This window comes from Apteryx mantelli, chromosome 20 (assembly GCF_036417845.1).
Source record: "Apteryx mantelli isolate bAptMan1 chromosome 20, bAptMan1.hap1, whole genome shotgun sequence".
Lineage (NCBI taxonomy): Eukaryota > Metazoa > Chordata > Aves > Apterygiformes > Apterygidae > Apteryx > Apteryx mantelli.
Genome location: NC_089997.1, coordinates 6,589,746 through 6,874,438, shown reverse-complemented (window position 1 = coordinate 6,874,438; position 284,693 = coordinate 6,589,746). Strand labels below are relative to the sequence as shown.

Below are 284,693 nucleotides of genomic sequence, written 5' to 3'. Positions count from 1 at the left end.
AGGTGGTCCAACACATGTGCAATTGTCTTCTTGCTCTAATGGAACAACTAGGAGACCCACATCCTTCTAGAGCATCAGATGGGAACCAGGTGGAGAATCTCCTTCGCCATCTGAAAGGACACTTGATGCCTGCTACCCCCAGAGCTCCACTCACTAAGGAGCTCAGACCTATGCAAATCCAGACATTGCAAATAGCTTATGTAATTCAGGGAAGACACTTGATTTCATGCAATGAAAACAGGCCTGCAGGGCTGACCCTGCAGTGAGCACAAGGTTGGGCTAGTGGCCACATGAAGTCCCATCCAGCCTCCAACATTATTGCATTCCTTCCACCAAGGGTCTTCTCTCTTTGATGGTAGGGAAAGCACTCAGTTCTCCTGACCATGGAAGTAAGTCAAACACACGTATGATCAGATCAAGTAGCTTTCCTGTCCTGCTCCAGTCAGAGATGTTCAGAAGCAGAGCTGCTTGGCTGGTACCTTTGAACAGCCCTGATCACTCCTTTGCTTCACCTTTTATTCTCTTTTTCTCTCCCTTACCCCTTCCAAGTTCTACTCTCTTACTATCCTCATACCCTTCCAGACAAACAGCGCACCTCTCTTTACCCCTTCCCCATAGGCTTTGGTTGTGATTGCTTTGTATGCTCACTTGGCATTTCTGAGATGGTTGCCATAGTAATTCCTACCTAGGTGAGCAATTCCATTCAACCAGTACCTCCTAGTTCCATTAAACTAGTCCTTGAAGTGACCTGCAATACCTCATTCTGTTGTCTTGTTAGAGGCACCACAAGTCGGGGTGAACCATCTACACACACACATTAACAGCTGACACAAGGAGCTTCAGTCTGGGGACCTTGAGAAACTAAGGGATTCAGCCAACAGAAACCTCATGAAGTTTTACAAAGAGAAGTGGCAAGTCCTGCCCATGGGGAAGAATAACCCTGTGCATCAGGACAGGTTGGGATCCGAACACCTAAAGAGTGGCCTCAGGAGAAGTGCCTGGGTGTTACAAGGGATGCCATACAAGCCAGTGGTGAACGCTCACTGCAAATAAGGCCAGATGCCTACAGGGTTCCATTAGGAGGAAGGTGGCCACCCAGAGAAGGGGGAGTTATTATCCCCCTCAACTCAGCACTACTGTCCCATCTGGAAGCTGCCAGGAGCTTTTCTTGGTACTGGGAAGCAGTACGAAAAAAAGAAGCAGCCCCAGCCTGCAGCTTGAGAACTTCAGACTGGACATTAGGATGAAGAAATATCACTTGAAGGGTAGTGCTGTGGTGGAGCAGGCCACCCAGAGGGAGTCTGTGATCAGCCCTTGGCTTTGTGTTTCAAGGAATAGCCAGTGAGGATGGAGAGACATCAGTGAAGGGAGGGAGATCTCGGGGTGAGAGCAAGGTGGGGAAGCAGGTTGGGTGTCTACAGTCTGCAGGGACACAGGCGCAGGTGTGGGACAGCATAGGATGGCCTGTGGTGGAGATGACCAAGGGTGCTGCCAAGGCTGAAGGGCCCCAACAGAACTGAGGGCTTTGTCCTCTTGGCTATGGCTGTTGTCTCTGCCACCGAGGCCTACCAGGAGACACCGGGGCCTTGCTCCCCCTCACCCTTCAGGGGACCCTGAGAGGTGTTGTGTGTTTGTCCTGCACTCGCCATTGCACACCCTCACCCGCACACTGACCCCAGGAAGAGCCCTGGGCAATGCATGGGGGAAAGAATCTCCCTTTCCAGGGGTTCGCTGTCCGTGCTTGGCCATTTTCCTTGATCAAACACATGAAGGGTTTATGTGGCATCAGAGCCACCTGCACATTGCCTTTGCCTACCTGTAACCAGGGATTACAATTTTCTGCTCTAATCAGCCCCTGGGGAGCCTTTGTTGCTAATGGGCCTCAGTGGGACCCAGTCATGCTCTACAGAACTTTGGGGGTTAGTTCTGACTTTGATATCTTCGATGTTTTGTTCAGTCTCCTGGCAGTAGCTGAGGTTCATGGACTCAGCACCAAATATACCATGGGACCTATTAAAAAGCAAAAAGCCCTGACAAACCAGGTCTCTCCCTATAACTTTCTTCAAGTCTTGTGTGGCTAATTGGAGAGGTTTCTGGTGTGTAGCTGAAAGGTGGACACGTCAATAATATACACATATTTCTGCTTTTAAAGGGTCTTATTATTATTATTATTATTATCATTATCATTCAGCTTTCAGAATAAGTGAAGGCAACATTCTCCAATTGATATCAATCCAGAGTGTCTCCCTTGAAGTCTGGACATGTAGGAAAAGCAGTGTCCCAGAGGTCAGGCACTGTATGGACAATCTTCCTGCCCATCTCCCCAACCCTGCCATTTCTCTCATCAGCCACCTGGGCCTTACATCACTCTGGTTAAAAGCTACCCTTATTCCAGTGAAGTCTGCAACTGAATGTTACAGCTCATCTGCCCCAATTCCCACCTGCTTTCCTTAGACAACTAGCTGCAGATACAGCAGGATTTCTCTTAACTGCAAACAAAGAAAAATAAAATATGATACAGTTTATAAAAAATAAAATGCACTTCTCAACTGCATGCTGAGTCCCAGCTGCCTCCAGTGAGGTCCACTTTCCACAAGGGACAGCCTTAATAAAAATCTTTTTAATAGATAGGAAATGTTAGCTATAAACAGAATTTAGGACTTGGCTAAAGGGAGAGACTACTGAAAAGCAGAGCAAGTTTTAAACTCCCTGAAGTGCAAATCAGCAGCTAGGTTCAGCTTTGTCAATTTGAATGAACAAAGAGTTAGGGGAGGTGTCACAATGTTGTAATGTTGCAATGTCCAGATAATGTGCTATAAAGGTGATGTTAGACATTGTCAATTTAATCAGGATGTGTGGAAATGGGAGAGAGATGTACAGCTCCTTGGGGTCCTGTGCCATGCCGGGGGCCATGCTGCTCTTGGGGATCCCGGACCAGGCTGTGTTTCTGTACAAAAGTCTGGAAAAGCCTTGATTCCAGTCCCTAGACAAGAGGGATTTCCCTGGGTGCTCAGAGCAACCCAGGCAGAAATTTGGGCTGCCGCAAGAAACCCATCCCACCCACACTAAACCCACTGCTCTCCCTGGAGACCTTCCTGGACCCTCAGGCAAGGGGGCAGGAGGGGGTGTGGGGGCACAGCCGTATCCCAGACTAGCTTCAATCAAGCCTTCAGCTCCACAACATGTCACAGCTTCAAGTGAGCTCTCTAAAGCAACACTTCCCATGCCCCTGGCGTGCAGAGAAGAGTGAGCAGACACAGAGGAGACAGGGGAGAGAAAGGGCAGAGACACCAGGGTGCAGAGCAGGGCTCACAGTGCCATAGATGGAATGCCAGACACTGAATAAGCAACCAAAAGAAATGAGTAAACGCACCCTTCCCTTTGCAGTGACTTGGAAAGCCACATCTCTGACAGTATTCAAGGGGATGGAGTCTCCCTTCTGCAAGATTTGCCCCAGGACTGTGCAGAGACTAGCAAGAGCACGAAGGCTGGTTGCAGGGATGCTCTCAAGCTTCAGCAGCTGCAGAGCTGGGAGCTGGTCATCTCACCAACTTCTGAATGAGTCAAAATGCAGGTCCTGAGGCATTTCGCTGCCTCATAGACTCTGCACCGGAGCCTGGACAGCAGCACAGCAGTACATGGGCATGTCCTGAGAAGCCCAGGGTCAAAACTGTGGGAGATCCAGGGTACCAGGGCGGCACAACTCCCAGGGGTGTCCAAGGTGCCAGGGAGTGTACCCAGGGAGAAGCACTGCCCCAAGGTGACACTGAAAAGCACAAGGACCAATTGAAGCCCAGAGATGAGAATTGTCTTTCCGCAAACTCAGCCAGAAGGAAAGCTGGGAAAAATTCATGGGAAATGAGAAAACTTGCCCAGACTTGCTCCCTGGCCTCACCATGGCTTTGGAGCCTGGCAGAGATCAGGGTCCTGGATAAAGCCCTCTGGATGATGTGTCTTAAGGGCATGTTTGCTTTTTTCTGGCAGATCATCTCTATCTTAAGCACTGCAGACTGAGAAACCTTGTTGAGGACTTTTAAAAGCAGAGTGTGGCTTTAGTGTCTGAAAGAGGAAGGCTACATCCTGTCCCATATTGTCCTACATCCTACTTCTACAAAAACAGTGACCCACAGGAGAAACCAGTTTTGAGGCTCACCAAAGCATCTCAGCCCGTGGCCACACTTTGTGATGTTTCATCCCATGTGACTTTGATCTCAGCTTTGAAAAATGCCAAACCCCAGACTAATCCCAAAGCCCAGGCTTCCCACACAGGTCTGCCCAGCGCAGAGACCCGTCAGTGCAGGGGTGCAGAAGTGACTTCTCCAGTGCCCCATTTGAGATATTTCACAGTCTTTGACACCATCTGGAGACATTCCTGAAGGATTTATCAGAAAATTATGGAAAATAACTGGGGTGAAGGGAGGTGACTGCTTCCAGGATGTGAGGGGAAATCTCTCTGCTCTCTCCCTGCCTGTGCCATCTCCATGGCAGTGACCTACTGAGCCCCCAGATGACATGAGCTGAGGTCACAGTGGGATGTGTCACATCACAGGGAGGTCTCCCCGGTGTCGTGGAGGGGAGGCCTCACTTCCCTGTGAGGCCCAGGCACTCCTGGGCACTGCTCACACCTTCCCCACGGCTGCCCTTCACAGTGGCTCCATGGCAAGCAGAGGGGACAGGAGGCAGTGGGGCCGTGTTGGGGTCCCTCACCAACAGGCAGAGGAGCAGGGGCATGTTGGAAAGGAGTTGTGGGTGATGAGAAGGGAAGAGCATCTCTCCTTCCTGGCTGGAGAGGTGATTTGAGGGCAAGGGGGCAAGCAAGATGGAAGGTTGCTGGATGGACACCATCAGCCTGGACCACAGTTCCTCGTTCCCAACGCTCGTGTGGCTCTCCACTGAGGGTAAGGGCTTTGGGAGCTCCTTCCTGAGGTGTCGCACTGAGACTGTTAACTGCAAAAACTGCTGTGGTGGATCCCAGGCTGTGGGGGTGGCTGAACAGGGCTTGGGGCTGCTGCAGGAGCCCTGCCTGAGGGTCCCCTGTGGCTTGGGGGACAATGTGGCAGCCAAGACTCCTGGGTCCTACAGCTGGGGTTGCCCTGAGCCCCAAGGCTTCTATGGGCCAACTCCATTGCCTCTTGGGTGGGGGGGAGGAATCTATGGCCAGGTTTCCCTGGGAGTGGGTGCCCCTTTGGGATTTGGCTCTGGGAGGAAAGGGGTCCTGCATCCCACAGGCTGCGGTGTCCTGCAGCTCCCGGAGGGCTCTCAGGAGCCTGCTGGAAATGCCTTTGCTGGAAATGGATCCTTCACCTCGTAATAAATCCAAGTCGTCTGCTTGTTTGGGAGAACCTCTGATCCTTCTCCCTGGATCCTCTTGTGCCTCCAACTTGGCACAGCATGTTTTGAGCTGAGATGCCATTACAGATGGCCACAGCCCCTGTCCTCCTGCAAACTGGGCTCAAAACTCTGCAACCAAAAAAAAGCATATTTGGGTGAGCATCTTGAAATCAGAGCAGGTGCCATCCGCACTGCACAAGTCCTGGCTGACCCCAAGGATTTTTCTCTGAGCTGTGCTGGGCAGTGCTGGGGTGAGCCCAACACAGCCATCTCCCCCAGACCCCTCATGACCCCACACCACCGCTCCCTAGCCGAGCCCGGGGGCTGCCTTGGGCAGGGGGCTGGGGCAGGAGGGGCGAGAGGACACTGCCCTGCCCTGCCCTGCCCTGGGGGCAGCAGGACGCTGCCTGCGGGCTCTGGTGCCCTGGCCAGCCCCAGGACCCCCCACACTGGCGCCACGGAGGCCACCAGCACACGCCCCAGCGCTGCCCCCCCGTGTCCCACACAGGCCCCAGGGCACAGGGCAGCCAGCAGCCCCGCGGGGACCCTGCTGCACAGCCCAGCCACGCCGCGGCAGCCAGCAGCCCCGGGGCCCCGCACTGCCCACCCACATGGCGCCGCGCTGCCCCCAGGCCCCGCCGCGCCCCGCGCTGCCGCCCACAACATGGCGGCCAACCGCGGGGGAGGGTGCGGAGCTGGCTGCCAGGGCAGGAGGGCCCAACGTTGCCATGGCATTGCCCCAGTGCAGCCCTCCTATTGGCTGGCAGGAGGAGGAGGGCGGGGACCGATTTCATTGATGGATCTGTCAGCCAATTGCAGTCCAACATGGGGGGGGGGAAAAAAGACATGAAAGTGGAGCGGGAGCAAAGCGGGGGGAAGTGATCGGGTGAGAGAGCGGGTGCGAGTGGGTTTGGGGGGGGCTGTGGGTGCGTTCAAATGTCAGCGGGTGCCCTCCTGCCGGGGTGGGGGTAGCGGTGCTGGCGCCGGGGCTGCTTTGCTGCAGGAGCTGCAGCAGGGGCTGGTGGGGCCGTGAGCAGGGGCCAGAGCGACCTGGGCCAGAGGGGGGAACTGCCCTGCAGGCAGACGTGGCGGCCTGCCGCGAGCAGCTGGGCCGGGGCGTCTCGGTGGGGTTTGGGGGCAGGAACCTTGGGCCTGTGGTGGGTCTGGAATCCCTGTTAAAGCGTTTCCCTGAGCTGCTGCTGCCAGCGCAGCCCCAGGTGCTGTTCAGAGCTGCGTTTGGGAGGTGCTGGGCAAAGTGTGAGCAAGCTGCTGGTGTCCTTGTGAGGTGCCCTTCCCAGTGGTCTCTGTCCCTGCGTGTCACACTGTGCCCCAGCCATTGTTTTTGCTCCCTGCCTCTTGCTTTGCCCTGAGTCCTGTGACCCCAGCACCAGCCTGAAGGGTGTTTCCAGAAGACCTCTGTAAGTGTGAGCTGGTTTGCTTGTCAAGGGCCTTGAAAGCTGATAAACGGCCAGTGCTTGCACTTGCCGTTATTTCCATCCTCCTAGGTCAGGGGGAAAGAGTTGCTGATTTGTGGCTCTGCTGGTTTCACTGAGATGCCCTGGCCTGAGTCCTTCCACACGCCTCCAATTGTTCAGGGCATAAAACAGGAGAATGCTTGTTGTCCTGGATGTGCAGAGGATTTTCTGGTTTTGTTCAGCATTGGGGAAGGAGCCAGACTTCTGAGTTGTGGGAAGGCTTCTCTCTCTGCCTGGGACATGAGGCCCTGCTGTCTTCAGTTTCGTAATTTCTCATCCCATGAAATCATCTTTTTTGAAAATGTTGCCAAGAATTACTTGCAGGCCTTTTTCCAATTCCTAAGTTTTATGGGCTATATGTAGAGACTACCTAGGCAAAAGCTAATCCTTTTTTGGGGTAGTAACTAGTACATAATGCGTGTTTTGCTCACTATGAGCATTGTGAATCCACGAGGTGAATCAGGGAGGCCGTTGAGGAGCTGGCTCAGCCTTGGGGGAAGGCAGGGGGAGCTGCAGGTGGCACCAGCCCCATGGTCAGGGTGTGGGTAGTGAGGTCACCACTGTCTGTGAGAGCTATGCCAGAAAATCACCAGTGTCAGGTTAATTCTTTGTAAGTAGCTGATAGGCCAGCAGGAGGCACATGGCTCAGCTGTTGATGATGAGGTCATTTCTGCCTGAGTTCCTGATAGGCCATCTGGAGGAAGAAGGCTTGGGTGTTGCTTGTGAGGTCACTTCTGACTGCTGACCTGATTGGATAGCAGCAGAGATGTGTCTGGAAAGGTGACTGTGAGGTCACTTCTGCCTGAGGAGCTGATAAGGCAGGATTTGGTTCATGGCTGGGGAAGTTATAGTGAGGTAATTTCTGTCTCAGAGTCTTCTAGGCCAGTGACAGAGACGTGGCTGTGAAGGTGAGTGTGAGGTGATGTCTTTCTGAGTCCCTGCTAGGCCAGCAGCAGGCAGTTAGGCATGGGCGTTGCTTGTGAGGTCTCTTTTGTCAGAGTAGCTGCTAGGCCAGCAGTAGTTGATGGCTGGGGAAGATATTTGGAGGAAAGTTCTGTCTCTGAAGCCCATAGGCCAGCAGCAAGCATTTTGTGGGGGTATGAACTTGTGAGGTCACCTCTATGTGAGCAGCTGAGAGGTGAGGAGAAGACAGATGTCTTGGATGCTGGTGGTGAGGTCACTTCTGGGTTTGTTGTGTGTGCTCAGAGGAGGGATTGACCCCTGCAGAGCTCTCCAGCAATACAGAAATGCAACTAATTAATCAAGCAGAAGTGGATGTTCCACACCATCTGACACACATTTTCTTCCACTCCATCATCCTGAGTTAGTACTGCTACATTTCAAATGCGGATAATGTTCTGTGGTGGACATGGAGATGGAGTTTGACTTTCCACTTGTTGCTAAGTAGAAGGTTGCAGCCTCCTCCCAGTCATCTAGGGAGTCCAGCTAGACTTTTTCGGCTGCTAAATTAATGTAGTGCTGGTGTGAGCAGTTGTGTTAGTAATGTCTGATTGCCAGGGTGTGTGTGCTGTAGAAATTGACCCTGCCACAGACATGGTCTCCCCTGTTCCAAAAAGAGGGGTAGAATGTCTTGGTGGCCCTGCTGGCTTTGCTCTTCACCAATACAGCTCAGCACAGAGGGGAGACGTTGCCCCTGACTGTTGTTACTATGTAAGGCCAGCAGAACTGACAGTAACACTCCGATTCTTTCTTTCTTTCTAGGTTGCTCCACTCATGAGGTTTCCAGTGCAGTCCTAGAGCCCCTGAGGGTGGAGGCAGGATGCCAGGGTGTGTCCCTGTGCCTATCAACATCTTTGCCAACATCGTGAGCCCTCTGTGAAAGCAGCTGCAAGTGAATGAGCTGAGGCTACGTACGGATGCGAAGGCTTCCATAAATGTGCCTGTCTTGCCTGGGTGACTTGGGGTGTGGGTTCACCTCCTGGTACCTCTGCTGTGCTGCAAATTCCACGTCTCACAGCTGCTGTTACTGCCAGCCTGCTCAGCAAATGCTACTGTGTCCCCTCCTTTTCCTAGGCGGTTGTGGTGCCATATAGGATGAGTCCAAGACCCTTATACTAAATGCCAGCATGTCTTGAGTGCCTTTGTGTGAGTGCCCCAAAGCCTCTGTGGCTTGACCTGAGGAAGTCTCAGAGTTCTTGTGCTGCTGGCTCTGCGAGGGGTGAAGATGTGCCCAGGGCCAGGTTGGCCGTGGCACCCAGCCCTCAGTGCTCTGTGGACCCAGCTGTGGAGCCCGGACTGCTGGTGCAGAGGCTGCGCAGCCAGGACAGCTGTCATTTCAGCAGATGACCAGTGTGGGGCTGTGTCATTGCTTGGGCCTCATGTCAAAGCCTCTGCACCCTTTTTCCCTTCCCCGGGGCTCCTTGTGCAAGTAAGTAAAGGAAAGGAAGCGAGGTTACTTTGAGCTCAAGAGGCCTTCAGGACTCTCAAATGTTTCTCCGTTGCATCTGTATCTTTTGTATTACTACAGAAAATCCCGATCCCCCCATGTCTAGGGGGAGGTTTGTGAGTGGATGGACATGGAAAGCAGCATCCTGCTGTGCCCAAAGAAAGCAGGATCCTTCCCTCTGAAAAGAGCAGCATCACCCAAGGAGGCAGCTCTGTGCCTGATCTTGTGCTGCTCATTTGCAGAGGGCTTGTGAGCCTAGAGTACCTTGGCCACCTTGTGGTGTTACCGCAGCTTCGCTGTGTGTCTGGGTTATGGAGCCAAGGGAAGGCAGTGAGCAGAGCAGTGGCTGGGGAGTGTGCAAGTGGCGAGTGTCCTGCATGCATCTCTTCTTGCTGGCACCTGGTTGTATCTAGCAGAAGAGCCAGCTCTGTGGGGCCAAGACAGATTGTTTGTAGAGTAGGTGGCAGAGCAGAGGTCTGGCATCAGGTTGATGGCTGGTGCAGTGCTGAGTTGATGTGACAGTATGGGAAACCCTTTGCAGTGCAGCTGCTCCCCCAGCTGATCTCTGTACCTAGAAATGCACTAGAAATGGAAGTGGCATCCTGCTCTCATTGTGTAGGTGCTGCAGTGCAAAGGCTCCCAGCTGGGACTTGATGGTACTAAAGGAAAAGCAAGACCAATCGTTCCCTTTTGTGATTTGTCGCCAGGGTGCCAGAGTGGCGCTGTCCGATGATCTGGAGAGCGTCTTGCCAGGAGATGAAAGCCATTTGCAGAAGACTGTTCTGTACGGAGTGGTAACAGCATAATCAAGGGACATGCGAGTGTCCCAGGTGAGCTTCTCCTCTGTGAAGGTATGCAGTTTTCAGATCCCTTGTGACTCGGTCCCGTATAGGGCAGCAGCAGGCACGTCAAACCCATTTGCACTTGTGAGGTGAGTTGTGCCTCTGCAACTGGTAGGCCAACAGCATGTCCATAGCTTTCGTGATGCTGGTGAGGTCCCTTGTGTCTCAAAGCCTCATAAAAGGGGAGCAGGCCCATTGCTGCTGTTGGTGCTTTTGTGGTCAGTTGTGCATCAGTCTGTGACTGGCGACCAGCATGCACATTGCTGCTGTTTGTGCTGGTTTAGAGCAATTGTGCCTCATTCCCGAAGAGGCCAGGAGCAGCTATATGGCTTCATGGCTGATGGTGAGGTCACTTCAGCCTCAGCACCTGACAGTGCAGCTTGCTGCATATTCCTGCTGTTTATGTTTGTGGAGTCATTCGGCCTAAGTATCTGCTAGGCGACCGGCAGCCACATTGGTCCTTTTTGTACTTGTGAGGTGTCTTTTGCTTCAGTATCTGATTAGACAGCATCAAGCACATGGCTGCTGTTTGTGGTTGTGAGGTCACTAGTGTGTCAGTGCCTGATAGGCCAGTGCTGGTCATGTGGATGCTGTTTGTGGTTGTGAGGTCACTTGTGGCTCAGAGCCTGATAGGCCAGTGCTAGTTGCATGGCTGCTGTTTGTGTTTGTGAGGTCACTTGTGGCTCAGAGCCTGATAGGCCAGTGCTAGTTGCATGGCTGCTGTTTGTGGTTGTGATGTCACTTGTGGCTCAGTGCCTGATAGGCCAGTGCTGGTCATGTGGCTGCTGTTTGTGTTTGTGAGGTCTCTTGTGGCTCAGTGCCTGATAGGCCAGTGCTGGTTGTTAAAGAATATCGGAGTGAAGCTGTCTAGAATTAATCTCTTAGCATAACTTGCTTAGCATTAGTAGCTAAATATGCTGAAGCCTTAGGCCTCAGACTGTGGACTTTTACTTAGAGAAGTAAATGGGGGCCCCAGAGCCGGCTCAGGCTGGAGGGATAAAGAAGTTGCACGGACAGCAGGAGTAGCTAACATTGAAGATAAGAAGCAGCCTGCCTAGAGACGATGAAGGGGCCCAGTGAAGAAGGGGAAGAACCCAGACCTAACTATTACTATTGGTCCAAACTATCGCTTAAGGGGTGGGGAATTTAGATTGTAAGGGTATAATTGCCCAGGGATTTCTTTGTTCGGGGTCCCTCTTCGGAGGCACCCAGCTCGAGCTGTAATTACCACATGTGTATCATTAAATTTTATTTTTCTTCAGTCTGACTTCGAACTTCTGCCTCAGCAGGAACCTAGGGTCGGACCCTGTTATGGAGGCCGGCAAGCCTGATTTTCCATAACAGTTTGGCAACCCAGATGGGACCCTAGGCGACCACCGTCGGGGCCTCTCATCTCCAAACGATCATCTGGCGCCATCGGGTGAGTTCACCTGGGATCTTTGGCAACGGGAGGCACCGAGAGGGTGAGTCTTAAATTCCTGCCTAAATTCTAAATTCTGGTTTGGTAACAAAGTGCACTGTAAGGGGTACGCAGGCTGATCACCATAAGGCGTGCCAGGTAAGGGAGAGTGGGTTCGAGTCCCACTCCCAGGGTTGGAGGGGGTTCGCGTCCCACATCAAGGATTTGAGAGAGTTCGAGTCCCGTCTCACTCTGGAGTTTGAGAGGGTTCGAGTCCCGTCTCACTCCGGCCGGAAGGGGGGAGTGCGCAGCCTGATCAATGTAAGGCACACCACAAGACTAACTTAGAGTTACTGTGACTGATCGAGTGTTGATACCGGTACTGTGACTGGTGTGTGTGTGTGTGACCTGGGAACCGAAAGGGGCACCTGTCACGGCTGACAGAGCCACCCACTGCAAAGTGATGGCAGTCCTAGCAGTCAAAGACTCGGGTGGTGTGAGTGCGGTTCCCAGAGAGAGAGAGAGAAAGAGAGAGAGTGTAAACATGCCGGCTGCAGGGGGTAATGAAAATTTAAATTCTGGTGTTGCTGAGGAAAAAAAAAAAAGGTGTGTTATAAGGAAGTGCGCTGCCTGATCAGCATAAGACGCACTTTTCAGGAACTCAATATGGGAAATAAGTTCAGCATAGAAAAGGGGACGCCCTTAGCTGAAATTCTGCAAAACTAGAGTAAAACTGATGGTACCAAGAACCTAAGAGGAAAAAAAAAAAAGTGTGTGGGGTTGATCCAACTATGTCAGGAGGATTGGCTGTTCCTGACAAAGGCTGGTAACCCGGCGGAACGATGGCCGCCACAGGGATCCTTTGATCATCAGGAGTTAACTTTCCTGCGTCACCTTCTGCAGGATAGGTTCCCCGGACAAATGGATTATTGGTATGTATGGGACAGTTGGGCAAAGAAAAATTTTCTCAGAGTATTGAAAGTAGTGCAGCTGCTAAAACACTTGTGGGAACTGCTCCACCCTCTGCGCTATCCTCTGCTTCAACTTCTCTATACCCCCCTTGCCTTCCCCCTCTGCCTTTCAAGCCCCTTTGCACGTCGTTCCTGTGCCAGGAGTGCCCCCAGCAGGTTCGGACGGGGCACCTCAGGTAGCTACAACGTGAATTTACCGACCCTGGGGGCCCCAAGATTGGATTGCATGGAGTCAACACACTCCCAGGCTAAGGGAAGATTCATAGAAAGTGTTATAAATCATAAGAGGAATACTGCAGGCTTATGATCCTGCCTGGGGGGGGGATGTGCAAATGCTCCTTGAAGCCTTGTTCACTCCAGATGAAAAACACTCAATTCTGGATGCAAACCGTTGTTGGGCAGGAGAGGGGGGTGTTGTGGCTGCTCGAACGGCCTGGCCGATTGTGGACCCCAGGTGGAATCATAATGTTTTATTATTATTAAATTCCTGCAGATTACAGGCAGTTGCAATTAGCTAGACAAGGCTTAGAAGAAGCTAAACAGTTGGCAGGACAAAAGACTGCGAATTGGTCTAAAATAAGGGAGTGTCAGCAACAACCTGAGGAACAGCCCTCAGCTTTCCTTTCCAGACTATTTGAACAAATCAGAATGTTTGGAGGGGGGATAGACCCAGAAGCCAAGGCTAACAGGCCTCTAATAGTTTCTACATTTGTAGATCAAACGGCCTCTGACATTAAGAAGTATTTTTCTAAACATGTTCCTGACTGGCCAGGGAAGCCTATGGACGAAATAGTATGCTTAGCCACATTTGTATATAACGGTCGAGATGAAGAGAAGGTGAAAGAAAAGAGGCAACAAAAGAAAGAGGAAGTGAGTGTGTTAGTGGCTGTGTTAAGATATGGGTTTAAAGAAACCAGAGGAAGGGAGCGAGCAAGGGCCAGAGGAGATAGACGGAACCAAAGCAAATGTATTGTACACTTAGGAGTTAATGATTATTACTATTATTGCAGGGAACAAGCGCACTGGAAGCAGGAATGCCCAGTGAGACCCCGCATACCCAGGAATAGAGGGGACAGCATGAGACAGTCGAGTACTGGGAATGACACCAGGCAATTCCCAGCCAGTCCACAATGACAGGAGATGGGAGACCCAGAAAATACTGTGGGAATTGGGGTAAATTAATGGGATATAGATTTGGATTTCAGGGGGTAGGTAATGGGAAATATAGCAGGTCAAGAAATTCCCTTCTTAGTGGATACTGGAGCTACCCTTTCTCTTCTGAATTTTGAGCCTAAAGGATGTAAGTCATCAGGTAAAATAACAATACAGGGAGTAATGGGAAAAGGCGAACAAACGTTGACTAAGCCCTTGTTGCTCACTATTGGAGGAAAAGGAGTGTGGGGACGTTTCATAATTTCCATGGATTCACCCTTTTGCCTTTTAGGGCGGGATCTCTTACAAGCCCTGGACACTCAGATCTGCTTACAGCCGGAAGGGATGAAATTAATACTAATGGGCTCATGTGTTCTGGCTGAGACACCAGAACCAGAGTCAACTAATCTGCAACTTCCGACAGGTTTAGAATCAGTTCCTGGAAAGCTGTGGAGCTCTTCAGGAATGGATGTTGGACTATTGAAATCAGCTAGTGCAGTCTCAATCAAAACAAGGGGAGGATTACCTTCCGCGGCTAAACAATACCCTATCCCAAAGGAAGCAGAGAAGAATATCCAAAAGAAAATTGATCACTATCTAAAATTGGGTATCCTTAGTGTTTGTGAATCCCCATACAACACCCCGATTCTGCCAGTTAAAAAGAATAGGCAGGATTCTGATGGTGATCCAGAGTATCGGTTTGTACAAGACCTAAGAGTTATAAACCAACATGTAATTGCTCCACATCCAGTAGTTCCTGATCCGTCAACTATATTACCACAGATACCCCACTGGGCAACTTATTTTACCATGACTGATTTAACGGCAGCCTTTTTTAGTATACCGGTAGCTGAGGAGAGCCAAGATCTTTTTGCCTTCACTTGGAAGGGACAACAATTGACCTGGACTAGGCTACCACAGGGATTTACGGGGTCTCCGACTATTTTTTTTGGCATATACTTAAAAATGATCTTGCAGATATTGAACTTCCAGGACATTCAGTGTTAATACAATATGTGGATGATTTGTTATTAGCAAGTAAAGATTACGAGACATGTTTGAAAGACACTATTTCTCTATGTAATGCTCTTGCAGAGAAAGGGCATCGAGCATCTCTGTCCTGTCAACAAGAGGTAAAATATTAGGGGTTTATCTTGAAGGAAGGGCACAGATTAATTGATCCAGAATGAGTAAAGACAATTCTCAATATACCCCATCGTATAACAAAAAAGCAACTTAGGGGATTTTTAGGAGCTGTAGGATTTTGCCAACCATGGATTCCTGGGTTGGGAGAACTTAGCAAACCTTTAGCCCAGGCAACAAATAAGGAGGAGACAGAGCCTTTGGCCTGGAGTCCAGAAAAAGAGAAAGCTTTTACATCTGTAAAAAGGGTGTTGGTCTCAGCCCCGGCTCTAGGACTACCAGATTATAGTAAGCAATTTGAATTCTTTGTTCATGAACGACAGGGAGTAGCAAGTGGAATACTCACTCAAAAACTAGGTCCTTGAAAACGCTATTCAGGCTATGCTGTCACCAGTCTCTTTGAGGTACTTGAGGCTAATTCCTTATCTCTGTCTCAGTTCCTCACAGGGGCAGAATTAATAGCATTAACCCAAGCAGCAAAGATAGGTAAGAACCTGCGAGTAAATGTATATACCGACTCAAAATACGCATTTGGAGTATGTCAAGCAATGGGAATGCGGTGGGAAGAAAGGGTATTCCTCACATCTGCAGGGAAAGCACTCGCTGATGGACAAGAAGGACAGGAATTATTAAAGGTGATGAAACTCCCCAAAGAAATTGCTGTTATTTACTGTCCTGCTCATACAGAAGAAGCCTGTGATGTAGCTAAAAGAAAGGACTTGGTGGACAAGGCAGCTAAAGCCGTTGCTAGACAGCCTCTCCTTGTAGCCGCTGCAGGTCCAGTATGAGAATGGCCAGATGTATTGAATTCAGCAGAAGTATATGAAGATACGCCACAGAAGGAGAAAGAGAAATGGAAAAAGTGGGAAGTGATTCAAGATGAGAAAAGGAATTTGGACTATCAGGGGTAAGCCCATCCTTCCCTTAGGGTATTTACTTTCTAAGGTTAGGAGGTACCATGATCATGGACATGGAGGAGCATTGACTGTTGCCTCATGTATTCTGCAAACCTGGGCAGCTCCCGGAGTGCATGTGGTTGCAAAACGCATAACAACAACCTGCCCAACTTGCCAAAAATTTAATGATACTTATCCAAAGATGAACAGAGGAGGCCACCCATGGGCTTATTTTCCATTCCAGCGTCTACAAATTGACTATGCTGACATGCCAGCAGCAGAAGGATTTAAACAGCTCCTTGTGACAGTTGATCAACTAAGCGGATGGGTGGAAGCCTTTCCTACCCACAAAGCAGATACAGCTGCAGTGATTAAAGCCTTGTTAAAAGAAATTGTCCCTAGGTATGGAGTCCCAGAAAACTATAGATTCAGATAGGGGTTCTCACTTTTCAGCAGGAGTTTTAGGGAGATTATATCAAATGCTAGGAACTCATAGAGAACAGAACTATTAAAAACAAGTTAGCATGGGTATGTACACAGGCAGGCCTCAAATGGCCTAATGCCTTAAACTTAGTGCTGTGGGAAATTAGAACAACCCCTAGACAACCGGTAGGATTATGCCCAGCAGAAGTCTTATTTGGGCATCAATTGGCTATACCAGGAACTTATATCCCGGCTAAGAGCAGCCTGTTGGACAGAGATGAACGGCTAACCCAGTATGTTCTAGGTATGCAAAAAAGGTTTGAAAATCCTAAAAAATATATATTTATTTGTGAGAGTAACACTATCAAAGCTGAAGACATTTGTCTTGACACTGAACAAAATGTCATTTTGAAATACATCCGGATGAAACCCCTGAAACTGTACTTGTATATAGTGGAAAAGGATGTGTTTGTATGAGAACCTCTGTGATCTTATATTTGTAGATAACAGTACTGTAGATACAAGTAATCACTCAGATATGTGTGTTTTGTGATTTGAGTGTTTGTAATTCTACTAAAATTATGGAGAATGTTAGTATGCCTCGAAAGACTTGGGGAACCCTGCTTAGCATATTAGCAGGGATGCTTAATAAAAACAAAGGGAGGACTGTTAGAGAATATTGGACTGAAGCTGTCTAGAATTAATCTGCTAGCATAACTTGCTTAGCATTAATAGCTAAATTTGCTGAAGCTTTAGGCCGCAAGCTGTGAACATTCACCTAGCTATTAAGTAAAAGAAGGCCCCAGAGCCAGTTCAAGTTGGAGAGATAAGGGGGGTGGGGGGGGCTGTAGAGAGAAATAAGCAGTTTAGCATTGATGAGCACAGAAGAAAGAAACAAAGGAACCACAAGACTGATTCCAGAGGGACAAGAAAGGGTGTAAAAGGGCCATCGACACCTATGCAGAAGTGTGATAAGACATAAAGAACACACCTGGAAACTACAGAAAGGACCAATCGAGAGCCGGAGGACCCCGAACTCTAATATTATGATTGGTTCAGAACTGTGGGGTGGATACTAGACTGGAAGGGTATAATTACCCAGGGATTTGTTCAAACAGGGTCCCTCTTCGGAGGCACCCAGCTCGAACTGTAATTACCGCATGTGTGTCATTAAATTTTATTTCTCTATGATCTGACTTCAAACTTCTGCCTCAGTGGGAACCTAGGGTCAGACCCTGTTATGGTGGCTGGTGAGCCTAACATTGTCCATAACAGTAAGGCAGCAGTTGCCATTGTAATGTGCCATATGTTTTTGCCCAAATCACGAAGCAGACCTACTAGTTAACTTCTCATATGACTGAAGAAATGATGTCTTATTTTTGCACTGTTTAATGCATCAGGAACACTTGGAGTAACCTTCCATCAACTAGACAGTTTTCTCAAACAGAACACCAAGCATCTGTCTGAAACTGGAAAATGCTTAGAAGAAAGAGAAGGAATGATGATCTATTATAACAGTTAATGGATTTGGTTAGCAAAAGTGGAAACCAGCCTTGCTGAACATCATGGGTATGATATCTCTAACGGTTGGTCACCAAAAGCTACCACTGTATTGTGATTGATGTTATATCCTGTGCTCATCCTGTTAATGATCCATGTATCGATCCCCACCTCTGCCCAAGCTGGGGCTCCATTCCCAGCCAGAGAGTGGGATGCTGACCTCCCCTCAACTCCCTGGACTGCTCCCCCCATGCCCCTTCCCCCTCCTGGGGGGCTGGAACTGCCCCAGGCCAGGGCAGTTGGCCAGCACCAGAGCTGGGATAGGGCACGGGGGGACAGGGAGTGTGGGTGTTTCAGGGCAGGGTGAGCAGCCCTGCTCAGGGTTCCCTGCTTCCCAGAGAGCCTTTCCCCAGGTGAATGTGCCTGTGATGGCCTGGTCGGCTGTTCCTTCACTGCTCTCTGGCTCCCCGCAGGGCCCTGGGCTGTCAGTGCTACTCTGCAGCACGAGCAGGCTGTGGGGCCATGGGGTGACTCTGCACTGGCCATGGCAGAGCCAGCTGGCCCAGCAGCATTGCACCTGACACCCCCCTCCCCAGGGTCTGTGGCTGTGGAAGATGCTCAAAGCAAACACAGTATTTCAAATGGCTCAGGAGGGGTTCAGATGTGTCCTTGCACCCAGCCCATGGTTTGCAGGTGGATGACAAGAACCGCTCTGGAGTGTCCCTTCCCTGGGCCTGCTGAGTCCCTGCTGGCTCTGCTGAGCTTGCAGAGCCCTCACTCAGTGCCTTCTTTGGTTTAGCCCTTTGCTTTGGGTGACTGCACTTGCTTCTGTGAGTCTCCACTCACTGCTCATCCCAGGCACGCGCTGACCCTGGGGATGCCCTGTGCTCCACCGGTGACTCCCTATTCCCTTCCAGAAGAACCGGCATCTGTCACCAGCCCTGTAATATGTGAGACAGTCCCCGGCAGATACCACTCACCCTCTCCAGGGGTACTTGGCACCCACAAGTGAGGGCAGAATCCTGCCCTCATTTCCTAACACATCACCCTATGAGCGCGTCCCCCTTAGCCCATGGAGAACTCATGTGCAGCAAAAGGCCTTTTCTGGGTGCAACTCCCTGAGCACATTCTTGGCTCCTGCTTTGGAAGAAGAGCCCAACCTTCAGGCACTGTCCTGAGGAGATCCCCTTTTATTACAGAGATGCTACTTGGGAGGCCAGCTCTGATGCAGTGGCAGACAGATGGACAGAAGGCCTCTGGGTCAGACAGGTGGACTTTGTGCCTCCGGAGATGAACTCAAGCAGTCGTGTACAAGCATGAGTGTCACAGATAGAACGCCCAAAGTGCAGGAGTTGCCTGAGAGAGACTGGATATTGCTTGTGACTAGAGATGGGCAGCTTCTTGCTGCTAAAATACTAGCAACTGAATCAGTTTCTTCAGTGCTTCCTTGAGCTCCTTGTTCCTCATGCTGTAGATGAGGGGGTTCACTGCTGGAGGCACCACCACATACAGGACAGCCACCCCCAGATCGAGAGCTGGGGAGGAGAGGGAGGGGGGCTTCAGGTAGGCAAATAAGCCAGTACTGATGAACAGGGAGACCACGGCCAGGTGAGGGAGGCACATGGAAAAGGCTTTGTGCCTGCCCTGCTCAGAGGGCATCCTCAGCACAGCTGTGAAGATCTGCATGTAGGACAGCACAATGAAAATGAAACACCCCAAAGCTAAACAAGTACCGACCACAAGAACCCCAGCTTCCCTGAGGTAGGAGTCTGAGCAGGAGAGCTTGAGGATCTGGGGAATTTCACAGAAGAACTGGCCCAGGACATTGCCTTCGCAGAGTGGTATTGAAAATGTGTTTCCAGTGTGCAGGGCAGCACTGAGAAAACCACTGGCCCAGGCAGCTGCTGCCATTTTGACACAAGCTCTGGTGTCCATGAGGGTCCCATAGTGCAAGGGTCTGCAGATGGCAGCAAAGCGGTCATATGCCATGACAGTGAGAAGAGAATACTCTGCTGAGAACAAGAAGAGAAACAGAAAGACCTGGGCAGCACATCCTGAGTAGGAAATGGCCCTGGTGTCCCACAGAGAATTGGCCATGGATTTGGGGACAGTGGTGGAGATGGAGCCAAGGTCGAGGAGGGAGAGGTTGAGGAGGAAGAAGTACATGGGTGTGTGCAGGCGGTGGTCACAGGCTATGGCTGTGATGATGAGGCCGTTGGCCAGGAGAGCAGCCAGGTAGATGTTCAGAAACAGTGAGAAGTGCAAGAGCTGCAGCTCCCGCGTGTCTGCAAATGCCAGGAGGAGGAACTCATTTGGGGAGCTGCTGTTGGACATTTGCTCCCCCTGGGCATGTGGGTCTGTCTGAGGAGGAAAAGACAGTGCCAAGTTAGAGCAGGCTTATCTGAGCCAAACCCATTCCATTTCTCATAGTACCCCCACATTTCCTCTGTCCTTCACCTTCTTTCAGAATCCTTGCTTGAGCTCTGTTCGTGCTGGCTGTGTGCGCCACGCTGAGCAGGGGACCCTGCCGTGGTCTCCAGAAGAGCCCGTTCTGCTCTGCCGGAGGTGTAAATGGAGGTGTCAAACAGTGCCAGTTATTCCATGGGATACCTGGGGATTTGTGCCATGAGCTCAGCGGAGGGAACTTGGTCCAGTGACCCAGTGGGACTATTCTCTATTTGCCATAGTGAGAGCTGGATACAGCACTCATGCCAGCTGTCTCGGAAAGAGAAGACCCTTGTGAGGGCTTCATCTCCCCCAGCCTTGCCCTCTTGAACAGAGGTGTCTGTATCTGAACAAGTCACACCGTCGCCCACTCTAGCAAGGGAGAGAAGCAGTCAAGTGAAGGCAGGGGGTGACCTCACACTTTCTAGACATCTCTGTTCCAATGAGATAGTCAATTTACCATCCGCACCCTTCCTCCAGGCACCACAGTGGGAATGGGAAGTGACTAGCTCTGATGTGCACATCCTGCAGCAGATTACGTCCACTCCTTATGTGAAAGGGCTGCTCAACATTTTGAAACCCATTTTCTACAGAAAATGATCTTTAGTGGAGGAGTCTGTTTATAAATTTATTTAGTTTTTAGGTGCCTCCATCTTACTGTGGGAGCATTGTCTGACGGGGTAGAAATCTTGGGCATTTCAGTTGCTCTCAGCATGAGCACTTGTGCATGCCAAGAGGAAATAAAGAGCTCGCTGTGACTTTGTACAGAGTCACAGGATCTGGTCTGTCATTAAGTTTTTCCCCTCGCTATGCTGCACTTGCACCTCCCTCAGCTAAAGGACAATCACACTCACAAGTTCCTCTGAGAAAGAAAGTGGACTGAGCTGAGAGCAGATCTGCTCAGTTTCACAGTGAAAATTTCTAAAATCTTCTCTGTCAACCCAGAGATGGACAGAGTGAAGAATGTATCTGACTCACCTATCACAGAAATGCTAGAGGGAAGCTGTGCTCTGCTGGAGGGCAGTTTCCAAGTTGGCAGGACACCCCAGAGAAACAGTCAAGGGTCCAAAGATGGACTCTCCTTAAAGGAGAGTCAGCTGATTACCCAGCCTGATGAAATGCATTGACAGGAGCCTAATGGGTTGGAAAGGGACTGGTGCTTCTCACTGCCATGAAGACCACACCATCCAGGACACACAGGGTCAGTGTCTTAACTGCAGCTGAGCGCTCCCATCATTCTGAGAGATCAAAAGGACTGCGAGAAACCACAGCAAGTCCCTTCATCCCCACTTAAGCCTACAGACAGCACCAGCAGCAACTTCTCTGGCGTCATGAAGGTTTGTCTGACCTGCTCCTTAGGACCTGCAAGCACAGAGATGCCCCTGGACAGTGCCCTGCCTGTGGGAGCTTTCTGTAGGGCAGAACCAAGTGCACAGAGCATGGGATGGGGTTTGTAAGCAACAACCAGGAAAAGACATTGGGATAGAGAAACAGCTCCCAGCAGGGACAGCTCCAGGCATCAGAGCTGGGCAGGGAAGGAGAGGGAACTGCTTCTAGAAACATCATGGGAGGATGGATTTGGGCAGGTCATGGTCAGTCCCTGCAATGCCCACACCTTCCTCAGTGTGCTCACTTCTGCCCTGCAGAAACCTCTCAACAGCAGGGCACTGTCCAGGAGCATTCCCATTTTTGGAGGTGCTAAGGAGCAGGGCAGATAAACGCTGCTGAGGCCAGCAAAGGGGAAGCTGGTGCTGTCTATAGACTAAGGAATGGGTGCAGAGACTTTCAGAAGTTCCTAGCAGACCCATTGACTGCTCATTGAAACTGTTAAGGAGTTTCACTCCTTGTTCAAAGCTGACAGCTCCATTTCCATTTTCCCCTTGCCAGGTGGTAGGAAAGTTAAAGCACCATCTCAGGAAATTGGCTTCTCTTTCAGGAAATCCCTGTCTTTGCCTTCCTCCTGAAAAGTTCCCTCTGAAACGTCCTGTGCATGAGCTAGAGTTGTGAGCAGCCCTGACCCATGCAGAACCCTCTCAACAGGAGAATGAACCTGCTCTGCCAGGGGTCACTCCTTCCACCCAGAGATTCTCCCCACTGCACCATGGGGAGTTCCCGGGGCAGGCTGAGTGCTGACCATCACAGGCGGAAGAGTCAATGTCCCAGGCACACAGCACCCTGGGGTGCAGGGACACTGCTCTCAATTACAGCCCATGCAGACCTGGGTGCACTCCCTGCCTTCACACCCCTGCAGCATCCTGGCAAGAAGGTAGCAGGATGCCCTGTCCCTGTGATGGTGTGACTGGGATTCCCTGCTTTAGAAGCACCTCCTCCTCCTCTGCACTCAAGAAGACAGCAGAGACATCCTAAAGAACTGAGCAGTCATGGGATGGGATGGGTTTGGAAGACCCCTCCAGGAACTCCAGCAGTATTGCTCTACAGCCAGAGACTTACTGTGTCAGGGGCTGTGAAGATTTGTCCCTCCGTGAGCTCTCCTCTCTCCTCCCACTCCACACTGCCTTTTGCTTCTCTCTGTCTTGTCTCATCTCATGTCAGCAAGAACAGGCAGTGCCTGGAGCCCTGCTGCTCTTTGCAGAGGAGATGCTCTTGCACAGAGCTGTCTCTCGGCAGGGCTGACCTGTTGCCATGAGCTCCGTCTGTCCCAGCAGACTGGCCCCACTCGGGAACAGTGGCCTAGCTGAAGGTGTGACTTCATTTCTCCTTTGTACTCCCTCCTCTTGGGAAACGTTCACTGAGGTAGACCAAAATAATCACTGATGGTCTCTAAACAGTGAAGAGAGACTGGTCCCAGCATTGCAATTTGTTTCATCAGAGGATGGTTATCTACAAGAGGTAGAAGCATCCCACTTTGGAAGATGCTATTTCCATCTCTTAACAAGGCAGGACACCTAGACAGGGACAAGAAGAGAGTTCATTTACCTATGGTTCAGGTGTTAATTCAGATGAGTCAATCTGGACATCTCATGCCAGGTTAGAAACCCCTGGGTGTAGCAAATGATGGCACGGACTCGAGAAGTGGTGCATCTTGAGACACTTATTGTTTGCTTCTAAGCATATTTATACTAAGAAGTTAGCTGCTTCAGTGGTTTCACAGATACACTTTGCTAAGCCAATCATCATGCAGATTACGTCACAGGTAGCCAATCATTACACCGATCACGCACGCAGCAATCATGTCTTGTACCTTGCTACTTGTTTAGAAAAGCTGTCTTGCTTTCAACCTTGGTTCCCACTGGCTTCTGCTAGTTTTTCTGTACTTTCTCAGGATGTATCATTCGCAGCTGCACCGGTGTCCTTGGGCATGTCTGTGTGACGCTCCTGTTGAAACTCCTTGTCCAAGCTAGTAACAGTTCCTTCCAGCTTAACCCTGTCATAACCCTGCACACCTGGGCTGGAGAGGGATTCAGATCCCTCCCGTGAATTCCACAAACACACAGGAGGTGGGATTCCCCTTGCCAAAGCTGAAGTGAGCACAACAGAGATGTCTGCATGCGAGTGCCTTGTCTAAGCTCCCATTAGAATCAGTGGAGATGGAGGATGGGAGTCAGTTGCTCACACACAAACCCTTAGTGACATTTGAAGAGACAGAGGTGGTGCAAGGCATGTGCCAGGGTCTGCTTGCTCTGATGGAGCAACCAGGAGACCTGCGTCCTTCTAGAGCATGAGGTTGGGGCCAGGTGGGGAATTTTCTTGGCCATCTGAAATGACACTGGATGCCTACCACTGCTCCTAGACCTCCACTCACTGGGAAGCTGACACTCATGCACATCTCTACATTGCAAACAGTTCATGTAATTCAGTGCAGACCCTTGATTTAATGCCATAAAAACAGGCCATAGGCAGGACCATGTCAGATGCCTGGGGTGTCCAGCACAACTGCATATTTCTAGCAGATCCAGCATGGGACCTACAGGAAAACCATGCCCTTTTGGAGTGGTTGCTGGGCAAACGGCTCAGGACCTCTCAAGTTTCCTACCTGATCCCAAACAACTGCATCCCACCACTGCCTTTAGGCAAAGGAAGTCTGTGGCTCACAGGCCCTGGTCCTTATGGGGAGACCTTAATGGCCCTAACATTCACTGGAAGGGAAAACAACAGAGTGCAAGGAGACCAGTGGTTTCTGCAGGGTGTCAGGAACAACTTCTTAGCACAGCTAAGACTGCTCAATAATGGGGATGCTTTCCAGGATGTGGAAATTGCAAACAAGGAGGAACTGATCAGGGATGGGAAAGTCAGTGTCAGCCTTGCCTACAGTGACCATGAAAAAGTGAGGTCCCAGATCCTGAGGGGCATGAGGAAGGACAGCAGCAGAGTACAGACTCTGGACTTCAGAGGAGCAGACTTTGGCCTCTTCAGGGGCCTGGTGGGGAATCCCATGGGAGGCAGCTCTGAAGGGCACAGGAAAGCCAGCAGGCCTTTAAGGACAGCACCCACCAAGCACAAGAATGGTCCATCCCAATACTCAGTAAAGCTAGCAGACATGTCGGGGACCAGCTTGGCTAAACAGGGAACTCGCGCCTGAACTCCAGCCTTTGGAGGGATCTCATGGCAGCCTTCAAATGGCTACAAGGAGGTCATCAAGAAGATGGAGCCAGGCTCTACACTTGCATGATGGGAGGATGTTTATGCAGGAGACAAGGAAAAGCTTTTCTGCTAAGAAGATGGTCAAGCATTGGAACTGGCTGTCCAGATAGGCTATGCAGTCTCCTCCCTCGGAGGTTTCCAGGACCAGACTGGATCAAGCACAGAGCAACCTGGTCTGACCCCAGAGCTGACCCTGCTGTGAGCAAGCAGATTGGGCTAGAGAGCTCCTGAGGTCTCTTTCATGCTGAAGGAGTCTGTGACTCTTTTCCCTCTGGGCCTTCACTTGTCAAAGTCATGGAAAACACATGGGTTCCCCGTGACAGTGGAAGGAGATCAGCTTTCTTGTCTTCCTCCAGTCAGAATGGTTGACATGCAGGGCTTCCTGGCAGAAATCTCCAAAAGAGCCCTGAGCAATCCTTTGCTTCACTTTTCATTTCCACTTTTATTTCTCTTCCCTCTTTTAAGTTTCTCTCTTTTACCATGCTGATCCCCTCCCATACAATCAGCCCACTTCTGCTTACCCTTTCCCCATTGGTACTGTTCTGTGTTGTTTTTTGGTTTTTTTTTACACAGAGGAACTTCAGTCCCGAAGGACTTTGAGAAACGTGGGTGATTTGGACAACAGGCACCTCATGAAGATTTACAAGAGAAGTGTCAAGTCCTGCACCTAGGGGGGAATAACCACACCCAGGAGGAGAGGTTGAGGGATCTGGGCTTCTTTAGCCTGGTGAAATGGAGGTGAAGGGCAGTAGAGTAGGAGCCTGTGAGTGCTTGAAAGGCGGTTTCAGAGATGATGGAAAGTGGGAAACAGCGTGAGAAGGGGAAACAGCCACAAACTGCAGCTTGTGGGGTTCAGATGTGACTTCAGGAAAAGGGAATGTCACTTGAAGGGTAGAGCTGTGGTGCTACAGGTCACCCAGAGGGAGTCTGTGATCAGCTACTGGCTTTGTGTCTCAAGGAAAAGCAAGTGAGGGCAGAGAGACATCAGTAAAGGTAGGGAGATCCTGGGGTGGGAGTGCACACCCCCACATTCACACTGCCCCAGGAAGAGCCCTGAGCACAGTGTGAGGGAAAGGATCATCCTACCCAGGGCCTGGGTGTCAGTGCCTGGCCATTCTGCTTGACAAAACTCATCCAGGTTTACTTGGCATCAGAGCCACCTGCACGTTCCCTTTGCCTGCTTGCAATCAGTGCCTCCAACTTTGTGCTGTGATCAGCCTCTGGGGAGGCTTTGTGAGTAACGACCCTCAGTGGGACCCATTAACACTCCAAGAAACTTTGGCATTTGCTTCTGACTTTAACTTCTTGGGAGGCTTGTTCAATCTCCTCCCAGTATCTGAGGTTCATGGACTCAGCACGAAATACACCAGAGGCACCATTAAAATGCAGAAAGCCCTAACAACCAATCTCACTCCCCCTAATTTTCTTCAGTTCCTCAAATCTTGTGTGGCTAATTGGAGAGGATTCAGGGATGTATTTACAAGAGCAAGATTTCAATGAGCACCTGAAAAAGAAAGGATTTCTCCCTTTTAAGATCTCTTTATTTTTTAGCTTACAGAATAAGTGATATCCACATTCTTCAATTCATACTGACCCAGAGGGTCTCTACCGTAATGAAGTCTGAACATGCAGGAAAAGCAGTATTTTCAATATGAGACCTTTATGGCCAACTTTCCTCCTCACCTCCCCAACCCTGCCATTTCTCTCATCAGCCACTGGGGACTTACCTCACTCCTGTTAAAACCTAGCCTTTTTCCACTCAAGCCTGTAGCTGAATGTTACAGCTCCTACACACCAATTCCCACCTGCTTTCCTTAGAGAACAAGCTGCAGACACAGGAGGATTTTTCTTAATTGCAAACAAGCAAAAATAAAACATGATACAGTTTAATAAAAAGTCAAATACATTCCTCAACTGTATGTTAAGTCCAAGCTATCTCCAGTGAGGTCCACTTTCCACAAGGAATAACCCTCCTTGAAGTGTTTTTTGACAGATAGCTAGGAATGGATAGACAGAAACACAATTAAGGAGTTGTCTAAGGAGACCATCAGACTCCTGAAAGACGAGGCAAGCTTCAGACTCCCTGAAGCTCAGAGCAGCAGCTGGAGAGTTGAGAGGTATCGGATGGATAAAGAGTAAGATATGTCCAGTTCTTCTGATGCAAAGATGCCTTTAGAAAGGATCAATTTAATCATGACATGTGAAAATATGTGAGAAATTATGGAGATTACATCCACAGCATAATAGGCAGAACGGTGGTAACACAAGTTCAGGGGCAGATCAATATTTCTTCTCCTGAGATTCACACCCTGCCTGAACATTTCCATGATTTTATCATGGGAAAAGTGGACTTTAAAAGTAGTCAGTCCTTTTAGCTGGTGAAAGTGTGTTCATATTTTTTAAATGTTGAAAACTCTTCTTCACCTTTTCAGTCAGAGCTCTGTTCTAACCACAAGCATCCAGTGGCACTTGGAGAGGTCCTGGTGTATCGGAGGTACCTGCCTGGGCCTGGCAGCTCTCACAGGGGACCTGCGGGAGACCAGAGCCCCTTGGAGCTGCAGATGGAGGCTGGGCAGAGGGGACCAGGGAACCTACCAGCCATCGGTGACCCTGTGATTGCATCCCACCCCAATCCTGGAAATCACTTTCCTTTTCAAAAAAAAAGAAAAGACCAGGATATTAAGAAAAAAGACAACAAAGCAAAGAAAGACAATAAGAACACAAATATTTAAAAGCTGGAAAGTGTAACAAAACATTTCTTCCCTTTAGATCATTTTCTTAATTTCTCTCTTCTTTCATTCTTTATTCACATTTTCTAAATATCTCTGGTATTATCAGGCCTGCACCATTAAAAAAGATATTTCTGTGTCTCGCACAGAGTCCAGTGGCCCAAAACCACTCACGGCCCAGGGCTGTTCATGCCACTCCTCACTCTACAGAGCGAGTGGCACTCACCAGAGACAGGAGTGACCACAAAACCCACATCCGAGCCCTGTGCCTGTTGGTGGCCTATCAGGTTCTCAGGCAGACCGGACCTCACAACCCCTTACCACAAACAAGAGTCAAGTGCAGGCCTATCAGCTTCACCCATAGAAGTCACCTCAAAGCCACTTTCCCACCCATGTGCCTGCTCCTGGTCCATCACCTGCAGAGACAGAATGGACCTCACTTTCACCTTTATGGTCATGGGCCTCCTACTATCCAAGCAGCTTCTGAGAAAGAACTAATCTCATAAAAATGTCCCAGCCATCAGCTTCCTGGTGGCCTATCAGCTGATCAGACACAACTGACCTCATAATCACCCACCAAGCCAATGGAACTGCTGCTGGTCTTTCACCTGCCCTAAGGGAAATGACCTCAGCATGGTCTTGGCTTCCATGCAGTCAGGTATTCATGCAGCAGTGACCTCACAATCATCACCTGAGCCATGAGCCTGCTGCTGGCCTATCAGAGGCTGAGACAGAGGTGACCTCACAGTCACCATCCAAGCCATGTAACTGTTTCTGGCCTATCAGCTACTCAGTTCTGAATGACCTCACAATCAGCATCCTAGCTCTGTGCTGCTTGGAGGCCTATCAGGTCCTCAGGCAGAAGTGACCTCACAAACAATTACTTTAGGCATTAGCCAAGTGCTGGCTTATCAGCTGCTCAGATAGAGGTGACCTTACAATCATCTACCAAGCCCACATGGCTGCTGATGGCCTTTCCTCTTCTCTGATGGACAAGGCTTGTGTTTTCTCTTGGGAGGTCACTTCTGACTCAACCTCTGATAGGCTAGCAGCAGCCTCATGGCTGGGGCATGGGCATGTGAGGTCACTCCTGCCTTAGCAGCTCATAGACCAGCAGCAGGCACGTGGCTTGGATGATGATGGTGAGGTCAGTTGTATGTGCTCAGCTGAACGTGGGGGTTGAGTTAGCATCCTGGCTGGAGATCCTGGCAAGAATTTCAGAAACTGCAGGCCTCCAACAACCTAGTGACACATTGCAAAATGTGCTCAGATGAGAGGGACACCTGAACCGTCAGGCTAGAAATGACTCCCTTAGGGAAGAGAGGAGCATGTGGGAAGGTGAGGACCATAATACTGAAGGGTCTTGCAGAGTTATTTGCATAAAACCACTTCAACTTTGCAAGCTGATTCTCAGCTATGACCCTTCAAGCATTTCCTGCCGACTTGCAGGAAAGTGCTTGAGCATCAGGCAATGATTTTCAGGGTCCAAAAGCAATGTTGTGATCTGCTTCATTTTCAGCACAAAAAATAAGCTCTGAGCCCTTGAAACATCACTCACTGTAGTATGCACATCTGGTAGCAGTGGTTGCAAGAGGCCAATTATTTTCTGAAGAAATACTTTGTCTTTGGAAGTTTTCCCTATTTACCCATTTCGAAAGGTAATGCCTGTGGCACTGCTGCTCAAAAGAGGACCTCTGAGCGCTCCGTCATGGCAAGATCATTTCCTTGTTAACTATGCCAGAGAAAAAAGTCCTGCCATGTCAAAACTGCTCTCTGAGGCCTCTTCCTGGAAGTCAGCCCTGGATGTCCTGTTTCAGGGCCTGGGGCGGTGTGCGGTGTGCAGGTTGCAGCAGAGATCCCCAAGGCAGCGAGCCCTTTGGCAGGGAGAGATTAAGAGCCTGCCCTCCCCTCCCCCATCTGCCCCATTATTTCACTGTATTGGGGGGTTAATTGGATGGTTAATTAAGAGCAAAGAGTTTCTAGGATACTGCCATGTTAGAAGAAAAGAGAGTCCGCACCAATTATGCTTATTGGTAGTACAACCCCCAATAAGACTTTATTAGCAGGAGATTGAGGCAGCTACTATGCCTCTAGTCTAACAAATCTTGGGATTTGACAGATCTCAGAAGTGTTATCTTCAAGAAACTCTTCCAAGGAAGCCTTTCTGAAAGATGACCTCTTATAGTCCTAATACTCTAAGCTGCACATTTATATGTATTTCACAAGAGATCTGGGATATCTTTGGTTAGGCATGGGACAGGAAAGCCCAAATCAAATAAGGGACTGAAATCATGGTGAATATAAAGAAAAAAAAAAAAAAAAGACTGCATTCTGTAAACATTAAAATTTATTTCACTCTGCTTTGTATTTCCCAGCACCTGTGAATTACCTTTGATATTAGCTTCCATGGGTTTTCTTTCTCAGATAGATAGCCTGTATTTCAACTGCAGAAGATGGTGCTTCTGAGCCCTTGTTTTTATGCTTTCCAATTTTAGTTGTATAAAGAAGTTACCATTAAACAGAAATGCATGTTTTTTTGTGTCATACACTGTCATTCTAAAAGTAGTACAGACTCACATGACTCTGGTTCAGTATACCATAATAATCACAGATGTTGCTTTTCCATTTTTCATTTCTTTTCATCCAAAAGGGTGTATTTGATATTATAAAGTGCATTTATGAATACTTGGGAAAAGACACATCTGTTTCCTTTCTGAAGTATATCTGAAAAATTAGAAGTGGTGAATGAATATTTGGGATGGCAATATCCGGGACCCCGATGAACTCCCCAGTTCGGAGTCAGACACTGAGCCTGAGGGGGAGGCAGCTGCCCGGCCGGTGGCAGAGCAGCAGCTCACCGCACCAAATGCAGCCAGTTTGAAGAGACCACAACTCCTGGCGATTTTAAAGCATCGGAGCTGCAGGATACGCAGGGACGCTACAGGCAGCAGCCCTGTGACGGGTTGTCAGAGTGGCTGTTGAGGCTGTGGGACGAAGGGGCAGATGCAGTTCATTTACTAGAGAGGAGCTCGGTCGGATGGAGTCTCTGCCCCAGGGTCCCAGGCTGCACAACATTCTCTGCACCCTGCACCAGCAAAACCAAAACGTTTCCCCTCCCTAATGGAGTGGGTGCTGGGTGCGGTGCGTTTAACCTGGCCAACTGCTGTGGACATTGATGGTGGGCTCAGCACGTGGACTACTGTCGCAGCAGGGATAAACCAGCTGTGGCAATTAGGAATGTTGTCCGGAATTTATTCCCCCGAGTTTACAGGACCAGATCAGCTCCCCATGAGCAAAACCATCCAGACTAAGATGCTGCGCGCTGCCCCTCCCCGTCTTCAAGCGACAGTGCTACCTGTGATTGGTGGGGCAGGTATGGTGCGGGGAGTCACAGCGCTGCTATCTCAGTTAGCCAAGGCGTCCTCTGTTAGCAGGGATGGCAAGTCGGGAAACAGGCAGATAAACGTGGAAAAGAAAGGGTGAGCTGCGGCAGTGCATTCCAAGACCTGCTGCCAGCGGGCATGCCATGGCGGGGGGTGGACGGTAAACCCAGTGCAGAGCTGCTCGAGCGGTGGCTGCAGCTTCACCCGGAGCAGCGCACAAAGCCCCCGGGGGTGGGGAGCGCGGCGAGCAGCCTGGAGAGCGCAGGGGGGACCCGCGACACCCACTGCCCCACCGGCAGCGTGCACGGAGGGGGAGCTGCCAGCCCGATTTTGAAAGGGAGGCAGGTCCACCCCATCCCCCGTCCAAATTAGACGATATGTAATGGGGGGCCATCACCCTTTTGTCCCAATTAAAATTTACTGGCCTAATGGGGGATGACAGCGAGTAGTAGAGCTGGTGGACACGGGGGCGGAGGTTGTCGTTTTGCACAGGACTCCATCCCACCAAGGAGGCTCAGTAACCGTGAGTGGCCTTGGCAGGGCTGACGTGCAAGACTCTCCTATGCAATTAAAATTGGCAATGAGCAAAGCAGCCCCCATCAGGGTTCTTGTGTGTAATCCAAGTGTGTATTTTAGGCATCAACATATTCCAAGGAAGAAATAATCGATACTGAATGGGGTCCCTTCTTTTCTGGGCAGCCATATACATTACAACAGCTGTTACTATTTTGAGAGGACACCCACTTGGTACTAAGCAAAGGGGAAAGTGTCCCAGTCCATGTTCCCTCTAGGAGACTTGCTCCCAGAGAACCGTGACCTGATGAACGTGCCGAGCAGAGCTGCAACACTGTTCGACATTGCTGCTCTCCATCCTAACCCCATACACTGATGGTAGCTGGGAAGCCGACAACACTGCAGTAAGCCCATGGAAACTGTAGTCCACAAGATGATGAGTCTACTCCAACTACTACACAATGTCAGATCCAAAGAACCAGCATGGTACAACCCCTGGTAGTGACTGTCATTATGCCTGTCGGATTTAGGACTATGGGGAAAACACATTATACTCCTGGTCTTTTGAGCTGATTATTCTTGCATGCATATATGTTATAATTTACCACATATTTACTAGAATTTCGTTGCTTGTACAACTCAGCTGTTAGTTAAGCTAATGCCTGAAAAGCATTTTCCAAACCTTGTCTGCACACTGGTGGCATCAACACCAAGTCTCTGTCAGTCAGGGGGTGGAGTGGACTGAGAACACCTGCAGAAGATCTGGTGAGGAGTCAGTGATGGGCAGCGCACGTGGTAGCAGCCCCAGCATGTGAAACTACACACTGACCAAATTCCCATCAGGGCCAGGCAGGCATATTCCCTTTCGTCAACAATGTCCAGCTGATTCCTGGACAGTAGCTACTCAAGCTTAGCACAGCTGAGACAAGGAAATAGTTCAAGTAGATGTAAGGGGACCTTAGGATACAACAAGCTGAGTCCTGCTTGGGGGTCTGACTGGAGCGTCCAGCAGCCTCCCATCATCAACCCTTCCGCACGGTTCCTGGGGCTCCCTGTGCAGTTTGGAGTGCAAGTCCTTCATTAAATCTACTCTGTTTAACCCCCCACGAACCTGCAGTGTCTCTCTACACCAGTAGCCAATCCTCCCTTTCCCACCTTGCAGTCACACATAGCCAGTTGCTCCACTCAACGGATATAGCTGTTGCTCTAAAACAAGGGCCACCCTCCAGTCCCCTTTGCGTTGAGATAAATTACACTTTCTTTGCAACCCTGGGGTCAATCATGGTAATGTGAGGGGCCTGATATTTGCAGCTCTGTACCCCTTCACTGAAGACACTGAAGCAGTGTTTTCCAGAGACTGCATGGCAGGATTTTTTTCTTCTCATGTGTTTTTTTGTTGTTCTCATGGTCTTGCACCCACAAACCCTAACATACAAGGAACATGTCAAGCCTTGGCCAACCCGCAAACCGGTGCCAAGGCCTTCACAGCTCCTGGGCAGGGTTTTTCCTAACACCATTTTAAAACAAAAGGGCAATGGAATAATCAGCATGGTGTTCCCTGCATCCCAAGATTTCTGTGCCTGACATGCTGAATCACGGCCTTCTGAAATGACTGCACATTCAGCTGTTGCAGTGTGAAGTGAGTTCTCAGCACCCCAAAATCAAGACCTACAGCCTCTCAAAGAACAAGTGAACCTCTCCTGAGGAGATTGTGTTGGCCACCAGAATTATTCACTCCAGCTTCTCTGGCATCCTGCAAGAGTACAGCTTTGAAACCTCAGCATATACAGATGCCAAAAGGGTGATCATCAGCAGAGAGTCTGAGTGCCACGGTCAGGAGAGAATATATCAACCACCAGGATGAAGGGTCGTTGGGAGAAACATTGTCTTCCATCACATATACACCCCTGCAGATGGAGACAACTGCCAAAGGGTTTTACAGGAGACCAAAATAACAAGCACTGAGATGAGCCACAAATCCCCCTCTGCTGAGGTACCACATGGCTTTGCAGAAGACATAGGTGCTGAACTTTCATCTCCGTTTCCCCCACCACCCTCCAACACATCTTCCTCTGCAGAAGTTATCTTCATCCACACGAAGACTGTGAGCACTGCCCTGAGAGAGCTCCCTCAAGCGTGTGCACCAGGTCCCCATGACAAGGCGTGTTTGGGTGCAGACAGCGATGCTGTTACCGAGAATGCCGCGCACTTGGGCTGGGCAAAGCTTTTGGCACAGCTTCGGTCACAGCCAGCAGTGCAGCAATCTATAAAGAATTAGGTGCATGGTTCTTCCTGAGGCCATAAGCAGAGTTGTGGTTTGAAGGAGCTCACCAGAGACTGGCTACACACCTGTGTATGTGGAGAATTATTGCCTCAGCACCGGACAACATGGCAGAGGAAATGCTGTGAGACCTCACCAAGGCCTCCAGACTCACAAGCCTTCACAACAAGATAGCAGGAGCCTCTTTCCTCCTCACATAAACACTTGCAGTCAAACTTGTAGCTACATTTTAGTCCCTAATTGACAGTCTCCCTTCCCTCAAACTTTTCACGTCTTGTTGGCTATAGTAGCACAGTCCTTTCTGCACGTCAGAGATCTTCCCCTCATTCACTTGCTGTCATGCCAGCAATTGCTTTCTTCTCCTCGGGCAGCATGCTGTCTAATCCACGATACACAGGTTATGGAGGAGGGCCTACATAACTTCTGATTTTCAGCAGTGTTTAAAAAATGGAGAAAATAGCCTTTGCAACCCTCAAATCCCAGTGCTTAGGGAAGGCTTCTTGTTTTCATGGGCGAAAAGTTTAAGGAGCCTATGAAGCATATACTCAGGCTGGGGACTTCGATGCATTTAACATCCTCAGTGATTAGGGCCAGGTCCATTTTTTTCCAGAAGTTGACTAACAACAAAGGGGCCATCACAGCCTTTGGCATTATCTGCTATGAGGGGGTGACCGTGAAATTTTGTGTTCATAAGCAGCCCAAGAAAGTCCATGAGACTCATGACCTTTTTAAACTCCCATTCTCATGGAGCTTTCCTTTCCATCCCTTCTTCATCCCATGCTACTTCCAGTGCTACCTCCAGGAGAGAAATGTGATTTGGGGCATTTGTCCCAGTTTCCTGCATATGTTACATATTTCTGGGGGTTTGACCACAGGTGTGAAACACTGGTGCTGGCTGACTGATGTTCAAGGTCTTTTCACAATACAAAAAGCATCAACATTTATTTCATGGCATTGGATATAAACAAAGAGAAAATGAGAATCCCTCGTGCAGTTCTGGTCTCCCACCTCAAGAAGGAAAAGTAGGACTAGGAAAAGGGAAGGGAAAGTTGATGAAGGCAGCAAGACGAATTTCACCACGCATGACATTAGTTAGTCTTGTCACACCTTCAGCTGACTACGTTCTGAAATGGATCCTCCCAACCGTACCATATCGAGCAAGTTCTTCCTGAAGGCCTTTTCAGTCACTCCTCAAATGCAAATCCTCTTCTTCATGCTGTCATGGGTGATTTATCTGCTCACTGCCATGGGGAATATGGTCATGATAGCCATCATTTGGCTCAACCAGTTCCACCCCTAGCATCTCTCTTCCCCAGCAGCTTCACCTTCCCAGATATTTGGTTCCCTTTGCCCCTAAAAGGTTTGTCGGCCTCATCTTGGAGATTAAGACCATCCCACGGCTGCTTGCCGGTTCCAGACCTTCCTTTCCATCTTCCTGGGCACAGCTGAGTTCAACCTGCTTGTTGTGATGTCTTTTGATTGCTGTGGGGCCAATTGCAACCCATTGCACTGTATCATCTTTATGAAGCCCTGGCTGTGCTCCACACTCATCTTTATCCATTGGGTGATGGCATCTCTATCCTTGCTCAGCTCCACCATTTTATATACCAAGGTACCCTGTGTCCCCAGTAAAGAGACTCTTTCTTCTGTGGCCTCATCCCTTTGATGAGAGCAACCTGCATGGGCACCAGCTACCTTCAAACATGAGCTTTGTTCCCTTCTCTGCTATGTTGCTGAGCTCCTTCACACTGACCCCTGTGTCTTATGCCTGCACTAGATGCACTGTCCTGAGAATACCCTCTGGGAAAGCCGTAAGACGCCTTCTTCACCTGCATATCTCACACCGCCATAGTCACTATTGCATATGGTAGCTCCATTTTTGGCTACGTGGGGCCTGAATACAGCAAATCCTTTGCGCCAACCAAAGCCTGATAAAAGGGTTCAAGAGGGATACTCCCATGGTGAGCAGAGAAGCTGCTTTGCTGTAAGCTCTCAGCAGCTTTGCAGGTTCCTCTAAGAAAGCACATTCAGGAGAAGCATGATTTTAGGTGACAGCCAGCAGACTAAGAACACAGTCTGTGGAGAACCTCTGTTTCACTGCTTGAAACCCATCATCTCCTCCTCCTGCCCTTGCACTCTTGAAGCATCCTATCTGTGGAGTCATCTGCTCCTTTCCTTTATATGTCTAAAACCTAATGCAAAGGTGGAGGGAAAAACGTCAGTATTTATTGCTTATGTTTTCTTTGGACTTCCTTCTGTTAGACATGTTCTTTGGTTTGAAAAAGAAATTAGCTACTAAATTAATTAAGAGGGTGGAGACAGAAATAGTGAGTTTCATCAACTTCATTAGAGGTGTCTGTGAGCAGCTGGTGCCTGTACTCGTTTTCCCTTGGTCCCTATATAGTCAACAAAGAGAGAGCTCTAGAGGCTGGGTCCTCCCAGACTGTAATTGACAGGTGAAAGAAATGTTACCAGTCTCTTCCAGACACTCTTCTCTCTCTCTCTGCACTGACAAGATGGGAGGAAGCTAACTTGCTCAAACTGAAGTGCCCAACTTCTAAAATATAACCCTGCTTAGTATTTTGTTGTTGTTGTTGTTCCAGACCCTTCCTATTTCAAATAATCAACAGGACAGCCTTTAAGTTCTTTAAGAGGAGAAGATTTCCCCCTTCCCCTAAAGGGAAAGCGAGGCATTTAGGTCAGGACATTTAATAACAATGTTTCCTCAATGCTTCTGAAGAAACAGAGAGGAAGAAGATGTGGAAGAAAGCAGGGGATTGCAGAAGAGATGCTCAGTACTGGCTTGTTTTGAAAGCAACAGCCTCACAGAAGTGCCAAGTCAAAAAAGGCAAGGACTGAAAAGTAGAAGGAATAACTTTCAACATACTTATCTACATGGATGGACTGGCATCTGCAGATACTAGTAAGCACTTTTGCTGGGAGATTAGGTTGGCTTTTGAAACACAGATGTGATGGATGTTTGCAATAGGTCAAAGTGAACAGAGAATTTCCCAGGCATGGCATGAAATAGTTCACAACCTCTTTACAATACTGTGCTTGTGAGAAAGAATCCTTTGTGAGTGTTTGGAAAAGTTAGAAAGAAGACAGTAAAATCTCTGAGGACTTGTTGAGACTGTGAAATTCTCACACTTGCTTCTTCATGCTCCTGTCTCAGCAGGATGTACTGAAATTGGGCATGGGAGCAGGAAATGAAACTGTGGTTGCTGAGTTCACCCTGGAGGGTTTCAGGGCTTGATCAAAGACTGCAGCTGTTTCTCTCCCTGATCCTTCTACTCATATTCCTGACAACAGTGACAGGGAACACAACGATCATTTTCCTCGTGTGTGTGGATCACCGCCTGCAAACCCCCATGTACTTCTTCATCAGCAATCTGGCATTCCTGGAAATCTGGTTCACATCCTCCACAACCATCAAACTGTTGGTGATTCTGAGCTCTGGTAGGAGAACTATCCCATTTAGCAGCTGCTTTGCCCAATGCTATTTCTATTTTGCCCTGGGTTTTGCAGAGTTCTCTCTCCTTGTTGTCATGTCCTTTGACCGCTACGTTGCCATCTGCCAACCTTTGCATTATGCTGCCATCATGAAGCAGCAGCTCTGCACCCGTCTGGTTGGTGCTGGGTGGGTCATAGGCTTCACACTCTCGAGTTACCACCTGGTCCTCCTCTCAAAGCTGACTTTCTGTGGCCCCAACAAGATCCAGCATTTTTTCTGTGACAACTCCCCCTTATTCAAACTCTCCTGCTCTGACACCACCCTGCTTTGGAAAGCAGACTCCATTCTGATATCATTTGTAGTGCTGGGTTCCTTATGTTTAATCCTGGTGTCCTACATGTGCATCTTCCACTGTATTCTGCACATGTCATCAGCATCTGGGAGGAAGAAAGCTTTTGCTACATGTTCTTCCCATCTCACTGCCTTAGCCATTGTCTATGGAAGCTGCATTGTTCTCTATGCACAGCCCACAGAAGAGGTTTCCTTGGAGACCAACAGAATTGTAGCTTTGCTGAACACTGTCCTGTACCCATTCTTAAACCCCTTCATCTACAGTCTCAGAAACAAGACTGTGAAGCTGGCCCTGAAGGAAGCCCTTGGCCGTGCAAAGGTTTGGCTTTTCCCCCGGTCATGATGCTTTTCATGACAGCAATTCTAATTACGTATCATGTATTATATCACACACCTTGGTTGCAGGGGGTTATTATAAAGAAAATCCAAAAAATATTGATAAAATGTTGCACACACACACACATACACACACTTTGCTCGGGCTGGGACATTGACTGCCAGTGCATGCTGACACAAGGAAGTTTTCATAAGTCATCTCAGGAAACTTAGCTGAAAACTCTGGGGACAATGTCCAAGGGCTGTTGAGAAAAGCTCAAAACACCTTCTCTTCCTGATAACAGAAGATGCTAAGCACGAAAATTAAGCTCAGACACTACAATGGGCTCAAATTCATTGGATTCAAATCCACAATACACTTCTCAGTTTCATTAGTGTGATGAAGACAGCATCATTGATTTGTCAATGATAGCCTGCAGACGATAGTTTTATTACTCACTTTGGAGGGAGATTTTTTAAAAATTCATAGTTTTGTAACATATTGTCAGTTTGTCCACTATTAAAAGCCCTGCTTTATCTCCACTGATGACTCTAGGATTCATTCTCCTGAGGGAAAAAAAAGAACATCATATTTCTTCTTGGAGAATTAGGCATTTTCTACCTTCCTTTTCTTTCCTGAAGGATTATTTCATCATCAAGATTTTTTTCAAATAAACTATGTATGCTGCTATCACACTTTTTTCTTCTTGTCCATCAATGAAATTATATATTCCCCCCTTATTTTACACTTCTGTCTCCATCCATATATTTACATGGCAAAGGGATGGGCAGAAGCACGTACAATTGATAAAAGGAAACATCTTTTAGAGAAATAATCAGCACACAGAGATCCCTTTTCTCCTTTTATTTTGCAGTCCACAGGGAAAAACAAAGCACAGGGGAAGAGAAAGCATTGCCATTGCTTTACTCCTTGGCAGTTGTTTCTAATCAGCATTTCATTTTGTTAGGGCTTCTGAGGGGCAGAATTACTGTTAACAGCTCTTTTAAACTTTGTGTGTGAGCGTCCCATTTCCAAAGGGAATTCTACAAGGGTAAACTCTTTTTAGGAAAACTGGGTCCAGTTCATCTCTGCAGCCCGTCTCCTCACATGGGACCCCAGGGAAGCTATGGCATTTTGGGTGACCAAAGCTCAGCCCAGCAGAGCATTTGGGCACTCTTGGGCAGCTCAGTCATCTTGCTCTGGGTGGGTCCTTGTGCATCACAGTGAAGGATGTGGTGGCCCTGGGTCTTCCCATTCAGGCCCACAGCTCCACCAGCAACACAGGGTTAGGGTATGCAGGCAGACGCCTAGGCTCTGCCTCGGGGTTGAGATAACTGAACAGGGCGTGAGAAGCTAGTGGCTATGAGAAATCATTGGACACTGCAGGGAACAGAATGAGACCCTGCCAAGTTCCAGACAGCACGGTGAGCGATGGCTGCATTTCAGCGGTGGTTAAGGGAGAGTTATATGAGAAAAGGACAAGTGTCACACATAACTGGCGTATTGGGGATCCTCCGGGGAGCAGACTCTTGAAGCACCAGCAGTACTGAGGTAATGATATCGGAAGCACCATATGAACCAGGGGTTACCTAGCTAACCATACCAGAAATATTAAACTTGAGTACATAGGCAGTAAAGCTGGCACCAATGAAGAAAAAAATACTTAGAGATGGGCTGTTTATTTCAAAGGGGATAAAGCTGGAGAAAGAGAGGGATCAAGCTGCATCATGGAAGAAGCAGCATGGGAAAATGGAGGCAGAGGGAATAAAAGGGGCCAGTCATGTGTAAGCAAGCTGCTGGCAGGGACACTTGTCTGGCCAGGCTGTGTACCTGCTCTCTGCGGTGTAGCCTATCATTGTATTAAATCCTTTTCCTAGCTCTTTTCTGGGTGAGCGTGCTCGCTGTTCTGCGTGAGTGCATGTGTGGAAGGCTTGCAGACGTCAAGGCAGTCAGCTACCAGAGACACCTGTGCGAGGGTGCGTGTGAAGTCTCCTGCAAGCTTTGAGTCTGATTAGCTGGTGAGCAAGAACAGGACCAGGCCGTTTGTATCGTTCATGTTCATGAGTGCTGCTCGTGTGTCCGTGGTGCCTGTAAAGGTACTGTGCCCCTGCTGGAGGTGATTTTTGGGTGGTCCGCAATGTCCATACAGAGTGTGTGTATGCCTCTTGGAAGTACATGCCCAGCCTCCCTGCTGGCAGGACCAGGGAACAGAGAACTGCAGTAGTCTCCCTTCCAGCAGACCAGGAAGGAGGAATCCCTTTATTCAAAAATCCACTGGATCCAGCATCCTTTAACAGTGCAGGCCCTGGAGGTGCTGCAGCCACTTGGTCTTGATGTCGAGGTCCCGCTTCTCCATCACCTTGTGGTTCCCAAGGGCACAGAGGCTTAGGCTTTGGGGTTGCAGCATGAAGGACCAGCTTTAGCACACATCTTTCTAGTTCCCCACTATTAAGTTAAGCAATACAAATACAGAGATTTTATAAATGTTTGGGTCAGTGATCCACTAGAGTCAAAGGGGGTTTTGTTTTGTCTTCTGATCAGACTTTCCATCTGCCAACCTTTATCATAAAAGTGGCTGGGGTTGGACAGGTAGTGCCATATGATCTACCCTCCATTTCCAAACCATCCACAGAAAGTAGCACTACTTAGTCAAGCTAAATAGCAGGGGCAATGGCCACTGTTTTGTTGGTGGTGCATAAACAGGACAGTCGTGCTGAGCAAAACTCCATTGTCTGAGGATCTGCTACACATTACTAAACACATCTTCGTCGTGTCCAAGGGTAAAAAAAGGCTGGGGGATATTTAAGACAAATAACTATCTCAAATATCTCAAGACCTGTTTTCTCCTTTTACACAACAAACATTACTCTCATGTTAAGGATGGCAGGAAGGTATTTGGGTGGAGAAACTTTTCTGAGCTCTGTCAGGCATTGCACAAACATCTCCATAGCTGCATTATTGCCATTTCTGCCTGCTGGGAGACTGCAGATAACACGGGCACAAGAAGAAGGTGCCCTAGCTGCAAGCTGATGTGCAGATCTGGGCCAGCACAAGGCCCTGGCTGTTAGTCTTTAAATGGTTTGTCCAGGATTTTGTGAGAGAGGTGCCCAGTCTGCATGGAAAAGCACCACAAATGTAAAAGCTGGGAATGCTTTTTGTACCGTGAAAAGATCTTGAACGTCAGCCAGCACCAGTGTTTCACACCTGTGGTCGAACCCCAGAAATAGGGAAGGGCTGTATTTGCTGTGAAACGTAACACGTGCAGGAAACTGAGACAAGTCACGTTTCTCCCCTGGAGGTAGCACTGGAAGTAGCGTGGGATGAAGAAGGGGTGGAAAGGAAAGCGCAGTGAGAACGGGAGTTCAAGAGGGTCACGAGTCTCGGGGACTTTCTGGGGTTGGCTCCGCCCGTGCCGGCTCCATGGTCTTCCTAGCAGAGGGACAATCTGTGACATACCATGCCACATCTCTATGGTCGCCCAGAGGCGGTCATCCCATCTCTATGGTCAGGTGGCTCCTCTGGGCCGGCCTCCAGCACTTCTCTATGCTCTCCCAGCAGAGGGACACTCTGGGATCCCCCCTCCAGCCCCTTTCTTGGGCTCCTGATGGAGACAAAATGTCAGGGCCACCCGCTCATGGCAGATAATGCCAAAGGCTGCGATGGCCCCTGGGTTGTTCGCCCACTTCTGACAAAAAGGCTGCGGCCTCCCGGGGCTCCTGTCATGTGCGCGTGCGTCCCCTGGCGCAGACTCGCCCAGGCCCCGGGGCAGAGCGGGGCCCTGTGGCAGCAGCGCCCCGGCAGCAGCGTTTCCCCACCGACGCTCCCCTGCAGCACAACTCCCGCAGCCCAGGGCCAGCCCGGCGCCACTCCCCCTCGCTCCCCACCCTCCGCCCCGGCCCCGGCCCCGGCCCCGGCCCCAGCCCTGGCCCTGGCCAGCAGCAGCCGCCACAGGCTCCGGCCACACTGTTACCAAAAGGCCCAGACAAGAAAGAGTCTCAAAGGGGGGGGGGGGAATGGGGGAACTGTTACCAGCACGGTCAAGAAGCAGTCTCAACAGGAGCCTCAGACAAACATACCCAAGGACACCGGTGCAGCTGGGACTGATACATCCTGAGAAAGTACAGATAAACCAGCAGAAGCCAGTTGGAGCCAAGATTAGGACTGAAACAGTTTTTCTCAAACAAGGAAGCAGGCCAGTTGAGACCATGTATGGAAAAGTAGAGCAAAGTTCATGGCAAGACGCTGAGTGACACCTCTTCTGACACCACCAGAGACCACCAGAGACCCCCACAGAAGTCCCCCAGAGACTCAGACCGCATGCGTAATGATTATGTAAATGTAGTAATTAGTTCTAGGAAATAGAATGAATATGCATAATCCTTTCTGGAAATTTAATGCATATGTATATGATAGAGCAATATAAACTTTAGATGATGTGACACACGGTGTGCACGTTGGGTGGAGCTATCCCCCGTGCACCCACCACTGTAATAAAGAGAATGCCTGCTTCTTAATGCTACATTGCGGTGCGGTGTTAAGGAGTTTTTCTCCCAATTTCGGTGACAGGACTGGGGCTGCCCTGAGCCCCAAGGCTCCTGTCGGGCCAGCTCCATCCCCTGCGGGGGTGAAGGGGGGGGAGGGACAGGAGGGGGGAATCCATAGTCAGGTTTTCCTGGGATTGGGTCCCCCATTGTGATCAGGCTCTGAGAGGAAAGGGGTCCTGCATCCCAGAGGCTGGGGTGTCCTGCAGCTCCACCGGGGCTCTCAGCAGCCTGATGGAAATGTCCACATAGGAAATGAAACCTTCACCTTGTAATAACCTCAAGTTCTCCACGTGTTTGGGAAAACCTCTGTTCCTCCCCCTAGATCCTTTTATGCTTCCAACTTGGCAGAGCGTGTTTTGGGCTCACAAATACCATCGTCGGATGGCCACAGCCCCTGTCCTCCTGCAAATTGGGCTCATATCTACACCCAAAAGATAGCATGTTTGGGAAAGCATCTTGGAAACAGGTGGGGGACACCATCCCCACTACACAAGTCCTGGCTGACCCCAAGGATTTTTCTCTGAGCTGGGGTGGGCAGTGCTGGGGTGAGCCCAACACAGCCATCTCCCCCAGCCCCCTCATGACCCCACACCACCGCTCCCTAGCCAAGCCCCGGGGCTGCCTTGGGCAGGGGGCCAGGCAGGAGGGGCGAGAGGACACTGCCCTGCCCTGCCCTGCCCTGGGGGCAGCAGGACACTGCCCACGGGCTCCCACGCCCCGGCCAGCCCCAGGGCCCCCACAGTGGCACCACGGCTGCCACCAGCACAGGCCCCAGCGCTGCCCCCCCGCACCCACACGACCCCCAGGGCGCAGGGCAGCCAGCAGCCCCGCGGGGACCCTGCTGCACAGCCCAGCCACGCCGGGGCAGCGGCCGCGCCCTGGGGCCCCGCACTGCTGCCCACAACATGGCGCCCGACCGCGGGGGACGGGGCAGAGCTGGCCGCCAGGGCAGGAGGGCCCAGTGTTGCCATGGCATTGCCCAGTGGAGCCCTTCTATTGGCTGTCAGGAGGAGGAGGAAGGGCATCGATTTCACTGATGACTCTCTCAGCCAATTGCAGTCCAACATGGGGAAAAAAAAAAGACGTCAAAGAAATAGGTGAAAGAGGAGCGGGAGCAAAGCAGGCGAGAAGCGATCGGGCGAGAGAGTGGGGGGAGTGGGTTTGGTGGGGGCTGCGGGCGCGTTGAAATGGCGGCGGGTGCCCTCCTGCCGGGGCGGGGGCAGCAGTGCTGGCGATGAGGCTGCTTTGCTGCAGGAGCTGCAGCAGGGACTGGTGGGGCCGTGAGCAGGGGCCAGAGCGACGTGGGCCAGAGGGGGGAGCTGCCCTGCAGCCAGACATGGCGGCCTGCCCCGAGCAGCTGGGCCGGGGCAGCTGGGTGGGGTTTGGGGGCAGGAACCTTTGCCCCTGCCTTGCGTCAGTCGGGGTAGAGAGGTCACCACTGTCTATGAGAGCTATGCCAGAAAATCACCAGTGTCAGGTTAATTCTTTGTAAGTAGCTGACAGGCCAGCAGGAGGCACATGGCTCAGCTGTTGATGATGAGGTCACTTCTGCCTGAGTAGCTGATGGGCCACCTGGAGGAAAAGGCTTGTCTGTTGCTTGTGAGGTCACTTGTGAGTGCTGAACTGATTGGATAGCAGCAGAGATGTGGCTGTAAAGGTGATTGTGAGGTCATTTCTACCTGAGCAGTTGATAGGGCAGCAGCAGGTCCTCGTCTGGGGTCTGTGTTTTTGAGACCATTTCTGCCTGAGCAGCTGATAAGGCAGGATTGGGCTCATGGCTGAGGAACTTATAGTGAGGTAACTTCTGTCTCAGAGGCTTCTAGGCCAGTGACAGAGACGTGGCTGTGAAGGTGAGTGTGAGGTGATGTCTTTCTGAGTCCCTGCTAGGCCAGCAGCAGGCAGTTAGGCATGGGCGTTGCTTGTGAGGTCTCTTTTGTCAGAGGAGCTGCTAGGCCAGCAGTAGTTGATGGCTGGGGAAGTTCTTTGGAGGAAAGTTCTGTCTCTGGAGGGCATAGACCAGTAGCAGGCATGTGGTGGGAGTATGGACTTGTGCGGTCACCTCTATGTGAGCAGCTGATAGGTGAGGAGAAGACAGATGTCTTGGCTGTTGGTGGTGAGGTCACTTCTGGATTTGTTGTGTGTGCTCAGAGGAGGGATTGACCCCTGCAGAGTTCTACAGCAATACAGAAATGCAACTACTTAATCAAGCAGAAGTCAATGTTCCACATCATCTGACACACATTTTCTTCCACTCCATCATCCTGAGTTAGTACTGCTACATTTGAAATGCGGATGATGTTCTGTGGTGAACATGGAGATGGAGTTTGCCTTTCCACTTGTTGCTAAGTAGAAGCTTGCAGCCTCCTCCCGGTCATCTAGGGAGTCTAGCTAGACTTTATAGGCTTCTAAATGAATCTAGTGCTGGTGTGAGCAGTGGTGTTAGTAATGTCTTATTGCCAGGCTGTGTGTGCTTTAGAAAGTGCCCCCGTCAAAAGAGCAGGGAGCTTGTGAGATTTTCCTGCCAGATCTGAATGCTGTCTCTGTCTTTGAGGTGTCCAGCTGCTTTGATGACATGTTTGGAACTGTAAACCGTTAGAGGTCTCTGCTTTTCTGTCCATGTATGCAATCATTGGAGAATGGGTGCAAAGGCCGTTGGAGGAGACAGAAGGAATGTCACCCCCCAAAAAAGGTATGGTCCACATTTTCAAAGAGGTTTCTTGTTCAGAGAAGTTGAGGCCCAAGCGAGAGGCAAAAGCTGGCCTGATCAGCTGCTGTGAGAGCACGTCTTCTCTGCTTCCTGGTGGTGGGAAGTGAGCAGGCCCCGGGCTGTGAGTGGCTGTTTAGAGGCAGTGCCTGTTGCAAGGCCTTGGAGGCCTAGAAGGGAATGGAAGGTCTGTAGAGTTGGGCTTTGTGTGTTTTGGGGCACTTGTGGGTGCCCTGTGTGCTGCCATGTGTGGTGCTGTGCCCTGTGTGTCGCTGATGCAGAGGCACGTTGGCTGCAAAGCCTCTGTGAGGTGCGGGGGTAGCGGCATGTTACAGTGCAAGATGTCCTGTGGTGGAGCCAGGTGGTGGCCCCAGTGTTTTTCTGCTCAGCCTGGGAGTAGGTGGGTGGAGAGAGCAGTGCTCTGCTCCCTGAGCCCAGCCTGCCATCACGGTGTCCTTCTGGGAGACCTGGGTGAGGACTGCTGGTGACCATGTTCCCTCCTTGGAGCATCTGGTGTGAGGCAGGGATGCTCGCAGTGTGGTGGTTTCTGTCAGCTGAGATTCAGGCTTGCAGTTTGGGAAGGTCTTGATGCTTCCGTGAATCTTTGGGATTTTCCTGACTCTGCTGGAGAAAATTATCTTCTCCCTCCTTAAAGGCTTTCTGTTGAATCTGGACCCTCATTGCATCTTCCCATCTCAGACGCTAATCCATTCCGATCCCTCAGAGATGGGTAGTTAATCAGAGCAGTCAGAGCCATTTCTGCACTTTGTTCCTATGCAGACCCTTGCAGACAGGGGAGATGCCACCTTACAAGAAGTGAGGCCTCTGAGTGTGATGGGTGGCTCTGAGACACCTGTCCTTGGTGAGTGGTGGAGGCAGCATCTCCAAAGCCTTGGTCCCTTTGTCAAGAGTCTCCGAATAGCAGATTCCTTGAGACTGCAATGGGGGAGATGTCTGGAGGTAGGGCTCCAACACCGTGCTCAAGGCAGGTCCTAGTAGAGGAGGTATCTTGGGGCCTTTTCCAGTAAAGTTTTGATTATCTCCAAGGATGGAGATGTGAGTACCTCTCTGGATCCCTGTGCTGCAGTTGAGTTTCTCCTCACGGAGAAAAAGGTTTCTTCTTAACATCTCAGAAGAATTTCCCATTGTCCAATTTGTCCCTGTTGCCTCTCATGCTCTTAGTGTGCACCTTCAAGAAAATCTGGCTCTGTCTTCTCTGGGCCCTCCATAAGGTAGCTGTGCACAGCATGAAGATCCCCCTTGGCCTTCTCTTGTCTAGGCTGAACAAACCCAGCTCTCGCAGCTTCTCTATATATGCCCCACGCGGCAGCCCCTGACCATCTTGGTGTCCCTGTGCTGGACTCCCTGCAGTGTGTTAGTGCCTTTGCAGAACTGGAGAGCCCAAACAGGAGCTGGTATACAGACATGGTGTCACCTGTGCCAAAAGAGGGGCAGAACATCTCGGTGGTCCTGCTGGCTGTGTTCTCACCAATACAGCTCAGCACAGAGGGGAGACATTTGCCCCTGACTGTTGTGACTCTGTAAGGCCAGCAGAACTGAGAGTAACACTCTGATTCTTTCTTTCTTTCTTTCTAGGTTGCTCCACTCATGAGGTTCCCAGTGCAGTCCTAGAGCCCCTGAGGGTGGAGGCAGGATGCCAGGGTGTGTCCCTGTGCCTGTCAATGTCTTGGCCAACATCATGATCCCTCTGTGAAAGCAGCTGCAAGTGACTAAGAGGCTACGTGTGGATGCGAAGGCTTCCATAAATGCGCCTGGCTTCCGTGGGTGACTTGGGGTGTGGGTTCACCCCCTGGTACCTCTGCTGTGCTGCAAATTCTGCGTCCCACAGCTGCTGTTACTGCCAGCTCGCTCAGCAAATGCTATTGTGCCCCCTCCTTTTCCTCGAAGGTTGTGGTGCCATACAGGATGAGTCCAAGACCCTTGTAATAGATGCCAGCATGTCCTGAGTGCCTTTGTGTGAGTGCCCCAAAGCATCCGTAGCTTGACCTGAGGAAGTCTCAGAGCTCTTGGGCTGCTGGCTCTGGGAGGGGTGAAGATGTGCCCAGGGCCAGGTTGCCCGTGGCACCCAGCCCTCAGTGCTCTGTGAACTCAGCTGTGGAGCCTGGACTGCTGCTGCAGAGGCTGCGCAGCCAGGACAGCTGTCATTTGTTGCCGCGCTCTCGCTCAGTGCTATGGTGCCACCAGGGGAGCACTGCAGCCTACTCTACTTCAGGGCCACAAGCACAGACCTCAATGTGAGAGATGCTAAAATGGCATTTATTGTGAGCTGCGTTCAAACTTACATACCGTTGCATTTCGTTTCCACCCCTAGGCTGTGCGTCACACCGCATGATCTTCCGCTACGCCTAGTCTACCGCTTCTCATGCAAATATCTTGTCTATGCAGTTTCCCAAGATCCACCACATCTCCCCCCCTTTCTAGAACCTCTTTTCCTGTACCATTAATTGATATACTCTGCACTCATGTCTATCAAGCAGTTAAGCCCGTACATGCCGTAAGCAATAATTCAGAATTAGCAAGCCGCAGCATATCGCTATCACTACTGTGAGTGCTACCAAGCCCAGTGTTATAAGCCATTTCCAATCAAACCATGACAAGATCCACGCCCCTGTGTTGACCTGTCCCCCGTCAGGAAGGGTCTGAATTTCTACCCACTCCACGGAGAAATTGGTTGGCAGTCCGCTGCTATTGAAGTTTGCGCCTAATGTTGCATTGTCCCCAACTACCTTAGCCTCCAGAGTCAGGTTGGAATCGATGATCTTCGGGACGGCCGGCATAGTACTGGTGTTAACCCATAGTGGCCGGAACACCAGGCACGCTGGGGTCTCTGCCGGCCCCGCCTCGGGGTTGAGCGGGATGCAGTAGTGCGCTGCTCCGTGCGCCTGTGCTCACCTCCTCCAGTATGACTCTGCGGCCCCCGGAATCATGAAGCCAGCGATAAACATCAATCCAATCAGGCAGCAGCGTCCCCATCTGGCGTTGCCCTGTTCAGGATGGAATCTCACCGAGAATGATTAGTTACGCCCCAGACCCTTCCGTCCGCGCATTTAAGTCAGGTCTCATGCATTTCATTGGAACCCATCTTATCTGCTCCTCCCGTTTTATCGCGGCATACCCTCTTCCCTGTGATATCAGTTCCCATCCTGTCTCCCACTCCCCTTCCCCTGGGAAGCGGACCTTCACACCTGGACCCGTCGAGGGCGGTAGGTGCCCCCAATGTCTCCTCACTGGCTCTGTGGGGCAATCCCCTCTGCTGTGGTGGTTCAGCACATAGAGCGCCCGATGCAGTAGCATTGCCTGTTTCTCAGGAGGGATGCCTCCCCCACAGCCTTCCGCCTCAGCTAGGGATTTTGTTTTCCTTTTCAGTGTTTGGTTGGCCCGTTCTACGATTGCCTGGCCTGTGGAGTTATAGGGCAGGCCTCTGAGTAGAGCAATTCCCCATAGCTGTGCCCATTCGGCTGTGTTCTGGGAGACAAAGCAGGGCCCGTTGTCCGTCTTTATCTTCGCAGGCACCCCTAGCCCCGCAATGGCTAGGTTCCAGTGGCTCTGTGCTGCCCGGGCCGTCTGCTTCTGATGCTGTGTTGCGATGATCACGGTGCTACAGGTGTCTACTGTTACCGCCAGCCAAGGCCGTGGCTTGAACTCCGGGAAGTAGGTAAAGTCCGTCTGCCATATCTCGTTCCCTTTTAGACCCCGGGGGTTCACCCCCGCCTCCCACAGCGGTGTTTTCTGACAATATGGGCACGTTGCAACGATTTCCCGCGCTCTGGCCAGAGGAATGCCTGAGTGCTTTGCCAGCGCGCGAGGCCCCAAATGAAGGAAGTCGTGCACCTCCTTCGCCTTGGTCATCGTCCATATTCCTTTGGCGGCCCCATCGGCAAGGCTGTTTCCTTCGTAGAAGAACCCAGGCAGTGATTGATGGCTGTTGACATGCATTATAGTGCAGGGCGCAGTCCGGCTCTGCAGCGCCTCTTCTAACATCATGCAGATATTGCTTCCTACGAACCCAGGCTGGGTCATCCTGCTTACCAGATTGTGAACGAAGATGGAGTCCGTGGTGATGTTTGCGTGGCTATTTGGTCCTAGCGCCAGGGCCATGCAGACCGCTTTTGCTTCCAACCACTGAACACTGGCTTCCTGTTGCCACGTAGCCTTGTGCCACTGCTCATCCTTGTACCAAACTACTGCTGCTGTAGAGGTTCGCGACGAGGCATCCGTGAAGAACGTCGGACCCGGCTGGGGCTGTGGAAGTACCCTTGGCTTAATCTCTGGAAAGCAATGCTCAAGGCTCTCTAACAGCGCAGGGGTTTTTCCGTGCTGAAGCACTCCTCCGAAGGTATGTAGCGCCAAGACAACCTCCTCGTCTTGGGCGAAATAAGTATTCCAGGTTGCCTTGGGTATAGATGTCGCGATGACGTCTGGGTCCTTACCGAAATGCCGACAGCAAGCCTTCCGTGCTTTGGTGATTACCTTAGCGGTTGCCGCAGTGATGGGTAAGAACGCTGTACCGACTTGGTTGGAGAATAGCTACAGTAGGATCCTCACTTTAGCTGCTTTGTCCTGCGCAAGGGTCCCTATAAGGCCTGCCCTGGTTACCTTCAGCATAGCGGTGATAGGGGCCTGCGGATCCCACCTCCCCAATCCAGCTGTGGCCATTCGTTGCTCTATGTTGCGAAGCCTCTTCTGGGCCTCTGGCGTAAGGTGTCTGGGCTCCCAGGGTGCCTTCCCCTTCAACAGGTCATAGAGGGGGTTCATCTCCTGCGGCATTATGCCAATGATAGGCCTCAGCCACTGCAGCGCACCTACTAATTTTTGTACATCGTGCAGGGTAGTCACCTTCGGGTTCAACTCTATTCTTAGGGGCCGCACCTCCGTGGGGCTGACGTGGCACCCCAAGTACTTGATGTCGCTTCCTCGTTGGAGCTTCGCTTCTGACAGTTGCAGTCCCGCCTCCGCCAAATTCTGTCTGACCTCTTGGAGGGCTTGTTCTAGGTGCCTGTCCTCTTCTGCCGCCAGGAGTATGTCATCCATGTAGTGAATAATTTTCATGCCCGGCCAGTGGTCACGTACCGGCTGCAGGGCGCTGGCAACATATGTTTGGCATAAGGCGGGCGAGTTCTTCATGCCCTGCGGTAGGACCGTCCATTGGTACCGCTTTGCAGGGGCATCCAGATTGGTGTGTGGTACAGTGAACGCAAACCTACGGCAATCATCCGGGTGCAGAGGAATCGAGAAAAAACAGTCCTTAATGTCCAATGCCACTACCGGCCATCCTCTCGGAATCATGGAGATCAGTGGAAGTCCGGGCTGGAATGACCCCATGCACATCATTTAGCTATTGACGGCTCTGGGATCGTGAAGAAGTCGAAACTTCCCGGACGCCTTCTTCTTAATCACGAATATGGGAGTGTTCCAGGGGCTATAGCTCTCTTGTAAGTGTCCCGCTTGTAGCTCACGGTCTACTATTTCTCTGGCAGCTTTCAGTTTTTCTTCCGTAAGGGGCCACTGCTCTATCCACACAGGTTCTCCCGTTTTCCAGGTGATTCTCACGCCGCCTCCAGCAGTGGCCCTCATACTAAATTTGTGAGCTTGAGCCTCATTTGTGCCATGGCATCTCGGCCTAACAGCGAGTCAGGGATGTGCGTGACGTACGGCCGGACCCGAGCTATCAGCTCGTCACCATCGTTGTCCTGCACGCGGATCTCCACCGGCATCACACTCCTGTACGTACTAGCCATTCCTCCAACTCCGGTTATGTAACCAGCAGTCATCAAGGGCCAGCTCTCAGGCCACTGGGCGTGCGCTATGCATGTCACGTCCGCTCCGGAGTCCGCCAGCATGGTTACTATCCTCCTCCCCTCGTTGCTGCGTCCTCCCAAGCTCAGCGTCGCCTGCACCACCGGGCGATCACCTAATTTTACTGCCAGGGCCACGTTGGGACGTCTTCCTCTTGGACTGCTGCCACTGTCAGGCCAATTCCGGTCACACTCCTGCGCGGGGCCAAGATCTTCGGGAGGGATGCCCCTTTGCGAAGTCCCCTCCGCCCCCCGTTTCCCGGCAGTTTCCGCTGTTGATTTTGGGGACACTCTCGGGCTACATGCCCGTACTGCCCACAAGCCCAGCATGGCCCCCGCCTTGCCACGGGATCAGCCGGCCCGGCCGCTGACAGTGTGCACTAATATGCCCTAATCTGCCACAAGAGAAGCATCGCTGTGGTCCCTTTCTCATCTGGTCCACCGCCGCAACAAGGGCCTGCGCTGCCGCTGTTCCCTGGTTCTGTTTTTCCAGTATTGTGTGGATGACAACCGAAAGTGGTGTTCCTTTAGGGATCGTTTTCATGATGTCCTGCATCATGGCGTTACTCTGCTGCCAGAGGCACTCCGTCATGACCGGACCCTGGGCCTCAGGGGGCAAGTCTGACTCTGCAATGGCCCGCTGGAGCCTGTCACAGAATTCAGTGAAGCTCTCTGCATGTGTCTGCTTTATCTTTGTCCAGGGTGGCTCTACCTTTACTAGCTTCCCAAGTTCCTTATACGCGGCCCGCGAAGCCTCTGTTGTGGCCATGACCTCCCGGCCTCTGAGAGTTGCCGCTTGCTGGTTCGGGGATGCAAGGTTTGCACCCCGCCCCACCAAGCGATCCAGTGTGGTACCTGCTAGGTGGTGGTTCGGGTTCCCGGCGGCAGCTGCAGCGAGGGCGGCACAGCGGCCTTGCCACGCCTCCTTCCACAGTATCCAATGCGTGGGTGACAGTATCGCCCTCGCCAGCTGCCGTAGGTCGTAAGGCGTGCATGCCTGGGCATGCACACTATCCAACAACATCTGAGTTTGCTGATGTTTCAGCCCGTTCTCTTTCACCGAGGTCATCAGTCCCTGTACTATCTCGGGCTTGAGCGCCACCCACTGGACCCCTTCCCCCGGTACTGCCCTTACAGGACAGACTTGCGGCGCCTGCTCGAACCGCAGGCCCTGAAGGGCACACGAATCGGCTATTAGCCGCCAGTCAGTGAGTGGTATGGACTTGGCAGGGGCCGCTTCCCTTTTAGCTCCGCTGAGCAGGTCCCTCTGTTTCTCGACCTCCCGCCTTATTTCCTCTAATGCACGCAATAGGGTGTCGACCGGGGATGTTGTTACTTCCTCTCCGCCTTTTGGCCTCCCCTTCGGCTGTGTCTCTCCTATTACACACCCCCGCAGCCTGCGCTTAACTTCTCGCAAGCCCCCGCCTTCCTCGTCGCTACTATCTTCTCCGCTCTCCTCCTTAACCGGCGATCTCACCCGAACCTTCCTCCCTCCTCTCAAGGTCGAACTCTGGTCTCTCCGCTCTGATTGGCCATTACCCTTCCTCCTTCGCTGCACTGCCTGACTCTCCCCGCCTACAGCACCCTCCTCTGCCGGGGCCCGCGGCAGCAGGGTCCTATCTTCCTCACTAAGCACCTTCCTCAAAACTGCGCCAGGCACGCAATCCTCGGGTTCGGTCCCATCGACCCGCCAGGCCTCTCCGTCTTGAGCAAGATCTTGCCAGGGATACACCGGAGGCGGCTCCTGGGATTCCACCGGTAGGATCACTGGAACCTCCCCGCCCCCGCTCTCCTGTTCTTTCGCCGGGGCCTCCCCGCCCCCGCTCTCCTGTTCTTTCGCCGGGGCCTCCCCGCCCCCTCTCTCCTGTTCTTTCGCCGGGGCCTCCCCGCCCCCATCACTAAACTTCTCCTCCATTTCCGTCTCAGCCTTGTCCTGATGAAGCAACGCGTCGCGGGCGGCCTTCCAAGTCTGTAATTCCTCCCGCGACTGCCTCAGAAGGCAGAGTATAATTCCCCACGTCTTGAGATCTTTAGCCGTGTTTGTGGACATAGCTCGCTCCGCCAGCACCATAGTGCATTGCGGCCAGAATTCCGGCTGCAAGCAGTCCCCCGGCTTATTTATGGCTCCTTCTTTCTGGAGCCGCTCTACACATAGTGTAATATCTTTCGGCTTCACAGAAGCTCCCCGTTCCTTAGCTAGGAACACAACTACCTTTGTTAACGCCTCCATATCGTCCGGACTCTCGGCTATCGCCCGCTGCTCGCCGTCGCAGCCGCCGCTCTCCCTCAGGAGACGGCCCGCACCCCCTGGGTCTCACGGCGAGACGTGTCGGTCCTGCCGAATCATGTCGGGGTCACCACTTGTTGCCGTGCTCTCACTCGGTCCTATGGCGCCACCAGGGGAGCACTGCAGCCTACTCTACTGCAGGGCCACAAGCACAGACCTCAATGTGAGAGATGCTAAAATGGCATTTATTGTGAGCTGCGTACAAGCTTACATACCATTGCACTTCGTTTCCACCCCTAGGCTGCGCGTCACACCGCGTGATCTTCTGCTACGCCTAGTCTACCGCTTCTCATGCAAATATCTTATCTATGCAGTTTCCCAAGATCCACCACAATACTGACTCAAAATATGCATTTGGAGTATGTCAAGCAACGGGAATGCTGTGGGAAGAAAGGGTATTCCTCACATCTGCAGGGAAAGCACTCGCTAATGGACAAGAAGTACAGGAATTATTAAAGGTGATAAAACTCCCCAAAGAAATTGCGGTTATTTACTGTCCTGCTCATACAGAAGAAGCCTGTGATGTAGCTAAAAGAAAGGACTTGGTGGACAAGGCAGCTAAAGCCGTTGCTAGACAGCCTCTCCTTGTAGCCGCTGCAGGTCCAGTATGAGAATGGCCAGATGTATTGAATTCAGCAGAAGTATATGAAGATACGCCACAGAAGGAGAAAGAGAAATGGAAAAAGTGGGAAGTGATTCAAGATGAGAAAAGGAATTTGGACTATCAGGGGTAAGCCCATCCTTCCCTTAGGGTATTTACTTTCTAAGGTTAGGAGGTACCATGATCATGGACATGGAGGAGCATTGACTGTTGCCTCATGTATTCTGCAAACCTGGGCAGCTCCCGGAGTGCATGTGGTTGCAAAACGCATAACAACAACCTGCCCAACTTGCCAAAAATTTAATGATACTTATCCAAAGATGAACAGAGGAGGCCACCCATGGGCTTATTTTCCATTCCAGCGTCTACAAATTGACTATGCTGACATGCCAGCAGCAGAAGGATTTAAACAGCTCCTTGTGACAGTTGATCAACTAAGCGGATGGGTGGAAGCCTTTCCTACCCACAAAGCAGATACAGCTGCAGTGATTAAAGCCTTGTTAAAAGAAATTGTCCCTAGGTATGGAGTCCCAGAAAACTATAGATTCAGATAGGGGTTCTCACTTTTCAGCAGGAGTTTTAGGGAGATTATATCAAATGCTAGGAACTCATAGAGAACAGAACTATTAAAAACAAGTTAGCATGGGTATGTACACAGGCAGGCCTCAAATGGCCTAATGCCTTAAACTTAGTGCTGTGGGAAATTAGAACAACCCCTAGACAACCAGTAGGATTATGCCCAGCAGAAGTCTTATTTGGGCATCAATTGGCTATACCAGGAACTTATATCCCGGCTAAGAGCAGCCTGTTGGACAGAGATGAACGGCTAACCCAGTATGTTCTAGGTATGCAAAAAAGGTTTGAAAATCCTAAAAAATATATATTTATTTGTGAGAGTAACACTATCAAAGCTGAAGACATTTGTCTTGACACTGAACAAAATGTCATTTTGAAATACATCCGGATGAAACCCCTGAAACTGTACTTGTATATAGTGGAAAAGGATGTGTTTGTATGAGAACCCTCTGTGATCTTATATTCATAGATAACAGTACTGTAGATACAAGTAATCACCCAAATATGTGTGTTTTGTGATTTGAGTGTTTGTAATTCTACTAAAATTATGGAGAATGTTAGTACGCCTCGAAAGACATCGGGAACCCTGCTTAGCCTGTTAGCAGGGATGCTTAATAAAAACAAAGGGAGGACTGTTAGAGAATATTGGACTGAAGCTGTCTAGAATTAATCTGCTAGCATAACTTGCTTAGCATTAATAGCTAAATTTGCTGAAGCTTTAGGCCGCAAGCTGTGAACATTCACCTAGCTATTAAGTAAAAGAAGGCCCCAGAGCCAGTTCAAGTTGGAGAGATAAGGGGGGTGGGGGGGGCTGTAGAGAGAAATAAGCAGTTTAGCATTGATGAGCACAGAAGAAAGAAACAAAGGAACCACAAGACTGATTCCAGAGGGACAAGAAAGGGAGTAAAAGGGCCATCGACACCTATGCAGAAGTGTGATAAGAAGTAAAGAACACACCTGGAAACTACAGAAAGGACCAACTGGGAACTGGAAGACCCCGAACTCTAATATTATGATTGGTTCAGAAGTATAGGGTGGATACTAGACTGGAAGGGTATAATTACTGAAGGATTTGTTCAAACGGGGTCCCTCTTCGGAGGCACCCAGCTTGAACTGTAATTACCACACATATGTCATTAAATTTTATTTCGCTCCAATCTGACTTCAAACTTCTGTCTCAGTGGGAACCTAGGGTCAGACCTTGTTATGGTGGCCGGCGAGCCTAATATTGTCCATAACAGTAAGGCAGCAGTTGCCATTGTAATGTGACATATGTTTTTGCCCAAATCACAAAGCAGACCTACTAGTTAACTTCTCCAACAATGAACAAATGTTGTCTTATTTTTGCACTGTATAAAGCATCAGGAACACTTGGAGTAACCTTCCATCAACTAGACAATTTTCTCAAACAGAACACCAAGCATCTGTCTGAAATTGGAAAATGCTTAGAAGAAAGAGAAGGAATGATGATCTATTATAAGAGTTAATGGATTTGTTTAGCAAAAGTGGAAACCAGCCTTGCTGAACATCATGGGTATGATATCTCTAAAGGTTGGTCACCAAAAGCTACCACTGTATTCTGATCGATGTTACATCCTGTGCTCTTCCTGTTAATGATCCACATATTGATCCCCACCTCTGCCCAAGCTGGGGCTCCATTCCCAGCCAGAGAGTGGGACTCTGACTTCCCCCCAGCTCCCTGGACTGCTCCCCCCATGCCCCTTCCCCCTCCTGGGGGGCTGGAACTGCCCCAGCCCAGGGCAGCTGGCCAGCACCAGGTCTGGGACAGGGCACAGGGGGACGGGGAGTATGGGGAGTTTCAGGGCAGGGTGAGCAGCCCTGCTCGGGGCTCCCTGCTTCCCAGAGAGCCTTTCCCCAGGTGAATGTGCCTGTGCAGACCTGGCCGGCTGTTCCTTCACCCCTCCCCCGCTCCCCGCAGGGCCCTGGACTGTCAGTGCTTCTCTGCAGCACGAGCAGGCTGTGGGGCCATGGGGTGACTCTGCACTGGCCATGGCAGAGCCAGCTGGCCCAGCAGCATTGCACCCGACACCCCCCTCCCCAGGGTCTGTGGCTGTGGAAGATGCTCAAAGCAAACACGGTATTTCAGATGGCTCAGGAGGGGTTCAGGTGTGTCCTTGCACCCAGCCCATGGTTTGTAGGTAGATGACAAGAACCGCTCTGGAGTGTCCCTTCCCTGGGCCTGCTGAGTCCCTGCTGGCTCTGCTGAGCTTGCAGAGCCCTCACTCAGTGCCTTCTTTGGTTTAGCCCTTTGCTTTGGGTGCCTGCACTTGCTTCTGTGAGTCTCCACTCACTGCCCATCCCAGGCACACGCTGACCCCGGGGATGCCCTGTGCTCCCCTGGTGACTGCATATTCCCTTCCAGAAGAACCGGCATCTGTCACCAGCCCTGTAATATGTGAGACAGTCCCCGGCAGATACCACTCACCCTCTCCAGGGGTACTTGGCACCCACAAGTGAGGGCAGAATCCTGCCCTCATTTCCTAACACATCACCCTATGAGCGCGTCCCCCTTAGCCCATGGAGAACTCATGTGCAGCAAAAGGCCTTTTTGGGTGCAACTCCCTGAGCACATTCTTGGCACCAGCTTTGGAAGAAGAGCCCAGCCTTCAGGCCCTGTACTGAGGAAATCTCCTTTTATTACAGAGATGCTACTTGGGAGGCCAGCTCTGATGCAGTGGTAGACAGATGAACAGAAGGCCTCTGGGTTAGACAGATGGACTTTGTGCCTCTGGAGATGAATTCAAGCAGTTGTGTACAAACGTGAGTGTCACAGATAGAACACCCAAAGCACCCGAGTTGCCTGAGATAGATTGGATATTGCTTGTGACTAGAGATGGGCAGCTTCTTGCTGCTAAAACATCAGCAACTGAATCAGTTTCTTCAGTGCCTCCTTGAGCTCCTTGTTCCTCATGCTGTAGATGAGGGGGTTCACTGCTGGAGGCACCACCATGTACAGGACAGCCACCACCAGATCGAGAGCTGGGGAGGAGATGGAGGGGGGCTTCAGGTAGGCAAAGCCTGCAGTGCTGACAAACAGGGAGACGACAGTCAGATGAGGGAGGCACGTGGAAAAGGCTTTGTGCCTGCCCTGCTCAGAGGGGATCCTCAGCACAGCTGTGAAGATCTGCACATAGGACAGTACAATGAAAACAAAAAACCCAAAAGTTAAACAAATACCAACCACAATAACCCCAGCTTCCCTGAGGTAGGAGTCTGAGCAGGAGAGCTTGAGGATGTGGGGAATTTCACAGAAGAACTGCTCCACAACATTGCCTTGGCAGAATGTTACTGAAAATGTGTTCCCAGTGTGCAGGCCCCCAAAGAGAAAACCAGTGCCCCAGGCAGCTACTGCCATTTTGACACAAGCCCTGCTACCCGTGAGGGTTCCATAGTGCAGAGGTCTGCAGATGGCAATGTAGCGGTCATAGGCCATGACAGTGAGAAGAGAATACTCAGCTGATATGAAAAAGGCAAAAAAAAAGACCTGGGCAGCACATCCCGAGTAGGAAATGGACCTGGTGTCCCACAGGGAATTGGCCATGGATTTGGGGACAGTGACAGAGATGGAGCCAATGTCAAAGAGGGAGAGGTTGAGGAGGAAGAAGTACATGGGTGTGTGGAGGCGGTGGTCACAGGCTACAGCTGTGATGATGAGGCCGTTGGCCAGGAGGGCAGCCAGGTAGATGTTCAGAAACAGCAAGAAGTGCAAGAGCTGCAGCTCCCGCGTGTCTGCAAATGCCAGGAGGAGGAACTCGTTTGGGGAGCTGCTGTTGAACATTTGCTCCCCCTGGGCCTGGGGGTCTGTCTGAGGAGGAAAAGACAGTAAAATGTTAGAGCAGGCTTCTCCAAGCCAAACTCTTACCATTTCTCATAGTACCCCCCACATTTCTTCTGTCCTTCACCTTCTTTCAGAATCCTTGCTTGAGCTCTGTTTGTGCTGGCTGTGTGTGCCACACTGAGCAGGGGACCCTGCCGTGGTCTCCAGAAGAGCCCGTTCTGCTCTGCCGGGGTGCCAGGGGTGTAAATGGAGGTGTCAAACAGCCCCAGATATTCGGTTGGATACCTGGGGATCGGTGCCGTGAGCTCGGCAGAGGGAACTTGGTCCAGTGACCCAGTGGGACTATTCTCTATTTGCCATAATGAGTGGTGAATACAGCGCTCATGCCAGCTATCTCGGAAAGAGAAGACCCTCATGAGGGCTTCATCTCCCCCAGCCTTGCCCTCTTGAACAGAGGTGTCTGTATCTGAACCAGTCACACCGTCGCCCACTCTAGCAAGGGAGAGAAGCAGTCAAGTGAAGGCAGGGGGTGACCTCACACTTTCTGGACGTCTCTGTTCCAATGAGATAGACTCTGTCCTCATGTCAACTTACCATCCGCACCCTTCCTCCAGGCACTGCAGTGGGAATGGGAAGTGACTAGCTCTGATGCGCACATCCTGCAGCAGATTATGTCCACTCCTTATGTGAAAGGGCTGCTCAACATTTTGAAACTCATTTTCTCCAGAAAATGATCTTCAGTGGAGGAGTCAATTGATACATTTATTTAGTTTTTAGGTGCCTCCATCTTACCGTGGGAGCATTCTCTGATGGGGTAGAAATCTTTGGCATTTCAATTGTTCTCAGCATGAGCACTTGTGCATGCCAAGAGGAAATAAAGAGCTTGCTGTGACTTTGTACAGAGTCACAGGATCTGGTATGTTAGTAAGTTTTTCCCCTCGCTATGCTGCACTTGCACCTCCCTCAGCTAAAGGACAATCACACTCACAAGTTCCTCTAAGGAAGAAACTGAGGACTGAGCTGAGAGCGGAGGAGTTCAGTTTCACAGTGAAGATTTCTAAATTCTTCTCTCAGCCCAGAGATGGACAGAGTGGAGTGTGCCAGGTTATCTGACCACTCACATGACCAGACTCTCACACATCACAGAAATGCTACAGGGAAGCTGTGTTCTGCTGGAGGGCAGCTTCCAAGTTGGCAGATCACCCCGGAGAAACAGTCAAGGGTCCAAAGGTGGACTCTCCTTAAAGGAGAGTCAGCTGATTACCCAACCTGTTGACATGCATTGCCAACAGCCTCATGGGTTGGAAAGGGACTGGCCCTTCTCACTGCCATGAAGACCACACCACTCAGGACACACAGGATCGGTGTCTTTTCTGCAGGTGAGCACTCCCATCATTTTGAGAAATCCAAAGGGCTGAGAGAAACCACAGCAAGTCCCTTCATCCGCACCTCAGCCTACACACAGCACCAGCATCACCTTCTCTGGCCTCATGAGGGTTTGTCTGACCTGCTCCTTAGGACCTGCAAACACAGAGATGCCCCTGGACAGTGCCCTGCCTGTGGGAGCTTTCTGTAGGGCAGAACCAAGTGCACAGAGCATGGGATGGGGTCTGTAAGCACCAACCAGGAAAAGACAAAGAAAGAGCTCCCAGCAGGGACAGCTCCAGGCATCAGAGCTGGGCGGTGAATGAGAGGGAACTGCTTCTAGAAACATCGTGGGATGATGGATTTGGGCAAGTCGTGGTCAGTCCCTGCAATGCCCACACCTTCCCCAGTGTGCTCACTTCTACCCTAAAGAAACCTCCCAGCAGCAGGGCACTGTCCAGGGGCATTTCCATTTTTGCAGGTGCTAAGGAGCAGGGCAGATAAACCATGATGAAGCCAGCAAAGGGGAAGCTGGTGCTGTCTATAGACTAAAGGAATGGGTGCAGAGACTTTCAGAAGTTTCTAGCAGACTCATTGACTGCTCATTGAAACTGTTAAGGAGTTATAGTCCTTTGTTCAAAGCTGACAGCTCCATCTCCATTTTCCCCTTGCCAGGTGGCAGGAAAGTTAAAGCACCAACTCAGGAAACTGGTTTCTCTTTCAGGAAATCCCCATCTTTGCCTTCCTCTTGAAAAGTTCCCTCTGAAATGTCCTGTGCATGAGCTAGAGCTGCAAGCAGCCCTGACCCATGCAGAACCATCTCAACAGGATAATGAACCTGCCCTGCCAGAGGTCAGTCCTCTCACCAGGAACATCTCCTCTCAGCACCAAGGGGAGTTCCCGGGGCAGGCTGAGTGCTGACCCTCGCAGGCAGAAGAGTCAGTGCCCCAGGCACACAGCACCCTGGGGTACAGGGATACTGCTCTGAAATACAGCCCTGGGCAGACCTGGGTGCACTCCCTGGCTTCACACCCCTGCAGCATCTCTGGGAGAAGGTAGCAGCATGACCTGTCCCTCTGACAGTGTGGCAGGGAATCACAGCTTGGAAGCATCTCCTTCTCCTCTGCACTGGAGAAGCCACGAGAGCGATCCTTAAAAATCCTGTCAGTCATGGACTGGGATTAGAGGACCTGTCCAGAAACCTCAGTAGCATTGCCCTGCAGCCAGAGACTTACTGTGTCAGGGGCTGTGAAGATTTCTTCTACAGTGAGCTCTCCTCTGTCTCCAGACTGCCTTTTGCTTCTCTCTGTCTTGTCTCATCTCATGTCAGCAAGAACAGGCAGTGCCTGGAGCCCTGCTGCTCTTTGCAGAGGAGCTGCTCTTGCACAGAGCTGTCTCTCGGCAGCGCTGACCGGTTGCCATGAGCTCCCTCTGTCCCAGTAGACTAGCCCCACTCGAGAACAGTGGCCTAGCTGAAGGAGTGACTTCATTTCTCCTTTGTACTCCCTCCTCTTGGGAAATGTTCCCTGAGGTGGACTAAAATAATCATCTATGATGTCTCTCTCAACACAGTGAAGAGACACTGGTCCCAGCATTGCAATTTGTCTCATCAGAAAATCATTATCTATGAGAGATGGAAACATCCCAGTCTGGAAGATCCTATTCCCATTTCTTGACTAGGCAGGACACCTAGACAGGGACAAGAAGAGAATTCATTTACCCATGGTTCAGGTGTTAATTCAGATGGGTCAGTCTGGACATCTCATGCCAGGTTAGAAACCCCTGGGCTGGAGTGGGATTCAGATCCCTCCCATGAATGCCACAAACACACAGGAGGTGGGATTGCCCTTGTCAAAGCTGAAGTGAGCACAACAGAGATGTCTGCATGCGAGTGCCTTGTCTAAGCTCCCATTAGAATCAGTGGAGATGGAGGATGGGAGTCAGTTGCTCACACACAAACCCTTGGTGACATTTGAAGAGACAGAGGTGGTGCAAGGCATGTGCCAGTGTCTGCTTGCTCTGATGGAGCAACCAGGAGACCTGCGTCCTTCTAGAGCATGAGGTTGGGGCCAGGTGGGGAATTTTCTTGGCCATCTGAAATGACACTGGATGCCTACCACTGCTCCTAGAGCTCCACTCACTAGGGAGCTGAGACTCATGCACATCTCTACATTGCAAACAGTTCATGTAATTCAGTGCAGACCCTTGATTTAATGACATAAAAATCAGCCATAGGCAGGGCCATGTCAGATGCCTGGGGTGTCCAGCACAAGCACAGGTCTCTAGCAGATCCAGCATGGGACCTACAGGAAAGCCATGTCCTTTTGGAGTGGTTGCTGGGCAAGTGCCCCAGGGCCTCTCTGGTTTCCTACCTGTGCCCAAATAACTGAATGCCACCACTGCCTTTAGGCAATGTTCGTCTTGTCTGCATTCAAGCAGCTGCATAAATGGGAGGCACATCACACCAAGGACTCCACTTATGTCCCTGCACTCTCAAACCCTTCAAGCTCTCCTACTCCTGAACCTCTTCTCATCCCAGATGATATGAACAGGGACTGTGCTAATGATCTCCACAGGATGGCTGCATCACAGGCTGTCCAGGCCCAGGGACTTCTTCACTGGCACCTTGTCCTTCCTGGAGATCAGCTGACCTCTGTCACAGGCCCTGTGGAGCTACAAAGTCATTTCAGGCAGCAAAGTCCTCTCCTGCCATTTCTGCACAGCCCAGCTCTGCTTTCCTCTGGCCTCAGGTACTGCAGGGTTTGCTCCCTTAGTGGGAACCTCCTTTCACCATTACATTGCCACCTCCTATCTATGCCGGCATGTCCATGCACTGAAGTGGGCCACTGCACATATGGTGTCCTTGACTCTTGGTAACATGGCTCACCATGAGCAATCTACGCTCTGTCCCACAGCTGAGGCTCTGCGACCCAAATATGTGCAAGTGAATGCAGCCTGGGGCACAGACAATAGCAGATGGAGATGCACAAGTTGTCACAGGACTGAAACATGGTTGGAATAACTGAGATGTGGTGGGATAGCTCACATGACTGGAGGGCTATGCTGGTTGGGTACAAGGTCTTCAGGAGAGACTGTGAGGGAAGACGAGGAGGAGGAAGGCCCTTTGTGTGAAGGGGCAGCTCAGATGTATGGAGCTCTTCCCTGGGATGGACAAGGAGCTGTGTGAGAGCTTGTTGGTGAGCATGAGAGTAAAGGTGACATTGTGATAGGAGCTACAGACCTTGGGTGAGGAGGTGGATGCAATCTCCTTTAAGCAACCTGAGGAAGTCTGTGGGTCACAGGCCCTGGTTCTTATCAGGAGATCTTAATCTCCCTGACATTCATTGGAAGGACAAACAGCAGAGTGCAAGGAGTCCAGGAGGTTTTTGGAAGGTGTCAGGGACAACTTCTTGGCACATTTGCCAGATGGGCCGAGAAGGGTGATGCTTTCCTGGATGTGGAAATTGCAAACAAGGAGGAACTGAGCAGGGATGGGATAGTCAGTGTCTGCCTTGCCTACAGTGACCATGAAAAAGTGGAGTCGCAGACCCTGACGGGATGTGAGGAAGGACAGCAGCAGAGTACAGACTCTGTCCCTCAGAGGAGCAGACTTTGGCCTCTTCAGGGGCCTGGTGGGGAATCCCACGGGAGGCAGCTCTGAAGAGCCCAGGAAAGCCAGCAGGCCTTTAAGGACAGCATCCACCAAGCACAAGAATGGTCCATCCCAATACTCAGTAAAGCTAGCAGACATGTCGGGGACCAGCTTGGCTAAACAGGGAACTTGCACCTGAACTCCAGGCTTTGGATGGATCTCATGGCAGCCTTCGAATGGCTACGAGGAGGTCACCAAGAAGATGGAGCCAGGCTCTACACCACAGTCCATGATGGGAGGATGTTTATGCAGGAGATAAGGAAAAGCTTTTCTGCTAAGAAGATGGTCAAGCATTGGAACTGGCTGTCCAGAGACACTGTGCAGTCTCCTCCCTTGGAGGTTTCCAAGACCAGACTGGATCAAGCCCAGAGCAACCTGGTCTGACCCCAGAGCTGACCCTGCTGTGAGCAAGGAGATTGGGCTAGACAGCTCCTGAGGTCCCTTCCACCCTGATGGAGTCTGTGACTCTTTTCCCTCTGGGCCTTCACTTGTCAAAGTCATGGAAAACACATGGGTTCCCCGTGACAGTGGAAGGAGATCAGCTTTCTTGTCTTCCTCCAGTCAGAATGGTTGACATGCAGGGCTTCCTGGCAGAAATCTCCAAAAGAGCCCTGAGCAATCCTTTGCTTCACTTTTCATTTCCACCTTTTATTTCTCTTCCCTCCTTTAAGTTTCTCTCTTTTACCATGCTGATCCCCTCCCATACAATCAGCCCACCTCTGCTTACCCTTTCCCCATTGGTACAGTTCTGTGTTGGTTTTTGTTTTGTTTTGTTCTGTTTTTACACAGAGGAACTTCAGTCCAGAAGGACTTTGAGAAACGTGGGTGATTTGGACAACAGGCACCTCATGAAGATTTACAAGAGAAGTGTCAAGTCCTGCACCTAGGGGGGAATAACCACACCCAGGAGGAGAGGTTGAGGGATCTGGGCTTCTTTAGCCTGGTGAAATGGAGGTGAAGGGCAGTAGAGTAGGAGCCTGTGAGTGCTTGAAGGGTGGTTTCAGAGATGATGGAAAGTGGGAAACAGCGTGAGAAGGGGAAACAGCCACAAACTGCAGCTTGTGGGGTTCAGATGTGACTTCAGGAAAAGGAAGTGTCACTTGAAGGGTAGAGCTGTGGTGCTACAGGTCACCCAGAGGGAGTCTGTGATCAGCTACTGGCTTTGTGTCTCAAGGAAAAGCAAGTGAGGGCAGAGAGACATCAGTAAAGGTGGGGAGATCCTGGGGTGGGAGTGCACACCCCCACATTCACACTGCCCCAGGAAGAGCCCTGAGCACAGCGTGAGGGAAAGGATCACCCTACCCAGGGGCTGGGTGTCAGTGCCTGGCCATTCTGCTTGACAAAACTCATCCAGGTTTACTTGGCATCAGAGTCACCCGCACGTTCCCTTTGCCTACTTGCAATGAGTGCCTCCAACTTTCTGCTGTAATCAGCCTCTGGGGAGGCTTTGTGAGTAACGACCCTCAGTGGGACCCATTAACACTCCAAGAAACTTCGGCATTTGCTTCTGCCTTTAACTTCTTGAGAGGCTTGTTCTCAGTAGCTGAGGTTCATGAACTCAGCACCAAATACACCAGAGGCACCATTAAAATGCAGAAAGCCCTAACAACCAATCTCACTCCCCCTAATTTTCTTCAGTTCTTCGGTTCTTGTGTGGCTAATTGGAGAGGATTCAGGAGTTTATTTACAAGAGCAAGATTTCAATGAGCACCTGAAAAAGAAAGGATTTCTCCTTTTTAAGCTTCCTTTATTTTTCAGCTTACAGAATAAGTGATAGCCACACTCTCCAATTCATACTGACCCAGAGGGTCTCTACCATAATGAAGTCTGAACATGCAGGAAAAGCAGTATTTTCGATATGACACCTTTAAGGACAACTTTCCTCCTCACCTTCCCAACCCTGCCATTTCTCTCATCAGCCACTGGGGACTTACCTCAGTCCTGTTAAAACCTAACCTTTTTCCACTTGACTCTGTAGCTGAATGTTACAGCTCCCATGCACCAATTCCCACCTGCTTTCCTTAGACAACTAGCTGCAGACACAGGAGGATTTTTCTTAATTGCAAACAAGCAAAAATAAAATATGATACAGTTTAATAAAAAGTCAAATACACTCCTCAACTGTATGTTAAATCCAAGCTGCCTCCAATGAGGTCCACTTTCCACAAGGAATAACCCTCCTTGAACTGTTTTTGACTGATAGATAGGAATGGATAGACAGAAACACAACTAAGGAGTTGTCTAAGGAGACCATCAGACTCCTGAAAGACGAGGCAAGCTTCAGACTCCCTGAAGCTCAGAGCAGCAACTGGAGAGTTGAGAGGTATCTGATGGATAAAGAGCAAGGGGAGGAGGAAGACTGGAAAATTACAGAAAGTTTTCCAGATAGTCTGACATAAAGGAAACTTTATAAATGGTCACTTTAATGAGGACAGATGAAAATATGTGAAAGGTTAGTGACATTACATCCACAGCATAATAGACAGAGCAGTGCTAATGTGAAGCCAGGGGCAGGTCAATATTTCTTCTCCTGAGATTCATACCCTTCCTGAAATTTTCCATTATTTTTTCATAGGAAAATGTTGACATTTTATTAAAAATATTCTACCACTTCAGCTGAGGAAAAGATGCTCCCCTTTTTTCTTTACATGTTGAAAACGGTTCTTCACCTTTTTGGGCAAAGCTCAGGTGTCTCACCACAAGCATCCAGTGGCACTTGGGGAGGTCCTGGTGTACCTGAGGTACCTGCGTGGGACTGGCAGCTCTCACAGGAGACCTGCGGGAGACCAGAGCCCCTTGGGGCTGCAGATGGAGGCTGGGCAGAGGGGACCAGGACACCTACAGTGGCACCAGCTGTTGGTGACTCTGTCATTGCATTCCACCCCAGTTCTGGAAATCACTTTCCTTTTCAAAAAAAAAAAAAAAAAAGACCAGGATATTAAGAAAAAAGACAACAAAGCCAAGAAAGACAATAAGAACACAAATATTTAAAAGCTGGAAAGTGTAACAAAACATTTCTCCACTTTAGATCATTTTCTTAATTTCTCCCTTCTTTCATTTTTTATTGACATTTTCTAAATATCTCTGGTATTATCAGGTCTGCACCATTAAAAAATATATTTCTGTGTCTCGCACAGAGTCCAGTGGCCCAAAACCACTCACAGCCCAGGGCTGTCCATGCCACTCCTCACCCTCTGTACAGAGCAAGTGGCACTCACCAGAGACAGGAGTGACCACAAAACCCACATCCGAGCCCTGTGCCTGTTGGTGGCCTATCAGGTTCTCAGGCAGATAGGACTTTACAACCCCTTACTGCAGACAGGAGTCAAGTACTGGCCTATCAGCTTCACCCATAGAAGTGACCTCACAGCCACTTTCCCACCCATGTGCCTGCTTCTGGTCCATCACCTGCAGAGACAGAAGGGACCTCACTTTCACCTTTATGGTCATGGGCCTCCTACTATCCAAGCAACTTCTGAGAAACAATTAATCTCACAAAAATGTCCCCAGCCATCAGCTTCCTGGTGGCCTATCAGCTGATCAGACACAACTGACCTCATAATCACCCACCAAGCCAATGGGCCTGCTGCTGGTCCTTCACCTGCCCTTATGGAAATGACCTCAGCATGGATTTGGCTTCCATCCAGTCAGGTATTCATGCAGCAATGACCTCACAATCATCACCTGAGCCATGGGCCTGCTGCTGGCCTATCAGAGGCTGAGAGAGAGGTGATCTCACAGTCACCATCCAAGCCATGTAACTGTTTCTGGCCTATCAGCTACTCAGTTCTGAATGACCTCACAATCAACATCCTAGCCCTGTGCTGCTTGGAGGCCTGTCAGGTCCTCAGGCAGAAGTGACCTCACAAACAATTGCCCCAAGCATTAGCCAAGTGCTGGCTTATCAGCTGCTCCAAGAGAGGTGACCTTGCAATCATCTACCAAACCCACATGGCTGCTGATGGCCTTTCCTCTTCTCTGATGGACAAGGCTTGTGTTCTTGCTTGGGAGGTCACTTCTGACTCAGCCTCTGATAGGCTAGCAGCAGCCTCATGGCTGGGGTATGGGCATGTGAGGTCACTTCTGCTTTAGCAGCTCATAGACCAGCAGCAGGCACATGGCTTGGATGATGATGGTGAGGTCAGTTGTATGTGCTCAGCTGAATGTGGGGGTTGAGTTAGCATCCTGGCTGGAGATCCTGGCAAGAATCTCAGAAACTGCAGGCCTCCAACAACCTAGTGACAAAAAGTGCTCAGATGAGAGGGACACCTGAACTGTCAGGCTAGAAATGACTCCCTTAGGGAAGAGAGGAGCATGTGGGAAGGTGAGGACCATAATACTGAAGGGTCTTGCAGAGTTATTTGCATAAAACCACTACAACTTTGCAAGCTGATTCTCAGCTATGACCCTTCATGTATTTCTTGCCGACTTGCAGGAAAGTGCTTGAGCATCAGGCGATGATTCTCAGGGTCCAAAAGCAATGTTGTGATCTGCTTCATTTTCAGCACAAAAAAAAAGCTCTGAGCCCTTGAAACATCACTCACTGTAGTATGCGCATCTGCGAGAAGTGGTTGCAAGAGGCCAATTATTTTCTGAAGAAATACTTTGTCTTTGGAAGTTTTCCATATTTACCCATTTTGAAAGGTATTGCCTGTGGCACTGCTGCTCGAAAGAGGACCTTTGAGCACTCCATCATGGCAAGATCTTTTCCTTGTTAACTATGCCAGAGAAAAAAGTCCCACCATGTCAAAGCTGCTCTCTGAGGCCTCCTCCTGGAAGTCAGCCCTGGATGTCCTGTTTCAGGGCCTGGGGCAGTGTGCAGTGTGCGGGTTGCAGCAGAGATCCCCAAGGAAGGGAGACCTCTGGCAGGAAGAGATAAGGACCCTGCCCCCCCCCTTAATTCACTGGATTGGGGGGTTACTTGGATGGTTAATTAAGAGGAAAGAGTTTCTAGGATACTGCCATGTTAGAAGAAAAGAGAGTCTGCACCAATTATGTTTATTGGTAGTACCCCCCCCCATAAGACTTTATTAGCAGGAGATAGAGGCAGCTACTATGCCTCTAGTCTAAGAAATCTTGGGATTCGACAGATCTCAGAAGTGTTATCTTCAAGAAACTCCTCCAAGGAAGCCTTTCTGAAAGATGACCTCTTATAATCCAAATACTCTAAGCTGCATATTTATATGTATTTCACAAGAGATCTGGGATATCTTTGGTTAAACATGGGACAGGAAAGCCCACATCAAATAAGGGATGGAAATCATGGAGAATATATATATATTAAAAAAAAAAAAAGAAGAAAGAAAGAAAGAGAAAAGACAAAGCATTCTGTAAACATTAAAATTTATTCCACTTTTCTTTGTATTTCCCAGTACCTGTGAATTACCTTTGATATTAGCTTCCATGGGTTTTCTTTCTCAGATAGCCTGTATTTCAACTGCAGAAGATGGTGCTTCTGAGCCCTTGTTTTTATGCTTTCCAATTTTACTTGTACAAAGAAGTTACCATTAAACAGAAATGCATGGGGCTTTTTTTGCTTCATACACTGTCATTCTAAAAGTAGTACAGACTTACATTAACTCTCGTTCAGTATACCATAATAATCACAGATGTAGCTTTTCCATTTTTCATTTCTTTTCATCCAAAAGGCTGTATTCGATATTATAAAGTACATTTATGAATACTTGGGAAAAGACCCATCTGTTTCCTTTCTGAAGTATATCTGAAAAATTAGAAGTGGTGAATGAATATTTGGGATGGCAATATCTGGGACCCCGATGAACTCCCCAGTTCGGAGTCAGACACTGAGCCTGAGGGGGAGGCAGCTGCCCGGCCGGTGGCAGAGCAGCGGATCACCACACCGAATGCAGCCAGTTTGAAGGGACCACAACTCCTGGCGATTTTAAAGCATTGGAGCTGCAGGATATGCAGGGACGCTACAGGCAGCAGCCCCGTGAAGGGTTGTCAGAGTGGCTGTTGAGGCTGTGGGATGATGGGGCAGATGCAGTTCATTTTACTAGAGAGGAGCTCGGTCAGATGGAGGCTCTGCCCCAGGGTCCCAGGCTGCACAACACTCTCTGCACCCTGCACCAGCAAAACCAAAATGTTTCCCCTCCCTAATGGAGTGGGTGCTAGGTGCGGTTGTTTAACCTGGCCAACTGCCATGGTCATCGATGGTGGGCTCACCGCGTGGACTACTGTCGCAGCAGGGTTAAACCAGCTGTGGCATTTAGGAATGTTGTCTGGAATTTATTCCGCCTGAGTTTTTGGGACTGGATCAGATCCCCATGAGCAAAACCATCCAGACTAAGATGCTGCAAACTGCCCCTCCCCATTCTGCACAGGACTCCGTCCCACCAAGGAGGCTCAGTAACCATGAGTGGCCTCAGCGGGGACGATGTGCAAGACTCGCCTATGCAATTAAAATTGGCGATGAGCAAAGCAGACCCCATTAGGGTTTTTGCGTTGGTGGTCCTAATCTGAGAGTTTCCTGAATATGTTACATACTTCTGGGGGTTTGACCACAGGTTTGAAACACTGGTGCTGGCTGACATTCAAGATCTTTTCATGATACAAAAAGCATCAACATTTATTTCATGGCATTGGATATAAACAAAGAGAAAATGAGAATCCCTTGTGCAGTTCTGGTCTCCCACCTCAAGAAGGAAAAGTAGGACTAGGAAAAGGGAAGGGAAAGTTGATGAAGGCAGCAAGACGAATTTCATCACCCATGACATTAGTTACTCCTGTCACACCTTCAACTGACCAGGTTCTGAAATGGATCCTCCCAACCGTACCATAGTGGGAAAATTCTTCCTGAAGGCCTTTTCAGTCACTCCTCAAATGCAAATCCTCTTCTTCACACTGCCAGGGGTGATTTATCTGCTCACTGCCATGGGGAATATGGTCATGATAGCCATCATTTGGCTCAACCAGTTCCACACCAGCGTATCTCTTCCCCAGCAGCTTCTCCTTCCCAGATATTTGGTTCCCTTTGCCCCTAAAAGGTTTGTCAGCCTCATCTTGGAGATTAAGACCATCCCATGGCTGCTTGCCAGTTCCAGACCTTCCTTTCCATCTTCCTGGGCACAGCTGAGTTCAACCTGCTTGTTGTGATGTCTTTTGATTGCTGTGGGGCCATTTGCAACCCATTGCACTGTACCATCTTTATGAAGCCCTGGCTGTGCTTCACACTCATCTTTATCCATTGGGTGATGGCATCTCTATCCTTGCTCAGCCCCACCATTTTATATACCAAGGTACCCTGTGTCCCCAGTAAAGAGACTCTTTCTTCTGTGGCCTCATCCCTTTGATGAGAGCAACCTGCATGGGCACCAGCTACCTTCAAACATGAGCTTTGTTCCCTTCTCCGCTATGTTGCTGAGCTCCTTCACACTGACCCCTGTGGCTTATGTGTGCACTAGATGCACTATCCTGAGAATACCCTCTGGGAAAGCCATAAGAAGCCTTCTTCACCTGCATATCTCACACTGCCATAGTCACTATTGCATATGGTAGCTCCATTTTTGACTATGTGGGACCTGAATACAGCAAATCCCTTGAACCAACCAAAGCCTGATAAAAGGGTTCAAGAGGGATACTCCCATGGTGAGCAGAGAAGCTGCTTTGCTGTAAGCTCTCAGCAGCTTTGCAGGTTCCTCTAAGAAAGCACATTCAGGAGAAGCATGATTTTAGGTGACAGCCAGCAGACTAAGAACACAGTCTGTGGAGAAGCTCTGTTTCACTGCTTGAAACCCATCATCTCCTCCTCCTGCCCTTGCACTCTTGAAGCATCCTATTTGTGGAGTCATCTGCTCCTTTCCTTTATATGTCTAAAACCTAATGCAAAGGTGGAGGGAAAAACGTCAGTATTTATTGCTTATGTTTTCTTTGGACTTCCTTCTGTTAGACACGTTCTTTGGTTTGAAAAAGAAATTAGCTACTAAATTAATTAAGAGGGTGGAGACAGAAATAGTGAGTTTCATCAACTTCATTAGAGGTGTCTGTGAGCAGCTGGTGTCTGTACTCGTTTTCCCTTGGTCCCTATATAGTCAACAAAGAGAGAGCTGGGTCCTCCCAGACTGTAATTGACAGGTGAAAGAAGTGTTACCAGTCTCTTCCAGACACTCTTCTCTCTCTCTCTCTGCACTGACAAGATGGGAGGAAGCTAACTTGCTCAAATCGAAGCGCCCAACTTCTAAAATATAACCCTGCTTAGTATTTTTTTGTTGTTGTTGTTCCAGACCCTTCCTATTTCAAATAATCAAAAGGACAGCCTTTAAGTTCTTTAAGATGAGAAGATTTCCCCCTTCCCCTAAAGGGAAAGCAAGGCATTTAGGTCAGGAATTTTAATAACAATGTTTCCTCAATGCTTCTGGAGAAACAGAGAGGAAGAAGCTGTGGAAGAAAGCAGGGGATTGCAGAAGAGATGCTCAGTACTGGCTTGTTTTGAAAGCAACACCCTCACAGAAGTTCCAAGTCAAAAAAGGCAAGGACTGAAAAGTAGAAGGAATAACTTTCAACATACTTATCTACATGGATGGACTGGCATCTGCAGGTACTAGTAAGTACTTTTGCTGGGAGATTAGGTTGGCTTTTGAAACACAGATGTGATGGATGTTTGCAATAGGTCAAAGTGAACAGAGAATTTCCCAGGCATGGCATGAAATAGTTCACAACCTCTTTACAATACTGTGCTCATGAGAAAGAATCCTTTGTGAGTGGCTGGAAAAGGTAGAAAGAAGACAGTAAAATCTCTGAGGCCTCTCAGTGAAATGTGAAGCAGAGAAATCAGGGTGTGATGAATGGCTGAGAGGAATATTTCTGTCTGTGTTACATAGGAAGCAAGCAAGGGAGCAAAGAAGGAAGGATCTACCCTCCCATCAAGACTGTGAAATTCTCACACTTGCTTCTTCGTGCTCCTGTCTCAGCAGGATGTACTGAAATTGGGCATGGGAGCAGGAAATGAAACTGTGGTTGCTGAGTTCATCCTGGAGGGTTTCTCAGGGCTTGATCAAAGACTACAGCTCTTTCTCTCCCTGATCCTTCTACTCATATACCTGACAACAGTGACAGGGAACACAACGATTATTTTCCTTGTGTGTGTGGCTCACCGCCTGCAAACCCCCATGTACTTTTTCATCAGCAATCTGGCATTCCTGGAAATCTGGTTCACATCCTCCACAACCATCACATTGTTGGTGATTCTGAGCTCTGGAAGGAGAACAATCTCATTAAGCAGCTGCTTTGCCCAATGCTATTTCTATTTTGCCCTGGGTTGTACAGAGTTTGCTCTCCTTGTTGTCATGTCCTTTGACCGCTATGTTGCCATCTGCCAACCTTTGCATTATGCTGCCATCATGAAGCAGCAGCTCTGCACCCACGTGGTTGTTGCTACTTGGGTCATAAGCTTCACACTCTCAAGTTACCGCCTGGTCTTCCTCTCAAAGCTGACCTTCTGTGGCCCCAACAAGATCTACCACTTTTTTTGTGACAACTCCCCCCTATTCAAACTGTCCTGCTCTGACACCAGCCTGCTTTGGAAAGCAGACTCCATTCTGATATCATTTGCATTGCTGGGTTCCTTATGTTTAATCCTGGTGTCCTACATGTGCATCTTCCACTGTATTCTGCACATGCCATCAGCATCTGGGAGGAAGAAAGCTTTTGCTACATGTTCTTCCCATCTCACTGCCTTAGCCATCGCATATGGAAGCTGCATTGTTCTCTATGCACAGCCCTCAGAAAGGGTTTCCTTGGAGACTAACACAGTTGTAGCTTTGCTGAACACTGTCCTCTATCCCTTCTTAAACCCCTTCATCTACAGTTTCAGAAACAAGACTGTGAAGCTGGCCCTGGAGGAAGCCCTTGGCCGTGCAAAGGTTTGGCTTTTCCCCCAGTCATGATGCTTTTCATGACAGCAATTCTAATTATGTATCATGTATTGTATCACACACACACATATATATAGCTATTAAATACAGGTGCTTCAGGAGATTTATTTTCTTGTTGGATTGTAGTAGTGAAAGGAGGGAACGTAAATTGTGTGTCTTGGTTGCAGGGTATTATTATAAACAAAATCTAAAAAATATTAATAAAATGTTGAACACACACATTGCTGGGACTGGGACATAGACTGCCAGTGCATGCTGACACAAGGAAGTTTTCATAAGTCATCTCAGGAAATTTAGCTGAAAACTCTGAGGACAATGTCCAAGGGGTGTTGAGGAAACCTCAAAACATCTTCTCTCCCTGAATAAGAGAAGACGCTAAGCACAAAAATTAAGCTCAGACATTACAATGGGTTCAAATTCATTGGATTCAAATCCATACTACACTTCTCAGTTTCATTAGTGTGATGAAGACAGCATCATTGATTTGCCAGTGATAGCATGCAGACTATAGCTTTTTTTATTCACTTTGGAGGGAGATTTCTTAAAAATGCATATTTTCGTAACATATTGTCAGTTTGTCCACTATTAAAAGCCCTGCTTTATCTCCACTGGTAACTCCAGGATGCATTCTCCTGAAGGAAAAAAAAAAAAAGAATGTATTTCTTCTTGGATAATTAGGCATTTTCTACCTTCTTTTTCTTTGTTGAAGGAGTATTTCATGATTGAGAATTATTTCAAATAAACTATGTATGCTTCTATCACACTTTTTTCTTCTTGTCCATCAATGAAATTATATATTCCCCCCTTATTTTACACTTCTGTTTCTATCCATATCTTTACATGGCAAAGTGATGGGCAGTAGCATGTACAATTGATAAAAGGAAACATATTTTGGAGAAATAATCAGCACACAGAGATCCCTTTTCTCCTTTTATTTTGCAGTCCACAGGGAAAAACAAGGCACAGGGGAAGGGAAAGCACTGCCATTGCTTTACTCCTTTGCAGTTGTTTCTAATCAGCATTTCATTTTGTTAGGGCCTCTGAGGAGCAGAATTACTGTTAACAGCTCTTTTAAACTTTGTGTGTGAGCGTCCCATTTCCGAAGGGAATTCTACAAGGGTGAACTCTTTTTAGGAAAACTGGGTCCAGTTCATCTCTGCAGCCCGTCTCCTCACGTGGGACCCCAGGGAAGATATGGCATTTTGGGTGACCAAAGCTCAGCCCAGTAGAGCACCTGGGCACTCTTGGGCAGCTCAGTCGTCTTGCTCTGGGCTGGGTCCTTGTGCACCACAGTGAAGGATGTGGTGGCCCTGGGTCTTCCCATCCAGGCCCACAGCTCCACTGGCAACACAGGGTTAGGGGATGCAGGCAGACGCCTAGGCTCTGCCTCGGGGTTGAGATAACTGAACAGGGCGTGAGAAACTAGTGGCTGTGAGAAATCATTGGACACTGCAGGGAACAGAATGAGACCCTGCCAAGTTCCAGACAGCACGGTGAGCGATGGCTGGATTTCAGCGGTGGTTAAGGGAGAGTTATATGAGAAAAGCACAAGCTTCACACATAACTGGTGTATTGGGGATCCTCCGGGGAGCAGACTCTTGCAGCACCAGCAGTACCGAGGTAACGATATCAGAAGCACCATATGAACCAGGGGTTACCTAGCCAACCGTACCAGAAATATTAAACTTGAGTACGTAGGCAGTAAAACTGGCACCAATGAAGAAAAAAGTACTTAGAGATGGGCTGTTTATTTCAAAGGGGATAAAGCTGGAGAAAGGGAGGGATCAAGCTGCATCATGGAAGAAGCAGCATGGGAAAATGGAGGCAGAGGGAATAAAAGGGGCCAGTCATGTGTAAGCAAGCTGCTGGCAGGGACCCTTGTCTGGCCAGGCTGTGTACCTGCTCTCTGCGGTGTAGCCTATCATTGTATTAAATCCTTTTCCTAGCTCTTTTCTGGGTGAGCGTGCTCGCTGTTCTGCGTGAGTGCATGTGTGGAAGGCTTGCAGACGTCAAGGCAGCCAGCTACCAGAGACACCCGTGCAAGGGTGCGTGTGAGGTCTCCTGCAAGCTCTGAGTCTGATTAGCTGGTGAGCAAGAACAGGACCAGGCCGTTTGTATCGTTCATGTTTATGAGTGCTGCTCATGTCTCCGTGGTGCCTGTAAAGGTACTGTGCCCCTGCCGGAGGTGATTTTTGGGTGGTCGACCATGTCCGTACAGAGTGTGTGTATGCCTCTTGGAAGTACATGCCCAGCCTCCCTGCTGGCAGGACCAGAGAACTGCAGTAGTCTCCCTTCCAGCAGACCAGGAAGGAGGAATCCGTTTATTCAAAAATCCACTGGATCCAGCGTCCTTTAACAGTGCAGGCCCTGGAAGTGCTGCAGCCACTTGGTCTTGATGTTGAGGTCCCGCTTCTCCATCAACTTGTGCTTCCCAAAGGGCACAGAGGCTTAGGCTTTGGGGTTGCAGTGTGAAGGACCAGCTTTGGCACACGTCCTTCTAGTTCCCCACTATTGATTTAAGCAATACAAATACAGAGATTTTATAACCGTTTGGGTCAGTGATCCCCTAGAGTCAAAGGGAGTTTTGTTTTGTTTTGTTTTCTGATCAGACTTTCTGTCTGCCAGCCTTTATCGTAAAAGTGGCTGGGGTTGCACAGGCAGTGCCATATGATCTACCCTCCATTTCTAAACCATCCACAGAAAGTAGCACTACTTAGTCAAGCTAAATAGCAGGGGCAATGGCCACTGTTTTGTTGGTGGTGCATAAACAGGACAGTCGTGCTGAGCAAAACTCCATTGTCTGAGGATCTGCTACACATTACTAAACACATCTTCATCATGTCCAAGGGTAAAAAAAAAGCTGGGGGATATTTAAGCCAAAAAACTATCTCAGATATCTCAAGACCTGTTTTCTCCTTTTGCACAACAAACATTATCCTCATGTTAAGGATGGCAGGAAGGTATTTGGGTGGAGAAACTTTTCTGAGCTCTGTCAGGCATTGCACAAACATCTCCATAGCTGCATTATTGACATTTCTGCCTGCTGCGAGACTGCAGATAACATGGGCACAAGAGGAAGGTGCCCTAGCTGCAAGCTGATGTGTAGATCTGGGGCATTACAAGGCCCTGGCTGTTAGTCTTTAAATGGTTTGTCCAGGATTTTGTGAGAGAGGTGCCCAGTCTGCATGGAAAAGCACCACAAATGTAAAAGCCGGGAATGCTTTTTGTATCGTGAAAAGATCTTGAACGTCAGCCAGCACCAGCGTTTCACACCTGTGGTTGAACCCCAGAAACAGGGAAGGGCTGTATTTGCTGTGATACGTAACATGTGCAGGAAACTGGGACAAATCATGGTTCTCTCCTGAAGGTAGCACTGGAAGTAGCGTGGGATTAAGAAGGGGTGGAAAGGAAAGCGCGGTGAGAAGGGGAGTTCAGGAGGGTCACGAGTCTCGGGGACTTTCTGGGGTTGGCTCCGCCCGTGCCGGCTCCATGGTCTCCATGGCAAGGGACAGTCTGCAAAGCACCACTTCCCATCTCTATGGTCACCCAGAGGGTCATCCCATCCCTATGGTCAGGTGGCTCCTCTGGGCCGGCCTCCAGCGCTTCTCTATGCTCTCCCAGCAGAGGGACACTCTGGGATCCCCCCTCCAGCCCCTTTCTTGGGCTGCTGATGGAGACCAAATTTCAGGGCCACCCGCTCATGGCGGATAATGCCAAAGGCTGCGATGGCCCCTGGGTTGTTTGCCCACTTCTGAACAAAAGGCCACGGCCTCCCGGGGCTCCCGTGACGTGCACATGCGTCCCCTGGCGCAGACTCGCCCAGGCCCCGGGGCAGAGCGGGGCCCTGTGCCAGCAGCGCCCCAGCAGCAGCGTTTCCCCGCCGACACTCCCCTGCAGCACAACTCCCGCAGCCCAGGGCCAGCCCGGCGCCGCTCCCCCTCGCTCCCCGCCCTCCGCCCCGGCCCCGGCCCCGGCCCCGGCCCCGGCCCCTGCCGGCAGCAGCCGCCACAGGCTCCGCACACACGAGCACACGCCGGGCCGCAGCATCGCTCCGGGCTCCCTGCGCAGCAGCCGCCAACACCCGCCGCTGCCGCAGCTGCTTCTCCGTGGCCTCGAGAGCGGCGCCGCGGCGGGGCCCAGCGGGGGCGGGGCCGGGGCCGGCGGCACCAGGGGCGGTGCCATGGACACACAGGCCCCGCCCCCATAGGGCCGGAAGTGCCGCCTCCTCCCTCGGAGCATGCGCACTGGCGCAGAGGAGGGCGGTGAGGGGCGGGGCAGGGCGGGCCCTGCGGGAAGGGAGGGAGGGGGCGAGAGGCAGCTGGTGCCGCGCGGGGCAGCGTCTCCCGGTGCGGGGCCGCCCGGAGCCTCGAGCCGCAGCGCCGGGAGCTGCCACGCCGGGGCCACGGGCCGAGGGCCGCGGGCTGGGCAGAGCGAGTGGCTGTGCGCACGCGGGCAGCTGGCGCCGCCGCAGCCCAGTGTGTGCGAGCAGCTGCTGGGGAAGGCCCTGCCTGGCCTGGGCCGCCTCCGGCCCCACGGGAGTCCCCGGCTCTTGTGCCCCTTCTCCTGTCAGGCCAGTGACGGCACCAGCTGGGTTTGGGAGCATAACAGTGGCAAAGGAATGATTTTTTGGAAAAAAGACCAAAGTACCCTTCCAGTGTCCTATTCTTTTTGAAAGGACATAGAAAAAACCCTTTGAAACTGCTTTTGCTCTCTGTTCCTGAAGTAGAAGTTTTCCCAAGACTTCCTCTTTCCCTTAGCTGATCTAATACTTTGCCTCTTGCCTTCTGCTGAGTGGGGAAGTGTGTGGCTGAGAAGTTTTTACAGACCTGGTTGCTGAGCCCTGCTTTAGGAGAAAGTTATTTAAGTGGGTGTATGAGTTGCTTTTCCATCTTTTATTTCCTCCCCTCCTTAGACATTTCTACCCTAGATTTGAGTGTTCAAAGCAGAGGTCTGCGCAACACCTCTGAGTGTCTCTTGTTTCTTGGAGATGGTTCTTGCAGCATCTTTGTGAAATCTTCAGAGCTTGCGTTTAACCCGCTGTCAAGTCCCTGCAGCTGCTGCCTGCCTCTGCGAGGGTCAGCCCCACATCTGGCGTCAGGGTCCCCGCGCTCCTCCAGTTCTGCTGGTTTAAGTGTTTGTGGGCTGGTGTGAGGAGGCCAATAGCTGGTGCAGGTGTGAGAGCAGTGCAGGCAGAGCAGTCTGTGATCCCCGTGTGTTTAGTGAGCTGGTGCCTGCAGCTCTGCTGGCGCTGCCTCTTCCCCTGTTCAGTCCCCGTCTGCCCCAGGCCCTGAGGTGCCGCAGTCACTGGGTCTCAAAACACGTCTGCAGGTTAACGGTGCTGAACATCGGTTCCCTGCAAGTTTTCTGGAGAAGCTCACTGGCAAGGGAAGGACCCGCTGGTTCAAACGCCCAGAAGAAGGTTTTGGTTGCTGCCAAGTCACTGCTGGGCATTTTGGTGCGCTTAGTTGTCAGCGCTTCCTCCCCTGGCGGCAGCAGCTGCCTGCGCTGTGTCGCCGTGGGGCGAGTGCGGCTCAGTGCCTGCTGCCCTCCCTTGCAGCCAGGTTTCCCACGTGGGGGCCATGGTCAGGTGAGCGCAGCCGCAGCACCCAGCCCGGCTGGGACCCCTGGCAGCATTCTCCCTGTGGCCCAGCCTGTGTGGGGGCAGGGGCAGCCCCAGACCGCTCCATGCAGCCCTGCCTGCTGCAGGGCCAGCCCTGGCCGGGGCGAGGGGGGCGAGGGGGGCCGTGCCCCCTCTGTGATATGGGCTGTGGTCACAGGGGACATCCCGTGTCACGGCGACAGCTGCCCTCTCCTGCATGGTCCTGGCCTCTCCCCACACGTCCCGGCGAGGCCCGGGGAGCCCAGGCGCTGGGGCTGCTCTTGGCAACGCTCTGCTGCGAGGAGCCACCAACCCTGAGCAGGAGCCGGCGAGGGGAGGCTGGGGCAGAGCGGGGCTGCAGTGACGTGTGGAGGAGGAGGAGGAGGAGAGGAGCTGGTTCATTGTCACCTCCTGCTGCGGGGTGACCCAGGGCAAGGAGGACAAAGATGGAGCTCTGGGATACTGGCCACGGGACGCGGCATGGGCAGGTGGTGCCAATGCTCCCCACCCATGGTAAGGCCTTCAGGATCTCCTTCCTGGGAGCTGTCGCAGAGACCATTAACTCTGAACACGGCTGTGGAAACCCTGGGCCGGGGGGAGGCTGGACAGGGCTGGGGGCTGCAGCCAGATCCCCCACTGATGGTCCCCTCTGGCTCAGGTGCCATTGTGGCCAGCAGAACTCCTGGGTGCTGGCCCTGATGTCTGAAAAAGGCTGAGGGATCCTGCAGCTCCTGCTGGGCTCTGAAGAAGCAGATAGAATCACATGGGTTGGAAAGGAATCCTTAGACTTTTCCTCAGCTCAGCAAGACTTTCTGTCTGGGACCCCGAGCACTGCCTGTAATTCCTTCCCTCAGGCTTTGAGCTCAGGGACACATTGTGGATGTCCCATGGTAGGATCTGCATGTCCTAATGCCTCTGTTTCAGCTGCAGACCCCTCGTGGGGGCAGATAAAGGTTGTAGCCTCAAGGCAGTGCCCACCTCAGCTGCTGAGCCCCTGTCAGGGATGGGGTGTGTTTGGGGAGGGGGATGCAGTTCGAATATGCTTGCACTTGTCATCTCCTTGGCTAGGCATGTGCTGATCAGCTGTGAGCTGGCCCCCCCAGAGCATGACGTGTCTTTCCCTTATTTTCCAGAGCCCGCTGCTGTCTGGGAAGGTGTGTCTGACTAAATTGTACGGCAGCTGATGCTGAACCAGGTGGGTCTGTCATCGTGGGCCTGCCCAGGAAAGCCTTCTTCTGGATCTTCTGGATCTGAGGGATGATTTCTCTGCTTTGAGAGGGTGAAGAGGAGGGGGATGAAAACACCTGGAAAGTTCTTCAGAAGAACTTCTCCAAGGCTTCTCCAAAGCTTTTCTGAGTGCTTCGTCTGTCCCATTTGTACAGCAGGATTGGGCAGGGCACTGAGCACCATCCCCATGCGCTGACAAGTCACCAGCCTGTCCACCTACCAGCCTCATAATTCTTCTCTTGCTTTGTGTTTTCAGGGAGTGAGAGTTATTCGGCTTGGGACCTTTGGTGTTGTAACTGAACGAGTTGGTGTTGGGAAGCATGGTTTCCTGGCTGTTCGCAGACCCGTGTTCTGTCTTTCGAAGACTATTGCAGAGGTTCACGGCCTCACCTATGATAAGGCCCATGCTCCTGGTAAGAAGACAGGCTGAAAGTTTTGCTTTGCCTTGGGACATCTTTGGGGTGTGCATAACTGCTGTTCAGCAGTGACTGTTAGAAACCTAGAATTGCTTCCCCAGGTCCTGAGAACAGCTTCAGTTTTTAATTATCATGTCATCATAATGCGCATTACAATTATACTCCCTCTCTCCCTGACTTGTTTAACAGCTGGCTGCATGCCAGATGTATTGGGGCTGCTGCTTCTCATCAAATTGAGTTAAAACCTTTGGTCCATGTTTATGCCACACTGGAGGTTGTAAAGTTGAATAAGGGCATTCATGCTGGCTCTTCCATTCTCCTTCTACTTTGAAGTAGGTCAAAGGCAGCTGTAGAGAGCCTTGAAATGGAGATGGGGACAATAGTGTGTATGAAAACCCATCAGAGGCCATCTTTGCTGTGATTGCTGATCATCCCTGTGAGCCCTGCATCTGTAGTGGACATCAGTGATGCCTGTGGGGCAGCAGGAGCTCCGAGTTGTGTTTGGAGTGGGTCTTTCCTTTCAAAGGACTCCACATGTTCTCTGTGATGTCAACATCAGTCTGGCACTTCTTAGAGCTGAGCCTGTGGCACCAAAAGCAGGGATGTTTGCTGTGCAGTTCTGAGGGTGCTGGGGATGGCTGGAAGGATCTGAAGGGGTGTAGTGCAATGCTTGTGTTTCCCTTCTGTCTTTCACCATGTGATGTGGCACAGCTAAATGTCTCCCAACCTGGAATGCACGGAGTGTGAGCACAAGTACCTGGCACCCACTCCGCCCTCTTGGGAACTGGTCCCCTTTCTCCTCTCCTTGTCCTGCCATCGTGCCCCATGTTCATAGGAGATGGCCAGGCCCTTTCTTTCGATCTCTGTAGGGAAGAAAGCATTGCTGTACACTTGGCACATCCGTTTGCAGAGTACTTTGAACTTCTCCTAGGGAGAGATGACATGAGATTCCTTCAGGAGCTTGACCAGATGTTAAAGAAGACAGCTCTGTAGCAGTGTCTTGCTTGAAGGCCTCAAAGCTGCCAATGCTCTGTTTTAGCCTGCTCCGCTAGTGGCTTTGTTCCTCTTTTTCTGCTTCCTGGGTCATAAGCTCTCCGAGCCCCTGAAGTATGCTCGCATAGCCTCGGACATCTCTGTTCCTCGGAAAACAGTGGAGGCTTGCATAGAAGAGACCATGCGTCTTTTCTCCCGCTGCCTGGAGAGTGGGAAGAATGTTGCCCTTGTGTTGAAGGACATTGGCATGCTTGTTATTCAAGGAGTAGATGTGAAAATGAGATTTTACAGAGACTTTCTGAGAAGGCTGAATGGGACGGAGCAGCTGGTAGAAGTTCTTCTTGGGGTAAGTTTTCCATTTCTCCAGCACTACTTGTAGTCCTTTTTTAAATCACAAGTGACTGCAGTTCTGTTAGCCTGCCATGACCTGTTTAGGCACATGGATGGTCCTGGCCTAGAGTAATGCCAACTCCCTAGACAGTTTGTCTTGAGCATTCAGAGGATTTGGCAACAAAGAAGACCCCGGGAATAACTGTGCTGGGTCCACCCAAAGATTCATCCAGCCCAGGAGCCCTTTCCCATGTGCTCAGGGAAAAAAGTCCAAGGAAAGGGCAGGTCTTGTGTGTTTTTTCCAGGTAGACCTCCCTCCTTCCAGAAAGCCATGGTTTAGTGCCCTTTAGTGATGACATTTGAACCCATGTGTCCTTTGGCTGTGCCTGGGATGGTAAGGCAGTGAGTTCAGCATTTTGCCCTTAAGCTGTGTAACAATATTTCTGTGTCCCCCTTTGGAAGCTCAGCCTGATCCCTTCATGGGACGCCCTTGAGCTCTGGTGTGGTGAGGAATAGTAATGGATCCCTCCTCCCCTTGCCTGGACCAGTGGGGATGTCAGACCACTGTGAACTCTCTGTTGACCTCAGTCCTCTCTCTTTGAAGCTGGAGGGCCTGAGTGTGTTTCATCTCTCTCATATGGCAGCTGGTCAGAATATTTATCACTCTCATGCTCTTGCTCTGTAGCGTTTCTAGGTCTGTGTCTGTGTAGGTTTGTTTTTGCAGGGATCATTGCTGACCCCACTCTCTGGGCAGGAAGCAGAGGCCCAGGCAGACCAAGGCCCATATGGGACCAGCCCCCTGTTGCTGCTGTTGCTATGTTGGTCTAGTTGTGCTGACCAGGTCTTCCCAGTGCCCTGGAGTGTCACCAGCATGAAGGGGGTCTTTCTGTCCTAATGTGTGCATCTGCATGCTGGCAGTCATGGCTGCAGCATGTCAAAGTGAGAATCATTTGAGCCCGATGCCCTTCCCCAGGTCTCTTGTGCAGCCCTGTCCTTCATGCTGGTCTTTCAGGTGCATCTGGAAAGGTGAGATGTGAAAGCAGGCTGAGGTGAGCCCCTCGAGGGTTAAGGCAGAGATGCAAGCAGGCTATAGGCCTGTAGGCTTCCCAGCTCTGTCTGTTCCTTCTGTCCTAGTCCGTGGTGCCTTTTCAGTCCATTCTCTGGGCCAGGGCCTTTTCTCCAGCCTTTGTTGCAGTGGGTCCCAGAGCAGCTGCCCCTTGAACACACCTCAGAGGTTTGGCCTTCCCAGTTGTTACCTGCTTTGCCTCTATGGTGCAGAGGCAGTTGTCTGAATGTTAGGAGAGACTGTGGGGTTAACCCCACATCAAGCTGGCAGGGAAAATGCAGCCACCAGGAATCCCAACTAGTGCAATGCCTTCTCGTGTGCTTGCCTCCATCAGCTTCTGCATTAGGAAAGACCTAGTCTCCTGACTGAGTCTCTGGATTCTCAGCCTTGCAAAAAGCCTGACAGTGTTCTTACCCTCTCTCATTTATTTCCCTCCAGCTTCTGTGCTTCATAACTGAGGGGCTGTTGAGAGGAGTGGAGAAATTCAGCATTTCAGTGAGGCAGCTTCTTCTCTGAGCAGTGGAAAAGTTTGCTGCCCTTGTGAGCACTGAGATAATTTTCTTGGCATCACCTCACACATGTCTGTCACTTTGCAGATGCCAGAGATGAGGGATTCAGTCCTCTCAGGCACCAAAACCGCTGCTTCTCAGACCCATTCTGGTCAGGTCATCATCTTTCCTGAGTGAGTATGTTTGCTTCTTAGCCCCTGGGTGGCCAAGCAAGCAGCTTCTCACGGCATGTTTGGTAGCATTGTGTTGCCAGTGCTTGTGAAGGCTGCTCAGAAATTCATCTGAGAGTAACTCTTTGAAATGTGCATCAAAGTACAGGTCCCTACTAGTTGCTGGCTTGGGACATTTTCATGTCTTCTGTGAGACCTGCATGAATCAAATGTGTCCTGAATGTGTTTTCTGGGGTCAAAAGTTTTTTTGTGGGAGGCCTATCTAGGCCAAAGTGAAGCGTGTGCCCATTGGGGTTTTGGCGAGCTTTGTCCTGGCTCCCATCATGCTCAGTGTTTTGTTCCATTACTTGTCTGGGAGATGGAGGTTCCTTTTTACAGATGGATGGACATGAGCTTGGGAGGGCCTGCAAGTGATTTGGAGGGTGAGACGGGAATTAGAAATGGTGCTGGAAAGCTGTAGGAAAGGAGACTATTGTGTTCTGCCTGGACATAAACATTGAACAGGAGATGGGAGATGGTCACAATGGCAGCACAGAGGATCTGGGTTCAAATGAGCTTTCTCATAGGAAGGCTAAGAAAGCTCTCAAAGGGCCTGATGAGGAAGCTCATGCCCCTCTAGGTTCTGGAGGTCTTCACGATGTCACTCAGCTTGCTACTGCACTCCTCCAGCATCTGGCGTATTCTTCATATTCTGCTTTGGAAAAAGATGGACTTCCCAGTAGCTCCCAAATGCCCCTGTGTCCTCATTATTCACCCAAGGGGCAAAGGAAGTGTGGTGCCCTCCCTTTAGACTGGTGTCTTTTTCCTGTTTCCAGGTACAAGTTTGAGAGTACAGCTAGAAAACCACCCGTGGCACCTGTGAAGCCAACCCGGGAAGAAGAGATGGGAAAAGATGAGTGCAGTGGCAAGAAAGGTAATGAAGCAGCTGGTTCCTGGCAGGGGTTTGTGTCTTCTCCCTCTGTCCTCTTTGGCAGGGCATTGGAGCCAAGGTGACAGTGGGATGTCTCATGTAGCATGAGGCACTAGAGGTGATGCTGCTTACCCAATATGGGAAATCTCAAGTGACTCCTGAGGGAACAAGACCTCAGGGCAGCCCAACACTCCCACCTGCAGCTGATACCTCCAAGTTAAACTTTCCCCCATTTCCACGGGACTCAGTGCCCTGGTGTGCACTGCAAACTGCTCTTCCTTTTGAGGCGTTGGTGCAGAAGGGAGGCAAACTTGAGAACTGTCCTTGGGCAATGTGAATCCTAAATTGTGCCTGGAGCTGTATGTAATGGAGGGGCTGAGCTATTTCATGGAATCAGTGTGTTTTCAAGTGGTGGGAAGAGTCACCTTGAGTAGATAGTACAAAGTCTGGTAACCTATGCCAAGACTTCCTTCATTTTCAAAGCAAGGAGTTCTTACCTTTCTTTCCGAATTTCTCATAAACATCCGCAAAACAGTGCCTTTGGGTTGACTGTGTCACCAGAGGAACTGCAGGCATATGAGATCAGTAGACAGATCCAAGGATCTGCTCCCCTTGTGTGAAATTGTTGCCCCCAGAGAGACTCTGTTCATTCACCAGTACATCCCAGCAAGCCTCCTTTTTCGTAATGTGACTAGGATAGAACATGAAAGAACAGAAAAAACAGTACCACAAGAAATGATGTTGCACAGTAAAATCTAAAAGACAGAGAGAAGCCAGTGTCCGGAAGGGCCAAAGACCACCCAGGAAACAAGGCATAAAAGGAATCAGCTGGAAGCCTCACAGTTTTATCACAGGCTTGATCAGATCTGCATATCCTTCCTTTTCAAAAGGTCTCTGCAATTCTATCCTGAGGTGTTTTCTTGTCTCCTGCTTACAGGAAATCTTCCTGCCAAGCAGCTCCTCTTGAGAGAGAGATATCCTCCAGCCAAAATAACAGCTCCGACTATGCAGAAAGGAAAGGGGAAGAAAGCTGAGGGCAAAGCGCCTCATGGCAGGTGAGACACTTGGAGGAATGGATGAGGGTGACCCTGGACCCTTGTGCTTGTTTGGGTGAGATGCTTCCTCTGGACACCAGGTTCATAGTAGCTCTGAATATCTTTTATCACATGTCACAGTGACTCCTGATCCCTCGATGGCAAGAATGCCTTTACACCACTTTCTCCTTCTTTGATTCTGGGTCTCCAGGAACAATCAGTTTTCCATACCTAAACACACAGCAGCTGGGACCATCGAGCAATGTTTAATACATTTGCGAGGATGGGGTAACTGTGTCTCTTAGAGGCTGTCTTTATAAAGGACCCTGCTGCTCTCCTTGCCACATCAAGACAGAGCCTGTATCTGGGCATGCTGAGCATTCCTGCAGGCACATCATGCAGCCCTGGGCATTTCAGCTGGGGGTGATCTCTGTCTCTGCCCAGCTTGTGAGTACAGGACGGAGACCAAACTCCCCCTGTGCTCACACCACCTCCCCACAATGTGTATTTTCAGCGTGCTCCCAGGCATCCAAGGGAGCTGCTCAAGGAAGGTGGAGCGAGGCAGGAGGAAGGGCAGTGCTGAAGTCATGCCGCCACCTGAGAAACTGGTTACAAGAATCCAGAGGTGGCCAGGAGAGGTACGTGCTACTGACTGAGGTCCTCCTTGTGCCATATGGACTTGTGGAAAAGCGCAGTTCTATGGGCAGTGAGTATGAAAGACCCCTTCCTGCATGTTCATTTGGCCATTGACCGACCTTGTCTGAGCCTTGCTTTAAAAGGTGCAGGTCATGCTCTAGTTTTGCAGTGCATTTGTCACTGCTGCATTCTCAGGAAACACCTCAGAAGAACACCTCCCCTTTGACCCTGTTTCTAGAGGGAATGTACCTGCTGGGCCTTTCAGGGATAGAAGATGGACAGTTTCTGTTTAGCTCAGTGATCATTTAGCTCATTGGTCAGATCAAATATGCAATTTGCGGACCTGCCAGTATTAGCTTAGGGGCATAAGAGCACTGACAGGAAGGCTCAAGACAAGGGGCAGAAAGGAGGATGAGAAATGACCTTTGTGCACTGGAAAATACCAGATGCCAGTGATAATCTTTGCTGTTTCTTTTCTGTGGCCCTCCAGGTGGAATATCACTTCAGAGTAATGGGGGAGGGGATTCTTGTCTTTCCTCTGATCTGAAGCCCTGGGAAGGTTTCCCTTTCCTGTGCCTTTTGCTGAAGAGCAACTCTCTCCAGCCAACAGGTCAGGCCAGGATCAAGCACAAACTGGAGCAGCTGGGGCAGCTCCAGTATCCAGTCCCTGGTGCTGCAGGAATGGGAATGTCCCTGATCCCTGCCACATTCCCAGCCCCAAGGAAGGGAACACTGCCCTTTGAAGCAAGGCAAGTGAAGAGAGAAGAGCACTTTTGGAGAACTCATCTGAAGAAACCCCAGTGCTTCCTCTGGAGCTGTTTTCCAGAAGCATCCGTAAGAGGCAAGGAACCATGAGGAAGGGGGCTTGTGGTCCAAGCGAAGTCCCAGCATTATTAAAGTCCCATAGTTGGGCTGCCAGCTGTTGGGGAAGCTCAAGTGAGGCCATGAACACTGATGCTGAGAGTAAAAGCTGAGGTCCTAAGGGGTGTTTGGGGTCATTTGATCTGACCTGCCAAACCTCCCAGTAGGGTTGCATTAAAAGTTCCTGCTCCAGCCATGGCCATTTCTTGCCCTCATTTTTGTTGCTATGGGAGATGTCCGACTGAGATGGAGGGGTGAGTAGGCAGCCTGGCCCTTGCCTTCTGAAGGGCAGTGGGCCTGCGAGGGAGAAAGATTGTATTTGTGGAAAAGGATGGGATTTGTGTGCCAAGAGACAAAGCAGAGTGCAGAGTGGGGTCTGTCCTTGGCGTCCTGGCCCAGCAGATGTAGAGGGAGAAGCGCTGAATGCGAGTGGCAGGGAGGGGGCTGTTTAAGCAGCTGCGCAGAGAGCAGGGACTTCAGTGTGAGGAAGAGCACAGAGGGACCTGTCTGGGACCCCTACTGAACATCCCTCTGCATCAGCTCCTTCCTGCTGAAAGGGCACAAGACAGGGCAGAAAGGCAGTGACTCCCCTGGGGTCTAGCAGGGAGGCTAAAAGCTGCCTGTAAAACCATGACTTCACAGCAGCCCCAGATCAAAGACTGGCAGTCAGTTTTGCTCTCCAAATTTACTTTTTTTTTTTTTAATTTCTCCTGAACATTGCACACAGACTTGCTTTTGTGTTCTCTATCCCCTCTGTACCAGCTCACGGCACAAAAAAACCCCTTTCCTTACCCAAATGTACTCACCCATCAGGCTGCCCTGCCCAGCCCAGCTGCAGCACTTTGCAGCCCCCTGTCCCTGCACAGAGGGAGAAGCCCTGCTCCTGCAGCCCCACATGCTGCATTGGCCTTCTTGGCAGCTCTTGCTGCTGCTGAACCCTGCTCTCCCATCAGGAGCTCAGCTGCGACTGCAACCCAGGACATCCCTCTCTGTCTCCAGACACAGCGTCTCTCCAGCCATCAAGTCAGGCTAAGGATCAAGCACAGCCTGGATGGAGAGCGCTGTCCTCTGCCCCGATGTTGTGCTTGGGGTAGATGAAGGACTGACCCTGCCACGGGGTGGGGGGTCTCTGGCAGAGCTGTCTGCACATCAGGCAGATGTGTGAATCACTCCCACGTCCCCACACAGTCTCTGGAGTGGGCACTCAGCTGGTCTCTTTCCCTGCCCATGGCACTTCACCCTCCCTTCTCCCCATTCAGCAATGAGATGTACAGGCAGGACCACCTGGCACTACGCACACTCTTCCTTCTTCTGTCCTTCCCATCAGGCAAGGGGATGGGACAAGTCAGCTAAGCTCAGGGTCAACAGGACACATGTACATCCTCCGTGCTGCTCTCCAGCCTCTCTGGCCATCCCCTATGGTCTAGAAAGGATGTCCCACTGCAAGATGCATGTCCCAGCCAGCAGCAGATCTGCTGTCCCAGAGCTGGGACATGGTGACTGTGAGCAAAACCCAGGGTGCTGGGCAGCACAATCCCCCAGGTACCCCACCAATAGGGCAACGTCCCTGGGTGGGCTCGAACCACCAACCTTTCAGTTAACAGCCGAATGCGCTACCTGCTGCGCCACAGAGACCCCCACCTGGTGCTCTCCTGGGGCAGCTCCAGTGTCCAGTTCCCGGTGCTGTGGGAATGGGAATATTCCTGATCCCAGGCACATCCCCAGCCCCAGGGAAGGGGACACTGCCATTTGCCCACTGCCAGTGCTGGTGGGCAGAGCGGTGCAGAGGGAGGCCTAATACCTAGGTGAGGGGCTGTGGGCAGCTCCCTGCCCAGGATCGGCTCTGCCTGCTTTCATGGCCCTTCCAATGCACATGCCAGGGGGCAACTGGAGCTGTGGGCACATCACCCTGGGGAGGGCATTTCCCTCACCCCATTTGCTCCTGCTGCTGGCATCGAAGACAGGTGCGGCACACACACACAGCAGTGCTGCATGGGGTGGCAGAGGTGACTCGGGGAAGGGGTTTGCTCCTCTCCATTGACCCTCCCCGGGAGGGCCAGAGTGTGGGAGCAGCACCTGCAGCGAGAGTCTCCTCCTGCCCCCATCAACTGCAGAGATGTTGAAGGGGCAGCAATCTATGGTGCAGCCCTGGTCCAGGACCAGCCCCAGCTGAGAGGGAATCTCAACTTCCCCCATCCCAGCCTGTGGCCCAGCAGGAGGGTTCAAATGCTGCTTTCTGCTGAGGCTCTCAGGGCACCAGGGGCCAACAGGGCTGTGCTTGTCAAGGGCACATCATGGGACAAGAGTATGTCCCACCCCTCAGCAGGCTCTTAGGGGATGTAGCTCAGTGAAGAGCACCTGCTTTGCATGCAGGAGGTCCTGGGTTCAATCCCCAGCATCTCCAGGGAAGCTTTTGTCCTGAATCTCCATCCCTCCCCCTCCAACAAGTGTGAGGGCTGGGATCAGGTGCATTGCTCCTCTCCAGAATTTGTAGGCTTGCCCTCTGACAGGGTGTCATGTGGTAAGTGGTGCTCCGCATGTGGGAAGAGCCCAGGCAGGTCATCAGAAAGCCTGCCCAGGTGAAATGACATCATTATGTTGCTACTATTGCAACAACCTGATTGGCCAGCAGTAGGCAAACAGGTGGGAGCTGGGAGGTCATCAAGTGCATCTCAGGAGAGATGGCAGCCCTGTGAGACAAGGGTCAGTAGCATGCACGAAGGTGAGAGGACTGGATGCTGGCTGGGAGGTTATTTTAGCTGCAGCAGCAGGATTGCCCTGGACAGGCAGGCAGGCACTGTGAGGGCATCAGGCTCATCAGATGCACCTGACCACTGGAGGTGAGAGCTCAGCAGGAGGGGAGAGGGGAGGCAGGTGGAGGTGCCAGCTGGGACATCACTGGTGAGTCACTGCTGTCCCAGCAGCTCCTGGCCAGCAGCAGGTGAGCAGGCAGTGGGGTCACTGCAGGTGACAGGAGCTGATTCAGCAGCTGGGGAGGTGGGAGTGGGAGCAGGAGAGGGAGCAGGAGAGAGAGAGTCAGGCAAGAGCACAATGGCTGGTGTGTTGGTTGTGAGGTCACTTCCATTACACTTCCCCGATTGGCCAGCAGTGGGCAGGTGGCATTATGAGGTCATGAACAGCATCACAGAGGCTGCCCATCAGCAAGGAGAGCTTGGGAGGAGGCAGGAGGCAGGGACAGGTGAAGGTGACATTGTTGGCTTTGATTGTGAAGTGTCTCCTTTCACAGCAGCTGATTGGCCAGCAGCAGGTGGGCAGGCTTGTGAGGTCATCAGTGGCATGACAAAGTCCATGAGGCAGAGGTGAGAGCCTGGAGGGAGGAAGGAGGGAGAGGCAGATGATCATGACACTGCTGGCATAGTGATTGTGAGGTCACCTCTATGAGTGCAGCCTGATTGGTCAGCAGCAGGCAGGTGGGTGGGCACTGTGAGGTCATGAAGGGCAGGAGGAAGCCCCCAGGAGAGAGGAGAGCTCCTGGAGGGGGCAGGGCCAGGGAAATGGAAATGTAGTGTGACTGGAAGCTGGTTTGTGAGGTCACTTCTATTGCAGCAATCTGATTGGACAGTAAGCTGGCAGGCACTGTGAGGTCGTGAAGCAGGTCAGAAAACCTTCCCCATGGAGAGGAGAGCTCAGGGGAGGGGAGAGGGAGAGATGAGTTAGAGTGATGTGTTGGATGTTTATTGTGAGGTCAATTCCTTGCATCAGCTGGATTGGCCATTAGCATGTAGGTCAGCTGGGAGGTGTTGTGAGGTCATCAAGAACATCAGAAAACTACCCTGAGCTGAAAGGAGATCTCAGGGAGAGGGAAGGCAGGTAAAGGGGGCCAACACTGGGATGAGGATGTCACTTCTTTTGCAGTGTGGCAAGATCTTTGGATTTGAAATTATGCCTGTGATACAAGGATGACATTCAAATTTATCTGATATAGTTCTATATCAATGGGAGTGGATTGTGCATGCTCTGGAGTGGTTATGTGGGACCACAGGCCAGCTGGATTATCAGGATTCATTGAAACAACCCCCCTGAGGGACTGTCCCCTGACCCAGGTGAAGATGCTATTGCAAGGACACTTGTGACAGAGAATAGCATCAACGGCTGAACAGCAACCAACCAATCTTGTTCAAGAGGTATGGAATCCCCAAATGAGCATTATCTTAGCAAAAGAGCCAAATCTTTCTTTCTTTTTTTTTTTTTTTTTAAACAAACACTTTGTCTATGAATGTCTGTGAAGCAAATGAATCATTTTGATCCGTCATCTTCTGGTTATGGACCCAGGCACTTGTGCTGTGCCCCTCTGCCCCTGCTGTGGGCTCTGCATGGAGCTTCAGAGCAGGCGTGCTGTTTCCTGCAGCCAGGGTGAGAGATTTGGACCTTGCAAGCAACATCTGGGCATGCCCAAAACATCATCCGAGGGATGGAACAGGCATGTCTTTATTTTGTCACTCTTTGTCCATCTCTGGCCCATGTCCATGTGTGTGAGTGTACTGACATTTTTGCAGCTGAGCAGAGAGGTCCCTGCACCAGATGTTGGGGAGAGTGTGTCCTTCCACCTTGAGATGGTGGAGTTCAGGATCCTGCGAGGAGGCAGCAGGGCACCAAGTAGGATCGCAACCCTGGAGTTCAGGAAAGCAAATTTTGGCCTCTTCAGGAACCTACTTGAAGGAATCCCATGGGCTAGGGCCCTAGAAGGAAGGAGTGTTCAAGAGAGCTGGTTAATATTCAAACATCACTTCCTCCAGGCTCAAGAGCAGTGCATCCCTATGAGTAGGAAGTCAAGCAAAGGAGGTAGGAGACCTGCATGGATGAGCAAGGAGCTCCTGGCAAAACTCAACCAGAATAAGGAAGTATACAGAAAGTGGAAAGGGGGACAGGCCACTTGGGAGGAATATAGGAATGTTGTCAGAGTATGCAGGGATGCAACGAGGAAGGCTAAGGCCCGTTTGGAATTAAATCTGGCGAGAGATGTCAAGGACAGCAAGAAGGGCTTCTTCAAATACATCAGCAGTAAGAGGAAGACTAGGGAAAATGTGGGCCCTTTGCTGAATGGGGTGGGTGCCCTGGTGACGAAGGATGCAGAGAAGGCAGAGTTCCTGAATGCCTTCTTTGCTTCAGTCTTTACTGCTCAGGCCAGCCCTCAGGAACCCCAGACCCTGGAGGCAAGAGAGAAAGTCTGGAGGAAGGAAGACTTTCCCTTGGTGGAGGAGGAGTGGGTTAGAGATCATTTAAGCAAACTTGACACCCACAAATCCATGGGCCCTGATGGGATGCACCCACGAGTGCTGAGGGAGCTGGCGGATGTCATTGCTAAGCCACTCTCCATCGTCTTTGAAAGGTCATGGAGAACAGGAGAGGTGCCCGAGGACTGGAAGAAAGCCAATGTCACCCCAGTCTTCAAAAAGGGCAAGAAGGAGGACCCAGGGAACTACAGGCCAGTCAGCCTCACCTCCATCCCTGGAAAGGTGATGGAGCAGCTCATCCTGGAAGCCATCCCCACGCATGTGGAGGAAAAGAAGGTGATCAGGAGTAGTCAGCATGGCTTCACCAAGGGGAAATCATGCCTAACCAATCTGATAGCCTTCTCTGATGGAATGACTGGCTGGGTACGTGAGGGGAGAGCAGTGGATGTCGTCTCCCTTGACTTCAGCAAGGCTTTTGACGCTGCCTCCCATAACATCCTCATAGGGAAGCTCAGGAAGTGTGGGCTAGATGAGTGGACAGTGAGGTGGATTGAGAACTGGTTGAATGGCAGAGCTCAGAGGGTTGTGATCAGTGGCGCAGAGTCTAGTTGGAGGGCTGTAGCTAGCGGTGTCCCCCAGGGGTCAGTAGTGGGTCCAGTCTTGTTCAACTTCTTCATCAGTGACCTGGATGAAGGCACAGAGTGCACCCTCAGCAAGTTTGCTGATGATACAAAACTGGGAGGAGTGGCCGATACGCCAGAGGGCTGTGCTGCCATTCAAAGAGACTTGGACAGGCTGGAGAGGTGGGCAGAGAGGAACCTCATGAAGTTCAACAAAGGCAAGTGCAGGGTCCTGCACCTGGGGAGGAATAACCCCATGCAGCAGTACAGGTTGGGGGTTGACCTGCTGGAAAGCAGCTCTGCGGAGAAGGACCTGGGAGTGCTGCTGGACACCAAGTTAAGCATGAGGCAGCAATGTGCCCTTGTGGCCAAGAAGGCCAATGGTATCCTGGGCTGCATCAGGAAGAGTGTTGCCAGCAGGTGGAGGGAGGTGATTCTCCCCCTCTCCTCAGCCCTGCTGAGGCCACATCTAGAGTACTGCGTCCAGTTCTGGGCTCCCCAGTACAAGAGGGATGTGGCACTACTGGAGCAAGTCCAGCGAAGGGCCACAAAGATGATTAGGGGACTGGAGCATCTCTCTTATGAGGAAAGGCTGCGAGAGCTGGGCCTGTTTAGCTTGGAGAAGAGAAGGCTGAGAGGAGATCTTATCAACGTGTACAAGTATCTGAAGGGAGGGTGTCGAGAGGATGGGACCAGACTCTTTTCAGTGGTGCTGAGCGACAGGACGCGAGGCAACGGGCACAAACTGAAACACAGACACTTCCATCTTAACATGAGGAAAAACTTCTTCACTGTGAGGGTGACAGAGCACTGGAACAGGTTGCCCCGAGAGGTGGTGGAGTCTCCTTCTCTGGAGATATTCAAAATGCGCCTGGATGCAATCCTGTGCAATGTGCTCTAGGTGACCCTGCTTGAGGAGGGGGGTTGGACTAGATGATCTCCAGAGGTCCCTTCCAACCTCAGCGATTCTGTGATTCATGTGAGGGCTGAGCCCAGCCCCACATATCCTTATGGGGAGGGGCAGGGCCTGATGCAGCCCCAGGACTGGCTGAGCGGGTGCTAACCTCATGGTGGAGGAACCACTCGTCCCCAACCACACTGTGGGAAGCCTATGGGAGAAGGGTGTTCACAGAGTGAGACCCCTGTGGAGGTGGGTAATGCACGTGGGCACTGCATGCCCATGCACACCGCCGCACAGGAAACCTCCACTCCTACCAGGCTCAGGCTTCAGCCCTGCATCTCCCACAGGGAGAGATGGTCCAGGGGCTGGGGAGGGAGGGAGCTGTCTCAGGGCAGGGGCTGCCAGCAGGGAGTCACCAGGTCCTGGGGACAGAGGTGATATCTGAGCCCCAGCTCCCCCCAGAGCCCCCAGGGTCACCCCTGCCCTGCCCCACTGCCCTGGGGCTGTGCTGGTGACACCATGGGTGTCCCTGGCAGAGAGCAGTGCATGTGGGGCCAGAGCCAGGCTGAGCAGGGCCGTGTTCCTGGGAAGGGGCAGGAGGGCAGGGCCGACCCTGATTGGGGCCAGCACAGCCCAGCTCTCCTGCAGCACAGCCAAGGGCTGGACATGGCATCAAGCGCCAGCTGAGCCCTGCGCTCCTCGCGGCTGCGCAAATCCCAGAGCCCAGGGCTTGTGCAGGGCCCCTGCCCAGCCCCGAGGGCAAAGCGGCTGGTCTGGGAGCAGCAAGGGGAAGGAGCAGGATCCGGCCCTTGCTCGCAATGTGCTATGGCCCTGAGGTGTAAATCTCGGTCTTTGCCACAGCTCATTGTGGGCAGAGCTCCAAGGCAGAAGAGGCTGGTTGGGGGAACCTGGTGCAGGATGAGGTCCCTGCAGAGCAGGTGCTCCAGCACGGAGGTGTCTGCCCCAGAGCAAGAGCCCCTCTGCGCCCCAGTGTGCCCCGGCCCTGGCACATGCAGCGCTGCTGGGGCTGAGCCCTGAGGCCACTGGGACAGAGATGTCTGAGACCCCTTGCTGAGCAGTGCTGGTACTTTTCCCTCATGCCTACACTGGCGGTCCAGGCTCCTCTCGCAATCCCTTCCCAGCTCTGCACACACAGTCCAGCCATTCTGCAAGGTCCCCAGTACCAGGGCTCTGTCCTGGAGAGGAGCAGAGATGTCCCTAGCCCTGGGACATGTTGCTGCCCATGGAGGGTCAGTACAGGGCCTGGGGCTGGAGGAGCTCCCAGCATGACATGGGGAAATGCTGCCATGGGAGAGGGTGGTGGTGACAGCTGCTGGCTCCCTCCTCTCCTCGAGGGCAGGATCCTGCTGTTTGCAGCACTACCAAGTTGTGGCTGTTCCCAGCAGGGAGCCCAGCTTTGCCCTGCCCTGGCTGGGGGGATGGAGGGGGCTCACACAGCCCCACTGCCAGGCTGTGGCTTGGCTGCTGGGGCAGATGAGAGCTGCCCCTCCTGGGACCCAGAGCTGAAACCCTCCTGCGAAGCAGAGCCAGCGCTGGGCAGCACTGGGGCTGGGGACGTTATCTTCTGCCTCCCCGAGAGAGGCACCAGACCCTGGGCAGAGACATCTGATTTTTGTCTCCCGGCCTGATGGTGCCCGTTGCAGGGGAGAGGCGAGCTGTGCTGGGGCAGCTGGGCAGGGAGAGCTGATGGCAGTCGCGTGGCCCTATGCTTTCCTGTGCCTGCCAAGGCTGAAATCAGTAAATGAGTGGAGGATGGGTGCATAAGTGGTGGGGTGGGGGATGATAAAAGGAAGGAAAGAGAGAAAATGCAAGGGAAAAAGTAAGGAACATAATTTCAGTGTAGGAAAGGAAAGTTAAAGCAGGAAAAAAATGCTACTATCAGAAACTGCAAGTTTAGTCACAGAATCCCAATTTTTTTACATATAGGTATAGATCATATAGATTCAGACACAGATGCATTTGGTGACTCCTCCCCATTCCAGGACATCTCTCTGAGTAGCTCAGGTGTCAGCTCAGTGCAGGAAAGGAAATGAGCCAGGGCAAAGGCGGAGTGTGTTTTTTGTGCGCTTGGCCTTAGCCCCGCTGCCCATCAGTGTGTGGCATGGGGAACCCATCAGGAAGAGCCAGCAGGGTGCGGAGACCCCCCCCCCGGCTGGAGGAGGGAGGGCAGTTTGGGTGCCAGATGCTGCACAGCTGTTGAACCCTCCTCCGCACTCAGCTCCTGTGTGAGAAGTTTCTCACCTGTGGGCGCTGGGGCGCAGTTGGTTAAAACCCGGCCTAGGACCAGGGATCCTCTCTCAGCTCCCATCGGCACCTGCTTTAGGAGTGGACATGAAATCTTCTCTCCATGGAAATATGCCCTTGTGAGCATCCTCAGGGATGGGCCTGTCCCAAGGCCGGGGGCTGAACCGTGACTTTGGGCTGGAGCCTGCGTGTTGTGGTGGTCCCTTCTCCAGCCCACTGCCCTCTCCCTCTTCTGCCTCCCACCCTGCTGAAGGAAATGTCCTCTCCTGTCACTGACTGCTCCCGTCCCCTGCATCTGCACACAGATATTCCCCTGCACAGACCCAAACTGGTGCCCCAGCTGAGGCGGCTCCTTCTTCTGCCTTTGCAGCCCATCAGCGGGAGGGCAGAGGGGTGGGGGTGGATGGGAGCAGGGGGGCATCCCAGGGCTTCCCTGAGCCCTGGTGCCTCATAGCCCCTGCCAGGAAGGAGCCAGCTCTGGGCTGTGCCAGGAGTGCTCGGGGGTCCGTGAGGGCCACGGGAGCCAGGAGCAGCCCCTGGAAACGGGAGACCCTTTGGAGCCAGAGGAGGGGAAATCCCAGCCCCTGGCACCCCAACAAGCTGCTCTGCGCCATGTGCAGGGGCAGTGGGAAGCAGAGCTGCCTCTCAACCACTGTGGGGAGATGATCCCCAGGGAATGAGCCCCTCTGGGGCTGGCTGGGGTGTTCAGGGCTCTGCTGTCACCTCCAGGCTCTCTGCTGTGGGGCCACAGCCCAGGACCAACCCTGTCAGTGCCTCTCAGTGGTGGCATCCTTGCCTGGGACCAGGATGGTCCAGGCAGAGCCCCTGGGAAAAGAGCAAGCAGGGGCACTCCCAGGGTGAGGAGACTGGACCTCCCTGCCCAGAGGGGCATTACGGGACCCTGCAGAGAGACCCAGTTTGGCTGGAAGCTCTGCGTGTGGTTTGCAGGATGGAAATGTCTCTGCCAGCAGGAATATCCTCCAGCTGGACTGTTCACTATTCCCACACTCCAGGGTCCACGGGCACTTGCAGGCACACAGCCTGTCTCAGAGCCTGCTGGTCCCGAGATGTGTCCCTTCCCCACTGCTGGTTCTTGGCGCTTCGCCCTCCCCGACACCTGGGGAGGGAAGCACCAGCTCTGGATCAAACTCCCAAATGGTTTTAATAAGAACAAATACCAATGCATGGTATAGAAGTAGATGAATAAAAATAGACAAAATGCCCAGCTCTTTCTGCTGCCAGTGGGAGAAGGGAGACTGGTCTCTGGCACTCATGGCTCTCCCAGCTGCACAGACCTCTCTTCTGTCTCGGGTGCACCCAACCACATGGCAGGGGTGGGCTCTCCTGGCCCCGGGCTCAGGGACCTTTGGGCAACAGGGTCCAGTCTCTCAGTCTTGGTGTCCTCATGGGGATGTATCAGAGTTGCCTCTTCAGCATCATCGTACCCCGTGTCTGCGGGGAGCAGGGATGGGGCACATCTCTTGGCTCCTGGGGCCCCATCACTTCTCCAGGAACGCAGGCTCCCCTCTGGAAGCAGCAAGGCCGGTGCATTGCAGTTGGCCCCATGCACGTGCCCCTCCTGGGCTGTAAATCCCCTTCCTCTCCCTCCTCTCACTGTCCCGAGATGTCCGGCCCCTTATCCCACCCCACTTTCCATAGCAGGAAAACTCCTGGCGCAGGTTCCCTCCCTGTCCCGGGAGGTTGGGCTCTCAGTATGCAGTGACTCTCTGGGCACTGGGGACGGCACCCCAGGAGCCGGCAGCACTGCACTTCCCCCTCACCTCTCTGAGCCTCCCCAGGCCTGTTTCCCTCCTTCGCTTCCCTGGGCACTTCCCAGTCTCGCTGCCCAGGAACAACATCCTCCCCGGGGTCAGAGACTTCTCTGGCATCATCATAGCCGTCTGCTGGGTCACCTCTGGGCAGGACAGGGACATCTGAAAGGAGAGGGGAGCTGGTGGCAATGAGAAGAGCCCTCCTGCAGAGCGGAGGAAGGAAGGACGTGCAGGAACGAGGGGCTGAGACACTGGTGTTGGCAGGGCCACAGGAGACTCAGCATCCGTCCCACCTCCCCCGGGGTTGTGGGAGCGTGCATATGGCAGTGGGGATCCCTCTTGCCCAGCCACAGGGTCGGCAGTGCTGGGCTCTGCACCGGAGCTGGCTGTGGAGACGCTGGTGCCTTGAGGCATGGCTCCTTGAGGTAAGCTCAGGGCCTGCTGGAGGCAGGGACAGGTTGAGCCTGGGAAGTCCCCCTGCGACCCCGCAGGGCTCAGGGCTGGAGGCACCCAGCTCAGATGGGCATGTGTGACCCTCACATGCTCTGCATGGCTCTGGAGTCATTCCTGAGGGTGATTCCTCCCCACCCTGATGGTGACACTCAGTGACAACGCTGTTGGTCACACAGCTACAGGGAGGAGAGACCAACCCTTCCTCTGCCTCACCCTCCATTACCTGGTGCTGACCCAGGACCGTCCTCCTCCTCGCTGTCCCCAGGCTCGGGCTGCAGCTTGGTCAGGGACCCCTCCAAAGAGGAGCCTGGCGAGAGGAGCAGCGGGTGTTATTGGGGTGAGCCCTGCTGACCCTGCTCATGGCCAGCACTGCTGGGGATGGGGACCCACACAGCAGGGACTGTGCGGGGAGGAGGGCTCGGGGCTCATCCTGCTCCCATGGGACAAACCCCATCTCAAATGGCCTTTCAGAGCTGCCCTGGAACAACCCCTTCCCTCACCCACCAGGTACAACCCTGGACAGGCAGCCCAGCAGGCAGGGAGGAGCTGTGCCCTGGGCTGGGATGGGCAGAGCTGGTGGGGAGGAAGCTCCTCACTGGGCTGCTCTCCCCACAGACCCCATGGCCCAGCGCTGTGGGGACCACTGGCCTGGGGGCTGCCAAGGTCCCATCCTGGGTCAGGGCTGGGGGAAAGGGCCCTGCGGATGTGCTCCCTCCAAAGTGGACCCACACCGACCTGAGCGACCGAACATCGCCTGCTTCTCCCATGTCAAGCTGTAGTCGATCTCCTGGTACACGGCCTCAGAGAAGGGCTCCAGAGACCTCCTGGAGCCTGGCAACAGAGGCAGGGTCAGCACAGGGACGTGGAGACAGGAGACCAGACTCTGATGTGGTCACCCAGCCCTTCCCCCCAGGCCAGACCAGCACTGACCCCACAGCCCAGCCCCACTGCTCTGTCCAGGCACCACTGCCACGTCCCCAGTGACAGCAACGTCCCTGTGGAGATGGTCTGGGACAACGTCACCCTCACCCTGTCCCTTCAGAGACAGCCCCATGCCCCTTTTGGTCCCGAGTCTGGTCCCTGGTCTGACCCTGGAGCAGCTCCCGCGGCTCCTCTCCCCAAGGAGCTCCCTGCTCTCTGCCAGATGGGTCCATAACACGGCCTTGCCCTGCCATGGGCAGGGAATAGGGCAGGAGGCAGCACCCCCACCCCAGCTCCATCTGTGCCCCTCACAGACACCCCACAGCACCCGCGGGGCTGCCAAGAGGCATCGCCCACCCTGGGACCGATGGGGAAGGACCCACCTCTGCGCTGAGCCCTGGCACTTCGCACTTGCCCCACCAGGAGGGCCAGCAGCAGGCAGAGCAGGGCCCCCAGGATGATGCAGATGATGACAGGCACCGAGATTCTCCCGCTGTCCCTCGCACGGCCCTGGGTGAGATCTGCATGGGCAGGGACATGGACGAGGCAGCCCCTGGCCTGGGGGAGGTGGGGGCCCAGGGACATCCCAGTCCTGACCCCCCCCACACACACATGGCAGCAGGGGGTGGGGGCACAGCATTGGGTCACAGGGCAGTTCCCACCCTGCTGGGTGAATCACAGCCCTCCCCAAAGACACCTGCTCCCACTCCAGGGCCTCCTATCCGGGGCTTCACACCCCAACACAGAGCCCCTTCCCTCGGGCTGCAGGTCACAACCTGGCCCCAGAGAGATCAACCCCAGGGAGGAGGGAAGGTTACCTGCTCAAGGAGGTGACGTTGTCGTCCTCGGTGCAGCTGCAGAGCAGAGAGAGAGATAGAGGGGTGTGTGTGTGTGTGTGTGTGTGCGCACACACGGACATCCCCTTAAAGTCCCATCTGAACTGTCCTTCTCTGGGTCCCCATGACAGGACCAGGGTCCTCTGCTCTGGGCCGTGGGGAGGACAGCACCGGCAGACCAGGGGATGCACTTACAGGGGTTGCAGGAGATCCACGGGCAGAGGCCTGAGGACACCCAGCCCCACAACAGCTGCTCCCCACCTGACACCAGACACCTGACCTCCCCAGGGGCATCCTTGCTCTGAGGAGCTCTGGGGCCTTGTGAGGACACAGCTGGGGAAACACGTCCTGGAACAAGGGGATGAAGCACTGCTACTCACCGGAGCAATTCACAGCAGCATCTTCCTTGTGCTGGCAGGCACCGCTGTCCCCAGGCTTGGTGCAGCAGTCCCAGAGAGATCGCTCCGTCCCTCTGCACTCCACCCGCTCCAGCCAGATGGGCCTGTCCCCTTCCCAAATGCAGCCTTCCGCAGGGCAGACACAGCAGGGCCACAGCCCAGCTGCCTGCAGGCAACCTCAGCATCATTCATGTCCCAGGAGCCATCGCACACCGTCCCCCAGGAGCCGCGGTGCCAAACCTCCACTCTGCCTGAGCACCCATCCTCTCCTCCCACAGCACGAATCTTCTCCATCTCTGGAAAACGCAGAACCCCCCATGTCACTGGGGCAGCTGGGAGAGCCTGGCCAAGCGAGAAGGGCACATGGAGGAGCAGCTACCTGTGCAGCTCGTAGAGTTGGGGCATTCGGCCACCGGGGCTGGAGTGGCTTCTGGTCGTCTCCCTGCAGAAGGAAATGCTGCGGTGAAGGGGCTGCTTCATGGGAATCATGTGGACAGGAGCAGGACTGACCTGTGCTTGAACCTCCCAGTGCCTCCTTGCTCATGGACACAGCTGGATCCCTGGTAATTCAGGGTAGAACAGCGCTGCACTGAAGGCTTACCCCTGTCTGCTCACCCCCAAAGGCTCCCTGGTTAGCAGAGGAGCAGAAGGATGTTCCCAGAGGGGAGGCCTCTCTGAGCTCTGCTGCCAGCAGTGCCCTGCACGCTGCCTGTTTCCTACATAACCCTCAGCCACCAGGACTGGTTTCACTCTCCCCCTTCCCGTTCCCTCAGCAAAACACAGCCATGAGCAGGATGCTCTGCATGGACTTCCCAAGCTAAAAGGTGGTTGTCTGGGCCCTCTCTATGGGCAACAGAGAGCAACCAAGAGGTGTCCAAGGGGAGCTGGAGGAGACCCTGCCTGGAGGTGCCTCTGCCCCTCCTTGGCCTACGCAGGGAACTCAGGACAGCTATTGCTGATGGACACGTGTCACTCTGAGAGATGAAGTCTTGTTTGTGTCACTGACAGCACAGTGGTCCAAAATGGAATGTAAAAGCCACTCCAAGCTCTTTCTCTGCATTGCACCTCGCTGAACAGGGAGCAGGACCTGCTGTGAGCCTTTGTGACCAGGTGGTTCCAGCCTTACCACTGCAGGTGATGTGAGTCTCTTCTCGTTGGTCATCACATGACTGCAGCTTCCAGGGAGCAGAGGGACACTGCCAAAAGGAGCTGTTCATCTTCCCACACTCAACACGATCCAGCCATGTGGGGCCAGATATCCTGCCATACGACAGGTCTGTTTCAAGGAACCCTTCATCTCCACAGCCCAGCTGTTTGCACGCCAGGGACATGGTGTCAGGAGTCATTGAGTTGGAGCAAACACTCCCCCACGTCCCATTGTAGAAAACCTGCAGGCGCCCAGAGCAGCCATTGCTCTTCTCCAGCCTCAGGGCCGTGAACTCTGGAAGGAAAGGCACAAAGTGGGGGGAACAAGCTGGTCCTGGGGTGAGGAGAGAGAAACCTGGAGCATCCCTGAAAATCCCCCAGGTTATTCTATGGCATCCATGGGCAGGAAGGCTTACTGCAAGGAGCAGGAACTCTTCTGGACACCCCAGGGCTCAGACAGGCAGAGGGCACTGCCAGCAAGTCACTGTTTCACAAAGGGAGCAGAGAGAAGTCCCCAACGTGCAGCACTACCCTCCCCTCTAAGCCCTGGGGACGTCTGTGCTCTCCCTATAACCCTGACTAGCTCCAGTGAGGACTGTGCACGGATGTTCCCAGGATGGGGGCAGGAAGGGGGCTCAGGGCAGCCAGGGGCAGGCTCGGCCATGCCCTGCTCTCCCTGCATCCCTGTCTTCCTGGGAACCAGGCTCCCACCACTGCTCCCCACACAGACCTGAGCAGACGACTCCTGCGTCCTCTTTGTGCCTGCAGTCGTGCTGCCCCCAGGCCTCGGCAGGGCAGTCCCAGAGAGCAGCTTCATCCCCGGAGCAGTTCACCTCGTCCAGCCAGATCTGCCCGGAGCCTTCCCCGTAATGAGCAGAGCCGGGCGCCTCCATGGCCACCCCACAGCCCAGCTGGCGGCAAACAACGGTGGCGTCGGACAGGTCCCAGGAGTTGTCGCAGACGGTCCCCCAGGTGCCCTTGTAGTAGATCTCCACTCTCCCGGCACAGCGCCCTGTCCCGTTCACCAGCCGGACCCGCCGGCTCCCTGCAGCCGGGAGAAACCCCAGCTGTCAGGGGCTCCCGGCCCTGGGGAGCACAGTGTGTTGGGGACTGTCAGTGACTCACCTGAGCAAACCACTCCCACATCCTCCACAATTCCTTCCGGCACTGCCTCAGGCAGGGAGGTGTTGCAGAGGGTCAGGCGAGTCTCCTTCCCTGCACACTGGACCCTTCTCAGCCCCACGGGGCCCGTCCCTCGCTCAGACTTTGGTGGGTTGTAGGCTCGCTCTGCCTCTCCGCACTGGAGCTGCCGGCACACCACGCTGGCATCGTTCCCATCCCACTGGTCATCCAGGACTCTGCCCCACGTCCCGTGCAGCAGCATCTCCACTCGCCCGTCACAGCGGCTCCCTCCGCCCACCAGCCACAGGGATTCAGAGGATCCTGCTCGGAGACAGGCAAAGTGCCCTGGACCCTCTGTGACACCGGGGAGCCCTGCACCCTGCCATGTGTCTCCCATTTCTGATGCCCTGGGACACCCAGGGACTCACCCATCTGTAGCCGGCTCACAGTGAGGAACTTGAGGATGGAAGTTTTCCAAGTTTTTTTTTTTCTTTTTTCCTCCAGTCACTAAACCTTGCTGACTACAAATGTCATTTCTCAGGAAGGGACAGGGATGGGGAAGCATGGGAGGTGAGGGCAAATCCCAGAGCCACCAGATATGTCCTTGATGATGAATGTGGAGCAGCTTCAGCAGGAGGAAGCAGTGGCCTGTGCAATGGCCTGGGTGACAGACAGGATGAGCACAAGCCTTGCTCCATCTCCACGCTGGGACTGACCCCTGCTGAGACACCCAGGGGAGAACCCACACGTCTCTACCCCTCTGCATCCCTAGGGATCAGGGACGTGGAGCTTGTGTCCTTGGCAGGAAGCAGAGGGATGAGGGCCTTTCTTACAAAACAGGACGAGTTTGGGGTTCATAGTGACAAGAAGCAAGGGCAAATCCCAGCCCCACTCTGCAGCTTGGCCTCAGGGATTGCTCCTGATGGACGCGCCCACAGCAGCCCCTGCAGGCGGTGGGATCAGGGTCTGCAAGGCTCTCTGTGGTCTGGGACGGGGCTGCGTGCTGCAGGAAGGAGTGGAGGGTCCTTCACAGCTGCACTGAGTGGAGCTGTGTCCCACAGCCCCGTCCTGTGCCTGTGCTGTAGCAGGGGAGCGGAGGAGCCCAGGCCAGGCGGTGGTCTCCAGGGCCTGAATCAGCTGCCCTGGGGAGGCAGAGACCTGAGCAGGCAAAGCCCTTTGAACCCCTCCATGGGAAGCCAGGGTTTCTCCAGGGAGAAATTCAGTTTGTCATTGCCATGGGCTCCCCAGCTTTGGGTTGCCGTGTCACACACAAGGGGCAAGTTTAGTTAATCTTCCATTTTCCCTGCACTCACCTGAGCAAAAAACACCAGCATCGTTGTCATGTGAACATGAGGAGGCCCCCAGGGCAGTCACAGGGCACTGTCCCAAATGGGATTCGGTCCCCTCGCAGTGGAAGGTGTCTCTCCAGACAGGGCCGGTTCCTCTCCCAAAATGCCCTCCTCCGGGAACAGATTCGGCAAATCCACAGTTGAGGTGATGACAGAGAACGTGTGCATCAGAGATGTCCCAGTGAGAATCACAGAGGGTTCCCCAAGTCCCCTGCACCTGGATCTCCACCCGCCCTGAACACACCGTGCTGCCATTCACCAGCCTGAACCCTGGATATATTGCAAGGGAGAGAGAGGGTGATTAGAGAGGATCACTTTGTGCTTGTGCTCATCCATCAGTGGAGAGGGAAATGTCACAGAGATTCAATCCCATCTCCTTCGCTTCTGTCACCGCAGGACTACAGATGACTCCACCCCTCCTGCACTCGCACCATGCTCAGCGCATTCACTTCCCTGCTCCCCTACCCCGCAGCGCACAGCTCACAGGAGGCATTTCACACCTCTTCCCTGAATGCTCACGTGTGCAGGTGACACCAGCGTCGTTCGCGTGGGTGCAGGTCTGGTTGCTGAGGGACATCCTGGGGCAGGAGGAGAGGAGGGATTCATTCCCCACACACTGCAGCTCTTCGTCCCAGATGGCACCGACCCCCTCTCCAAAGTGAGCTGCCCTGGGGATGGACAGGACTGTGCCACACTGCAGCTCCCTGCAGATAACGTCAGCAGCTTCGAGACCAAAGTGTGAGTCACAGACTGTTCTCCACTGGTCTCCATCTCTGATCTCCACACGTCCTGAGCAGGGGCTGTCTCCTCCAACCAGCCGGACAAATCCTGGAGAAAACACCAATGACAGGCAGTTCCCAGAGGCTTCCAGCAGTTACATACCTGCATCCCACATGATTCCCAAGGCAGCCACATCCAGAATGACCCATGAACACCCCAGCAGCAGCCGTCCGTGGGTGTTGATGACACAAACCCTTCGGGGCCCCCTGCATCTTCTCTCACACTCACACCGCACTCCAGGGCTTGTGTCTATCCTGGACCCACAGCCACAGGCACTGCTCAGGCAAATGCTGCTGCCCCAGGAGCCCAGCGCTGCCCGGCACAGGCCCCCAGAACCACAGTACCTGGACCAGGGAAATGGGCCCAGGTGCTGCAGAGCTCAGAGCCAGGCTGGGGAATCGCCTCAGAGCAGCCCAAAATGCTCCCTGTTCCCGGGGGTGTCCTGGGGTGTTGGGGTGTCTGTGAGGGGAGACACGTCCCAGGCACAGAAATGGTGCAGCTGTAACTGGGTCGGTGTCTGGGCCAGCTGTCTCCTCCGACACGTGCCTGGGGAGAGGTGTCCCCAGGCAGGGCCACAGCGCACTGCTGGGGCTGTGCACGTTGCGGCCAGCGACCGGGCAGAGGAACAGGAGATCCACGTGCAGCCCTGGGCTGACACCGGCGCACGCTGCAAAAGCAGGCGCAGATGAGGGTCAGCAAGTGCTGGCAAAGCCCTGTGGCACGGGGCAGCGTGGGGAGCTGAGGGCCGGCAGGAGCGGCTGGACAGCGGGTCAGTGCTGCCTGGACAGGCCACGTTCCCCGCGGGGCTGTAACAGCCCCAAGGACCCTGCAGGGCCTGTGCGTGCGGCGATGTGGGAGGGAGCAGCCAGGGGCCTCGCAGCCGCCAGGCCCCAAGCCCGTGTGGGGCTGGTCCTCATGGGGCGGCCCTGGGCACGGGGTGCAAGGTACTGCCCGTCACCTTGCTCCTCTGCCCCAGGCCCTGCTCTCCTCCTCTCTGAAAGCCCCTTCAGTTCAGCCTGAGGGTGGGCTGAGCCCCCGCGACCCTGATGGGGTCTGTGCACCCGCGGTGGGCTCACCCGGGGCTTTCCCCAGGGACAGCAGCAGCAACAGTCCCAGCTCGGCAGCGAGAGCAGCCATGTCAGGGCCTGCTCCGGTACCCACGCATTTCTCCTTCAGGGCACAGCCCGGTTAGTCCCTGATCCCAGGACCCGCCCCAAAGGTGAGGAACTGGCTGACTCCTTACCTGAACAAATCACTCCAGCATCCCTAGCATGAGTGCAGTAACGTTTACTCCAGTCAGCATGTCCGCACTCAGACAGGGCAGTCTCGGTGCCTTTACACTGAAGAGTGCTCAGCCAAATCTGGCCAGATCCTGGCCCAAAAGGTGCACCCGAAAGAGCTTGGAGAGCAGATCCACAGTCCAGCTGCTTACAAACTACAGCAGCATCTTTCATGTCCCAGCCAAAATCACACACCGTCCCCCACTGGCCCTGGTGTTTCACCTCCACTCTCCCAGCACAGCGACTGTCTCCAGCCTCCAGCCTCACCTCCGCAGCACCTTCAAACATAGACATGGGGATGGTCAGGAGAGTGCTGAGGCCCCGCGCTGCAGCTGTGCAGGGTCCCCTGCCCAGGGCCGAGTCCCAGGCACTGGGGCTGTGAGCCCTCTCCCCTCTGGGCTGTTCCTGGGGCAGTGTCGGGGTCCGGCCTCTCCCTGCGGTCTGCGCTGGGCTGGGCTGGGGGATACCCAGCTCCAGCCCTTCTGGGCCATTCCCACCCCAGGGACCTCGGCACCTCCTCACACCCTGCACCCTGCCCATGTCCACCCAGACACCATGCCAGGCTCTGCACAGGGCACCCGCTCCTCCCCAGCACGACACCTTGTGAACAGCCCCAAACCCCCAGGCCTCCCCAAACTGCTGCATCCCCCATGACCCCAGCCCCCTGTCCACCACCTGCCCTGGGCACCACCCAAGCCCACCCACCTCCCACAGGGCTTTCCATGTCCCCAGGGAGCACCAAGAGGATCCCCAAGATTCTTCCAATGCTCATTCCCTCCTTGCCCATGTGGATGAGCCCAGCCCCTGCCCTCAGCCAGGGCCCCTGGGAAGGACACCTCTCTACCGGGCTGTGGATGCAGATGCCCTGGTCCCCTTCTCTCTGCAGGGCACAAACTGCCCCACCTTGGGCTGGGGTCACCCCAACCACAGGACACTGAACACCACAGAAACCCTCCTGGGCACCTGGGGGTTGGCTGTGTCCTGGGGTTTGCTGAGCTCTGCAGTCACCAGCTGACCCACCGCCAGTTCCAGGGGCACAGCAGTGGGGGAACAGGGGTCCCCAAAGGGTGTCCAAGGACAAGGTGTCTATAAGCACACCTAGGCACTGACTGCCATAAGCAGAGGAGCCCTGGAAGCACCAATACCCTTCTCCCACCCAGAGCAGCACAGGGTCAATGGACTTGAGCACCTTCGAGCCTTGTCTCACTGCTTTCTGGGATGAAACCCCTTTTCCAGAGGGATCCCCATGACCCCCCTGGTGCCCATTGGATCCAGGGCTGTGGAACAAGAAAGCAGGCACTTACCCCAGCAGAGCTGCACCCAGAGGAGCAGCCACAGCACCCGACGGACCAGGAGTCCCTCTGCCTCCATCCGCAGCCTCCTGCCCTGACAGCACTGCCCTGATGCACCCCACTCCCTGACACAGCTCCTGGGGACTCAAACAGGACAACAAAGGCGGGAGGCCAATATATATCTGCAGGTGCTGGCTCAGCTGCAGGAAGAGCCAATCGAAGCAGCAGGCACCTTTTTAGACATTATCAGGGCTTATCTCCCTTCTGACACAGCCCAGCCCTCCAATGAACTTCTCCAGCGCTCTTCATGACCATATATGAGGCACGGCTCCACTGCGAATGTCACGGTCGCTGCTCTGGGGCATCACCACGGGGCCCAGCCCAGTGGGACAGGGCAGATCATGGTGGGGAAATGGGTCTGTCGCCCCTTGTACCCCACTGTGGGGACTGGGAGCTTTGGGCATGTCGTACGCTGTGTTTGCCCGAGTGCCCAAGGTGCGAGTGCCCAGCTGTCCCCGCACCATGGGAACCGTGGAGCTGGGATTGCCCCTGGGACGGGCTGTGTCAGGAAGGGAACAGAAACAGCCCCTCACCCTGCTACAGCCCTGCTGTGCCGGGAGCAGCAGCAGTGAAAGGCCTCTTTGCCATGGCCAGAGCCCCATCCCGTGAGTGCGGGCTCGTCGATCCCTTCCTGGACAGCCCCGCAGTGGGTGCCCTGGTCAGGAGCAGGGAGCTGGGCCGTTTCACTCCTCTGACAGCACACAGGGCAGCCCAGGCGTTCAGACCCCCCCGATTCTCAGCATGTTCACCCCACAGCCCGTTATTCCCTCGCAGGGGCTGATCAGGAGATCAAAGCCTCGCCTGCAGGTGCACAAACCACAGCCCACGTGACCTCGGCAGCCTGCGCCGTGCTCTCCCTGCAGCAGCGCCCAAGCCAGGAAGATGGTGGTTTCTCTCTGGGCTTGCTTCCCCAAGCACTGTCACTGCATGGAGCCGCTGTGCCAGCTCCAGCCCCAAACCTGCTCCCAGGGATGGCGCTGCAGGGGCTGCTCCTGCTGCCTTTGCAGACATGGCTGCTGGGCACAGCTCCTAGAGGGGGATTTTTCCTCGCAGGTGACCAAACCACTCCCGGGGCCCTGCACTCAAGGCTGGGCAGGGGGACGGGTGTCCCCTGTGCAGCAGGGTCTCAGTGCTCACAGCTCACAGCGCTACCACAGCCCAGGGCCATCGGCACTTGGCACCTCGCCATCTCTCTGTAACTCCCGTCCATCGCACACCGTCATTTATGCAAAACACCACACACATTTCACTGCAGTTTCTCATTAGTGATGCTGCACCTCACACCACCCCACCATGCTGCTATTGCACACCTTCATGCATTTCAGTGCCATTAGACTTTCACGTATGGTCATGTATTTTACTTTTCCACTTACTCAGTGGTTTTCTATTCAGAAATGCTGGGGCATTGTATTAGGCTCTTTGAATATCATTGTGCCTTTCTTTTCTCACATTACTGCATTATGTTCCCCTTCCATGGGATGCTTCAGGAGCACTTTGCATTTAACTTATTCACCTTCCCTTCCCTTCCCAACAGGCACATGGCTTGGATACTGATTGTGAGGTCACCGCTGCCGGAGTGCCTGATAGGCCAGCAGCAGGCACATGGGTGGGACATGTGCTTTTGAGGTCATTCCTGCTGCAGTAACTGATAGGCCAGCAGCAGGCACAGGGCTTGAATGTCGACTGTCAGGTCAGTGCTCCCTGAATAGCTCATAGGCCAGCGGCAGACACAGCGCTTGGATGTTGATTGTGAGGTCACTTCTCCCCGAGCCCCTGATAGGCCAGCAGCAGGCACATAGCTTTGATGCTCATTGTGAGGTCACTGCAGCTTGAATGCCTGATAGGCCAGCAGCAGGCACTTGGCTTGCATGGTGATTGTGAGGTCACTACTGACTGAGTCCCTCATAGGCAAGGAGCAAGCACATGGCTTGGTTGTTGACTGTGACATCACTTCTTCCCGCGTACCTGATAGGCCAGTAGAAGGCACATGGCTTGGATCTGGATTCTGAGGTCACTGCTGCCTTAGCATGGTGCATCAGGGACACAGAGGGGACACAACTAGACATGGCAGCAGGCAGAGCTCCCCAAGGGCCTGAAAACACAGCAAGGCCAACTCTCCATCCCTGGAAGTTGCTTTTATTCCACCAAAGGCTTTGAAAATGGACTTTCTGGGAACATCCATTTTCAGCCCTGCTCATGTTCACTTCCCACCTCAAGGAAGCAGATAAAATGGTCCCAAGGGGCTTCACCTGGCCAAATCTGTCCTCTCTCTTGTGCCTAATATACTGCCAAAAAGAGGCCTCTGTGGACATTTTTCTCATGCCTTTCTTTGGGGCTCACATTACCGCTGTCACCTCCAAGAGCGTTTGCACCCAGTCTCCAATCAGAACATACTTGGACAGAGAATCGGAGACCACTAACATGTTATAGTCCCGAAGATGATATTAAAGCAGGTGTACACATGAAGAACAGAGACCCAGTACGGACCTTGCAGGAAAATCTAACAAGCTCCCTGCTGCTGGACAGGGGTAATTTCTACAGCACACAGACCCTGGAAATCAGAGATTACCAATGCTGCAGGCCTATAGGCTGCTGGGACATCAGTGACCTCAAAGTCAGTTCCTAGACATGTGCTTGTCGCTGGCCTAGCAGGGACTCAGAAAGACATGACCTCACTGTCACCTTCACAGCCAGGTCTCTGTCACTGGCCTAGAAGCCTCTGAGACAGAAGTTACCTCACTATAACTTCCCCAGCCATGAACCAAATGCTGCCCTATCAACTGCTCAGGTAGAAGTGACCTCACAGTCACCTTTCCAGACACATCTCTCCTGCTGTCCAATCAGTTCATCACTCACAAGTGACCTCACAAGCAACAGACAAGCCTTCTTCCTCCAGATGGCCTATCAGGTACTCCAGCAGAAGTGACCTCATCATCAACAGCCGAGCCATGTGCCTCCTGCTGGCCTGTCAGCTACTTATAAAGGCTTGATTTGACAATGGTGACTTTCTGGCATAGCTCTCTCAAACAGTGGTGACCTCACTACCCACAGCCCGGCCACGGGGCCATTGCCACCTGCAGCTCTCCCTGCCCTCCCCCAAGGTTGAGCCAGCTCCTGAACGGCCTCCCCGAATCACCTCGTGGCTTCACAACGCTCATGTCACCGAAATCGGGAGTAAAACTCCTTAACACCAATGTACTACTAAGAAGCAGGCATTCTCTTTATTACGGCGCCGGATGCACGGGGGATCGCTCCACCCAACGTGCATGCCCTATGTTGCATTAGCCAAAGCTTATATTGCTGTTACATACATATGCATTAAATTTCCCAGAATGATTATACATATTCATTCTATTTCCTGGAACTAATTATCATATTTACATAGTCATTATGCATGTGGTCTGAGTCTCCAGGGGGTCTTCTATGGGGGTCTCTGGTGGTCCCTGGTGGTTGCTGAAGAGGTGCCTTTTCCATGAACTCTGAGCTCCTTTTCCATATATGGTCTCAGCTTGGCTCATTTCTTTGCTTGAGAAAGCTGTCTTATTCCTAAACTTGGTTCCTGCTGGTTTATCTGTACTCCTCTAGGATGTGTCAGTTACAGTTGCGAGAATCGTATCTTTGGGCGCATTCTTGTCTGAAGCTCCTGGTAACAGCTCCCCCCTTTCCATCCCCCTTTTGAGACTCCTTGTCTGAGGCCCCTGGTAACACTCATAGCGAGCAAAACTCCCGTTATGTACCAGTTACTACACCAAAAAAGGATTAACTTCTGCCCAGGTATTACCTACACCTAGTCTATGACACTTAGGAATTGGGGAACAGCCTGTAAGTAATTCCTGGCAACATTTTCTAACAGGAGCATTGTATGGGAACAGTGATCTTGCAACTGAAGACAGCAGGGCCTCCTGTCCCAGGCAGAGGGAGAAGCCTTCCTGCAACTCAGAAGTCTGGTTCCTTCCCCAATGCTGAACAAACACAGCAAATCCTCCACACATCCAGGACAACAAGCATTCTCCTATTTCATGGTTTCACCTTCTGGAGCTCCCTGAGGAAAGCAGCCCCCTCACCAGCACTGCTGCCCCCACCCCGGCGAAAGGGCACCCACCGCCTTTTGAACGCACCCGCAGCCCCCACCAAACCCACTCGCACCCGCTCTCTCTCCCGCTCACTTCTCTCCTTTCCTCCCTCTCCTCTTCCCCACCGGCTCCCCAGGGACCTGCCGTGGTTCAGGGCATGGCCTCCCTCTCCCCGGGGGTCGCTGCAGAGCAGCGCAGCGCCCTGCTCCGGGCGCAGGCCTGGCTGTGGAGGAAGCTGCCTTGCCAGCTGGTGGGGCGGGGAGCTGCCTCGCTCCTGACACGCTGCCTGAGGGGGCTGTTTGCGCCCTGCCCTGAGCAACCGGCCCTGCGGGGCTGTGGGGCGTTGCTGCTGCGCAGCTCTGCCCTGCTCTCGGCGCTGCCCTGCTCTCCCGCTCCTCCGCTCTCCTCTGCTCTCCCCTCTCCTCTCCCCCTTCCCTTTCGCTTTGCTCTTTCATGCCTTTTCCTCCCTCTCCCCCTCGCTCCCTCTTTCTCTCCTCTCTCTCCTCTCCCCCAGGTCAGGCCCCACCCCTTCCTCCCCTCCCTGAGGGCCCTGCATACTGGACTCTGATTGGCTGACAGAGCCGTCAGTCCAAGGGAGTCCCGCCCTCCTCCTCTTGCCAGCCAATAGGAGGGCTGCACTGGGGGCGTTGCCATGGCAATGCCATGGCCACGAGACCCGGCGGCGACCCCCTTCCCCGGGCAGGACCGCGCCATCTTAGTGGTGGCTGCAATGTGAGAGGCTCCTTCGGTGCTGATGAGCTGCTGTTCCAGGCTGACGCACGTTGAAACACAGTTCGTGCACGGGGCGAGTCAGGACACGGAGGAAGAGGGGGCCGCAGCCCACCTGAAGGAGTCCTGGCGTTTCTGCAGCTCTGCCTGCGGCCTCCTTCCCGACGTGGCCTTTGCGCAGCCCAGGCTGGCATTGTCTCCTCGAGGATTTGCAGCGTGTCCCAGCCGTGGGGTGGCCTGTGTGACGGGTGCAACCGTGGAAGAAACGCTGCAGTTTGCACCACAGTTAAGAATAAAGAGTCTGTGTATTTGGGGAAGGTGTTAGCTGTGAATGACTTACTGCTACCATGCAGAGCAGTTGAAAGCTACCATAATTTCTTTCTAACATCTGACTCTGATCTTTAGAATTTCTGTTTTTCTCTTACAAAAGTGGATTTCTCACTGTATTCAGCAGCAGGGAAAAATGAATCTAAGTGCAGAGTGTGATTGCAAATTCTCTAGCACTTGTTCTTAAAACTCTGTCAAAAGAACTATTATTTATTTATTTATTTATTTTAGGTTTCAGGAACCTGGCTAAGTGTCATTTTGACTCTGTCATTATGTGCATTCTATATTAAGATGCCCTACTGCTTATATTTATTTTTTCAAACCTTTTTTCACGCTTGCTTTTCTTTGCTCTTACAAGTGCAGCTCTGTATCGGTCCTGCAGAAGCAGTATTGCAAACCAGCGCAAGATGTGAAAGTGATGGAAGATCCTGGGTTATTCAGCGATGCAGAAAAATCTAAATATTCATTTATCTTTCTCTTTTTGTGTAAGTAATATATTTCACACAGCGAAATAATACTTCTAATTTAGCTGAAGTAACTTCTTCCACAGAGTACCACAGTCTGAGAAAGCTTTTATTTTTCCTCTCTAATTATAACTTACATATTGATAGGTATGACCATATTAGAGGTATCCTCTGAGCAGGGAGGACATATCTTCTTCCTCAGAAAATGTGAAATAGCAGTCACAAGTTGTATACATCTTATGCGGCATTCTCTGAATTGCCTTTTTGTGATTTTTTTGAATGGACACTCTGATTACAAACAGCTGTTTCAGGACTTGCTTTTTCACTGTTAAAACTTACCAAAAATAATGGCTGTGGTTGAAATATGCAAGAAGACTGTGTGATGCCTTCCATCGCATAGGCACAACTAAGCTGTTAATCTGTTGTGCTTTTAGTCCTCAGTTACTAAATCTTGTTGTTCCTCATGCACAAAGGAATGATGTGTGCTTGGGCAGTGTGGTTAGCCTACAGGCTAAAAAGGTGCTGTACAGCTTTCTGTGCTTGTCCCAGTGACTGAGGTTTGGATTCCCATTTGCCTGTTTTTCCTTGACATCTCCTCACCTCCCAGAGAATCTCCTGGGTCTTGTAGTTTAGTCGCCTGTTAGAGGGAAAAGTGTCCTAGAATCATTTTCATAAATGGACTTAAGCTCCCTTGTGAACTGCTCCCTTCACGGAGAGCCACTTCCAGAAATTCCTTTTCACGGATGTGAAGCCTCCTCAAATCCAGGCTGCATTTAGTGATGGCAATTCTATGTGTAGTTGTTCCTGTGCCAGCATTACCTGTGAGTGTAACTGGTTCTCTGTCCCTAGAGCAACTTCTACCAACCATGTTTCCTCTGTCTTTGTTTTGCTCCATTAAATTAAATTCTCTCTGCTGGGTGCTTCCTGTGGGTACTACTGCCCTGTTCTTTGAGAACTCTAGGATAAAAAGCAAAGATAGATTCATGTATTTCAGGAATCCCTGTGGATGTTGTGCTTTTTGCTTTGCTAATCTCTTTTTTTTCTTTTTTTTTTTTAACATGTTCTGGTCCATGAGTCAGCATATTAACAGAGAGGCAAAGTAGGCCATGAACTAAATTTAAAAGTACTGTTTTTTTTCTTGTATTAAAATATGCATCCATTTTCTCATCTCTTTTTAGACTGACAGATACAGGCCTAAAATAGAATGGGCCTCTTGTGAAAACAAGTAGACCTTTATGGTTGGATTCCAGTGATCCTTCCTTGTTTTCTGCATCGTAGAACTGCATGCTAATCTTTTGTGTATATGCAGAGCCTTGATAAAGCTACTGTGTATGCACCAAGTGTGTGCATGTCAGATTTTCTGCGTGTTTGTGGCTGATCCTTCTTGTTTCTTGCAATAAGGAAAACCTTGAGGCGTACTCCCAAGGAGGGAAGAACCAGAAAGAAACTTAAAGAAAGAACTGTTGATGAGATCGCTGACACTCAAGATGGCAACTCAGGTTAGTTCTGACTTTCAATTTTCTTTACTGTGTTCTGGCCAAAAGTCTCCTCTGAAGCAACTGAAAGGAGCTGGACTACTGGCCATTTTCTATCTATTCACATTTCTGTATACTTTTGCGCTTACAAGCCATAGTCAGGGACTCCAGGGCCCTGCTAATAAGCTCCGGACAAAGAGTCAGCAAACAAAACCAGACCTTTTCCCAAATGCTTATAACTGAGCACAAGAGAAAAGGCAAGAGATGGCTGTTGACAGGTGGGAATACAAGGAAATGCACAGTCCTACTCTGAATGATGAGCACTGCTCTCACTGCAGCAGTAGCCTGACAGTTTTCATGGGTTTTGAGCAGCGCAGAGAGAATTTTCAGTGGGTAAGGTTGACTGCCCGGTGCATATGAAAACCTTCTCCCAAGTGTGAAGGTGGCAGGTGAGAAGAGAACCTGCTTTTGCATTTCTGTATTGAGGGGTTAGTCAGTGAGAGGTGCTGTCGGGGCCAGCTCAGACTTCAGAGCTGTTTTCTGGGCAGCCAGTGGGAAATAATGTAGGAATTAAGGTAATTCGTGAAAGGCCTTAGCAATTTTGTTTGCAGTGAGAGAACAAACTTGAAGGGTTTCAGGAGCATGCTCTTTGTGATGAAGGGAATAAGTTCAGAAGATGATCTTTAGAGCAACTTTCTGAATGGATGTGAGTGGGGCAAGGCTGTATTTCAGGACAGAAGAGGATGTTGCAGTAGTTGAGCTGATCATGCCTTGAGGAAGAGATGTAATTATTGCAATACCTCGTGAAGGCAGTACTTTGCCCATGTTCCACAGCCTGTGCAAGACATGAACAAGGGGAATAAAAACCTATAAAAAGGCTCAAGGCCAAACTTGTATGCATCATAATTATCCTCCTGTATGCATCGTAATTAATTGAAGCTCTCTCAGGAATGCCCTTCTTGACTTGTCCTGCTGTCTTGGTAACAGCTGTGAACACGAAGTTCAGGGGAAATCAGGGGAACTAGATTCACAAATACAGTTACTTTGCAAGGCTTTACAGTTACTTTGCAAGGCTCTGGCCTATCATATGCCAAAGTCAAGCTGCATATAAGTACCATGTACTTTTTTTTTTTTTTAAACTTCCCAACAAAGACAGAATTTTGCTCTCCCAAGTAAGAACATGTAATGCAGTTTGAAATCAGATGCATGAGGAATACATATAATGGGCTGGAAACTTCACAGATCTCACAGTACCTTCTGGGGTAGACTTCACTTGATTTTTGAGGAGACTTAGTGTGACCTAATCTTGTTTTTGTTATTGCCTTTGAAATGCTTGCAGATGGAAACATGCAGTCTACAGCAGTGATTCCCCATCCTCCGCTGATGATGATGAGGAACATTTTGCCCAGGAATCTACTGAAGAGGAGGAGCAGCTGCCTGACTGTGAAGTGTTCTCCTCCCTGCTCCTGTACAGAGTCTAAGCAGAGGCAATACTTAATCCATTGGCATAATATGTAATTTGTTGGCACTGGTGGCTCTTAAGTGAGCTCTCTACCATTGGACTTTTACAATTGATTTTTTAAGAGCAATTGGATTTCTTTGGAGAGGTTAGGCATAAACTCTAAATATTTTAATGTATAATGCTACTGCCCCTCTGCTTTACAGTAGGCTATTCAGAAAGACAACCCCCATAACAGAAAATGTATAAATAGAGGCAAGGATGGGGTTTCTTTGCCTTCCTTTAACCTAGGACATGGGTTCTGTTGAATTTATCTTTAGGTAAACTGAGGCAACAATACATTTGTGTGCTTGAAAATTTCTGCCAATAATGAGCTTTTATAGTAGCAGTAAAAAGTAATTTCTTAAGAATTTTTAAAATCCAGCATATATGTAGATTCAAAGCAGAGGGAATTCCTTGCCATAGTTAAAGGCATAGTGTCTGGTGTGATAAAAGGAAAGTATACTCAAAAGGTGTCCTGGTTGAAAAAGGTGGTTTGGGGGGTTTTGTCGCCTTTGAGTGTTTTATGTACATGTGAACTTGATGAGATTATAAGCAGGAGAGGTTTATCTGTTGGAAGTCAGTTGTAATGTTTTGCTTGAAAGACCAGGTGTTTCCCTTTATGGGCACAATATCTGAAGATTTAACAGTTAGCTGTATATATTCTCTATCAGCAAAACTCAGCTCACAGTATGATGAAATATAACTTTATAATATATCTTCTCTTTCAATAGGGTTAAAAGTACTGCCAATAAGGAAACAAAAACCTTCAAATGTTTTGCTGCTTTCTTCATTGACATTCTCTTCTAAACAACAGCAGGTTAGCTTTTCTAGTTGATATTTAAGTATTATCTGGAAATGCAGAATACCTTTTTCTTCCTCCCAGCCTTAGACTTTCTCCTCAGCTATTGCTGACCAATTCTGGGAGACAAAATCCAATAACTTGCAACTTTTTAAGGAGGAATGAAAGCCTTTCCTATCAAGTCCAGTTTGTCTGTCTGGAGATAGATCAGATACATGGACTAGCAGACTGAGTTTAGTGAACTGCTAAAGATATGAAGTGGAAATGGGAGGAGGCAGAGGGACTGTGGGGAAGCAGCAAAAGTTTGTGGAGAAGCTGCAAGGCTTTAGATAGCAGGACAGCATTAGTCATGATATTTGATATCATTTGAAGGAACTGCAAGAATGGCTTCAGGTAGAGGCTCAAAGATGTCAGTGTTTGAGGTACTGTTATTTGGGCTGAATGTCTTTGAACTCTTTGAGGAGGCCTACGTTGACTATTATATCCTAAATCCATTTTTTCTCATCCTCTTTGGAAAGATAAGGTGGAACCTTTGCCCCCTGGCTACTGGACATCAGAGAGAGTGACATGGCTTCCCTCATCCTGAGGAAATGGAGGACTGTTTCCAGGGCCAGCCCTGACCCCTGACCTGGGGACTTAGCCATGAACTGCTTGTGTCTTCTGTGAGAAAAGGGACCTGCTTTGATGCCAGAAACTGTTGACATGCTGGAATTTCAGTATTCAATTTTAGAAGGAATTTACCAACAGTATCCAAGTTATGCACTTTCAAAGCATTTGATGGTAAACGCATCCAGTCAAGATTTTTGTAAGCAACTTGTAAGATCTTCAGGTAGGTGCCCTTGTGATAACAGTATCCAGTTGCTTGGGAAAGTGCAGCATTCAGGTGCTTCAAGGGCACATAAATGAAACTGGAAAAGGAAAATGAAATGAAACTCAAAAATATACATATCCATCCATCTGAAGTTGCAAGCAACAAAACCGGTGCATATGCTGGACTGTTCTGTAATAATGTGGTAATGTAGCTTTCAGTGAGACTCCAATATCCTCCCATTATACATGGACATGTGGAACCTAAATGATAGTTGGTGCTGTCCTCTGGGCTTCCCACGTGCTGGTGAAAAGGAAGTTTGTGTGGGAATATTGAGTCATGTAGAATAGGCTGCTACGTAACCAATAACTATGTATCTATGCAAACTAACACATGTAAACACATGTAAACAGGATGTAAAATGTAAGAAGCTGAGTCCTTCAGCAAGGTGGATGAGCCTGGGTGCACTGCTGCACCCCCGGGACTGCTGAGTTTTCAGGTCAGGGTGGGCTCGTGCCCAAGTCAGTCTGGAGCACAAGGCAGGAAAGGTGAGGGCAGGCACTGTCCTGTTCGCCTGGTCATGAATCATAATTTCAAAAGATCATTTTGTAAGAGGTGAGCAGCCTTCAAGCTGTCTGAAGAGCTCCCCAGCTCACAGGCTGCTGCCTCATTTCCAGAGGCTCCTTCAGACCAGGTTTCTTGCTCAGGAACATCACAAGCCGTTGCCTGTACGTGGTGCTTCAAGCACATAGCGCATGCTGCTGGTGTATGTGGGCACTGACTAGACATTATTGATAGATGACCACAGGGACAACCATCAGATAACCCAAATGGAGATCTTCCTCTTATGTGACAGATGAGCCCTCAACCATGTAACATGTCTGTCCATACTGTCACAGCTCCCAAATGCTTCTACTGAAGGTCCAGATGCTGTAATATAGGGATGTGAATCAACAGAATAGACTTCCTGCCTAAAAGTAAAAAACAACAAAGCAGCACTGAGTCTATTTATGCTTTTTCTCCTTAAGAAAAAGACACACATTTGCAGATAGAAGTGTTCTGAGAGTTGAAATGCTTTTAGTGCCTACAGTGCAGCACTGCAGGCTGTGGCATTGTCTATACTTGGTAAATGTACTCAGCTAAAGGAAATGTTTATATTAACTGACAGGTGTGTTATAATATTTCCTCCTCAGTACAACGACAGAAAAAAATAAAACAGATTTGTTTGTGCAAAAAATCCTTGGTTGCATTATATCATTATAAAAATAAAAGAAGCTAGAAAAAGTGCATGTCATGCCATCAGGCTGATGGAGCTATTGGGAGCTCTACTGGGAGCTACAGCATCTTATGAGTTCATGAAAACCACGGTCTGAATCCCACTGAGGTCAGCAGGAGTTCTGGCCATGGAGAGAGGTTTATGAGCAGCGTTTTCCAGCTCCCTGAGCTGCCAGCAACCTTCTGACTGTTTAATTTGGAATGGAAAATATGGCCATGCACAACATCCTTGCTCTGTTTCATTCAATCTAACAGAAATGTGGGTTTTCAGACAGAAATAATAGGAAGCACATCAAAACCAGGCCACTTCTTTAACCATGGATTCCACCTACCTCACTTGAGTCAGTTAAGCCTGTGAGATTAAAGAAGTGAAGAGAGACCTGTGTGCATCTTTCTTCAGGGGATGTGGTGCTAAAAACCAGAGCTGACAAGTCCAGTGTATGAACTGCAAGCTTTTCCCGAGCACATGTTCCTGCAGGCTCCAAGGGAGACCTTTGCCTGTATCCTGGCTCTCCAGATGTTTTGAACCCTGGCCTGTACTATGGTGGCTGGCAAGAAGCATTTCTAGAACAATATTTATCAAGCAAGAATTTTAAAAATAAAGTGACCAAGGAAGACAAAGATGTTAATGTTCTTGTCTTTTCTTTCCCCCTCCCCACCACTTTTTGTTGTTGTTGTTGTTAATACTCTCCATCCTGCAGCAAGGAATAAGCTGTTCAGTGATCAGGACGACTCCCAAAGCCGATTTCCTTGCTGGCTCGTACCATCCCTCCCCTAAGCAATGCTGCCGCTCCCCACCATGTCTGCTGGTCCCCACCATGTTGGCTGGGCAAGTGATGGTTCTCCCATCACACGTGGGCACTGGCCAGCCAAATGCATGCAGGGCAAGGGGTCAGTTAGCTGCTATGGGGGAGAATTACAGCTTTCTCTCTCAGCACACACCCAACGGGATCTCTTCACCACCCAGGCACTAATTTTTGTGATGCCAGGAGTTCAAAAACTTTGAGATCTCTACATTTGTCAAGTTCAGCTGAAATTGGTCAACAGTTATTGAAGAAGGTGGGAAGGGAGAAAGGAGCAGAATAACTGTTTTAGAAAAAATAAGAGAATTGAAACACATGAGCTGTATCTAAAGAATTGCAAATTGGATGGGTAAAGCTATGGCATTACTATATGTACATGTTAGATACTTATTTTATTCAGCTATTCCAATGTTTAACTCTTTCTTGTGTATTGTTTACCGACCCGGATTGCAAATAATTTTTATAGTGATCTCGCTTTAGTATTAGGAAATACATTTGTGGGCAGCATTTCTTTTTGCCAGCACAGCACTGCAGTACCTTTACCAGCTCAAATCACAGATCCTAGAGCCATAACTGAGTTTGGTAGGTCAGAAGGTTTCCTGACCAGCACAGTAACAGAAATGGAGATAAATGACTGACCCAAGTGGAACAACCCAACCTCACCTTTCCACTGTGGGTTTAAATGACTTCCACAGTGAAATATCAAAAAAATTAACATAAGCTTAGAGGCTTAAAGGTAGCAAATGCTGACATTGTTTCAAGTTTTTTGTTATGGTGTTTTAACAAACTCTTTCTCAATTTTGTTCCCACTACATAATTCATTGCTGTTTTAACAATCCTAGAAAGGCAGAGATGGCTACACAAACTCTTATAGATTTTTTTTATCTGAAAGGATAGACAACACGTTTCTTTGGTCTTGAGTCATGGAAGGAATACTATGGATTAAATCAACATGTCCTCATAGTCCCTAAATAGTCCATATCCCTCACTTGCACTAGTACACCTTCTCAATTAGTGCTGAAATACATTCTCTTGCATTTCTTGATTTAATGGGAGCACACTATATTCTGAAGTCTTCATCCTACCACACAGCAAAAGAGGCTGTACAAGTCTCTGCAAAGCTCTCCTAAATATCATGATTTGCCTCAGTATATTTCTCCAGTGCTGAAAACGCCTGTTCTCCTAAGAATAAAAGTAGATGATGATCAGGAATGTATTCTGTAGTTCCTAGACCCCTACACAATATATATAATGTATTTATGTATATACATATGTGTGTGTGTGTGTGTGTATATTTACATATGCATATATATATATATATATACACACACATGTATATATACCTATTTCATGACAGAGCACTTGTATAGAACAACAGAGTCACCACACAACTGTGTGAACTGTGTTTTCATAGGCCATTTGTACAGGCTGATAAATACTTGTTTTTAAATGCAACAGCAGGCTCTTTCTTTCGGCATGCAAAATATCCCAAACAAAGCATGAGGAACATCACTTGTACCCTTTGCACCACTGTTCTCCATTCTTTCAGCCAGGTGGCCTCCAGCTAATTTCCCACACCCTGCATTGCTTACTCCTCCATTCCACATCTTGCCAGTTTGGCTACAAAGGTGTTATGGAAAGGCATGTCAAAGGCCTTCCTAAATCCAAGTTATACAGCATGCAGCGCACTCCCCTTGTCCCCACAGCCAGTCATCCCATCACAGAAGGCAATTAGGTTGGTCAGGCACAATTTGTCTTCGATGACTTCACTCTGGCTGTTCCCAATTCCTCCATGTGGCTGGAACCAGCTACCAGGAAGATTTTTCTCTCCAGGCACTGAGGTGACTCTGATCAGCCCATCACTCCCCAGATCCTCTTTTCTCTCCTTCTTGAAGATGGATACAATGTTTGGTGGGGAGGGCGGGGGGCCAGGCAACAGCTATGGTGCTGTGCCAGCTCCTGCTGCACCACTAGTCACTGCAGTGTGGGGAGAGGGGCAGGGGACAAGGCAGCACGGGGGTGGCAGCAGATCAGCAGCGGCAGTGGGGGCTGCAGTGAGGGGTCGTGGCCGGTGTTTCTGCAGCGCAGCTGCTGTTGTATTCACCTCACATGCAAAAGTCCCACACTGACCCCAGGCAGAAACAGGCCATTTCCCTGGAGCCTGTGCCACCCTCCCAGCAGGACAGGGACATAGGAGGAGGGTTCTCTGTCTGTCCTGGTGCTCAGGGCAGCTCCCCGAGGCTGGCGCAGCTTTGCTTGAGGGACCTCTTGGTCCTTGGCCTCTGCTTTGGCATGACTGGTGCAGGTACAAAAGCTTGTCAGGCAGGGCTGGGAGAGCTCCCCTGGGATTTTCCCTTTTGCAGTGGAGCGGTGAGGAGCATCATGGCTCCCATCTGTGTCCCGTCCCTGTGCCCACTCAACCTTCCTGCCTCACATACAGCCCATGGCCCAACTGTGCAGGCACCGCATAGGACAAGGTGCATTCTGGGTTGGGGAAACGTCCCCCCAGCATGGTCCCCATGATGGGGCCCTCAGTGCACCATCCCTCCACAGCCCTCCTGCTCTGGCAGCCTCCCCCAGCACCCGGCGCCTGCCCAGCCCGGCCATATCCCAGGCAGGGGTGAGCACAGTGCCGTCCTCCAGGGTCTGCCAGGGTCTGGACTGGGAGAGAGGTTGGGCAGGGCTCACTGTTCCCCTTGATACAGGCCCTGAGCCCAGCAGGACAGAGCTGTCCAGGCAGCAAAACTCACCATAAACCTGGGGTGGGCAGCCAGTGCTGGAAACAGCCAATGTGAGAAGCTGGTCCACGATGAATGTCCTGGGACACCTTCCCAGATGGTCCATGCAACCAAGGGCACAGACTGGCCTCCTCTCTTCTGTGCCCGGCATGTCTTGGTTCCCCTCCACGAGACCTGGCTCTGCACCACAAACCCACTGGTGTGTGTCCTCACCCTGCCTCTTCACACAGCTTAGCTAATATTGGCATTTTCCTCTCCCGGGCCCTTTCCAGACCAGAACAGCCCCTCCCTGGCTCTCCCCACCTCCCCTGCCCTCTCCCCAGCCCACCCAGCACAGCAGCCCAGGCTGGGGTGGCCCAGCAGCAGTGGCCACCGCAGGGTGCTGCAGAGCTCGGGGTAGTCACAGCACAACCCAAGCCCCACTGTGGGCACAGCAGCTCCGGGGGGCAGGAATGTGTATCAGCTGCCCCATCAACCTCCAAGCTGGAACTGGCCCCCGTGCCACAAGGACACAGAGGACAGTGACACTCTGTGTCCCTTGGTCTTGTGTCCAGGAGATTCCCTACCCCCAGACTGCCTGCAGCCCTCCATGCCACTTGTCTCTCCAGGACAGCACAAGAGTCCCTGCCCTGAGGTTCCTCAGGCAGCTCCTGCTGCCCCAGGGACGCAGCAGCCTGCCCTTAGTTGACATGCAGAGAAACAGATTTATGTTTCTATTTTTTCCTCCTTGGAAGCGCACAATTGCTCCTTTCCTCTTCTCCACGGACATCCCTGCTCCCCAGAGAGCCTTTCCCCAGGTGAGTGCATCAGTGCTGGCCTGCCGGCTGTTCCTGGACCCTCCCCTGTGCTTCCCAGGGGGCCCTGAACTGGTGGTGCTGCTCTGCAGAGCGAGCAGGCTGTGGGGCCCCAGGACCCTGAGGTGACTCCACGCTGGCCATAGTGGTCGGGGTGGGGAGCAGACCCAGCTGGATGTGCATCACTGCACATGACAAGCCCCTAGCAAAGGGTTTGTGGCTGTGGACGATGCTCTGAGCAATCACAGGGCATTTCAAAAGGCTCAGGCTGTGTTCAGGTGTGTCCGTAGATCCAGACCACGGTTTTCCATTGAAGGTGGCATGGACCACTCTCCAAGCTCCCCTCCCTGTTCCTGCAGGGTCCACACTGCAGGCATCTGTCACCAGCCCTGTCATATGGGAGACAGTCCCAGGCAGATACCACCTGACCATTCACCATCTCCAGGAGCACTGGGCACCCTCAAGTGAGAGCTGAATCCAGCCTTCATTCCCTAACACATCACCCCATGAGCTCATTGCTTTGAGCCCATGGAGAGCCCTGGAAAAGGCCCTTTCTGTGTGAAAGTCCTTGAGTGCAATCTTGGCTCCAGCTTTCAAACAAGAGCCCAACCGTCAAATACTACAGTGAGGAAATCCCCTTTTATTAGAGAGATGCCAGCTCTGACACAGCGATAGAAACATTTACAGAAGGCCTCTGGGTCAGAAAGACAGGGTTAACACCTCTGGAGAAGTGGGATGAAATCAAACACTTCTGCACAAACATTATTATGACAGAGAGAATGCCCAAAGCACAGGAGTTACCTGAGATAAATTAAAAATTGCTTGTGAAGAGGGATGGGCAGCTTATTGATGCTGATCTTTTACCAAATAAATCAGTTCCTTCAGTGCCTCCTTGAGCTCCTTGTTCCTCATGTTGTAGATGAGGGGGTTCACTGCTGGAGGCAGCACCGAATACAGAACGGCCACCACCAGATCCAGAGCTGGGGAGGAGATGGAGGGGGGCTTCAGGTAGGCAAATGTGCCTGTACTGATTAACAGGGAGACGACAGCCAGGTGAGGGAGGCACATGGAAAAGGCTTTGTGCCTGCCCTGCTCAGAGGGGATCCTCAGCACAATTGTGAAGATCTGCACATAGGACAGCACAATGAAAACAAAACACCCCAAAGCTAAAAAAATACCAACCACAAGAACCCCAACTTCCCTGAGGTAGGATTCTGAGCAGGAGAGCTTGAGGATGTGGGGAATTTCACAGAAGAATTGGCCCAGGGCATTGCCTTGGCAGAATGTTATTGAAAATGTGTTCCCAATGTGCAGCACAGCATAGAGAAAACCAGTGCCCCAGGCAGCTGCTGCCATTTTGACACAAGCTCTGCTCCCCATGAGGGTCCCATAGTGCAGGGGTTTGCAGATGGCAACAAAGCGGTCATAGGCCATGACAGTGAGAAGAGAATACTCTGCTGAAAAGAAGAAAAAGAAGAAAAAGACTTGGGCAGCACATCCCGAGTAGGAAATGGCCCTGGTGTTCCAGAGGGAATTGGCCATGGATTTGGGGACAGTGGTGGAGATGGTGCCAAGGTCGAGGAGGGAGAGGTTGAGGAGGAAGAAGTACATGGGTGTGTGGAGGCGGTGGTTGCAGGCTACGGCTGTGATGATGAGGCCATTGGCCAGGAGGGCAGCCAGGTAGATGCCCAGGAAGAGGGAGAAGTGCAAGAGCTGCAGCTCCCGCGTGTCTGCGAATGCCAGGAGCAGGAACTCATGTAGTGAGCTGCTGTTGGATATTTGCTCCCTCTCAGCTTGAGGCACTGTCTGAGGAGGAAAAGGCATTGACAAGTTAGAGTAGGCTTCTCTGAGCAAATCCCATTCCCCTCCTCATAGTACCGTCCACACTGCCTCTCTCCTTTGCCTCCATTCAGCTCCCTTTCCTGAACTCTGGTTTGCGCTGAGTGTGCCATGCGGAGCAGGGGCCTCTGCCCATGGGCTCCAGAGGAGTCAGTCCAGCTCTACTGGGTGTGTAAATGGAGGTGTCAAACTGCCCTGTGTATGCGGTGGGGACACCTAGGGATGAGCACTGTGTGCTGAGTGAAGGTGACCTGGTCCAGTGACCCAGTAGGAATAGTCTCTGTTTACCACTCTAAGAGATGAACACAGCTCTCATGCCAGCTGTGTCTGAAGGAGAAGATGCTTGTGAGGGCTTCATCTGCCCCAGCCTTGCTCTCTTGAACAGAGATGCCTGTATCTGAATCAGTCACACCAGCTCCCACCCTGGCAAGGGAGAGAAACAGTGAAGTGAAGGCAAGGGGTGACCCAAACATTTCCATATGTCTGTTCCCCAGTGGGATCTACCCTGTCCTCCATCACATCGTGGGAGCATTCTTTGATGGAATAAAAATCTCTGGCATTTCAGTTGCTCTCAGCATGAGCACTTGAGCATCCCAAGAAGAAAAAGGGGCTCATGGTGACTGCATACAGAGTCAGAGTCAGAGGATCTGGTCTGTCCATGAAACTTGCTCCCTGCTGCCCTGTGCTTGCATCTCTCCCAGCTAAAGGACAATCACACTCACAAGTTGCTCTGAGAAAGAAACCAAACTGAGGTGAGGGCAGAAGAGTTCAGTTTCAAAGTGAACATTGCCAAATTCTTCTCTCTCAGCCCAGATATGGAGAGAGTGCTATGGAGAGCTCTTCAGAAGGTGTGATGAGGTTTCTGACTCACACAACCTGCACAAGGATTCTCAGCGACCACAAATATGCTGCGGGAAAGCTCTGGTCTTCTGGAGGGCATCTTGCAGCCTGGTAGCACCCCCCACAAACACAGTCAAGAATGCTAAAGAGGGGGGGGGATCTCCTTAAGGGAGACAGTCAGCTCATTCCCCATGAGTTGCCTGGGAGGTTGAAAGGGGACTTGGGCACGTCGCTGCCATGAAGACAACTCCACGCAGGACCTGCAGGGTAAATGCCTTAACTGCAGCTGAACACCCTTGCTTAACCCCAGAGAGCAGGAGAACAAGAACCAGACCAGCATGGAGAGGTAAGGAAACAAGGAGCAATACTGTGAGCCTCCTACCAAAGGGAAAGCAAGGAGGGAGAGACAGACAGGCAGTAAGGAAAGCCTTCACCTTCCCCAGCTGTGCACACCACCTCCCAGGTGGCAACACTGCAGGACAGTCGCTCTCAGCCCCTTGTTGTGCAGTGGGAAAAAGGCATGCTGCTGGAGATATGCCCCTCTGCTCTGCTGGAGCTCAGGCTGCTGAGGAGGGGGCTCATGCTCTGGACCCCATGGCCTTGAGGGCAGAGGCTCTGCTGGGTGGGAGCGGAGACACAGGGGGGCTTGCTTAGAGAAAGATGTCTGCAGTGTAGGTACTGTTGGAAGATTTCCAAATCCCCCCTCCTACAGAATTTCTATTTTCAGTTTCCCCTCACTCTCTGATTGTATCTCCATTGCCTGGAGCTTTCCCTCCTGGTAGCTGCTTCCCTGTCCCATGTCTTTTCCCCACCCGCACTCTGCAAACAGTAGGAAAATGAAAGCATAGACTCAGAAAAGATCCTTATCTTTAAGGTAACCACTGCAATGACTGTCCTCTTGAAAAGGCCCCTCAGAATGATCCTGGGGATGAGCTAGAGCTAAGAACAGCCCTGACCCACGCAGCACCCTCTCAACAGCAGAATGAACCTGCCCTGCTGGGGGTCACTCCTTCCACCCAGAGCTTCTCCCTGCAGCACCGTGGGGAGTTCCCCGGGCAGGCTGAGTGCTGACCCTCACAGGTGGCAGAATCACTGCTCTGGGCACACAGCACCCTGGGGTGCAGGGACACTGCTCTGAATTACAGCCCATGCAGACCTGGGTGCACTCCCTGGATTCGCAACCCTGCACCGTCCCTGGGAAAAGGTGGCCATGATGCCCTGTCCCTCTGATGGTGTGGCTGGGAATCCCTGCTCTAAAGCATCACTTGTGCCAAACAGGAGAAGCTGGCAGAGCCACCCTGACAGACCCTATCAGCTCTGGAAGGTGCCAGACTTAGAAGAGCCCACCAGGAACCACAGCAGTGTTGTCCTGCAGCCAGAGACTTACTGTGTGAAGCGCTGTGAAGATTTCTCCCTGCAGTGAGCTCTCAGCTGTCCTCCCATTCCCAACTGTCTTTAACTTCTGAGTCACTCATCTCATCCTGGTGTCTGTAGGCAGTGCCCTTAGTCTTGCTGCTCCTTTAAGAGGAGCTGCTCCTGCACAAAGCTGTCTCCCTGCAGCATCTGCCAGGTTGCCATGGGCTCCTGCAGTCCCAGGAGCCAGGCCCAGCTCAGGAGCAGAGGCCCAGCTGAAGACGTGACTTTCTCTGTCCCCTCTGCACTCTTGAGATGTTCCTGGGGCTTCAGGGTTGACAGTTCCTGAAACACCACAGAGTCACCCCTGGGAAATGTCCACTGAAGTAGACTGCAATAATCACCAATGGTCCCTCTCTAAACCCTGGAGAGGGACTGATTTCAGCATTGCCATTGGTTGCAGTTGCATTGCATCAGAGGATGGTTATCTAAGAGAAATGGAAATGGCCCACTCTAGAAAGGCCTGTTCCCATCTCATAAGAAGACAGGACGCCTAGGCAGGGACAAGAAGGGAGCTCATTTCCTCATGCTTCAGGGACCAATTTAGAGGAGTTAATCAATACACCTAATGCCCATTGAGAAATCCCTGGGATGGACTGTGATTCAGTTCCCTCCTGTGCACTCCACACTCATAGGGGGTGAGATCCCCCTCCCCAAGTGTTGGGGTGAACAAAAGGGATGTCTGCAGGCAATATCCCTCTTTTAGGGAATAACTTCTTTTCTGCTGAGAGGATTGTCAAGCATTGGAACATGTTGCCCAGGGGAGCTGTGCCATCTCTATCCCCGGAGGTTTTCAAGACTGGATCAAGCTCTCCGTAACCTGGTCTCACCCCAAAGCTGACCTTGCAGTGAGCACAAGGTTTTGCTAGAGGCCTCCTGAGGTCCCATTCAACCCGAAAGAGTCTGTGATTCCTTCCCCTCTGGGTCTACTCTTGTTGATGTTAGGGAGAGCACTCAGTTCTCCTGACCATGGAAGTAAGTCAGATGCAAGTATGATCAGATCAATTAGCTTTCCTGTCCTTCTCCAGAGATGTGTAAATGCAGGGCTGCTTGGCAGGTTCCCCTGAATAACCCTGATCACTCCTTTGCTTCACCTTTTATTGTGTTTTTCTCTCCTTTACTCCTTCCAAGTTCTATCCTCTTACCATCCTCACACTCCCCCATACAAACAACCCACCTCTCTTCACCCTTTCCCCATAGGCCTTGGTTGTGCTTGCTTTGTACGCTCACTTGGCATTTCTGAGATGGTTGCCGTGGTAATTCCTACCTAGGTCAGCAATTCCATTCAGCTAGTACCTCCTTTTAGTACTTGTAGTGTCCTGCAATTCCTCATGCTGTTGTCTTGTTAGAGGCACCACAAGTCAGGGTGAGCCATCTACATACACACATTAACAGCTGACACAATGAACTTCACTATGGGGGACCTAGAGAAACTTGGAGATTCAGCCAAAAGAAACCTCAGGAAGCTTTACAAAGAGAAGTGGCAAGTCCTGCCCATGGGGAAGAATAACCCTGTACATCAGGACAAGTTGGGACCTGACCAGCTCAGGAGTGGCCTGAGGAGAAGGGCCTGGGTGTTACGAGGGATGCCATATGAGCCAGTGGTACATGCTCACTGCAAATAAGGCCAGATGCCTATGGGGCTGCATTAGGAGGAAGGTGGCCACCCAGACAAGGAGAGTTATTATCCCCCTCAACTCAGCCCTAGTGTGTCCCATTTGGGGGTTCCCAGGAGCTTTTCATGATAGTGGGGGACAGAATGGGAAGGGGAAACAACTTCAAAATGCAGCTTGGGAAGTTCAGACTGGACATTAGGATGAAGAACTATCACTCAAAGAGTATTGCTGTGGTGCAACAGGTCACCAAAAGGGAGTCTGTGATCAGTCCATGGCTTTGTATTTCAAAGAATAGCCCGTGAGGATGGAGAGATATCAGTGAAGGGAGGGAGATCCCGGGTGAGAGCAAGGTGGGGAAGCAGGCTGGGTGTCTACAGTCTGCAGGGACACAGGCGCAGGTGTGGGACAGCATAGGACGGCCTGTGGTGGAGATGGCTGAGGGTGCTGCCAAGGCTGAAGGGCTCCGACAGAACTGAGGTCTTTGTCCCCTTGGCTGTTGTCTCTGCCACTGAGCCTACCAGGAGACACCAGGGCCTCATTGCCCCCTTGCCCTCCCTGGGGACCCTGACAGGTGTCATATCATTGTCCTGCACTCAGCGTTGCACACCCTCACCTGCACACTGACACCAGGAAGAACCCTGGGCAATGCATGAGTGAAAGGATCTCCCTTCCAGAGCCTCAGTGGCCATGCTTGGCTTTTTGGTTTGATAAAACACATGAAGGGTTTACATGGCATCAGAGCCACCTGCACATTGCCTTTGCCTACTTGTAACCAGGGATTACAATTTTCTGCTCTAGTCAGCCCCTGGGGAGTTGTTGTTGCCAATGGCCCTCAATGGGACCCATTAATGCTCTGCAAAACTTTGGGGTTTGCTTCTGACTTGGACTTCTTGAACGTTTTGCTAAATCTCATCTCAGTAGCTGAGGTTCACGGACTCAGCACCAAATACACCATGGGGCTCATTAAAATGCAAAAAGCCCTGATGAAACACATCTCTCCCTGTAATTTTCTTCAAGTCTTGCATGGCTAATTGGAGAGGTTTCAGGAGTGGAGACTTCAATAACATACAAGTATTTCTGCTTTTAAAGGGTATTATTATTATTATCATTATTATTATCATTATTATTCAGCTACAGAATAAGTGACAGGAACATTCTCCAATTGATATCAATCCAGAGGGTCTCCCTTGAAGTCTGGACATGTAGGAAAAGCAGTGTCCCAGAGGTCAGGCACTTTTTGGTCAACCTTCCTCCCCATCTCCCCAACCCTGCCATTTCTCTCATCAGCCACCTGGGCCTTACATCACTCTGGTTAAAAGCTACCCTTATTCCAGTGAAGTCTGCAACTGAATGTTACAGCTCATCTGCCCCAATTCCCACCTGCTTTCCTTAGACAACTAGCTGCAGATACAGCAGGATTTCTCTTAACTGCAAACAAAGAAAAATAAAATATGATACAGTTTATAAAAAATAAAATGCACTCCTCAACTGCATGCTGAGTCCCAGCTTTCTCCAATGAGGTCCACTTTCCACAAGGGACAGCCTTAATAAAAATCTTTTTAATAGAGAGGAAATGTTAGCTATAAACAGAATTTAGGACTTGGCTAAAGGGAGAGACTACTGAAAAGCAGAGCAAGTTTTAAACTCCCTGAAGTGCAAATCAGCAGCTAGGTTCGGCTTTGTCAATTTGAATGAACAAAGAGTTAGGGGAGGTGTCACAATGTTGTAATGTTGCAATGTCCAGATAATGTGCTGTAAAGGTGATGTTAGACACTGTCAATTTAATCAGGGCATGTGGAAATGGGAGAGAGAGATGTACAGCTCCTGCGGGTCCTGTGCCATGCCGGGGGCCATGCTGCTCTTGGGGATCCCGGACCAGGCTGTGTTTCTGTACAAAAGTCTGGAAAAGCCTTGGTGCAAGCCCTAGAGAAGAGGGATTTCCCTGGGTGCTCAGAGCAACCCAGGCAGAAATTTGGGTTGCTGCAAGAAACACATCACACCCACCCCCAAACCCACTGCTCTCCCTGGAGACCTTCCTGGACCCTCAGGCAAGGGGGCAGGAGGGGGTGTGGGGGCACAGCCGTATCCCAGACTAGCCTCCATCAAGCCTTCAGCTCCACAACATGTCACAGCTTCAAGTGAGCTCTCTAAAGCAACACTTCCCATGCCCTTGGTGTGCAGAGAAGAGTGAGTAGACACAGAGGAGACAGGGGAGAGAAAGGGCAGAGACCCCAGGGTGCAGAGCAGGGCTCACAGTGCCATAGACGGAATGCCAGACACTGAATAAGCAACCGAAAAATGAGTAAACGCATCCTTCCCTTTGCAGTGACTTGGAAAGCCACATCTCTGACAGGATTCAAGGGGATGGAGTCTCCCTTCTGCAAGATTTGCCCCAGGACTGTGCAGAGACTAGGAAGAGCACGAAGGTTGGTTGCAGGGATGCTCTCAAGCTTCAGCAGCTGCAGAGCTGGGAGCTGGTCATCTCACCAACTTCTGAATGAGTCAAAATGCAGGTCCTGAGGCATTTCGCTGCCTCATAGACTCTGCACCGGAGCCTGGACAGCAGCACAGCAGTACATGGGCATGTCCTGAGAAGCCCAGGGTCAAAACTGTGGGAGATCCAGGGTACCAGGGCGGCACAACTCCCAGGGGTGTCCAGGGTGCCAGGGAGTGTACCCAGGGAGAAGCACTGCCCCAAGGCGACACTGAAAAGCACAAGGACCAATTGAAGCCCAGAGATGAGAATTGTCTTTCCGCAAACTCAGCCAGAAGGAAAGCTGGGAAAAATTCATGGGAAATGAGAAAACTTGCCCAGACTTGCTCCCTGGCCTCGCCATGGCTTTGGAGCCTGGCAGAGATCAGGGTCCTGGATAAAGCCCTCTGGATGATGTGTCTGAGGGGCATGTTTGCTTTTTTCTGGCGGATCATCTCTATCTTAAGCACTGCAGACTGAGAAACCTTGTTGAGGGCTTTTAAAAGCAGAGTGTGGCTTTAGTGTCTGAAAGAGGAAGGCTACATCCTGTCCCACATTGTCCTACATCCTACTTCTCCAAAAAGAGTGACCCACAGCAGAAACCAGTTTTGAGGCTCACCAAAGCATCTCAGCCCGTGGCCACACTTTGTGATGTTTCATCCCATGTGACTTTGATCTCAGCTTTGAAAAATGCCAAACCCCAGACTAATCCCAAAGCCCTGGCTTCCCACACAGGTCTGCCCAGCGCAGACACCTGTCAGTGCAGGGGTGCAGAATCGACTTCTCCAGTGCCCCATTTGAGATATTTCACAGTCTTTGACACCATCTGGAGACATTCCTGAAGGATTTATCAGCAAGTTTTGGAAAATAACTGTGGTGAAGGGAGGTGACTGCTTCCAGGATGTTTTAAGGGAAATCCCTCTGCTCTCTCCCTGGCTGTGCCATCTCCATGGCAGTGACCTACTGAGCCCCCAGATGACATGAGCTGAGGTCACGGTGGGACGTGCCGCATCACAGGGAGGTCTCCCTGGTGACGCAGCGGTGCCCTCACATCTCTGCAAGGCCCAGTTGTTGCTGGGCACTGCTGATGCACTCCTCACTGCTGCCCTTTGGAGCCATGCCATGGTAAGGAGGAGGGACGGGAGCCATGCTGGGACCCTCACCAACAGGCAGAGGAGCAGGGGCATGTTGGAGAGGTGTTTTGGGTGATGAGATGGGAAGAGTGTCCTTCGTCCCCGGCTGGAGAGGTGAAACGAGGACAAGGGGGCAAGTGAGATGGAGGACTGATGGACGGATACTATCAGCCCGCACTGCTGTTCCTTGCTCCCAACGCTCCTGAGGCTCTCCAACAAGGGTAAGGGCTTCAGGAGCTCCTTCCCAAGGTGTGGCACTGAGACTGTTAACTGCAAAAACTGCTGTGGATCCCAGGTTGTGGGGGTGGCTGGTCAGGGCTGGGGGCTGCTGCAAGAGCTCTGCCTGAGGGTCCTGATGGGGCAGGAGGGATGAGAGGACACTGCCCTGCCCTGCCCTGCCCTGCCCTGCCCTGGGGGCAGCAGCACGCTGCCTGCGGGCTCTGGCGCCATGGCCAGACCCAGGGCCCCCACGCCGGTGCTACGGCTGCCACCAGCACACGCCCCAGCACTGCCCCCCCATGCCCCGCACGGCCCCCAGGGCGCAGGGCAGCCAGCAGCCCCGCGGGGACCCTGCCACACAGCCCAGCCACGCCGGGGCAGTGGCTGCACCCCGGGGCCCCGCACTGCCCGCCCACACGGTGCTGCGCTGCCCCCAGGCCCCGCCGCGCCCCGCACTGCCCGCCCACAACATGGCACCCGACCGCAGGGGATGGGGCGGAGCTGGCCGCCAGGGCAGGAGGGCCCAATGTTGCCATGGCATCGCCCAGTGCAGCCCTCCTATTGGCTGTCAGGAGGAGGAAGGCGGGCATCGATTTCACTGATGGCTCCGTCAGCCAATTGCAGTCCAACATGTGGAAAAAAAAGACATCAAAGAAAGAGGTGAAAGAGGAGCAGGAGCAAAGCAGGCGAGAAGGGATCGGGAGAGAGAGCGGGAGCAAGTGGGTTTGGTGGGGGCTGCGGGCGTGTTCTAATGGCGGCGGGTGCCCTCTTGCCGGGGCGGGGGCAGCGGTGCTGGCGCCGGGGCTGCTTTGCTGCAGGAGCTGCAGCAGGGGCTGGTGGGGCCGTGAGCAGGGGCCAGAGCGACGTGGGCCAGAGGGGGGAGCTGCCCTGCAGCCAGACGTGGCGGCCTGCCGCGAGCAGCTGGGCCGGGGCGGCTCGGTGGGGTTTGGGGGCAGGAACCTTTGGCCCTGTGGTGGCTCTGGGATCCCTGTTAAAGCGTTTCCCTGAGCTGCTGCTGCCAGCGCAGCCCCAGGTGCTGCTCGGAGCTGTGTTTGGGAGGTGCTGGGCAAAGTGTGAGCAGGCTGCTGGTGTCCTCGTGAGGTGCCCTTCCCAGTGGTCTCTGTCCCTGTGTGTCATGCTGTGCCCCAGCCATTGTTTTTGCTCCCTGCCTCTTGCTTTGCCCTGAGACCTGTGAGCCTGGCAGCAGGGTGAAGGGTGTTTCCAGAAGAGCTCTGTAAGTGTGAGCTGTTTTGCTTGTCAAGGGCCTTGAAAGTTGATGACCGGCCAGTGCTTGCACTTGCTGTTGTTATTTCCATGCTTCTAGGTCAGGGTGAAGAGTTGCTGAATTGTGGCTCTGCTGGTTTGACCGAGTGAGATGCCCTGGCCTGAGTCCTTCCGTGTGTCTCCAATTGTCAGGGCATAAAATAGGAGAATGCTGGTTGTCCTGGATGTGTAGAGGATTTTCTGGTTTTGTTGAGCATTGGGGAAGGAACCAGACTTCTGAGTTGTGGGAAGGCTTCTCCCTCTCACTGGAACAGGAGGCCCTGCTGTCTTGCTACGTGTAGAGACTACCTAGGCAAAAGCTAATCTTATTTTGGTGTAGTAACTGGTACGTAATGGGTGTTTTGCTGCACTATGAGCACTGTGAAGCCACGAGGTGAATCAGGGAGGCCATTCTGGAGCTGGCTCAGCCTTGGGGGAAGGCAGGGGGAGCTGCAGGTGGCAACAGCCCCATGGTCAGGGTGTGGGTAGAGAGGTCACCACTGTCTGTGAGAGCTATGCCAGAAAATCACCAGTGTCAAATCAAGTCTTTGTAAGTGGCTGACAGGCCAGCAGGAGGCACATGGCTCAGCTGTTGATGATGAGGTCACTTCTGCCTGAGTAGCTGATAGGCCATCTGGAGGAAGAAGACTTGGCTGTAGATTGTGAGGTCACTTCTGACTGCTAACCTGATTGGATAGGAGCAGAGATGTGGCTTGAAAGGTGATTGTGAGGTCACTTCTACCTGAGCAGTTGATAGGGCAGCAGCAGGTCCACGTCTGGGATATGAGTTTTTGAGATCTCTTCTGCCTGAGGAGCTGATAAGGCAGGATTGGGCTCATGGCTAAGGAACTTACAGTGAGGTAATTTCTGTCTCAGAGTCTTCTAGGCCAGTGACAGAGACATGGCTGTGAAGGTGAGTGTGAGGTGATGTCTTTCTGAGTCCCTGCTAGGCCAACAGCAGGCAGTTAGGCATGGGCGTTGCTTGTGAGGTCTCTTTTGTCAGAGGAGCTGCTAGGCCAGCAGTAGTTGATGGCTGGGGAAGTTATTTGGAGGAAAGTTCTGTCTCTGAAGGGCATAGGGCAGCAGCAGGCATGTGGTGGGGGTATGGACTTGTGAGGTCTCTGTGTGAGCAGCTTAGAGGTGAGGAGAAGACACATGGCTTGGCTATTGGTGGTGAGGTCACTTCTGGGTTTCTGGGAGATGAGTAGTTAATCAAAGCAGTCAGAGCCATTTCTCCACTTTGTGCCTATGCAGACCCTTGCAAACAGGCGAGATGCCCCCTCAGGCCTCTCATGGCAATGGGTGGCTCTGAGACACCTGTCCTTGGTCAGAGGTGGAGGCAGCATCTCCAAAGCCGCTGGTCCCTTTGCCCAGAGTCTCAGAATAGCAGATTCCTTCAGGCTGCAATGGGGGAGACATGGATGTAGGGATGCAACGCCCTGCTCAAGGCAGGTGGCAATAGAGGAGGTATCTTGTGGCCTTTTCCAGTGAAGTTTTGATTATCTCCAAGGATGGAGATCTGAGAACCTCTCTGGATCCCTGTGCTGCAGTTGAGTTTCTCCTCATGGAGAAAAAGGTTTCTTGTTAACATCTAAGAAGAGTTTCCCATTGTTCAATGTGTCCCTGTTTCCTCTCTTGCTCTTAGTGTGCACCTCCAAGAAAATCTGGCTCCATCTTCTCTGTGCCCTCCATAAGGTAGCTGTACACAGCATGAAGATCCCCCGTGGCCTTCTCTTGTCTAGGCTGAACAAACCCAGCTCTTGCAGCCTCTCCAGCCCCTGACCATCTTGGTGTGCCTGTGCTGGACTCCCTGCTGTGTGTTAGTGCCTTTGCAGAACTGGACAGCCCAAACGGGAGCTGGTATGCAGACATGGTCTCCCCTGTGCCAAAAAGAGGGGTAAAACGTCTTGGTGGCCCTGCTGGCTGTGCTCTCACCAGTACAGCTCAGCATAGAGGGGAGACATTGGCCCCTGCCTGTTGTGACTATGTAAGGCCAGCAGAACTGCCAGTAACACTCCGATTCTTTCTTTCTTTCTTTCTTTCTAGTTTGCTCCACTCATGAGGTTCCCAGTGCAGTGCTAGAGCCCCTGAGGGTGGAGGCAGGGTGCCAGGGTGTGTCCCTGTACCTGTCAACATCTTGGCCAGCGTCGTGAGCCCTCTGTGAAAGCAGCTGCAAGTGACTGAGAAGAGGCTACATATGGATGCAAAGGCTTCCATAAATGCGCCTGGCTTGCCTGGGTGACTTGGGGTGTGGGTTCACCTCCTGGTACCTCTGCTGTGCTGCAAATTCCATGTCCCACAAATGCTGTTACTGCCAGCCCGCTCAGCAAATGCTGTTGTGCCCCCTCCTTTTCCTCGAAGGTTGTGGTGCCGTATAGGATGAGTCCAAGACCCTTATAATAAATGCCAGCATGTCTTGAGTGCCTTTGTGTGAGTGCCCCAAAGCCTCTGTAGCTTGACCTGAGGAAGTCTCAGAGCTCTTGGGCTGCTGGTCTGTGAGGGGTGAAGATGTGCTGTGGGCCAGGTTGTCCGTGGCACTCAGCCCTCAGTGCTCTGTGAAGCCAGCTGTGGAGTCGGGACTGCTGCTGCAGAGGCTTCACAGCCAGGAGAGCTGCATTTCAGCAGCCATCCAGTGTGCGGCTGTCTCATTGCTTGGGCCTCATGTCAAAGCCTCTGCCCCCTTTTTCCCTTCCCCAGGGCTCCTTGTCCGAGTAACTAAAGGAAAGGAAGCGAGGTTACTTTGGGCTCAGGAGGCCTTCAGGACTCTCAACTGTTTCTGTGTTCTATCTGTATCTTTTATATTACTAAAGAAAATCCCCATATCCCCATCCCTAGCTGGAGGTTCCTGAGGGGATGGACGTGGAAAGTAGCATCCTGCTGTGCCCAAAGAAAGTAGGATCCTTCCCTCTGAAAAGAGCAGCATCGCCCAAGGAGGCAGCTCTGTCCCTGATCTTGTGCTGCTCGTTTGCACATGCCTTGTGAGCCTAGAGTGCCTTGGCCACCTTGTGGGGTTACCACAAGAGCTTCCCTGTGTGTCTGTGTTGAGGAGCAAGGGAAGGCAGTGAGCAGAGCAGTGGCTGGGGAGTGTGCAAGTGGCAAGTGTCCTGCAGGCATCTCTTCTTGCTGGCACTTGGTTGTATCTAGCAGAAGAGCCAGCTCTGTGGGGCCGAGACAGTGTGTTTGTAGAGAAGGTGGCAGAGCAGAGGTCTGGCGTCAGGTTGATGGATGGTGCAGTGCTGAGTTGATGTGACAATGTCAGATACCCTTTGCAGTGCAGCTGCTGCCTCAGCTGATCTCTGTCCCTAGAAATGCACTAGAAATGGAAGTGGCATCCTGCTGTCATTGTGTAGGTGCTGCAGTGCAAAGGCTCCCAGCTGGGACTTGATGGTACTAAAGGAAAAGCAAGACCAATCATTCCCTTTTGTGATTTGTCCCCAGGGTGACAGAGTGGAGCTGTGCCATGATCTGGAGAGAGTCTTGCCAGGAGATGAAAGCTGTTTTCAGAAGACTGTTCTGTATGGAGTGATAACAGCGTAATCGACGGACATGAGAGTGTCCCAGGTGAGCTTCTCCTCTGTGAAGGTTTGCACTTTTCAGATCCCTTGTGACTCAGTACCAGATAGGTCAGCAGCAGGCAGGTTGATGCCATTTGCACTTGTGAGGTGAGTTGTGCCTCTGCAGCTGGTAGGCCAACAGCATGGCCATAGCTTTAGTGATGATGGTGAGGTGCCTTGTGTCTCAATGCCTCATCAAAGAGGAGCAGGCCCATTGCTGCTGTTTGTGCTTTTGTGGTCAGTTGTGCATCAGTATGTGACTGGCGATCAGCATGCACATTGCTGCTGTTTGTGCTGGTTTAGGGCAATTGTGCCTGAGACACTAACAGGCGAGGAGCAGTTATATGGCTTCATGGCTGATGGTGAGGTCACTTCGGCCGCAGCACCTGACAGTCCAGCTCGCTGCATATTCCTGCTCTTTGTGTTTGTGGAGTCATTCGACCTCACTGTCTGCTGGGCGACCAGCAGCCACTTTGGTCCTTATTGTACTTGTGAGGTGTCTTTTGCTTCAGTATCTGATTAGACAGCATCAAGCACATGACTGCTTTTGTGGTTGTGAGGTCACTTGTGCCTCAGTGCCTGATAGGCCAGTGCTAAGCCCATGGCTGCTGTTTGTTTTTGTGAGGTCACTTGTGGCTCAGTGCCTGATAGGCCAGTGCTAGGCCCATGGCTGCTGTTTTCAGTTGTGAGGTCACTTGTGGCTCAGTGCCTGATAGGCCAGTGCTGGTCATGTGGCTGCTGTTTGTGGTTGTGAGGTCACTTGTGGCTCAGTGCCTGCTAGGCCAGTGCTAGTTGCATGGCTGCTGCTTGTGGTTGTGAGGTCACTTGTGGCTCAGTGCCTGATAGGCCAGTGCTGGTCTTGTGGCTGCTGTTTGTTTTTGTGAGGTCACTTGTGACTCAGTGCTTGATAGGCCAGTGCTGGTCATGTGGCTGCTGTTTGTGGTTGTGAGGTCACTTGTGCCTCAGTGCCTGATAGGCCAGTGCTAGGTGCTTGTATGATTTCAAAGAGATGATATCATTATTGCATTTCTCCAAATGTCTGTGTTGTCATTGAAAATAAAGGCTATGGTTTCCTCAGAATGCTGCATCATTATTTATTAAGTGCTCATATTGTATCTTTAGTGTCATAACTGTATTATTACTTGGGAGATTCCAGTGTTTAAACACAGCATGCTTGAAATGAGGTGTGCCACATGAAACACAGAGTTGCTGAGGACAAAAAGTCTGTTGAAATAAAACCAGAGTCAATGACTTCATTGATCTTTTTCTTTTTTGTGGGTGCCGTCCTTCTGACAAAATAAAAAGGTTCCTAGCAATTTCTGTCCTTGAAAATGATCAGCTTTTTCCAAGAGCTCACAATTCCCCAAAGGTCTCGTTTTACTGATTTTTGCTGTTTTTGTTGTGAGATGGTCTGGTAAAATCAGCCTGTAAAGACCTTTATTTTCAGTCACTGCAAACTTGGATTAACTGGTGGTTATTCATTCACATTTACTGGATACTAACATCTATGTATTATTCCACCTTGCTTCTCTTGATGTTTTCTTCTTCTCTTCAGTAATCTTACTATTTGTTCTTGTCTAACCTTAGCTCTGTCGCCATACACCCATAATGAGCAGATGCTTTGTACTTCATGGTGCATTAACACTGAAGAATGTTGGTTTTGTTTCGATTGGTGCACTCATCTTATTTCAGTCACCTAATAGACAGCCATACAGCCTAAGGTGCTCTGCAGAAGCCCCAGGGAGTTGGAATCTCAGAGGGATCCTGACCCTAGGAACAGCATGACTCATGCCGCAGTAGCTCTGTCTCTCTCCACTGATTGCAGAGAGACTAGATGACCAGTTCAGGCTTAAAGCTGTTTAAATTAGTTATATGAAAAAGTGGAAGATAAAGTGAAATGATTTTCATGTCTATCTTGTCTGAGGTGCAGGAAGAGGCAATTTTCCATGTTTAAGTAGCATTGGCTTCTCTAAAACTTGGCCTCATAAACAAAAAGACTGCCTCTTACACACTTTGCCTTGCTAGAGTAAAGGAAGTAGTTATAAATCTGTCATTAAAATGTTAAGAATACAGGTGGAAATAAAGTTCATCAGGCAATCCAGGAGATGCCAGTAGCCATGATAAAATCTGCTCTTTCAGAATGAATGGGTAATGTCAGGCTGTATGATTTGTTGATAGCTATTAGTTTTGCTAGATACAAACAGTAAATAAAATGAGTTTTTTTTTTTCTGAAATGTTCCTCAAAAACCCCAAGCAATTAACATCTGGATCAGATTCCATTATACTTATTTTACCCTTCTCATCTAAACCATGGTCACTCTAGAGTCAAGTGGAGAGAGGTATGCTTCGCTAAATGGAGAGCCTTCCATTGCTAAGACACAGTCTAAACTGCCTGAATTCATCATCTTCTGTAGATGCCATTCTTTTTCCCCTGACTATGAAGGGGCAGCAGACAGTGACACTGATATGAACAGTTGCACTGCAGCAGTGGGATTCAGCTCCAGACAGCCAAGTCGAAGCGTCTGCAATGCAAGCGGTCTGAGCTCCCATTAAATTCAGCAGTGATCTGGCCAACAGTGTCCATGCAGTTTGCAGACCAATTTTGCTTAACGAATGTAGGGAAATGATTAGATGATGAAGCATGGGCATGTACTGCCATTTTTTAATATTCTAGGATATCTTAGATGTCTACATGGGGATGGAAGAAAAGACAGCAGACACTTCTGGCTCAGAACCAGGTGATTACATCTTCTTAGATGCTTCATAGGTGCCTATATTTAAGTAGTTGACCTCCATTGACTATAATGGAATCTTCTATGTGCCATGCACTGGTGCTCCACAAAGAATGAAAGTCTTGAGGTCCATTGAGCAGGCCCTAGAGCCATTCAGTAGCCCCATGTTCCCAGCCTGAGTCAGTGCCTTCTAGAGGGAAGAGATCTCAGTCCTCTTCCTTCACCTGCTCTCCAAGACAGAACAACTGCTGTCTGTAACCTCTTTTCAAGCCATTCTCCTAAATTATTTTACAACTTCCCCTCCACAGAGCTTTTCCCTACTTTTTGGATCTCCAAATCCTTATCAGCAGTAAAACTTCCTTGGCTTTGTATGTTCTGCTGTTGGATGGCTTACCTTCTGGCATGTGCTCTTGCCTGGAGCTTTTGAGGATCTCACAGGAGATCATGCTATTGGGGAAAGAGGTGATGATCTAGAGTGTAAGTTGAGAAGGCAGGAATAATTTTCCTTTTTTTCTTTTTTTTTTCATGCCTCAGTAACTGTGTCTGTTTGTTTGAGCAAAGGGAGAGACTAGATGAATTTCTGCCCTGATGCTAGGGGAAAGGAGAAGAAGGAGTTTGTCTAGACTTCTGCTTCCACCTTGTGTGAAACAAGTCAAGATGGAAAGATTCTACAAAAGGCTCGAGGAGCTCTCTGGAACAAGAAAAACAGAGCTAGGAGCACTCCCTTACCTAACTTGGGATGGCTACCATAGAGCTGTCTCTCCCTGAACTTCCTCTGTAGTCAGTGAAGAGAAACAGCTACTGTTGGCTACAAGTCATGTGAGCTAACCTAGCCCATTAGCTTAAGGTGAGGTGTATCCCTCTAGAAATGACTCACAGAGTGTGAAGGCAGGCTAAGAAAGGAAGCTCCGTTGGATGGTACCTTGTGCAGGCATCCAGTGGTATTCCAGATGCCCTGGGCATGTGCATATCATGTGCAGGAAACCTGTGCCCTTCTGAACACCTACACCTATCAAGTCATAGAGCTTCTTGTGTCAAAGTCACCTCAGCTTCACCTCAGTCACCTCAGCTCCCTCCCACGTTAATGACAGGCGACCAGCATCTTCACACCTCCACAGGGGGACTCATCCTACCTGTTTTAGGAGCCCATCTTAGAAGAGTGTCTGCCATTCTCTGCTGCGGCTCATTTTGATGACCAGGGAAGTCTCCATCTGAGACCATCTGATGTGGAGGAATGGTTAAGCGAGAGAGGGCATGATCTGATTGGGATGAGCAATCCCGTTCTCAGGGTAAGGGAAGGAATGTAGGCCAAGGCAAGCGAGCCTTGCAGCGGCCGAGCAAGCCTTGCAGCGGCCTTGAGCACTACAAAAGAAGGTATTCACAAAACTGGTAAACAAGTCTGGACGGAACTTGGTTCCATAAATGTTGATGGAGCGTGGACAGCAACCTTGCACCAATCATGTATCCGCTTTATACGTATGGACAGAAACTGTAACCAATCATGTAACTATTGCTAGCGCATGCATATTGCTTGTCGATATATATACTTTGTGTAAGCTCTAATAAAGGGAGAACGACCATACTCATATTGAGACTCATCGTTACTCCGGGCCCGTTCCCCCCACTCCGACAATCTGAGATTTGGATCATAAAAGATCGTTGAAGTGAATTGCAGGGGACTCACTCGTAAACATAGATTAAATTTGAGGATACTCAAGGAAATAGGTTTCTTATTTTGGAGGTCATTGAGTCCAACACCCCCCTCAAAGAAAAGCAAGCTATGTGGCTCATACTTTTTCCCCCTAGCTATCACCTTGATCTCTGTCATATCTCAAGTTATTTTCTCTCTCTACCACTTTCAAACACAGTATTTTCCAGATTTCCCTCTCTTTGTCATCCCCCAGCAACCTGTGTACATCATTAAAAAGAGTATCTTGCTCCCAGGCTCAGCTTACCCTGGGATGCAGGAGGTGACTGAAGTTCAGTTCTTCAGGAAATGGGGAATGGTTGCTTCATACAGGAATATCAGTGCTCACATATTTCATCGCTGATCAGGGAGAAATTTGGACTGTACCTGCTGGTACTCATTCCTTCTGTCTGAACAGAAGATAGCACCCACCCAAGGACACTCAAGCCAAGCCCATTACTGTCTTGAGTGAGCACCATGTGATCCATCACTCTCCTTGCCTGGGAGTCAGAGTGTGTCAAGAACTCACTATGTTTCTGCTTGAGAGCCCATCTCGTACTGCTGCTCAAAGTCCCCACTTTCAATCCCCATAGCAAGTTATTGTGGGGAGAAAAAGGAATTTTGGAATGATGAAACCACTTCCAGGGGCATCCAACACATCAGTTCTTGGAGGCTGAACTATCCTCTGCAAATGCTGCTCTTAAGTATGTAACAGAACCAGTATCACTGTGTTAAGACTTAGAGATTAACATTTCAAATATCTGAAGTTAAGCAAGAAATTAAGGAAATTCAGAGTATGAAGAATTTCATGATTGATTTCTGTCACTCTACACTTATACCATATTCATCCCTCGGGGTACGGCACCTGACTCTTAGAGAAGCTTTCTGTATTATCAACACCTTTGTCTTTTCATCTCCCACTGTAGCAGGATGGTATTGGTTCAGATACTAAAAAGAAAAAAAATGCAGGCTTTCATCTATGAATTCAGACAAGGGAAAGCAAAGAAAGACTGAGGAGATCTTCAGAGGCCATGGTAAGCATGAATTGTGGGAGTAAAGCAAGGAGAAAGGATTAGGGATAGGAAAAGAAGAAAATATGAAGGCTCCCTTCATAAGATCTGTGTTAGCCAGTGGGAAGCAAATGAGTAATTAAAGTGTGTGTGCGTGTGTGTGTGTGTGTGTGTGTGTGTGTGTAGGAAATTATGCAAAGGGAAGAAGGGGGCAGTATGGTTTCTGCTTAAAGTACTGGGAAAATAAGACCCAGAAAATGTACCTTTCCTCTGCAGAAGGACCTACAACTTTTTAGAGGGGCTGAGACTATCAGACGGACTTTCACAATTCCCCTCTGCAAGAAACCTCAGAGAAAAGGAGGGATGAGATTCATCTTCTCAAATGTAGACATGTCCAGTGGAAAGGCTTGATTCAGTTGCCCACTTATCACTGTCAATATGGAGATGCCCTGCGGTATCTAGGACATGCAGAGGAATTCCATGCCTCAACTTAGTTGGGCAATGGGAGAGAAAACGGCCGCTTAAGAGTAAGGTTTCTCCCACTCCAGAGCAGGTGCAAAACACATGAGGACTGACCTGGCAAAAGAGATGAGGTGGGAATGCAGTGTGGTGGGAGGCTAGCTGAGAACAAAGGCTCAGAGGAAGATGAAGTCAGGCCCTGCCTCTGGTGACCAAATTGCAATCAGCTTCTGTTGATAAATTTCTTATATGCTTGTGTCTCTACAGTAAGAGCTATATCTCCTCAGAAGGCCAGCCCAGGTGCTGAAAGCTGCGTGAGGGACATGCTCTAGGCAACCACAGGAGGGAGGCTTTAGGGATAGGCTCATCTCAGCAGGGCAACAGGCCAATCCAGGAGCCTTCTCCGCTTGCTCTGATGGCCCAGGCTCCCTGGTCAGACCGTGGAAGGAGTGAGGTGCTGCACGTGGCTTGTGTTAGGCACCAACCTCAGGATGGGCTGACTCACAGCCAGGCTTTCACTGATGGCCTCAACCACAGGCAGCAGTGCTGTTGGCCACACGTGAGCACTGGAAGCCCTTTCACATGCCTGCACATTTCCCATTTCTGCTTCCGTTTTCCCCCTCTTGCCTCAATCCCTAGCAGACCTCTTCACTAGGCCCCAGCTCTGTGACCCCTGACCACATCCATGTTCGGCATACCTGAGGCCATCCTCACCCATAGGAGGTGCACGCCTGGGTGCAGTCAACTCTGTTGCACTGGCAATCTTCACTGAACAGAACACTTACTAACAATGCAGACCTCTACTCTGGGAATATGTACAGCTGAGCGAGAGGGCTACCATCTCAGGAGCCCACAGACAGGAAAATACATCAATGCTTGACCCTGGAAGGAGCTCGCATTACAGCTGAAATTCCTTTATGCTCTTCACAGAAAAAGAAAGCTAGGACATTTCAAGAGCTCCAGCTTCCAGCATGATAATGGTGTTTATTTTAAAGAAAGAAGAAAGGCAGGGATATTCTTTGCACTCTTCTACACCAGGCCTATATTCCTCTAAGACATTTATGTCCCTTCCACAAACTTCTCCATATGCTGCACTTTGAAAGCTGCACCTGGTACACAGAACATGCATTTCCAAGTCTGCCATGCTAGGTCAGTTCATTCCTGGTGGATCACAACTAGTATGAGCTCTGTGTGTAGGCCACAGTTTTTCTGAGTGCCTTTCCAAGAGCCCCCTTGACCTCCCTGCTCTGCAGGCTGTAGATGAGTGGATTGACCACAGTCGTGAGGATGGTGTAGAAAAACGGGACAGCATTTTATTGAGCTGTCTCAGCAGAGCTGTTCTGGGCATCATATAGACAATGGTGAGGGTCCCATGGAAAACAGTGACCACGGTGAGGTGAGAGGAGCAGGTGGAGAAAGCCTTTTGCTGCCTCATGCTGGTGGGGATCCTCAGGACAGCAGTTATGATGCAGACACAGGATGCCAGAGTGAATAGCAAAGGGAAGACTACATCCAGAAAGCAGATTATGAAAGTAACCAGTGTAGGCACTGTGGTGTCACTGCAGGAGAGCTCTAGGAAAGGGGTAGAATCACAGAAGAAGTGATCAATGGCACTGGGGCCACAGAACTGTAACTGAGAAAATAACCACGTCACTGCTGTAGACATTAGTAATTGGGCTAGCCAAGACCCAGACGCCAGCTGGAGACACACCTTCCAGTTCATGAGGCTTGCACAGAGCAGGGGTTGGCATATGGCCAAGTACCGATCACAGGGACGTGGTGGTCAGCAGGTCACACTCAGCAGCGGCAAAACAGCCAAAGAAATAGAACTGTGTCATGTAGCCATGAGCAGAAATGGTTCTGTCCCCAGTCAGGAAACTGGCCAGCAGCCTGGGCAGAATGGTGGAGGTGTAGAAGATTTCCACACTGGAGAAATTCCCCAAGAAGAAGAACCTTGGGGTATGAAGATGCCTGCGTGCCACCACTAGCACAACAATGAGGATGTTCCCAAATGTGGTCACCAGCTAGATCATGCAAGAGAGGAGGAAGAGAGGCATCTGAAGCTTGGGGACATTACCCAGTCCCAGCAGGAGGAACTCCACTGGAGATGTCCAATTGCCCATTCCTTTTTCTCCTTGTAGCGCTGCAGGTCCTTCTTGTCAAACCCACTTGGCAGGAAGGGAACCACAGAGAAAGCGCATGCACTTCTGTGCTTGTGGTAAAAAGGTTGACAGAAACAACATGAGGTTTGCACTCATCTGACTGAATTCACATTTGGTTTAGGGGCTTCATTCCTAGTGAAAGGACAGGAACAGGTTCTTCTGGAGGGCAAAACTGCTCATCTCAGGGGAACATCCTCTGATGAGACAGATGAGCTGCTCCATTGAGGTGCCTATTTCACTGTGTGGATTAAAAGAGAGTGCTCATTTGCTCATATTTAGCCTACTATGCCTGAAGTTATTCCCAGGAATACCCAGCATAGCTGTTGGCCAAATCCTTCTGCTCTCGAGCAACAGGCAGATGTGCCAGAGAGAAAAAGCCCCATCATGCAAAAATAGCCTTTAGGTGAACACATCATGCCAAAGGTTGTTTCTTCTCACAGAAGAAGGATGGACACTGAACAGAGTTAGTGGTCTCAACTCCCTGAAACACGTGCTTTCTGAGGAGACGATTCTGCACTGGACAGTCCATCTCTTTCTGTTGACAAAGAGTGGTCAGGAGTTACTAGCTCAGTTTTGGAAGGGATTGTAAAAGGGACTGTTAGAGAGGATACTTACAAACAGTTGTGTAACTTGGGAGAAAAGGGAGGGGAAAAAGTGAATGCCAGAGAAGGGGTACCTGAGCCATCCAAGCAACATGAGGAAGAGAACCGTTGTATGGGGAAGAAGGGAAAAGGAAAGGGAAGATCATTTCCTGCACATCTTTTCCTCCTTGGTTTTAATTTCTGAGAGCATTTGAGCTGTCACCTGCAGCAGCAGCAGCAGCAGCAGCAGCACAGCACCTGGACCTCAGCATTTCCAGCTGAGCTCTCAGGGCTTCCCATTCCCCGAGGGTGAGTGGGGACTGAGGTAGTGTGGAAGCAGGGTCAAGCACATGCTTATGGTAAACCCCTGACACACGCCTGAGTAGCTGCCCAGGGAAAGTCCATGGCTGCAAGACAGAGCTCTTTGCCCACTCCTCCTCTGCCCTTTCATAACACTGGGGTCAGATAAAATGATGTCCCTGGTGATTCCCTGCTGCAAACTTTAGAGCTTGTACAGTGCGTTGGAGACGGCTGAAGGAGCCATCTAGACAGCCCAGGGAGTTCCTGGGATGGATGAGTCAGTGATTCACCCTGCCTATAGGGGAATGATTTGTTGCCAAAGGTGCTTCCATAGGGAGGGTGTCCCAGATTCACTGCTGTCTGTGGATCACGTACTTGGTGGATGGCTGAGAGTCAACTGTGAGAGAGCTGGGAGACTAAGACTGATCCCTAAAACAAAAGCAAGATGGAGAGCGAGAGAGAGAGAGAGAGAGAGAGAAAGATTCAGAGAAGTAGGAAATTAAGGCACATGTACAGGCACAATGGTCCCATACACTCTGCCCAAACTCTTCTTTCTCTCAGCTGAAGTGTGTGAGTGCCCATCTGATGCCCTGCAGCAACCATACAGCTCTAGCTCTGCACCACAACCATGCTCCCTGCATCTCTGTTCAGCAGTGTCAAGGACTCAGAGAGGGCATCTAGAGGAAAGAGTGAGCTGGAGTAAGAAGACATAAAGGAAAGGCCTGGAGTGAGGCACATGTCTCCCTCCCTGGTTGTCACTGTGCAAAGGGCCACTGGCACATTAACAACACCCAGATTTGCCTCAGCAAATATAGCTCCTGCCTGTAATCCTCAGCATGGTGTGGTGACCTTTCCTCCAATGGTAACTGAGAATGAAAGGCAAGACCTGGGTCGCACCCTCGGCCTTTTCCCCACTACATTCCCCTCTTTCCTAGTCTGTCTGCAGACCCTGAGCCAAGGCTCATTCCTTGCTCTGCCCTTGCACTCGTCTTTCCACATCTCCTGCTGTGAGTCTTCAGCAGCACCTGAATGTCACCTGCTCTGCAGTGTCTCTGGTGTTTATGGCACAAGTGAGTCTCCTGAAGGTCCTTGCTGCAGCTCAGCTCTCTCTTTGTGCTGCAGAAAGTGAGCCCTGGGTAACTGAAGCCCTGTGGGGATGAAAGCTCTGAGCTGCTCTCGCCCACACCTCTATGGCCTTTCAGCATGCTCTTAGGAAGAGTGGGAAGGAGCCAGGGGAATGAGCACTGGTCTCTTCAAACTCATGGAGCAGAACTAGAGTGAGAGAGGTGCCACAGCTTCTCCTTGCACACTCCACGAATGATCAGTGGGGAGAAAAGCAGAGTCAGCAGGCATTTGGAGACTTGCAATGGGGGATGCCATGACTCACCCTCAGAGGTGCCAGGCTCTGCCCTCTGAGGAGAGAGGAAACCCAGACCTTTCCCAGAGGCAAAGGTACCTGACTTGCTGGGGGCCACAGTAAGCCAAGTTACTGATATAGACTCGCACACAGGATTCCTCTTTCCTACATGGGAGGTGCACAGCGTTCTCCTCTGCCCCTGCTTTAGGTCAAGGGGAGCAGGAGGGCATGATTCCTCTCAGCTCTCTTTGACCTCATGACAAGGAGACTCCTCTGCCTCTCCACTGAATGTGAAAGGGAGAGAGGAACCCTGGGAGGTCATCTAGGCTGCGCAGCTGCTCAGAGCATGGTCTGTAGTGAAGTCAGACCAGGAGGCTCTGGGCTTGTCCTGTGGCGTCTTGAAAACCTCCAAGAGGGGACACTCCATAGCCTGTCTGGGCAATGTGTTCCAGCACCTGACTCTCCTCGTGGTCATTTTTTCCTTTATGTCCAGTCAGAATGGAGTGGCTTCACTGCTCTCTAATTCTGCCACCTGAAAGTCTGCGGAAGGATCTCTCTTGCCCAAGTATAGATGTCTTTAATATAATAGCTACATCTGACCTTATCATCGAGCCTCTCTTCTGATTCCCCAGGAAGAAAAGGGAGAATTTAGGAGGCATGACTTATCCTACTTCATGTGGGCAGCTGAAACCACTCTAGAAGTATCTGCTCCCTTTGTGGACCATCATCTTTCCTCCAGATGAAGACACGGTCCCCTTGGCCAATAGGAAACATTATGAAGAGAGTGATTTATCAGAAGTACTCTGCACAAATGAATGAGAAAGCAATGGATTTCCTTAAGGAAGGCTCTCTCCATGGACCCCAGAGGAAGTACAGAAGAGCAGCTTAGACTTTGCAGCTTTCTCCAAGGTGTATACAATTGTCTCAGACTGATTGCACCACCTCCGTTCTTTAGCTATTTGCAGTTATCACTTCTGTTTCTCATTCCCCATCACAGTTGCAAATCTAACTCTAGAAATGGGGCTTAACATGCACTCACCCAGGACAAATCAGGTCCAGTTTGCCTTCATGCAGTGCTTGGATAGAGCAAAGAAATATATAAGAACTCATTTTTGCAAAACCAAAAGCTTGTGCCAAATTGTTCCTTTCTTGCTCAGAAATACCCCAGCTCCCATCTCATCCTGGACATCATCTTATTCTAGGTCCATATCTGGTTAACATAGTGCAAACTGCCTACAAAAAAGAGACAGTTTGGTACTCTTCCTCAGTGTGTCACTGGGAGTTTGATTTCATTGAAGTTCCATGCTCGTGCTGGAACTCCATATTGCTCTCTGTTCATATGGGACACTTGAAGAACAAGAATGCAACTCCAGAAGTGGCAGAAAGGTCCTGCCTCTGCCTTCTGCCTGCTCCACAGTGTAAGCCTTGGCAAGTAACTCAGTGCTCTCTCGGGTGTCAGCTGTGTGGCATTCAGAGAAGGCCTGAAATGGCTGCACTGCAAAAGACTGGGAGTATCAAGTATCTGGGTGTGGGATATTAAGGTCCTGCTACCCCCAGGAATAAGGAAATATGAATACGGAGATATGCAGGTGAATTTTTTCCACCTAATTTCAGTTGTCAGAGCATCTAGTGCAAGCTCAGTTCTAAATCTTAGCTCTGAGCTTAAGCTAAGCTAAGATCTGAGTTGACACCTAAATTCTAAATCAGGCAGCTAATTCCCCTGTACTAGCCCCCGGCTGTACAAAATCTTTGAAGATTTCATCTATTTTAAGCTTTGTTTTCTTAATTATGCCATCTAGACCAGGATTATGGCTGGAAAGTCAATTGTTGAAGCTTTGCTGTGGGGCTAGTAAGATTGTTCCTGCTATCCACCAGGATGGATAGTGCCATGCCATACCGAGCAGCGCAGTTTCAAAGGTAGTTTATCTTTGATGTTATTCCAGCTGTGCAGGTACTGTACTTCTGCCAGCCCCAGCTCTCACTTGCCTGAGTGCTCCAGGGTCCTCACCTGCTCTGTGGCAAAGTCTGAGCTGGGTTTGGTGGCAAACCCTGGTGCTGGCATTGCTAGGCAGTATGATGTAAAAAAATACTGTCCTCTATCCTGTTTTTCCCCCACTCCATCCCCAAAAACTACATGTGCACACTTGGGAGGCTTCTATGCAACTGTTCAATTTATGGACCAGCCATACCATTTTGCCAGCCGCTGTTTCTTTCTTCCTTTACAGCAATGATTGTCTCAATTTTGTAGATTTTGTTCTCTTCAGGGTTCATTTTTGAAGTTCTTCAGGGAAAAATGTCCCCTTGGTTGCTTCCTGGCTGTAGTCTATTAAACAGTACACTGGTATCTGACCCTTTCTCACAGCTCCTGCCATACAGCTCGCAAGCTACGTTTCCTTACTGCACCCCATCCCTGCCCTTCCCTGCTAGCTGGGGAGGGGGCTCTGTGGGAGGAAGTTCCTGTGTCTATGGCAGAATCTGAAACCCTCACAGCAAAGCATTTTCTCCAGCTCTCAAGTCTTGTTTCTTTTGCTTTGCTTTTTTGGGGGGCAGTGGGCTGGGGTGGGTTGGGGTGGGGAGAGGGGTTGGATGTAAAAAGTGTTCTCTATCCTTGAGAAATGAAGACCCCAGGAAGAGGCTCTGCCTTGGCTAAACTGAGATATTTTAAGTGCAGACAGCCATAGCTTGATGTACCCTGGCCATCAATGAAGAGAATAAGTTGATTTTCCAATGGGATGCAAATCATCCTAAGGAAGATGCCTCGGAGGAGATTCAGTTCAGAGAGCTAGACACCTGACTGTGGATGTTCTTGTGGAGGTACCTCCACATGAGGTGCGTAGTTGATCTCACATGGAAATGAACTCAGTTCATAGGGCTGGGGAGTAATTCCACCGACCAGCCTTCAATTGCTTAAGCAGCTGTCCAGTGCCATTTTACATGTCCTAGGATATCCAGCCTGTTATCTAGCTGTTGCAGCAGGTGGCTGCCAGTTTCTTGCATGCCCTGGTTTCATTTACCAGCCCTGTGCAGATAACTTTACACACTACAGAGCATCCCAAGTGCCCACTTTATGAGCCAGGAGAAGAAGGAGCTGAAGACTAAAACTTTTGGTGGTGAGTGGAAGTTCAGGGATAAAAAGGGCAGGTGTTACATAGCGTGGCTTGTGATTTCTGATTGAGAGGCACCACTCAAACAGTGGGATCTGGGGGATGCGGAGCAGTTTTTGGATACCATGAGGTTCCTTGTGAAGACATTGGGTACCAATAAATGGGGTCAGATTGCAGGGGGCCTGCAGGCTAGGACTGAGGAATATCAGGAAAATTGAAGTTGCAAGGATTATATTTCAGCCCTGAGAGGCACTGCTTGAGGACGGAGGATGATGTGGGGAGAGTTACGCAGGGCTGGGGCTGCAGGGATGTGTAGACTGCACTGAGGCAAAGCATTAAAACTCTGTGAGTGCACGTGTGTCAAAAATGGAAGAGGCACCCCACATCAAAGGTGCTACTTGAGGGAAGAACCTCTGTCCCTTTCCTTTGTCTTCCTGCAAGTGGTGCCTCTGATGGTCTGGTCTAATCAGTGCTTGGGGAGGGACATGGACTTCTGGCAGCAGCTCTATCTCTAACAGCCCTCAGCAAGCCCCATTAAACCTCCAAGACACTTTAGTCCTGTGATTTCACTTCACGCTGGGCAATTTTCCCCTGGGAGTTTGTAAGACTGTGGGAACCATAATGAGCTTGTCATTGCCTCTAATCCACAGGGTGGCTAGTAGGAGAAATTAAGAGTTTTGTTAAGCACAAAAGTTTTGAATGAGCACATGATGTATTCTGTTTTCATTTGTTTCTCATGTTTAAGCCTAACAAAGTTACACTAGCGTGTTTCAAATGAACTTTATGAATGTCCATTTCCAGTGGCCATCTAGTGGTATCCCATGGAATATACGTGGGACATCTGTTACCAAAAGTAGCCTTCTAGGGTACACTAGTGTCCCAGAATTTCAGACCTTCCTCTTCCCGCTGGTTCTAGTTATCTGCATTATGACTCTCCTTGGGAATATCCACATTGTTATGTTGGTGATAGCTGAGCAGCATTCCCATGCTTTTCAATTCTGCCAGGCATAGGATGTGTTAGTACCCTATTCACTGTTTTGGGAACCCCTTCTACCAGAGAAAGACAGAGGGCTTTCTCAGCCACCTCCTTCCACCTCACTGTAGTAAAAATTTCTACAGCAGCCTAATCATTGTGTATCTCTTACCAAAACCCAACACCCTGCCAACCCCTAGCAAAGAGTTTTCTGTCTTTTACACAGCCCTCACTCTTCTAATCAAGATGCTCAGGTTGCCGTTGATAATCCCATCCCCAACCAGTTCTTTTTTATCTTTCATATCATGATAGAAAAGATGCATTTAACTATGCATGCATGCATCTGTCTGAATGTGTGTCTTCAGCCCAAGAGAGATGGTTCAGTGATCTGCACGAAGTAGACGTATTCAGGAGATAGATTCCAAAACTGAGCAGACTGTTGTCACCTGATCTGAGAAAGAGCAAACTGAGTTTTAATATTTTCCTGTTCTAATATAGCTTTGGAACACTCCTGTGTTTAGGATAGCTGGGAAGCAGGTGTGCCAGATGTGTAGTAATGTTTATGGGATTAACGAAGTTGCTACCATGGCATGAAGAGGTAGTTTTGAAAATTTTAATTCTATCTTCCTCTCTCAACATTTGTCCCTTCATGACCATTCTCTTTCCACCCCTTAGTTCCTTTTCCAGAATACGCTTCCGTCTTGAACTTGCGTAGTGCTTGAAATATGCAGCCAGGTCCATGTCTTCCAGGGAGCAGAAATGGAAGAGGGCCCCTATGTGGCTACAAGCTGCTTATCCATAGATATAGATTGTTCTTTTGTGCTTATCACAAAAAAAACTGTGTGTGTGAGTGTAGGGGGGGAATCATACTGACACAGGGGAAACTCTCTTCCCAAGCTTGTAGGGTGCATTATCAAAAGATCATATGGAGTCCCTCTGTGAAAACAGTGACTTAGCAGAAGTCTGGTAGGGTGGCCTTTGCACTTGTAGAGTTGAGCTGTCTTAGTTTGTGTTAATCATTTGGCCTCCCTTTATACTTGGGAACAGGAATAGGCAGCTGTAGAAAATTTTATCTCACTTGAGCTGATTTGTAATTTAGAATGAAACTAAAGAGGAATATCATCATATTTCTGTTAGAAGGAATCAAAAATGTTTGGAAGTTTTGTGTGGAAAGAAGACCTACTCTGTTGGATGGCAGCATGGGCAGAGTCTTCCAGAAAGAAAGTAATGGAATGCAAATGATTTCTGGCCTACGTTCTTTCATGCAGATCTTAGAAACTTACTTTGGGCACTTACTTTCTCCTGTCACATTCATGGAGCATGTTACTGATGCCTTTACAGGAGTAGGCAACACAAGAGCTTCAGAGCCACCCTCTCGCTGGCTGGGGTGAATGCAACTTCTGTTGTCAGTACTTTCAGAAAGAACATAACATTTTAGATCTAAGAAAGGGTTTGCAGTGGACAAGAATATTTCTGTGTTCATTTAGCAAAGTCCTCCAAGTCCACCTTTTTTTTTTTATTTACTTATTTCATTTTCAATTCACCTATTAAAAAAAAAAAATCTATTATTTATCCAGCTCAGGTATCAAGGAGGTGGATAGCTATTTAGGGGACCTTTATCCACAGAAGAAAGTCTGTTATTTACTGTGCACAACCATTACAGGAAGCAGACTGTTGTCAGGAAATGCTGCTCATACTGCTTAACTTCTGGGCCTCCTGGGTGTCTGCTGGCCCACGTAGTGCCCCTGCAGCCCAGAGACACAGGCATGTCGTTTTGTGTGTGCTTCCTCCATTCAAGGTACATGAAATCAAGTGAGGACTGTTGATCACAGCTGACAAAATGTGTGCTTTGTTTTGTTTTGTAGTGTGGCAGTGAGGATATGTGCTGCATGCCTTATGGCATAAAATACAGTTTGACGTCTGCACAGAGCAGAGGAAGCAACACCCAGCATGGTCTTGTTTGTACCCCTTGCAAAGGGCAGCTCTTGGAGTGACCTGTTCCTTCAACGGAAGAAGCAAATTCCTGAATGAACTATCCCACAACTGCACCTGGACTTTTCCCTGGTGTAAATAAGGTGAACAGTCTGGAGGCCATGCCATCAGAGCAAAGCAAACACCTAAGATATTGGTGTAGAGGTAGCAGTGGACAAACAGTGAGGTTCTGTTATTTCTATGCTGTAACCAGAGGTGTGGCTCTCACACAGATAGTCAAACTGTAGCTATCTACCCAGAAATATCAGAGACATTAGTGCCACAGTGACTTTGAGGGGGATTTTTCACAATAAGATGTCTAAGATAGCTAAGTTAAAGCACTGCTTGTGATTCCAAAGTCTCTTCACTGAAGATGTCTTGGTGGGATTCTTTGCCAACTTAAAGGGGATAGGAGTCATCCAACTAAATAACTTCAAACTTTCCATGCTAGGCATTTAAGACTAAACTCATCCATCTTGGTTTGCTGTACTTTTGGGAGGAAGTGATTTAAATAATAAAGGTCTCTGAGATAGAATGACAATCTCTTATTTTTATTTTAAACGAATAAACAATTTCTGGTTTTGATTCTCATTCCAAAACAACATATTTGTCTTGCAAATCGTGAGTGAAAATGAATCCATGAAAATTACGAAATGGCAATACCATGACAAGGATTAGAAAAAAGGAATTTTTTGTTTGCTTTTGTTTGGTGAAGGGGTTGGAGAGAACTTAAGGTCTAGATCTAATCCGTGGGGCTGCAGAGGATGCACCTCACTGATCTAAAGTCCCTCACTTGCACAAATTATAACACATTACCCAGCATGTGTTTCAGCGCAACTGGCATTTCCTATTAAACAGATGAGCCTCCTATGCTCAGTATACTTCCTCTGAAGTACTATGGACAGCTAGCATAAGAGGAGATGATATAATCCTCTAGACTATCACAGGAGGGCGGGCAATGCACTCAACTTAGGGCATTTAAGTTACAAATGTGGACAAACTAATTCCACTGTGTGAGTCTGTTCTATTAGCTGAAGTATTGGCTCTGACAGCATTGTGTCATAAGGACTGGGCATTTATTTCATTAAGCTTGATCTGTGGATAATTGTATCGTTACTCAACAATTAAATTACTGACCAATATTCTGGATTTTGTTGCAGCTTAAAAGAGAGCTGAAGTTAGGTGGGTAATATAGGCTTTATTTTGTCTATGTTCTTGTCCTTACCAGGAGGTTAATGGGGAGAAGTAAGTGCCACTTAGGAGAGAAATAAAGCCATTGTTGCTCTCTTTTTTTTTCTTTTTTTGTTCCACCTATTTTCTGTCTCTTTCTAAAGGCAAAGAGGTTCAAAAAAGTTCTGCCACCAAACTAAACAGGCAAACCAGATTTTGTGACAAGGAGAAGCTGCATCCAAACTGGAGGAAGGTGAACCGTCTTGAGAATTTGGTGTGCCAAGGAAGGAGGAACTCCTCAGCTTGTTGCTTTCTGTCTCAGTTTCCACTCTTAGAAAACACCATCACCAGGGTATTCACCCGAGTTTGTAAAGTGCTTTTAGACCATTTGAAAGGCATCCCTATCTGAGGATTAGGTCTTATCATGATGATATGTTTCAGGAGAGAAACTGGTGTGATTTCATGAAACTTCACACTGCTAAGAAAGAAAGATGGAATTTCAGCAAATGAATCATAATCATTTGTTCCATCCCCCCCTCCCTTTCCCCTCCACTTACAAAATCTCTTCTCAGAAGGAAAAACATTTTCTGGAGATTATCACACTTCTCTTCAAGCCCACCTTGAGAGCTTTCTTCATCTGCTCGTTCCTCAGGCTGAAAATGAAGGGGCTCATCAGAGGAGTTATCATTGTGTTGAGCAGGGCCACCATTTTGTTATAGGAAATGTGGTGATTTGAAGGCCACATATACAGGAAGATGCAGCTACCATAGCCCAAGATGACAAAGGTGAAATGAGAGGAGCATGTAGAAAATGCCTTGTTCCGTGACGAAGCTGAGGGCAACCTAAGGATGGTGTTAATGATGTATAGGTAGGACATTGCTGTCATAACCAGTGAGCCAAGGAGGATGATGGAAAAGGTCATGAAACTTATCAGCTCCACAGTCTGTGTTTCTGCACAGGATAACTTGATCAAAAGCACGACGTCACAGAAGAAGTGGTCAATACGATTGGCATTGCAGAAGGGCAGCCTGACAACTAGGACAGTGGGGACAATGGTGGCCAGGAAGCCTGCAGTCCATGACCCCAACAGGAGCTGAACACAAAGCTGACTGTTCATTAGCATGGGGTACTGAAGAGGGTAGCATATGGCCACATAACGGTCGTAGGACATGACAGCCAGAAGGAGAAACTCGATGCTGCCCAAGAGGGAGAAGAAGTAGCACTGAGTTATGCAAGCTGGGTAGGAGATGGTTTTGTTGCCCATCAGCAAGCTTGCTACTGTTTTGGGTATGATGGATGTAGCAATGAAGATCTCCAAAGAGGAGAGGTTGCAGAGGAAAAAGTACATAGGTCTGTGGAGGTCTCGGTCAGAAAGAATGAGGGCAATGATCAGCAGGTTTCCAACTAAGATCACCAGGTAGGAAGCCAGGAAAGTGATTGCTATTAGGTACTCCTGATGGTGGAGGGAGCGGAAGCCCAAGAGAAGGAACTCTGTGACAGTCGTATGGTTCAACATATCTGCAACAACTGAGCTGCAGTGAGTAAGAGAAGCTGGTGAGTGGAGGAAACAATTCCTCAGAAGGTTAGAGGAAGTGGAGACAGGTAGAGAAATGTAGAAGTATAATAAAAGAGATACATGGGGTTACTCACAAGAAGTCTGTAAGGAAAACAGAGAAGAGAGGAGAGGCAAGGAGAAACAACATAGAGTAAGGAGACACCATTTTAAACAGTAACAACAAACTTAGTTTCTAGGTTAGAGTAGGAATCCACTATTAATAACATGTAAGTTTTTGCATTTGAGCTCCTTACTCAAGTGTCCTTTTATAGTCAAAGGAGAAAAAATAGACATTTCTCAGTCATTCTTTCTCTAGTCTATCTTAAACTGATATTTTAGGATGAGATAAAATCCATCCTGGAGAAAGATAAAACATCTCTTCAAAGTGACATTAACCTTTGGATTAGGTAAGGAGTGGAAAGAAGGAAGAAGGAGAATGGTGACATAGGAGGAGGTGTATGGGAAATAAAGGCAATGGGAGGGACAAAGCCAAAGAAAGGGAAGACAAATATTCTATGATTAAAACTGTGGTCTTTCTCTCCAAGCTTGAACTATTCCCTATAAAGCAGAAATCTTTACAAACAGATTCTTCTTCAGTTGCAGCAATCTTTCTTGCTGAGAAATGGTTTTGATAAAACCTTCTGGCCATCAGAAGGAAAAATAAAAATGAATACAAGCAATACAAAGGAGAGAGGAAAAAAAGAAAATCCTAGGAGACAAAAAGATATGTAGGGAAATTCATCAGTTGGGGATAAGAAAAAAAAAAGCCCTACCCTGTAAAACAAATAAACAAGCAAACAAACAGAACCACGAAAGACTTTTTTTTTTTTTTCTTCGTATGAACACTGGAAAGATGAAGCTTGGTTTGATATGGAGTCGGTCCTGAATTCATTACCTGAGGTCGTGAAGACAACGAATTCTCAATGCAGTCCTCTCAAGACAGTCTACCCCTATGTAGACCATCTCCTTTCCATCCTGCTGCTTTTGCTCACAGAACTTGAATAAGCCCAAAAGAGAGAACAATACTACTCTGTGCTTGTTAGCTGGACCTGGCCAACAAGCTAAAGCAGAGGAAGGGGCAGAGACCCAGGCACATAGACACAGACTGGTCAGCAAAGTCTCATTGCCTGAGAAATATCACAGGCAAAGGAGGACAGTCACAGGCAGGCAGGCAGGCAGGCAGGCAGTCTAGGAACTCAACAACAACAACAAAAATAGCAATCAACAAAAAATGAGGTGAAATGCAACAAAGCAGTTACTTACATTAATCTATGTGCAGGAAACACTGTCAAGGGGAAACAGAAGGCCAGCAGAATTTCTGCAGACCATCATCTCCTTCCCTCTCCTCCCACAACCTTGAGAGAACAATCTGGCATGTCTCATTTCAAGGTTCTTGCAGAGCCTCTTTGAGTCAGCTGCTAATGCCGTTTGTTCTGATGCACTGTGCTGCCAGACAGAAGTAAGCTCTGATTTTTTTCCCTTTCAAGTAAAACCACTCAAAGCCCTTTGGCATTCCCTGAAGAATCACGGTCCTTTGTGCTTTCCTGAGATGCTCCTCAGCAGAGTCGGTCTGAGAGGGTGACAGGACATTAATTAAAATGATAGCTGGTACCCAGGTGACCTAACCCCTGCAGAAATGTAGATCCATTTTGTGAAGCAGTCTAAGAGAGAGAAAAACACAAAATCTTTAAAAGTGCTATCAAGAAATGTAATCTGTGAAAGCAGTTTCTGTGGAGCTACTGTCATACTCCCTGCCTTATCTTTCTAATGTTGGCCATCTAAAAGATAGATTTTAAATGTTCAAGTAGTCACCTTAGGTTCCCTTAGGTTAGTCAGTGGAGTTTAGGACATGATTCAACTTTTCGCAAAATGGATTTCTAAAGGAGAGGAGAGGAACAGATTCCTCCTCTCTAAGGGCAGAGGGAGGCTTGAGTGACAGACTGACATCAAGGCATCTTCATTGCTGGCCTCTGGGAGCTCTTCAGGGGTGAGACATTGGTTCCTAAGGGCCACCTGACTATCTTCTACCCCTCCAAAAGGAAGTATGAACCTGAGGGTTCAGAGTTATAACTGCCAACATAATGCAGACCTCTCTTACCACTTAATGCATCTAAGTTAGGACTAGGCACCTCTGTTTTGACCTCTGAATTGTTCACCTAAAGTTCAGCGAGAGCAATCTCATCCATGGTGACACTGAGCAAGGCTTTCCCTTTCCCTGAGTACAGGCAGGCTCTTAGTCCACCTCCTTTGTACTCAGTGTGGACAGCCCCAGCAGAGCATAAGCCTCTGCCCATAGGCTTGTTACTGAACTCCAGTGTTCACAGGGGACTATTGGACCCTGTCTCTGTCTAAGCTGGGCTCTAGATCTCTTCTCATTTCAACCCATTTCCTCATTTTCCGATACATCCAGGGGGTGCAGAGGAGTGGCTGGAGTAGCCCAGTGTCCCCTCAATTTCCTCATCAGTCTTTCAGGAAGCAGGTACCCATGTCGTTGTGCTTCCAGCTGATGTATCACCTCGTGTAGGGTTGATGCACAGAGACATTTGGCCAGTCTTCCTGCATCTTTGGATCCATTTTGACCACAGCACTTTGCTTGCAAAGGGTTTGCGTGAAGGAATTCTGAAGAATGTGTGCTATGAGTAATCGTCCTTATGAAACACATCCACCTGTCTCTAGTGAGTGTGGTCATGTACACCAGTCAGGGTGGCATTTTATCCACACTCAGCATCCTTCTGTAACTGTAAGGGTGAACAGAGAGCAGCTGTTCTTGGTGGGGGTCTCTGCTGGGCCAGTCTCTAACCACACCTGGAGCAATGCTCCAGATGTGACCCCAGTTGTGGGAGCATTTGGCACCACCACAGCCATCACCTGGGGTCAGGGCTGGTGCTGCTGGGTGGGGGGAAGCACCACCCACCGCAGCTCACAGCTCTGGGTGCACAGGGGTGCACACAAGCAGTGATGGGACCCCTCCTCTCCCATGGAGCCAAACCAGAGGGGACAAGGGGTCCAAAGGGCTCTGGGGAACATGATGGGGAGACAGAAAGAGTGGAGGAGGGTTGGGAGAGCTGTTACTAGACAGCAGTGGGTGAGGAGCAGGAGGAGGGCCCGTGACACCCAAGGAAGTGACCAAGAGGTGGAGCTCAGTACTGAACTGATCAGCTAGGGTTTTCTTCATTGTTTTCACTGCCTGTAGAGCAAGTGTGAAGCTTTCATCATTGAGGCAACTGCTGTCCTTGTGCTTCAAATGGTTCCTGGAAACGCACCTGTTAGCTTTGAGCATGAACTGTCTTTCAACCAGAAGCTGGAAGCTTGACTTCCTGCTGCTCTGTGTACCTGGAGGTTGGCTCCAAGGTCTTCCAGGCCATGTGTCTCTCCAGCAGGGGCCGGGGCTTGACCCAGAGAAAGCCATGGCATCTCCCTGGTCCCCCTTGTGAGAAGGAAACTACAGAGACACTGGCCTTCTGACAAGACTTTGCTGCCCAACCAGAAGACCATTTCCTCTTCGCTGTGGAAATCTTCACTGTGGAATTGAACTCCTCCACTCCCAGCTCAGTCCACTTTCCTTCTTAGAGGATCTTGTGAGTGTGCTTCTCCTTTAGCTGAGTGAGGTGCAAGCACAGGGCAGTGAGGGGAAAAACTCACTGACAGACCAGGTCCCGTGACCCTGTACAAAGTCACAGTGAGCCCTTTTTTCCTCTTGGGATGCACAAGTGCTCATGCTAAGAGCAACTGCAATGGCAAAAATTTCTACCCCGTCACACACTGTGCTCCCACAGTGAGATGGAGGTATTGAAAAACTAAATAAATATGTAGTCAGACTCCTCCACTGAAGATCATTTTCTGGAAAAAATGGGTTTCAAAATGTTGAACTACCCTTCCACATCAGGGGTGGATGTAATCTGCTGCAGGATGCGTACATCAGAGCTAGTCACTTCGCATTCCCCGTGCAGTGCCCGGAGGAAGGGTGCAGACGGTAAATTGGCATGAGGAGAGGGTCTATCTCCCTGGAATGGAGACATCTAGAAAGGATCAGGTCACCCCTTGCCTTCACTTGAGTGTTTCTCTGCCTTGCTGGAGCGGGAGCTGGTGTGAGTGATTCAGGTACAGGCACCTCTGCTCAAGAGGGTAAGGCTGGGGGAGATGAATGCCTCACAAGGATCTTCTCTTTCAGGAACAGCTGGCATGAGGGCTGTATTCAGCTCTCATTTTGGTGAAGAGAGATTATTCCCACTGGGTCACTGGACCAAGTCCCCTCCACCCAGCTCATGGCACCCATCCCCAGGAATCCCACCACATAGTAGGGTCAGTTTGACACCTCCATTTACACCTCCGGCAGAGCAGAACTGACTCCTCTGGAGACCATGGGCAGAGGCCCCTGCTGCGCATGGCACACTCAGCCAGTGCAAACCAGAGCCCCAGAAAGGGAGCTGCATGAAGAGAGAGGAGAGAGGAAATGGGGGGGTTTCTATGAGAAATGGAATGGGTTGGGCTCCGAGAAGCCTGCTCTAACTTGTCACTGTCTTTTTCTCCTTGAACAGTCCCTCATGCCCGGGGTGAGCAAATGTCCAACAGAAGCGCCCTCAAAGAGTTCCTCCTCTTGGCATTTGCAGACACACGACAGCTGCAGCTCTTGCACTTCTCGCTCTTCCTGGGCATCTACCTGGCTGCTGTCCTGGGCAATGGCCTCATCATTGCAGCCATAGCCTGCAACCACCGCCTCCACACACCCATGTACTTCTTCCTCCTCAACCTCTCCCTCCTCGACCTTGGCACCATCTCTGCCACTGTCCCCAAATCCATGGCCAATTCCCTGAGCAACACCAGGGCCATTTCCTACTCAGGATGTGCTGCCCAGGTCTTTTTCTCCTTTTTCTTATGCTCAGCAGAGTTTTATCTCCTCACCATCATGGCATATGACCGCTATATTGCCATCTGCAGACCCCTGCACTATGGGACCCTCATGGGCAGCAGCGCTTGTGCCAAAATGGCAGCAGCTACCTGGGCTACTGGTTTTCTTAATGCTCTCCTGCACACTGCTAACACATTTTCGGTTACATTCTGCCAAGGCAATGCTGTGGAGCAGTTCTTCTGTGAAGTCCCCCAGATCCTCTGGCTCTCCTGCTCAGACTCCTACCTCAGGGACATTGGGGTTCTTGTGATTAGCGCCTGTTTAGGCTTTGGGTGTTTTGTTTTTATTTTGCTGTCCTATGTGCAGGTCTTCACTGCTGTGCTGAGGATCCCCTCTGAGCAGGGCAGGCACAAAGCCTTTTCCATGTGCCTCCCTCACCTGGCTGTCGTCTCCCTCTTTGTCAGCACTACAGCATTTGCCTACCTGAAGCCCTCCTCCCTCTCCTCCCCAGCTCTGGATCTGGTGGTGGCAGTTCTGTATGCAGTGCTGCCTCCAGCTGTGAACCCCCTCATCTACAGCTTGAGGAACAAGGAGCTCAAGGAGGCACTGAAGAAACTGATTCAGCTGGTACTAGTTCAGCAGCAATAGTTACCTCTCTTCACAAGTGATTTCCAATCTATCTCAGGCAACTCTTGCGGTTTGTGAGTTCTATCTGTGATAGTCATGTTTTTACACAAATATCTGAATTCATCCCACTTCTCCAGAAGCACAAACCCTGTCTGCTCCGCTGGCACTGCAAAGCAGCACCGCCAAACTGGGTCCCTGCGGGGAGCACAAGGGAGGGGAGCAAGGATGGCTGCCCAGGCCAGGATGGACACCCTCCACTTGGGGAAAGGCTCTCTGGGGAGCAGAGTTGTCTCTGGAGAAGAGGAAAGGAGCAATTGTGTGCTTGTGGGGAGGAATAAATGAAAAGCTGTTTCTATGTTTGTCATCTGAGGGCAGGATGCTCTGTCACTGTTTGAGGAGTCTCAGGGCCAGGACTCTTGTGCTGTCCTGGGGAGAGGGGCTGGCGCAGAGCGGCTGCAGACAGTGCAGGTTAAGGATCTTCTGGAAATAAGAGTAGGGCAGACAGAGATTGACCGGCCTCAATTTTCTTGTGCCATTGCTGGCCCCCCGCCCTGGGGCTGATGGGGAGGCTGACACCCCTCTCCGCACCCAGGAGCTGCTGTGCCCTTCAGGGGGCTGGGGCTGTTGTGTGAGTGCCCAGAGCTCTGCAGCATCCTGTGGTGGGCATTGCTACAGGGCCACCTCCAGCCTGGGCTGCTCTGCTGAGCTGGGGTGGGCTGGGGAGAGGGCAGGGGAGGTGGGGAGAGCCTGTGAGAGGCTGGGCTGGGCTGGAAAGGGCCCAGGAGAGGCAAAAGGCCAGCAGGCAGCTCCTGCGTATGCATGGGCAGTGTGGGAGCACACAGCTGTGTGCTGACAGGGCAAGTGCAGGACTCCTGGGAAAGGCACCAGGACGTGGAGGGTGCAGAAGGGAAGAGCCCGGGGTGTTGCCTATGTTGCATGGACACCCTGGGGAAGCTGTGCCAGGGCCATTGTCCCAGATGCCTGTTGGGGGAAGCTCACAACTATGGGGTGCAGGGCACTGCTGGGAGAAGCATACAGCTATGGGGGAGGGAAGGGACTGCTGGGGGAAGCTCACAGCTATGGGAGGTCATGGCACCACTGGGGAAGCTCACAGATTTGAGGGTCAGGGCACTGCTGGGGGAAGCTCACAGCTCTGGGGCTGCAGGGCACCACTGGGGGAAGTTCAGAGCTATAAGGGGGTCAGGGCACTACTGGGGGAAGCTTACCACCACCACCCACTCAGGAAGCCCTGTTGGCCCTCCTGTGCCAGGAGAAGGGGTGCAGCTCTTTCTCCCTTTAGGACCCTTCCTGACTTCAACTGGAGGGTCCTGAACCCCTTTTGTGCCCCAGGGAAACAGCCCCACAGAGGAGCACTCTGAGGGCCTTGTCGCTAGTGAGAGGGCAGGGGCTGGGGGACTCTGAGGCAATGGGAGGGTGTCGAGGTGTCCTTGGGTGTGCAGGGTTTCCTGGGGGTCCCTGAGGCCATGAAGGTGGCAGGGAGTGCAGGGGTGTCACTGAGGCCTTGGAGGTACAGAGGAGTGCAGGGGTGTCACTGAGGCCATGGGGGTCTGGGGTCCATGGGGAGGAGACAGGCAGATGTCCAGGCTTTGCTAGGACCGGAACTAAAAACAAAGCCCAGCCAGGAGCAATGAGGGCCTGGAGGGATGAAAGAGGGAGAGGAGGTAAAGACAATTTGGCTGGGATAATGATCATGAGGGCGTTTTTGTCGCGGTGGTAAGGCCCATTGGTGAAGACTGCCGAGGCTTGTCTGCCCCTTGCACTGTCATCCCCTGCTGCTCATCCATGTGAGCACCCAAGGCACTGCCTGGGGAGACCTGCAAAGCATCAAGCACAACTACCTGCTCTGTGGGCAACGATCTGGGGACCCGGGAGCCCCAGGCAGTTTTCTCTTTGATCCTGCTAGTAAGGGCGAAGGGCTGGAGGAGGTAGGGACAGATCCTGTGGGTCAACAACTGGTTGCACAGCTGGTGTTGGCAACAGGGTTGTGGTTGTTACGACCATGGGGCCTTCTCTGAGAATCAAGGATTGCTTGGAAGACATTGGGTCAGCCTGACCAAGTAGGGCAAAAGCACCTTTGCTACCGCCTGGCAAACCTGGTAAGGAGACCTTTACACTGGGAATGACAGGAGGGAGAGGATGACCAATAATCAGGCGAGGAAGTGGTGGATCAGGTTGGCAAGGAAAGGCTGTGGGGTGAAGGAAGCCCACCTCGAGCATATCCACATGAATAAGGACATGCCTACAGGAAAGCATCATGGGGGAAGCTCTCATACCCTTCCTGAGAAATCAGCACAGCTGGCACCTCTCTGAAGTGCTCATACACTAATGCCTGCAGCATGGGGAGCAAACACCAGGCATAAGAGGTCTGTGTGCAGCTGTGGACTTTGAGCTCATTGGGATCACAGAGACATGGTGGGATCACTCACAGGAGTGGAGTGCTGCAATGGATAGACACAGGCTCTTTAAGAAGGACCGGTGGGCAAGGCAAGGAGGGGGAGTTGTCCTTCATGTGAGAGAGCAGCTCAAATGAGCCAGTGGAGAGCTTATGGGTCAGGGTTATCAGGCAGAGCAACGTGGGTGACATTGCGCTGGGTGTCACCTTCAGACACCTGATCAGGAAGAAGACACAGACGAGGCCTTCTTCAGACAACTGGAAGAAGTCTCATGTTTGCAAGCCCTGGTCCTCCTAAGGGGGGACCTTAACCACCCTGATATCTGCTGGAGGGACAACTCAGCAGGGCACAAGGAATCCAGGAGGTTTCTGGAGTGCATTGACGACAATGTCCTGACAAAGGTCACTGAGGAGCTGATGAGGAGAGGTGATCTGCTAGCAATAAAGATCACAGGTGTTAGCTTCCCCACAGTGCCTGACCTCCCCCCAGCACAGCTGCTGTGAGCTTCCCCAGAGAGTGCCCTCAGCCCCCACTGCTGTCAGCTTCCCCCAGTGGTGCTCTCACCTCCCAAAGATGCCATCTTTCCCTGACACTACCACATGCCCTGTATTTTCCAGGAGAAATTTCCCACCACAGCCTCCATACCCTGGCTGGCTGCCAAAACAGCCCTTGCAGCTGCCCCCAAAATGGCCAGAGTGAAGCATCTCCATCATTCAGCCCAAAGCTGGAGAGCAAGGTGGGAGGAGTGTGTGTGTGTTGGGGGGGGAGGTCATGGTCAGGCCAGTCTCTCCCCTTTAGTAAAGCAACTGCAATGAACATGCTGACCAGTGTGTCCAGGGCAGAGCTCTGGGAGCCAGGACACATCCCAGGCACCCGCTGCCTCCACCAGCAGAACGGACACAAAATGCAGTCCCTCCTGCTCCTCAAGAGACAAGCCAGAGGAGCCGTTTCCAGCCTCAGGCGATCCAAGAGCAGGACTGCAAGTGGCCAGATGTCATGAAATTCAGCAGAAGGGACCAACTCCAGCCTTGGCTGAGACACAAAAGCAGGTTTCCTTGTTCTATTAGGAAAATGCTTTCAACCAATTCTTTTGGTCATCACCCCTGCTAGAGCAAAGCAAAGCACGCTGGTGCCCATTGGCCTCCAAGGTGCTTGTGCCTGTGCTGCCTCGCCTCATGCGCTCGCCTGGTTGCCTAGTAATGATGTCACAGTCTCTGATGTCACAGTTGCTGGTGACCACCGGAGGAGATGGTCAGGTTCTGACGGGCTCAGTTGTCTGCCTTCCCCCCCCTTTCAAGTCAGGCTTGCTTTAGTGCATTGCCTGCAAGGTGTATTGGGAAGAACCCCATCTGAGCAGCCTCTGGTACGGAAAGCAATCTGAAGAAGGCAAAGTCCCTGTTACCTGGAGACGTCAGCCGCTGTGCAAATAGCTGTAAGTAGCACAGATGGTTAGAAAGGGAAAATCTTGACACTGGGGATACCTGTAGCTGTTTGAGATTGGAGGGCATTTTCATATTTGCAGCATGCTTGGAGGGTGAAAATCTCTTCACAGTCCTCCTGGGACACATTTCCTGGGGCTGTTGCTTGGTGCAGCAATGGTTTCCCTGTGGGAAACACTACAGTCTTTGTGGAAGGTAAATTTCACACAGAAACCTGAGCAGCTTCACGTCTTGCCCAGCAGCATCTCTAAGCTGGCAGAGGAGGTGGCCTTGGATGGTACTTATAAGCCGTGGCTTCACTGAGGTGCTCCTCAAGTGCAGATAATCCCCCCAACCTCAGAACCCATTGTTTTGGGTCCTCACCATCTCTTGCAGCCTCCCCCACCTGCTACCTTCACCTGAGAGGCACACACCAAATACCTCAGCCTGGCACAGGCACACACCACCGTGCCTCTCCTCACCCCTCCCTGCTCCGTGCATGCTCTGCACCTCTTTCTGCACGGCCTCTACCACACACGCATGTGTTTATGCAGGACTCTGAATCCCTACCAGGCAAGAGAGCATGAGATTCTATCTACCTTGCATCTCTTCTCTCAGTCAATTGACAAAAATCGGAGAGGGGAAAGGAGAGTCTTGCAAATAAAGCTTGGAGTTGGCTGCACCTCACACTGTGGCCTGGGACCTATCGTATTTCCCATGTCTTCAAAAGGGGACCAAACAACTGTTCTGTCCCATGTGGGGCAGTGCATCCATACATCTGCAAGGTAGAAATCTGCAAGTGGAAGGCAAGAAGGGAATGGGAAGGGTCTTCATTGCACTGACTGTGATATCGAGAATCTAGCCCTTTCCCAGAGCATGGTTACTCCCTGCAGCAGCTTCACAATGGAGCCATAGCACCAATCCCAACCTGAGGGCTGTAGTCAGTGATCGACTTTGCAGGGGTTCCAAGCGATGGGTTTTCCAGCCTTTCCAGTCTCCTCCTGAATGACCCTCTGCTTTGCTCCTTCACAGCGAGACATGTCCTGCCACAAGGCCAGTGACTGGAGAGCCCAGTTTAGACTGCCGGCCCATGGTGGATGCCAGGACCCACAGGAGTCATGCTGGGACAGAGACCTTTCCTCTGGGAGTGTTCAGAAGAGGAACACCATGCAGGAGGCCAAAGAGGAGCAGCATGCTCCCCTTTTCCCCTCCCACCTGGCTGCAGAGGAATTTGCCAACTTCATCGACTTCCTCACTGACAGGGGTGTGTTTTACAGCCTCCGGACAGTCCTAGAAGAAACCACCCAGAAAATAAAGGAGGTCATGGTGGCATATGGAGAGCTCAACTCCAGCCCGGAGACTGAGCCTCCAAGGTGTTCCTGTCAGAGCGAGAAGATCCATTTCCGCTCCTGCCACTACCCTGCCTCCTCCAGCTTGGGAGGGGACTGGGGAAAGCAATGCATGGCCAGGGCTGGGCAGAACCCACAGTGGAGCATGATGGACACCTCTGCTGCCCAAATCGCATGCAGGAAGGAGAGGAAGAGGACAGAGGAAGCGGTGAGGGTTTGCCACCCAAAGGTCTCTCTCTTTTAAATCTTGGTGCCCTGAGCCTTTTCCCAGACTGGAAAGCCACAAAGAACATGATCCGATTTGATTGGAAACTAAACGTATAGTGTTGTATAGAGATAACACGCACCAAAATCTCAACATTATCCCTTCCCTGTGGCATTTGCATGCACTTGTACACATGACCAGCTCTGTGTAATGTCCTCCTTCGCACCCAACAGTAAGTATTTGGGGTGTAAGGGAGTGAGAGAGGAAGAAGGTGGTAAATTTCTCTTCTTGGCTTTCATCACTTGAAAGCTGAAGCCCAGCATGGGCAGAAGGCACTTTTGTTAAAGGTGTGTGCCTTGCAAAGGCTGCTTATAGTACTGGGCCTTACCTCCTCTTTGGGCTACAGCGAGGCCCTGGGGGATCTGGCAAAGGCTCTTCTACACAGAAGCCCTCACCCCACAACGACTTGAGCAGAAACTTCAGGTTCATACACTGTGAGCACATCCCCAGAGAACAAACCCGGTGCTATAAGCAGGACAAATGCATGGGGCTAGATCCTGGAAGAAGAGCAAGTACATGCTGTTTTGCTCTAGATTAGACTCATGTAGTGTAGGTATCAAAACCCTCCCATAAGCCAGGCATTAAAAGACTAAAACAGTTTTAAAATCTGGACTGAGACAGAGACATTGTGTATGTTCTGCTACCTTCTGAGCTATTCAGAGTAGCCTTGGATCACACTCTTAAGGTTTTTTTTTTTCCCCACAGCTATGAAGATATAATAACTATCCCAAAACAGAAGCTCTTAGAATCCATAGTCTGCTCATTTCTGGAGGGTGGTGCTTGAAACAAATCTCCTGAGAAAAATCACACTCAAATTACAAGAACTGTGTGGCTGAATGAAAGCTGCAATCTGGTTCTGACTGTCCTGACCCTGCCCTCATGCCTGGAGAGGCACAAGTGCCACCTGTGTCATGAGCTCAGCTGTGCTCACAGCACTGCCCAGCTCTCTGCAAGTGTTGGGAGAGCACGTGCTCAGCAGCATCTGGAGGTGTCCAAACCAGGACATTGAGCTGTCTGACCTGAGCTCCACCTCGAGGTCAAGGTCTGAACTTGACCACTTAAAAAAATGAATTCCAGTAGACCTCTAATTAAAAGTCACTGAGGCTTGGACTTCAGACTGGGCTTTGGCGCCTCTTCAAACTGGAGATGGGATTTGCTTAGTTTAGTCCTCCCTTACTGCCTCTCTGTGCATCACGGATTTCGTATTTCACTTTCCTTTGACACATTCTCTTGTTTACTCTGGTAAGATCTTCACCCTCTTCCTTTCTCTTGCAGAGGGTTCCTCAAAAGGCAGCTGATATTCTGCCTCACAAGACCAACATGAGACCCCCACCAGGGGCTAGCAAAGACCGTGAAAAAGAAATCACAGCTGTCCTGAAAAAAGCAACCCCGCATGAAGTTTCTCATGGTCATCAGGGCCAGTTTCCCTCTGGCACTCCTCATTTCTTCAAAGAAAAGACAACATTATTCTCAGCACTCCAAGATATCACCAAGGAGGTTGTTGTCCAAGTATTCAAAGCAGCAATGGAAGAAGGGTCCCACCTCCCTGACAAATCCCAGGGACACAGGGAGACCAAGCCAAAGACACCTGGAGAGGAACCTCAGCCAAAGCCAACATCTTTGTCACCTCTGCTGGCTAAAATTGCTCCAAGACCACCACTGCAGAAACCTCCACCTAGACCAAACAACGTGCCACCTCCACTGCGGAAGCAGAAACTTAAAGCCAAGAAATTGGAGATGGCCAAAGAAAACCCTCCAGGTTCCCAGGTAACTTTCTGTTTTTCCAGCTCAACCAAAACAACATCCTTGCATCAAGCATACGTTGCAGATGTTTCTCTTGTTCTCCCATCCAGCTCTGCATGATGTCTGCCTGAATTGTAACTTTACAATGTCTGCCTAAGAATCAGATCTTGCTTCCTTTACCTTTCACTAGAACAATGTAGTCTTCAAATTCAGGTATTCTTAGGGTTGTCCCTAAGATACTGCTTTTGGAGTAGTCACACGCTAGCCAGTGTGCTCTCTTGGCACAGTAGAGACACAGGTGCATGATGCCACTGCAGCTCTTGTTTTTGCAGTAGGCGGTGCATGTCCTGTGCTCTGTGTCTTGAAGGCAAATTCACTTTTGGGGTAGGCAGATACCTGTAAGAAAATCTCTACAGGGAAATGGGACACACAAATCGTCTCCAGCAAGACAGTCGAGGCAGGCAGGTCTCAGGACTTCAGTGAGGCTGTCTGGGGGCTCAGGCAGCTGCAGGAGTCACGGTTCTTATAGCCATAGCACCTCTATAAGCCTTTACATGAACCCTTGAGCCACCAGACATGCACAGTCCCAAGGTGAGGAAAGAACAGCCTTCCTGCACTCAGGGATCATAACCTCAGTGCTCACTGAGAGTGAATTTTAATCCCTTTGCTACTGCCGTCCTTCAGCGGGCAATTTTCGCTCTGCTGTATTTCTTCCAGTGTCTCTCATGCAGACTGAAAATTAAGTCGTAGCTGAGGCTGAGCTGAGCTCTAGCATCCACGATTGCTGAGCAAGTTTGAAAAGCAAAGCTGTCGCTTTCTGTTACAAACACCTCTGATGCCTCAAGCTGCTGAGGTCCACTCAATATCCAAAGACGCTGGTCAGGAGAGAGCTGGGGCAGGGAGCCCTTTGACAAGACAAAATGATGACTCTCAAAATAGTGACTGCTTAACTGTGGGCATTAATTGTTTAATCTAGACTCCCACATCCCATCAGCCAGTATATCCCACCAAAACTCTGTCATGTCTTCAGCATAAGAGGCCATTTGCTCTTTTCCACTCCACAGGTATCAATCCCATCTTGCTCCCTTGGCTTCAGTGTGCATGGTCCAAGCAGGAGCAGAGTCTAGCCCGGCTCTGCTTTTGATCCATGTTAATCAGAAACCACTACTACCAATGAAAACACACCACGAGGGGGTCTTCATGTTTAGAAAATATTTGCTAGTTTTTACATTACAATGTAAAATGTAATGTAATGTAAATGCAATATAATTTTTTTTACATTTACATTTACATTAAATTTTAATTTTTTTACAATACTAATGAAATATATCATTTTTGATTTTTTTTTTCTCACGCTGATTCTCTCTTGGCAACTGCATATATGGACAGGTGGGACCTCATGTCCCTCCAAGGACCCTGCTTGCTAAAAGGGTGGCAAGGAAGGATCCGTCGGGAGGAGGCAAGCGTTTCCAAAGTCAAGAGGAGATTATCGAGTCTCTTGTGGAAAAGGCGGTCAGGCACATATTACACAACGATAAGCATGAACAATCACTTTCAGAGAAACTTGGATTTACCCCGGTTCCGGTAACAAAGGTACTCCCTGAGATGGAGTCGGGCTTTAAAAAACTGAAGGGCAGTTGCATACGATTAACATCACAGATTGACTGGGCTGAAGCGTCTAAGCAAGGAAATCTGAAGAGTTCTTCGAAACCTCAAAAACTGACAGCAGAAGGGATGGGCAAAAAGATTTCTCCTCCACAAAAAACAATTCTCAGCAAAGCAGAATTGCCCAAGAAACCCATTAGGCAACATGCCACTCCTCTGCCAGCAACCACAAAAACAACACCTCCAAAATTCCCTCAAGTGCTACCCCAAAAGGCAAAGGACTCAGCACAGCTGGCCACCGTGCAACTTCTCAGGCAAACAGCATCCTCTACAAAACCAAGGATCACAGATGACAGCCCGAGAAAACTACCTGTTCTACCAAACACTCAAGTCAACACCTCTGCAAGGCGCTCCTTACCTCCTCCAAAGCCTGCTAGCCAAAAGGCACTCGCTGTGTTCCCAGACATTGCGGGAAATCGGGCAGAGCCTTCCAAGTCCTGTGCCCACTCTGAAACAGCTACTACAACCCAGGAGAGCCTCTTTCCCAAAGACCACAGAGAGGGCACAGACACCAAAAGCCCGCTGCTGTTCTCCCCCAGATTTGAAATTCTCTCTGTTTAAACATGGATGTTGTTGTACAGATTTTTGCCCAGTGTATGCTTTGTCTTTACCAGTTCTACTTATTCTTATAGTCTTCTGAGATGTATTCAGTGTGAACAATCGGAATATCAGGTTTTGGCTCCCTCAACCTTCAACAAATGTCCCCAGTGATGAGAAGCTGAGCACTTCCACAGGTTCTTTGCGAATTATGTGGTTTTTTTTTTTTTCCTGTGGCTTCCATCTCTCCTTGGGAGACAACACTACTGTTATTAACACTATTGGTCATTTGTACTATGGCCATGCTTCGGGGTCACAGGGAAGAAAACTCTGCTGTTAGCTGTGGGAATGGATAGAGATGCTTGATGTAGGGCGAGGTTATAATTACCACCAGTTCATCAGTGTGGGGGAAAGAAGGACACAGAAGGGAAGAAGCAGAAGGCGGCACAGACTGTTTGCCAGCCTGATTGTCCACAGAATGTGTCCATTCACTGTCTTTCTGACCCCACCTTCTTCTGGCGACTATCTGAACAACTTCAAAGAAAACTTCTTTCCCACAACAGTCTTCACTAATTTCCCAGTTGCTCAAATACTGGTATTTGGAAATTCCAAGCGCTAGGGCATGTTGAACTGTGTTGGTTCCCATGGTGCTAGCCAGGCATCCAAATGGTTCTATTAGCAATGATTTCCATTTATCTATTTAGACAGAAATCCAGGACTTTTGCAGGTGAACATCATTCATCAGCATTTCAACTTGAGTGTTTCTTTAAGTGACCTCTCTCTGTGAACCCAATGCAGTAGATTTAGCGCACAGGTGCAGAGTGGCCTAGAGGAAGGACTGCTTCATTTGGAAAAAGCCTCTTGCCTAGGAGATCCCACACCAACTCTGGCACCCTGTTCCAGTGTTTGACTACTGTCACGGTGAAATAATTACTCCTACTATCTAACTGGAGCTTCCCTTGCTCCAGCTTCTGCCCATTACTGTCCCCGTGCACCTCCAAAAAAATCTGGCACTCTATCTTCTCTGCAGCCTCCCACGAGGCAGCTGCAGACAGGGACAAGATCACCCCTCAGCCCTCCCTTCTCCAGGCTGGACAAGCCCATTTCTTCCAGTCTGCCCTCGTGCAGCTGGTGCTCCAGCCTCCCACCATCCTCATGGCCTCTTCTGGATTTGCTCCAATGTATGTCAACATCTTTCTTGTCCCAGGAGCCCCAAACTGGACACAGTGCTCCACCTGCCCTCTTGGAAGTGCCGAGTAGAGGAGAAGAACCACTTCCCCCACCCTACATGTCTGCTAATACAGCCCAGGGTGCAATTGGTGGTCTTTGCTGCAAAGCCACACTGGTGACCCCTGGTTAACTTGGTGTCCAACAGCACCCCCCACGTCCTTTTCTGCAAAGCTGCTTTCCAGCCCCTCTCCATCTGCAGCCGGTCTTGCTGCATGAGGTTCTTCAATCCCCCAAAAGCAGGACTGGGCAATTGCTCTTGTTGCACTTCATGAGATTTCTGTCACCCTGTTTCCTCAGACTACCAGTGCCCATCTGAACAGCAGCCTCTCACCCATTTCAGAGAGCTTTGGGAACCTTCGTGTAGGCAACTGCACTGAGCCCTTGATGGCTAACTTCTAGATGGCTAAGCTTAGATGAACAGAATCCCACTTCAGGTAGTGGCCTGGTAATAGGGGAAAATTTTACTGTTCGTGTCTCTGCAGTATTGCCTACCCAGCAAAGGTAAAGTCTATTGGAGCAGGGAAACTGGGGTGAAGACCCCCTGCCCTCAGCTGCACAGCCAGGGCACTGGACAGGTGATGTCTTTTTGTCTGGCCAGGCTCCAGGTGTGGGGTGGATGCCACCTCGAGGGCAGGAGCGCTGCGATTTTCATGGGCTTCCAGTGCAGCCGTGACTGTGCTGAAGGTAAGAGGACGGACCAGGCACATGCATCTGCAAAGGCCAGCGGTGGGAAAGGCATGGGGGGAAAGGGGAGCACGGGGGGCAGTGGGGCAGGGTGAGCAGCCTTGCTCAGGGCCCTGCGGCCGGGCCAGGGAGGGCTGATGGCTCTGAGGCCGGCTGGGCTCTGGATGCTGCTTTGGCATCAGCTCTGTGCTGGGAACATCGGGGTTTCACCCTTTGCAGGGAGCAGCCTGCGGTGGGGCCATGAGCGGGGCCCTATGTGGACCCAGGCCATGTCCTGCTCAGAGGCAGAGGAGCACGAGGGAGCGTGGGGATGGCCAAGGGCTCTGCCCCTTGCCCACCGGCAGAGCAGCCTGGGGGACAGGCAGAGCCTGTCTCTGTGCCCGGGGTCTTTCCATTCATGGAGTTGCAGAGGAGTTTTGGTGGGAAGGGACCTCTGGAGATCTCCAGTCCAACCTCCCATGCCGAGCAGGGCTGGTTGGATCCCTGTATTCTTGTCTGGTGATCACTGGACCGTGCCTGATGCTGGTTACCATCCCCAAACCTGCTCTGTTCCTCTTGCCTGGGCACTGCAGGATGGCACCTCTCACCAGTGGGTCACTGCCCTGCCTGCCTTGCCGCCACCCTCGGCTCCCAGATCCCCTTCCCGTACGCAGCAGCTCCGCTCTTGCTGCTCCTGACAGCATACTCTTTGTAGCAGCAACCCAGTCACAAATGGTGCATAAACACTTGAACTGTGATACAGAAAGCCCTGCTCTTCTAACTACCCATCGTAAAATCAGACCCAAGGGGCTGCCTTCACTTTTTCATCCAGATAACACTCTGTGCAGTGGTTGCTGCATAGCGGGTCCAAACCCAAATCACTCCTTACGTATTTAATCTGGCTGTCAGGCAAGAGTTGCTGTGGGGCTGTATGGGGACCTTTTGTGCCCACAACCTTCTCTGGGATCTGCTTGCATCCAGCTTTCTTTGCCAATGCTTTTTTGACTGTAGTGCACAGGTATGTGCGAGGCAGATATGGGGAATCATGTCAGCAGAACGGGGACTGGGTTGGGTGAGGGCCTGAGAGGTGCAGGGCCAGGCACAGGCATGTCCACAGCGTAACTCAGGCCAGGCCCAAGGACAAGGGCAGCAGCTCCCCGGCAAGGGGGAGGAGGCCCCGCAATGACACCTGTCACTCTCTGTCTCCTCTGCTCTTGTGTCCAGCAGATCCCCCTCCCTGTCTGCCTGCAGACCCTCCATGCCCACCCCGCTGACCAGCACAGCATGAGAGCCCTGGCCCTGCAGCCCCTCTGGCACCTCCTGCTGCCACAGGGACAGAGCAGCCTGCCCCAAGCTGGGCCACAGAGAAACCTGTTTCTCGTTCTCATTTTCCATCCCTGAATGCTGCCCTGCTTTTCTCCTGGGACATCCCTGCTCCCCACAGAGCCTTTCCCCACGTGCGAATGTCCACGCTGGCCTGTCCAGCCCTGCCTGCACCCTTCCCTGGTGCTCCCCACAGGGCCCCACGCTGCCACTGCTGCTCTGCAGTGTGAGCGAACTGTGGGGCCACAGGGTGACTCCTGACTCGGCACTGGCCATGCTGGTCAGGTAGGAAGCGGGCCCAGCCACACAGGCATCACCACCACTGACACTGCTGGCACGTGCCTGTGCTCATGGACAGTGCTCTGAGCGAGCCCAGGGCGTTTGCAATGGCAGGAGATGTGTTTGGGTGGGCACTAAGTCCAGCCTGTGGTGTTTCACAGAGGGTGCAGGAATCCCTCTCCAGGCCCCCTTCACGGTGCCTCCTGGCTCCCCACTGCCTCTCCATGGGTTGCAGAGCCCTCCTTTCCCTGTGCATACCTGAATTTAGTGCTGTACATTCTGCTTACTCCACCATGGACTGTCTCTCACTTTGTGAGGCTCCACTCACTGCCCACCCACAGGCACACACTGTCCCTGGAGATCCCCTGAGCTCTCCTGGGGGCTCAGATTCCCCTCCAGAAGAATGGCCATCTGTCAGCAGCACTGTCACCTGTGCAATAGCCCTGGGTAGGCAACTCAGAGACCGTTCTCCATCTCCACTGGCACTGGTCACTGAAAAATGAGCCCCAAATCCAGTCTGTGATTCCTAACAGATCACTTGGAGACTCTGAGCTTGTCCTGTAGAGCCCATGGAGTTCACAAGCAGAACAACAAGCCCTTTTGTGGTGCAGTCCCTTGGGAGTATTCTTGACTCCCCCTTCTGAAGAAAGGCCAGACTTCAGGCACATCACAGAGGAGATCCCCTTTTATTATAGAAATGTTGTTCTGGAGGCCAGGTCTGGCATAAGGTGCCCAAAGCCTGCTCCTGCCTGTCTTCACAGGGATGCACAGGGAAGCACAACGCTACCACCACCACGTTAGGAGAGCGCTTAGCCCATATAGCCACACTAGAGCACAGCAGGATCAGGTGGAAATAGGGAGAATAGCCCTGAAAGGAGAAAGTCCTTCTGGCTTTGCTGGATGTGTCTCCAGGAAAGATGCAGGCCCCAAGCAAAGGCTGCAACCCAGAAATTCCTGCTGTGGCAGTGGGGGGATGGTCGTGAGGACCACAGGCTCTATCCCCACAAGCTGTGTCCGGACTCTCCTCCCCTCCCCTCCTCTCCGCTCCTGCTCTGCTTTGAGTGTTGCTCTCCTAATGGACACGGGACCCATGGTCTCAGCCCACCTGTGCTCATCCAAGCCTGACTCTGTTCCCCTGAACTCCCTCAGTGTCAGTGCTGAAAGCAACACTGCAAAGGGAAACTCCCCTCATTGCACTGGGGGCATCCGAGGGAGCTCAGACTAGCGGGCTCCGAGGTTCCCCCATCTCTGCTGATGAAGGAGGAAGCCTGGCTTCCTGCTTCAACACGGACTCTGCGTCAGATTCAGATGAGAGTTTCCTGAGGAGAGGTGGCATGAACCAAAACAATTGTTCTTTTAATGATGATGTAAAAGAGAAAAGTAGGAAAGAAAGACCAGAACACAGAGACTTTCTGGGGGGATACTCCCAGCTTCCCCCTCCCCCCCGCCCATACACATTTGGTGCCAGTTACAAGTAGCCTGAATTCCTGTTTTTTACTCTCCAAAAGGGGGGATGTCAAGACTTTGAGATAAGGCCTGCTTTGGCACCTGGACCTTGAGAAACAAAAGCCTCCTCTCACTGCTGGGGCAGTGTTAATTGCTGTGGTCAGGACCGTCTCCTCCTCATCAGGACCCTGAGACATAACACCTGCTTTCACGGCTGGGACCCCATTGCGGACTGGAATTAACTCCTTCTTACCCCAGCTATGGGATCTCTCCTTGGGACCACCACTGCAAGAGTCAAGCGGTCATTCACAGTCACTCAAACTCCTTTCTTCAGTGCTGAAGAGTGCACAAGGCAGCTAGCCTGCCCTTGGGGGTGTTCAGCCACCCCCCACAACCCATGACTGTGGGTGCGATCCTCATAACAAGGATGGAGGAGAGTTGAACCCTGCAGCAGCCAAGAGCTAGGGACTGTGACTGCGTCAAGAGAGCTGCAACTGGTCTAGTGACTCCACCTCCACCTTCCCTTGAAGGGTATAAATAAGTTGGCCCCGGAGGCCGTCTTTGGCTCTTCGCGGGTGACAGCGGGTCTGCCAACTTGCGGAACCCCTCGGGACGGGGACGCCCTCCCGCAGTTACTTCCCTGGGATTGAGTGTACGTTGGCCGCTGAGGCAACGCGTGGGTAAGATCGATCAGAATTGGTTTGCCGAGTTCATTCATTTGGGTATTTACAGTTAGTATAAATTAGCTATCCTTTTCTGTTTACTAAGTAGTTACTGTTAGCATAACTTTTAGTGTAATTAGAAATAACTATTCTAGTTGAGCTGAGTTTCTGTTAACACGAATCCTTGCTTTGTACCATTGCAGCTTCTGTAGTAAATTTTGGTCTTTGAAACAAGTTGTGGAGTCATGCAGTAAATCTCCTCTCCCCCTCCTCCCCTCCCTCGTGCCACACGAAACCCAGATGGGCCAGGACTGTAAGATAGTCGGTCATCCCGCGACACCAACTGAAGCTCAGAGATGAGAATTGTCTTTCTGCAAACTCAGCCAGAAGGAAAGCTGGGGAAAATTCATGGGAGAATGCTGAGAAAACTTCCCCAGATTTGCTCCCTGGCCTGACCCATGGCTTTGGAGCCTGGCAGCGACCAAGGTCCTAGATAAAGCCCTCTGGATGATGTGTCTTAAGGGCATGTTTGCTTTTTTCTGGCATATCATCTCTATCTTAAGCACTGCAGACCGAGAAACCTTGTTGAGGACTTTTAAAAGCAAAGAGCCTGCTTTAGTGCCTAAAAGAGGAAGGCTACATCCTGTCCCACATTGTCCTACATCCTACTTCTACAAAAACGGTAGGAGAAACCAGTTTTGAGGCTCACCAAAGCATCTCAGCCCATGGCCACGTTTTGTGCTGTTTCATCCCACATGACTCTGATCTCAGCTTTGAAAAATGCCAAACCCCAGACTAATCCCAAAGCCCAGGCTTCCCACACAGGTCTGCCCAGCGCAGAGACCTGTCAGTGCAGGGGTGCAGAATCGACTTCTCCAGTGCCCCATTTGAGATATTTCACAGTGTTTGACACCATCTGGAGACATTCCTGAAGGATTTATCAGCAAGTTTTGGAAAATAACTGTGGTGAAGGGAGGTGACTGCTTCCAGGATGTGAGGGGAAATCTCTCTGCTCTCTCCCCGGCTGTGCCATCTCCATGGCAGTGACCTACTGAGCCCCCAGATGACACGAGCTGAGGTCACAGTGGGATGTGCCGCATCACAGGGAGGTCTCCCCGGTGACGCAGCGGTGCCCTCACATCTCTGCAAGGCCCAGTTGTTGCTGGGCACTGCTGATGCACTCCTCACTGCTGCCCTTTGGAGCCATGCCATGGTAAGGAGGAGGGACGGGAGCCATGCTGGGACCCTCACCAACAGGCAGAGGAGCAGGGGCATGTTGGAGAGGTGTTTTGGGTGATGAGATGGGAAGAGTGTCCTTCCTCCCCGGCTGGAGAGGTGAAACGAGGACAAGGGGGCAAGTGAGATGGAGGACTGATGGACGGATACTATCAGCCCGCACTGCTGTTCCTTGTTCCCAACGCTCCTGAGGCTCTCCAACAAGGGTAAGGGCTTCGGGAGCTCCTTCCCAAGGTGTCGCACTGAGACTGCTAACTGCAAAAACTGCTGTGGATCCCAGGTTGTGGGGGTGGCTGGTCAGGGCTGGGGGCTGCTGCAAGAGCTCTGCCTGAGGGTCCTGATGGGGCAGGATGGGCGAGAGGACACTGCCCTACCCTGCCCTGCCCTGGGGGCAGCAGCACGCTGCCTGCGGGCTCTGGCGCCATGGCCAGACCCAGGGCCCCCACGCCGGTGCTACGGCTGCCACCAGCACACGCCCCAGCACTGCCCCCCCGTGCCCCGCACGGCCCCCAGGGCGCAGGGCAGCCAGCAGCCCCGCGGGGACCCTGCCACACAGCCCAGCCACGCCGGGGCAGCGGCTCCACCACGGGGCCCCGCACTGCCCGCCCACACGGCGCCGCGCTGCCCCCAGGCCCCGCCGCGCCCCACACTGCCCGCCCACAGCATGGCGCCCGACCGCAGGGGACGGGGCGGAGCTGGCCGCCAGGGCAGGAGGGCCCAATGTTGCCATGGCATCGCTCAGTGCAGCCCTCCTATTGGTTGTCAGGAGGAGGAGGGCGGGCATCGATTTCACTGATGGCTCTGCCAGCCAATTGCAGTCCAACATGTGGGGAAAAAAAAAAGACATCAAAGAAAGAGGTGAAAGAGAAGTGGGAGCAAAGCAGGCGAGAAGGGATCGGGAGAGAGAGCGGGAGCGAGTGGGTTTGGTGGGGGCTGCGGGCGCGTTCAAATGGCGGCGGGTGCCCTCCCGCCGGGGAGGGGGCAGCGGTGCTGGCGCCGGGGCTGCTTTGCTGCAGGAGCTGCAGCAGGGGCTGGTGGGGCCGTGAGCAGGGGCCAGAGCGACGTGGGCCAGAGGGGGGAGCTGCCCTGCAGCCAGACGTGGCGGCCTGCCGCGAGCAGCTGGGCCGGGGCGGCTCGGTGGGGTTTGGGGGCAGGAACCTTTGGCCCTGTGGTGGCTCTGGGATCCCTGTTAAAGCGTTTCCCTGAGCTGCTGCTGCCAGCGCAGCCCCAGGTGCTGCTCGGAGCTGTGTTTGGGAGGTGCTGGGCAAAGTGTGAGCAGGCTGCTGGTGTCCTCGCGAGGTGCCCTTCCCAGTGGTCTCTGTCCCTGTGTGTCATGCTGTGCCCCAGCCATTGTTTTTGCTCCCTGCCTCTTGCTTTGCGCCGAGACCTGTGAGCCTGGCAGCAGGGTGAAGGGTGTTTCCAGAGCAGCTCTGTAAGTGTGAGCTGTTTTGCTTGTCAGGGGCCTTGAAAGCTGATGAACGGCCAGTGCTTGCACTTGCTGTTGTTCTTTCCATGCTCCTAGGTCAGGGGAAGAGTTGCTGAATTGTGTCTCTGCTGGTTTCACCAACTGAAATGCCCTGGCCTGAGTCCTTCTGCGTGTCTCCAGTTGTCAGGGCATAAAATAGGAGAATGCTGGTTGTCCTGGATGTGTGGAGGATTTACTAGTTTTTTCAGCATTGGGGAAGGAACCAGACTTCTGAGTTGTAGGAAGGCTTCTCCCTCTGCCTGGGACCTGAGGCCCTGCTGTCTTCAGGTTCATAATTGCTCATCCCAAGCAGTCCTCCTGTTAGAAAATGTTGCCAAGAATTACTTGCAGGCCTTTTTCCAATTCCTAATTCTTATGGGCTACATGTAGAGACTACCTAGGCAAAAGCTAATCTATTTTGGGGGTAGTAACTGGTACTGGGGTGTTTTGCTGCACTGTGAGCATTGTGAATCCACGAGGTGAATCGCAGAGGCCATTGAGGAGCTGGCTGAGCCTTGGGGGAAGGCAGGGGGAGCTGCAGGTGGCACCAGCCCCGTGGTCAGGGTGTGGGTAGTGAGGTCACCACCATCTATGAGAGCTGTGCCAGAAAATCAGCAGTGTCAAATCAATTCTTTGTAAGTAGCTGACAGGTCAGCAGGAGGCACATGGCTCAGCTATTGATGATGACGTCATTTCTGCCTGAGCAGTTGATAGGGCAGCAGCAGGTCCACGTCTGGGGTCTGTGTTTTTGAGATCATTTCTGCCTGAGGAGCAGCTGATAAGGCAGGATTTGGTTCATGGCTGGGGCAGTTATAGTGAGGTAATTTCTGTCTCAGAGGCTCCTAGGCCAGTGACAGAGGCGTGGCTGTGAAGGTGAGTGTGAGGTGATGTCTTTCTGAGTGCCTGCTAGGCCAGCAGCAGGCAGTTAGGCATGGGCGTTGCTTGTGAGGTCTCTTTTGTCAGAGTAGCTGCTAGGCCAGCAGTAGCTGATGGCTGGGGAAGTTATTTGGAGGAAAGTTCTGTCTCTGAAGGGCATAGGCCAGCAGCAGGCATGTGGTGGGGTTATGGACTTGTGAGGTCACCTCTATGTGAGCAGCTGAGAGGTGAGGAGAAGACAGATGTCTTGGATGTTGGTGGTGAGGTCAGTTCTGGGTTTGTTGCATGTGCTCAGAGGAGGGATTGACCCCTGCAGAGCTCTCCAGCAATACAGAAATGCAACTCATTAATCAAGCAGAAGTCGATGTTCCCCATCATCTGACACACATTTTATTCCACTCCATCATCATGAATTAGTACTGCTACATTTCAAATGTGGATGATGTTCTGTGGTGAGCATGGACATGGAGTTGGCCTTTCCACTTGTTGCTAAGTAGAAGCTTGCAGCGTCCTCGCAGTCAGCTAGGGAGTCCAGCTAGACTTTTGAGGCTGCTAAGTGCATGTAGTGCTGGTGTGAGCAGTGGTGTGAATAATCTCTTCTTGCCAGGGTGTGTGTGCTTTAGAAGTTGCCCCTGTCAAAAAAGCAAGGAGCTTGTGAGATTTTCCTGCAAGGTCTGAATATTGTCTCTGTCTTTGAGGTGTCTACCTGCTTTTGTGACACACTTGGAACTGTAATGCGTTAGAGGTCTCTGATTTTCTGTCCATGTATGCATTCATTGGAGAATGGGTACAAAGGCTGTTGGAGGAGACAGAAGGAATGTCACCCCCCCCACACAAAAAAAGGTATGGTCCACATTTTCAAAGAGGTTTCTTGTTCAGAGAAGTTGAGGTACAAGCGAGAGGCAAGAGCAGCCTGATCAGCTGCTGTGAGAGCACTTCTTCTCTGCTTCCTGGAGGTGGGAAGTGAGCAGGCCCTGGGCTGTGAGTGGCTGTTCAGAGGCAGTGCCTGTTGCAAGGCCTTGGAGGCCTAGAAGGGAATGGAAGGTCTGTAGAGTTGGGCTTTGTGTTTTGTGGTGCTTGGGGGTGCCCTTTGTGCTGCCATGTGTGGTGCTGTGGCCTGTGTGTCGCTGATGCAGAGGTGTGTGTTGGCTGCGAAGCCTCTGTGATGTGCAGGGGTAGCGGCATGTTACAGTGCAAGATGTCCTGTGATGGAGCCAGGTGGTGGTCCCAGTGTTTTTCTGCTCAGCCTGGGAGGAGGTGGCTGGAGAGAGCAGTGCTCTGCTCCCAGAGCCCAGCCTGCCATCATTGTGTCCTTCTGGGAGACCTGGATGAGGACTGTTGGTGACCGTGTTGCATCCTTGGAGCATCGTGGTGCGAGCCAAGGCTGCTTGCAGTCTGGTGTTTTCTGTCAGCTGAGGTTCAGGCTTGCAGTTTGGGAAGGGTTTGATGCTTCCGTGAGTCTTTGGGATTTTCCTGACTCTGCTGGAGAAAGTTATCTTCTCCCTCCTTAAAGGCTTTCTGTTGAAGCTGGATCATCATTGCATGTTCCCATCCCAGACGCTAATCCATTCCAATCCCTCAGAGAGAGGGGTAGTTAATCAAAGCAAATCGAATTTGTGCCTACGCAGACCCTTGCAGAGAGGGGAGGTGCCACCTCACAAGAAGTCAGGCCTCTGAGGGCAATGGGTGGCTCTGAGAAGCCTGTCCTTGGTGAGTGGTGGAGGCGGCATCTCCAAAGCCTTGGTCCCTTTGTCAAGAGTCTCAGAATAGCAGATTCCTTGAGGCTGCAATGGGGGAGACATCTGGAGGTAGGGCTCCAATGCCCTGCTCAAGGCAGGTGGCAGTAGAGGAGGTATCTTGGGGCCTTGTCCAGTGAAGTTTTGGTTATCTCCAAGGCTGGAGATCTGAGAACCTCTCTGGATCCCTGTGCCACAGTTGAGTTTCTCCTCATGGAGAAAAAGGTTTCTTCTTAACATCTAAGAAGCATTTTCCATTGTGCAATGTGTCCCTGTTGCCTCTCGTGCTGTTAGTGTGCACCTCCAAGAAAATCTGGCTCTGTCTTCTCTGTGCCCTCCGTAAGGTAGCTGTGCACAGCATGAAGATCCCCCGTGGCCTTCTCTTGTCTAGGCTGGAGAAACCCAGCTCTCACAGCCTCTCCTTATATGCCCCACGCGGCAGCCCCTGACCATCTTGGTGTCCCTGTGCTGGACTCCCTGCTGTGTGTTAGTGCCTGTGCAGAACTGGAGAGCCCAACTGGGAGCTGGTATACGGACATGGTGTCACCTGTGCCAAAAAGAGGGGTTGAATGTCTTGGTGGCCCTGCTGGCTGTGTTCTCACCAATACAGCTCAGCACAGAGGGGAGACATTTGCCCCTGCTTTGTGACTATGTAAGGCCAGCAGAACTGCCAGTAACACTCGATTCTTTCTTTCTTTCTTTCTTTCTAGGTTGCTCCACTCATGAGGTTCCCAGTGCAGTCCTAGAGCCCCTGAGGGTGGAGGCAGGATGCCAGGGTGTGTCCCTATACCTGTCAACATCTTTGCCAACATCGTGAGCCCTCTGTGAAAGCAGCTGCAAGTGACTGAGCTGAGGCTACGTATGGATGCGAAGGCTTCCATAAATGCGCCTGGCTTCTGTGGGTGACTTGGGGTGTGGGTTCACCTCCTGGTACCTCTGCTGTGCTGCAAATTCCATGTCCCACAACTGCTGTTCCTGCCAGCCCACTCGGCAAATGCTGCTGTGTCCCCTCCTTTTCCTGGGAGGTTGTGGTGCCATATAGGATGAGTCCAAGACCCTTATACTAAATGCCAGCATGTCCTGAGTGCCTTTGAGTGAGTGCCCCAAAGCCTCTGTGGCTTGACCTGAGGAAGTCTCAGAGCTCTTGTGCTGCTGGCTCTGTGAGGGGTGAAGATGTGCCCAGAGCCAGGTTGTCCGTGGCACCCAGCCCTCAGTGCTCTGTGAAGCCAGCTGTGGAGCCTGGACTGCTGCTGCAGAGGCTGCACAGCCAGGAGAGCTGTCATTTCAGCAGCCATCCAGTGTGGGGCTGTCTCATTGCTTGGGCCTCATGTCAAAGCCTCTGCACCCTTTTCCCCTTCCCTGGGGCTCATTGTGTAAGTAACTAAAGGAAAGGAAGGGAGGTTACTTTGGGCTCAGGAGGCCTTCAGGACTCTCAACTGTTTCTGCGTTCTATCTGTATCTTTTGTATTACTACAGAAAATCCCCATGCACCCATGTCTAGGTGGAGGTTCCTGAGGGGGTGGACGTGGAAAGCAGCATCCTGCTGTGCCCAAAGCAAGCAGCATCCTTCCCTCCGAAAAGAGCAGTATCGCGCAAGGGGCCATCTCTGTGCCTGATCTTGTGCTGCTCATTTGCAGAGGCCTTGTGAGCCTAGAGTACCTTGGCCACCTTGTGGGGTTACTGCAGGAGCTTTGCTGTGTGTCTGGGTTGAGGAGACAAGAGAAGGCAGTGAGCAGAGCAGTGGCTGGGGAGTGTGCAAGTGGCGAGTGTCCTGCATGCATCTCTTCTTGCTGGCACTTGGTTGTATCGAGCAGAAGAGCCAGGTCTGTGGGTCCGAGACAGTGTGTTTGTAGAGTAGGTGGCAGAGCAGAGGTCTGACATCAGGTTGATGGTTGGTGCAGTGCTGAGCTGATGTGACAGTGTGGGAAACCCTTTGCAGTGGAGCTGCTGCCTCAGCTGATCTCTGTCCCTAGAAATGCACTAGAAATGGAAGTGGCATCCTGCTGTCATTGTGCAGGTGCTGCAGTGCAAAGGCTCCCAGCTGGGACTTGATGGTACTAAAGGAAAAGCAAGACCAATCGTTGCTTTTTGTGATTTGTCCCCAGGGTGCCAGAGTGGAGCTGTCCCATGATGTGGAGAGAGTCTTGCCAGGAGATGAAAGCGGTTTGCAGAAGACTTTTCTGTACGGAGTGATCACAGCATAATCAGGGGACGTGCGAGAGGCCCAGGTGAGCTTCTCCTCTCCTCTCACTTCAGCCTCAGCACCTGACAGTCCAGCTCGATGCATATTGCTGCTGTTTGTGTTTGTGAAGTCATTCGGCCTCAGTATCTGCTAGGCCACCAGCAGGCACATTGCTCCTTTTTGTACAGGTGCATGAGCACCTGGTAGAGCAGCAGTATGGAGGTTAGTGGTGTTTGTGCTTCTGGGGATGGTGTGCCTCAGTCCGTGCTAGGCCAGCAGCATGCACGGGGCTTCACTGCAGACTGTGAGGTCACTTTTGTTTCAGTACTGAGAGGGCAGGGGTAGGCAATTGGCTGCTCTTTTCGCCTGTGAGGTCATTCTGGCCTTCCTATATAATAGCCCAGCAGATGGGACGTGGCTTTGATGAAGCCTGTGAAGTCACTACTTCCTCGGAATGGGATAGGCAAGCAGCAAGGAACTTCCTTTGATACACACTCTTAAGCTAGTTCTACATCTATAAATGACAGGGAACAAGGAAACACGATATTGCTGTTTGCGATTCTAAGGTCACTTGGGCCTCAGTGCCTGATAGGCCAGTGCTGGTGATGTGGGTGCAGTTTGTGTTTGTGATGTCACTTGTGTCTCAGTACCTGGTAGGGCCAGTGCTGGTCCTGTGGCTGCTGTTTGTGGTTGTGAGGTCACTTGTGGCTCAGTTCCTGATAGGCCAGTGGTGGTCCCACAGCTGCTGTTTGTGGTTGTGAGGTCACTGGTGGCTCAGTGCCCGATAGGCCAGTGCTAGGGCCATGGCTGCTGTTTGTGGTTGTGAGGTCACTTGTGCCTCAGTGCCTGATAGGCCAGTGCTAGGTGCTTGGCTGCTGTTTGTGGTTGTGAGGTCACTTGTGTGTCATTGCCTGATAGGCCAGTGCTAGGCCCATGGCTGCTGTTTGTGGTTGTGAGGTCAGTTGTGTCTCAGTGCCTGATAGGCCAGTGCTAGGCACATGGCTGCTGTTTGTGGTTGTGAGGTCACTTGTGGCTCAGTGCCTTATAGGCCCGTGCTAGACCCATGGCTGCTATTTGCGGTTCTAATGTCACTTGTGGCTCAGTTCCTGATAGGCAAGTGCTGGTCTTTCTCTGTTGTTTGTGTTTGTGATGTCACTTGTGGCTCAGTGCCTGATAGGCCAGTGCTAGGCCCATGGCTGCTGTTTGTGGTTGTGAGGTCACTTGTGGCTCAGTGCCTGATAGGGCAGTGCTATGTGCTTGGCTGCTGTTTGTGTTTGTGATGTCACTTGTGTCTGAGTGCCTGATAGGCCCGTGTTGGTCACGTGGCTGCAGTTTGTGGTTGTGATGTCACTTGTGGCTCAGTGCCTGATAGGCCAGTGCTGGTGATGTGCCTGTAGTTTCTGCTTGTGTTGTGACTTGTGTCTGAGTGCCTGATAGGCCAGTGCTGGTGATGTTGGTGCAGTTTGTGTTTGTGATGTCACTTGTGTCTCAGTGCCTGATAGGCCAGTGCTGGTCCTGTGGGTGCAGTTTGTGTTTGTGATGTGACTTGTGGCTCAGTGCATGATAGGCCAGTGCTGGGCCCATGGCTGCAGTTTGTGTTTGTGAGGTCACTTGTGGCTCAGTGCCTGATAGGCCAGTGCTGGTGATGTGGCTGCAGTTTGTGTTTGTGATGTCACTTGTGGCTGAGTGCCTGATAGGCCAGTGCTGGTGATGTGGCTGCAGTTTGTGGTTGTGATGTCACTTGTGGCTGAGTCCCAGTTAGGCCAGTGATGGTGATGTAAGTGCAGTTTGTGCTTGTGATGTCACTTCTGGCTCACTGCCTGATAGGCCAGTGCTGGTGATGTGGCTGCAGTTTGTGGTTGTGGTGTCACTTGTGGCTCAGTGCCTGATAGGCCAGTGCTGGTGATGTAGGTGCAGTTTGTGTTTGTGATGTCACTTGTGTCTCAGTGGCTGATAGGCCAGTGCTGGTGATGTGGGTGCAGTTTGTGGTTGTGAGGTCACTTGTGGCTCAGTGCCTGATAGGCCAGTGCTGGTCCTGTGGGTGCAGTTTGTGTTTGTGATGTCACTTGTGTCTGAGTGCCTGATAGGGCAGTGCTGGTGATGTGGGTGCTGTTTGTGTTTGTGATGTCACTTGTGTCTGAGTGCCTGATAGGGCAGTGCTGGTGATGTGGGTGCTGTTTGTGTTTGTGATGTCACTTGTGTCTGAGTGCCTGATAGGCCAGTGCTGGTCCTGTGGGTGCAGTTTTTGGTTGTGATGTCACTTGTGTCTCAGTGGCTGATAGGCCAGTGCTGGTGATGTGGCTGCAGTTTGTGTTTGTGATGTCACTTGTGGCTCAGTGCCTGATAGGCCAGTGCTGGTGATGTGGCTGCAGTTTGTGATTGTGAGGTCACTTGTGTGTCAGTGCCCGATAGACCAGTGCTAGGCCCATGGGTGCTGTTTGTGGTTGTGATGTCACTTGCGGCTGAGTGCCTGTTAGGCCCGTGCTGGTCCTGTAGGTGCAGTTTGTGTTTGTGATGTCACTTGTGGCTGAGTGCCTGATAGGCCAGTGTTGGTCACGTGGCTGCAGTTTGTGTTTGTGATGTCACTTGTGGCTCAGTGCCTGATAGGCCAGTGCTAGACCCATGGCTGCTGTTTGTGTTTGTGATGTCACTTGTGGCTCAGTGCCTGATAGGCCAGTGCTAGGCACATGGCTGCTGTTTGTGGTTGTGAGGTCACTTGTGTCTGAGTGCCTCATAGGCCAGTTCTAGTCACGTGGCTGCAGTTTTTGGTTGTGATGTCACTTGTGGCTCAGTGCCTGATAGGCCAGTGCTGGTCCTGTGGCTGCAGTTTGTGTTTGTGATGTTACTTGTGGCTCAGTGGCTGATCGGCCAGTTCTAGTCACGTGGCTGCAGTTTGTGTTTGTGATGTCACTTGTGGCTGAGTGCCTGATAGGCCAGTGCTGGTGATGTGGCTGTAGTTTGTGTTTGTGATGTCACTTGTGGCTCAGTGGCTGATCGGCCAGTTCTAGTCACGTGGCTGCAGTTTGTGTTTGTGATGTCACTTGTGTCTGAGTGCCTGATAGGCCAGTGCTGGTCCTGTGGGTGCAGTTTGTGGTTGTGATGTCACTTGTGTCCGAGTGCCTGATAGGCCAGTGCTGGTCCTGTGGGTGCAGTTTGTGTTTGTGATGTGACTTGTGGCTCAGTGCCTGATAGGCCAGTGCTGGTCCTGTGGCTGCAGTTTGTGTTTGTGATGTCACTTGTGGCTCAGTGCCTGATAGGCCAGTGCTGGTGATGTGGGTGGAGTTTGTGTTTGTGATGTCAGTTGTGGCTCAGTGCCTGATAGGCCCATGTTGGTCACATGGCTGCACTTTGTGTTTGTGATGTCACTTGTGGCTGAGTGCCTGATAGGCCAGTGCTGGTCCTGTGGGTGCAGTTTGTGTTTGTGATGTCACTTGTGTCTGAGTCCCTGTTAGGCCAGTGCTGGTCCTGTGGGTGCAGTTTGTGTTTGTGATGTCACTTGTGTCTGAGTCCCTGTTAGGCCAGTGCTGGTGATGTGGCTGCAGTTTGTGGTTGTGATGTCACTTGTGGCTCAGTGCCTGATAGGCCAGTGCTGGTCCTGTGGGTGCAGTTTGTGGTTGTGATGTCACTTCTGTCTCAGTGGCTGATAGGCCCGTGCTGGTCCTGTGGGTGCAGTTTGTGCTTGTGATTTCACTTGTGGCTCAATGCCTGATAGGGCAGTGGTGGTCCTGTGGCTGCAGTTTGTGTTTGTGATGTCACTTGTGGCTCAGTGCCTGATAGGCCAGTGCTGGTGATGTGGCTGCAGTTTGTGTTTGTGGTGTCACTTGTGGTTCAGTGCCTGATAGGCCAGTGCTGGTCCTGTGGGTGCAGTTTGTGTTTGTGATGTCACTTGTGTCTGAGTGCCTGATAGGCCAGTGCTGGTGATGTGTGTGCAGTTTGTGTTTGTGATGTCACTTGTGGCTGAGTGCCTGATAGGCCAGTGCTGGTGATGTGCCTGTAGTTTTTGTTTGTGTTGTGACTTGTGGCTCAGTGCCCTATAGGCCAGTGCTGGTGATGTGGGTGCAGTTTGTGTTTGTGATGTCACTTCTGTCTCAGTGCCTCATAGGCCAGTTGTAGTCAGGTGGCTGCAGTTTGTGTTTGTGAGGTCACTTGTGGCTCAGTGGCGGATAGGCCAGTGCTGGTCCTGTGGGTGCAGTTTGTGTTTGTGATGTCACTTGTGGCTCAGTGCCTGATAGGGCAGTGCTGGTGATGTGGGTGCAGTTTGTGGTTGTGATGTCACTTGTGTGTCAGTGCCTGATAGGCCAGTGCTGGACACATGGCTGCAGTTTGTCGTTGTGATGTTACTTGTGGCTCAGTGGCGGATAGGCCAGTGCTGGCCCTGTGGGTGCAGTTTGTGTTTGTGAGGTCACTTGTGGCTGAGTGGCTGATAGGCCCGTGCTGGTCCTGTGGCTGCAGTTTGTGTTTGTGATGTCACTTGTGGCTCATTGCCTGATAGGCCCGTGCTGGACACATGGCTTCAGTTTGTGGTTGTGATGTCACTTGTGGTTCAGTGCCTGATAGGCCAGTGCTGGACACATGGCTGCAGTTTGTCGTTGTGATGTCACTTGTGGCTCAGTGGCGGATAGGCCAGTGCTGGTCCTGTGGGTGCAGTTTGTTTTTGTGATGTCACTTGTGGCTCAGTGCCTGATAGGCCAGTGCTGGTCCTGTGGCTGCAGTTTGTGTTTGTGATGTTACTTGTGGCTCAGTGGCTGATCGGCCAGTTCTAGTCACGTGGCTGCAGTTTGTGTTTGTGATGTCACTTGTGGCTCAGTGCCTGATAGGCCAGTGCTGGTGATGTGGCTGTAGTTTGTGTTTGTGATGTCACTTGTGGCTCATGGCTGATCGGCCAGTTCTAGTCACGTGTGTGCAGTTTGTGTTTGTGATGTCACTTGTGGCTCAGTGCCTGATAGGCCAGTGCTGGTCCTGTGGGTGCAGTTTGTGTTTGTGATGTCACTTGTGGCTCAGTGGCTGATAGGCCCGTGCTGGTCCTGTGGGTGCAGTTTGTGTTTCTGATGTCACTTGTGTCTGAGTGTCTGATAGGCCCGTGCTGGTGATGTGGGTGCAGTTTGTGTTTGTGATGTCACTTGTGTGTCAGTGCCTGATAGGCCCGTGCTGGTCCTGTGGGTGCAGTTTGTGTTTGTGATGCCACTTGTGTCTGAGTGCCTGATAGGCCAGTGCTGGTCCTGTGGGTGCAGTTTGTGTTTGTGATGTCACTTCTGTCTCAGTGGCTGATAGGCCAGTGCTGGTAATGTGGGTGCAGTTTGTGTTTGTGAAGGCACTTGTGGCTCAGTGCCTGATAGGGCAGTGCTGGTGATGTGGGTGCAGTTTGTGGTTGTGATGTCACTTGTGTGTCAGTGCCTGATAGGCCAGTGCTGGACACATGGCTGCAGTTTGTGTTTGTGATGTCACTTGTGTGTCAGTGCCTGATAGGCAGTGCTTGTGATGTGGGTGCAGTTTGTGGTTGTGAGGTCACTTGTGGCTCAGTGCCTGATAGGCCCGTGCTGGTCACATGGGTGCAGTTTGTGGTTGTGATGTCACTTGTGGCTCACTGCCTCATAGGCCAGTTCTAGTCACATGGCTGCAGTTTTTGGTTGTGATGTTACTTCTTGCTCAGTGCCTGATAGGCCAGTGCTTGTGATGTGGCTGCAGTTTGTGGTTGTGATGTCACTTGTGGCTCAGTGCCTGATAGGCCCGTGCTGGTCCTGTGGGTGCAATTTGTGGTTGTGAGGTCACTTGTGGCTCAGTGCCTGATAGGGCAGTGGTGGTCCTGTGGCTGCAGTTTGTGTTTGTGATGTCACTTGTGGCTCAGTGGCTGATAGGCCAGTGCTGGTCCTGTGGCTGCAGTTTGTGGTTGTGGTGTCACTTGTGGCTCAATGCCTGATAGGCCGGTGCTGGTCACATGGCTGCAGTTTGTGGTTGTGATGTCACTTGTGTCTGAGTGCCTGATAGGCCAGTGCTGGTGATGTGTGTGCAGTTTGTGGTTTTGATGTCACTTGTGGCTGAGTGCCTGATAGGCCAATGCTGGTGATATGGCTGTAGTTTCTGTTTGTGATGTCACTTGTGTGTCAGTGCCTGATAGGCCAGTGCTGGCCCTGTGGGTGCAGTTTTTGGTTGTGATGTCACTTGTGGCTGAGTGCTTCATAGGCCCGTGCTGGTCCTGTGGGTGCAGTTTGTGTTTGTGATGTCACTTGTGGCTCAGTGCCTGATAGGCCAGTGCTGGTGATGTGGGTGGAGTTTGTGTTTGGGATGTCACTTGTTGCTCAGTGCCTGATAGGCCAATGCGGGTCATGTGGCTGCAGTTTGTGCTTTTGAGGTCACTTGTGGTTGTGAATTTGTGGTTGTGAAGTCACATATAATCTGTGCAAAGTGAATGTGACGGGATGCTCTGTTTCTAGTGCCAGCAGGAGAGATGCCCACGTCAGCAGAGTGCCCTGGCATTGTTTTCTGGCTCTGTGCCTCTCCCCATGGGCAGCAGCGAGAGCATTTCAGCCGCAAGTCTAAGATCTTTTGGTCGAGGAAGTCTAAATCAGCAGGAGCATTTATGCTAATATATCTTCTGTCGGAAGCTGTAGGATACAGCAAGCTCTCTCTGGAAAGAAAGGAAAAAAAAGGGGGTTCGGGGAAACAACCCTCCTGGCTAGTTACTGGCTGAAGTGGCTTTGTAAGGTTATTATGAAAGGGAAAATGCATGTTGAAAGTGAATGAGAGCCTTCAGTGTGCCAGTGACTGTTTTAGGCGTAGTCTGAACTCCCTTCTCCTAGGGGTGACCTTTGTAGTGTCCTGCCGTTTGCAGTAATGGTGGAAGATAAATTCCTTGTGCACCCTTAGGAGCCCTTTACTTAAATTAAGGTAGAGTTTAGAGAAGACTCTTAAATAATCCCTTTGTAACTCTTTGGTGTGTGTGTGTATGGTTTTTTTGTTTGTTTTCTTGTTTGTTTGTTTTATGATGGCAGAGCTTCCAAACCAAGTAAGCAAATCACATCTTTTCTGGACAAGGCCCGTTCCACTGTTTTTATCAAGGTAGTTTCTTTTCTGGACCTTCTCTAGAAAATTGGAGGTATGTAACTTGTGAGGGTGTCCTGAACTGTGCCCTGCAGAGAGGTCAGGTTAAATTGGTTTGCTGACAAACAATTTTCTTCTGTAGCCTGCAGTTTGTAAGAATGTCATGTGTACACATTTACTATTGCCCCAAAGAGGGTTTTTTTTTATACTGTTTGTTATTTAAAGAATAGTTCACAAGTACTTCTTTTTACATGTCTGATGTTATTATGCAGATATATGGGTTTTGTAATTATTTTTGAGTAGGTGCTGGAATTAGGGGCCTAATTCATTCCAGTGTGGAGCCTCGACATTAAACCCCTAGCAGCTGCCTTGCTTCCGTGCTCATGAACTTTCACATGATATTCACAAGGCCTGTTTGTCCGAGTTCGGGCTTCCTGCTCAGCAGTGAGTGTTAGGAAGCTGTCTGAACTGTCCCCCATAAACTGGCAGCCCCGTACATCTAATTGTCCTTGAAAGTTGACTCGTGCTTTTTCTCTTAACGCTTTGCCTTCCTTAAGCACACTTGGATGCCAACAGCCGTATTGCAGCCAGTCGAACACACACCATGGTGTTCCGATTGCCTGATTCGTGTTGTCCTCTGTTTCCCCTTGTGTTGTCAGCTCAGCTCCCTTTGAAGCTCAGCACCTTCAAGACCTTCCAGGCTCCTGTCCTAGGTGCCTTGGTGTGGGCAATGCCTGCTGTGGTTGGCTCCTTCCTCGGAGATATTCAAGCCATCTGGACACAGTCCTGGGCAACATGTGCTAAGTGCCCCTTCCTGAGCAGGAGGGTGGGACTAGATGATCTCCAGAGGTCCCTTCCAACCTCAACCATTCTGTGATTCTGTGAACTCTAGGATAAAAAGCAAAGATAAATTCATATACTTCAGGAATCTCTGTGGATGTCTTTTTTTTAAAAAACAAAACAAAAAAAAACAAAAAAAAAAACACTTGTCCTGGGCCATGAATCAACATGTTAACAGAGAGACAAAGTAGGCCATGAACTAAATTTAAAAGTACAGGTTTTCTTCTTGTCTTAAAATATGCATCCATTTTCTCATCTCTCTTAGACTGACAGATATAGGCCTAAAACAGAATGTGCCTCTTGTGAAAATAGGTAAAACTAGATGGTTGGATTCCAGCAATGCTTCCTTGCTTTCTGCATCGTAGAACTGCATGCTCATCTTGTGTGTCCATGCAGAGCCTTGATAAAGTTACTGTGTAGGCACCAAGTGTGCATACGTCAGATTTTCTGCATGTTTGTGACTGACCCTTCTTGTTTCTTGTCATTAGGAAAACTTGGATACGTACTCCCGAGGAGAACTGATGAGGAAATCGCTGACACTCGAGATGGCAGTGCAGGTTAGTTCTGGCTTTCAATTTTCTTTACTGTGTTCTGGCCAAAAGCCTCCTCTGAAACAGCTGAAATGAGTTGAACTACTGGATGTTTTTTTATCTATTCACATTTCTGTATAGCCTTAGTGCTTAGAAGCCATAGTCAGGGACTCCAGGGCCCTGCCGGTAAGCTCCAGACAGAGAGTCAGCAAACAAAACCAGTCCTTTTCCCAAATGCTTATAACCAAGCACAAGAGAAAAGGCAAGAGATGGCTGTCAAGAGGTGGGAATACAAGGAAATGCACAGTCCTACTCTGAATGATGAGCACTGCTCTCACTGCAGCAGTAGCCTGACAGTTTTCATGGGTTTTGAGCAGCCCAGCAAGAATTTTCAGGAGGTAAGGAAGACTGCCAGGTGCATATGAAAACCTTTTGCCAAGCGTGAAGGTGGCAGGTGAGAAGAGAACATGCTTCTGCATTTTTGTATTGAGGGGTTAGTCAGTGAGAGGTGCTGTCAGGGCCGGCTCAGAATTCAGAGCTGTTTTCTGGGCACTCAGTGGGAAATAATGTAGGAAGGAGGGTAATTCATGAAAGGCCTTAGCAACTCTGTTTGCTGTGAGAGAAGAAACTTGAAGGGTTTCAGGAGAATGCGCTTTGTGATGAAGGGAATAAGTTCAGAAGATGATCTTTAGAGCAACTTTCTGAATGGATGTGAGTGGGGCAAGGCTGTACTTCAGGACAGAAGAGGATGTTGCAGTAGTTGAGCTGATCATGCCTTGAGGAAGAGGGGTAATTATGCAATACCTCGTGAAGGCAGTACCTCGCCCATGTTCTGCAGCCTGTGCAAGACTTGAACAAGGGGAATAAAAACCTATGAAAACGTTCAAGCCAAAACTTGTATGCATCATGATTATCATCCTGTATGCATCGTAATTAACTGAAGCTCTCTCAGGTGCTCCCTTCTTGACTTGTCCTGCTGTTTTGGTAACAGCTGTGAATATGAAGTTCAGGGGAAATCAGGGGCAATAGATTCACAAATATGGTTGCTTTGCAAGGCTTTACAGTTACTTTGCAAGGCTCTGGCCTATCATATGCCAAAGTCAAGCTGCATATAAGCACCATGTACTTTTTTTTTTTTTTAACCTTCCCAACAAAGATGGAATTTTGCTCTCCCCAGGAAGAACATGTAATGCAGTTTGAAATCAGATGCACGACAAATACATATAATGGGCTGGAAATGTCGTAGATCTCACAGTACCTTCTGAGGTAGATTGCACTTGATTTTTGACTTAATCTTGTTTTTGTTATTGCCTTTGAAATGCTTGCAGATGGAAACATGCCGTCTACAGCAGCAATTCCCCATCCTCCGCTGATGATGATGAGCAACATTTTGCCCAGGAATCTACTGCAGAGGAGGAGCAAGTGCCTGACTGTGAAGCATTCTCCTCCCTGCTCTTGTAGAGAGTCTATACAGTGGCAATACTTAATGCGTTGGCATAATATGTAAGTTGTTGGCACCGGTGTCTCTTAAGTGGGCTCTCTACCATTGGACTTTTAGAATTGATTCTTTAAGAGTAATTGGATTTCTTTGGAGAGGTTAGGCATAAACTCTAAATATTTTAATGTAAAATTCTACTGCCCCTCTGCTTTACAGTAGGATATTCAGAAAGAAAACCCCCCTAACAGAAAATGTATAAATAGAGGCAAGGATGGGGTTTCTTTGCCTTCCTTTAACCTAGGACATGGGTTCTGTTGAATTTATCTTTAGGTAAACTGAGGCAGCAATACATTTGTGTGCTTGAAAAACTTCTGCCAACACTGAGCTTTTATAGTAGTAGTAAAAAGCCAGTTCTTAAGAATTTTTAAAATGCAGACTATATGTAGATTCAAGGTAGAGGGAATCCCTTGCCATAGTTAAAGGCTTAGTGACTTGTGTGATCAAAGGAAAGTATACTCCAAAAGTGTCCTGGTTTAAAAAGGTGCTTTGGGGTTTTGTCGTCTTTGAGTGTTTCATGTACATGTGACCTTGATGAGTGTATAAGCAGGAGAGGGTTATCTGTTAGAAGTCAATTGTAATCTTTTGCTTGAAAGACCAGGTGTTTCCCTTTGTGGGCACAATATCTGAAGATTTAAGAGTTAGCTGTATATATTCTCTATCATCAGCAAAACTCAATTCACAGCATGATGAAATAGAACTTTAAATTCTTCTCTTTCAGTAAGGTTAAAAGTACTGCAATTAAGGAAACCAAAACCTTCAAATGTTTTGCTGCTTTCTTCATTGACATTCTCTTCTAAACAACAGTAGGTTAGCTTTGCTAGTTGGTATTTAAGTATTACCTGGAAATGCAGAATACCTTTTTCTTCCTCCCACCTTTACCTTTTCTCCTCAGCTATTGCCGACCAATTCTGGGAGACAAAATCCAATATCTTGTAACTTTTTAAGAAGGAAGGAAAGCCTTTCCTATCAAGTCCAGTTTGTCTGTCTGGAGATAGATCAGATCCATGGACTAGTAGACTGAGTTTAGTGAACTGTTAAAGATATGAAGTGGAAATGGGAGGAGGCAGATGGACTGTGGGGAAGCAGCAAAAGTTTGTGGAGAAGCTGCAAGGCTTTAGATAGCAGGACAGCATGAGTCGTGATATTTGATGATGTCATTTGAAGGAAGTGCAAGAAAGGCTTCAGGTAGAGCCTCAAAGATGTCAATGATGTCTGAGGTACTGCTACTTGGGCTGAAGGGCTTTGAACTCTTTGAGGAGGCCTACGTTAATTGTTATATCCTAAATCCATTTTCTTCTCATCCTCTTTAGAAAGATAAGGTGGAACCTTTGCACCTTGGCTACTGGACATCAGAGAGCGACATGGCTTCCCCCAGCCTGAGGAAATGGAGGACTGTTTCCAGGGCCAGCACTGACCCCTGACCTGGGGGCTTAGCCCTGAACTACTGGAGCCTTCTGTGAGAAAAGGGACCTGCTTTGCTGCCAGAAACTCTTGACGTGCTGGAATTTCAGTATTCAATTTTAGAAGGAATTTACCAACAGTATCCAAGTTAAGCACTTGCGAAGCCTTTGATGGTAAACACATCCAGTTAGGGTTTGTGTTTCCATGTTCAGGAAGACATCACCAGCTGGAGAGTAACCTGTTTCATCTTTTAAACGCCTTCCTTTAAGTCCTGCTCTCAGAAGCCTGGAAAGTGAAGGCTGTACTCCTCCTGAAGTCTGCTGATGGAAATGGAGGTAGTTGTTGTCTTCCTAAAGTCGCTGAAACACAAGATGGGATTGAGCTTCGTAATTTTTCAAGCTTTGGCCTTTATGAAGCAAGAGCTGACACTGTAGTTAAGGCGTTGAAGTGCTCAACTGATTTCTCTGCTGAACAGTGTAACAACTCTACTTTGCAGTGGCAGACTGTGGGAAGGTATGCTTTTAGTGAACCCATCTTGATTGCCTTTTACATTGCACTCATTGCATACACTGGGCGCAGGATATAAACAGCCATCTCAAAGTCACCGCAATGATTCCCCTAGGCAAACTTACAGATCTGTCAAGCCTGTGTGTGTGAGAACGTGGGGAAGGCTGGGTCCGAGTGAATCTTGACTCCGAAAACACTTCAGAAAAAAGTTTTCAGTATTGTTTTCCGGCTAAGCAAATGTTAATAGGTTCAGGTAGGGTGCCCTCGTGATAACAGTATCCAGTTGCTTGGGAAAGCACAGCATTCAGGTGCTTCATCTTCACTTAAGTGCCCTTGAAACTGGAAAAGGAAACTCAAAACAATACCTATCCATCCATCTGAATTTGCAAGCAACAAAACTTGTGCATATGCTGGACTGTTCTGTAGTAATGTAAATGGAGCTTCCCAGGAGACTCCAAAAGCCTCCCACCTTACGTGGACATGTGGAACATAAATGAGAGTTGGTGTGTCCTCTGGCCTGCCTGTGTGCTGTGAAAAGGAAGTTTGTATGAGAATATTGAGCCATGTAGAATAGGCTGCTATGTAACTAATAACTATGTATCTATGCAAACAAACACATGTAAACAAAAACATGTAAACAGGATGTAAAATGTAAACTGATGAAAACTGTATCAACCAGATGGATAGTACATCGAGACAAAGTGTCAGAACACACCTACCAAGACAAACCGATGACTTAGGGTGTAATTTCTGCTCCGCTTCCATTACAGCCGTAGCTACACAGACAGAAATAGACCTTAACCTCTGCCTGACTTCAGAGCTACTGAGATGTAAGTCACTCCTAAGGAGCCTCACAGCTTGGTTTGTGTGGGGCGTGCTTGAGAAAAGAAGCCGAGCCCTTCAGCAAGGTGGATGAGCCTGGGTGCACTGCTGCACCCCCGGGACTGCTGAGTTTGCAGCTCAGGATGGGCTTGTGCCCAAGTCAGTCTGGAGCACAAGGCAGGAAAGGTGAGGGCAGGCACTGTCCTGTTCGCCTGGTCATGAATCATAATTTCAAAGGTCATTTTGTAAGAGGTGAGCAGCCTTCAAGCTGTCTGAAGAGCTCCCCAGCTCACAGGCTGCTGCCTCATTTCCAGAGGCTCCTTCAGACCAGGTTTCTTGCTCAGGAACGTCACAAGCCATTGCCTGTACGTGGTGCCTCAAGCACATTAGCACATGCTGTTGGTACATGGGGGCACTGACTAGACATTATTGGTAGATGACCAGAGAGGCAACCTTCAGATAACCCAAATGGAGATCTTCCTCTTGTGTGACAGATGAGCCCTCAACCATGTAACATGTCTGCTCATACTGTCACAGCTCTCAAATGTTTCTAGTAAAGGTCCAGCTGCTGTAATACAGTGAATCTTCTGTAAATTCTCTCCCTGCCACCCTGGAACATGGTTTCTGAAATACTCATGGATAGCTGTTGCCTCTTGCTGGACCAATACGCTCACTGCCAGCCTTTCATTAACATTTTCCACAGACATCCCTCCATAGCATAAGAGCATAATTTGCCGCAAGCAAACTAGTCCAAAAATCGAGTGTTCCTCAGACTTTTGCTAACACTAGTACCTGAGATAACCCCCATTTGCCCGGCAGTTCTTAGAGCTAAAACCAGATTTTGGCATGCCATTTCACATGCTGCCCAATCATTTGTATTATTATAATCCTAATTCAGATCTGCTCGTGGTCAAGGCTGTCGGTTATCATCTCAGTCTGCCAATTCCCTGTCCTTCTTTCAATATCCATTCTCTATCCCCTGGCTGAAATATCTGTTGAAGCAATACTTGAACATCCCCCTAACAAATGGAATGTCCCTCTACTCTTGTACAAAACAGTGGGGCTGCCTTTTCCGGGTCCTCCCACACCCGGGCCATTTGCTGTGCCCATTGAAGTAGATCTCCAGGAGCCCACGGCCAATAAACGTAGGCATGCAAGACCAGTGCCAGTGCTCACCACATGGGAACCTCGCTGTGTTCTATCTGGGGTGCCAAACAAATAAGATAATCTGTTCCGTTTTGTTTGCTCTCGGGTACTGGTGATGAGAAAAAGGAGTTTTATTTCTAAGTTTTTAAGTATTATTGCTGGCAATAAGTTCCTTCTTATGCTCTCAGCCATGTACTGAGAATCTGCATCAAAACCATGTGCTTCCTGCTGCCCTATAAGGTACAGGGGCATAATGACCTCACAACGACAAAGAGGAGCCATGTGCCTAACGTGGCAGTATGTGGTGCTGAGGTGGAAGTAACCTGACAAGTAAAAACAGCACCCACATGACCAGCACTTGCCTATCAGGCACTGAGCCACAAGTGACCTCACAACCACAAACTGCACCCACAGGACCAGCACTGGCCTATCAGGCACTGAGCCACAAGTGACGTCACAACCACAAACAGCAGCCATGGGCCTAGCACTTGCCTATCAGGCACTGAGACACAACTGACCTCACAACCACAAACAGCAGCCATGGGCCTAGCACTGGCCTATCAGGCACTGAGCCACAAGTGACCTCAGAACCACAAACTGCACCCACAGGACCAGCACTGGCCTATCAGGCACTGAGCCTGACGGGTGAGTGAAGAGTTAACAGGACTGAAGTTTGGCAATTGATATGCACAAGAACTGATGTGCGCAAAGCTGTTGAACAGAGGAGTTAACAGGACTAAAGTCATCTACCAACCGATATGCGCAAGGATTGAAATGTGCAAGGGTGCGGGATGGGAGAATTAACAAGACTGAAGAAGTCTGCCACCTGGAATCTGCATGAACCCCCAGGGAGGGAAGAAACAATACGGAGGTATTGTGGTCTCGCCTTGGTAGCAGGGTCCTTCCAAACAGACAAACAAACAGTCCTGTGACTGTGAAACTCACAAAAATCAGCAAAAGCAGTGTCTGCCCAGAGCCCCAGCCGTATAAAAAGAGACTTGGAAGCTAAGAGAGTTTGAGCAGGGACGGGAACGTGACCTGATTGTCTTCTCCGGCTGGACTGTGAGTATTCCCCCCCCCCTTTTCCTGGGACGCTGGGTTAAGGTAACTCCTCGAGGTTAAGGGTCCTCTCACTAAGAGAGTGAACAGGAAAGCTTTCAAGTAGGGATAAGCAGTGCTTCCAATTAATAGCGCAGTAATCAACAGTTTTGGGTTATCCTTTCTAAATTAGTAATCGCATTATTTTAATGGATGTTACTAATCCAAGAATTTGCGTGAGGAAATAAACATAATTTTTTATTATGTTACTGTCTCAGTTGTTACTATCGAACTTTCATAGTGTGACAGTCTTATCAATTATTACAATCTAATTATACCTTAAGTCAAGATTTATTGCCTACCCGCATCGGAATGAATCTTACATTGGTGAAGAAACTACTACAACATGATGACCTGTGTCAACTGTTAAAACGCATCCAAAACAATGGACAAAAAACTCTAATCACTGTTCATCATGATGCAGAAGAGATACACCACATCTTGGAAAGAGTGAAGAAGGATGGAGAATATCATTGGTGAGAGACTCTTCTGGGATGGTCACCAACCACAACAGGGTTCTATAATCACGTGTTGCACCCAGTAGTAGTTGTGTTAAGTTTAACCGTGCTATGCCTATTGCTTACAATCATATTGCACATAAGATTATGGAGAGTGATAGTACGCCTCGAAAGGCTTGGAGAACTCTGCTTAACATATCAGCAGGGATGCTTAATAAAAACAAAGGGAAGACTGTTAGAGAATATTGGACTGAAGCTGTCTAGAGTTGATTGCGTAGCATAACTTGCTCAGCATTAGTAGCTAAATTTGCTGAAGCCTTAGGCTGCAAGCTGTGAACTCTCTCCTGGATATTACCTAGTTATGTGAAAGAGGGCCCCAGCGCTGGTTCAAGCTGGAAAGATAAAGAAGTTACAACCAAGAGCAGAAGCTGCAACCTTGAAAATAGGATAAGAAGCAGCCTGCTAGAGACAATGAAGGAGCGCAATGAAGAAGGGGAAGACCCCAGATCTAACTATTACTATTGGTCCAAACTATTGCATAAGGGGTGGGGAACTTAGATTGTAAGGGTATAATAGCCCAGGAATTTCTTTGTTTAGCGTCCCTCTCTGGAGGCACCCAGCTCGAGCTGTAATTATTGCACGCGTGTAATTAAAATTTATTTTGTTCTGATCTGACTTCAGACTTCTGCGGGAACCTAGGGTCGGACTCTGTTACGGTGGCCGGTGGGCTTAATTTTCAATAACAGGTATACTGATCCAAAGTTAATGTAGGTCTGTACTACTTTTAGAATGACAGTGTATGAAGCAAAAAACCATGCATTTTTGTTTGATGGTAACTTCTTTATACAACTAAAATTGGAAAGCATAAAACCAAGGACTCAGAAGCACCATCTTCTGCAGTTGAAATATAGGCTATCTGAGAAAGAAAACCCATGGAAGCTAATATCAAAGGTAATTCACAGGTGCTGGGAAATACAAAGAAAAGTGAAATAAATTTAAATGTTTACAGAATACTTTGTCTTTTTTTTTTAATATATTCTCCATGATTTCCCTCTCTTATTTGATTTGGGCTTTCCTGTCCCATGTTTAACCAAAGACATAAGATAGCCCAGATCTCTTGTGAAATACATATAAATATGCAGCTTAGAATATTTGGATTATAAGAGGTCATCTTTCAGAAAGGGTTCACTGGAGGAGTTTCTTGAAGATAACACTTCTGAGACCTTTAAATCTCAAGTTTTCTTAGAGTAAAGGCATAGTAGTTGCCTCTATCTCCTGTTAATAAAGTCTTATTGGGGGGGGTACTACCAATAAATGTAATTGGTGCAGACACTCTTTTCTTCTAATATGGCAGTATCTTAGAAACTCTTTGCTCTTAATTAACCATCCAAGTAACCCCCCCCCAATCCACTGAAATAAGGGGGAAGGAGGGAGGGCGGGGTCCTGAGCTCTCCCTGCCAAAGGGCTCACTGCCTTGCAGATCTCTGCTGCAACCTGCACACCATGCACTGCCCCAGGCCCTGAAACAAGACATCCAGGGCTGACTTCCAGGAGGAGGCGGCAGAGAGCAGTTTTGACATGGTGGGACTTTTTTCTCTGGCATAGTGAACAAGGAAATGGTCTTGCCATGACGGAGCACTCAGAGGTACTCTTTTGAGCAGCAGTGCTACAGTCATTACCTTTCAAAATGGGCAAATAAGGAAAACTTCCAAAGACAAAGTATTTCTTCAGAAAAGAACTGGCCTCTTTCTTACAACGTTTTCCCAGATGCACATACAACAGTGAGTGATGTTTCAAGGGCTGAGAGCTTATTTTTTGTGCTGAAAGCTAAGAAAATCACAGCATTGCTTTTGGACCCTGAAAATTGTTGCCCGATGCTCAAGCACATTCCTGCAAGTCGGCAGGAAATACTTGAAAGGTCATAGTTGAGAATCAGCTTGCAAAGTTGAGGTGGCTTTATGCAAATAACTCTGCAACCCCCCTAAGTGTTATGTTCCTCACCTTTCCACATGCTCCTTTCTTCTCTAAGGGAGTCATTTCTAACCTGACAGTTCAGGTGTCCCTCCCAGCTGAGCACATTTTGCAAGGTGTCACTAGGTTGCTGGAGGCCTGCAGGTTCTGCAATTCTTGCCAGGATCTCCTGCCAGGATGCTAACTCAACCCCCGCATTCAGCTGAGCACATACAACTAACCTTACCATCATCATCCAAGCCATGTGCCTGCTGCTGGTCTATCAACTGCTAAGGCAGGAGTGACTTCACATGCCCATGCCCCAGCCATAAGCCTGCTGCTAGCCTATCAGAGGCTCAGTCAGAAGTGACCTCCCAAACAAGAACACAAACCTTATCCATCAGAGAAGCTGAAAGGCCATCAGCAGCCATGTGGGCTTGGTAGATGATTGTAAGGTCACCTCTCTTGGAGCAGCTGATGTGCCAGCACTTGACTAATGCCTGGGGCAATTGTTTGTGAGGTCACTTCTGCCTGAGGACCTGATAGGCCACCAAGCAGCACAGGGCTAGGATGTTGATTGTGAGGTCATTCAGAACTGAGTAACTGATGGGTCAGAAACAGTTACATGGCTTGGATAGTGACTGTGAGATCACCTGTATCTCAGCCTCTGATAGGCCAGCAGCAGGCCCATGGCTCAGGTGATGATTGTGAGGTCATTGCTGCATGAATACCTGACTGGATGGAAGCCAAGACCATGCCAAGGTCATTTCCATAAGGGCAGGTGAAAGACCAGCAGCAGTTCCATTGGCTTGGTAGGTGATTATGAGGTCAGTTGTGTCAGGCCTAGAGCGCAGCTCCCAGAGTGCAGCTAACAGAGGCAGCGAACAGACGCAGCAGTTTGCGCAGAAGGGCGTGCAAAGGGACGCGCGAAGGTACCTTTGTTTCTGTTCCCTGTGGTGTACGCTTCCTCAAGTATGGTTGTGACACACCGCACAGCGCGTTCCCCAGCGGCTGTTGGAGTTACTGTGTCAGAGGCTTGGACCCAGACCGACCCTCTGACAGTAGATGCGGCTCTACAGGTCTCAGGCTGCAGGGAGTGCTTGGGGCCTCTCCGGGAGGCCTGGGCTGGCAGCCAGCTCTCCTGCAGGAGGTGTGCTGCTGTTGACGAGTTGTGTCATCAGGTAAGGGAGTTACGGGAGGAGGTCAGTAGGCTGCAGAGCAGGAAGATAGACAGTGTATTCTCGGAGACTGTACAGCTCCAGGAGTCCCAACCCCCTGCAGCAGTGGAGTTGCCAGAGGGCTCTGTGCCGTGTGAAACGGTACGTCATAACATCATAGAAGAAGGCTGGAAACTGGTCACTGCTTGTGGGAGGAGAAAGGCTCCTACTCCTCCTGAAGACCTGAAGCTGAAGAACAGGTTTAGTGCCCTCCAGGATGAGGAGGACATGGGCATGGCTGCCAGGGAAGTACCTGGGACAACAGACCCTGTGCCCTGCCGGAACGCCCGGAAAAAGCGTCGGGTGATTGTTGTGGGGGACTCCCTGCTGCAGGGGACAGAGGCACCAATCTGCCGACCTGACCTCATGTCTAGAGAGGTTTGTGGCCTGCCGGGGGCTCGTGTGAGAGATGTCATGCAAAGACTGCCTAGGCTCGTCCATTCTTCGGACTATTACCCACTGCTGCTCTTCCATGTGGGCGCCAATGACACCAAGGGCAAACTGGAGACCATCAAGCAGGATGTCAGAGCTCTGGGGATGGTGGTCAAGGGTCTGGGAGCCCAGGTCATCTTCTCCTCAATCCTGCCAGTGAGGGGGATGGATGAGAGGAGGAGGAGACGGACTTTCCAGGTTAACGACTGGCTGCGCCGCTGGTGTTGGCAACAGGGTTTTGGTTTCTACGACCATGGGACCCTGTTTGAAGATCGACAACTGATGGCGAGAGATGGGATCCACCTCACGAGGCGGGGCACGCGTGTCTTTGCCAACAGGTTGGCCAACCTGGTAAGGAGGGCTTTAAACTAGGAAAGATGGGGGAAGGGGAGAGTTATAGTGACAGGGTAGTTGGCAAAAGACTGCTCAAGTCAGGATGCCTCCAGCAGGTGAATGCAGCCAGGGAAGTGCGCATGGGATGTGGCTATGGAGGACCCTCTTGTATCCCTCCTGGGAAACCTGCATGCTCGATCACCTCCCTGAAATGCCTGTACACCAATGCACGCAGCTTGGGGAACAAACAGGAAGAACTAGAGATGTGTGTGCGGTCGCAGGGCCATGATCTCATTGCCATTACAGAGACATGGTGGGATAGCTGGCATGACTGGAGTGCTGTCATGGATGGCTACGTGCTTTTTAGGAAAGACAGGCCAGGAAAGCGAGGTGGTGGAGTTGCTCTTTATGTGAGAGAGCAACTGGAATGTATTGAGCTGTGCCTAGGGGTGGATGAAGAGCGAGTCGAGAGCTTATGGGTAAGGATCAAAGGGCAGGCTAACAGAGGTGACACTGTTGTGGGTGTTTACTACAGGCCACCTGATCAGGAAGAGGAAGTTGATGAGGCCTTCTACAGACAGCTGGAAGTAGCCTCACAATCCCAGGCCCTGGTTCTCATGGGGGACTTCAACCACCCCGATATCTGCTGGAAAGACAACACAGCTAGGCACAAACACTCCTGGAGGTTCCTGCAGAGCATTGGTGACAACTTCTTGACACAGGTGGTGGAGGAGCCAACAAGGAGAGGTGTGCTGCTGGACCTCGTACTAACAAACAAAGAAGGACTGGTGGAAGATGTGAAGGTTGGGGGCTGCCTTGGCTGCAGTGGCCATGAGATGGTGGAGTTCTGGATCCTGCGAGTAGGAGGCAGGGCAAGAACTAGGATTGCAACCCTGGACTTCAGGAGAGCAAACTTTGGCCTCTTCAGGGACTTTCTTGGAGGAATTCCATGGGTTAGGGCCCTAATAGGAAGGGGTGTTCAAGAGAGCTGGTTAATATTCAAACATCACTTCCTCCAGGCTCAAGAGCGGTGCATCCCTATGAGTAGGAAGTCAAGCAAAGGAGGTAGGAGAGCTGCATGGATGAGCAAGGAGCTCCTGGCAAAACTCAACCAGAAGAAGGAAGTCTACAGAAAGTGGAAAGGGGGACAGGCCACTTGGGAGGAATATAGGAACATTGTCAGAGTATGCAGGGGTGCGACGAGGAAGGCTAAGGCCCGTTTGGAATTAAATCTGGCGAGAGATGTCAAGGACAGCAAGAAGGGCTTCTTCAAATACATCAGTAGCAAGAGGAAGACTAGGGAAAATGTGGGCCCTTTGCTGAATGGGGTGGGTGCCCTGGTGACGAAGGATGCAGAGAAGGCAGAGTTCCTGAATGCCTTCTTTGCTTCAGTCTTTACTGCTGAGGCCAGCCCTCAGGAACCCCAGACCCTGGAGGCAAGAGAGAAAGTCTGGAGAAAGGAAGACTTTCCCTTGGTGGAGGAGGAGTGGGTTAGAGATCATTTAAGCAAACTTGACACCCACAAATCCATGGGCCCTGATGGGATGCACCCACGAGTGCTGAGGGAGCTGGCGGACATTATTGCTAAGCCACTCTCCATCATCTTTGAAAGGTCATGGAGAACAGGAGAGGTGCCCGAGGACTGGAAGAAAGCCAATGTCACCCCAGTCTTTAAAAAGGGCAAGAAGGAGGACCCAGGGAACTACAGGCCAGTCAGCCTCACCTCCATCCCTGGAAAGGTGATGGAGCAGCTCATCCTGGAAGCCATCCCCACGCATGTGGAGGAAAAGAAGGTGATCAGGAGTAGTCAGCATGGCTTCACCAAGGGGAAATCATGCCTAACCAATCCGATAGCCTTCTATGATGGAATGACTGGCTGGGTAGATGAGGGGAGAGCAGTGGATGTTGTCTACCTAGACTTCAGCAAGGCTTTTGACACTGTCTCCCATAGCATCCTCATAGGGAAGCTCAGGAAGTGTGGGCTAGATGAGTGGACAGTGAGGTGGATTGAGAACTGGCTGAATGGCAGAGCTCAGAGTTGTGATCAGTGGCACAGAGTCTAGTTGGAGGCCTGTAGCTAGCGGTGTCCCCCAGGGGTCAGTACTGGGTCCAGTCTTCTTCAACTTCTTCATCAATGACCTGGATGAAGGCACAGAGTGCACCCTCAGCAAGTTTGCTGATGATACAAAACTGGGAGGAGTGGCTGATACACCAGAGGGCTGTGCTGCCATTCAGAGAGACTTGGACAGGCTGGAGAGGTGGGCAGAGAGGAACCTCATGAAGTTCAACAAAGGCAAGTGCAGGGTCCTGCACCTAGGGAGGAATAACCCCATGCCCCAGTACAGGTTGGGGGTTGACCTGCTGGAAAGCAGCTCTGCCGAGAAGGACCTGGGAGTGCTGGTGGACACCAAGTTAAGCATGAGGCAGCAATGTGCCCTTGTGGCCAAAAAGGCCAATGGTATCCTGGGCTGCATCAGGAAGAGTGTTGCCAGCAGGTGGAGGGAGGTGATTCTCCCCCTCTACTCAGCCCTGGTGAGGCCACATGTGGAGTACTGCATCCAGTTCTGGGCTCCCCAGTACAAGAGGGATGTGGCACTACTGGAGCAAGTCCAGCGAAGGGCTACTAAGATGATTAGGGGACTGGAGCATCTCACTTATGAGGAAAGGCTGAGAGAGCTTGGCCTGTTTAGCCTGGAGAAGAGAAGGCTGAGAGGAGATCTTATCAACGTGTACAAGTATCTGAAGGGAGGGTGTCGAGAGGATGGGACCAGACTCTTTTCAGTGGTGCCGAGCGACAGGACGCGAGGCAATGGGCACAAACTGAAACACAGACACTTCCATCTTAACATGAGGAAAAACTTTTTCACTGTGAGGGTGACAGAGCACTGGAACAGGTTGCACCAAGAGGTGGTGGAGTCTCCTTCTCTGGAGATATTCAAAACGCGCCTGGATGCAATCCTGTGCAATGTGCTCTAGGTGACCCTGCTTGAGCAGGGGGGTTGGACTAGATGATCTCCAGAGGTCCCTTCCAACCTCAGCGATTCTGTGATTCTGTGATCATTCACCACTATCAGGAGCACTGGGAACCCACAAGTGAGAGCTGAATCCAGCCTCATTCCCTAACACATCACCCCATGAGCTCATTGCCTTGAGCCCATGGAGATCCCCAGAAAAGCAACAGGCCCTTTCCAGGTGAAAGTCCTTGAGCGCATTCTGGGCTCCAGCTTTGGAAGAAGAAACCAACCTTCAAGCACTGCACTGAGGAAATCCCCTTTTATTACAGAAAGGTCAGCTCTGACACAGTGATAGACAAATTCACAGAAGGCCTCTGGGTCAGACCAACTGGATTTGTGCCTCTGGAGAAGTGGGATGAAATCAAACACTTCTGCACAAACATTATTATCACAGTGAGAATGCCCAAAGCACAGGAGTTGTCTGAGATGAATTAGAAATCACTTGTGAAGAGGGATGGGCACCTCATTGCTGCTGAAGTAGAACCAATTGGATCAATTTCTTCAGTGCATCCCTGAGCTCCTTGTTCCTCATGCTGTAGATGAGGGGGTTCACTGATGGAGGCACCACTGCATACAGAACAGCCACCACCAGATCCAGAGCTGGGGAGGAGATGGAGGGGGGCTTCAGGTAGACAAACATTGCAGTGCTGACAAACAGAGAGACGACAGTCAGATGAGGGAGGCACGTGGAAAAGGCTTTGTGCCTGCCCTGCTCAGAGGGGATCCTCAGCACAGCTGTGAAGATTTGCACATAGGACAGCACAATGAAAACAAAACACCCAAAGCCCAGACAAACAGTAGCCACAAGAGCCCCAACTTCCCTGAGGTAGGATTCTGAACAGGAGAGCTTGAGGATGTGGGGAATTTCACAGAAGAACTGGCCCATGGCATTGCCTTGGCAGAGTGGTAGTGAAAATGTATTTCCAGTGTGCAGGAGAGCATAGAGAAAACCACTGGTCCAGGCAGCTGCTGCCATTTTGACACAAGCTCTGCTGCCCATGAGTGTGCCTTAGTGCAGGGGTTTGCAGATGGCAACAAAGCGGTCATAGGCCATGATAGTAAGAAGGAAATATTCTGCTGAAATTGAGAAGAGAAACAGAAAGACCTGGGCAGCACATCCAGAGTAGGAAATGGCCCTGGTGTTCCAGAGGGAATTGGCCATGGATTTGGGGACAGTGGTGGAGATGGAGCCAAGGTCAAGGAGGGAGAGGTTGAGAAGGAAGAAGTACATGGGGGTGTGGAGGTGGTGGTCACAGGCTATGGATGTGATGATGAGGATGTTGCCCAGGAGGGCAGCCAGGTAGATGCCCAGGAAGAGTGAGAATTGCAAGAGCTGCAGCTCCCGCGTGTCTGCAAATGCCAGGAGGAGGAATTCATTGAGGAAGCTGCTGTTGGACATTTGCTCTTGGTTCGGGGCACTGTCCAAGGAGGAAAAGGCATTGACAAGTTAGAAGAGGATTCTCTGAGCAAAACTCATTCCACTTCTCATAGTACCTGCCACATTTCCTCTCTCTTTTACCTTTGTTCAGCTCCGTTTCCTGACCTCTGGTTCATGCTGACTGAGTGTGCTCTGCAGAGCAGGGACCTCTGCACATGGCCTTCAGAGGAGTCAGGACTGCTCTATGGGGCTGTGTAAATGGAGGTGTCAAACTTTCCCGTGTATTCAGTAGGGATACCTGTGGATGGGCACCGTGAACTGAGTTAAGGGGATTTGGTCCAGTGACCCAGTGGGAATATTCTATTTACTATTGTGAGAGACAAATGCAGCACTCATGCCAGCTGTTTTTGAAAGAGAAGATCCTTGTGAGGGATTCATCCCCCCCAGCCTTGCCCTCTTGAACAGAGGTGTCCATATATGAATCAGTCACACCAGCTCCCACTCCTGCAAGTGAAAGAAACAGTGCAGTGAAGGCAGGGGCTGACCTGACCCTTCCTGGACATCTGTCCCACTGAGATGGACCCTGTCCTCACATCAGTTTACTGTCTTCATTGTTGCTTCAGGCAATGTAGTGGGAGTGGGAAGTTACTGCCTTAACTGCAGCTGAAGCCCCTCCTTAACTCCAGAGAGCAAGAACCAGAGCAGCATGGAGAGGAGAAGAAATGAAGAGCAATTCTATGACCCTTCTACCAAGGGGAAGTAAGGAGTGACAGACAGATGAGCACTCAGGAAAGCCTTCACCTCACCCAGCTGTGCACACCACCTCCTAGACAGCAACATCTCAGCACAGTCACTCTCAGTCCCTTTGTCCTGCAGAGGGAAATGGGCACATTGCAGGAGAGCTGCACCCCCTCTTCTACCAAGGAGGTAGAAGGCTCATGGCCTGGACCCCATGGCCTTGAGGGCAGAGGCTCTGCTGGGTGGGAGAGGAGACATGGGACTACTTTGCTTAGAGGAAGATGTCTGCGTTGCAGGGACTGACTGGCAGTGTTCCAAATTCCCCCTCCCACAGCATTTATGCTTCTATTTTCCTCCCATTCGCTGACTGTATCTCCACTGCCCAGAGCTTTTCCTGCTGGCAGCTGTTTCTCTGTCCCATGTCTTTTCCCTGTGGGTGCTCACAGACCCCATCCCACCCTCTGTGCACTCAGTCTGCCCTACAGAAGTCTCTCGGCAGCAGGGCACTGTCCAGGGGCATCTTCACGTTTGCAGGTGGTAAGGAGAAGGTCAGACAAATGCTGATGAGGCCAGAGAAGATGATGATGGTGGTGCTTTCTGTAGTCAGGGGAGTGGGGAAAGGGCTTTCTGAGGTTCCTCGCAGACCTCCTGATCTCTCAGTATAAAGGACTAAGAGTGTCAGTCTCTTGTCCAAATCTGACAGCTCCTTTTCCACACCCTCTCCCCCCCCCCCCAAACAGTAGGAAACTGAAAACAGACATTCAGGAAAGTGCCTAATCTTTGAGGTAAACACTGCCTTGGCTGTCCTCTTGAAAAGGCTCCTTCAGAAAATGTTCTGGGGGTGAGCTAGAGCTGTGGGCAGCCCTGACCCACAGAGCACCCTCTAAACTGGAAAATGAACCTGCCCTGCCAGGGGTCGCTCCTTCCACCCAGAGCTTCTCCCTGCAGCGCTGTGGGAAGGTCTCCAGGCAGACTAAGTGCTGACCCTCGCAGGAGGCAGAGTCACCGTCCCACACACACAGCACCCTGGGGTGTAGGGACACTGCTCTGATCTACAGTTCCAGTGCAGTCCTGGGTGCACTCCCTGGCTTCACACCCCTGCACCATCCCTGGTAGAAGGCAGCCGTGATGCCCTGCCCCTGTGATGGTGTGGCTGGGAATCCCTGCTCTAAAGCACCACCTGCTCCAAACAGGAGAAGCTGGCAGAGCCACCCTGACAGACCCTATCAGCTGTGGAAGGTGTCAGCTTCAGAAGAACCCTCCAGGAACCACAGCAGTGTTGCCCTGCAGCCAGAGACTTACTGTGTGAAGGGCTGTGAAGATTCCTCCCTGCAGTGAGCTCTCAGCTGTCCTCCCATTCCCAACTGTCTTTAACCTCTGAGTCGCTCATCTCATCCTGGAGCCTGCAGGCAGTGCCCTGAGTCTTCCTCCTCCTTTAAGAGGAGCTGTTCCTGGACAGAGCTGTCTCTCTTCAGCACCTGCCAGGTTGCCATGGGCTCCTGCAGTCCCAGGAGCCAGACCCAGCTCAGGAGCAGAGGCCCAGCTGAAGATGTGACATTTTCTTTCCCCTCTGCACCCTCAAGGTGTTCCTGGGGCTCCAGGGCTGACAGTTCCTGAAAGGCAGCAGGGTCACCCCTGGGAAATGTCCATTGAAGTAGACTAAAATGATCACTGATGGTCACTCTGTAAGCAGTGGAGTGAGACTGAGTCCAGCATTGCAGTTGGTCTCATCAGAGGATGGTTATCTAAGAGAGATGGAAATGTCCCACTCTAGAAAGCCTTGCTCCCATCTCACAAGAAGACAGGACACCTGCACAGGGACGAGAAGGGAGTTCATTTATTCGTGCTTCAAGGACTTATTTAGAGGAGTTAATCAATACCTCTATTGCCCATTGAGAATCCCCTGGGACAGTGTGGGATTCAGTTCCCTCCTGTGCACTCCACAAGCTCACAGGAGGTTTCCCCTTGCCCAAGTTTTGGGGTGCACACAGTGGGTGTCTGTATACGAGCTCCTTGTCTCAGCTCTCACTGTAATCAATGGAGATGGAGGGAGGGAGTCAGCTCTACACACTCACATCCCCTTGGACTTCTGAAGGGACAGAGGTGGTCCAACACGTGTGCAATTGTCTTCTTGCTCTAATGGAACAACTAGGAGACCCACATCCTTCTAGAGCATCAGCTGGGGACCAGGTGGAGAATCTCCTTGGCCATCTGAAAGGACACTTGATGCCTGCTACCCCCAGAGCTCCACTCACTAAGGAGCTCAGACCTATGCAAATCCAGACATTGCAAATAGCTTATGTAATTCAGTGCAGACACTTGATTTCATGCAATGACACTAGGCCTGCAGGGCCATGTCACATGCATGGGGCGTCTGACACAACCACCATGTTTCTAGCAGATACAGCATGGGGCCAACAAGAAAATCATGCCCTTTTGGAGTGGTTGCTGGGCAAACACCCCAGGGCATCTCAGATTTCCCACCTATTCCCAAACAAAGGATTCCCACCACTTCTTTTAGGCAAAGTCTATCACGTCTACATCCGAGCATGCTGCCAAGATGGAAGGCACATCACACCAAGGTCTCCACACATATGCCTACACTTTCAAACCCCACTAGCTCTCCTCTCCCGAAACCTTTGCTCACCCACAGCATGGCAGGATCACAGGCTGTTCAGGCCCAGGGACTTTCTCAGGGGCAACTTGTCCTTCCTGGATATCTGGTCACCTCCATCACAGGCGCTAAGGTGCTGCAGAGTCAGCTCAGGAGCCAAACACCTCTCCTGCCATAGCTGCATGGCCCAGTTCTGTTTCTCTCTGGCCTTGGATACTGCAGGGCCTCTGTTGCCCAGGGGAGCTGTGCCATTTCCATCCCCAGAGGTTTTCAAGACTGGATCAAGCCCTCAGCAACCTGGCCTCGCCCCAAAGCTGACCCTGCAGGGAACACAAGGTTGGGCTAGAGGCCACATGAAGTCCCATCCAGCCTCAAACATTATTGCATTCCTTCCACCAAGGGTCTTCTCTCTTTGATGGTAAGGAAAGCACTCGGTTCTGCTGACCATGGAAGTAAGTCATACACATGTATGATCAGATCAAGTAGCTTTCCTGTCCTGCTCCAGTCAGAGATGTGCAGATGCAGGGCTGCTTCACAGGTGCCCTGAACAGCCCTGATCACTCCTTTGCTTCACCTTTTATTCTCTTTTTCTCCCCTTTACCCCTTCCAAGTTCTACTCTCTTACTATCCTCATACTCTCCCATACAAACAGCCCACCTCTCTTTACCCCTTCCCCATAGGCCCTGGTTGTGCTTGCTTTGTACCCTCACTTGGCATTTCTGAGATGGTTGCCATGGTAATTCCTACCTAGGTGAGCAATTCCATTCAACTAGTACATCCTTTTAGCCCTTGAAGTGACCTGCAATGCCTCATGCTGTTGTCTTGTTAGAGGCACCACAAGTCCAGGTGAGCCATCTCCATGCACACATTAACAGCTGCCACAATGAGCTTCACTATGGGGGACCTAGAGAAACTTGGAGATTCAGCCAAAAAAAAACACAGGAATTTTTAGAAAGAGAAGTGGCAAGTCCTGCACATGGGGAGGAATAAACCTGTGCATCAGGACAGGTTGGGATCTGACCAGCTCAGGAGTGGCCTGAGGAGAAGTGCCTGGGCTTTACAAGGGATGCCATATGAGCCAGTGGTACATGCTCACTGCAAATAAGGCCAGATGCCTATGGGGCTGCATTAGGAGGAAGGTGGCCACCCAGACAAGGAGAGTTATTATCCCCCTCAACTCATCACTAGTGTGTCCTATTTGGGGGCTGCCAGGAGCTTTTCTTGGTACTGGGAACCTGCATGAAAAGAGGAAACAGACCCAAACTGTAGCTTGGGAAGTTCAGACTGGACATTAGGATGAAGAAATATCACTTGAACAGTATTGCTGTGGTGGAGCAGGCCACCCAGATGGAGTCTGTGATCAGCCCTTGGCTTTGTGTTTCAAGGAATAGCCAGTGAGGATGGAGAGACATCAGTGAAGGGAGGGAGATCTCAGGGTGAGAGCAAGAGGGGGAAGCAGGTTGGGGGTCTACAGTCTACAGGGACACAGGCACAGCTGTGGGACAGCACAGGACAGCCTGTGGTGGAGATGGCCAAGGGTGCTGCCAAGGCTGAAGGGCTCCGACAGAACTGAGATCTTTGTCCCCTTGGCTGTTGTCTTTGCCACTGAGGCCTACCAGCAGACACCAGGGCCTCATTGCCCCCTTGCCCTCCCCGGGGACCCTGAGAGGTGTCATATCATTGTCCTGCACTCAGCGTTGCACATCCTCACCTGCACACTGACACCAGGAAGAGCCCTGGGCAATGCATGAGGGAAAGGATCTCCCTTCCAGAGCCTCAGTGGCCATGCTTGGCTTTTTTGTTTGATAAAACACATGAAGGGTTTACATGGCATCGGAGCCACCTGCACATTTCCTTTGCCTACCTGTAACCAGGGATTACAATTTTCTGCTCTAATCAGCCCCTGGGGAGTGGTTGTTGCCAATGGCCCTCAATGGGACCCATTAATGCTCTGCAAAACTTTGGGGTTTGCTTCTGACTTGGATTTCTTGAATGTTTTGCTAAATCTCATCTCAGTAGCTGAGGTTCACGGACTCAGCACCAAATACACCATGGGGCTCATTAAAATGCAAAAAGCCCTGATGAAACACATCTCTCCCTGTAATTTTCTTCAAGTCTTGCATGGCTAATTGGAGAGGTTTCAGGAGTGTAGCTAAAAGGTGGAGGCATCAATAATATACAAGTACTTCTGCTTTTAAAGGTTTATTATTATTATCATTCAGCTTTCAGAATAAGTGACAGGAACATTCTCCAATTGATATCAATCCAGAGGGTCTCCCTTGAAGTCTGGACATGTAGGAAAAGCAGTGTCCCAGAGGTCAGGCACTCTATGGACAATCTTCCTCCCCATCTCCCCAACCCTGCTGTTTCTCTCATCAGCCACCTGGGCCTTACATCACTCTGGTTAAAAGCTACCCTTATTCCAGTGAAGTCTGCAACTGAATGTTACAGCTCATCTGCCCCAATTCCCACCTGCTTTCCTTAGACAACTAGCTGCAGATACAGCAGGATTTCTCTTAACTGCAAACAAAGAAAAATAAAATATGATACGGTTTATAAAAAGTAAAATGCACTCCTCAACTGCATGCTGAGTTCCAGCTGCCTCCAGTGAGGTCCACTTTCCACAAGGGACAGCCTTCATAAAAATCTTTTTATTAGATAGGAAATGTTAGCTATAAACAGAATTTAGGACTTGGCTAAAGGGAGAGACTACTGAAAAGCAGAGCAAGTTTTAAACTCCCTGAAGTGCAAATCAGCAGCTAGGTTCGGCTTTGTCAATTTGAATGAACAAAGAGTTAGGGGAGGTGTCACAATGTTGTAATGTTGCAATGTCCAGATAATGTGCTGTAAAGGTGATGTTAGACATTGTCAATTTAATCAGGATGTGTGGAAATGGGAGAGAGATGTACAGCTCCTTGGGGTCCTGTGCCATGCCGGGGGCCATGCTGCTCTTGGGGATCCTGGACCAGGCTGTGTTTCTGTACAAAAGTCTGGAAAAGCCTTGATTCCAGTCCCTAGAGAAGAGGGATTTCCCTGGGTGCTCAGAGCAACCCAGGCAGAAATTTGGGCTGCCGCAAGAAACCCATCCCACCCACCCCCAAACCCACTGCTCTCCCTGGAGACCTTCCTGGACCCTCAGGCAAGGGGGCAGGAGGGGGTGTGGGGGCACAGCCGTATCCCAGACTAGCTTCAATCAAGCCTTCAGCTCCACAACATGTCACAGCTTCAAGTGAGCTCTCTAAAGCAACACTTCCCATGCCCCTGGTGTGCAGAGAAGAGTGAGTAGACACAGAGGAGACAGGGGAGAGAAAGGGCAGAGACACCAGGGTGCAGAGCAGGGCTCACAGAGCCATAGACGGAATGCCAGACACTGAATAAGCAACCAAAAGAAATGAGTAAACGCATCCTTCCCTTTGCAGTGACTTGGAAAGCCACATCTCTGACAGTAATCAAGGCGGATGGAGTCTCCCTTCTGCAAGATTTGCCCCAGGACTGTGCAGAGACTAGGAAGAGCACGAAGGTTGGTTGCAGGGATGCTCTCAAACTTCAGCAGCTGCAGAGCTGGGAGCTGGTCATCTCACCAACTTCTGAATGAGTCAAAATACAGGTCCTGAGGCATTTCGCTGCCTCATAGACTCTGCACCGGAGCCTGGACAGCAGCACAGCAGTGTGTGGGCATGTCCTGAGAAGCCCAGGGTCAAAACTGTGGGAGATCCAGGGTACCAGGGCTGCACAACTCCCAGGGGTGTCCAGGGTGCCAGGGAGTTTACCCAGGAGAGAAGCACTGCCCCAAGGTGACACTGAAAAGCACAAGGACCAGTTGAAGCTCAGAGATGAGAATTGTCTTTCCGCAAACTCAGCCAGAAGGAAAGCTGGGAAAAATTCATGGGAAATGAGAAAACTTGCCCAGACTTGCTCCCTGGCCTTGCCATGGCTTTGGAGCCTGGCAGAGATCAGGGTCCTGGATAAAGCCCTCTGGATGATGCGTCTTAAGGGCATGTTTGCTTTTTTCTGGCAGATCATCTCTATCTTAAGCACTGCAGACTGAGAAACCTTGCTGAGGACTTTTAAAAGCAGAGTGTGGCTTTAGTGTCTGAAAGAGGAAGGCTACATCCTGTCCCACATTGTCCTACATCCTACTTCTACAAAAACAGTGACCCACAGCAGAAACCAGTTTTGAGGCTCACCAAAGCATCTCAGCCCGTGGCCACACTTTGTGATGTTTCATCCCATGTGACTTTGATCTCAGCTTTGAAAAATGCCAAACCCCAGACTAATCCCAAAGCCCAGGCTTCCCACACAGGTCTGCCCAGCGCAGAGACCCGTCAGTGCAGGGGTGCAGAATCGACTTCTCCAGTGCCCCATTTGAGATATTTCACAGTCTTTGACACCATCTGGAGACATTCCTGAAGGATTTATCAGCAAGTTTTGGAAAATAACTGTGGTGAAGGGAGGTGACTGCTTCCAGGATGTGAGGGGAAATCTCTCTGCTCTCTCCCTGGCTGTGCCATCTCCATGGCAGTGACCTACTGAGCCCCCAGATGACATGAGCTGAGGTCACAATGGGATGTGTCACATCACAGGGAGGTCTCCCCGGTGTCGTGGAGGGAAGGCCTCACTTCCCTGTGAGGCCCAGGCACTCCTGGGCACTGCTCACACCTTCCCCACGGCTGCCCTTCCTCGTGGCTCCACGGCAAGCAGAGGGGACAGGAGGCAGTGGGACCACGTTGGGGTCCCTCACCAACAGGCAGAGGAGCAGGGGCATGTTGGAAAGGAGTTGTGGGTGATGAGAAGGGAAGAGCATCCCTCCTTCCTGGCTGGAGAGGTGATCTGAGGGCAAGGGGGCAAGCAAGATGGAAGGTTGCTGGATGAACACCATCAGCCTGGACCACAGTTCCTTGTTCCCAACGCTTGTGTGGCTCTCCACTGAAAGTAAGGGCTTCAGGAGCTCCTTCCTGAGGTGTCGCACTGAGACCGTTAACTGCAAAAACTGCTGTGGTGGATCCCAGGCTGTGGGGGTGGATGAACAGGGCTTGGGGCTGCTGCAAGAGCCCTGCCTGAGGGTCCCCTGTGGCTTGGGGGACAATGTGGCAGCCAAGACTCCTGGGTCCTGCAGCTGGGGTTGCCCTGAGCCCCAAGGTTTCTGTGGGTCAACTCTATCGCCTCTTGGGTGGGGGGGAGGAATCTATGGCCAGGTTTCCCTGGGAGTGGGTCCCCCTTTGGGATCTGGCTCTGGGAGGAAAGGGGTCCTGCATCCCACAGGCTGCAGTGTCCTGCAGCTCCCGGAGGGCTCTCAGGAGCCTGCTGGAAATGCCTTTGCTGGAAATGGATCCTTCACCTCGTAATAAAGCCAAGTCGTCTGCTTGTTTGGGAGAACCTCTGATCCTTCTCCCCGGATCCTCTTGTGCCTCCAACTTGGCACAGCATGTTTTGAGCTGAGATGCCATTACAGATGGCCACAGCCCCTGTCCTCCTGCAAACTGGGCTCAAACTTCTGCACCCAAAGATAGCATGTTTGGGAAAGCAGCTTGGAAACAGGTGGGGGACACCATCCCCACTGCAAAGGTCCTGGCTGATCACAAGGATTTTTCTCTGAGCTGGGGTGGGAGTGCTGGGGTGAGCCCAACACAGCCATCTCCCCCAGCCCCCTCACGACCCCACACCACCACTCCCTAGCCAAGCCCTGGGGCTGCCTTAGGCAGGGGGCCGGGGCAGGAGGGGCAAGAGGACACTGCTCTGCCCTGCCCTGCCCTGCGGGCAGCAGGACACTGCCTGCGGGCTCTCGCGCCCCAGCCAGCCCCAGGGCCCCCACGCCGGCACCACGGCTGCCACCAGCACAGGCCCCAGCGCTGCCACCCAGGGCGCAGGGCAGCCAGCAGCCCCGCGGGGACCCTGCCGCACAGCCCAGCCACGCCGCGGCAGCCAGCAGCCCCGGGGCCCGCACTGCCCGCCCACACGGCGCTGCGCTGCCCCCAGGCCCCACCGCACACCACGCTGCTACCCACAACATGGCGCCCGACCGCGGGGGAACGGGGATGGGGCAGAGCTGGCCGCCAGGGCAGGAGGGCCCAACGTTGCCGTGGCATTGCCCCAGTGCAGCCCTTCTATTGGCTGGAAGAAGGAGGAGGGCGGGGACCAATTTCATTGATGGCTCTGTCAGCCAATTGCAGTCCAACATGGGGGGAAAAAAAAGACGCGAAAGAGGAGCGGGAGCAAAGGAGGCGAGAAGGGATCAGGCAAGAGATCCGTGAAGAGTTGCTGAATTGTGGCTTTGCTGGTCTGACCAGCTGAGATGCCCTGGCCTGAGTCCTTCCGCATGTCTCCAATTGTCAGGGCATAAAACAGGAGAATGGTGGTTTTCCTTGACGTGTAGAGGATTTGCTGATTTTGTTCAGCATTGGGGAAGGAACCAGACTTCTGAGTTGCAGGAAGGCTTCTCCCTCTGCCTGGGACATGAGGCCCTGCTGTCTTCAGTTTCATAATTTCTCATCCCATGAAATCATCTTTTTCGAAAATATTGCCAGGAATTCCTTGTAGGCCTTTTTCCAATTCCTAAGCTTTATGGGCTACGTGTAGGGACTACCTAGGCAAAAGCTAATCCTTTTTTGAGGTAGTAACTGGTACGTGATGGGTGTTTTGCTGCACTATGAGCATTGTGAATCCACGATGTGAATCAGGGAGGCTGTTGAGGAGCTGCCTCAGCCTTGGGGGAAGGCAGGGGGAGCTGCAGGTGGCACCAGGCACATGGTCAGGGTGTGGGTAGTGAGGTCACCACTGTCTGTGAAAGCTATGCCAGAAAATCACCAGTGTCAAATCAAGTCTTTGTAAGTAGCTGATAGGCCAGCAGGAGGCACATGACTCGGTTCTTGATGATGAGGTCATTTCTGCCAGAGTACCTGATAGGCCATCTGGAGGAAGAAGGCTTGGGTGTTGATTGTGAGGTCACTTCTGACTGATGAACTGATTGGATAGCAGGAGCTAAGTGACTGAAAAGCTGTTTCTGAGGTCATTTCTACCTGAGCGTTTGATAGGGCAGCAGCAGGTCCATGAGTGGTATCTGTGTTTTTGAGACCATTTCTGCCTGAGGAGCTGATAAGGCAGGATTTGGTTCATGGCTGGGGAACTTATAGTGAGGAAATTTCTGTCTCAGAGGCTTCTAGGCCAGTGACAGAGACGTGGCTGTGAAGGTGAGTGTGAGGTGATGTCTTTCTGAGTGCCTGCTAGGCCAGCAGCAGGCAGTTAGGCATGGGCGTTGCTTGTGAGGTCTCTTTTGTCAGAGTAGCTGCTAGACCAGCAGTAGCTGATGGCTGGGGAAGTTATTTGGAGGAAAGTTGTGTCTCTGAAGGGCATAGGCCAGCAGCAGGCATGTGGTGGGGTTATGGACTTGTGAGGTCACCTCTATGTGAGCAGCTGAGAGGTGAGGAGAAGACAGATGTCTTGGATGCTGGTGGTGAGGTCACTTCTGGGTTTGTTGTGTGTGCTCAGAGGAGGGATTGACCCCTGCAGAGCTCTCCAGCAATACCAAAATGCAACTAATTAATCAAGCAGAAGTTGATGTTCCACATGATCTGACACACGTTTTATTCCACTCCGTCATCATGAGTTAGTACTGCTACGTTTGAAATGCAGATGATGTTCTGTGGTGAACATAGAGATGGAGTTTGCCTTTCCACTTGTTGCTAAGTAGAAGCTTGCAGCCTCGTCCCAGTCATCTAGGGAGTCCAGCTAGACTTTATAGGCTTCTAAATGAATCTAGTGCTGGTGTGAGCAGTGGTGTTAGTAATCTCTTATTGCCAGGGTGTGTGTGATATAGAAATTGCCCCTGCCAGAACAGCAGGGAGCTTGTGAGATTTTCCTGCCAGGTCTGACTGCTGTCTCTGTCTTTGAGGTGTCCACCTGCTTTGATGACACATTTGGAACCGTAATGCATTAGAGGTCTCTGAATTTCTGTCCACATATGCAGTCACTGGAGAATGGGTGCAAAGGCTGTTGGAGGAGACAGAAGGTATGTCACCCCCCAAAAAAAAGGTATGGTCCACATTTTCAAAGAGGTTTCTTGTTCAGAGAAGTTGAGGCACAAGCGAGAGGCAAGAGCTGACCTGATCAGCTGCTGTGAGAGCACTTCTTCTCTGCTTCCTGGAGGTGGGAAGTGAGCAGGCCCCGGGCTGTGAGTGGCTGTTCAGAGGCAGTGCCTGTTGCAAGGCCTTGGAGGCCTAGAAGGGAATGGAACGTTTGGAGAGTTGGGCTTTGTGTGTTGTGGGGCGCTTGCGGGTGCCCTGTGTGCTGCCATGTGTGGTGCTGTGCCCTGTGTGTCGCTGATGCAGAGGCACATGTTGGCTGCCAACTCTCTGTGAGGTGCGGGGGTAGCAGCGTGTTCCAGTGCGAGATGCCCTGTGGTGGATCAGGGTGGTGGCCCAGTGTTTTTCTGCTCAGCCTGGGAAGAGGTGTCTGGAGAGAGCAGTGCTCTGCTCCCAGAGCCCAGCCTGCCATCACGGTGTCCTTCTGGGAAACCTGGGTGAGGACTATTGGTGACCATGTTCCCTCCTTGGAGCATCGTGGTGCGAGCCAGGGCTGCTTGCAGTCTGGTGTTTTCTGTCAGCTGAGGTTCAGGCTTGCAGTTTCTGAAGGTCTTGCTGTTTCTGTGAGTCTTTGGGATTTTACTGACTCTGCTGGAGAAAATTATCTTCTCCCTCCTTAAAGGCTTTCTGTTGAATCTGGACCCTTATTGCATCTTCCCATCTCAGACGCTAATCCATTCCGATCCCTCAGAGAGATGGGTAGTTAATCAAAGCAGTCAGAGCCATTTCTGCACTTTATGCCTACACAGACCCTTGCAGACAGGGGAGATGCCCCCTCACAAGAAGTCAGGCCTCTGAAGGCGATGGGTGGCTCTGAGACACCTGTCCTTGGTGAGCTGTGGAGGTGGCATCTTCAAAGCTGCTGGTGCCTTTGGCAAGAGTCTCCAAATAGCAGATTCCTTGAGGCTGCAATGGGGGAGACATCTGGAGGTAGCAGGGCTCCAATGCCCTGCTCAAGGCAGGTGCCAGTAGAGGAGGTATCTTGGGGCCTTTTCCAGTGAAGTTTTGATTCTCTCCAAGGATGGAGATCTGAGAACCTCTTGATCCCTGTGCGGCAGTTCGGCCACCCCCACAGAGAAAAAGGTTTCTTCTTAACATCTCAGAAGCATTTCCCATTGTCCAATTTGTCCCTGTTGCCTCTCATGCTATTAGTGTGCACGTCCAAGAAAATCCAACTCCGTCTTCTCTGTGCCCTCCATAAGGCAGCTGTGCACAGCATGAAGATGCCCCTTGGCCTTCTCTTGTCTAGGCTGAACAAACCCAGCTCTGGCGGCCTCTCCTTATATGCCCCACACTGCAGCCCCTGACCATCTTGGTTTCCCTGTGCTGGACTCCCTGCTGTGTGTTAGTGCCTTTGCAGAACTGGAGAGCCCAAACGGGAGCTGGTATGCAGACATGGTCTCCCTTGTGCCAAAAAGAGGGGTAAAAAGTCTTGGTGGCCCTGATGGCTGTGCTCTCACCAATACAGCTCAGCATAGAGGGGAGACATTGGCCCCTGACTGTTGCAACTGTGTAAGACCAGCAGAACTGACAGTAACACTCCGATTCTTTTTCTTTCTTTCTTTCTTTCTTTCTTTCTTTCTTTCTTTCTTTCTTTCTTTCTTTCTTTCTTTCTTTCTTTCTTTCTTTCTTTCTTTCTTTCTTTCTTTCTTTCTTTCTTTCTAGGTTGCTCCACTCATGAGGTTCCCAGTGCAGTCCTAGAGCCCCTGAGGATGGAGGCAGGGTGCCAGGGTGTGTCCCTGTACCTGTCAACATCTTGGCCAACATCGTGAGCCCTCTGTGAAAGCAGCTGCAAGTGAATGAGATGAGGCTACGTATGGATGTGAAGGCTTCCATAAATGCGCCTGGCTTGCCTGGGTGACTTGGGGTGTGGGTTCACCTCCTGGTACCTCTGCTGAGCTGCAAATTCCGCGTCCCACAGCTGCTGTTACTGCCAACCCACTCAGCAAATGCTGTTGTGCCCCCTCCTTTTCCTTAAAGGTTGTGGTGCCATATAGGATGAGTCCAAGACCCTTATAATAGATGCCAGCATCTCCTGAGTGCCTTTGTGTGGTGGGCAGGCCGCAAGAACATTGTGGCTGTTTTGCTTCTGAGCTCACTTCTGCCTCTGTATGTAGTAGGGCAACAGTAGGAGCATGGTTTTGGGGCATATTGTGAGGTTCCTTCTCCTTGAGTACCTTGGAGGCCAGCAGCAGGGACACAGCTGCTCTTTGTGCTTGTGAGGTCACATTTTCCTGAGTATGTTACAGGCGAGCAGCTAGCTGATAGCTTCAAGGCTGATAGTGAGGTCACTTGTGCCTCATTACTGAATACCCAAGCAGCTTGTGAGGTCATTTGTGACCCAGACACTTGTAGGGCAGCTTCAGGCATACGGCTTTGGAATTGACTGTGAGGTAACTATTGCATCACTACTTGATAGACCAGAAGCAGGAATTGGCTGCTGCTTGTGGTTGTGAGGTCACTTGTGGCTCAGTGCCTGATAGGCCAGTGCTAGGCCCATGGCTGCTGCTTGTGGTTGCGAGGTCACTTGTGGCTCAGTGCCTGATAGGTTGCTGTTAGGCCCATGGATGCTGTTTGTGGTTTGTGAAGGCTGGAAATTCCACCTGAAGGCTGGAAATGCATCCTTACAGGAGTAGAAATAATTATCGGTACAGGGAATGTGCACCCTACCAGAGCTGCAAGTGGTCTAGCAAGCAGTGCTGGTTTGAACCAGTGGCTTGCTACTTTCCCAGAGAAATACAACCTGACAATGGATCACATCTGAAGAATAAAGAAGTGCAAACCTGGTGTGCTTCAAATGGAGTTTGGCAGACTTTCCACCTATTGTATTGATCTCAATGTAGTGGGGTAGTAGAAAGATGGAAAGGACAACGGAAACAACAGCTACACCAGAGTAACTCTTCTCTCGTAGAACACTTCTAAGTGGGGATCCCGGTTGTGGGAGGTTGGCTAAATAAGTGACAAACACCCATGGGAAGTCTCATAGATAAGGCGTTTGCGTCATGAATTCCTGTTGAAACAGAAGTGAAACTCTCTCAAAGTTCTGTAGATGAAATTGTGGTTAAACACCCAACTCAGGGATCAGTCTGGGTGACCCTGCTGTTTTACAGAGCAAAAGGAGTATGGGATGCTGTAGACACTAAAGGAAGCAAGTGAACCATAAGCAAGGCTTGGCTGATGTCCAAGACCTAAGTGTCTTCTCTTGCAGTGAAGTGTGGTGTTACCTTCTCACTGTGGGAACACTGATAACTGCAACAGACACCTGAAACCTGTCTCTCACAGGTTCTGCCTTTTCACATGGCCCATGGGAGAACTTGAGTATTGAAGGTAAGTCGCAACCCATCTTTAAAACTACGGTAACAAGAGGAATACCAGCTGTAATAGCACGAGGTCAAGGACTGATAGGAGGCAATAATGTTACACTAAGTTATGTCTATATATGTAACTATATGTAATAACACACTGGACGGGAAGCTGCACACGGTTTTGCAGTAGAGTGAAATGGGTACTACAGACATGAAAAGCAGCATTTGCCATAGTAATGTGACTTATATTTTTGACCAAATCGCCAGGCAGACTTACTGGTTAACTTCTCACTTGACTGAACAGACGGTGTGTTATTTTTGCACCATTTAATACATCAGTAACACTTGGAGTAACCTTCCCTCAACTCAACAACTTTGGCAAACAAAACACCAAGGTTACTCAACATCTGTCTAAAACGGGAACATGCTTAGAAGAAAGAAAAGGAACAATGATATATGATAATAATGAGCACATTCTGTTAGTAAAAGTGGAAAGCGGCCTTACTGAACATCACGAGTACGATATCTTTAAAGGTTTTTCCCCCAAAGCTACCAGTGTATTGCGACCAATGTTACATCCTGTGCCCATACTGTTAATGATCCCTGTATTGATCCCCACCTCTCCTTATGCCAGGGATCCAGCCCCAGCCTGGCAGTGGGATGCTGGCCTCCCCCCAGCCTGTTCCCCCCTTGCCCCTTCCCCCTCTTGGGGGGCTGGAGGTGCCCCAGCCCAGGGCAGCTGGCCAGCACCAGGGCTGGGACAGAGCATGGAGGGGACAGGAGTGTGGAGGGCAGTGAGAGAAGGCAAGCAGGCCTGCTTGGGGCCCCACTGCTGGGCTGGGGAGGGCTGAGGCCTCTGGGGCTGGCCGAGTTCTGGATGCTGCTTCAATGTCAGCTCCATGCTGGGAACATCGGGGTTTCTGCCCTTTGCAGAGGAGCAGCCTGTGGTGGAGGCCCCTCCATCCAGCACTTGTGAGCTGCATGTGGAGCGCTATGTCCAGTTGTGGCTCCCCCAGGCAAGAAGGATGGTGACAGATGGGAGTGAGAGCAGCAGAGGCCAGAATGATGGTTTTGGTCTGGAGCCCATCAGGCATTAGGAGATGCTGAGAGACCGGGGTGTGTTGAGCCTGGAGAAGGGAAGGATCCCGGGAGACCTTGCTGCTGTTTACAGTGACCAAATGGGAGGATATCAAGAAATCAGAGGCAGGCTCTGCTAGAAGATGCACAGTGGAAGGACAAGAGGCAACAGGCACAAGTGGAAACACAGGACATTCCACTTGAAAAAAAGAAAAACATTTTCTCCTTAAAGGATCAAAGAATGGATCAGCCCAGCCAGCCCTTCCCCAGCTCTTCCCACCTCCCCTATCCACTCCAGCCCGGCAGAGCAGTCCATTCCAGAGGTGGCCCCGCAGCAGTGCCCGCTGCAGGGTGCTGCAGTGCTCTGGGCACTCACAGCAAAGTCCCAGCCCTCCTGAAGGGCACAGCAGCTCCTGGGGGGCACCCTGAGGAGAGGGGTGTCACCCTGTCTCCACTGCTCTCTTGTCTGGGAGACCTTAACCTGGACTACAGGCAGCTGCTCTGTGCCAGCCCCCCTCCCCAGGAGGGCACAAGAGTCCCGGCCGCAGGGCTCCTCAAGCAACTCCAGTTGCTCCAGCAGTGGAGCAGCCTGCCCTGAGTTGACACATGTAGAAAGAAGTTTTCATTTATTCTTCCCCCCAAGCACACAATTGCTCCTTTACTCTTCTCCAGACATGGGATGAATTCAAACATTTGAGTACAAACACGATTATCACAGACAGACCACCCAAAGCACAAGAGCTGAGTAAAGAGAGGTGGGCAGCTTATTGCTGCTGAAATAGTACCAGCTGAATCAGTTTCTTCAGTGCCTCCTTGAGCTCCTTGTTCCTCATGCTGTAGATGAGAGGGTTCACTGCTGGAGGCAACACCGAGTACAGAATTGCCACCACCAGATCCAGAGCTGGGGAGGAGATGGAGGGGGGCTTCAGGTAGGCAAACGAGCCTGTGCTGATGAACAGGGAGACCACGGCCAGGTGAGGGAGGCACATGGAAAAGGCTTTGTGTCGTCCCTGCTCGGAGGGGATTCTCAGCACAGCTGTGAAGATCTGCACATAGGACAGTACAATGAAAACCAAACACCCCAAAGCTAAACAAATACTAACCACAAGAACCCCAGCTACCCTGAGGTAGGAGTCTGAGCAGGAGAGCTTGAGGATCTGGGGAATTTCACAGAAGAACTGCTCCACAACATTGCCTTGGCAGAGTGGTATTGAAAATGTGTTTGCAGTATGCAGAACAGCATTGAGAAAACCACTGGCCCAGGCAGCTGCTGCCATTTTGACACAGGCTCTGCTGTCCATGATGGTCCCGTAGTGCAGGGGTCTGCAGATGGCAACAAAGCGATCGTAGGCCATGACAGTGAGAAGAGAACACTCAGCTGACAACGGGAAGAGAGACAGAAAGACCTGGGCAGCACATCCTGAGTAGGAAATGGCCCTGGTGTTCCAGAGGGAATTGGCCATGGATGTGGGGACAGTGGTGGAGATGGTGCCAAGGTCAAGGATGGAGAGGTTGAGGAGGAAGAAGTACATGGGGGTGTGGAGGCGGTGGTCGCAGGCTACAGCTGTGATGATGAGGCTGTTGGCCAGGAGGGCAGCCAGGTAGATGCCCAGGAAGAGGGAGAAGTGCAAGAGCTGCAGCTGTCGCATGTCTGCAAATGCCAAGAGGAGGAACTCGTTGAGGGAGCTGCTGTTGAACATTTGCTCCCCCTGGGCATGTGAGTCTATCCAAGGAGGAAAAGACAGTGCCAGGTTAGAGCAGGCTTCTCTGAGCCAAACCTATTCCATTTCTCATAGTACCCCCCCCACACACACACACATTTCCTCTGTCCTTCACCTTCTTTCAGAATCCTTGCTTCAGCTCTGTTTGTGCTGGCTGTGTGTGCCATGCTGAGCAGGGGCCCCTGCCCGTGGTCTCCAGAAGAGCCCGTTCTGCTCTGCCGGGGGTGTAAATGGAGGTGTCAAACAGTCCCAGATATTCGGTGGGATACCTGGGGATTGGTGCCGTGAGCTCAGCAGAGGGAACTTGGTGCAATGACCCAGTGGGACTATTCTGTATTTGCCATACTGAGAGGTGAATGCAGCACTCATGCCAGCTGTCTCGGAAAGAGAAGACCCTCGTGAGGGCTTCATCTCCCCCAGCCTTGCCCTCTTGAACAGAGGTGTCTGTAGCTGAACCAGTCACACCATTGCACACTCTAGCAAGGGAGAGAAGCAGTCAAGTGAAGGCAGGGGGTGACCTCACACTTTCTAGACGTCTCTGTTCCAATGAGTTAGACTCTGTTCTCATGTCAGTATACCATCTGTACCCTTTCTCCAGGCACTGCAGTGGGAATGGGAAGTGACTAGCTCTGATGCACACATCCTGCAGCAGATTACGTCCACTCCTTATGTGAAAGGGCTGTTCCACATTTTGAAACCCATTTTCTTCAGAAAATGATCTTCAGTGGAGGGGTCAGTTTATATATTTATTTAGTTTTTAGGTGCCTCCATCTTACTGTGGGAGCATTCTCTGACGGGGTAGAAATCTTTGGCATTTCAGTTGCTCTCAGCATGAGCACTTGTGCATCCCAAGGGGAAATAAAGGTCTCGCTGTGACTTTGTACAGAGTCACAGGATCTGGTCTGTCAATAAGTTTTTCCCCTCGCTGTGCTGCACTTGCACCTCCCTCAGCTAAAGGACAATCACACTCACAAGTTCCTCTGAGAAAGAAAGCGGACTGAGCTGAGAGCAGATCTGTTCAGTTTCACAGTGAAGATTTCCAAATTCTTCTCTCTCAGCCCAGAGATGGAGAGAGTGAAGAGTGTATCTGACTCACATATCACAGAAATGCTACAGGGAAGCTGTGCTCTGCTGGAGGGCAGCTTCCAAGTTGGCAGATCACCCCAGAGAAACAGTCAAGGGTCCAAAGGCAGACTCTCCTTAAAGGAGAGCCAGCTGGTTACCCAACCTGATGAAATGCATTGCCAGGAGCCTCATGGGTTGGAAAGGGACTGGCACTTCTCACTGCCATGAAGACCACACCATGCAGGACACACAGGGTTAGTGTCTTAACTGCAGCTGAGCACTCCCATCATTTTGAGAGATCAAAAGGTCTGAGAAAAAACACAGCAAGTCCCTTCATCCGCACTGAAGCCTACAGACAGCACCAGCATCCCCTTCTCTGGCCTCATGAGGGTTTGTCTGACCTGCTCCTTAGGACCTGCAAGCACAGAGATGCCCCTGGACAGTGCCCTGCCTGTGGGAGCTTTCTGTAGGGCAGAACCAAGTGCACAGAGCATAGCATGGGGTCTGTAAGCAACAACCAGGAAAAAGACGTTGGGACAGAGAAATATCTCCCAGCAGGGACAGCTCCAGGCATCAGAGCTGGGCAGTGAATGAGAGGGAACTGCTTCTAGAAACATCATGGGAGGATGGATTTGGGCAAGTCATGGTCAGTCCCTGCAATGCCCACACCTTCCCCAGTGGGCTCACTTCTGCCCTGCAGAAACCTCCCAGCAGCAGGGCACTGTCCAGGGGCATTCCCATTTTTGGAGGTGCTAAGGAGCAGGGCAGATAAACGCTGATGAGACCAGCAAAGGGGAAGCTGGTGCTGTCTATAGACTATAGACACAGCACCTGGGGCACAGGGACACTGCTCTGAACTACAGCCCTGGGCAGACCTGGGTGCACTCGCTGGCTTCACACCCCTGCAGCATCCCGGCAAGAAGGTAGCAGGATGCCCTGTCCCTGTGGTGGTGTGGCTGGGAATCCCTGCTTTAGAAGCACCTCTTCCTCCTCTGCACTCAAGAAGACAGCATCCTAAAGAACCGAGCAGTCATGGGATGGGATGGGTTTAGAAGACCCCTCCAGAAGTTCCAGTAGTATTGCTCTACAGCCAGAGACTTACTGTGTCAGGGGCTGTGAAGATTTCTCCCTCCGTGAGCTCTCCTCTCTCCTCCCACTCCACACTGCCTTTGGCTTCTCTTTGTCTTCTCCCATCTCACATCAGCAAGAGCAGGCAGTGCCTGGAGCCCTGCTGCTCTCTGCAGAGGAGATGCTCTTGCACAGAGCTGTCTCTCGGCAGTGCTGACCTGTTGCCATGAGCTCCCTCTGTCCCAGTAGACTGGCCCCACTCGGGAACAGTGGCCTAGCTGAAGGTGTGACTTCATTTCTCCTTTGCACTCCCTCCTCTTGGGAAATGTTCACTGAGGTAGACTAAAATAATCATCTATGATGTCTCTCTCAACACAGTGAAGAGAGACTGGTCCCAGCATTGCAATTTGTCTCGTCAGAAGATGATTATCTATGAGAGATGGAAATGTCCCACTCCGGAAGATCCTATTCCCACCTCTTTACTAGGCAGGACACCTAGACAGGGACAAGAAGAGAGTTCATTTACCTATGGTTCAGGTGTTAATTCAGATGAGTCAATCTGGACATCTCATGCCGGGTTAGATACCCCTGGGCTGGAGTGGGATTCAGATCCCTCCCATGAATTCCACAAACACACAGGAGGTGGGATTGCCCTTGCCAAAGCTGAAGTGTGCACAACAGAGATGTCTGCATGCGAGTGCCTTGTCTAAGCTCCCATTGTAATCAGTGGAGATGGAGGATGGGAGTCAGTTGCTCACACACAAATACCTGGTGACATTTGAAGAGACAGAGGTGGTGCAAGGCATGTGCCAGGGTCTGCTTGCTCTGATGGAGCAACCAGGAGACCTGCCTCCTTCTAGAGCATGAGGTTGGGGCCAGGTGGGGAATTTTCTTGGCCATCTGAAATGACACTCGATGCCTACCACTGCTCCTAGAGCTCCACTCACTAGGAAGCTGAGACTCATGCACATCTCTACATTGCAAACAGTTCATGTAATTCAGTGCAGAGCCTTGATTTAATGACATAAAAATCAGCCATAGGCAGGGCCATGTCAGATGCCTGGGGTGTCCAGCACAAGCACACGTCTCTAGCAGATCCAGCATGGGACCTACAGGAAAGCCATGTCCTTTTGGAGTGGTTGCTGGGCAAGTGCCCCAGGGCCTCTCCGGTTTCCTACCTGTGCCCAAATAACTGAATGCCACCACTGCCTTTAGGCAAAGTCCATCCCATCTACATCCAAGCAGCTGCATAAATGGGAGGCACATCACACCAAGGACTCCGCTGTAGTTTCTGTGCTCTCAAACCCTTCAAGATCTCCTACTCCTGAACCTCTTCTCATCCCAGATGATAAAAACAGGGACTGTGCTAATGATCTCCACAGGATGGCTGCATCACAGGCTGTCCAGGCCCAGGGACTTCTTCACTGGCACCTTGTCCTTCCTGGAGATCACCTGACCTCTGTCACAGGCCCTGTGGAGCTACAAAGTCAGCTCAGGCAGCAAATCCCTTTCCTGCCATTTCTGCACAGCCCAGCTCTGCTTTCCTCTGGCCTCAGGTACTGCAGGGTTTGCTCCCTTAGTGGGAACCTCCTTTCACCATTACATTGCCACCTGCTATCTATGCCAGCATGTCCCTGCACTGAAGTGGGCCATTGCACATACGGTGTCCTTAACTCTTGGTAACATGGCTCACCATGAGCAATCTACACTGTGTGCCACACCTGAGGCTCTGCGACCCAAATATTTGCATATGAATGCAGCCTGGGGCACAGACAATAGCAGATGGAGATGCACAAGTTGTCACAGGACTGAAACATGGTTGGAATAACTGAGATGTGGTGGGGTCACTCACGTGACTGGAGGGCTATGCTGGTCGGGTACAAGGTCTTCAGGAGAGACTGTGAGGGAAGACGAGGAGGGGGGACGCCCTTTGTGTGAAGGGGCAGCTCGGAGGTATGGAGCTCTTCCCTGGGATGGACAAGGAGCTGTGTGAGAGCTTGTTAGTGAGCCGGAGAGTAAGGGTGACGTTATGATGGGAGCTACAGACCACCTGATGTGGCTGAGGAGGTGGATGCAATCTCCTTCAAGCAACCTGAAGAAGTCTGTGGGTCACAGGCCCTGGTTCTTATGGGGAGAGCTTAATCTCCCGGACATTCACTGGAAGGACAAACAGCAGAGTGCAAGGAGTCCAGGAGGTTTTTGGAAGGTGTCAGGGACAACTTCTTAGCACATCTGCCAGATGGGCCAAGAAGGGTGATGCTTTCCTGAATGTGGAAATTGAAAATAAAGAGGAACTGAGCAGGGATGAGAAAGTCAGTGTCTGCCTTGCCTACAGTGACCAGTAGTGTAGTTGCAGATCCTGAAGGGAGTGAGGAAGGACAGCAGCAGAGTACAGACTCTGGCCCTCAGAAGAGCAGACTTTGGCCTCTTCAGGGGCCTGGTAGAGAATCCCATGGGAGGCAGCTCTGAAGAGCCCAGGAAAGCCAGCAGGCCTTTAAAGACAGCATCCACCAAGCACAAGAATGGTCCGTCCCGATACTCAGTAAAGCTAGTAGACATGTCAGGGGACCAGCTTGGCTAAACAGGGAACTCACGCCTGAACTCCAGGGCAATAAGGCAGCGAATGGAAATGGGAAGGAGAGAGAGGCTGCAAAGGAGGAATTTAGAAATATTGTCCAGCGAAGCAGAGATGGTCTTAGGGAAGACAAAGCTTCCCTAGCATTGACACTTGCAGGGGATGTCAAGGGCATGAGGATGAGCTGCTACTGCTTCAGTAAGAAGAAAAAGGAGAAGGTGGTCTCACTGCTGAATGGGGCAGGGAATGTAGTAACAGCAGATGCAAATAGGTCTGAAGAAATCAATGCATGGTTAGCTTCAGTTTTCACAAACAAGGTCTCCCAGGCTGTTGTGCCTGGAATCAGGACTCCTGAGGAGAAAAGCAACCAACAGTAGATGAGGGTTAGTGAGGCATTACTTGTGAGAACTCAAACTATGCAAGTCAGTGGGGTTGGATGGGCTGCATATGAGGCTGCTGTGAGAGCTAACTGCTGTCATAGCAAGGCCACTCGCTATCATCTTGGAAAGGTTGTGGAGACTGGGCGAGGTCCCAATAACTTGAGAAAGGCAAATGTTACATCCATGTTCAAAAAAGGCCAACAGGACAACCTGGGGAGCTGCAGGCAGTTCAGCCTCTCTTTGGTGAGGAGCATGTCATGAAGTGAATCCTCTTGGATCACATTTCTGGGCACATGAAGGAGAAGGAGGTGATAGGGAACAGTCAGCATGGATTTACCCAGGGTATACTATGCCTCACCAGCATGACTGACTTCTATGATTAAATAACTGTATCTGTGGCTGGAGAAGAGTAAATGACTTTAATCTGGACTTTAGCAAGGTGTTTGACACTGTCTCCCACAATATTCTTGTATGCAAGTTAGAACCTTACTGTCTAGAGGAGCAGACAACCAGATAGGTAAAAAGCTGCTTGGATGATGAAGCTCAGAGGGCAGTGGCGAATGGGCAGTACTCTTCCTGGAGCCAAGAGAGCAGTGGAGCACCACTGATCTCTCCACGAACCTGCCCTGTTTATCATCTTTATTAATGGCACGGAGGAGGCAACACTCGCCATGCTGAAAGGGGGAGACTAGGCATATGCTTGAGGGCTGCCATTCAGAGGGACCTAGACAGGCAGGAGGAATAAGCTTCAGAGACCTCACTGAATTCAGCGAGCAGAAACACCAGGTCTTGCACCCGGGATCGACCAACACCCCACAGTGTTACAAGCTGGGGCCTGAGTGTCTGGGGAGTAGCTCTGTGGAAAAGGACCTGAGGGTCCTGGTGGACAGGAGGCAAAATATGAGCCAGAATCATTCCCTGGCAGCAAAGAAGGCCAAAAAGCACTGTGGGCTGTATGAGCAGGAGCACAGCCAGGAGGTGGAGGGAAATGATGATCCCCCTCTAGTCAGTATTCTTTAGACCACATCTAGAATGCTGCATCCAGTTTGGGTCCCCAGAAGAAGAAAGAGGTTGGTAACTGGAAGTGAGTTTGGCAGAGGGCCCTCAAGATAGCTTTTCCCATGGGTGCTGGTTTGTGTTTTGTGTTTTTTCCTTTTTTTTTGACACAGAGGAACTGCAGTCCTGAAGGCCCTTAAGAGACTTGGGTGATTTGGACAACAGACATCTCATGAAGATTTACAAGAGAAGTGTCAAGTCCTGTGAGTAGGGAGGAATAACTGTGCCCATGAGGAGAGGTTGGGGGACCTGGGCTTCTTTAGCCTGCTGAAGTGGAGGTGAAGGACAGGAGAGTAGGAGCCTGTGAGTGCTTGAAGGGTGGTTTCAGAGATAATGGAGCTTTTCTTGGTAGTGGGAAACAGCATGAGAAGGGGAAACAGCCACAAACAGCAGTTTGTGGGGTTCAGATGTAACATTAGGAAAAGGGAATGTCACTTGAAGGATAGTGCTGTAGTGCTACAGGTCACCCAGAGGGAGTCTGTGATCATCCCCTGGCTTTGTGTTTCAAGGAAAACCAAGTGAGGACAGAGAGACACGAGTAGAGGTAGGGAGATCCATGAGTGAGAACAACGTGGCAAAGCATGTTGGGTGTCTGCAGTCTGCAGGGAAACAGACACAGGCGTGGGACAGCGTAGGACAGCCTGTGGTGGAGACAGCCATGGGCATTGCCAAGGCTGAAAGATGCCAGCAAAAATGAGTTCTTTGTCCTCTTGGCTATGACTGTTATCCCTGCCACTGAGGCCCTCAAGAAGATCCTTCCTGAAAGCACTGTGACCTCGCTGCCTTCTTGTCCCCGGGGACTCAGGAGGTGCTGTATCGTTGTCCTGCACTTGGCATTGCACACCCCCACCCGCACACTGCCCCCAGGAAGAGCCCTGAGCAAAGTGTGAGGGAAAGGATCACCCTACCCAGGGCTGGGTGTCAGTGCCTGGCCATTCTGCTTGACAAAACTCATCCAGGTTTACTTGGCATCAGAGCCACCTGCACATTGCCTTTGCCTACTTGCAATAACTGCCTCCAACTTTCTGCTCTCATCAGCCCCTGGGGAGCCTTCTTTGGTAACAACCCTCAGTGGGACCCATTAACACTCCAGAAAACTTTGGGATTTACTTCTGACCTTAACTTCTTGAGAGGCTTGTTCAGTCTCCTCTCAGTAGCTGAGGTTCATGGACTCAGCACCAAATACACTTGAGAGGCCATTAAAATGCAGAAAGCCCTAACAAAGCATGTCACTCTTCATAATTTTCTTCAGTTCTTCAATTCTTGTGTGGCTAATTGGAGAGGATTCAGGGATGTATTTACAAGAGCAAGATTTCAATGAACACCTGAGAAAGAAAGGATTTCTGCTTTTTAAGCTTTCTTTATTTTCCAGCTTACAGAATAAGTGATATCCACATTCTCCAATTCTTACTGACCCAGAGGGTGTCCTAATGATGTCCGGAGCTGTAGGAAAAACAGTATTTTCAATATGAGACCTGTATGGCCAACTTTCCTCCTCACTTCCCCAACCCTGCCATTTCTCTCATCAGCCACTGGGGACTTACCTCACTCCTGTTAAAACCTAACCTTTTTCCACTCAAGTCTGTAGCTGAATGTTACAGCTCCTACGCACCAATTCCCACCTGCTTTCCTTAGACAACTAGCTGCAGACACAGGAGGATTTTTCTTAATTGCAAACAAGCAAAAATAAAACATGATACAGTTTAATAAAAAGTCAAATACACTCCGCAACTGTATGTTAAGTCCAAGCTATCTCCAGTGAGGTCCACTTTCCACAAGGAATAACCCTCCTTGAAGTGTTTTTTGACAGATAGCTAGGAAAGGATAGATAGAAACAGAACTGAGGAGCTGGATAAAGAGACAATGAGAGTCCTGAAAGACGAGGCAAGCTTCAGACTCCCTGAAGCTCAGAGCAGCAACTGGAGAGTTGAGAGGTATCAGAAGGATAAAGACTAAGATATGTCCAGTTCGTCTAATGCAAAGATGCGTTTAGAAAGGATCAATTTAATCATGACATGTGAAAATATGTGAGAAATTACGGAGATTACATCCACAGCATAATAGGCAGAACGGTGGTAACACAAGTTCAGGGGCAGATCAATATTTCTTCTCCTGAGATTCACACCCTGCCTGAACATTTCCATGATTTTATCATGGGAAAAGTGGACTTTAAAAGTAGTCAGTCCTTTTAGCTGGTGAAAGTGTGTTCATATTTTTTAAATGTTGAAAACTCTTCTTCACCTTTTCAGGCAGAGCTCTGTTCTAACCACAAGCATCCAGTGGCACTTGGAGAGGTCCTGGTGTATCGGAGGTACCTGCCTGGGCCTGGCAGCTCTCACAGGGGACCTGCGGGAGACTAGAACCCCTTGGAGCTGCAGATGGAGGCTGGGCAGAGGAGACCAGGGAACCTACCAGCCATCGGTGACCCTGTGATTGCATCCCACCCCAATCCTGGAAATCACTTTCCTTTTCAAAAAAAAAGAAAAGACCAGGATATTAAGAAAAAAGACAACAAAGCAAAGAAAGACAATAAGAACACAAATATTTAAAAGCTGGAAAGTGTAACAAAACATTTCTTCCCTTTAGATCATTTTCTTAATTTCTCTCTTCTTTCATTTTTTATTGACATTTTCTAAATATCTCTGGTATTATCAGGCCTGCACCATTAAAAAAGATATTTCTGTGTCTTGCACAGAGTCCAGTGGCCCAAAACCACTCACGGCCCTGGGCTGTCCATGCCACTCCTCACCCTCTGTACAGAGCAAGTGGCACTCACCAGAGACAGGAGTGACCACAAAACCCACATCCGAGCCCTGTGCCTGTTGGTGGCCTATCAGGTACTCAGGCACACAGGACCTCACAATCCCTTACCGCAGACAGGAGTCAAGTACTGGTCTATCAGCTTCACCCATAGAAGTGACCTCACAGCCACTTTCCCACCCATGTGCCTGCTCCTGGTCCATCGCCTGCAGAGACAGAAGTGACCTCACTTTCACCCTTATGGTCATGGGCCTCCTACTCTCCTATGAGCTCCTGAGAAACAGCTGATCTCACAAAAATGTCCCCAGCCATCAGCTTCCTGGTGGCCTATCAGCTGATCAGACACAACTGACCTCATAATCACCCACCAAGCCAATGGAACTGCTGCTGGTCTTTCACCTGCCCTTATGGAAATGACCTCAGCATGGTCTTGGCTTCCATCCAGTCAGGTATTCAGGCAGCAATGACCTCACAATCATCACCTGAGCCATGGGCCTGCTGCTGGCCTATCAGAGGCTGAGATGGAGGTGATCTCACAGTCACCATCCAAGCCATGTAACTGTTTCTGGCCTATCAGCTACTCAGTTCTGAATGACCTCACAATCAACATCCTAGCCCTGTGCTGCTTGGAGGCCTATCAGGTCCTCAGGCAGAAGTGACCTCACAAACAATTGCCCCAAGCATTAGCCAAGTGCTGGCTTATCAGCTGCTCAGATAGAGGTGACCTTACAATCATCTACCAAGCCCACGTGGCTGCTGATGGCCTTTCCTCTTCTCTGATGGACAAGGCTTGTGTTCTTGCTTGGGAGGTCACTTCTAACTCAGCCTCTGATAGGCTAGCAGCAGCCTCATGGCTGGGCCATGTGCATGTGAGGTCACTCCTGCCTTAGCAGCTCATAGACCAGCAGCAGGCACATGGCTTGGATGATGATAGTGAGGTCAGTTGTATGTGCTCAGCTGAATGAGGGGGTTGGGTTAGTTAGCATCCTGGCTGGAGATCCTGGCAAGAATTTCAGAAACTGCAGGCCTCCAACAACCTAGTGACACATTGCAAAATGTGCTCAGCTGAGAAGGACACCTGAACTGTCAGGCTAGAAATGACTCCCTTAGGGAAGAGAGGAGCATGTGGAAAGGTGAGGACCATAATACTGAGGGGCCTTGCAGAGTTATTTGCATAAAAAAAATTCAACTTTGCAAGCTGATTCTCAGCTATGACCCTTCATATATTTCCTGCCAGTTTACAGGAAAGTGCTTGAGCATCAGGCGATTATTTTCAGGGTCCAAAAGGAATGTTATGATTTGCTTCATTTTCAGCACAAAAAATAAGCTCTCAGCCCTTGAAACATCACTCACTGTAGTATCTGCATCTGGTAGTAGTGGTTATAAGAGGCCAATTATTTTCTGAAGAAATACTCTGTCTTGGGAAGTTTTCCTTATTTGCCCATTTCGAAAGGTAATGACTGTGGCACTGCTGCTCGAAAGAGGACCTCTGAGCGCTCCATCATGGCAAGACCTTTTCCTTGTTCACTATGCCAGAGAAAAAAGTCCCACCATGTCAAAACTGCTCTCTGAGGCCTCCTCCTGGAAGTCAGCCCTGGATGTCTTGTTTCAGGGTCTGGGGCAGTGTGCGGTGTGCGGGTTGCAGCAGAGATCCCCAAGGAAGGGAGACCTTTGGCAGGGAGAGATTAGAAACCCCCCCCCCCCGCCCCTTAATTCACTGGATTGGGGGGTTACTCCGATGGTTAATTAAGAGCAAAGAGTTTCTAGGATACTGCCATGTTAGAAGAAAAGAGAGTCCGCACCAATTATGCTTATTGGTAGTACAACCCCCAATAAGACTTTATTAGCAGGAGATTGAGGCAGCTACTATGCCTCTAGTCTAACAAATCTTGGGATTTGACAGATCTCAGAAGTGTTATCTTCAAGAAACTCCTCCAAGGAAGCCTTTCTGAAAGATGACCTCTTATACTCCTAATACTCTAAGCTGCACATTTATATGTATTTCACAAGAGATCTGGGATATCTTTGGTTAGGCATGGGACAGGAAAGCCCAAATCAAATAAGGGATGGAAATCATGGAGAATATAAAGAAGAAAAAAAAAAGAAAAGACAGAGTGTTCTGTAAACATTAAAATTATTTCACTTTTCTTAGTATTTCCCAGCACCTGTGAATTACCTTTGATATTAGCTTCCATGGGTTTTCTTTTTCAGATAGATAGCCTATATTTCAACTGCAGAAGATGATGCTTCTGAGCCCTTGTTTTTATGCTTTCCAATTTTAGTTGTGTAAAGAAGTTACCATTAAACAGAAATGCATGTTTTCTTGCTTCATACACTGTCATTCTAAAAGTAGTACAGACTCGCATTGACTCTGGTTCAGTATACCATAATAATCACAGATGTAGCTTTTCCATTTTTCATTTCTTTTCATCCAAAAGGGTGTATTTGATATTATAAAGTGCATTTATGAATACTTGGGAAAAGACCCATCTGTTTCCTTTCTGAAGTATATCTGAAAAATTAGAAGTGGTGAATGAATATTTGGGATGGCAATATCTGGGACCCCAATGAACTCCCCAGGTCGGAGTCAGACACTGATCCTGAGGGGGAGGCAGCTGCCCGGCCGGTGGCAAAGCAGCGGATCACCACACCGAATGCAGCCAGTTTGAAGGGACCACAACTCCTGGCGATTTTAAAGCATCGGAGCTGCAGGATACGCAGGGACGCTACAGGCAGCAGCCCCGTTAAGGGTTGTCAGAGTGGCTGTTGAGGCTGTGGGATGATGGGGCAGATGCAGTTCATTTTACTAGAGAGGAGCTCGGTCAGATGGAGGCTCTGCCCCAGGGTCCCAGGCTGCACAACACTCTCTGCACCCTGCACCAGCAAAACCAAAACGTTTCCCCTCCCTAATGGAGTGGGTGCTGGACATGGTGAGTTTAACCTGGCCGACTGCCACGGTCATCGATGGTGGGCTCACCGCGTGGACTACTGTCGCAGCAGGGATAAACCAGCTGTGGCAATTAGGAATGTTGTCTGGAATTTATTCCCCCTGAGTTTACGGGACTGGATCAGATCCCCATGAGCAAAACCATCCAGACTAAGATGCTGTGAACTGCCCCTCCCCATTCTGCACAGGACTCCGTCCCACCAAGGAGGCTCAGTAACCATGAGTGGCCTCAGCGGGGACAATGTGCAAGACTCTCCTATGCAATTCAAACTGGCGATGAGCAAAGCAGACCCCATTAGGGTTTTTGCGTTGGTGGTCCTAATCTGAGAGTTTCCTGAATATGCTACATACTTTCTGGGGGTTTGACCACAGGTGTGAAACACTGGTGCTGGCTGACATTCAAGATCTTTTCATGATACAAAAAGCATCAACATTTATTTCATGGCATTGGATATAAACAAAGAGAAAATGAGAATCCCTTGTGCAGTTCTGGTCTCCCACCTCAAGAAGGAAAAGTAGGACTAGGAAAAGGGAAGGGAAAGCTGATGAAGGCAGCAAGACAAATTTCACCATGCATGACATTAGTTACTCCTGTCACACCTTCAACTGACTGCATTCTGAAATGGATCCTCCCAACCGTACCATAGCGGGAAAATTCTTCCTCAAGGCGTTTTCAGTCACTCCTCAAATGCAAATCCTCTTCTTCATGCTGCCGTGGGTGATTTATCTGCTCACTGCCATGGGGAATATGGTCATGATAGCCATCATTTGGCTCAACCAGTTCCACACCTAGCGTATCTCTTCCCCAGCAGCTTCTCCTTCCCAGATATTTGGTTCCCTTTGTCCCTAAAAGGTTTGTCGGCCTCATCTTGGAGATTAAGACCATCCCATGGCTGCTTGCCGGTTCCAGACCTTCCTTTCCATCTTCCTGGGCACAGCTGAGTTCAACCTGCTTGTTGTGATGTCTTTTGATTGCTGTGTGGCCATTTGCAACCCATCACACTGTATCATCTTTATGAAGCCCTGGCTGTGCTCCACACTCATCTTTATCTATTGGGTGATGGTATCTCTATCCTTGCTCAGCCCCACCATCTTATATTCCAAGGTACCCCGTGTCCCCAGTAAAGAGACTCTTTCTTCTGTGGCCTCATCCCTTTGAGGAGAGCAACCTGCATGGGCACCTTCAAACATGAGCTTTGCTCTCTCCTCTGCTGTGTTGCTGAGCTCCTTCACACTGACCCCTGTGTCTTATGCCTGCGCTAGATGCACTGTCCTGAGAATACCCTCTGGGAAAGCCATAAGAAGCCTTCTTCACCTGCATATCTCACACTGCCATAGTCACTGCTGCATATGGTAGCTCCATTTTTGGCTACATGGGGCCTGAATACAGCAAATTCTTTGAACCAACCAAAGCCTGATGAAAGGGTTCAAGACGGTTACCTCCATGGTGAGCAGAGAAGCTGCTTTGCTGTAAGCTCTCAGCAGCTTTGCAGGTTCCTCTAAGAAAGCACATTCAGGAGAAGCATGATTTTAGGTGACAGCCAGCAGACTAAGAACACAGTCTGTGGAGAAGCTCTGTTTCACTGCTTAAAACCCATCATCTTCTCCTCCTGCCCTTGCACTCTTGAAGCATCTTATCTGTGGAGTCATCTGCTCCTTTCCTTTATATGTCTAAAACCAAATGCAAAGGTGGAGGGAAAAAGGTCAGTATTTATTGCTTATGTTTTCTTTGGACTTCCTTCTGTTGGGCATGTTCTTTGGTTTGAAAAAGAAATTAGCTACTAAATTAATTAAGAGGGTGGAGACAGAAATAGTGAGTTTCACTGACTTCATTAGAGGTGTCTGTGAGCAGCTGGTGCCTGTACTCGTTTTCCCTTGGTCCCTATATAGTCAACAAAGAGAGAGCTCTAGAGGCTGGGTCCTCTCAGACTGTAATTGACAGGTGAAAGAAGTGTTACCACTCTCTTCCAGATGTTCTTCTCTCTCTCTCTCTGCTCTGACAAGATGGGAGGAAGCTAACTTGCTCAAACCAAAGTGCCCAACTACTAAAATACAACCCTGCTTAGTATTTTTTTTGTTGTTGTTGTTCCAGACCCTTCCTATTTCAAATAATCAAAAGGACAGCCTTTAAGTTCTTTAAGATGAGAAGATTTCCCCCTTCCCCTAAAGGGAAAGCAAGGCATTTAGGTCAGGACATTTAATAACAATGTTTCCTCAGTGCTTCTGAAGAAACAGAGAGGAAGAAGATGTGGAAGAAAGCAGGGGATTGCAGAAGAGATGCTCAGTACTGGCTTGTTTTGAAAGCAACAGCCTCACAGAAGTTCCAAGTCAAAAAAGGCAAGGACTGAAAAGTAGAAGGAATAACTTTCAACATACTTATCTACATGGGTGGACTGGCATCTGCAGATAATAGTAAGTATTTTTGCCGGGAGATTAGGTTGGCTTTTGAAACACAGATGTGATGGATGTTTGCAATAGGTCAAAGTGAACAGGGAATTTCCCAGGCATGGCATGAAATAGTTCACAACCTCTTTACAATACTGTGCTTGTGAGAAAGAATCCTTTGTGAGTGTCTGGAAAAGGTAGAAAGAAGACAGTAAAATCTCTGAGGCCTCTCAGTGAAATGTGAAGCAGAGAAATCAGGGTGTGATGAATGGCTGAGAGGAATATTTCTGTCTGTGTTACATAGGAAGCAAGCGAGGGAGCAAAGAAGGAAGGATCTACCCTCCCGTCGAGACTGTGAAATTCTTACACTTGCTTCTTCATGCTCCTGTCTCAGCAGGATGTACTGAAATTGGGCATGGGAGCAGGAAATGAAACTGTGGTTGCTGAGTTCATCCTGGAGGGTTTCTCAGGGCTTGATCAAAGGCTACAGCTGCTTCTCTCCCTGATCCTTCTACTCATATACCTGACAACAGTGACGGGGAACACAACGATCATTTTCCTTGTGTGTGTGGCTCACCGCCTGCAAACCCCCATGTACTTTTTCATCAGCAATCTGGCATTCCTGGAAATCTGGTTCACATCCTCCACAACCATCAAACTGTTGGTGATTCTGAGCTCTGGTAGGAGAACAATCTCATTAAGCAGCTGCTTTACCCAGTCCTATTTCTATGTTGCCCTGGGTTTTACAGAGTTTGCTCTCCTTGTTGTCATGTCCTTTGACCGCTATGTTGCCATCTGCCAACCTTTGCATTATGCTGCCATCATGAAGCAGCAGCTCTGCTCCTACCTGGTTGGTGCTGGGTGGGTCATAGGCTTCACACTCTCGAGTTACCACCTGGTCCTGCTCTCAAAGCTGACCTTCTGTGGCCCCAACAAGATCCAGCATTTTTTTTGTGACAACTCCCCCTTATTCAAACTCTCCTGCTCTGACACCAGCCTGCTTTGGAAAGCAGACTCCGTTTTGTTATCTTTTGTAGTGCTGGGTTCCTTATGTTTAATCCTGGTGTCCTACATGTGCATCTTCCACTGTATTCTGCACATGCCATCAGCATCTGGGAGGAAGAAAGCTTTTGCTACATGTTCTTCCCATCTCACTGCCTTAGCCATCGCATACGGAAGCTGCATTGTTCTCTATGCACAGCCCACAGAAGAGGTTTCCTTGGAGACCAACACAGTTGTAGCTTTGCTGAACACTGTCCTGTACCCATTCTTAAACCCCTTCATCTACAGTTTCAGAAACAAGACTGTGAAGCTGGCCCTGAAGGAAGCCCTTGGCCGTGCAAAGGTTTGGCTTTTCCCCCAGTCATGATGCTTTTCATGACAGCAATTCTAATTATGTATCATGTATTGTATCACACACACATATATATATAGCTATTAAATACAGGTGCCTCAGAGATTTATTTTCTCGTTAGATTGTAGTGTTGAAAGAAAGGAATGTGAATTGCGAGTCTTGGTTACAGAGGGTTATTATAAACAAAATCTAAAAAATATTAATAAAACATTGAACTCACACAGGACTAGGACATAGACTGCCAGTGCACGCTGACACAAGGAAGTTTTCATAAGTCATCTCAGGGAATTTAGTTGAAAACTCTGGGGACAATGTCCAAGGGGTGTTGAGGAAAGTGCAAAACACCTTCTCTCCCTGAATAACAGAAGATGCTCAGCATGAATATTAAGCTCAGACACTACAATGGGTTCAAATTCATTGGATTCAAATCCATAAAACACTTCTCAGTTTCATTAGTGTGATGAAGACAGCCGCACTGATTTGTCAATGATAGCATGCAGATGATAGTTTTCTTATTCACTTTGGAGGGAGATTTCTTAAAAATGCATATTTTTCGTAACATATTGTCAGTTTGTCCACTATTAAAAGCCCTGCTTTATCTCCACTGGTGACTCCAGGATGCATTCTCCTGAAGGAAAAAAAAAAGAATGTATTTCTTCTTGGATAATTAGGCATTTTCTACCTTCTTTTTCTTTGTTGAAGGAGTATTTCATGATTGAGAATTATTTCAAATAAACTATGTATGCTTCTATCACAATTTTTTCTTCTTGTGCGTCAATGAAATTATATATTCCCCCCTTATTTTACACTTCTATCTCTATCCATATCTTTACATGGCAAAGGGATGGGCAGAAGCACGTACAATTGATAAAAGGAAGCATCTTTTAGAGAAATAATCAGCACACAGAGATCCCTTTTCTCCTTTTATTTTGCAGTCCACAGGGAAAAACAAAGCACAGGGGAAGGGAAAGCATTGCCATTGCTTTACTCCTTTGCAGTTGTTTCTAATCATCATTTTATTTTGTTAGGGTCTCTGAGGAGCAGAATTACTGTTAACAGTTCTTTTAAGTTTTCTGTGCGAGCGTCCCATTTCCAAAGGGAATTCTACAAGGGTGAACTCTTTTTAGGAAAACTGGGTCCAGTTCATCTCTGCAGCCCGTCTCCTCACATGGGATCCCAGGGAAGATATGGCATTTTGGGTGACCAAAGCTCAGCCCAGCAGAGCACCTGGGCACTCTTGGGCAGCTCAGTCGTCTTGCTCTGGGTGGGTCCTTGTGCACCACAGTGAAGGATGTGGTGGCCCTGGGTCTTCCCATCCAGGCCCACAGCTCCACCGGCAACACAGCGTTAGGGGATGCAGGCAGACGCCTAGGCTCTGCCTCGGGGTTGAGATAACTGAACAGGGCGTGAGAAACTAGTGGCTATGAGAAATCATTGGACACTGCAGGGAACAGAATGAGACCCTGCCAAGTTCCAGACAGCACGGTGAGCGATGGCTGGATTTCAGCGGTGGTTAAGGGAGAGTTATATGAGAAAAGGACAAGTGTCACACATAACTGGCGTATTGGGGATCCTCCGGGAAGTAGACTCTTGCAGCACCAGCAGTACCGAGGTAACGATATCAGAAGCACCATATGAACCAGAGGTTACCTAGCTAACAGGACCAGAAATATTAAACTTGAGTACGTAGGCAGTAAAACTGGCACCAATGAAGAAAAAAGTACTTAGAGATGGGCTGTTTATTTCAAAGGGGAGAAAGCTGGAGAAAGGGAGGGATCAAGCTGCATCATGGAAGAAGCAGCATGGGAAAATGGAGGCAGAGGGAATAAAAGGGGCCAGTCATGTGTAAGCAAGCTGCTGGCAGGGACCCTTGTCTGGCCAGGCTGTGTACCTGCTCTCTGCGGTGTAGCCTATCATTGTATTAAATCCTTTTCCTAGCTCTTTTCTGGGTGAGCGTGCTCGCTGTTCTGCGTGAGTGCATGTGTGGAAGGCTTGCAGACGTCAAGGCAGCCAGCTACCAGAGACACCCGTGCAAGGGTGCGTGTGAGGTCTCCTGCAAGCGCTGAGTCTGATTAGCTGGTGAGCAAGAACAGGACCAGGCCGTTTGTATCATTCATGTTTATGAGTGCTGCTCATGTCTCCGTGGTGCCTGTAAAGGTACTGTGCCCCTGCCAGAATTGATTTTTGGGTGGTCGACCATGTCCGTACAGAGTGTGTGTATGCCTCTTGGAAGTACATGCCCAGCCTCGCTGCTGGCAGGACCAGAGAACTGCAGTAGTCTCCCTTCCAGCAGACCAGGAAGGAGGAATCCCTTTATTCAAAAATCCACTGGATCCAGCGTCCTTTAACAGTGCAGGACTTGGAGGTGCTGCAGCTACTTGGTCTTGATGTCGAGGTCCCGCTTCTCCATCACCTTGTGGTTCCCAAAGGGCACAGAGGCTTAGGCTTTGGGGTTGCAGCGTGAAGGACCAGCTTTGGCACACATCTTTCTAGTTCCCCACTATTGATTTAAGCAATACAAATACAGAGATTTTATAAGTGTTTGGGTCAGTGATCCACTAGAGTCAAAGGGAGTTTTGTTTTGTTTGTTTTGTTTTCTGATCAGACTTTCTGTCTGCCATCCTTTATCATAAAAGTGGCTGGGGTTGCAAAGGCAGTGCCATATGATCTACCCTCCATTTCTAAACCATCCACAGAAAGTAGCACTACTTAGTCAAGCTAAATAGTAGGGGCAATGACCACTGTTTTGTTGGTGTTCCATGAACAGGACAGTTGTGCTGAGCAAAACTCCATTGTCTGAGGATCTGCTACACATTACTAAACACATCTTCATCGTGTCCAAGGGTACAAAAAAGCTGGGGGATATTTAAGCCAAAAAACAGTCTCAAATATCTCAAGACCTGTTTTCTCCTTTTACACAAGAAACATTACTCTCATGTTAAGGATGGCAGGAAGGTATTTGGGTGGAGAAGCTCTTCTGAGCTTTGTCAGGCATTGCACAAACATCTCCATAGCTGCATTATTGCCATTTCTGCCTGCTGCAAGACTGCAGATAACATGGGCACAACTATAAGATGCCCTAACTGCAAGCTGACGTGTAGATCTGGACCAGCACAAGGCCCTGGCTGTTAGTCTTTAAATGGTTTGTCCAGGATTTTGTGAGAGAGGTGCCCAGTCTGCATGGAAAAGCACCACAAATGTAAAAGCTGGGAATGCTTTTTGTATTGTGAAAAGATCTTGAACGTCAGCCAGCACCAGCGTTTCACACCTGTGGTCGAACCCCAGAAACAGGGAAGAGCTGTATTTGCTGTGATACGTAACGTCCAGGAAACTGGGACAAGTCACGTTTCTCTCATGGAGGTAGCACTGGAAGTAGCGTGGGATGAAGAAGGGGTGGAAAGGAAAGCGCGGTGAGAAGGGGAGTTCAGGAGGGTCACGAGTCTCGGGGACTTTCTGGGGTCGGCTCCACCAGCGCCGGCTCCATGGTCTCTGCAGCAGAGGGACAGTCTGCAACATACCATGCCACATCTCTATGGTCACCTGGAGGGGACAGCCCATCTCTATGGTCAGGTGGCTCCTCTGGGCCAGCCTCCAGCGCTTCTCTATGCTCTCCCGGCAGAGGGACACTCTGGGATCCCCCCTCCAGCCCCTTTCTTGGGCTCCTGATGGAGACAAAATTTCAGGGCCCCCCGCTCATGGCAGATAACGCCAAAGGCTGCGATGGCCCCTGGGTTGTTCACCCACTTCTGAACAAAAGGCCACGGCCTCCCGGGGCTCCCGTCATGTGCGCGTGCGTCCCCTCGTGCAGACTTGCCCAGGCCCCAGGGCAGAGCAGGGCCCTGTGGCAGCAGCGCCCTGGCAGCAGCGTTTCCCCGCCGACGCTCCCCTGCAGCGCAACTCCCGCAGCCCAGGGCCAGCCCGGCGCCGCTCCCCCTCGCTCCCCGCCCTCCGCCCCGGCCCCGGCCCCAGCCAGCAGCAGCCGCCGCAGGCTCCACGCACACGAGCACACACCGGGCCGCAGCGTCGCTCCGGGCTCCCTGCGCAGCAGCCGCCAACACCCGCCGCTGCCGCAGCTGCTTCTCCACGGCCTCGAGAGCAGCGCCGCGGCAGGGCGGGGCCGGCGGCACCAGAGGCGGTGGCCATGGACACACAGGCCCCGCCCCCATAGGGCCGGAAGTGCCGCCTCCTCCCTCGGAGCATGCGCACTGGCGCAGAGGAGGGCGGTGAGGGGCGGGGCGGGGGCCGGGCCAGGGCTGCCCGGGCCCTGCAGGGAGGGAGGGGGCGAGAGGCGGCTGCTACCGCGCGGGGCAGTGTCTCCCGGCACGGGGCCGCCCGGAGCCTCGAGCTGCAGCGCCGGGAGCTGCCGCGCCGGGGCCGAGGGCCGAGGGCCGAGGGCCGCGGGCTGGGCAGAGCGAGCGGCTGTGTGCGCAAGGGGGCAGCCGGAGGCACCGCGGCCCGGTGTGTGCGAGCAGCTGCTGGGGAAGGCGCGGCCCGGCCTGGGCCGCCTCCGGCCCCACGGGAGCCCCCGGCTCTTGGGCCCCTTCTCCTGTCAGGCCAGTGACGGCACCAGCTGGGTTTGGGAATGTAACAGTGGAAAAGAAATGATTTTTTGGAAAAAAGACCAAAGTACCCTTCCAGTGTCTCCTATTCTTTTTGAAAGGACATAGAAAAAACCCTTAGAAACTGCTTTTGCTCTCTGTTCCTGAAGTAGAAGTTTTCCCAAGACTTCCTCTTTCCCTTAGCTGATCTAATACTTTGCCTCTTGCCTTCTGCTGAGTGGGGAAGTGTGTGGCTGAGAAGTTTTTACAGACCTGGTTGCTGAGCCCTGCTTTAGGAGAAAGTTATTTAAGTGGGTGTATGAGTTGCTTTTCCATCTTTTATTTCCTCCCCTCCTTAGACATTTCTACCCTAGATTTGAGTGTTCAAAGCAGAGGTCTGCGTAACACCTCTGAGTGTCTCTTGTTTCTTGGAGATGGTTCTTGCAGCATCTTTGTGAAATCTTCAGAGCTTGCGTTTAACCCGCTGTCAAGTCCCTGCAGCTGCTGCCTGCCTCTGCGAGGGTCAGCCCCACATCTGGCGTCAGGGTCCCCGCGCTCCTCCAGTTCTGCTGGTTTAAGTGTTTGTGGGCTGGTGTGAGGAGGCCAATAGCTGGTGCAGGTGTGAGAGCAGTGCAGGCAGAGCAGTCTGTGATCCCCGTGTGTTTAGTGAGCTGGTGCCTGCAGCTCTGCTGGCGCTGCCTCTTCCCCTGTTCAGTCCCCGTCTGCCCCAGGCCCTGAGGTGCCGCAGTCACTGGGTCTCAAAACACGTCTGCAGGTTAACGGTGCTGAACATCGGTTCCCTGCAAGTTTTCTGGAGAAGCTCACTGGCAAGGGAAGGACCCGCTGGTTCAAACGCCCAGAAGAAGGTTTTGGTTGCTGCCAAGTCACTGCTGGGCATTTTGGTGCGCTTAGTTGTCAGCGCTTCCTCCCCTGGCGGCAGCAGCTGCCTGCGCTGTGTCGCCGTGGGGCGAGTGCGGCTCAGTGCCTGCTGCCCTCCCTTGCAGCCAGGTTTCCCACGTGGGGGCCATGGTCAGGTGAGCGCAGCCGCAGCACCCAGCCCGGCTGGGACCCCTGGCAGCATTCTCCCTGTGGCCCAGCCTGTGTGGGGGCAGGGGCAGCCCCAGACCGCTCCATGCAGCCCTGCCTGCTGCAGGGCCAGCCCTGGCCGGGGCGAGGGGGGCGAGGGGGGCCGTGCCCCCTCTGTGATATGGGCTGTGGTCACAGGGGACATCCCGTGTCACGGCGACAGCTGCCCTCTCCTGCATGGTCCTGGCCTCTCCCCACACGTCCCGGCGAGGCCCGGGGAGCCCAGGCGCTGGGGCTGCTCTTGGCAACGCTCTGCTGCGAGGAGCCACCAACCCTGAGCAGGAGCCGGCGAGGGGAGGCTGGGGCAGAGCGGGGCTGCAGTGACGTGTGGAGGAGGAGGAGGAGGAGAGGAGCTGGTTCATTGTCACCTCCTGCTGCGGGGTGACCCAGGGCAAGGAGGACAAAGATGGAGCTCTGGGATACTGGCCACGGGACGCGGCATGGGCAGGTGGTGCCAATGCTCCCCACCCATGGTAAGGCCTTCAGGATCTCCTTCCTGGGAGCTGTCGCAGAGACCATTAACTCTGAACACGGCTGTGGAAACCCTGGGCCGGGGGGAGGCTGGACAGGGCTGGGGGCTGCAGCCAGATCCCCCACTGATGGTCCCCTCTGGCTCAGGTGCCATTGTGGCCAGCAGAACTCCTGGGTGCTGGCCCTGATGTCTGAAAAAGGCTGAGGGATCCTGCAGCTCCTGCTGGGCTCTGAAGAAGCAGATAGAATCACATGGGTTGGAAAGGAATCCTTAGACTTTTCCTCAGCTCAGCAAGACTTTCTGTCTGGGACCCCGAGCACTGCCTGTAATTCCTTCCCTCAGGCTTTGAGCTCAGGGACACATTGTGGATGTCCCATGGTAGGATCTGCATGTCCTAATGCCTCTGTTTCAGCTGCAGACCCCTCGTGGGGGCAGATAAAGGTTGTAGCCTCAAGGCAGTGCCCACCTCAGCTGCTGAGCCCCTGTCAGGGATGGGGTGTGTTTGGGGAGGGGGATGCAGTTCGAATATGCTTGCACTTGTCATCTCCTTGGCTAGGCATGTGCTGATCAGCTGTGAGCTGGCCCCCCCAGAGCATGACGTGTCTTTCCCTTATTTTCCAGAGCCCGCTGCTGTCTGGGAAGGTGTGTCTGACTAAATTGTACGGCAGCTGATGCTGAACCAGGTGGGTCTGTCATCGTGGGCCTGCCCAGGAAAGCCTTCTTCTGGATCTTCTGGATCTGAGGGATGATTTCTCTGCTTTGAGAGGGTGAAGAGGAGGGGGATGAAAACACCTGGAAAGTTCTTCAGAAGAACTTCTCCAAGGCTTCTCCAAAGCTTTTCTGAGTGCTTCATCTGTCCCCTTTGTACAGCAGGATTGGGCAGGGCACTGAGCACCATCCCCATGCGCTGACAAGTCACCAGCCTGTCCAGCTACCAGCCTCATAATTCTTCTCTTGCTTTGTGTTTTCAGGGAGTGAGAGTTATTCGGCTTGGGACCTTTGGTGTTGTAACTGAACGAGTTGGTGTTGGGAAGCATGGTTTCCTGACTGTTCACAGACCCGTGTTCCGTCTTTCGAAGACTATTGCAGAGGTTCACGGCCTCACCTATGATAAGGCCTATGCTCCTGGTAAGAAGACAGGCTGAAAGTTTTGCTTTGCCTTAGGACATCTTTGGGGTGTGCATAACTGCTGTTCAGCAGTGACTGTTAGAAACCTAGAATTGCTTCTCCAGGTCCTGAGAACAGCTTCAATTTTAAGTTATAATGTCATCATAATGCACATTACAATTCTACTCCCTCTCTCCCTGACTTGTTTAACAGCTGGCTACATGCCAGATGTATTGGTGCTGCTACTTCTCATCAGATTGATTTAAAAACATTGGTCCATGTTTATGCCACACTGGAGCTTGTAAAGTTGAATAAGGGCATTCATGCTGGCTCTTCCTTTCTCCTTCTGCTTTGAAGTAGGTCAAAGGCAGCTGCAGAGAGCTTTGAAATGGAGATGGGGACAATAGTATGTATGAAAACCCATCAGAGGCCATCTTTGCTGTGATTGCTGGTCATCCCTGTGAGCCCTGCATCTGTAGTGGACATGGGTGATGCCTGTGGGGCAGCAGGAGCTCCAAGTTGTGTTTGCAGTGGGTCTTTCCTTTCAAAGGACTCACTATCTTCTCTGTGATGTCAACATCAGTGTGGCGCTTCTTGGAGCTGGGCGTCTGGCACCAAAAGCAGGGATGTTTGCTGTGCAGTTCTGAGGGTGCTGGGGATGGCTGGAAGGATCTGAAGGGGTGTAGTGCAGTGCTTGTGTTTTCCTTCTTTCTTTCACCATGTGATGTGGCACAGCTAAATGTCTCCCAACCTGGAATGCACAGAGTGTGAGCACAAGTACCTGGCACCCACTCCGCCCTCTTGGGAACTGGTCCCCTTTCTCCTCTCCTTGTCCTGCCATCGTGCCCCATGTTCATACGAGATGGCCAGGCCCTTTCTTTCAATCTCTGTAGGGAAGAAAGCATTGCTGTACACTTGGCACATCCGTTTGCAGAGTACTTTGAACTTCTCCTAGGGAGAGATGACATGAGATTCCTTCAGGAGCTTTACCAGATGTTAAAGAAGACAGCTCTATAGCACTGTCTTGCTTGAAGACCTCAAAGCTGCCGATGCTCTGTTTTAGCCTGCTGAACTGCTCCGCTAGTGACTGTGTTCCTCTTTTTCTGCTTCCTAGGTCATAAGCTCTCCGAGCCCCTGAAGTATGCTCGCATAGCCTCAGACATCTCTGTTCCTCGGAAAACAGTGGAGGCTTGCATAGAAGAGACCACGCATCTTTTCTCCCACTGCCTGGAGAGTGGGAAGAATGTTGCCCTTGTGTTGAAGGACATTGGCATGCTTGTTATTCAAGGAGTAGATGTGAAAATGAGATTTTACAGAGACTTTCTGAGAAGGCTGAATGGGACGGAGCAGCTGGTAGAAGTTCTTCTTGGGGTAAGTTTTCCATTTCTCCAGCACTACTTGTAGTCCTTTTTTAAATCACAAGTGACTGCAGTTCTATTAGCCTGCCATGACCTGTTTAGGCACATGGACAGTCCTGGCCTAGAGTAATGTCAGCTCCCTAGACAGTTTGTCCTGAGCATTCAGAGGTTTTGGCAACAAAGACAACCCTGGGAATAGCTGTGCTGGGTCCACCCAAAGATTTGTCCAGCCCGGGAGCGTGTTTCCATGTGCTGAGGGAAAAAAGTCCAAGGAAAGGGCAGGTCTTGTGTGTTTTTTCCAGGTAGACCTCCCTCCTTCCAGAAAGCCATGGTTTAGTGCCCTTTAGTGATGACATTTGAACCCATGTGTCCTTTGGCTGTGCCTGGGATGGTAAGGCAGTGAGTTCAGCATTTTCCCCTTAAGCTGTGTAACAATATTTCTGTGTGTCCCTTTGGAAGCTTGGCCTGATCCCTTCATGGGATGCCCTTGAGCTCTGCTGTGGTGAGGAATCGTAATGGATCCCTCCTCCCCTTGCCTGGACCAGTGGGGATGTCAGACATCGCTGTGAAATCTCTGTTGACCTCAGTCCTCTCTCTTTGAAGCTGGAGGGCCTGAGTGTGTTTCATCTCTCCCAAATGGCAGCTGGTCAGAATATTTATCACTCTCATGCTCTTGCTCTGTAGCGTTTCTAGGTCTGTGTCTGTGTAGGTTTGTTTTTGCAGGGATCATTGCTGACCCCACTCTCTGGGCAGGAAGCAGAGGCCCAGGCAGACCAAGGCCCATATTGGACCAGCCCCCTGTTGCTGCTGTTGCTATGTTGGTCTAGTTGTGCTGACCAGCTCTTCCCAGTGCCCTGGAGTGTCACCAGCATGAAGGGGGCCTTTCTGTCCTAATGTGTGCATCTGCACGCTGGCAGTCGTGGCTGCAGCATGTCAAAGTGAGAATCATTTGAGCCCGATGCCCTTCCCCAGGTCTCTTGTGCAGTCCTGTCCTTCATGCTGGTCTTTCAGGTGCCTCTGGAAAGGTGAGATGTGAAAGCAGGCTGAGGTGAGCCCCTCGAGGGTTAAGGCAGAGATGCAAGCAGGCTGTAGGCCAGCCCTGCTTCCCAGCTCTGTCTGTTCCTTCTGTCCTAGTCCGTGGTGTCTTTTCAGTCCACTCTCTGGGCCAGGGCCTTTTCTCCAGCCTTTGTTGCAGTGGGTCCCAGAGCAGCTGCCCCTTGAACGCACCTCAGAGGTTTGGCCTTCCCAGTTGTTACCTGTTTGCCTCTATGGTGCAGAGGCAGTTGTCTGAATGTTAGGAGAGACTGTGGGGTTAACCCCACATCAAGCCGGCAGGGAAAATGCAGCTGCCAGGAACTCCAGCTAGTGAAATGCCTTCTCCTGTGCTTGCCTCCATCAGCTTCTGCATTAGGAAAGACCTAGTCTCCTGACTGAGTCTCTGGATTCTCAGCCTTGCAAAAAGCCTGACAGTGTTCTTACCCTCTCTCATTAATTTCTCTCCAGCTTCTGTGCTTCATAACTGAGGGGCTGTTGAGGGGAATGGAAAAATTCAGCATTTCAGTGAGGCAGCTTCTTCTCTGAGCAGTGGAAAAGTTTGCTGCCCTTGTGAGCACTGAGATAATTTTCTCAGCATCACCTCACACGTGTCTCTCACCTTGCAGATGCCAGAGATGAGGGATTCAGTCCTCTCAGGCACCAAAACCGCTGCTTCTCAGACCCATTCTGGTCAGGTCATCATCTTTCCTGAGTGAGTATGTTTGCTTCTTAGCACCTGGGTGGCCAAGCGAGCAGCTTCTCACGGCATGTTTGGTAGCATTGTGTTGCCAGTGCTTGTGAAGGCTGCTCAGAAATTCATCTGAGAGTAACTCTTTGAAATGTGCATCAAAGTGCAGGTCCCTACTAGTTGCTGGCTTGGGACATTTTCATGTCTTCTGTGAGACCTGCATGAATCAAATGTGTCCTGAATGTGTTTTCTGGGGTCAAAAGTTTTTTTGTGGGAGGCCTGTCTAGGCCAAAGTGAAGCGTGTGCCCAGTGGGGTTTTGGAGAGCTTTGTCCTGGCTCCCATCATGCTCAGTGTTTTGTTCCATTACTTGTCTGGGAGATGGAGGTTCCTTTTTACAGATGGATGGACATGAGCTTGGGAGGGCCTGCAAGTGATTTGGAGGGTGAGACGGGAATTAGAAATGGTGCTGGAAAGCTGTAGGAAAGGAGACTATTGTGTTCTGCCTGGACATGAACATTGAACGGGAGATGGGAGATGGTCCCAACGGCAGCACAGAGGATCTGGGTTAAAATGAGCTTTCTCATAGGAAGGCTAGGAAAGCTCTCAAAGGGCCTGATGAGGAAGCTCATGCCCCTCCAGGTGCTGGAGGTCTTCACGATGTCACTCAGCTTGCTACTGCACTCCTCCAGCATCTGGCGTACTCTGCTTATTCTGCTTTGGAAAAAGATGGACTTCCCAGTAGCTCCCAAATGCCCCTGTGTCCTCATTATTCACCCAAGGGGCAAAGGAAGTGTGGTGCCCTCCCTTTAGACTGGTGTCTTTTTCCTGTTTCCAGGTACAAGTTTGAGAGTACAGCTAGAAAACCACCCGTGGCACCTGTGAAGCCGACCCGGGAAGAAGAGATGGGAAAAGATGGGTGCAGTGGCAAGAAAGGTAATGAAACAGCTGGTTCCTGGCAGGGGTTTGTGTCTTCTCCCTCTGTCCTCTTTGGCAGGGCATTGGAGCCAAGGTGACAGTGTGATGTCTCAGGTAGCATGAGGCACTAGAGGTGATGCTGCTTACCCAATATGGGAAATCTCCAGTGACTCCTGAGGGAACAAGACCTCGGGGCAGCCCAACACTCCTACCTGCAGCTGATACCTCCAAGTTAAACTTTCCCCCATCTGCACGGGACTCAGTGCCCTGGCGTGCACTGCAAACTGCTCTTATTTTGAGGCGTTGGTGCAGAAGGGAGGCAAACTTGAGAACTGTCCTTGGGCAATGTGAATCCTAAATTGTGCCTGGAGCTGTATGTAATGGAGGGGCTGAGCTCTTTCATGGAATCAGTGTATTTTCAAGTGGTGGGAAGAGTCACCTTGAGTAGATAGTACAAAGTCTGGTAACCTATGCCAAGACTTCCTTCATTTTCAAAGCAAGGAGTTCTTACCTTTCTTTCCGAATTTCTCATAAACATCCCCAAAACAGTGCCTTTGGGTTGACTGTGTCAACAGAGGAACTGCAGGCATATGAGATCAGTAGACAGATCCAAGGATCTGCTCCCCTTGTGTGAAATTGTTGCCCCCAGAGAGACTCTGATCATTCACCAGTACATCCCAGCAAGCCTCCTTTTTCGTAATGTGACTAGGATAGAACATGAAAGAACAGAAAAAACAGTACCACAGGAAATGATGTTGCACAGTAAAATCTAAAAGACAGAGAGAAGCCAGTGTCCGGAAGGGCCAAAGACCACCCAGGAAACAAGGCATAAAAGGAATCAGCTGGAAGCCTCACAGTTTTATCACAGGCTTGATCAGATCTGCATATCCTTCCTTTTCAAAAGGTCTCTGCAATTCTATCCTGAGGTGTTTTCTTGTCTCCTGCTTACAGGAAATCTTCCTGTCAAGCAGCTCCTCTTGAGAGAGAGATATCCTCCAGCCAAAATAACAGCTCCGACTATGCAGAAAGGAAAGGGGAAGAAAGCTGAGGGCAAAGCGCCTCATGGCAGGTGAGACACTTGGAGGAATGGATGAGGGTGACCCTGGACCCTTGTGCTTGTTTGGGTGAGATGTTTCCTCTGGACACCAGGTTCATAGTAGCTCTGAATATCTTTTATCACATGTCGCAGTGACTCCTGATCCCTCGATGGCAGGAATGCCTTTACACCCCTGCCCACTTTCTCCTTCTTTGACACTGGGTCTCCAGGAACAATCAGTTTTCCATACCTAAACACACGGTAGCTGAGGCCATCGAGCAGTGTTTAATACATTTGCGAGGACGGGGTAACTGTGTCTCTTAGAGCCTGTCTTTATAAAGGACCCTGCTGCTCTCCTTGCCGCATCAAGACAGAGCCTGTATCTGGGCATGCTGAGCATTCCTGCGGGCACATCATGCAGCCCTGGGCATTTCAGCTGGGGGTGATCTCTGTCTCTGCCCAGCTTGTGAGTACAGGACAGAGACCAAACTCCGCCTGTGCTCACACCACCTCCCCACAATGTGTATTTTCAGCGTGCTCCCAGGCATCCAAGGGAGCTGCTCAAGGAAGGTGGAGCGAGGCAGGAGGAAGGGCAGTGCTGAAGTCATGCCGCCACCTGAGAAACTGGTTACAAGAATCCAGAGGTGGCCAGGAGAGGTACGAGCTACTGACTGAGGTCCTCCTTGTGCCATATGGACTTGTGGAAAAGCGCAGTTCTATGGGCAGTGAGTATGAAAGACCCTTCCTGCGTGTTCATTTGGCCATTGACCGACCTTGTCTGAGCCTTGCTTTAAAAGGTGCAGGTCATGCTGTAGTTTTGCAATGCATTTGTCACTGCTGCATTCTCAGGAAACACCTCAGAAGAACACCTCCCCTTTGTCCCTGTTTCTAGAGGGAATGTACCTGCTGGGCCTTTCAGGGATAGAAGATGGACAGTTTCTGTTTAGCTCAGTGATCATTTAGCTCATTGGTCAGATCAAAAATGCAATTTGCAGACCTGCCAGTATTAGCTTAGGGGCATAAGAGCACTGACAGGAAGGCTGAAGACAAGGGGCAGAAAGGAGGATGAGAAATGACCTTTGTGCACTGGAAAATACCAGATGCCAGTAATAATCTTTGCTGTTTCTTTTCTATGGCCCTCCAGGTGGAATATCACTTCAGAGTAATGGGGGAGGGGATTCTTGTCTTTCCTCTGATCTGAAGCCCTGGGAAGGTTTCCCTTTCCTGTGCCTTTTGCTGAAGAGCAACTCTCTCCAGCCAACAGGTCAGGCCAGGATCAAGCACAAACTGGAGCAGCTGGGGCAGCTCCAGTATCCAGTCCCTGGTGCTGCAGGAATGGGAATGTCCCTGATCCCCGCCACATTCCCAGCCCCAAGGAAGGGAACACTGCCCTTTGAAGCAAGGCAAGTGAAGAGAGAAGAGCACTTTTGGAGAACTCATCTGAAGAAACCCCAGTGCTTCCTCTGGAGCTGTTTTCCAGAAGCATCCGTAAGAGGCAAGGAACCATGAGGAAGGGGGCTTGTGGTCCAAGCGAAGTCCCAGCATTATTAAAGTCCCATAGTTGGGCTGCCGGCTGTTGGGGAACCTCAAGTGAGGCCATGAACACTGATGCTGAGAGTAAACGCTGAGGTCCTAAGGGGTGTTTGGGGTCATTTGATCTGACCTGCCAAACCTCCCAGTAGGGTTTCATTAAAAGTTCCTGCTCCAGCCATGGTCATTTCTTGCCCTCATTTTTGTTGCTATGGGAGATGTCCGACTGAGATGGAGGGGTGAGTAGGCAGCCTGGCCCTTGCCCTCTGAAGGGCAGTGGGCCTGCGAGGCAGAAAGATTGGATTTGTGGAAAAGGATGGGATTTGTGTGCCAAGAGACAAAGCAGAGTGCAGAGTGGGGTCTGTCCTTGGCGTCCTGGCCCAGCAGGTGTAGAGGGAGAAGCGCTGAATGCGAGTGGCAGGGAGGGGCCTGTTTAACCAGCTGCACAGGGAGCAGGGACTTCAGTGTGAGGAAGAGCACGGAGGGACCTGTCTGGGACCCCTAATGAACATCCCTCTGCATCAGCTCCTTCCTGCTGAAAGGGCACAAGACAGGGCAGAAAGGCAGTGACTCCCCTGGGGTCTAGCAGGGAGGCTAAAAGCTGCCTGTAAAACCATGACTTCACAGCAGCCCCAGATCAAAGACTGGCAGTCAGTTTTGCTCTCCAAATTTACTTTTTTTTTTTTTTTTTTAATTTCTCCTGAACATTGCACACAGACTTGCTTTTGTGTTCTCTATCCCCTCAGTACCAGCTCACGGCACAAAAAAAAAAAAACCTTTCCTTACCCAAATGTACTCGCCCATCAGGCTGCCCTGCCCAGCCCAGCTGCAGCACCTTGCAGCCTCCTGTCCCTGCACAGAGGGAGAAGCCCTGCTCCTGCGGCCCCACATGCTGCGTTGGCCATCTTGGCAGCTCTTGCTGCTGCTGAACCCTGCTGTCCCATCAGGATCTCAGCTGCGACTGCGACCCAGGACATCCCGCTCTGTCTCCAGACCCAGCCTCTCTCCAGCCAACAAGTCAGACTAAGGATCAAGCACAGCCTGGATGGAGAGCGCTGTCCTCTACCCCAATGTTGTGCTTGGGGTAGATGAAGGACTGACCCTGCCACGGGGTGGGGGGTCTCTGGCACAGCTGTCTGCACATCAGGCAGATGTGTGAATCGCTCCCACGTCCCCACACAGTCTGTGGAGCGGGCACTCAGCTGGACTCTTTCGCTGCCCCATGGCACTGCACCCTCCCTTCTCCCCATTCACTAATGAGATGTACAGACACGACCACCTGGCACTGACACTGACTCTTCCCTCTTCTGTCCTTCCCATCAGGCAAGGGGATGGGACAAGTCAGCTCAGCTCAGGGTCAACAGGACACATGTACATCCTCCGTGCTGCTCTCTAGCCTCTCTGGCCATACCACATGGTCCAGAAAGGATGTCCCACAGCAAGATGCATGTCCCAGCCAGCAGCAGATCTGCTGTCCCAAAGCTGGGACATGGTGACTGTGAGCAAAACCCAGGGTGCTGGACAGCACAATCCCCCAGGTACCCCACCAACAGGGCAACGTCCCTGGGTGGGCTCAAACCACCTACCTTTTGGTTAACAGCCGAATGCGCTACCTGCTGCGCCACAGAGACCCCCACCTGGTGCTCTCCTGGGGCAGCTCCAGTGTCCAGTTCCTGGTGCTGTGGGAATGGGAATGTCCCTGATCCCAGGCACGTCCCCAGCCCCAGGGAAGGAGACACTGCCCTTTGCCCACTGCCAGGTGCTGGTGGGCAGAGCAGTGCAGAGGGAGGCCTAATACCTAGGTGAGGGGCTGTGGGCAGCTCCCTGCCCAGGATCGGCTCTGCCTGCTTTCATGGCCCTTCCCATGCACATCCCAGGGGGCAACTGGAGCTGTGGGCACATCACCCTGGGGAGGGCATTTTCCTCACCCCATTTGCTCCTGCTGCTGGCATCGAAGACAGGTGTGACACACAGCAGTGCTGCACGGGGTGGCAGAGGTGACTCAGGGAAGGGGTTTGCTCCTCTCCATTGACCCTCCCTGGGAGGGCCAGAGCATGGGAGCAGCGCCTGCAGCAAGAGTCTCCTCCTGCCCCCATCAGCTGCAGAGATGTTGAAGGGGCAGCACTCCATGATGCAGCCCTGGTCCAGGACCAGCCCCAGCTGAGAGGGAATCTCAAATTCCCCCATCCCAGCCTGTGGCCAGCAGGAGGGTTCAAATGCTGCTTTCTGCTGAGGCTCTCAGGGCACCAGGGGCCAACAGGGCTGTGCTTGTCAGGGGAATATCAGCTTGTCAGAGGCACATCATGGGACAAGAGTACGTCCCACCCCTCAGCAGGCCCTTAGGGGATATAGCTCAGTGAAGAACATCTACTTTGCATGCAGGAGGTCCTGGGTTCAATCCCCAGCATCTCCAGGGAAGCTTTTGTCCTGAATCTCCATTCCTCCCCACTCCCCAACAAGTGTGAGGGCTGGGAACAGGGTGCATTGCTCCTCTCCAGAATTTGCAGGCTTGTCCTCTGACAGGGTGTCCTGTGGGAAGTGGAGCTCCCCATGTGGGAAGAGCCCAGGCAGATCATCAGAAAGCCTGCCCAGTGAAATGACATCATTATGTCACTACTATTGCAACAACCTGATTGGCCAGCAGTAGGCAAACAGGCAGGAGCTGAGAGGTCAGGAGAGATAACAGCCCTGCAAGACAAGGGTCAGTAGCATGCATAAAGGTGAGAGGACTGGATGCTGGCTGGGAGGTTATTTTAGCTGCAGCAGCAGGATTGCCCTGGGCAGGCAGACAGGCACTGTGAGGGCATCAGGCCCATCAGATGCACCTGACCACGGGAGGTGAGAGCTCAGCAGGAGGGGAGAGAGGAGGCAGGTGGAGGTGATCACTGGGATGTCACTGGTGAATCACTCCTGTCCCAGCAGCTCCTGGCCAGCAGCAGGTGAGCAGGCACTGGGGTCACTGCAGGTGACAGGAGCTGATTCAGCAGCTGAGGCAGTAGGAGCAGGAGAGGGAGAGTCAGGCAAAAGCACAATGGCTGGTGTGTTGGTTGTGAGGTCACTTCCATTACACTTCCCAATTGGCCAGCAGTGGGCAGGCGGCATTATGAAGTCATGAACAGCATCACAGAGGCTGTCCATCAGCAAGGAGAGCTTGGGAGGAGGCAGGAGGGAGGGACAAGTGAAGGTGACATTGGTGGCTTTGATTGTGAGGTGTCTCCTTTCACAGCAGCTGATTGGCCAGCAGCAGGGGGGCAGGCCTGTGAAGTCATCAGGGGCATGACAAAGTCCTTGAGGTAGACCTGAGAGCCTGGAGGGAGGAAGGAGGGAGAGGCAGATGATCATGATACTGCTGGCATAGTGATTGTGAGGTCACCTCTATGAGTGCAGCCTGATTGGTCAGCAGCAAGCAGGTGGGTGGGCACTGTGAGGTCATGAAGGGCAGGAGGAAGCCCCCAGGAGAGAGGAGAGCTCCTGAAGGGGGCAGGGGCAGGGGCAGGGGCAGGGGCAGGGGCAGGGGCAGGGGCAGGGGCAGGGGCAGGGGCAGGGGCAGGGGCAGGGGCAGGGAAATGTAGCATGACTGGAAGCTGGTTTGTGAGGTCACTTCTGCTGCAGCAATCTGATTGGGCAGCAAGCTGGCAGGCCCTGTGAGGTCATGAAGCAGGTCAGAAAACCTTCTCCATGGAGAGGAGAGCTCAGGGGAGGGGAGGGGAGAGGGAGAGATGAGTTAAAGCGATGTGTTGGATGTTTATTGTGAGGTCAATTCCTTGCATCAGCCGGATTGGCCATTAGCATGTAGGTCAGCAGGGAGGTGTAGTGAGGTCATCAAGAACATCAGAAAACTCCCCTGAGCCAAAAGGAGAGCTCGGGGAGAGGGAAGAGAGAGACAGGCAGGTAAAGGGGGACAACACTGGGATGAGGATGTCACTTCTTTTGCACTGTAGCAAGATCTTTGGAATTGAAGTTATGCCTGTGATACAAGGATGACATTCAAATTTATCCGATATAGTCCTATATCAATGGGAGTGGATCATGCATGCTCTGGAGTGGTTACATGGGACTACAGGCCAGATGGACTTTCAGGATTCACTGAAACAACCCCCCTGAGGGACTGTCACCTGACCCAGGTGAAGATGCTATTGCAAGGACACTTGTGACAGAGAATACCATCAACAGCTGGTCAGCAACCAAACAATCTTGTTCAAGAGGTTTGGATTCCCTAAATGAGCATTATCTAAGCAAAATATCCAAAGGAATTAGATTTTTTTTTTTTTAACAAACACTTTGTCTCTGAAAGTCTGTGAAGCAAATAAATCATTTTGATCCATCACCTTCTGGTTATGGACCCGGGCACTTGTGCTGTGCCCCTCTGCCCCTGCTGTGGGCTCTGCATGGAGCTTCAGAGCAGGCATGCCATTTCCTGCAGCCAGGGTGAGAGATTTGGACCTGGCAAATATCTCCTGGGCATGCCAAAAACATCATCTGAGGGACAGAACAGGCATGTCTTCATTTTGTCACTCTTTGTCCATCTCTGGCCCATGTCCATGGATGTGAGTGTAGTGATATTTCTGCAGCTGAGCAGAGAGGTTCGTGCTCCAGCCCTTTGGGGAGAGCAGGTCCTTCATGTGAGGGCTGAGCCCAGCCCCGCATGTCCCTGTTGGGCAGGGCAGGGCCTGATGCAGCCCCAGGACAGGTTGAGCAGGTGCTAACCCCATGGTGGAGGAACCACTTGTCCGCAACCACACTTTGGGAAGCCTATGGGAGAAGGGTGTTCAGAGAGTGAGACCCCCGTGGAGGTGGGTAATGCACATGGGCACCGCATGCCCATGCACACTGCCGCACAGGAAACCTCCACTCCTACCAGGCTCAGGCTTGAGCCCTGCATCTCCCACAGGGAGAGATGGGCCAGGGGCTGGGGAGGGAGGGGGCTGTCTCAGGGCAGAGGCTGCCAGCAGGGAGGCTCCAGGTCCTGGGGACAGAGGTGGTGTCTGAGCCCCGGCTCCCCCCAGAGCCCCCAGGGTCACCCCTGCCCTGCCCCACTGCCCTGGGGCTGTGCTGGTGACACCATGGGTGTCCCTGGCAGAGAGCAGTGCATGTGGGGCCAGAGCCAGGCTAAGCAGGGCCATGTTCCCAGGAAGGGGCAGGAGGGCAGGGCAGACCCTGATCGGGGCCGGCACAGCCCAGCTCTCCTGCAGCCCAGCCGAAGGCTGGACGTGGCACCAAGCACCAGCTGAGCCCTGCGCTCCTTGCGGCTGCACAAGTCCCAGAGCCCAGGGCTCGTGCAGGGCCCCTGCCCAGCCCCAAGGGGAGAGCGGCTGGTCTGGGATCAGCAAGGAGAAGGAGCAAGATCTGGCCCTTGCTTGTACTGTGCTATGGTCCTGAGGTGTAAATCTCGGTCTTTGTCACAGCTTGGTGTGGGCAGAGCTCCAGGGCAGAGGAGGCTAGTTAGGGGCACTTGGTACAGGACGAGGTCACTGCAGAGCAGGTGCTCCAGCACAGAGGTGTCTGCCCCAGAGCAAGAGCCGCTCTGCACCCCAGTGTCCCCCGGCCCTGGCACATGCAGCGCTGCTGGGGCTGAGCCCTGAGGCCAGTGGGACAGAGATGTCTGAGAGCCCTCGCTGAGCAGTGCTGGTACTTTTCCCTCACGCCTACATTGGGGGTGCAGGCTCCTCCCACGATCCCTTCCCAGCTCTGCACACACAGCCCAGCCATTCTGCAAGGTCCCCAGCAGCACGGCTCTGTCCTGGAGAGAAGCCAAGATGTCCCCAGCCCTGGGACATGCTGCTGCCCATGGAGGAGCTCCCAGCAGGGCACGGGGAAACGCTACCATGGAGAGGGTGCTGGTGACAGCCGCTGGCTCCCTCCTCTCCTGGAGGGCATGATCCTGCTGTTTGCAGCACTACCGAGCTGTGGCTATTCCCAGCAGGGAGCCCAGCTTTGCCCTGCCCTGGCTGGGGGGACGGAGGGGGCTCACACAGCCCCACTGCCAGGCTGTGGCTTGGCTGCTGGGGCAGAGGAGAGCTGCCCTTCCTGGAACCCAGAGCTGAAACCCTCCTGTGAAGCCAAGCCAGCGCTGGGCAGCACTGGGACTGGGGACATTATCCTCTGCCTCCCTGAGAGAGGCACCAGACCCTGGGCAGAGACATCTGATTTTGTCTCCCGGCCTGATGGTGCCTGTTGCGGGGAAGAGGCGAGCTGTGCTGGGGCAGCTGGGCAGGGAGAGCTGACAGCAGTCGCGTGGCCCCATGCTTTCCTGTGCCTGCCAAGGCTGAAATCAGTAAATGAGTGGAGGATGGATGCATAAGTGGTGGGGTGGGGGGATGAGAAAAGGAAGGAAAGAGAAAAATGCAAGGCAAAAAGTAGGGAACAGGAAAGGAAATGAGCCAGGGTGAAGGCGGAGTGTGTTTCTGTGCGCTTGGCCTTAGCCCCACTGCCTGTCAGTGTGTGGCATGGGGAACCCATCAGGAAGAGCCAGCGGGGTCCAGAGACCCCCCCCTGGCTGGAGGAAGGAGGGCAGTTTGGGTGCCAGATGCTGCACAGCTGTTGAACCCTCCTCCCCACTCAGCTCCTGTGTGAGAAGTTTCTCACCTGTGGGCGCTGGGGCACAGTTGGTTAAAACCCGGCCTAGGACCAGGGATCCTCTCTCAGCTCCCATCGGCAACTGCTTTAGGAGTGGACATGAAATCTTCTCTCCATGGAAATATGCCCTTGTGAGCATCCTCAGGGATGGGCCTGTCCCAAGGCCAGGGGCTGAACTGTGACTTCGGGCTGCAGCCTGCATATTGTGGTGGTCCCTTCTCCAGCCCACTGCCCTCTCCCTCTTCTGCCTCCCACCCTGCTGAAGGAAATGTCCTCTCCTGTCACTGACTGCTCCCATCCCCTGCGTCTGCACACAGATATTCCCCTGCACAGACCCAAACTGGTGCCCCAGGTGAGGCAGCTCCTTTTTCTGCCCTTGCAGCCCATCAGCGGGAGGGCAGAGGGGTGGGGGTGGATGGGAGCAGGGGGGCATCCCAGGGCTTCCCTGAGCCCTGGTGCCTCACAGCCCCTGCCAGGAAGGAGCCAGCTCTGGGCTGTGCCAGGAGTGCTCGGGGGTCTGTGAGGGCCACGGGAGCCAGGAGCAGCCCCTGGAAATGGGAGACCCTGTGGAGCCACAGGAGGGGAAATCCCAGCCCCTGGCACCCCAACAAGCTGCTCTGCGCCATGTGCAGGGGCAGTGGGAAGCAGAGCTGCCTCTCAACCACTGTGGGGAGGTGATCCCCAGGCAATGAGCCCCTCTGGGGCTGGCTGGGGTGTCCAGGGCTCTGCTGTCACCTCCAGGCTCACTGCTGTGGGGCCACAGCCCAGGACCAACCCTGTCACTGCCTCTCGGTGGTGGCATCCGTGCCTGGGACCAGGGTGGTCCAGGCAGAGCCCCTGGGAAAAGAGCAAGCAGGGGCACTCCCGGGGTGAGGAGACTGGACCTCCCTGCCCAGAGGGGCATTACGGGACCCTGCAGAGAGACCCAGTTTGGCTGGAAGCTCTGCGTGTGGTTTGCAGGGTGGAAATGTCTCTGCCAGCAGGAATATCCTCCAGCTGGGCTGTTCACTATTCCCACACTCCAGGGTCCATGGGCATTTGCAGGCGCACAGCCTGTCTCAGAGCCTGCTGGTCCCGAGACGTGTCCCTTCCCCACTGCTGGTTCTTGGTGCTTTGCCCTCCCTGATCAGCCTTGGGGAGACACCCTGACACCTGGGGAGGGAAGCACCAGCTCTGGATCAAACTCCCAAATGGTTTTAATAAGAACAAATACCAATGCATGGCATAGAAGTAGACGAATAAAAACAGACAAAATGCCCAGCTCTTTCTGCTACCAGTGGGAGAAGGGAGACTGGTCTCTGGCACTCATGGCTCTCCCAGCTGCACAGACCTCTCTTCCGTCTCAGGTGCACCCAACCGCATGGAAGGGGTGGGCTCTCCTGGCCCTGGGCTCAGGGACCTTTGGGCACCAGGGTCCAGTCTCTCAGCCTTGGTGTCCTCATGGGGATGTGCCAGAGATGCCTCTTCAGCATCATCGTACCCTGTGTCTGTGGGGAGCAGGGATGGGGCGTCTCTCTTGGCTCCTGGGGCCCCGTCACTTCCCCAGGAGTGCAGGCTCCCCTCTGGAAGCAGCAAGGCCAGTGCATTGCAGTTGGCCCCATGCACGTGCCCCTCCTGGGCTGTAAATCCCCTTCCTCTCCCTTCTCTCACTGTCCCGAGATGTCCAGCCCCTTATCCCACCCCAGGTTCCATAGCAGGAAAACTCCTGGTGCAGGTTCCCTCCCCATCCTGGGAGGTCGGGCTATCAGTATGCAGTGACTCTCCAGGCACTGGGGACGGCACCCCAGGAGCCAGCAGCACTGCACTTCCCCCTCACCTCTCTGTGCCTCCCCAGGCCTGTTTCCCTCCTCCGCTTCCCTGGGTGCTTCCCAGTCTCGCTGCCCAGGAAAAACATCCTCCCTGGGGTCAGAGACTTCTCTGGCATCATCATAGCCATCTGCTGGGTCACCTCTGGGCAGGACAGGGACATCTGAAAGGAGAGGGGAACTGGTGGCAATGAGAAGAGCCCTCCTGCAGAGTGGAGGAAGGAAGGATGTGCAGGAACAAGGGGCTGAGATGCTGGTGTTGGCAGGGCCACAGGAGACCCAGCGTCCTCCTGACCACCCCTCCCAGGGTTGCAGGACCATGTGTGTGGGAGTGGGAATCCCTCTTGCCAAGCCGCAGGGTCGGCAGTGCTGGGCTCTGCACCGGAGCTGGCTGTGGAGAATCCCCATGTACTCGTGGAGACGTCAATGCCTTGATGCATGGCTCCTTGGGGTGAGCACAGGGCCTGCTGGAGGCAGGGATGGGTTGAGCCTGGGAAGTTCCCTTGTGACCCTGTGGGGCTCAGGGCTGCAGGCACCCAGCTCAGATGGGCACGTGCGACCCTCACCCGCTCCACATGGCTCTGGAGTCATTCCTGAGGGTGATTCCTCCCCACCCCGATGGTGACACTCAGTGACACCGCTGTTGGTCACACAGCTACAGGGAGGAGAGATCAACCCTTCCTCTGCCTCACCCTCCATTACCTGGTGCTGACCCAGGACCGTCCTCCTCCTCGCTGTCCCCAGGCTCGGGCTGCAGCTTGGTCAGGGACCCCTCCAAAGAGGAGCCTGGCGAGAGGAGCAGCGGGTGTTATTGAGGTGAGCCCTGCTGACCCTGCTCATGGCCAGCACTGCTGGGGACGGGGACCCACACAGCAGGGACTGCGCGGGGAGGAGGGCTCGGGGCTCGTCCTGCTCCCATGGGACAAACCCCATCTCAAAGGGCCTTTCGGAGCTGCCCTGGGACAGCCCCTTCCCTCACCCACCAGGTACAACCCTGGACAGGCAGCCCAGCAGGCAGGGAGGAGCTGTGCCCTGGGCTGGGATGGGCAGAGCTGGTGGGGAGGAAGCTCCTCACTGGGCTGCTCTCCCCACAGACCCTGTGGCCCAGCACTGTGGGGTCCACTGGCCTAGGAGCTGCCAAGGTCCTGTCCTGGGTCAGGGCTGGGGGAAAGGCCCTGCAGACGTGCTCCCTCCAAAGTGGACCCACACCGACCTGAGCGACCGAACATCGCTTGCTTCTCCCATGTCAAGCTGTAGTCGATCTCCTGGTACACGGCCTCAGAGAAGGGCTCCAGAGACCTCCTGGAGCCTGGCGACAGAGGCAGGGTCGGCACAGGGACATGGAGACAGGAGACCAGACTCCGATGTGGTCACCCAGCCCTTCCCCCCAGGCCAGACCAGCACTGACCCAACAGCCCAGCCCCACTGCTCTGTACAGGCACCACTGCCACGTACCCAGTGACAGCAACGTCCCTGTGGAGATGGTCTGGGACAATGTCACCCTCACCCTGTCCCTTCAGAGGCAGCCCCATGCCCCTTTTGGCACTGAGTCCGGTCCCTGGTCTGATCCTGGAGCAGCTCCCACAGCTCCTCTCTCCGGGGAGCTTCCTGCTCTCTGCCAGATGGGTCCATAACACGGCCCTGCCCTGCCATGGGTGGGCAGGGCTGGGCAGAAAGAGCAGCCTGGGGACTGGACACCCGCACTGAGAGACCCCCTGCCCTGGCCTCCTCCTGGCATCACTCCTGCCACACAGCTTCCCCTCCAGCACTGCCCAGAGCACAGCCAGCAGCATCCTCAGATGTCTCCTGCTGCTCCCATCTCCGCCAGCCTCTTGCTGCCATTCTCTCCTCACCCATCACCATCTCCTCCTGCATCTGGACTCTCTCCTCCCCTGGTTGCTGCTGTCCCACAGCCTGACTGTGGAGGGGCAGGGAATAGGGCAGGAGGCAGCACCCCCACCCCAGCTCCATCTGTGCCCCTCACAGACACCCCACAGCACTCGCGGGGCTGCCAAGAGGGATCGCCCACCCTGGGACCGATGGGGAAGGACCCACCTCTGCACTGAACCCTGGCACTTCGCACTTGCCCCACCAGGAGGGCCAGCAGCAGGCAGAGCAGGGCCCCCAGGATGATGCAGATGACGACAGGCACCGAGATTCTCCCGCTGTCCCTCGCACGGCCCTGGGTGAGATCTGCATGGGCAGGGACATGGACGAGGCAGCCCCCGGCCTGGGGGAGGTGGGGGTCCAGGGACATCCCAGTCCTGACCCCCCAGACACAGGGCAGCAGGGGGTGGGGGCACAGGGTTGGGTCACCCGGCAGTTCCCACCCTGCTGGGTGAATCACAGCCCTCCCCAAAGACACCCGCTCCAACCCCCGGGCCTCCTATCTGGGGCTTCACACCCCAGCACAGAGCCCCTTCCCTCGGGCTGCAGGTCACAACCTGGCCCCGGAGAGATCAACCCCAGGGAGGAGGGGAGGTTACCTGCTCAGGGGGGTGACGTTGTTGTCCTCGGTGCAGCTGCAGAGCAGAGAGAGAGATAGAGGTGCGTGTGTGTGTGTGTGTGTGTGCGCGTGCGCATGGACCTCCCCTTAAAGTCCCATCTGAACTGTCCTTCTCTGGGTCCCCATGACAGGCCCAGGGTCCTCTGCTCTGGGCCGTGGGGAGGACAGCACCGGCAGACCAGGGGATGCACTTACAGGGGTTGCAGGAGTCCCACAGGCAGAGGCCTGAGGACACCCAGCCCCACAACAGCTGCTCCCCACCTGACACCAGACACCTGACCTCCCCAGGGACATCCTTGCTCTGAGGAGCTCTGGGGCCTTGTGAGGACACAGCTGGGGAAACATGTCCTGGAACAAGGGGATGAAGCACTGCCACTCACTGGAGCAATTCACAGCAGCATCTTCCTTGTGCTGGCAGGCACCGCTGTCCCCAGGTTGGGTGCAGCAGTCCCAGAGAGATCGCTCCGTCCCTCTGCACTCCACCCGCTCCAGCCAGATGGGACCTGTCCCCTTCCCAAATGCAGCTTCCCCCAGGGCAGACACGGCAGGGCCACAGCCCAGCTGCCTGCAGGCGACCTCGGCATCCTTCATGTCCCAGGAGTCATTGCACACCGTCCCCCAGGAGCCGCGGTGCCAAACCTCCACTCTGCCTGAGCACCTGTCCTCTCCTCCCACAGCACAAATCTTCTCCATATCTGGAAAACGCAGAACCCCCCGTGTCACTGGGGCAGCTGGGAGAGCCTGGCCAAGCGAGAAGGGCACATGGAGGAGCAGCTACCTGTGCAGCTCGTAGAGTTGGGGCATTCGGCCACCGGGGTTGGAGTGGCTTCTGGTCGTCTCCCTGCAGAAGGAAATGCTGCGGTGAAGGGGCTGCTTCATGGGAGTCATGCAGACAGGAGCAGGACTGACCTGTGCTTGAACCTCCCAGTGCCTCCTTGCTCATGGACACAGCTGGATCCCTGGTAATTCAGGGTAGAACAGCACAGCACTGAAGGCTTACCCCCGCCTGCTCACCCCCAAAGGCTCCCTGGTTAGCAGAGGAGCAGAAGGATGTTCCCAGAGGGGAGGCTTCTCTGAGCTCTGCTGCCAGCAGTGCCCTGCACGCTGCCTGTTTCCTACATAACCCTCAGCCACCAGGACTGGTTTCACTCTCCCCCTTCCCTTTCCCTCAGCAAACCACAGCCATGAGCAGGATGCTCTGCATGGACTTCCCAAGCTAAAAGGTGGTTGTCTGGGCCCTCTCTATGGGCAACAGAGAGCAACAGGCACCTCCAAGAGGAGCCTTTGTGCCCAGGTGGCTCCAGCCTTACCACTGCAGGTGATGTGAGTCTCGTCTTGTTGGTAATCACATGACGGCGGGTCCCAGGGAGCAGAAGGACATTGCCAAAAGGAGCTGTTCGTCTTCCCACACTCAACACGATCCAGCCATGTGGGGCCAGATATCCTGCCATACGGCAGGTCTGTTTTAATGAACCCTTCATCTCCACAGCCCAGCTCTTTGCACACCAGGGACATGGTGTCAGGAGTCATTGAGTTGGAGCAAACACTCCCCCATGTTCCATTGTAGAAAACCTGCAGGCGCCCAGAGCAGCTGTCGCTCTTCTCCAGCCTCAGGACCGTGAACTCTGGAAGGAAAGGCACAAAGTGGGGGGGAACAAGCTGGTCCTGGGGTGAGGAGAGAGAAACCTGAAGCATCTCTGAAAATCCCCCAGGTTATTCTATGGCATCCATGGGCAGGAAGGCTTACTGCAAGGAGCAGGAACTCTTTTGCACACCCCAGGGCTCAGACAGGCAGAGGGCACTGCCAGCAAGTCACTGTTTCACCAAGGGAGCAGAGAGAAGTCCCCAACGTGCAGCACTACCCTCCCCTCTAAGCCCTGGGGACGTCTGTGCTCTCCCTATAACCCTGACTAGGTCCAGTGAGGACTGTGCACGGATGTCCCCAGGATGGGGGCAGGAAGGGGGCTCAGGGCAGCCAGGGGCAGGCTCGGCCATGCCCTGCTCTCCCTGCATCCCTACCTCCCCAAGCACCAGGCTCCCACCACTGCTCCCCACACAGACCTGAGCAGGCGACTCCTGCGTCCTCTTTGTGCCTGCAGTCGTGCTGCCCCCAGGCCCTGGCAGGGCAGTCCCAGAGAGCAGCTTCACCCCCGGAGCAGTTCACCTCATCCAGCCAGATCTGCCCGGAGCCTTCCCCGTAACGAGCAGAACTGGTCACCTCCACAGCCACCCCACAGCCCAGCTGGCGGCAAACAACGGTGGCATCGGACAGGTCCCAGGAGTCATCGCAGATGGTCCCCCAGGTGCCCTTGTAGTAGATCTCCACTCTCCCGGCACAGCGCCCTGCCCCGTTCACCAGCCGGACCCGCCGGCTCCCTGCAGCCGGGAGAAACACCAGCTGTCAGGGACTCCTGGCCCTGGGGAGCATAGTGTGTTGGGGACTGTCAGCGACTCACCTGAGCAAACCACTCCCACATCCTCCGCAATTCCTTCCGGCTCTGCCTCAGGCAGGGAGGTGTTGCAGAGGGTCAGGCGAGTCTCCTTCCCTGCACACTGGACCCTTCTCAGCCCCACGGGGCCCGTCCCTCGCTCAGACTTTGGTGAGTTGTAGGCTCGCTCTGCCTCTCCGCACTGGAGCTGCCGGCACACCACGCTGGCATCGTTCACATCCCACTGGTCATCCAGGACTCTGACCCACGTCCCGTGCAGCAGCATCTCCACTCGCCCGTCACAGCGGCTCCCTCCGCCCACCAGCCACAGGGATTCAGAGGATCCTGCTCGGAGACAGGCAAAGTGCCCTGGACCCTCTGTGACACCGGGGAGCCCTGCACCCTGCCATGTGTCTCCCATTTCTGATGCCCTGGGACACCTGGGGGCTCACCCATCTGTAGCCGGCTCACAGTGAGGAACTTGAGGATGGAAGTTTTCCAAGTTTTTTTTTTCTTTTTTCCTCCAGTCACTAAACCTTGCTGACTACAAATGTCATTTCTCAGGAAGGGACAGGGATGGGGAAGCATGGGAGGTGAAGGCAAATCCCAGAGCCACCAGATATGTTCTTGATGATGAATGTGGAGCAGCTTCAGCAGGAGGAAGTAGTGGCCTGTGCAATGGCCTGGGTGACGGACAGGATGAGCACAAGCCTTGCTCCATCTCCATGCTGGGACTGGCCCCTGCTGAGACACCCAGGGGAGAACCACACGTCTCTACCCCTCTGCATCCCTATGGATCAGGGACGTGGAGCTTGTGTCCTTGGCAGGAAGCAGAGGGATGAGGGCCTTTCTTACAAAACAGGACGAGTTTGGGGTTCATACTGACAAGAAGCAAGGGCAAATCCCAGCCCCGCTCCGCAGCTCGGCCTCAGGGATTGCTCCTGCTGGACGCGCCCACAACAGCCCCTGCAGGCGGTGGGATCAGGGTCTGCAGGGCTCTCTGTGGTCTGGGACGGGGCTGTGTGCTGCAGGAGGGAGCGGAGGGTCCTTCACAGCTGCACTGAGTGGAGCTGTGTCCCACAGCCCCGTCCTGTGCCTGTGCTGCAGGAGGGCAGCAGAGGAGCCCAGGCCTGGCGGTGGTCTCCAGGGCCTGAATCAGCTGCCCTGGGGAGGCAGAGACCTGAGCAGGCAAAGCCCTTTGAACCCCTCCATGGGAAGCCAGGGTTTCTCCAGGGAGAAATTCAGTTTGTCATTGCCATGGGCTCCCCAGCTTTGGGTTGCCATGTCACACACAAGGGGCAAGTTTAGTTAATCCTCCATTTTCCCTGCACTCACCTGAGCAAAAAACACCAGCATCGTTGTCATGTGAACATGAGGAGGCCCCCAGGGCAGTCACAGGGCACTGTCCCAAATGGGATTCGGTCCCCTCACACTGGAAGGTGTCTCTCCAGACAGGGCCGGTTCCTCTCCCAAAATGCCCTCCTCTGGGAACAGACTTGGCAAATCCACAGTTGAGGTGATGACAGAGAACATGTGCGTCAGTTATGTCCCAGCGAGAGTCACAGAGGGTTCCCCAGGTCCCCTGCACCTGGATCTCCACCCGCCCCGAACACCTGCTGCCATTCACCAGCCTGAACCCTGGATATATTGCATGGGAGAGAGAGGGTAATTAGAGAGAATCCCTTTATGCTTGTGCTCATCCATCAGTGGAGAGGGAAATGTCACAGAGATCCAATCCCATCTCCTTCGCTTCTGTCACTGCAGGACTACAGATGACTCCACCCCTCCTGCACTCGCACCATGCTCAGCGCAGTCACTTCCCTTGTCCCCTACCCCACAGCGCCCAGCTCACAGGAGGCATTTCATACCTCCTCCCTGAATGCTCACGTGTGCAGGTGACACCAGCGTCGTTCGCGTGGGTGCAGGTCTGGTTGCTGAGGGACATCCTGGGGCAGGAGGAGAGGAGGGATTCATTCCCCACACACTGCAGCTCTTCATCCCAGATGGCACCAACCCCCTCTCCAAAGTGAGCTGCCCCGGGGATGGACAGGACTGTGCCACACTGCAGCTCCCTGCAGATAACGTCAGCAGCTTCGAGACCAAAGTGTGAGTCACAGACTGTTCTCCACTGGTCTCCATCTCTGATCTCCACACGTCCTGAGCAAGGGCTGTCTCCTCCAACCAGCTGGACAAATCCTGGAGAAAACACCGATGACAGGCAGTTCCCAGAGGCTTCCAACAGTTACATACCTGCATCCCACATGATTCCCAAGGCAGCCACATCCAGAATGACCCATGAACACCCCAGCAGCAGCCGTCCATGGGTGTTGATGACACAAACCCTTCAGGGCCCCTTGCACCTCCTCTCACACCCACACAGCACTCCAGAGCTTGTGTCTATGCTGGACCCACAGCCACAGGCACTGCTCAGGGAAATGCTGCTGCCCCAGGAGCCCAGCGCTGCCCGGCACAGGCCCCCAGCACCACAGTGCCTGGACCAGGAAAACAGGCCCAAGTGCTGCAGAGCTCAGAGCCAGGCTGGGGAATCGCCTCAGAGCAGCCCAAAATGCTCCCTGTTCCTGGGGGTGTCCTGGGGTGTTGGGGTGTCTGTGAGGGGAGACACGTCCCAGGCACAGAAATGGTGCAGCTGTAACCGGGTCGGTGTCTGGGCCAGCTGTCTCCTCTGACACATGCCTGGGGAGAGGTGTCCCCAGGCAGGGCCACAGCGCACTGCTGGGGCTGTGCAAGTCATGGCCAGCGACCGGGCAGAGGAGCAGGAGATCTGCGTGCAGCCCTGGGCTGACACCGGCGCATGCTGCAAAAGCAGGCGCAGACGAGGGTCAGCAAGTGCTGGCAAAGCCCTGTGACACGGGGCAGCGTGGGGAGCTGAGGGCCGGCAGGAGCAGCTGGACAGCGGGTCAGTGCTGCCTGGACAGGCCGCGTTCCCCGCGGGGCTGTGACAGCCCCAAGGACCCTGCAGGGCCTGTGCGTGCGGTGATGTGGGAGGGAGCAGCCAGGGGCTTCGCAGCCGCCAGGTCCCGAGCTCGTGTGGGGCTGATCCTCATGGGGCGGCCTTGGGCACGGGGTGCAATGTGCTGCCTGTCACCTTGCTCCTCTGCCCCAGGCCCTGCTCTTCTCCTCTCTGAAAAGCCCCTTCGGTTCAGCCTGAGGGTGGGCTGAGCCCCCGAGACCCTGACGGGGTCTGTGCACCCGCGGTGGGCTCACCTGGGGCTTTCCCCAGGGACAGCAGCAGCAACAGTCCCAGCTTGGCAGCGAGAGCAGTCACGTCAGGGCCTGCTCCGGTACCCACGCATTTCTCCTTCAGGGCACAGCCCGGTTAGTCCCCCGATCCCAGGCCCAGCCCCAAAGGTGAGGAACTGGCTGACTCCTTACCTGAACAAACCACTCCAGCATCCCAAGCATGATAGCAGTTATGTCCACCCCAACCAGCATGTTTGCACTCAGACAGGGCCGTCTCGGTGCCTTGACACTCAAGATCGCTCAGCCAAATCTGGCCAGATCCTGGCCCAAAAGGTGCATCCGAAAGAGCTTGGAGAGCAGATCCACAGCCCAGCTGCTTACAAACTACAGCAGCATCTTTCATGTCCCAGCCAATATAACACACCGTCCCCCACCGGTCCTGGTGTTTCACCTCCACTCTTCCAGCACAGCGCCTGCCTCCAGCCTCCAGCCTCACCTCTGCAGCACCTTCAAACAAAGACATGGGGATGGTCAGGAGAGTGCCGAGGCCCCACGCTGCAGCTGTGCAAGGTCCCCTGCCCAGGGCCGAGACCCAGGCACGGGGGCTGTGAGCCCTCTACCCGCTGGGCTGTCCCAGGGGCAGTGTCGGGGTCCCTCCTCTCCCTGTGGGCTCCGCTGGGCTGGGCTGGGCTGGGCTGGGAGACACCCAGCTCCAGCCCTTCTGGGCCATTCCCACTCCAAGGACCTCGGCACCTCCTTGCACCCTGCACCCTGCCCATGCCCACCCAGACACCATGCCAGGCTCTGCACAGGGCACCCGCTCCTTCCCAGCACGGCACCTCGTGAGCAGCCCCAGACCCCCAGGCCTCCCCACACTGCTGCATCCCCCATGACCCCAGCCCCCTGTCCACCACCTGCCCCGGGCACCACCCAAGCCCACCCACCTCCCCCAGGGCTTTCCAGGTCCCAAGGGAGAACCAAGATGACCCCACAATCCTTCCAGTGCTTATTCCTTCCTTGCCCATGGGGTATGAGCCCAGCCCCTGCCATTAGCCAGGGCCCCTGGGAAGGACACCTCTCTGCTGGGCTGTGGATGCAGATGCCCTGGTCCCCTTCTCTCTGCAGAGCACAAACTGCCCCTCCTTGGGCCAGGCACACCCTGACCCCAAGGCAGCGAACAGCACAGAAACCCTCCTGGGCACCCTGGGGGTTGGCTGTGTCCTGGGGATCACTGAGCTCTGCAGTCACCAGCTGACCCACCGCCAGTTCCAGGGGCACAGCACTGGGGGGAACAGGGATCCCCAAAGGGTGCCCAAGGATGAGGTGTCTACAAGCACACCCAGGCACCAACTGCCATAAGCACAGGAGCCCTGGAAGCACAAACATCCTTCTCCCACCCAGAGAGGCACAGGGTCGATGGACTTGAGCACCTTCTGACCCTTGTCTCACTGCTTTCTGGGATGAAACCCCTTTTCCAGAGGGATCCCCATGATCCCACTGGTGCCCATTGGCCCCATGGCCATGTGATAAGGAAGCAGGCACTTACCCCAGCAGAGCTGCACCCAGAGGAGCAGCCACAGCACCCGAGGCACAAGGAGTCCCTCTGCCTCCATCTGCAGCCTCCTGCCCTGACAGCACTGCCCTGATGCACCCCACTCCCTGACACAGTTCCTGGGGACTCGCACAGGACAACAAAGATGGGAGGCCAATATATATCTGCAGGTGCTGGTTCAGCTGCAGGAGGAGCCAATCGAAGCAGCAGGCACCTTTTTAGACATTATCAGGGGTTATCTCCCTTCTGACACAGCCCAGCCCTCCAATGAACTTCTCCAGCGCTCTTCATGACCATATATGAGGCACGGCTCCACTGCGAATGTCACGGTCGCTGCTCTGGGGCATCACCACGGGGCCCAGCCCAGTGGGACAGGGCAGATCATGGTGGGGAAATGGGTCTGTTGCCCCTTGTACCCCACTGTGGGGACCGGGAGCTTTGGGCATGTCGTACGCTGTGTTTGCCCGAGTGCCCAAGGTGCGAGTGCCCAGCTGTCCCCGCACCATGGGAACCGTGGAGCTGGGATTGCCCCTGGGACGGGCTGTGTCAGGAAGGGAACAGAAACAGCCCCTCACCCTGCTACAGCCCTGCTGTGCCAGGAGCAGCAGCGGTGAAAGGCCTCTTTGCCATGGCCAGAGCCCCATCCCGTGAGTGCGGGCTCGTCGATCCCTTCCTGGACAGCCCCGCGGTGGGTGCCCTGGTCAGGAGCAGGGAGCTGGGCCATTTCACTCCTCTGACAGCACACAGGGCAGCCCAGGCGTTCAGACCCCCCCGACTCTCAGCATGTTCACCCCACAGCCCGTTATTCCCTTGCAGGGGCTGATCAGGAGATCAAAGCCTCGCCTGCAGGTGCACAAACCACAGCCCACGTGACCTCGGCAGCCTGCGCCACGCTCTCCCTGCAGCAGCGCCCAAGCCAGGAAGACGGTGGTTTCTCTCTGGGCTTGCTTCCCCAAGCACTGTCACTGCATGGAGCCGCTGTGCCAGCTCCAGCCCCAAACCTGCTCCCAGGGATGGCGCTGCAGGGGCTGCTCCTGCTGCCTTTGCAGACACAGCTGCTGGGCACAGCTCCTAGAGGGGGATTTTTCCTCGCAGGTGACCAAACCACTCCTGGGGCCCTGCACTCAAGGCTGGGCAGGGGGACGGGTGTCCCCTGTGCAGCAGGGTCTCAGTACTCACAGCTCACAGCACTACCACAGCCCAGGGCCATCGGCACTTGGCACCTCGCCATCTCTCTGTAACTCCCGTCCATTGTACACCACCACTTATGCAAAGCAGAACACACATTTCACTGCAGTTTCTCATTAGTGATGCTGCATCTTACACCACCCCACCATGCTGCTATTGCACACCTTCATGCATTTCAGTGCCATTAGACTTTCGCGTATGGTCATGTATTTTACTTTTCCACTTACTCAGTGGTTTTCTACTCAGAAAAGCTTGGGCATTGTATTAGGCTCTTTGAATATCATTGTGCCTTTCTTTTCTCACATTACTGCATTATGTTCCCCTTCCATGGGATGCTGTCCTTATCCTCTCAGGAGCTCTTTGCATTTAACTTATTCACCTTCCCTTCCCTTCCCAACAGGCACACGGCTTGGATACTGATTGTGAGGTCACCGCTGCCGGAGTGCCTGATAGGCCAGCAGCAGGCACATGGGTGGGACACGTGCTTTTGAGGTCATTCCTGCTGCAGTAACTGATAGGCCAGCAGCAGGCACAGGGCTTGAATGTCGACTCTCAGGTCAGTGCTCCCTGAATAGCTCAAAGGCCAGCGGCAGACACAGCGCTTGGATGTTGATTGTGAGGTCACTTCTCCCAGAGCCCCTGATAGGCCAGCAGCAGGCACACAGCTTTGATGCTGATTGTGAGGTCACTGCAGCTTGAATGCCTGATAGGCCAGCAGCAGGCACTTGGCTTGCATGGTGATTGTGAGGTCACTACTGACTGAGTCCCTCATAGGCAAGGAGCAAGCACATGGCTTGGTTGTTGTCTGTGACATCACTTCTTCCTGAGTACCTGATAGGCCAGTAGAAGGCACATGGCTTGGATCTGGATTCTGAGGTCACTGCTGCCTTAGCATGGTGCATTAGGGACACAGAGGGGACACGACTAGACATGGCAGCAGGCAGAGCTCCCCAAGGGCCTGAAAACACAGCAAGGCCAACTCTCCATCCCTGGAAGTTCCTTTTACTCCCCCAAAGGCTTTGAAAAGGGACTTTCTGGGAACATCCATGTTCAGCCCTGCTCATGTTCACTTCCCACCTCAAGGAAGCAGATGAAGTGGTCCCAAGGGGCTTCACCTGGCTGAATCTTCCCTCTCTCTTGTGCCCAATCTGCTGCCAAAGAGAGGCCTCTGTGGGGATTTTTCTTATGCCTTTCTTTGGGGCTCACATTACCTCTGTCTCCTCCAAGAGCCTTTGCACCCAGTCTCCAATAAGAACATACTTGGACAGAGAATCAGAGACCACTAACATGTGACAGCCGCGAAGGCGATATTAAAGCAGGTGTACACACAGAGACCCAGTACGGACCTTGCAGGAAAATCTAAGAAGCTCCCTGCTGTTGGACAGGGGTAATTTCTACAGCACACAGACCCTGGAAAGCAGACTTTATTAATGCTGCAGATCTGTATGCTGCTGGGACAGGAGTGACCTCAAAGTCAATTCCTAGCCATGTGCTTGTTGCTGGCCTAGCAGGGACTCAGAAAGACATGACCTCACAGTCACCTGCAGAACAGTGTTTCTGTCACAGGCCTATAAGCCTCTGAGACAGAAGTAATCTCAAAAGCTCATACCCCAGCCATGGACCTGCTGCAGCCCTATCAACTGCTCAGGTAGAAGTGACCTCACAGTCACCTTTCCAGACACATCTCTCCTGCTATCCAATCAGTTCATCATGCACAAGTGACCTCACAAGCAACAGACAAGTCTTCTTCCTCCAGATGGCCTATCAGGTACTCAGGCAGAAGTGACCTCATCATCAATAGCCAAGCCATGTGCCTCCTGCTGGCCTGTCAGCTACTTACAAAGACTTGATTTGACAATGGTGATTTTCTGGCATAGCTCTCATAGACAGTGCTGACCTCACTACCCACACCCTGACCATGGGGCTGGTGCCACCTGCAGCTCCCCCTGCCTTCCCCCAAGGCTCAGCCAGCTCCTCAACGGCCTCCCTGATTCACCTCATGGCTTCACAATGCTCATAGTGAGCAAAACACCCATTACATACCAGTTACTACCCCCAAAAAGCGTTAGCTTCTGCCTAGGTATTACCTACATCTAGCCTATGACACTTAGGAATTGGAGAACAGCCTGTAAGGAATTCCTGGCAACATTTTCTAATGGGAGCATTGCATGGGAGCAGCAACCATGAACCTGAAGACAGCAGGGCCTCACGTCCCAGGCAGAGGGAGAAGCCTTCCCGCACCTCAGAAGTCTGGTTTCTTCCCCAATGCTGAACAAACCCAGCAAATCCTCTACACATCCAGGACAAGAAGCATTCTCCTATTTCATGGTTTCACCTTCTGGAGCTCCCTGAGGAAGGCAGCCCTGTCGCCAGCACCGCTGCCCCCGCCCTGGCGGGAGGGCACCCGCTGCCATTTGAACTCGGCCGCAGCCCCCACCAAACCCACTCATACCCGCTCTCTCTCCCACTCCCTTCTCTCCTTTCCTCCCTCTCCTCTTCCCCACCAGCTCCCCAGGGACCCGCCGCGGTTCAGGGCACAGCCTCCCTCTCCAGGGGGGTCGCTGCAGAGCAGCGCAGCGCCCTGCTCCGGGCGCAGGCCTGGCTGCATTGGAAGCTGCCCTGCCGGCTGCTGGTGCGGGGAGCTGCCTCGCTCCTGACGCGCTGCCTGAGGGGGCTGTTTGTGCCCTGCCCTGAGGGACCGGCCCTGCGGGGCCACGGGGTGCCGCTGCTGCTGCGCAGCTCTGCCCTGCTCTCGGCACTGCCCTGCTCTCCCGCTCCTCCTCTCTCCTCTCCTCTCCCCCTTCCCTTTTGCTTCACTCTTTCACGCCTTTTCCTCCTTCTCCCCCTCGCTCCCTCTTTCTCTCCTCTCTCTCCTCTCCCCCAGGTCAGGCCAGGCCACTCCCCCCCTCTCTGAGGGCCCTGCATACTGGACTATGATTGGCTGATAGAGCAGTCAGTCTGAGGGAGCCCCGCCCTCCTCCTCTTGCCAGCCAACAGGAGGGCTGCACTGGGGGCGTTGCCATGGCAATGCCATGGCCATGTGACCCGTCGGCGACCCCTCCCCCGGGCAGGACTGCGCCATCTTAGTGGTGGCTGTGGTGTGAGGCTCCTTCAGCGCTGATGAGCTGCTGTTCCGGGCTGACGCACGTTGAAACACGGTTTGTGTGAGGGGCGAGTCAGGACACGGAGGAAGAGGGGGCCGCAGCCCACCTGAAGGAGTCCTGGCGTTTCTGCAGCTCTGCCTGCGGCCTCCTTCCCGACGTGGCCTTTGCGCAGCCCAGGCTGGCGTTGCCTCCTCGAGGATTTGCAGCGTGTCCCAGCCGTGGGGTGGCCTGTGTGACGGGTGCAACCGTGGAAGAAACACCCGCAGTTTGCACCATAGTTAAGAATAAAGAGTCGCTGTATCTGCGGAAGGTGTTAGCTGCGAATGACTTACTGCTACCATGCAGAGCAGTTGAAGTACTGTTAAAAGCTACCATAATTTCTTTCTGATATCTGACTATGATCTTTAGAATTTCTGTTTTTCTCCTACAGAAGTGGATTTTTCACTGTATTCAGTGGGAGGGAAAAATGAACCTAAGTGCAGAGTGTGATTGCAAATTCTCAAGCACTTGTTCTTAAATCTCTGTCAAAGGGGAACATTTGAACTATTATTTATTTATTTTAGGTTTTAGGAACCTGGTTAAGTGTCAGTTTGACTCTGTCATTATGTGCATTCTATAGTAAGATGCTCTACTGCTTATATTTATTTTTTCAAACCTTTTTTCGCACTTGCTTTTCTTTACTCTTACAAGTGCAGCTCTGTATCGGTCCTGCAGAAGCAGTATTGCAAACCAGCACATGACGTGAAGGTGATGGAAGATCTTGGGTTATTCAGCGATGCAGAAAAATCTAAATATTCATTTATCTTACTGTTTTTGTGTAAGTAATATATTTCACACAGCAAAATAATACTTCTAATGTAGCTGAAGTAACTTCTTCCACAGAGTACCACAGTCTGAGAAAGCTTTTTTTCCTCTCTAATTATAACTTACATATTGATAGGTATGACCATACTAGAGGCATCCTCTGAGCAGGGAGGACATATCTTCTTCCTCAGAAAATGTGAAATAGCAGTCAGAAGTTGTATGCATCTTATGCTGCATTCTCTGAATTGCCTTTTTGTGATTTTTTTGAATGGACACTCTGTTTACAAACAGCTGTTTCAGGACTTGCTTTTTCACTCTAGAACTTACCAAAAATAATGGCTGTGGTTGAAATATGCAAAAAGACTGTGTGATGCCTTCCATCGCATAGGCACAACTAAGCTGTTAATCTGTTGTGCTTTTAGTCCTCAGTTACTAAATCTTGTTCCTCATGCACAAAGGAATGATGTGTGCTTGGGCAGGGTGGTTAGCCTGCAGGCTAAAAAGGTGCTGGACAGCTTCCTGTGCTTGTCCCTGTGACTGAGGTTTGGATTCCCGTTCGCCTGTTTTTCCTTGACATCTCATCACCTCCCAGAGAATCTCCTGGGTCTTGTAGTTTAGTCGCCTGTTAGAGGGAAATGTGTCCTAGAATCATTTTCATAAATGGACTTAAGCTCCCTTGTGAACTGCTCCCTTCATGGAGAGCCACTTTCAGAATTTCCTTTTCATGGATCTGAAGCCTCCTCAAATCCAGGCTGCATTTAGTGATGGCAACTCTATGTGTATTTGTTCCTGTGCCAGCATTACCTGTGAGCGTAACTGGTTCTCTGTCCCTCGAGCAACTTCTGTTATTTCTACCAACCATGTTTCCCGTGTCTTCGTTTTGCTCCGTTAAATTAAATTCTCTCTGCTGGGTGCTTCCTGTGGGTACTACTGCCCTGTTCTTTGAGAACTCTGGGATAAAAAGCAAAGATAGATTCATGTACTTCAGGAATCCCTGTGGATGTCCTGCTTTTTGCTTTGCTAATCTTTTTTTTTTTTTTTTCCTAACATGTCCTGGGCCATGAATCAACATGTTAACAGAGAGGCAAAGTAGGCCATGAACTAAATTGAAAAGTACTGGTTTTCTTCTTGTATTAAAATATGCATCCATTTTCTCATCTCTTTTTAGGCTGACAGATACAGGCCTAAAATAGAATGGGCCTCTTGTGAAAACAAGTAGACCTTTATGGTTGGATTCCAGTGATCCTTCCTTGTTTTCTGCATCGTAGAACTGCATGCTAATCTTTTGTGTACATGCAGAGCCTTGATAAAGCTACTGTGTAGGCACCAAGTGTGCGCATGTCAGATTTTCTGCGTGTTTGTGACTGATCCTTCTTGTTTCTTGTCATTAGGAAAACCTTGAGGCGTACTCCCAAGGAGGGAAGAACTAGAAAGAAACTTAAAGAAAGAACTGTTGATGAGATCGCTGACGCTTAAGATGGCAACTCAGGTTAGTTCTGGCTTTCAATTTTCTTCACTGTGTTCTGGCCAAAAGTCCCCTCTGAAACAACTGAAAGAAGCTGAACCACTGGCCATTTTTTATCTGTTCACATTTCTGTATAGTCTTAGAGCTCACAAGCCATAGTCAGGGAATCCAGGGCCCTGCTAGTAAGCTCAGGGCAGAGAAGTCAGCAAACAAAACCAGACCTTTTCCCAAATGCTTATAACCGAGCACAAGAGAAAAGGCAAGAGATGGCTGTTGAAAGGTGGGAATACAAGGAAATGCACAGTCCTACTCTGAACGATGAGCACTGCTCTTACTGCAGCAGTAGCCTGACAGTTTTCATGGGTTTTGAGCAGCGCAGAGAGAATTTTCAGGAGGTAAGGTTGACTGCCAGGTGCATATGAAAACCTTCTCCCAAGCATGAAGGTGGCAGGTGAGAAGAGAACATGCTTCTGCATTTTTGTATTGAGGGGTTAGTCAGTGAGAGATGCTGTCAGGGCCGGCTCAGAATTCAGAGCTGTTCTCTGGGCAGCCAGTGGGAAAAAATGTAGGGATTAAGGTAATTCGTGAAAGACCTTAGCAACTCTGTTTGCTGTGAGAGAAGAAACTTGAAGGGTGTCAGGAGAATGTTCTTCGTGATGAAGGGAATAAGATCAGAAGATGATCTTTAGAGCAACTTTCTGAATGGATGTGAGTGGGGCAAGGCTGTATTTCAGGACAGAAGAGGACATTGCAGTAGTTGAGCTGATCATGCCTTGAGGAAGAGATGTAATTATGCAATACCTCGTGAAGGCAGTACCTCGCCCATGTTCCGCAGCCTGTGCAAGACCTGAATGAGGGGAATAAAAACCTATAAAAAGGCTCAAGCCAAAACTTGTATGCATCATAATTATCATCCTGTATGCATCATAATTAATTGAAGCTCTCTCAGGACCCCCCTTCTTGACTTGTCCTGCTGTTTTTGGTAACAGCTGTGAACACGAAGTTCAGGGGAAATCAGGGGTAACAGCTTCACAAATATGGTTACTTTGCAAAAGGCTTTACAGTTACTTTGCAAGGCTCTGGCATCTTGCATATGCCAAAGTCAAGCTGCATATAAGCACCATGTGCTTTTTTTTTTTTTCTTTTAACCTTCCCAACAAAGATGGAATTTTGCTCTCACAAGGAAGAACATGTAATGCAGTTTGAAATCAGATGTGTGAGGAATACGTATAATGGGCTGGAAACTTCACAGATCTCACAGTACCTTCTGGGGTAGACTTGATTTTTGATGTGACATAGTGTGACCTAATCTTGTTTTTGTTATTGCCTTTGAAATGCTTGCAGATGGAAACATGCAGTCTACAGCAGTGGTTCTCCATCCTCTTCATCAGATGATGAGCAACATTTTGCCCAGGAGTCAACTAAAGAGGAGGAGCAGCTGTCTGACTGTGAAGTGTTCTCCTCCCTGCTCCTGTACAGAGTCTAAACGGTGGCAATACTTAATCCATTGGCATAATATGTAAGTTGTTGGCACTGGTGGCTCTTAAGTGGGCTCTCTGCCATTGGACTTTTATAATTGACTCCTTAAGAGCAATTGGATTTCTTTGGAGAGGTTAGGCGTAAACTCTAAATATTTTAATGTAAAATTCTGTTGCCCCTCTGCTTTACAGTAGGCTATTCAGAAAGAAACCCCCCCATAACAGAAAATGTATAAATAGAGGCAATGACAGGATTTCTTTGCCTTCCTTTAACCTAGGACATGGGTTCTGTTGAATTTATCTTTAGGTAAACTGAGGCATCAGTACATTTGTGTGCTTGAAAAACTTCTGCCAATACTGAGCTTTTATAGTAGCAGTAAAAAGTCATTTCTTAAGGATTTTTAAAATGCAGCATATCTGTAGATTCAAAGTAGAGGGAATTCCTTGCCATAGTTCAAGGCTTAGTGTCTTGTGTGATAAAAGGAAAGTATACTCAAAAGGTGTCCTGGTTTAAAAAGGTGGTTTGGGGTGGGGTTTTTTTTGGTTTTGGGTGTTCTCTGTACAGGTCAGCTTGACTGATTTATAAGCAGGAAAGGTTTGTCTTTCGGAAGTCAATTGTAATTTGTTGCTTGAAAGACCAGCTGTTTTCTTTCATGGGCATAATATCTATAGATTTAAAGATTTAAATCTAAAGAGCTAAATATGCTGTTGGTCTGCAAAATTCAGCTCACAGTAGGATGAAATATAACTATATTCTTTGCTTTCAGTAATGTTAGAAGTACTGCAAGTAATAAAGCATAAAACCTTCAAATGTTTTGCTGCTTTATTCACTTTGAAATTCTTTTCTAAACAACAATAGGCTAGCTTTTCTAGTTGGTACATAAGTATTAGCTGGAAATGCAGAATAACTTTTTCTTCCTCTCAGCTTTAGACTCCTGAGTTTCTCCTCAGGTATTGCTGACCAATTCTGGGTGACAAAATCCAATTACTTACAACTTTTTAAAGAGGAATGAAAGGCTTTACTATCAAGTCTTACCTAGATCTAGAGATAGATTGGATCCATGGATGAGGATTGACCAGTGGACTGAGTTTAGTGAACTGTTAAAGATATGAAATGGAAATGGGAGGAGGCAGATGGGCTGCGGGGAAGCAACAAAAGTTTGGGGAGAAGCTGCAAAGCTTTAGATAGTGGGACAGCATTAGTCATGCCATTTCATGATATAATTTGAAGGAATTGCAAGAATGGCTTCAGGTAGAGGCTCAAAGATGTCAGTGTTTGAGGTACTGTTATTTGGGCTGAAGGGCTTTGAACTCTTTGAGGAGGCCTATATTAACGATTCTATCCTAAAAGCATTTCTGTCTCATCCTCTTTGGAAAAATGAGGTGGAAGCTTAGCACCCTGGCTACTGGACTATTCCATCAGAGAGTGACATGACTTCTCCGATCCTGAGGAAATGGAGGACTCTTTCCAGGGCCAGCACCGACCCCTGACATGGGGGCTTAGCCCTGAACTACTGGAGCCTTCTGTCGGAAAAGGGACCTGCCTTGATGCCAGAAATTGTTGATGTACTGGAATTTCAGTAGTTACTTTAGGAGGAATTTATCAACATTCTGTATGTTACGCACTTTGAAAGTGTTTGGTGATAAACACATCTAGTTAAGTTTTGTATTTCCATATTCAGGAAGACACCACCAGCTGGAGAGTAACCTGTTTCATCTTTTAAACACCTTCCTTTAAGGCCAACTCTCAGAAGTCTAGAAAGTGAAGGCTGTACTCCTCCTGAAGTCTGCTGATGGAAGTCGGTGCAGTTGTCTTCTCAGTGTTACTGAAACACAAGATGGAATTTAGCTGCCAAATTTATAAGCTTTGGCCTTTATGAAGAAAGAGCTGACATTGTAGTTAAGGCACTGAAATGCTCAGCTGATTTCTATTATGAACACTGTAACAACTATATTGTGCAGTGTCAGACTGTGGGAAGGTATGTTTTTAGTGAACACATCTTGTATGCCTTTTCCATGTCAAACCTTGCATACAGTTGACTCGGGATATAAAAACCTAATTTGAAGTCACTGGAATTATTCTCCTAGGCAAAGTTATACATCTGTCTAATAAGCCTGTGTGTGCAGGAAGCGTGGGAAGGCTGGCTCAAAGTGAGTGTCTTGACTCAGCAAACATAAATGTCTTCAGTAGTGTGTTCTGCATAAGCAAATTTTAAGAGATTCAGGTAGGGTGCCGTCATGATAACAGTATCCAGTTACTTGGGAAAGCACAGCATTTAGGTGCTTCGAGGGCACATAAATGAAAGTGAAACTGGAAAAGGAAAAGGAAATGAAACTCAAAAATATACATATCCATCCATCTGAAGTTGCAAGCAAAAAACCTGGTGCCTATGCTGGGCAGTTCTGTAATAATGTTGTAAGTGTAGCTTCCAGTGAGACTCCAAAAGCCTCCCACCATACACGGACATGTGGAATATAAATGATAGCTAGTGCTGTCCTCTGGGCTTCCCATGTGCTGGTGAAAAGGAATTTTGAATGAGAATATTGACCCATGTAGACTAGGCTGCTATGTAACTAATAACTATGTATCTAAGCAAACTAACACATATAAACACAGGCAAACAGGATGTAAACTGAAAACTGTATCAACCAGATAGTACATAGAGAAAAAGTGTCAGAACACACCTGCCAAGACAAAACAATTACTTAATAATAGGGTATAATTTCTACTCTGATTAAATTACAGACCTAGCTACACAGAGAGAAATAGACCTTAACCTCTGCGTGACTTCAGAACTCCTGAGATGTAAGGTCACTCCTAAGGAGCCTCACAGCTCGATTCATGTGGGGCTGTGCTTGAGAAAAGAAGCCGAGCCCTTCAGCAAGGTGGATGAGCCCGGCTGCACTGCTACACCCCCGGGACTGCCGAGTTTTCAGGTCAGGGTGGGCTTGTGTCCAAGTCAGTCTGGAGCACAAGGCAGGAAAGGTGAGGGCAGGCACTGTCCTGTTCGCCTGGTCATGAATCATAATTTCATTTTGTAAGAGGTGACCAGCCTTCAAGCTGTCTGAAGAGCTCCCCAGCTCACAGGCTGCTGCCTCATTTCCAGAGGCTCCTTCAGACCAGGTTTCTTGCTCAGGAACATCACAAGCCATTGCCTGTACGTGGTGCCTCAAGTACGTTAGCGCATGCTATTGGTACATGTGGGCACTGACTAGACATTATTGGTAGATGACCAGAGAGGGAACCATCAGATAACCCAAATGGAGATCTTCCTCTTATGTGACAGATGAGCACTCAACCATGTAACATGTCTGTCTGTATTGCCATGCACAACGTCCTTGTTCTATTTCATTCAATCTAAAAGAAATGTGGATTTTCAGACAGAAATAACAGGAAGCATATCAAAACAAGGCCACTTCCTTAACCATGAATTCCACCTACCTCACTTGAGTCAATTAATCCTGTGAGATTAAAGAAGTGAAGAGAGACCTGTGTGCATCTTTCTTCAGGGGATGTGGTGCTAAAAACCAGAGCTGACAGGTCCAGGGTATGAACTGCAAGCTTTTCCTGAGCATGTGTTCCTGCAGGCTCCAAGGGAGACCTTTGCCCGTATCCTGGCTCTCCAGATATTTTGAACCCTGGCCTGTACTATGGTGGCTGGCAATAGGCATTTCTAGAACAATATTTATCAAGCAAGAATTTTAAAAATAAAGTGACCCAGGAAGGCAAAGATGTTAACGTTCTTGTCTTGTCTTTCCCTCTCACCACCACTTTTTGTTGTTTTTGTTGTTGTTAATACTCTCCGTCCTCCAGCAAGGAATAAGCTGTTCAGTGATCAGGACGACTCCCAAAGCCCATTTCCTTGCTGGCTCGTACCATC

At 51.3% G+C, this 284,693-nt stretch overlaps 4 protein-coding genes, 2 non-coding genes and 1 pseudogene across 6 annotated transcripts; 4 read left to right on the top strand and 3 right to left on the bottom strand.

Moving 5' to 3' along the window:
• Window positions 1-37,040: 37,040 nt before the first annotated feature.
• On the top strand, window positions 37,041-37,529 carry LOC136993772 (olfactory receptor 226-like; the record flags this gene model as incomplete). Its single annotated transcript, XM_067308718.1, has 1 exon — window positions 37,041-37,529. A coding segment is annotated over exon 1 (489 nt), but the record flags the coding sequence as incomplete, so codon positions are not given.
• Window positions 37,530-71,908: 34,379 nt separating this feature from the next.
• LOC136993822 (olfactory receptor 6F1-like) lies at window positions 71,909-72,862 on the top strand. The gene has a single exon (XM_067308769.1). The coding sequence runs from the start codon at window positions 71,909-71,911 to the stop codon at window positions 72,860-72,862; it is 954 nt and encodes a 317-aa protein (XP_067164870.1).
• A 15,301-nt stretch (window positions 72,863-88,163) lies between these two features.
• TRNAN-GUU (transfer RNA asparagine (anticodon GUU)) lies at window positions 88,164-88,236 on the bottom strand. Its single transcript has one exon. It is a non-coding gene; the product is annotated as a tRNA-Asn (tRNA).
• A 698-nt stretch (window positions 88,237-88,934) lies between these two features.
• On the top strand, window positions 88,935-89,005 carry TRNAA-UGC (transfer RNA alanine (anticodon UGC)). The gene has a single exon. It is a non-coding gene; the product is annotated as a tRNA-Ala (tRNA).
• Window positions 89,006-96,852: 7,847 nt separating this feature from the next.
• LOC136993771 (scavenger receptor cysteine-rich type 1 protein M130-like) lies at window positions 96,853-272,738 on the bottom strand (annotated as a pseudogene).
• On the bottom strand, window positions 155,265-155,981 carry LOC136993731 (olfactory receptor 6M1-like; the record flags this gene model as incomplete). The annotated part of the gene is made up of 1 exon (XM_067308676.1): window positions 155,265-155,981. A coding segment is annotated over exon 1 (717 nt), but the record flags the coding sequence as incomplete, so codon positions are not given.
• Window positions 240,354-248,179, top strand: LOC136993730 (olfactory receptor 226-like). The gene is made up of 2 exons (XM_067308674.1): window positions 240,354-240,842; window positions 248,006-248,179. The coding sequence occupies exons 1-2, from the start codon at window positions 240,354-240,356 to the stop codon at window positions 248,177-248,179; spliced, it is 663 nt and encodes a 220-aa protein (XP_067164775.1).
• Window positions 272,739-284,693: the final 11,955 nt, after the last annotated feature.

Coding starts and splice junctions, on each gene's coding strand:
- LOC136993822 (XM_067308769.1), top strand. CDS start 71,909: ATGGGAGCAGGAAATGAAACTGTGGTTGCTGAGTTCATCCTGGAGGGT.
- LOC136993730 (XM_067308674.1), top strand. CDS start 240,354: ATGTCCTTTGACCGCTATGTTGCCATCTGCCAACCTTTGCATTATGCT. Junction 240,843..248,005: donor TAGCTTTGCTGAACACTGTC/CTGTACCCATTC, acceptor TTGTGTTTTCAG/GGAGTGAGAGTTATTCGGCT.